The sequence below is a fragment of the Agelaius tricolor genome, unplaced genomic scaffold, assembly GCF_023055355.1.
Source record: "Agelaius tricolor isolate 1412-34295 unplaced genomic scaffold, bAgeTri1.0.p SCAF_29, whole genome shotgun sequence".
Lineage (NCBI taxonomy): Eukaryota > Metazoa > Chordata > Aves > Passeriformes > Icteridae > Agelaius > Agelaius tricolor.
This window is the reverse complement of record NW_027269289.1, coordinates 8,473,706-8,745,289: the sequence shown is the minus strand read 5'-3', so window position 1 is coordinate 8,745,289 and position 271,584 is coordinate 8,473,706. Positions and strand designations below refer to the sequence as shown.

Below are 271,584 nucleotides of genomic sequence, written 5' to 3'. Positions count from 1 at the left end.
TGGGAGAAGCCAGTAGGATTTCACTGAGCTGGTGGAAAAATCCACAGTTACTGTCAAATATAAGTTACTTATCCTCTGTAAGAACAAAGACCTAGTTAGAGTTTCTACAAACACACACACACACACAAAATTAACAGCTTACATCATCATGTACAGCAAGAAACAAATCTCAAAGCAGTAAACTGCATGAAGAACATTCCATTGCACAAGAAAACCAGGAACAAGTAAAATACAATCATTAGCTTATCATGTTTCTGCACATGCAAGCGGCAGCTGACTCAAGCAACTACAGATGAGTTTCAGCTTTTCTCCCACCGAAGGGCTCAAGACCCTTTGGTAATTAACGTCGTTCTCAGGACTGCAGTTCCCTACAAGTACAATGAATGTATGTAGCTGCTTCCCTTTGTAAAGTGCCCCAAAAGCTTCAGGTTATTACATGAGATAGTATACATGCACGGCTATCTCCCTTGTCCTGATGTCTACGTAAAATGCCTTTGTGACAGCACGGAATTCTTCCTAGAACGTGCTACCAAAAGGAACGAGATTATCTCAGCGCAAAGGCCTGAGGGTCACTTATCTCTCTTTGCGAGGCTGCTCCTCCCTACTGTAGCCCGCTGGCAACAGATACCTTCTCTATCTCTGGATACGTCCCTTCCCTGGCCTTTGAGCGGGCTGCAAGCATCAGTTATTGGGGTGTTTTCCCTACAAGGGCTGCGCAGACTCTGCAAGTTGGTCTCAGCCCGATCCGGAATAGACCCGCGCTGTCGCCCCCGGCCCCTGCACCACGACAGCGCTAACAGAGCTGACCGTCCCTGGGTTCCGAAGGAAGGGCTTTCCAAACTTCTTCCCGGAATTCCACAGCAGGAGTGGAAACGCGCGAACTCAGGAAGCTGAGGCCGCTCCTCAGCCCCGAGAAGCACTCAGACCCTGCGCCGCCCGCAGGGTGCCCGGGCGGCGGGCACTCCCCGCACCGCAGTCCTGCCGCTGCCTACCTGGCTCCGGCGGGTGCCCACGCGGATCGCTCTGCCATCCACGCCGTTCTCTTCCCGCGGCAGCAACGGGTCGGCGCCCGCTCCGTCGGCCCCCCCGCCACACTCCGCTCGCCCCAGGCCCACGGCGGCCGCCCCCGGCTCCGCCATGACCTCCGGCCCTCGGCGCCGCGCAGCCCCGCCCCCCCCCCACGTGACCGGCGGCCGCGCCCCTGCTGCCCTACCACGTGAGCAGCCCCGCCCCCCGCCCACCCAGAGGCCCCGCCCCTCTCCCCGCCCTCCCGGAGCGCCGCCCGGCCGGGCCGGTCAGTGAGGGCCGCGCTGCGGCACTGCCCGACCACGCTGCTTTATTGGGGGCCAAGGGGGGAAGCCAAATACAGGGGGCCGAGGACACAACGGGGGACCCCGTACAACACGAGAGGGCGTGTGGACAGGGCCTGGAGTCAGGTACTGCGCTTGGTGTGGATAAGCAGCTCCCGCTGCAGGCCAGCCTCGATCGTTGTAGCGGTCTTTCCCGAGGGCAAGTCCGTGATCAGAGTGAGCTTATTGAAGACGCCGCGACCAAAGTAGTCAGCAACGACTGAGAAGCCATCATTTGAACACTTGAGCTGCCAGACAGAAAGCAGCAGCATCAGCAAAAGCCTTCAGAGCATCTTGCTTCTAGCCTCCTTCCTTTCTCCCTCTGCACTTAGAAGCCTCTGGTTTAGTGGACAGGGCAGCTCTTTGCTCGGTCCACGCAAGGGCTGGGTGTAGCAGAAGAACCTGCTAGATTTTCTGACACTGGCCATTCCAGCTCCTGTTTCAATGCCACTTCTGAGCCATGCACTGAGGTAATGAGCAACTGAATTAAGCAGGAAGGTGAGTGCCTCAACTGCTCCAGTTCCCACGGGTGTTAACATTTTCCAGCTAATGTCCCATTCACACACTCACCACTTAATTAATCCTTGGGGAACACAAGGTAGATGCCACATTTTGGTGCTGTCCCCATTCCAATTCACACTGTTCTTCTCCCTTTCTCCCTAATTAGTTCTATGCAACTTGTTGACCAGCTGCTACACTGACCATTAGGTCTCGAGGGTCAGGTGAGGACAGATTCTCTCTTTCACCTTCACAGAGCCAACAATGACTCTTCATGCCCTTTACACAATGCAGTCACCCTAGGGTCTAATGCCTCATTATCCAGTTAACATAACCTTGTTTACAAAGTACTTTCAAGCCTTACCTGTCTCTACCAGCCTCCATTTACAGGTCCATAAATGAATCTGAACTGTATTTATTTCAACTTGATAAGATAGACAATGTTAGCCTACCTGATGCTGAAACTGGTCATGCAGATCTCTCTTCTGCTCCTGGGCTCGGATCATGTCCATCACTTTGCGATTTTCTGGCATGCAAGTAGGACATTCTGAATCACTCTCAGAGTAGCTTTCAAAGCAGTGCTGGTGAAAGGAATGACCGCACAGGAAGTGGACTGAAGGAAGCTCTAATGCACTCGTGCAAATGCTACACTTGGTCTTCTGAAAAATCTTGGGACTGAGTGACAACAAGATGGAGAAGTGTGAGAAAGACAAACTACACTTCACCTTACTAAAAGAAAACAGCAGTTCTGTCCTTGAATAGGACTAGACAAGACAGCACACATTCCTGCACCTTGCTTTTAGCTCTTCAATTTCCAGGCGGATCCTCGTAGTTTCTTCTCGGTATTTCTGAATTCTCTGCTCATCCTGCTCTATCTGGCGGCTTTGCTTCTGCAGCTTGTTGACAAGATAATCCTTAATCACAGACAGGGTGGCCGTGGAGTTATGAGCCAGCGTCTGCACAACTGAGAGCAACTGAGATGTTAGTTTAAACACAAGCACAAAAACTGCAGCTATGCTTGTACTGCCAGGGCAGACTGCTTTCCTGGGACAGGCCACTTACAGGCAAAGACAGCTGGCATTCTCATGGAATTGGAAGAGCTCACTTAAAGATTCTCTTTCAATTTGATCTCTTCCAGAAATGGGTGACTGGGAGCACGTCTGGATAACTCAGACCAAAAGGGACAAAGGAAGGATATGGTAGTGGATTGCATTTTAGTTCTCCACCAAGGCTCAACAGGAGTTTCAGCACACCCTGCACTGCCGCACACTGACAGACAGAAATCATGTATGACATCTCACTGATACTGCAGATCTTTCTCCTTAACTAAGGAGCTGTGACTGACATTGTTTTTCCCTATGGAGCAGCTTATTAGTTCAAATGGTAGGCTCCAATTTCATTGATTCTTCTAATGTCTGATCTACAGAAAGCACTACAAACAAGTCTGGGTTGGAGTCTTTTGTGGTTTTTTTCCTGGTTTTTGCTTGGGTTGGGGTTCTATGGCAGGGGAGGCTGAGGGTTCAATGTCATATGTCATTACCAAGCAGCGGAGGCATGAGATTCTTGTTCTCTATGTGTTTCAGCACTGCAGCAATATACTCTTTGCAGTTCTCCTCCTTCCGTGCAAAGTAGCTAAGAGCCTGTTCCCAGAGACAAGCCTCTTGGTCGCCATACAACTCGCATACCTCAATCACCTTCTTGTACTGCTCATTCTGCATGTGGTAGTGCATGATCTGTTGGAAACTATGGGAGAAAGACTCATCAGCTGCAACAATCCATCTTGCCCTTTGAGGTTTTACAGGGACCTCAGCTTTTCACCCAGCCATGCAATCCCCAGACTCACAGAGAAGCCACAGACAAGTCTTTTTTTCACTCTATGTAACTGCCTTGTTTCAACAGTGAGGTATTTCTGCAGAGCAATCATCTACCATGCCCATCTTGAGATGCTAAAGAGGTCACTACCATTAATGGTACAGACATTTATGGCTCAGAAATTGCTGCAGTGGGGGCAAGAGGGGAAGGACAAGACTCTAAAGACAAGAGTAACACTCACAGTTTGCCCTGCTCATAGAGGTAGAGAACACCATCCTTGAAATTGTGCATCTGACATAAGACCAAGGCCTTATCAAAGACTGTTTTGAACCTTCCGCTCTTCAGGAGGGTGAGGGCTTCATTGTGCAACTTCTCCTTGATCTACAAAGAAGGGGGAGAAATCAAGAAGAGGAACCCAGGCACACCCACATAGACACTATTTTGCACTGTGACCTGACAATTTGGAGCTCTTTCATGCAGGTTAGTTTTGGTACTTGCTCTTTAAACCTTTTAAGCAAACAGGACATGATTTTCTTTGCTCAAACAGCCAACATCCTCACAGATCCAGGCAAGCAAGTAAAGATACTTTTGTGGGCAAGCCATCTGCTCAGAGGCTGTATTGTCTGGAATCTGTCCTTAAATGACATACAAACAAAACAAGTTCAGCCATCCTGAAGGGAATAGTCTCCCACATACAAGGCTGCTTTCCCATTTCTGTGCTATTTGTCCAGCACAGCATATGTACTGCCTCATGTTGTCAATGCCCAGCTGGAAAGGGCATTGCAGGAATGCAAATATGACTCACAGACACCAAATCTTTCCCCTCAAAACACAATGCTGGAGAGAGCTCAAACCTGCTCATCTTGTTCATGTGCCCAGTTCTGCAGTCGAAGTTCCAGTAAAGTGTCATAGACACCCTGTGGAGAGTCAGCCTGCACCTCAGTCATGTGCTCCAGGAAAGCTTTCAGTTCTCGGGAATTGTTTGCAAAGACTGGGATGAACTCCTCTGAATTAGCCTGTAAAACAGTCAGAAAAAGACAAGCACCCACATCAGCCACACTAGTGCTTCCTTCCTTCCTTCCATGAGAAATGTTTGTTTCCAGAGTCTCAGACAGGACAGATACAGCACAGTACAGGATGCTGACAACATCAAGGATCAATCCTGAGCAATAACTTTAAGAGGTCCCTTGCCTCTAGGACTACCAGTACATCAGAATGGGGCTTTTCATGGAATCATTGAATAGTTTGGGTGTGAAGGGAACTTTAAAGGTCATCTAGTCCAATACCCCTGCAAAGAGCTGAGACATCTTCCATTTCACCAGGTTGCTCAGGTCCACATCCAACCTGACTTGAGTGTTTCCAGGGACGGGGCCATCTACCAATTCTCTGGGCAACCTGTTTCACCAACCTCTTTATAAAAAGTTCCTTCCTACTGTCTAGTCTAAATCTGCTCTCTTTTACTTTAAAATTATTTACCTCTTGTAGCATCACAACAGGCCCTGTAAAAAAGTTTGTCCTCATCTTTCCTATAAATTGAGTACTGAAAGGCTGCAATGAGGTCTCCCTGAAGCCTCTCCTTATCCAGACTGGGCAACCTCAGCTCACTCAGCCTTTCTTCAGAGCAGGTGTGTTCCATCCCTCTGATCATTTTTATAGCCCTCCTCTGGACCCACTCCAAAAGGCCCACGTCTCTTCTGTGCTAAGGGTTCCAGAGCTAGACACAGTATTCCAGGTGGGGTCTCATCTGAGGAGAGTTTTTTAAGTTATAATTCTCATTATACCTAAAACATCAGGATGGCAACACAAGGTATGCAGAAGCACTCACTGCAAAGTTACTACTGGAGAGCAACAACTCTCAGTCAACACAAACCCTACCTTTTTTCCTTCTAGCATCCCAGGGCCTTCATTACCTCCCGAGGGACGGTAATCAGTGCAAAGGATCTTCAGCAATTCAGTGGTCTCCTTAGGGACATGGTGCATCAGGATTTTACCGTATCGCTTCATGTTACTCTCTGCCTGTTCAAAGGGCAGTTTTCCAATGTAGTGCAAAGCCTCTTGGTAGTTCTGTGAAGACAGACAACAAAACAATCACAGGACACTGGCCTCTGCTCTCTACTTTGAGCTTAGGACAGAAAGCATTGAAGACATGCTGTGAGTATGCCACAAATACCATTTGCTCTGAATTATCACCTAGTTCACCATTCCTGCTCATTTTCCTCCTCAGGGAGAAAGACTGAATACAGCCTGGCGGAAACATTTAGATGAATCCCCAACTAAGCACTCTTCTTACAGTGCTCCTCTTAAAGGGCATTGTAAAAAGCCACATCAGAAAGAAAACAAGATCTTCTGATTTCCCCATCTAGTCTAACACACAAGCCAAAAGCAGAAAGGCAACACACCAACAGCAACAAGTATTGTTGCGGCTGTTCTCATCAGCATGCTATCCTCAGCAAAGAGGTCAGTGAAATTATATTCTCACTAAAGAGGAGGCTAGGGACTTGATATTCTCCCCAGTAAGAACACATGTGCAGTTATGTCTCCTCACCTTGATGTCCTCTAACTGGATTTTGAGGTACCATTCATGATGCTCATGCTTCTCTGCCAGGTACACGGCATGGGAGTAGTAGCCAGCTTGGCGAAGTACCTTGATAGCCGTTTCCACATCAAAGTGGACCTCACTCTCACTCGTCTCCAAGAACAAAAGCAAAGAGATGGTCCCTCAGAAAAATTCTAACAGTCCAGAAGCAGTAATCATTAATGTCAGAGGAGGAAAACATGAGCAGGGACAATCATGCAAGAAATTGTACCTCTCATGCAAGAGAAAAATCACCCATGCAGAAAGGAAGGAGTCTAACCACTTCTCATTTGCTTGCCAGTTGCACTGGCAGAAGCAAGCACATTCCAGACCCAGATGGCAAACCAACCAAACTGAGAAAGTAAGCAAGAGCTTGGAAATAAAGGAGCAAAGACCAGGGTATTGAGTGGTAAATTCATTATTCTCTCTCTTAACAGTCATAGAGGAGGGAATTTACAATTTCACCACAACCCCTTTTTAATTATTATGATGACATAAAAATGTAGCATGATTCCATGTCTACCCAATACCTTAATGAACTCTTCCAGTTTGGAGCTGTCTTTGAGCTTGGTATAGCAATTCAGCAGAAGTGTAGTGTGGTCTGCATTGGCCAGGGACTGCAGGTGGAGCATCTGTAGATAAGCAGTAAGGTTGTGGATACGCTGAGCATCCAGGAATTTCCGAATAACATAAGATGGTTCTAGCTTCCCTATAGTTCTGTGAGGGGAAGAGTTACAAGATATTGTATACTCATGAAATCAAAATAAATGGAGAAATTAACAACAGAACACAGAGAAGCCTTAACTTCAGCAGGTACTAACCCTCTTGGGACTACTCAGCTATGCATCAGAAGCAACAACTAGTTATGGTGTAAGACCACCCAACTGCACACACACTGATACAAAGGCCTTGATCGGGACAACCATGATGGCATACAAGGAGTTAATCTTCCCTTAAAGGTGGCAGTTAGAAGACAGATTAGGCTCTGAGCACAACAAACTAGAACAAAAGCTACATTTTCCTTAATTTCAGTCACATAACTCAAAGTCAGCTTTAAATGCTCATGCTCTAAACATAGAGCAGTTTAGTCACAGTTACTGTGACAGTTACAGCAAGTCAAGGTAAAAAGACGTGCTGACTCCCACTGGATGTCAGGGACTCCGGAGCATCAGCTCCACAATAATTTACCACTTTGTGGCATTTTAAAAATTGAACATTAAGTTTTCAGTAAACCCCAAAACAAGGCTGCTCTGAGTTCTAGTTTTAAAAAACCCAAGATGTTTTAAAGCTGACATTGAACTGTTTGAGTACTTTCCAAGAAGACTGCCAAACATGGCAAAATTCCATCATCTATCTTGCACAGAGTGATCCCTTCTTTATAATGATGTCACCAGGCGCCACTCCATCCCAGTGGGCCTACATTATTCATGTTAAAATATGATCAAAGGGAAGAACTTTATCCTAAGGCGTACAAAGAGATTTTTCAAGCAACTTCTTCAAAGACTTTTAGTCTCACTGACGTCTTTTTCTGTATGGGTAGAATTTTCACCTCAAATCATACTTTTTTTTGTTTTGGACTGTTTTAATTCCTGTGCTGAAACAGAAATCAAGGCCTATGATAGTCCTACCTGTACTACAACATCACAGCTCCACAGGACCCCCACCTACCGGATATACTGCTGGATGGCTCCATCATGGTTTCCCTTGTTATAGAGATGATCACCATATTGACGGAAAATCTCTGACAAACCATCGCTGTCCAAGTGGTGGCTCTTGGCCAGGTTAATGGCCATTTCAAATAAGTTCTTTCTGAACAGCATCTGTTAAATACACGGTAAGAGCAGTACGAGAGAAATACCACCCCACAAAACAAGTTCAAACACACGTGGAAAACAAGTTGTTTCTTCATCTTAGTGCATACGTGCACTTGGGCCTTTACATACCCATTGTCTTACAACACTGGCTATACTGAAAAGCTATTCAGTCACTTGTTATGTAATTCGCTTACCTGAATGGTTCAATTTTTCAGTCTACAGAGCCAGTACAATCTTACAGACATAAGGCAGAGGCTAATAAAAAAACAAATTTACATGCCTCGAGTTTGGTTTGTGTATCTTTCTCCTGCAGTACATGGATCTTCCCATCTCTGGTCAGTACATAGAGAGATCCCCACTCTGCCAAGACATCCACTATGTCATCAAAGACTGAGCTGTATGCAATGAATTTGTTGCACAAGTCATAGATATTCAGGACTTGTTTGTCTGAATTCTGTGCCTCGTTCCCAGCAAATTCTGACCTGGAGAGCAGAATAAAGTTTTAGAAAAGAAGAAGAACATAACTTGAAATCTTGATACCTTTTCAAACTAGGGATGTATAGAAAGCAAGACAAACAGAGTTCATTCAGGCAATTAAACTAAGTGGATCCTGAGGGAAACCACCACGTATTTATACACAAATTCCATCATCCTGTTACACTGAGAAATTCATAGGACTGGAAAAAATCCCCCTCATTCAGCACATTTAACTGTGTTACTCTCATAATGGAAATTAATCAATATATGGGTCGGGATGAACCTCAACAACATCTGACAGAGTGGCAATCTGCCCCCAAGAGCAAAGCTTCACAGGGAAGAAGGAGAAGGAGAAAAAGCATGAAGCTGCATGAGCAAAAAGAACTCATCTGTTTCAAGGAGCCCTACTTTGGGGAAGTCTTTCGGTCCTTGGAGACAATGATGAGGTACCCCCGATACCAGTGAACAATCAGCTTTTGTCCCTCGAAGGCAAAGCAGGGGCCACGTTCGTCTGGTTGGTAAAGGTACACACATTCATTTCCTGCCACAATGAACTGGAGATCCTGGGAGGGGTCACTGAGAGATGAACAGCGCAATCCACAACCATGAGTGTCCAGCTCCAGGTGAGGATAGTCTTTCACTGAAAGCATATAAGACTACAGAGGAAACTCGAGGGTTTGGGGATCACTCTGAACTAGACTCTGAAACCAAGAGAATTTGCAAGTCAGAGTCACATTTTTTCAACTAGCTTCTCACCTGGATGTTCTCTGTGGTCACCACAAACAGATGTGTTGTTTTGCCAGACTGTCGAAAAGCAAGGCCGGTAACGGGGTAACTGCCCTCATGTAGGATCTGGGTCTTACTATGCCGATCTCGAGTGATGTCTCCTTTAGTAAGTACAACACTCCCATCTGCAAAACCTGGTGAAGCAGAGACTAAACTATTACTTATACAACATACCTGAAATTTTATCCAGCATAAGTTAGGGAAGCTCCAGTCAGCAACAACACCATGCTCACTAGCATGGTATAAAGCAATGGAATTGCCACAGGTTCTCATGTCAAGTCAGTCTTTGCCAAATCACTTCCCACTGCTCCAGTTACAGTTCAGAGCTGCCACACAACTGCACATAAGATAGCACTGATCAGCAAGGGTTAACTTGCTTTCCACACACAAACTTCACATGCAGATTAATTTTGTTTGTCTGTTTTTGTTTTACAAATGGCCTTCCCATACTGCAATTATAACTATAATTTCAAGTCCCTTGCTTATTCAAAACATACTACACACTGTAAAAAAGACCAGAGGGAGATTTTTCGAGAGTAAAACACACAGTTTTCATAGCTTGACAACAGCCCCAGTCTTGTAAGTTGTTCCAGGGTTGAAAGCCACTGTACACACAGGGAAAAGCTTTTTTGATTTCAGTGTAGGGACCAAGTCAGCTGAGAGCACTTGTAATCTCACAATATTACTGCTCTTATTCTGTCAGAAGAGTCAAGCGAGAAACATTACCAAGGAACGGTCAAATCCAAAAAGGGAAATTTGCTTTTTTTCTTTGAAAAAAGTTTTGTAGAACAAGCTTGAAAAAGTATCTCTGTAACATTAGGTATCACAAAACTTGCATTTTTTTCCTGTACCAACAGAAGCTAAATTTAGTACGAAGTTCAATAAATAAGTAGCCTTACCAACTGGCAGGGAAAAGAGGACATCAACTAAAAATACATGCTTCTAAGTATCAAAGTTATTAGTTTAAAATATACACTTAGGCTAAATTTACACATTTAGTTCTTGAGCTCTAGGGTAGCACAAGACACACAGTACCTCTGTAAGGATAATGTAACAATGGAGTGAGAAAAAAGATCAACAGGATCTTCTATGGTGGTTTTTGTATTATCTATTCATGTTCCTTACCTCTCAGTAAGGACTGTAATATTTTTCCTAAGCTATTATAGTTCAGCTTTACTTACCGATAGCCATGAAATTAAGATTCTCGTGGACAGTCAGGCAGGATACAACCGTGGGCTTGTTACCTGGTATTGCTGGAAAAATTCGTGTGCAAAGAGGATTACCACCATCTCGTTTCTCCAGGTTCCAGACTTTCACCTACAAACAACGATGATCTGGCATAAGCAAAACATGGGGTATTAGTAGGCCATGACCTGGCATCAAAATGTTATAGAATCCAGAATGAAGAAGCTACTTAGGGTAAGAAAGGGCAACTGAGATGATCACAATAGTCTTTAAGAAAAAACCGTATTACAAATGTGTTTTCCTCTCTTCGTCATTTAACTTACCAAAGGATTTATACCCTCTTCATCCTCGCCAATAGATACCAGAATACTGTGCTGCTTCAGCTGGTACAGATGTGTCACCCTTAGCTTGTAAGCTTGGAAACTGCTGAGTTGAAGGGAACGAGGCAAAAACCAAATCTGACCTTCCATATTTAGATCACAGTTAAGGCACATAAGGGGACCAAAAAAAAAAAAAAAAAAGAAAGCCCCACACCTGCAATCGTACAAGAATCTGAAGAATCTGCATGACTTTTGCGGACTCCTGGTAGAGTTACAGCAAATACTTCTGCAGAGCAACCCCGGAGCACCAACACATCCAGCGGCACTTTGGGGTTTTTGTTTAAACAAAGCACAGCCGACAGCGGAAAGCTGCCGCATTCCCAAGGCCGGAGCACCCTCCGGCCCGCGCTAGACAGCGCCCAGGACTCGCCTGCCACGCAGCCTCGGCTCGACCGAGAGCCGCGCAGGCCACAGCACCCGGCCCCGCACAGGATATCTCCGAACACGAGGCTTCCCCGGCCCGAGTCGCAGACCGCGATGCCCGGGGGCAGCGCGAAAGGCTTCGCACCGGCTCCATCCGGCCCCGAGGGCTCCCTCACCGTCTCTCTGTCAAAAAAGACGAACCGGCGCCACTGCAGGTAGGCAGCCATGTTGGGGCCGGCCCCGCGTGCCCGCCCCTCACGTGACCTGAGTCTCCGCCCCTCGGGCGGCGCACGCGCGGACGGGGCAGCTGCCGTGCCAAGACATTTAAATTTGAATTTTGAACATACATACTGGAAAAAAAATCCCAGAGCCTGCTAGGAATTTAAAACTCAGAACGGTCACAGCAACCTTAAATGAGTCATTTTACAGTAATATTTTCGCATTATAGTATAGAATATATAATCTTTTTAATTTGCCTCTCTCCAACGGGAAATAAATAATAGTATATACAAAATAATTGTATATACAATTAATAGTATATACAAAAAGGCTTGACCTTTAAATGTGGACAAGAACTAATGAAATCTGGATATTTGCTGTGAGCTCAGCAATAGGATTAATTATCTGTGTTGTCACAGATTAATCTTCTTGGCTTAACAAAAGCAATACAGTAAATATATTAAAAATAAAGCTATACCTTTGAATACATGTGTAAGTTAGTTTCAATGTAACCCCAGCAAATTAGAACACATTCGGCATTTATGTACTTACGCAGTATTTCATCTCGTCGCAACTGTACATTTTTACTGCTCCAGGGCCCCAGGCGCTGCTCAAAGTGGGACCTTGTTTGCAATCTGAAGTACTTAGTTACTGTTATGGTAAATTCCGTATTAATCTTTTGTTAAATTGTTTAACTTAAGCTATCAATTAAGTGCTGTTAGGTTTGCTGGTAAACCTTTATGCATAAACCACTGGTGAAGTCCAGGGCCTAGCTGAGCAGGTGGGTTGACTCTGAACCCTGTGACTCCACTTATCCATTCCTATCCTTACCTCTTTTGGCCCTTCTCCCCCAGCATCCATGTTGATAATTTTGGGTTGATTTTGGTTTTAGATTGGGTGTAGCCTGCTTTTGCCCTGTGTGCTTTAACCATCTAGGCCACAGCAGAGCGAACCTCGCGCCACTGAACTTTGCCCTGCTTTCACTATTACATTAAACCTGCTTTTGCCAACTCCTTTGCTGGTGATTTTTAAAGCATCTTTAAAAGACTCTTTCCAACCACCAGAACCACAGCAAACACAATGTCTTCTACCTTGCTGGCTGTTTGTGCTGCAGAAGTCAGGATGACTCGATGACATCAAGACATGAGACACAGCCCCAGCAGGATCTGCAGTGCTCCTCTGGCCCCTTGCAGAAATTCTCATTGTCAAAGAAGCAGCTAACTTGGCACTGCAACTTCTAGTCTCGAGGAGACAAGATCGTGGAGCATTCAGCCCTGGAAAAAACAGCTGCCATGTGGAGGGTCTGTGCAGAAAAAGGATGTCCTCTCATGGACATAGCTCATTTTATAGTGGGCCTCCCTTTCTTGAGGCTTCTCTCCAAAGGTTGTTCCATCCAATGCAGACCATGAGTCTCTATAAGGACACCAGCATGTTTTTCACTCAGCAGAGTTAAATTAAAAAAACAGAACAAATGGGAGTTCCAGGGAGCTTTTATTGAGTTTAATTAACAAAATCAGGATTTTTCCATTCATCTTTTTTGCACTCACAACTCATGAAGCTCTTCACAAGTCAGTGCTGCAACACATACAAAGCCAGAGAAAACACATTCTCAAAATCTGAGCTCCACTGGAGAGTTTGCCAATTGCCAATTTAACAGAAAGCCAATTTTCCCCTCCCTCCCTTGACTGTTTTGAAGGACTAGACCATATTTGTTTGCTGGTTTACAGTTAGAATAGCAACCCCTTGTCCAGGGTCTACTGGATTATGACACTCCACTTGAATTGCAAATATTTTTTTTCTTGAAATAAAAGTTCCAGTTTCTTTCAATAAGGGGAACAGTGACTATTTTCTTCTCCTGACACCCCTTCCCCAAAATTACTGGTTAAAATACAGCAAGGCTGTATCTTAATAAAGACATCCCTACTCCCCTCCCCCCCACCCCCCCCCCTCCACTCCTCCCTAACTTGTCTACAGCAGAATTTAACAATGCTTCCACGCAGAGGCATTTTAGCAATGCAGTGATGAACTGAGCAAAGCCTACAGGATAATCTGCCAAAGCCTTCTTGTGAAGTTCAGATGCATGCTCTTTGGCCCAGAGACCTGGTTGATTACAAAGATAAACTGTGATTCGAAAAAGATGGACCAGAAGTTCACAGCAAGCAGAAAACTCCCTGCAGGGACTACAGTTGCCCAACCTCTACCATGGTAGCTGTACTGCTGGAATCTCTGGGAACAAAATTCACTTTGTTCTCAGGAAGTAATGACCAGCAGCCCCAGCAGCATTATGAAGGTTCAGCATCAGGGCAAGAACCACCACAACAGCAGCTCAAGAGATGTGGCATAACAGTTCTGTAACCTCTCTTACAGAAACTGAGGCAAGACAGCTATCTGCTCAGGTTTGTGTCCTATCAGTCATTTGTAAAGAAAAAAGTGTTTGAAGCATTTTTAAATCCTTGGAGCAGACACCCTCCCCCCCATCCCAAATAAAAATAAACAGAAGATCAGAATGAGATGATTTGATACCACCATATAACACAACATGAATTCATGTTGAGCTTCCCTGTTCTTACCCACAAAAACAGTCACAGAGGGCAAGGAAAGATGCTCCCATCTCATTCTGGAAATTGAAACATGTATTTGAGACCAACCCACCCCCCTCCCTTTGGGAAAAGGCCTCCAGCAGCTACAGTGCCCACCTGACAGTGGACACCCAGAGACTGGCCTATAGGTTCTCTCAAGTGGCTGAAGATTTCTTCTTCACAGCCACCTCATCCAGTTGTGAAACTCCATTTCAGAGACTCAGAGTGACACTTTCAGACTTCCAACAAAAAAGGAATGCAGAACACATCAGGTCCTCATTCTCATCAACTTTGTCAGAGGAAGTATTTGACCTAGGGCTCATCACTGAAGGTTCTGACTAATCCATCTGTAAAGGCCGATAACCAGCAAAAACTGGAGCTCACAAGAAATCTCAGGAAGCCAAGATTTATACACACTCCTTACTCTTTGGTAGGGAACAAAACAACCAAGAAAACCCCAAACCAAAATAACCGAAAACAAACAAAAGCCCCAAACAAACAAACAAAAAGGGGAAGGAAAAAACAACAAAAAAACCCCCAACAAAAAACAAAAAACCAAAAAAACCCCACAAACAAACAAAAAACCCCACAAAAACAAAACCCCCCCCACACAAAATAAAAAACAAAACAAACAAAAAAAATCAAAACTAGGATTATCCTAGTCTTCTGGAGCATCTTTCCATTTGCAAGATCGCATCTGTTTGAGATAGCCTACTAGCACCAAAAATAGGCTGCTTCTTCCTTGACAAGAAGCCACCTAAAAATGGTGCCCCCGATAGTTTAGGTAAGTGCCATTCCTCAATGAGAGGCCAATTTTAAAGTAATACTTTCAAAAATTCTGTGCTTCAAGAGGGACCATCAATGCATGGCACCAGGCTAACCTACCACAAATCCATGCAGAGCACACACACCCGACTTGACATCGCTATCCTGTTCTTGTTACATGTGCATGCCCTGGTGAGATACAAAATTTATTTACATTTTCATGTCTTTGTTGCATTAAAATGATCCCTCTTCTGTCTGGAAAATCATAAGCTGGCTGCAGTACAGGAGCAAGATTTTACTTTTGGTCAAAGTTACCACCCAGAAGTTCCCACCCCCCCCACCCCCAAAAAGCACCCCAAAACTGTTTACATTTAGTACCTGCCAGTCAGATATAAGCTATGTGGCTCACAGAGACCAAGCTCTTGAGTTTGTATTCTAGTGCAGCATTTGCTACAGTTATGGAGTCACTGCTGACAAAAAGAAGAAAAACATCCCGAACACAAAAACCTTTCAATCTTGTAAAGTTGTTGTCAGGAGGCACCTGGCTTCTATTTATGATCATCAGGGAAAGGAATGGCTAGTCCACCTTGCGATTTCAAACTATTTTACTCCAATTCAAAAAAAGGGTCAAAATGGGGAGAAATTAAGACAATTAAATCCTGCCTCAGAGGTAAGCAAGCATGGTGTGAGTGCAGCATCTGTATATGCAATAAATGACTGAGCAAAAGGGATTGCATTCACCCAGGTGCCTCCTGACAGTGGTGGTTAACAGGCTAAAAGGGATTTAAAAAAGAGTAATTTTTTTGATTTGTCTCACTCCTTTTGCCTGTAGATCAGGCCAAACATCAAGCATGTTGGGAGGGGCACAATTTAAAGCAACACTACTTGACCAGAAAGCACTTTTCAGCAATATACAATGTAAAATGACAGACAGCAACTCATGGCAAACAAGAGTAGTTGGCAAGCAGCTTCCTGCAGCTTCTGACATTAACAGGGGTTTGCCCTTACCTGCTCACAGTTCTGCACAGAGGCCACTCTGGGCAGAAAACGCAGCACTGCAGGAAGTGAATCAATTCCACAAAGCTCCAGAACTGTCAGTTTATGCACGCAAATTGGTTTTTTTATGGTCTCTCAAACCCAAATCCACACCTTACGCGTATACTGCTCAGCGACACCCACTGGATTTCCCTCACACCATGGTGGAACACAGGTCATGGACTCCTTCAGAGCTTGTCAAGTTCCTGAAGTTTCTAAAGGGGAAAATCAAAGAGCATCTCCCAAAAGGCTGAGCTATGGATTTGGAAGTCTTGGAGCCCCACAAGTGATCTCTTCCATACGAGCAGTACAGGACTGTTGCTAGCACCAGAGTAAATCCATCCTGACAAGGGACACTTGTGGTGGCCTGCAGTTCACAGAGGTCAGGGAACATCTCATTGTTTAGTGTTGCAGAAAACTGAGCCCCTCTCATCTTTAGCTGCTCCCATAATCAGTCTAATCCCTTTAACCTCAGCAACCTTCATCATAAAAGAAAAAGTTATATATGAACCCAAACAGAAAAAAAAATCATATTTACAAAGTTTGTACAATATACACATCTGATTTTCTATGGGACACACTGCACCAGAAGAAAGAGGGCCATGGCTCTGAAACAAGTCTACCTATCAAGTGCTGTAACTACTAATGAAGACTCATGGAAACCAGTCTTTAGTGTTCTGCTAGAGCACAGGGCTTTTCTTATGGCTCCTGCAAAGGATCACAGGCTACTCTTTCCTTCTGGAGCTATGATGCTGCACCTAATCAGCCCAGATTTTAGGTTGGTTTCATTTTAAATACAGATATTTACAGTTTGGGTGAACTGTAGATGCATATCAACTCCTCCAATTAAAAAAAAATTTAAAAAAAAATTTAAAAAGTTGGAAAACAAAAAAAAAAGGAGTATTACCAGTAACCAATACATTTCACCTCCCAGCCCTGGGCTTGACTACATGGGAAGGAGGAGAAGGGGAAGAGAGGGGAACTTTGACCTCTGAAACCAAAAACAGATGTCGATTCCTTGGGCTGTGTTGGAAAGGTGATATTCTGAATGGTCTCATAGCATAAGGCACTTTGCACGAATAAGTAAGAAGCTCTTTAGCTTAAAAAATAGATGAGTAACCAGGGAGAAGTTGAAATGCACTCAGTCAATGGTTAAAGAATTTGAAATAGCAGACAAGCTCGTGTTCATCAAGATTCTTCTCTTTTCAGGGTTTCTCTTCTTCCCTTGCTGACCCTCCCACCCAAAGAAAACAAAATTTAAAACCAGCAGTTAGTGCAACTAATGTTCAATCAGCACACAGTGCAAACAAGTGGAAAAACAAAAAGACATTCCTCCTTTTATCTTCTTTCTTCCTTGCTGCCAAATTTAAAGAGAAAAAAAGGCCGAGCTCTTTTAGTCTTCATAGTTCCGAAATGAAAAGATGAAGAAAAACCCACAAAGAGAAGGGTATCCCCAAAGAAACGATGTGTCACAGATCTGGATCATAGGGCTTCACCTTCTGGCATGCGTAATCAAAGCCTAAAAAAAAAAAATGAAACAAAACAACAACAAAACCACCAAAATCAAACCAAACAAACAAAACAACCCCCCCAAAACCAAACAAATAAACAACAAAAAAAAAACAAAAACAACCAACCAAAGAAACCCCACAAACAAACAAAACCAGAAAAAAAGGCAGAAAAAAAACCCAATAAAACAAACAACCACAACACCCTCAGTTAAATCGGTTCTATACAAAACCAGAACACAAAGTGATGAATCACATACAGTAACTATGCAACAGCTCTCAAAAGGCAAAGGGCATATTGAACAGCTCAATACCAATTTCAGCTTTGTAGAAAGAGGTGCTGCTAAAGCCCTTCTGTACCTATGGAACATGACTACCTCCTGGTTTCTTGTATTTTAGGAAGCAGCAAACTGCTCCTGGGCAAGGTCCCAGCATTGCCCTTAGGAAGCTGTTCCACATTCATTAACTGCTACCATCCAAGAGCCTGTTCCACATTCATTACCTGTTTTGTATTCTATTTATTTATAGACATGGAGAAGGTTCAATCATCAAAGCAGAAGCTTTCAAGTCAGCTTGGTATGACTATCTAGGGCTATCCTTGGATGACTTCAAAGAAGGAACCATAGGTTCATTTTAACGCTATCAAGCAGTCTGCTTCTATAGCCACTTTTTTATCTTTGGTCATCTGAAAAGAATTTCAGCAGCTTCACTGGTATTGTCTTTCTAATTCCTGACCTCTGAGAAGAGTACACATAAGAATGATTTTCAGTCTAAACTGTATGGTGATGGATCTTGCATGACATCTTAACTCAGGTCAGATCATCATCCTGCAGCCAATTTAACTTGACTGCAGTCCAGGGCAAGTCATCTTCCTATAAAAGGACTTAACTCAGCAGCTTTTCCTGAGACAATGATCAGAGAGGGAGCACTTAGATGAGTCTCCAACAGTGAAACGTCATTTTCTGTTGAAACTACGTAGACGACCTCAAGTGGTAACAAAGATGAATTACAGTTCACTCCCTACTTGGTTCACTTCCAAGAATTCTATGAACCAAAGGATACAAAAGAGGCAGCACCTTTTGCTTGAACCTGGTCCTTCTGGCTGGTGAGGTGCTTACTCTTTGGTTGATGCTCTGTTCTCAACGCTATCCATTTTATCTCCTCACCTTTTTGAGGACTACTTTCCTCTCTGCCCCTCACCAATTTCTCATTTCAGCTTAGCAATACAGAAAGACCTCATTAGGCTACTAGTACTCCATCAACCATTTGCCACTCCCCCTTTTCCCCATTTTTGATCTCCTTAGCACATGGTTAGCATTTCAATCAAAACAACTAAAAAAATACTCATCCCTCCCCTCCCACCTTCAGCACATCCATGGAATTTCTTGCACTGACATTCTATTTCAAACCTGGGTTTTCACATTCAGAGCTTTTTCATCACATCAGTTTCCCTCTTCCCCTGAGGTAACACCAACACATCAACAACATTCCTTCATTCAACACATCACTATTCATCAAGGCACTTACATACCTGCATGTTTACTGTTTCTCATCTTCTACAGGTTCACTGTGGTATTCTGCCACATACAAGCTCTTGTCGATGTTGCTTGGTATGGGTTTAATTTCAGTTCCCAACTGCTCCTCAATACTTTTCAGGTTGAATCGATCATCATAGGTGATTAAGTTGATGGCCAGGCCAAGATGACCAAAGCGACCTTGACAAAAAAACAAAAACACACACCTAAACTGAACTGAGTTAACATGGGGTTGTCAGAAAAAAAGTCTGCAGACAGTGAAGTTAGTATCATTCTGTGATGTTAAAAACAATCCAGCCACACCTTTCACATCAGTTTTTGGTAAGGAGTTCTGTAGTGCTGTAGGAGTAAAACTCAGGAGGTTCAAAATGCTCTGACCAAAGCTCCAGGATAATCACCATCAAAAAGTCTTCCAGAGCTCTTGAACAAGCCTGAACTATAAAGTTCAACTACACTGAGTTCCTTTGTTTTTTGCCTTTCTTCAGGGCCTATTCTGCTGATTCCCAGACAGTAGAAACATATCTCAAAACACACGCAGAAGAAAGACACATACATCTCTAGGCTTGAGACACTCTGAAGCTGAGATTTTAGTAGAGAATTTTCCCAAACTGCAAACAGAGGCAATAGTAAGTCTCCTGAGAGAAAAGCAAGATATGCCTCTTTTTTTTTCCCCCATTAGATTGTTCAGGCCAGTTTCAAGAGAACAGCCCTTTATTCAGATAATATCCTCAGCGAGGATAGCCATCTGAAATGATACCCAAAAATAAATTTGTCAGAAAAATCAAAGCTACCTAAGGTAATTCTCAAATATAGTAATAAAAAACCAAAAGCCAATTCAAGGCTAAAAAGCATCACAGTCATCAGCAAAGTTGTACCTAAAACAGGTTTTTCCTCTCACCTGATCTGCCAATGCGATGAAGATAAGTTTCTGCCAGCTTTGGGAAATCAAAATTTATCACCACATTCACAGCCTGGATATCAATACCTCGGGTAAACAGATCTGAAAGACAATCCAGATCACAAAGAAAGTTAATTTCAATGAGCTCAAACGCTGAGAGTATTTAGGGTGTAAAGATTAACAGTGATTAACATTGCTTTGCACTAGTTTCCAAATATAAGCTTTCCTTGTATTAAAGGCAGTTTACATACAATCTTGTTACAGCTTCCTCTTGCTCTGTATACCTTGTAAACATGAATAACCTAAGAAGAAAAACCAAAACCACCAGATCTGCACATCTACACAGAAAAAATAACCACAAAGCTATTTTTTTCCACATTACACTATTTCAGAGCAGTTCTTCTCAAGCATCTCTTCACACAGAATTGTGCACTGTCAGTGTCACAACAGACTTGTGACCTGAACTACATTCCATCACCTCAACTACTTCTATTCTGCTTCCAGCAATTTTTAAGATGGCCCAGACATATGTAGTGATAGCAGACACTGCCAGGTATTGCCATAAGCAGGCCATATAACAAAGAACTCAGATCATACACAGGCCAGTCAAAACTACAGAAGAATTTAGAAAAAGTGAGCTATAAACACTTAAAAGAATCAGCAAAACTTCACATGACCATAGTCACAGCTGTACTGATATATCATACAGTTTATGACCCAGCAATTCAGGGAACCCTCACACATGAAAATAAAAAGAAAATTTTACTGCAACAGTGTTATTTGTTGGCAAGCTGCACCTTCACAAAAGACAAAATTCCTCATGCCTAAAGGAGTGCTGCGCCCTGCTAACATGTAGGCTTGACAAAGAGACATCTTACTAAAACATCTTGTTTTGGATCAGCTAACTGATTGTAGATCAGCTAACTATTGTAGATCAGCTAACCGATCTACAATACTGGGATAATGCACTTTCTATCATAAACTTTAGAAACAGGAAAATGTTTAGGAACTCTCACCAGTGCAAACGAGATTGCGGCACAAGCCATTTCGGAAATCATGGAATACACGATTGCGGTGCTCCTGGAAATACATACATTATAAACAAAGAGAAACAAAAAACCAAAACCCACAAACCAACCAGCTGTTACTTTTAGGTATATTCCAGCAACTAACATCCAACTTCAATCGCGTACATTTCTCCCCCTTGTCGTTAGAGAACAGCTGAGTTGAAACAAGATGCCAGTACAAATTTTTTAGCACTTCTTACCATATATTCTAAAGAACTAACTCTAGAGAGTCTTAATCCCATTTCTCAACAAAGGCAATTAACTTACTGTGGTTTAAAATCTCCTATGGTGGCATCCAAACCATCTCAAAAAAGGACTATCTAAAGTTAAAATCACCTGAAATCAATCAGGGAAGTTAAACTGGTATTTTGACTGTTCTCTTTCTCCAGCCCGGCCCCCTTGCCAAATTTCAAATGTTTGACTCACTCCCTCAAAAACTGAAGCTGGTAGTAACTTTCCCGATAGTAACTTTCCTTTCCTTTAACAGAATTAGGGGTGGGATGAGTCAGTTTTCTGTGAAGACTCTCCCCTCACAAACACCTCACTTTGGGCTACACTAAGATTAAGTAATATCACTGTTGAGTGAAATTTAGAGAGGGAATGAACAAGCTGAAGCATTCTGCAAAAACATAGATGCACTTATCCAAAAAGATCATCTACTGACTGATCAAAAGCATACAAAAATCAAACATCAAGAAACCCACTTCCATATCTCTCTGTTCTCAATAACATCACCACTTCTGTTTCTGCCCAATTATTGCTCTGCATCTGCCCCATGAGCAGCAAGCTGTACTAGTTTACATATAAAATTTTAAAAAAATGTTTCAAAGTAAGCCTGTTCTACACGCATCACTTCAGCCTTCTGACATCTTTTAATAGTCTGAAGCTAGAGGAAGTATTGTACAGGAGCTACTGTACAATTAACAGAAACCCCTCTGCACCAGCAGAGCTGCAATCGCATTTTTTACCAGCAACACCACGGCCACAAGTGTACAGTTACCATACACTAGCCACAGCTATCACCAAGAGGTTTGATCCAATCCATCGCCTCAACTTCTCAGATTCCCCTGCAGTCACAGTGCAAGATTACTGTTTGCAAAGCCACAGAGGGCACTCAATGGGCTACGTACTGTGGTTTTTGTAATTTAATTCAGGCCCATTTTCATCTGAGTTAGTTACACTGTGTGCTCTACCCTGGCTCCCTGTGCTGCCAAAGCAAGGCAGCAGCACTAAGAACTGTGCCTTCTGGCTGCAGTTTGTGCTTACACTGGGACTAATTACCCTCACATGAAGTAGTAAAATACCAACTGGACACATACACTGAATAGTCCAGAAAGAGAGCTGGGATGGGGGAAGGTTGGAAGTGGGTATCTAAAACCAAAGCTATAGCAAAGCAATACATGTTTCAGTTTATGAAGAACATGCCAATTTAAAGCAAGCATGAGACTTAGTTCAGCTGTTCAGTAAAGCCTGAGGTGCAGTGGAAAAGACTTCATACTCACCTGCCTCATTTTAGCATGGATATAAAAGCAGGAATAGCCCAGTTGGGAGATCTTTTTGGCTAGCAATTCAACCCGTTGAGAGGAGTTGCAGAAAATGATCGACTGGTTAATCTGGAGCTGAACATATGAACAGTATTCTCAATAAATGCAGCATTTTACTAACAGAGGGTCCCAGACACGTCTAAATCCCATGCCCATACGGCAAGTATGCTGCTGGTAATTTACATCAGATATATTTTTGTATAGGAAGGGAAACAATTAAGAAAGTTCTCTAACACAGAGATGCTGGACCAGAAGCATGCATTTTTAGCCTTAGATACATAGCACATTTTGACAAAGAACTTTCATTAGGCCGCCTTTAAAATACTCAGCCTTATTTATGATCCCAAGAGAGAAAAAGCTTCTGGTATGCTCCCGACACAGCCCTGCTTCTTACCCTGGAAAAGAGTGTATTGAGGCAGTGCACTTTCTGACGCTCAGTGACATAGGCATAGTACTGAGTAACTCCCTTCAAGGTCAGCTCCTCCATCAAATTTATCTCATAGGGTTTCTGCAAATGGGAATTCTGAAAAATAAAGATATTCATAAAGCAGGCAGATCTACGTGCAAAAGAATGTATGTAGTTCCCACTCTACACCACACTTAACTTCCTCCAAGGCAAGGATGCACTACTTAGCCACTCACTCTTCATGCTATGCTGAAAACAGGGTGGGTAAATTTTCACAATTACTTATATATCCGAGGTGACTAAGCAGGCCAAACAGGAGCACCCTCCACAAGCAAATCCAAACAGATGATGTAACTAATATACAAAGTAGAAAATAGCACCTTATTGGCATACACCTTTAATGCAACTGCAGGTCAAAAACTGCTTTCAAACTTCTGCCCTAGACTTAGGCTGATTTAGGTTAAACCTGTGAAGTTTAGATGTATTTAAAATACCAAACACTAACAGCTATGCACCACTTATCCACACCCTTCCTGCACAATGTCACCACCATCATCATACCTACAGGGACACATCTCCACTCACCATGAACTTCTGCACACTCAAAGGAAAAGTGGCTGAGTAGAGCAAAATCTGTCTGTTTTTAGGTAGCGTGAGGATTATGTCTTCCATTATTTGAACAAAATCTTGAGACAGCAACTTATCTGCCTGTAACAACAGAAGTAATAAACAGCAAGTTAAAATAATGGCGTAAGGTTTTAGCCTTTTGGTAGCTACACATTTGGGGGAAGGAAAAAAACCAGTTACCAAGGCTCCTACCAGAGCCATCCAAGAGCTTTCAAACTACATTTTCACTCAGAAGCTTGTATGCTATTAGATGTTCATAAGTCAATTTTATATACATTTATATATATGGTAAGCACAGCTGACTCAAACAGAAACCAAATGAAATGCATTCCTTTGTTGCAGAATAGACTTACTCTATTCTTCAGCATCAGCAAAGACAGGAAAGGCTAATCTTCCTAGGCTGTTTTCTTAGAAGATTTACATGCAAAAAATTCCTACTGTCAAAACAGTTTCTCAAAAATACTCAGAAATGGAGGAGACTTTACAATGTCTCTAAGCAAGTTTGAATCACTGCTGTGCACCAAAAGGACACACTGAGACACATCGTTCCTTTAACTTGGTGTTAAAATCCCAGAACATTTAACATAAGCAACTTGCCTCATCCAATACTATCATCTGGACATGCTCAACTTTTGCTACTCCTTTCTTGATGAGATCGAGAATTCTCCCAGGGGTAGCTATCACCACATGCACTGTAAGGTTAGAAGAGAGAGAGAAGAAAAAAAAAAAAAAAAAAAAACAAACAAACAAACAAAAAAAAAAACACCACAATGTTAAGATGATTAAAACTGTCTTTCCTTCCAGTATTCATGGCCATGTTTCACATGAACACTTTGGAAGAATGACAACAGTATACAAACACCAAAAAAGACGCTGTAGTCTGTTCTGTAAACAGGCAAATAGTAACAAGCAAAAATTCCACGACCCCATTGCAAAAGCCACAAAGAAACAGCAACCTTAGTATAGCTAAAGTGCTCTGACCTGTATCATCAAGTCTCATTATGTCATCTCGCAAATTGGTTCCTCCCGTTGTTGCCATCACTTTGGCACCTCCCATGTGCTTGCTGACTTGGATACAGATTTGACTGACCTGCAGGGCTAGTTCACGGGTGGGAACAATCACCATTGCTAGAAGTTAAAAACATCACTGTGAGTTACTAGTAACACCCTGTATCTTAAAAACTCATCCTCAGAGGAGACAGAGACTTCATGTAAAACAATGAAAAGCAGAGTCTAGGAATTCCAGTCCAGGTATCCCGAACAAGACCTAGGAAATGCTTTTGACAAGGCAAATTCCATGCAAGGGTTCTCCAGTCTTTGATGCACCCATTGCACAAATATCCCAGGCAGCATGCTTACTTATTATTCCACATTCACTTTCCAGGGCAAGACAGAAAAGTCTACAAGCCTTCTTCTATTTGAACCTTTTGAAAACAACTGTGGGACTTTGCAAATTACACCTCCCCATCATCACTCCCCATTAGCTTTCTCTGGAAGTACAAGCAGGTAACATACACTGCCCAATTTCATTAACCAGTTTTAGATTCAAGTCTCTAATGTAGTGACTGACACCATTATCTGGCAACAGCTAAATGTGATCCACCTCAACTGACCTTGTATATTGTCCTTCTTTAAGTCTAGCCGTTCAAGTAAAGGAATGAGGTAGGCTCCACTCTTGCCTGTTCCATTTTTTGCTCTAGCCAAGATATCCCTACCAGATAAAGCAATGGGGATGCTCTCCTCCTGAAATGCAAGGACAGAAAGTGCATGAGCAATTAATCATAAGTCATGTTTCACTGAAGAGGCTGACCAAATTTGACTCCCCTCACTAACAATACCACATGAAAGCTGACTGCTTCATGACCATTATTATTACTATCCTGCAACTACAAGCATGACAGACTCATAACAGGAAGAAGTTAAACCCATCAGTAAAGAGTTCCCCAGCACTTCCCACCTAGAAGTCCTTATCTTGCCTGATCATAAGAAAGGGACCAGGTACCACAGGTAAACCCATACTAACACATTAGGAAAATAGTGAAAAGTTGGGAAAACAAAAAGTGAAGAGACAGTGACAGTCACTAGCAAACTCCTCCTAAGGAAAAAGATTCCCCCCTTAATCTGAGCATTAGAACCACCTCAGTCCATGTGATTCCAGCCTCTATATTCCTGTGATATACTTCTCAAAATCTTCAGCCATCCAAACACAAGCCCCGTGTATTTTAATTTCACTACCTTTTTCAGCAACCTCTAAAGAAATCTCATCCTTTTGGAAAAGTGGCATAATTAGAATCTGTTTATAAACAAAGCAAGCCATAGTTTTCTCATGCCTTAAAGAGACAAGGTGGTAGAGCTGTGTCAGTGATAAACCTTGAGAGACCATTTAAAAGATAATTCAACCTTCCACCCCCTGAAGTTTACACATGAACAGTTCTTAATAGTACAAGCCTTAGAAGTAAAAGAAAGATGGAGGTACAGAAAAGTAAACTTGCTAAGATATTATTCTCTCTCCTACAGTCTTCATTACTCTTCTTCCACAAGACTACAATAGAAAGAGCCAACACTGTGATAAAGCCATAATTATATTTTTAACAACTAAAGGTACATAGCCAATGGTAACTCAGTTTTGGAAAATTTATAGAACAGACCTCTGGGACTACTTATGTGAAAGCACTGTTACTGAATAGAGAATTGTCAAATTAACAACTCCAGCATGAAAAGGAAAATCCAAGTTAAATGTCTCAAAAGAGTAAGGCAGTCCCATCACTAAGTCACTCAAGGATTGACTTAGTGATTTAGTTGGGGGTTGGAAATTCTTGCTTTTCCCAAGGGACACCAAGTTCTTTCGTTCACAGCTTCAATTTTCCCCAATGATGGCATAAGTATTGGACATTTAGGCATAAGAACGTCAATACATTTACAGAAGTTAAAAGCAGCATCTAAGTAGTCTGTTTGAAAACAACCTGAATAGGAGATGGTTTTTCCCAGCCCATTTCAAAAATTCCCATCAGCAACTCCCGTTTCAAACAGTAATCTTCAAACTCATTTCCTTTTGTGGAGGTCACGTCCTGAATAATCAAAAAAACAAGCACATCCATAAGATCAGGTCATACAACCTGCAGCTGTTAATTTGATCTGAAATTGCCTGTACAGGAACACCACGAATTACTACACAAGAGCTCCCATTAAGTCATACAGCGGCAAAGGAAACATTGGCTTTCTCAGAGCCAAACACAGCTCCTGAGTGTATACAGTGACACCTTCCCATCTGCCTCACATGAAGCAGAGGCTGCCTGTGTCATGTTATAATACTAATAAAGTAAGAAATCCACAGTGAACTCCATTTTTGAGCTTTCCAAGAACAGCATCACTCACAAGCAGCTGAGAGAACAAATTAATTCTTCATTTAGAACAGCAGGAGCTGCACTATTTTTTAGCCTTCACTCAGGACAGTATTTTACCACTGCAATCTCTCCCACAAATTTTATTTAATATTTATTCCTACAATTCAATCATCCTTACCGAAGTTTTGATTCTCAAATCCTTTGGAGGGAGTTTTAAAGTCTTCTTCCAGTCATCACCAGGTCTATAGCAAAATAAAATGAAAACAGATTTTTAAATAATGAATATTTTGATTTTGCACTTTTTTTTCTTAGATATAGTGATGAACATATTATATTTTCACCTCCTCAAAGCTAAAAGCGCCTACACATATGAGCTCAAATCTTTTCTGAGCTAAGCAGGATGTAACAGGCAAAAAACTGTAAACAGACAAAAATCACCTGTCTGCCAAACAAGTCTGAGAAATCTTTATCCAGTCATGATTCAGGTCCCATTTTTAGGGCACTGAATCAAACAACAGAACAGATATAAAACTGAGCACTTACTTAGTCACATAACAGAAACTAGCTATAATAAACCCACACAACAATATCTCATGACTTGAAAGAAAAATTCTCTTGCCCAAGGAAGATCCATTCTTAACCCCCAAGTAAAGTGAAAAGGTAAAAAATGCTTCTGGTGAAAAAACTTAGTAAGCAATCACTCCACTTATTGACCAAACTTCATTTTCTCTCTGTGAGATTTAGATACCCATCCTCTCTTGAAAGTCACTGTAGAGTGGAGAGAAAGTCTTTCTTGTCACCAGTCCCAGGAAGTTATGCGTGAATTGTGATGAGTTTAATTCACAACATTCATTAGAGTAACCACGTAATACATTTTAAAAAAAGAGGGGGAGGGAGCAGGTTAGGCAGATTTTAAGAACCTGAGTGCTCCATCCCACTTTCTCTGAGGAGAGCTGGCACTTCCTTCACAAATAACTAACAAAATAAAATAAAAGCCAGTGCTGTTCAGGAGGAGGAGGATCCATGGGGGGGAAAAAACCCAAAAAAAACACAATAAAGGAAAGCAACACATTACCACACCGTCCAAGTATTTTACACCTTTTAGAAATTCCAATCAGCACACTTCCAAAACTAGCTGGATGGGGAGCAGGATATCACAGTGGGACTGTATCCTCTCAGCTCAGCCTTTGATAAATTAAAGCCAGAGCATTACAATGAGAAGATCAGGTACTACTATTCCAGATCCGTGACAAAAGATAAATGACTTTAAAGCATTTCTCACCACGGGAAAGAACTAGAACTGCAACAAACTGAAAGGCGTAAACAATTAGACTGAGACCAGGTGGCATTTCCTTCTCAGTCTTAAACGTCAGTTCAGTTCCTTTTCACTCCTATACTTCCCTCTTGCACCAAGAGCAAAAAACACAGGATTCTAAAGCTAGGCTACCTCTGACAGTGGCTCACACTCAGAAAAGCACAGCATCAAACTGGATTTTCACAATAGTAACTGCTGGAGAGAAGCTTGCACATGGAAATACAGCTTTTTTTGTAAGGTACATGACAGGACACTTCTAACCACCCATGTGACAAAACAACAGAAGACAGTGTTTTCCAAGCAGGAATCCAAGAATGCTTTCCCATACACAACTTTTAAACATTCCTTTCACGGCAGCCAATACAAATACTTACTTAATAGCGGTGGTCATACTCTGTGCTTGCTGTTGAGTGCCATTATTGATTGTGCTGGCATTTTTCAGCTGGTTCATCTGTTGCTGAGTTTGTGTGCCTCCACCTCCTGGGCCCCCGCTGGGTTTTACAGGGCCTCTCAACTGCCCATTCTGACTGGATAGACCCATTATAACAGGGTTCTCTGTTCTGGCCGTGCTCATGCTTTTATCTTTAAAGATGTCTTTTTAGACTTCAAAACTTTGAAAGTCAGTACAGAAACTGTAATAACAGTTTATTAGACTCTCCAAAATGAAGAGATAAATAAGTCTTGCTCAATATATGAGTCCTTTATTGCAATGCAGGCAAGCACCTGTAAGTCACTCAAAAGTAAAGCAGTAACTTGCTCTGATGCACTGTGGAACAACTTTTTTTTAAAAAAAGCCCTCTATTGAAGTTCAGTTATATCACAATTCACTTGCTTCAATCTGAAAGAGAAGCAGACAATAACAATTAGTATGTGGATTTTTGTCTATGCAAATCACATCAATGTACTCCTGTATTTTAGAAAAATTTCTTCCCAGGCGATGTGCAACAACAGTACTTGCTTTTTTGTTTCCTCAGTGATAATTATAAAGACATTCATCAAACTTTTTTTGCCTTTCTAGAAAGTGTTGCCTAACATCTTCAGACACCAAAGAAAACTTCCCAAACAGTTGTGCTTTCAGCGACCTTCCACCACCTATCCCCTCACATAAAGTAACCATTAAGTGTATCAATTGCTTTGATGGCTCCTCAATTCCCCCACAAATTCCCCCACTTCCAGGATGCAGCCAACCAGCCCTAAAACATGAAAAATATTATGCATAAGTTTGTGACGAGAAGCAAGACTACCACAGGGAGTGGACATTCCAGTTAGAACTGACAAAACCCTTACATTACACTGATTGCCCTGCTCGGTTTGAATGGGAAATATAGATTATGCAAACCCAAAAGAACAGCTTACACTCCTCCAACCCAAAATGCTAGCTCAACCAGCTTACCCCCAGTTTTCAACCGGGTATTGATTTAAGGCTATTCAGAAGAGTGACAAAACACCATTATGCTGAATTGAGAGCAGCTGCCTCTTTGAGTCGGAGTGACTGAGCTTGAACTGAGGCAGTAACACTGCTGGTCATGCAGCTTCCTGCTTGTGATCTTACCTTCCTGCTGTCAGCGACAACTTATGTGGTTCTTGGAAGATAACATTTCATACACATGACTTAATATTGACTCTGTATGTAACAGAAAGGTTGCAAAAATGTGGAAAGACAATACAAAGTCTGCCCCTTACATAAAGCAAGCATGGACCAGAGCTAAAGGCTCCTTACAATGGTACCAGGGAGACAAAATGTCCCTAGTCCAAAATCTGTTGAAACAAAATCGTTTGGCTCGCCTTGAGCATCTGCATCTTGGGAAAATACAAAGGGAAGACCAGAAGACTACTGCTTCCTAACCTCGGCATTCACAACAAAATGCATGTTTTCCCGGTGAATAAAAAGGCACATTGAAGAGCATTTCAAGAGAGTGGAAAAGGAATTCAGACTTCCCAAGTGTTTTAAGGTGTGTCAGTGCTGGCTTCCAGCAAAATTTTAAAGTTTGCGATACTAGGATTTTCTGCTAGTTAACTTTCAAGGCATCTTCGAAAAGGTACTTCTCTTGCCCATTAACTTCGTAAAAACCAGAGGAGTTGCGAAGGTAGCCAGAGACGCCAATGAGACCCGACTACTAACGCCGAGAAGTTCTCCAATAGCGAAGGAAATGAAACCTCTGTCCCTTGTGCCCACACGCTCGTAATTATCTTTTAGAAGAACACAAGTTTAAAAAAACCCGCAAGTCTCACGGAACCCAAAAAAATCTCCCTGTTCCGATAAAAGAGACGCCACCATTTCGCAAACCAGCGGACTGAAAAAAAAGGGCCTCCATCGCATATCTCTGCTCTCCGGGCGCGGGCGGACGGCCGGGGCATCAGCTCCGGACCTCTTCCATTCCATCGGCTAGGCCCGGCACAAAGGGAGCCCTCGAGGTGCTCAGTGTGCCCGATGAGCCCGGGCCGCAGTGCGGAGCCCCGGGGCAGAGCGGTGGGCCCGGCGCCGCCCGCCAATCGCAGCTGCGCCACACCAACACCTCCCGCCCGCGAACAATGGAGCGGCCGCAGTTTGCCGCCTGAGCCGGCGAGGAGAGAGAGCTGCTCGGGGCCCGCCCCGCCCCCGCGGTCCCTCGGTCCCGCCGCTCCCGGTGCGCCCAGGCCCGATCCGGCCGTCCCCGCCCCGCCCGCGGCGCCGCCAGGCCCCGCTCAGGCCCGCGCTCTCGCCGCAGGCCGCGAGGCGCGGCCCGCCAGCAGCGGCCCCCTCGCCCTGCTCCCACGGAGCCATGCCCGCCCTGGCCCGTCCTCACCGCCACCAGCCGCGCTCCCCCTCGCCCAGGTACAAAATCCTCTCGCTCCCCCGGTGCCTTGTTATGGCGACTCGACGCTCCAAGATGGCGGCTTCCTCCTTCCTCCTGTGCGCCCTCCCCCTCCCGGCGGGCGGCACCGGCCCGCCCCATACGCATCACGTACGTACGTACGTACGTTCGGCGTGCGCCACGCGTTACGTCCCGCCCAGCGTGCGGCTGCCCGCGTGACCGCGCTGGCCGCTCGCGCTGCTCCCTTAGACCTGCCCCTCCCCTTTGAACCTGGAAACGTAACGGGGCTTCGCTATGTGCCCATTAAAACAACACAAACGTAACAATGAGGGACTGAGCCACAGCTGTAGGAGTCGTAACCGCCGATCGTGACAGGCTGGGGATTGGCATTTGTTTTTAGACAGGTGTTACTTGGACGTGGATTTTGACAAAGCGAGACACAATGGGAGTGTAATCTTAGTAGTTACTGCTTTGCAGACAATTTTTTCCTCAAATGTTTTTGCAAAGTACATGCAAAAGGACAAGAACATTCCCGGGTTTATCTAGTTCCTGACATCTACAGCTGTCTCTAGGTGGTTGTTTTTCCACCTTCAGCAGCAAAAGCACAAGCTCCACCCTCCAGTTATAGCTGGTTGAGAACATTCTTCCTGACCTTTCTGTCTCCCGGGCCCAGTGATCCCCCACTCGCCTTACCCCTCAACTCTTGCAGCACGGGGCTTGCTCAGTCTGTGTTCTCCCTGTCAGTGAGGCACAGTGGGAGCTCCCTACGGCCTCCCTCCGGTTTTGCTGCTCTCCATCCTCTCAGGAGAAACAGTGCCCAGAAGCTGATGAGCACGTGCAGGTGCACACAGAAGTCCTCACGGCAGGGGAGGACAGCGACATCCTCGGGGCAGCAGGTGCCCAACAAGTCGGGATCTAAGAAACAGGAATGGTTGTAATCCAGCAGTGCTCACGAGAATAACACCACCTCCTCCTTGACCAGTCCAAAGTCCCACCAGAGTCCTTGCTGGTAGAGAGGCCTTGATGCAGCTGTATCTAGACAAGAGGAGGACAAGAACTCTGCTTGTCAAACCACCTCTGCTGCTCGCACAGAAAAAGCTTTCTGCCAAAATGCCAGCTGCAATGCCATCCTACTCTGCTGACTCAGACCGGGGCATTCTCACTGTGAGTCTGTTGCTGTGACACCACTGAACAAAATGCCCATTTCCCCGAGCAAAAATCTTGATTTTCCATCCTGATTCTCCTTTGTTACTCTTGTGAAGTCAAGCTGCCCAGCTAGCCCTGCTCTAGACTTGCAGCGTGGCTGCCAAGGCCTTGCTTTCCTGTGCAAGCCACCTCACACTTCCCCAAGCCCAGATGGGGGGTGAAGCAGCAGAAGATGGAGCAGAAGACAATTACAAGTCAATGTGGTTAAAGCAGCCAGGAGGACCGCAAGGCAGATGGTGATGATCATACAGACCATACCCATGCTTCAAAGTCCTACACAGCTCCAGAGAAGTACCTGGATCCAGGAGGTTTCTGGTAAGGATGGTCCTTAGCACAGACCTTTTCAAAGCCTTTCGGACCACCTGTAACAAGGACAGCTGTGGGCAAGAAGGTTTCCAGGGAAGACCTAAGATGTTCTGGATCTTCTGTGGTATAGACCAAAGGAATATGGACTCTTAAATATGTACTTTAAAAGTCAACTTACAGCACTAGTAAAAAGATGATAAAGCTAGATGTTAGTCTTTACATCAATCAGGTGCCTGGAGCTCATTTGCCTTGCAAATACTCAATTGTTACATTCAGTGCTTCTTCCTGCTCACTTAAATGATTAACTCCACCCCAGAAAAGAACTTTGTCGCAATTTCTGGAGGAGAGACGGATCGTGCCCCTCAAACCATGGGGCCTGTCAGCTACTCCTCAGAGACCTATGACTTGGTGAGTTGGGCCTGGCTTTGCTTTGATAACAGGGATGGCAGTTAGAGCTGGGGTGGGCTGAAAGGCCAGGTTTCTGGCCATCCATCTTCTAACCCTCCTGTTGGCAGAGGCAGAGCTTGAGCCATTTCTTATGCCAGCGTAATCAGTCCTTGCATCCCTTAACATCCCTCTCTGCTGTTGCTTGCAGAGAGCTGGCGTAGTGTGGCTACAGCCACTGGGATCCAGGGATGCTGGGTATTCTGTTGGGGAAAGCTACCAGGACCTGTACTGGCAAGCACTAAGCCCAAGTACTGTCCTTGCATGAGGACACAGACCAGAGGCTCTGCAAAGGGCTAGGTGACTCACCTGGAGAGTGAGGCTCCAGCAGTCCTATCCTGTGCTGCCAGCCTCTCCCAGCTTCTGCTTCCTGCTGCCCTGCTGTCTGCACAGCCATTAGCCCAATGTGGGCATAAAACACTTATCCTGAGCCAGGCACCTTTTGCACCAGGCTTCAGTGGTACAAATGACTGTGTACACAGTGTGCAAAGCCCTGTACTCCTGATCTGGTCTCCTTTGACAACTGGAATACCCAAGCAAACCCTCTGTTCTTCTCTCTCCGTGTGTGAAAACCCTTGGTATGACCACCCTGCTTGCTTGCTCCACGTACCAGCTTCCATACATATGTCTCCACATACGTACAGGCTCCACATACACTCTGCTGAAAGGGGAACATGCAGTGTATTTACAAGAGAGGACTTTTAAAGAGTGGAAGATAAATTGCAAGTACTACTTCTAACAGGGAGTGATGACACTAGGTATTCTACCTCATAGTTCTCTTCCCAGCCTTTACAAGTGAAAAAGAGCAGCTGCACCTTATAGAGTATGCTGTGCTATCCAATGGCAAGGACACAGCAGCATTATCATTACCCTGGTTTTCAAATATTGCATCTCAGAATTTATTTTTTTACTACAGTGGCTCCCTGCAGCAGACCTCAGGATTAGTTATTCCAAAAAGAGAAATGTTGGATTCAATTGTTACCAAATTTTCTGTTCCTCCTTTTTTCCTACACACCAGGGAAGAGCAAGCCCTACCCTTCATGCAGAAGACCTGTACAAAGGTCCCTCTGCATGCTCACTGTTGACTTATCCCATCCCTGATCAGGCAGCCACCCACTTCAGTCCTTGAATTGCAGCACAGCTCCCAGAAGCCTCACCTTGTCATATTCAGTGCATCTCCCGCAGCTCTGGTCCCTGCCCTTCCTGTCTCAGCCCAGACTCTGATTTTTCATCCTCTTTTATTTGTCTTCAACTAATCTCTGTCCACTCCTATCTCTCTGTGCTGCTCTGCTCAGAGGTGCAGGCAAGGACGATTCAAACACAGCTCCACATACGCTTCCCCTACCCACAACGAGTGGTTTACAGTAAGAGCCCTCCCTACCTGCTCCCCATCAGCAATCAGATGGTGTCTGATAGTGGCACTCAGCCTCTGCACTTCCGGCTCCAAATACCACGTGATGCTGGAAACTGGTCAGCAGCCAAAGCCACTGAACACCAGCCAAGCTGCCCATGCACTGCCATCGATGGTGCTGGCATGGCTCCAAGGGAGGACTGACACTCCAGCCAGCAAACCCTGCTATTTTCCATAATTTCATTTTTCCCTTCAAAGCTTTTTCCCTTCAAAGTCCAACCTATCCCCAGTGAAATTTCCCATTCCAACATACAATCTCTTTGGAGTTTTCAGCACGGTCACCTGCACTGCCTGAGCAGCCTGGTTTGGTCACTACACAAAATTGCAAAGGTTTTTAGGTTGTTTTGCTTTTTATCAGAGAGGTTCAAGGATCTGGCCTTGGCCAACACATCACAGATTTCTGTGTGTGTTGTTAACTCCTTTTGAAAGGTCCAGGTACAGAATAGGCAGGAAATACTTTCAGCTGGGTAGGAAAATAACTGGGAGGGATTTCTTAAGGCCCAAAATCATACCCTAAATCAGAAAAATAAAAGTTCTTTAGTAATACAAAATGCTTCTCACCAAAGGCTTGCAGCCCTACAGTTAGATTAGCAAGAGCTGGGCAGGGTTATTCCACAATTTTCCCAAGGACTCATTCCCTTGGGAAACTGGAGTGCTCCTGGGAAGTGGACCCTCCTACCATCCACTGCTTGGAGACTGCCTGTGCCTGCTGTCTGCTCTACAAGTCTGGTAATGCCCCATAGACTTATGCCCCATCAGCATGCCCAGGCTCCTCCTGGAACCATGCAGGTGGTTTCAGTAGCAGAGGAGTTTAGATAAGCCCCCACAGTCATGTGCAGAGGCACCCAGTGCATTACCCAGGGAAAGCTGCCTGAGAGAGAAGAAACATAAATCACCCTTCCTTAGCTAGGTATAACTCCAGGCTGGTCACAGTAATTTTGCTTTGTAGCCCCTTGGGTGAGCAAAAACCCCCCAAATCAGGTCTAAAACTGTGTAAAGCAGGGCTGGTATTTTTAGACAGGAACTTTGGCTGATGAGGGAAGGAGCAGCAGGTGCAAACTGCTGCAGATGGCAGTGAAAGGTATGAAAGCATTAGCAGAGACTTCCGCTGTGGTCAACACTGAAGTCTCAGCATAGGTCTCCAGAGAGGGTGTGGGTGGGGGACCTCAGGGTGACTGCTGCTGAGCTCTTCCCAGTTGTCACTAATATTCTAATATTGCCACAAGCCTCCTCCACTGCTCTCTTTTGTGCAAGGCCAGCTGAAGCATGACCACCATCCAGGGAGCTCATCCTGAGCAGAATTCCAGCTTCCTGGCACTCAAGACTTGCCCTCAGCTTCAGCCTGAATGCAGGCTGGTCAAGAAGATACAGCAAGCCAAGGGCAAGTCACATCTGCAGCAGCTCTATTGCACTTCCCTTACTGGATATCAGTCTGGGGTCTGAGTGGTGTTTTCCCTTCCCTTTCCTGCTCTGACTGCAATTAATTCAGAACTGAAAGCTTTATCAACAGAACAGATCTCTCTCTCCATCATCTATTCCTGTGGCTATGGCACCACAGCACCTCAGAGGCTTTCCTCCCATTGTGTTGAACACCTGCCCCACACCTTCCTCTGAGTGCATGGGAAGCGATCTCAAAGGGCAGCTGCTGCTGACCCCACCTCACCTTGCTCTTTCATAGGCAGCTCTCAGGCCTCTGAGGATGAGAAGAAGGGGACAGGTTCACTGCACAGAATTTGAGGTACAGATGTGCTGTGTGGTGAATCCTACCACCTTCATACCTGACAGCAGGCAGGCAGGACAGGAGTGGTCCATATAAGAAGTGGGTGGGAAAAATCAGGAAAGCTGGTAGAGGAGGGTTCCATTCTATGTGAGAAAGCAAAATTCGCCAGCAGCTAACTTGGCAAGAACCAGAAGATGAAACTGATCATCTGATTGGACACCAAAACATCCCCAAATACTCCAGTTAAAGATTATAGACTGAGCAGCCCTCACTGTCACAGATGGAGAAAACCCTCTCCACCTGCTGCTGCACCTCTTGGCAGTAGAGGAGCCTTCAATGCAAGAGGGGCCTCATCACACTGCAGACAGCATCTCCTCCTGATGCAGGTGGGCTGCAGGACATGGGGGTGCTCTGCTCTAGGTCTGCCAGGTGCAGCTGGGGGACTGGGTTCTTGTGTTGAGAAACTCCCCTCCATTAACAAGACTCTCTGTTCCCCAGAGCCAGGTGGAGCTGAGTGGTTACTATGAAGCTGAGAACACCACCCCTTCTTTGGAGGGCTACTTCTGCTTCAACCCAGCCTCATCTGTGGTTGGCAACCAGGGAGACCCCTTCAGAAAGGTCTTCATGCCCCTCATCTATCTGCTGATGTTTGTGTTGGGGACTCTGGGCAATGCTCTGGTCCTGGTCATTTTAGAGAGGTTCAAGCGGTCTCGTACCACCACAGAAAACTTCCTTTTCCACCTCACCCTCGCCAACCTAGCACTGTTGCTCACCTTCCCATTCAGTGTGGTGGAGAGCCTGGCTGGGTGGGTATTTGGGAGGTTCCTCTGTAAGATACTCAGTGCTGTCCACAAGATCAATTTCTACTGCAGTAGCATGCTGCTGGGGTGCATCGCAGTGGACCGTTACCTGGCCATCGTCTATGCGATCCACACCTACCGCAAACGCAGAGCTCGCTCCATCCACCTCACCTGCACGGCTCTCTGGCTCTGCTCATTGCTTCTGACTTTACCCGATCTCATCTTCATGGAAGTCTGGACAGATGACAGCAACCGCAGCATTTGCTATTTTCCAGAAGTTGGGATTGATGGAAACAATGCATGGCTGGCAACTCGCTTCCTCTACCACACCGTGGGCTTCTTTGTGCCTCTGCTGGTCATGTGTTACTGCTACATGGCCATCATCCGGGCACTGTGTCAGTCCCAGCGCCTGCAGAGGCAAAAAGCTGTCCGTGTGGCCATCCTGGTCACAGGCATCTTCCTTCTGTGCTGGAGCCCATACCACATTGTCATCTTCCTGAATACACTTACCAAGCTAGAAGCCTTCACCAAGAACTGCCTCCTGGAAGACCAACTGGACACAGCCATCATGGTGACAGAGGCCATTGGCTTCACACACTGCTGCCTCAACCCCATCCTCTACGCTTTTATTGGGGTCAAGTTCCGTAATGACTTCTTCCGGATCCTGCAGGAACTTGGCTGCATAAGCCAGGAGACCCTGCAAGAGATCCTGGAGGTGACAAGGAAGGGTAGTGGGATAGAGTCTGACAACACCACCTCCATCTCCACTTTCTAGCTGGGAAAGGCTGCCTGCAGGGCAGAACTGGCCTGGGTCTTTCCTTCCCAGTGGCACACTTGCTGTGGTCTCAATTACAAGTTTCACAAGCATCCCCACAACTTTCTTCACTCCTCAGGAAACAGGTCCAATAGCCACCAAACACCCAAATCTCATCAGACACCTTGCTTGGCTCTTCCTGGTTCTCAGACTTGTAGAGATCCATCTGGCAGCTGTTGGTGAATGCTGGATGTCTGATGGTCACTCTTGTGGAGCTGGATGAAGATGGTCACTCAAGTGGGTTGAAACTGACATTCCCACCTCTCCCTTGAAAAACGGACTGCAGGCATCTTGTGCACAAAGCCAGGCACAGAACTGGGGTGCCAGGGTTAAGGAAAAATGTGCAGCCAAGTGAATGAGTCATGTCAGTAAACAGGTCTCCATTTCACTAGCTAAGGTTGGTACACATGTGCTCAAGGGAAGCCGTGGGACTCAGTGGCCATCGCAACTGGAGAGATGCAGGTAGGACTGATGGGGGCTGCAAAGCTCAATCCAATGGCATGGGTGTACAGTGCTGGACACTCTTTGACTGCAACATTGTCCTCCTGCTGCATAACATCCCCCCAGCCTGCCACAACACCCTCATCTTCCCAACACAGCTCATGCCAGGAGGTCCTCCCACAGACTGAAAGATTTGATTGTCACAGACTCCTTTCCTGACACCAGTTGCATCCTTCTCCACCCATTTGATCTGTTTTACTGCTGTTATGATCTTCTGTGAGTGGCTGCTGAACTAAATGCCTGACTATGCAAAAGTTTTCCTTTAAGGAGGAACACTGTCTGAGGAGATGGCTTCTGTCTTGTGAGTGCACACAGGGGAGAGAAACCACACAACCTTGTAAAGCTGATAGTATAACTTTTTTTTTTTTTTTTTTTTTTTTTGGCAGCTAGTTGTATGGCTATTTATGGGTTCTGAGAGCAAAGAGACCCACTGCCCCAGAGTAAGGGAAAGTCTCCTTTGTTTTTAGCAAGGCTAGAGGAAATGTGGCATTTTGCTTTGCACTATGCTTTCTGTTAGTTTTCCTCCACCTGCACCTACAGGGCTTTCAGAGATTAACTGCATCCAGATGTAGAGAGGATAGACCTGGCTGGTGATCTTGCCCTGAACTGCAAGTATGCAGAAACTGCTCAGATCAGGGCAGCTTGATGATAATTTGCTTCACAGTAAGAGCAGCAGCTTTCCCCATCATTAATTCTTGCACCACAAGCTGGTGTGTGGGAAAGCCCCAGCAGACTCAAAACAGCTTGCTGCTGCCTAGGAGGTCTTGTCACAGTTTAACATGGCAGCGGGCCCACAACACTGCTCCATGACGTTTCTGTTCCTAAAGAGTACTGTGGCCTGAACTGTAGGAGAGCCATACATACCAATGTCACCCTCCTCACATGCACACTTTAAAATCTCCTCTACCCTTCACCTCACATTTTAAGCAATGTCGAAACAATGTTAGTTCTCCTGTGGCAACAGGAATTTTATGCTAACCTCACTTCTGAAGTTCATCCCACTAGCAGACGGCTCAGTCCCAGGTGAACTTCACAGTACTCAAGGGCCCTGCTAAAAAGACCAGCCAGTATGGAAGGGGCCACATTACCTCAGCCTGACTCAGGCAGAGATCTCAATAGCTTGATCTCACATTGTGACTTGAGGAGAAAACTCACCTAGTATAAGGCAGTCCTCCATTTCCTGCAGCACCGCATCTTCAAAGATGAAACTTTCAAGTAATGGCAGCTGTGGTTGTTCAGGCACATACATGCAGCAGAGAAGGGCAAGTCTCTTAAGCCTGCAACTGTGTTCTCCACGCTTGTACCAGTGAGAAAACCCATTGCAGAAGCATTGTAAACACCTCCCCAGTAGGTTATGGTGACAACTGTGTTTCTATATGAAAATGTTATTGAAAAAAATAATAAAGTATTCAATAATCAAAATATTTACAGTGGTCACAAAGTAAAAAGAAAATCTGCACTCAAATGAGAGTGAACAGACTACACATCTGTTGTTACTATAGCTTTTTGCACTGGTATGTACAAACCTTTAGGAAGTTTTGAGGTAAGCTGTAATAAACAGGTGAATAAAACACCAATCTTCTCATGTGTAGTGCTTGTAAGCATTTGTCTGTAACTCTGTCACTTTATTCAAGGGAGACGCATCAGAGAGGACTAAGTGGGCAGATGGCACCTTTCTGACAAGCTCTGCTCAAAGAGCTTAGAGGAGCACCTTCCTCAGATTCCCCTTCACCAGTGCCGCAGAAGGCTCTGCTGTGTTTAAAGTCAGTCCAGACCTGTATTACCTCTCTGCTTTACGGAGCCTCTTCCACTAACTGCAGCACCTCCTGCCTCAGTTTTACAGCAGCTGCTAACCTGACTGGAAAACTGCCCTTACACCTATATTTGGCCCAGACAGCCTGGGAATGGCTTGGCTCAGAGCTGGCAGACCTTCCCCAAAGAGTTGCCATTGTTCCTCCCATAGCTGCTTGCAGCCAGCCTGCTGAATGTGGGTAAGAAGAAAGCAAGAGGAACTTTCCTTCACTGCAGAGAAAGCTCTGCTTTCCACTCAGCAAAATCCTTACTGTCTCCTCAAAGGTTGCATGGCTGTCACAACACCCTGCCCCAGAGTGGGCTTCCCTGCTAAGCAGTCACACTGCCAAAGCCACCCCTGCAGCCCTCGGGCAGACCTTCATCCTCCCCAGTGGAGCTCTGCTCAGCCCCTATGCCACAGCTGCCAAGTGAGGCAGATGCACCCTGCCCACCCAGGCTACCAGCAAGGGGGATTGAGCCAAAGGGAGCTCCAAGGTGGCTTCTGCAGAAAGTAGGGAGATGATACGTGGGACGGCGATGTCACCACCATCCACAGCACAGCCTCTGCACCTCCAGTCCTGGACTGTGCTCTGCAAACAAGGCTCCAACAGACAAACCAGAGGAAGCCCTGGTCTCTGATGAAGGCAACCCCAAAGATGGGAACACGAAGACCCTCACAACAGCACACTGCTCTGCATTTCCTGCAGAGCAACCAAGTCTCCCAGGAGACAGATCTGGGTTCCAGCAGAGCATCCTGCTACGCACACACAGTGATCACAGGGCCGTGGCAGGCAGTGGCGCATGCATGGGTGAGTGCAAGTAAGGGAACGCATGAATGAACGTGTGCCTGGGAGTGCTGCAGAGAAGGGGCTCCCCCGATGCCCACACAAACCTTCCAGCACCTCGCACTCTCTCTCTCTCTGCTGCAGTCCAGTGGAAAATCATGTGGAAAAATACAGGCACAGGGTCAGGTCTTGAAATTTGTCTTTTTAATAAAAAGGCACCTATAAAACAGGTCAATACATTACAGGCAGCACAGATACCCAAAAACAAGCCTAAAAATTGTTTCAAATAAAAACCAATAAGATGTCTTCACATATTGTATTTATATATTTATATTTATATATATATTTATATAATGGTACAAAATGACTGGGGAAGTTTCTCCATGGGATGACAGAGAACAGGTCAGTCAACTTTACCTCAATGTGAAAGCTAATTCCAGATGTGTGATTATCCAACATACTGAAAGATGCAGTTTCCCAGCATTTGCTTTTTTGGAGCTGGAAAAACATGGCAAAGTCATGGCTAAAAGATGGGCAAACCTTCTACTGTGATTAGGTGGAGTCAATACACAGAACTCAAGGTGAGGAGCCGAGCAATAAACTACAAGACACAAGACTAGACACAGGTCACGGCAGCGGGCAACCAGCTGATGGCAAACCTTGCCCGAGTCTAACAAGGACTGGCTGTCACTGAGCCTCCAAAGGAACTCCTGCCACACTGCTGTTCACAGACATGGTTGGGAGCAGCGCCCAGGGCACAGGGGTGTTAGGCAGCATTTCTTCTCACCATTGTTCAGCCATCACAGTGGTAGGGGTAGGGCTGGCTCCAGGGCAGTAAGATTTTGCAGAAGAGCACTAACTGCTGCTCCAGAGTCCTCAGCTCTGACCTAGCATCAGGACCCCTTCTATATCCAGGGCTGCTGAGTCAAAAGGCTTATTGGTCACTGAAGGACAGGTCTTCCTCCTGTTGCCAGGCAGAAATAGCATCACAATGCCATGTCCCTGTGAGCGCTCAGCACTAGTCTTCTGAGCACTGCACAGCATGTGCCACAAGCCTGCAGGCTCCTGCTGATACAGGGACAATGCGCTGCTGACACAGTGAGGACTGCAAGCCCCAGGCAACTTCTGTGTCAGGCTGGGCAAAAGGGACAACAGGGAAAGTACAAACACATGGCGAGCTCAACCAGGCTAAAACAACAGCTATCTACAGGCAAACAAAAAAAATTCCATATAGAAAATGTTATGGCTTCAAATTAGCCAAGACTTGCTGGTAGGTGATGAGCAAAGTTTGGGACTATAATTGGTATTTGGATGTTTATGAGAAGCTACCAGCAGCCAACAGCCTGAAGAGCAGCCAAGAGAAGCTACAGCCTTTCAGGCAAGTCAAGCTTAGAAAGAGCTACATCTGTTTGAGCCACGTCCTCCAGCATGAAACACACACTGAAAAGGATCAAGAATCCAACCAACTAACAAGTCAGGTCCAAAGCCTGAGCTGAAGATTATTCTTCTGCTCCAACTGTCTCAGCAGGAAGGAGAACTTCTCATGATTGTTCCTGTTTAACCACTTCAATCCATGTTACTTGCTCACATTTTATACAACAAACCCCTACAAAGCAGGAGACTAGAGCAGGATCCTTCCTCAGATCCAAACCCATGCTTCTCACCCAGCACTACAAAATGCCCCAAAGCTTCAGTGTATTCCTAACTGGACTTTATGATTCCATCTTCTCACAGACTGGATCAAGACAACTGCTGGGCTGACATTTCAGAACCCACCCGCCTTTCAAAACAGCTTGCAACCTGATAAAAAGCGTTGCTGTTCACTCACTACTTGGCAATCTCCCTTTCCAAAGCCCTCTCCTCCTGGCAACAGCAAGTTGGGAAAGATGAGCTCTGTTATAAGAGAGGTAGTGTGTTAAGCCTGGCTCTGCAGAGATAATCCTCCAAGCAGTGTTCCTCCAGCAATTGTGTGCCCCAGGTTCACCACTGGATACTGGAATTGCAAGTCCTCACAGAGGTCCAGAGATACTGTGATGTGTGCAGAAACGTGCATGCATCATGACACATTCCGCTCTGTGAAAAAACATGGGAAAGACCATCAGAGCTGCATGCAGGAAGACCTTATGGAGTACAGGATGGAGAGGGTGGAGTGCATCCAGAAAAGTCAGAGTTGTCCAAATGGCACGCTTTTCCCAGCCTAGGAATGAGAGATTGCAACTCAACTTTGGCCTCTTCTGTCTGAAGCACAGGACGGCCATGCTGCTGACACTGAACGCTGAAGTAGAGTATTGCACTCAAGGACAGGTCCTCTTCAAGAGCTGGGACCTCTCCTGTGCCACAGGGCAGGGCTGCTGCCAGTAGCTCAGGTTATCATGGAGTGAAGACTGCCTGCAAAACTCTACAAATGAAGGACTGATAGGCACAAGGAAAACCTGGGAAAAAGCCTTCAATGGCAGGGAAGCAGGACGCAGTGGTGAAGGGTAATGGATGGGTAATAGACTGGTGTAGGAAGGCTGCAGAAGATCAGGGTTCCCAGCTAGCCTCTCCTGGAAGCACTGGAATGCATCACCTCACTCACCTCAAAGCCCATCTGTCCCTACCCACCACAACATCTTGCCTACAGGGGACATAGCATGAAGGGAAGAGAAGGGAGTAGAGGTGACAGAGCTGATCGAGACCTTCAGGTCCAGCATGTTACCGTCTGTGAAGCCCAGATTCTTCATGCTTCTCCAGTTGAAGGGCCGGCATCCTTCCTGTCCCAAACACAGCAGCTTCTCCAGAGAGCAGCAACAGCTGCATCCTGCAAAACTGTGGCCTCTGCCCTGCCAGATGATCACCGCTCCAGCAGCATTTCACTGGGGCTATAGCTTGGCGGCCTCCCCCGGCCCAATGGCCCTTGTTCAGTGGTTGTGTTGGTGTACTCAGCATAGTATCCATGTATCCATGGGATCTGAGATCTGCATGACACTGCACCACCCCCTCTCCACACACATGCAAAACCATTCAGATTTGTGAATAACACAGGTCTGACAGAGTCACTCTACAATGGGATCTCTCAGCACCCTGTGCACCCTGGGGATCTTCCTGCCTCCCCCACGGAGAGATTTCAATCCTTGTACACTGTTGCCTTTAGCATGTTTTTCTCTTTCTGTTTTTTAAAACGAGTTTTGAGGCTTCTATTAAAACACAGAAATACAGGACAATTAAAAACCAGCACAAATTTTGCCTTTCCCAGCGACCTATTTACAGCTAGTTCCAAAAACCCTCTTGCACATTTTGGTTGCTTAAAAAGGAAGGACAAAAAAAAAGAGAGAGGAAAAAAGGGCAAGAAAAACACTAGACGGAGGAAAACCGTAAGTGAAAACTTTACAAACTGCCACAAGGTCTGGATGTCCCTGGCTGCCACGCAGGGTTCAAAGTAACAGCCCCACTCCCAGCCTCTTCACCCTCCCCTTCCCAAAAAAAGAAAGGAAAAAGAAACCCAATTCACATCAAGTTTACTGCACATCTGGTTTGCTGTGTAGAGGCAAATCCAATATGAAAAGCATCCCACGTGGTGTCCTCCACTGGCATTGGCCCCCAACCCGCCCCCAGAGAAAGGTTTAAAAATGTTTGTAGGCGCAGCCCCATCCCCGCCCCAGCCCTGAGCGCCAGTCAGGGTTAAAAAGGCAAGTTCGCCATGTTCCCAGGCCCAGGGATATAACTCATCTGGCTGTCCAGGGAGACACTCCTCTGCCTCATCTGGTGTGTGACCATGAGGTTCTGCTGAGGTGGGGGCCCCATGAGAGAGCCCTGAGGTGACATCATATGTCCTGTCTGGGCATACATCTCCCCTGACACAGACATGCTTCTCTGCTTGGCCTGCATCAGCATGAAATTCTGCTGGGCCATCAGGCTCTGCTGCGGAGACATCATGCCCTGGTGCATGCTATTGCCCATCATGCCTTGCTGGGGCGGTATGCCTGTCCTGCCCAGCATGGGCACTTGTCCAGGATGGCACATGGGCATGCTGAGTCCCCTCTGCACACCCTGCTGCCCGGGGAGGCTGGGAGCATTCATACCTGGACGCACGGGGGGCTGCTCAGCCATCATGTTCTGCAGGTTCATGAGGTGGAGGTTGGAAGGCTGAGATTTGGGTGCCTGGCTGTCGCTCTTGGGGAAATACTGCAAGGTGCTGCTTGGCTTCTCTGATGGGATGATCCTGGACAGGTCAAACTCCGGGATCCCCGTGGGCGTGGGGCGGATGACCTCACTGAGCTCGGGGTCGTTCAGCACCGACGCCACCCCAGGAAGCACGGACGGGTAGGGGTCACCAATCCGAGGAGGGATGTTCTTGCCCATCATGTGCTGCTGAGGGGGCATCTGGCCAGGCTGCTGGGAGGGAAGGTCCTCAGGTGGCAAGGGCATCCCTGGTGGGTAATGCTGCTGCATCCCAGGGCCACCTCCTGCACTGGGGGCCATGGGCATGCCTCCGGCAGGAGATGACATGGCATTGTGGGGCTGCTGCATGCGGGGGAACACGAGCTGGTTGGAAGGAATCATCTGTGAACTGTTGGGCACAGGGCCACACTGCTGGTTCAATGAGTCCTGGGGACCCGGGGGCAGCATCATGGGGTTCTGGGGGGGCACGCCCGCCCCTGGCCCACTTGGATGCATAGGAATGTTGGAGCCCAGAGGGTTTGGGGAGGACATCATAGAGGTGGGGGGTGGTTCGTGGGAAAGGGGCTGCTGACCAGGTAGGTTCATTCCCATGGGGCTCTGAGCGGATCCAGGCCCCACAGAGTTCAAGTGCAGTTGATTTGGCTGATTCCCCGTCACGCCTAAGGACAGGAAAAAGAAAGAAGAGTTAACCCTTCCTACAGACTTTTCAGGGCTGTAAAATCCACATCCTGAGAGCCTGCCAAGCAGTCCTGCTCAGAATGCCCTGAGTATGGAGCATGATGTTCAGAAAGCAGCTCCAAGATGGGCTTACAAAGCACCAACATCAGGAAAAAGCGTCTCCAATTCCAGGTCCTCAAGCCCACAAGCACCAGAGGGCTCTCCCAGCCTCATCCAGTCCCATGCTAGATTTGTAATTTCTTACATTCCCCTGATTTTAGAGTCCTGACTGGCTCTGTGTGTGCCTTACATCATGGTCTCATCAGGGCTCTCAGCTACCTGAAAGGCAGCAAGGAGTGACCCTTCACCCCTGCAGGCCACAGGGTTTGCCACCCAGCAAGCTCCAGTGACCACGCAACCTCGGGTGCTAAGGAGGAAAAAAGCAGAAGAGTCAGCAGCCCAGCACAGGCGCTGTCTGGGCGGGAAAGTCTGTGCCCATCAGAAAAGCAGAGCAGCCATCAGTGCTTGCGGAGGCAGCCAATGCATTTGCATGCCTTGCGGTCAACCTAAGTGACTGCTCAGCAGTGAAAGAGTCAAAAAGTTGATTTTTCATTTCCAAAACTGACAAAAATATTTATCAGATGGCTTTAGACCCCTAAATCAAGTGGTAGAGCATGCTGGAATTCCCCTTTGGGCTGGTCACCACGTGACCAAAAACACTCATTTGCCTAGATGTCCTCACCAGTGCCACCAATTAGTGGAGCGTATCTGGCCTACTGAAGTCACAACTGTGCTACAACACAGCCTTGCCTGTGCAGGCACTTGGGCTCCACTCAAAACACCAGACTCCCAAGCCCCATTCAGAGCATCCCTGTCCCACTGCACAGGAACACAAGGGCTCTAAGCACGAGACCTCTGCCTGCAAGTTCTGAACCTGACAAAACTCCAGGAGCCATGAAAACTCGGGCCAAATACATCTCCATGGGTAAAGGTAAAAACCTTCCAGGTCTTGTGGAAGAAGGATTCCTCAAGCCAGACCAGCTCATGTCCTTCCACCCAAGCCAAAAGTTGATGGACAGCCTGGGCAGAGGGCAGAGAATTGCACAGACCGTTACAAACAAGGGGAAATTTAAGCTATGTGACATGGCAGTCATGGGGAGATCAGAGTTCCTAATACTTTCTCCACCTGCTGCCTCAGGTCCACTGGCAGCCACAAGACAGTCTGACCCCTTGCAAGCCCACCTCCAGAAGTAGATACCTGACATACTTCCAGGTGGGAGCATAGGCCTGTCTGGCAGCAGCTCATCATCAGAGGTGGCGATGGTCTTGATGGCATTGTGGTAAAGTGGTGTGGAGCTGGGCATGGCATACTTGGACATCTGGGACATCATCAGTGAGAGGGGGTTCTGGGAAGGGGATGGATCTGGAGAGGAAGTAAAAGGCATGTTTGGATTCATGGTGCTAGAGGTGTTGCTGGCTGGTGCAGAAGAGCTGCTCCGAGGCCCAGAAGGGAGAGAACCTGCAAGAACGAGAGAGATCAACTTAGTATTGTTCACGTGCAATGGCTTGCTCCCACCAGAGAGCAACCCTGACCTCTGGTCACTGTGACCAGAGGAGGCTGCAAAGCACAGAGCTGGCACAGTGCAGCACTCTCTGGACTCTGAGAAGGCTCATGCAGAGACCCTGCTCCAGAGCAGTGACAGACTTCCACTGAAACCTGCCCCTGACTGCCCAGCACAGACACAGCGTTTGCTGCATGTGTCACAGATCTACCTGAAAAGGCCCTGTTTGGACTTCTGGGAAAACATACTTGCTCTGTGAGATGCAGAGCCAGGCACAGGAACACGGCTTCCTGTTCCAGAGAGAGCTTGTGGGCTGGAGAGAAACCCTGTCCACACACTCATCAAAACTAAGCACAGACATGCACTCGCACACAAGACACCCAGCATACCCTGCTCCAGTGCTCCGATGGAAGCAGATGAGTTCATATTGAGAGTCTGCTTGCTCTGGTTGACTCCTGGGCTGGGCATGGTGGCTTTGGGAGATGGCACCCAACCAGGGGAAGAAACAGCCATAGAAGGGGACTTCAGGCGGCTTGGTGAGCCAGTTGGAGACCGGACGTTGAGGGAGGAACTCATCACCTGGGGGGACTTGAGGGATCCAGACTGGTTTGAAGGTGGCATGCTGATCATCTGCGAGGGTGTCTGTGGGGACTTGAGACTGGCAGATGGGGAGGTGACCAGTGGCGAATGCACCTGGCTAAGGGTGGGAGACTTGAGGTGACCCATACTGGGGGAATTCATCTGGTTGATGTTGATGGTGAGGTCAGAGGGCCGGCGGCCCAGCCCCCGGGAAGGTGCTGGGTGCATGTTGGCCAGGTTTCCCCCTGGTGTGGGAGTGGGATTGGAGGCTGGAGGCAGAGGAATGTGGCTGAGTCTGGTGGTGCCACTGATGCTCCCAACAGACATGGTGCCCTGCTCAGGGCTAAACATGTCTGAGCCACTGCCCATCTCCTGGGGCAGGCTGGGATAAGACCCTTGCCCTGTCGAGAAGCCTTGCTGTCCTTGGTTGGGGAACTGTGAGGGAATCATCATTTTCTGGGGTCCCGTTAGTATTGCACCGCCATTGCCATTCTGAGCCCTAACCCTGGCCAGCTCCTCAGGGTTCATGCCCTGGTGGGTCATCATTTCAGCGCCCCTCATCTTCTGGGACATCATCATCTGCTGCTGTGGGGTCATCTGGACATTGAGGTTCATGTTCATGTTCATATTGACATTCATGTTCATGTTGAGGTTGCCAGGGCCCATGGGTGTGTCCATGTCCCGAAGGCCTGACTGACTCATAGGAGGGCTCAGCATCCCCCGAGTGCCTGCAAAATCCATTCCCATTGGGGCACTGCTCAGGGTCTCACCCGTTATCTGCCCAGCAAACATGGATGGATCCATCTGCCTGTGAGCCTGCATCATCCTCTCCATTTCCATGCCCTGGCTCATGGAGTTGTTGGATATCCCCATGGGCCTCTGCATTGCCACTGGGCGTTTCTCCATGAGCTGATGCCGCAGAATCTCCTCTCTGGCACGGGGATTCATAAACCTTTCTGGGTCTCCTTGCCCTGGTGGGTAGGGCAAGGTGCCTTGTGGAAAGTTCCCAGGGCCTCCCATAGGAGACATATCATCGCTCCATCCCATGCTGGGCCTGACTGGCCTCTGCAAGGCATTCATAGGCCCAAGAGCATCCAAGGGCATGTTCTGCATCCCTCCAAAGCCAGATACTCTCTGCATTTGATTCCCAGGGAACCGTGGGCCAGGGAAGGGTGGCCCTCCCCGCAGCTGCAGAGGATCCTGCACATCTATGGGTCCCCGCAGCTGGCTGCCCATCCCTGGTGGCCACTGCTCTCCAGGCTTGCTGTGGTAGGGTGGTGGAGGCCCACGCATCATCATGCTCCCCATCGACTGAGGAATCATGATCTCCTGCATGGGCCGGCCATGGATGCTGATCTGCTCCTCTTTCCGTCGCTTTTCCTCGTAGTACTCTTCCTGCAACTTCCTCCAGGCCACTTGCTCCGGTGTCAGGCTGTCCTGGTTCAGCCGCTGCATCATCATGTTCATCTGCTGTCCCATGTCAGCGCCAGGGTGGTGAGGCACCTCATGTTCCAGGCTGGGCCCACCAAGGCTCTGGGTCTGGGAGATCATGGACTGCAGAGGCTCTTCATACTTCTTGATGCTGGCAGGGGGCGCGGGGGGCTGGGCAGGGGCAGCCTGTGGCTGAGGGGCAGTCCCGCCCTCACCTGCATTTTGGCTGGACTTGAGGAAGGGCTCAGCCTCCCCACTGCGCAGCAGCAGACGCTCAATGTCTCTCAGGGTCTGCAGAGAACGTTCTCGGTGCTCCAGCTGCTCCTTTGAGAGCCCTTCTGAGTTCATGGTGTTCCTGGGGCCCAGGCCTGCCTGCCCATTCCCCGGCATCCCTGGGCCCTCTCCAAGGAGGCTGGAGCTGGGTGTGGCAGAGGAGTCCACTTGCCCAGGCTGCATGGTGCTGGCAGATGCAGTGGGCGTATTTGGATGGTTACTTCCAGGCTGGTTGTTGCTGCTATTGTTCCCCAAAGAGTTGGGAGTCAGATCTCTCCGGCCATCTTCACTTGTCCCTTCCTGAGGCAGGCTGCTGGGCGCAGGCAAAGGTGTTTGACTGATGGCCTGAGGTGGTGGGGCTGGAGGCTGTGGTGGGGGAGGCTGTGGCTGTGGTTGACTTGCTTGAGGAGCCAGTGGCTGGGACTGTGGAGTATTGGCAGCAGGAGGGTTAATTGGAAGTGGCTCAGCAACGCCCAGCACTTTAGGAGCAGGTGGTGCCTGGCAGAGAAAAGGGGAAGAAACTTGAGCAGGGAAAGATCCTAGGAAGGTATTCTTCCCTGCACCCTGCAGGAGACCTCTCTGTCCCAAAATGAAGCCTCATGGCAGTTCACCTTCATTCCTTGCAGGAAAAAAAAACGTAGGTACTACTACATGATCTAGGAACGCACAAGCAGGTACTTTGCACACGTGGCTGCGGGGGAACATGCCACGCCCCATCCCAAACTTATCACAGCTGACAACAGCAAGGACTTGTGCCAAAGAGATTTTGCAGCAAAGCAGCTTCCCACCCCACTGAAAGGGCATTCTGGCAACCCCTTCTTTCACAGCTGAGCCAGGGGATGGGGGAGAATGACCACATCAGACTGGAAGGGTAATAGTCGTCAGCATGTGAAAACAGGAGCAATTGCTTCACAGGTGGTATACCTGGTCTAACTTTGCCCGTGGGACATTCTGTTGATGGTAGGCCAGAATGGAGTCAGCTCGGCCCTGCAGGACAGCTTCTGCAGCTCTGGGGAGAGAGCACAAATCACTTGAGAACAGGCACTGCGCCCCATCCTACCCATCCAAGGCCCCAGCTGCCACCTCGTTATTCAATTCTACAGGAAGAAAGAAATCCCTAGAGGTAACCAAGAAGGGGGAATGTTCTCAGAGTCCGTGCATATGTCCTGCACAGCCTCCAGTGAGGATCTCCAACAGATGATCACTTGCTGTTCAATTTCCCTCTTCCAACATCCTGTGACAGGCTTTGCTTTGTGCCTACTGCCCTAAGGTGGTTGTCACCAAGATGCATTGGAATCTCCCACACTGAACCTGTGATACAGCAGAGCTCTAAAACTAGGCTAGTTTTAGCCTAGGCTAAACAGACTAAACTGACTTCTAAGAATCTATGGCTAAGACAATGCAGGACAGAAGAGAGGAATTGTGTGGAGAATACCATGTGTTACATTACACTCCCTGTCACACCCACCCCTTAGATACTTTCAAATCAGACCAGCAGCCCACACTGCTTTGGGAGAATCATTTTGTTGGATGCGACAAAATGGGCTCCATAGTGAGTGAAACAGAGTGCAGAGCCAGGCCTCACTGGCAGGAAGTGGGCATTTAAGTCCAAGTTTGTCCACCTGCAACAACTACCAGCATACCTCACAAACCCCAGAGGTTTCCCACTCTGTGCAACCAGAGAGACACAGATTTCTCCAGCTCTCTTGTGCTCAAGGGCTGCATGCAGCAGGCAGGTGTGACAAGGCCGGCCAGGTGTGGCAAAGCCAGCCAATACCAGTGGAGGAGGTGTGGGGTTTACCGCTTACGTGTTAGCAAGGTGCGTTGTAAAGACGTAAACAAACTGTGAATGCTGCTTCCCTGTTCCGCCGCCTCCGCCTCCTGCAGCCTCTGACCGCAAGCCAGGGGCAGCACCATGGGGCACGCCGGAAGCACTGCTCTCGCTCAGGTTAGGCAGCGGGTTGGACCCTGGGCCAAGCTGTGGGGCCGTGGACATCGCAGGATCTGCTACATTACAGCCTGCGGGAGCAGAGAAGAGGAGCTGCCGGGCGCTGCTGCGGGGCCGGAGCCCGCGGGCTGCACGGACGAGCCGCCAGCAGGCGGCAGCACCGGCCCGCCCGGCCGGGGCCGCTGTCAATCGTCAGCCGTTATTAAGTAGGATCCATAATTAATATTACTAAGCGCTGCAATTACCAGAGGCATGCCTTGCCTCCCTCTACCTTAACCCAGCTGGCTCCCTGCTCCCCCCTCCAGCTGTCTCTCCCCATCGCAGCAGCCTCTGCAGCTTGATCCTGCCACCGCAGCATTCACGCAGGAGACATCGCCGGGAACTTGGTGCGGGGACACGGGCGCTACCTCGTTGCCAGCCCCTGCCCTTGGGCAGCCCCACCGTGACGCATTCCCGCCAGGCAGATCTGGGAGCAGGCTGACCCTTCGGCACTATCCCTTCCCGCGCAGGCTGCACAGGCTGCAGACTGTGCCGAGAAGTGCAAGTGGATGGATGTTCCAGAGACAATGGCAACAATGCACTGGCAGGCACAGAGGCCACCCTCTTCTTGCTTTTCTACACGTTCATGTTCTCTTACAGAGAACATGGGCATCTCCTCGGGTCCCACAGGACCTTGCCCCATCTCTCAGATATTCTCCCTGTTACAGTTTGAAAGCAAAGTGAATTGTAGATACAAAATGTCAAAGAATGATGGTGCTTTTGGAAAACAGAGTAGACCTACAGCTCATTGTCCCAAAAAGAGCACACCTCAGGCCAGCTCAGCTCTGCCTGAACCACTGTCAAGAACCCAAGAGCCTCTTAACACTGAGCTGTCTTTACAACACAGCTGCAGAGAGAAAGGTGAGTGGCTTGGCAGAGATGCAGCTGCTGCAACAAGAGCAATGCACATTGCACTCTGGCTGCCACTATGACCAGGGCTCTGTACATGGCCAGAGCAACGTACAGCAGGGACATTCAACCTCGACACTTTTCCCTCCAGCATGCCTGTAGCATCTCCACAAAATAGGTCCAAGGCCTTACTGCATGGCAAGCATTCTCACAGCACAATGACCACCAACTGCAATGGGCCCCACAACACTCGGCTAAGTGAGCACACACAGGCAAAGCTAGAGGTGCCAGTGTCATCAGCCCTCCTGATGAGCCGTAGGAAGGACCTGGTTTTATTCAAGCTTCAGAGTGGTAAGGAGGCAGTGACTCACTGTGTGCACTGCTGATGGGTTTGTCGTCTTCCTCGCTGTCCGGCCCAGAGCACCATTCATCGCCACTGTATGGCTGCTTCCTTTCCAGCACACACCGTCGCTTACTGCGGGGAGCCACCTCACCTGCAAAGGGACAGGGCCAGCAGAGGTGCTTAAGGGGCTGAAAGGCTGGGGTCCTGCCCAGCTGGGTGCTGCGTGCTGGCAGTGCCAACCCAACCAGGATGCACTGAGCAGTAAGCCTTATGCTAACATCTGCCCAGCACTGGTTAAGAACCTGAAGCATCTGCTCAGTCTGGGCTCCCTGTCTTAGCAGCCAGATCTAGTGAGACTTCCCTGTGAGAGCCAAAGCTTCAGAATGAGATGTATTTCTTACCACCTGAAAGGAACCTATGCACATAGGATGTGTCTACCTGCAGTTCCAAACTAGAGAGCTTTGGATATTAACTGTAAATTTAAAGGGTCTGTGATTCAGCAATTAAAGGAGGGGAGGGCACATTCACATCCTTTGTAGGAACAAGAGACAGACTCTGCCCTTTGTCGACACCAATCAGGCACGGGCCTTCATGCTCTCTATAAACTTGTATGCTCCCTCCACGTGTCCACCCTCTCAGATGGGACTGATGCAGCTCAGAGAGGAAGTGGCTTGCCTAAAGGCACTTAGGGAGAGCAATCAGACACAAGATGAATAACTTCCAGTCGTGTGCTTTAACTAATGAAACGTTGTCGGGCCTTACTTTTTTTACATTGTCTTTTTTACATCATGACCATATTCACATGATCTGTCAGTGTATTAGGAACATAGGAGATTCGGACATTTCTGATCAGGCCATTTTAATAATTTTCCTGTGGAAGTGTGGTTACAAGACAGCTCTGGGATAAAACTGCAAATGCTTATGATCAGTAGTGTATGGTTACCCCTGTAACACTACGGGGAGAAAGCCTTCCCAGTGGCAGGAAATTCATTCAGGTATATTCTACCTGTTGTTCCATGGCACAGCTCTGGCCTAAGCCAGTCAGGCAACATGACTTTGACTGTGAAAACAAATCCGTAGGGCCACAAGCCAGAACTGCAGCTCTGCGTCTGCAGACTGGGTGTGAGTCTTGGTTGGAACCAAGGGCACAACTGGAATTTCTCCCCCTACAACCGTCTGTGAGATGCTCAAGTATCCCACACAGCCACTGAGCACAGAGCTTGATGGAATGCAAGAGGTTAGAGGGAAGGCTGATGAGGACAGGGTAGGCAAAGGGTTTAGAAACACTGACTCAGCCCTTTTCCAGAAGCCACATGCTGTAACACAAGAGTTATCCATTGCTGATGAAACCACAGAACTGTTCAGATTGTGACCCTTGCAGCAGTTCCTTGCTAACCATGACTGAGTCGTTGGGCAGCTGCAACACCACTAAGCAGCTCTCTACCAACAACAAGAAGATAGAAAACAACTCAGTCTCAAGTTAAAAGTTTGCGCATTGCACATGCAGGGGCATTTGGTGTTGTTTCAGTGAACCATGCTGAAACCATTGCTTGTTTCAGTGAACCATTGCTTAGATGGCCTCAGTAGCCTGTAAAAACCAGTGCCAGATTCTGGGTGTAACAAATGGTTTAGGGAATGAAATGCAAAGCAAATGAGAATTCAGCCACTCTAGTCCAAAGACTGCAGATGTGACAAGCAGTGATGCAAAGTCACACAGGCAGCCAGGACAAGCCTGAACAGAAGACACAGCAGAGAAACCAAAGATGCTCCCATCCCAAGTCCTGCCAGGATGTTTGTAGCAACTGAGAGGAGGACATGCTGAGGCAAGGTCTAGGAGAGCATTACCTTTTGATTCTGTGTCCTGTGATGGGGTGCTAGCTTCTCGCTGTTCTCCGGAGTCCACTGAGATGCTTCGTTCCCGCTTCACCTTGCCCTTCAAGGAGCTGAAGTTTGGGACAGTGTTCTGGCTGTTTTTCAGTCCAGAGTTGCCAGGGGAAATCTGAGTGGCCTTGCTGCCATGGCTGCCTGCCCCCACGCCCTTTGAGCCCAAGTTACAGGTGGGTGCTTGGCTCACATTGTGGTGCTGGGCCAGGGCACTGCTGCTGCCTGCCTTGCCATGGCTGGGCAGTTTGTTGTCAGGGTGCATTGGCTTGGCTAAAGCTTCCCACAGTGCCAGTGGAGGGAGCTCGCAGGCCCTTCAATCAGAAACCTGCAAGAGAAAAGAGCAGCAAGTCAGCACGGTGCCCCTCACACAGGTGCAGCTGCTGGGGGCACAGCACAGGACCAGTGCACTGGGGCTGTTACTTGGTCACAGGGCCAGACAAAGTCCATGGCAAGGCACAACCCAGAGCTGCTCAGGCTGGGAATTAGCCCTGGCCCCTTTGAGCAAAAAATCCTGCTCTGCAGTTACTCACATCATGACAAGCTGTAAACTCTCACCCAGGCATGGCAGACTTGCCAGTACTTCAAGGAACAGCCACAGACATAAGAGCCCTCATTTCCAAGGCCAAGATGAGAAATGGGTGCTCCATGCCAGCCTAGCCCTTTGGTGAGTAGAAGGATGCACAGAGCTATTTTGCAGGTGTTCCCAAAGACATCTTTGTGACCCTAGAGAGAAATTGAGTGCCCTAGTGTTTTCAGGAATCCCCTTTGCTGATAAGTAAGTTTCCTCTGTGCTGCAAAACACACAGAAGACAGCTAGACAACTGAGCAGACAGTCTTGACACAATCTTATAAAGGGAAAACTGGGACAGAGCAGGGGACAAAGGTTGAGGCAACCGAGAAGGAGGCAGAGAAGGGTTCCAAGGCAAGGACAGAGCCGGGAAGTGCAGACACTCATCAGACAAGCACTGCTTCTCCCAGGGGCCAGAGAGACAGTTCCAGCTCCTGCTTTAAGGCTCTGGGTGAGGGGGTGTCCACTTTAGCAGGAGCTTCCAGCCCAGCAGGATGATGCAATGTGCCACATACCTGGATGATGCTTTCATGCTCAAAACCCAGCTTAGCTACCTGAATAGCCCCACAACCTGAGGCAGAGTTTAGTAGAGAAGAGGAGGTTAGGGCAGAACACAAAGGTTTCTGGGCTGAGGGACATGCATGCAGCTAAGCAATGCTGCAGCAGCCCTCCTTGCAGGATCTAGTTGCTTTGGCAGAGTCTCATGCTCACACCTGGAATATTCCCCTTGGAACTCTGCACAGGCACTAGAGATGACTGGGATGCAGCTCTGTATCACACTGTGTATTCTGGAAGGCCACCACAAACCCTTGATCCAACACACAACCCTAATCCTGTCACAGTAGTTTTTACTTGTGGAAGCAGGAGGGAAGGAGAGTAAACCACATGTTCATGGAAGCTGAGGTATGACTCTGTTTGCTCACATCTGCTATATGCTTTGCATGACACCCCAACAATGCACCCAAGAAGCTTCCCTGTGCACAGGCTGAGAAACTTCCCAGCACACAAGGAAGGGGGTTGCTGTGGTCTGCTCCTGCCATTTGGACCATGCAGGCCAGATGCTGTGCACAGATTTCTTCTGCCATCCAGGGACAGGAAGCACCAGCTCCAGACCAAACTCCAGGTGTCTAGATAGTACCACAAGAGCTCAGCAGCACTACACATGCTGCTGCTCCTGGCTTGCTAAAGGTGAGCCTGGAGATGCCACTAGCAAAAGCCAAGAGCTTGCTGTGCCAGGGCAAATCACTGCACCTTTGCAAAGAAAGCAGAGTGAAGCACATTTGGCAGACCCATAATCCCCAAAAGATTGAGATCACCACAAGGGACAGGCTGCAGCCCATCATGCACTGTGAGGGAGTCCTGTGCTTGCAGAAAGGGTCTTCTCAGCACCTGCCTCCCTGCAAGCTGAGCCAGAGGCTGCTGGCATGCTATGCAAACATGTGGCACGGCTCGCCCAAGCATTCTTCCTTAGTTATGCACAGCTTGGCCTATCACTGCTTCCCAGCTAGGAGTTGTTAGTTGCTCCCTCCTCCTCCACCTCCGCCCCACACACCTCGGTGAGGGCTCTGCTCTAGCCTGGAGGAAGATGGTGAGCTATGGCGCTGATTAATTTTCACAGCACATAAGGGAGTTGCTAGCCCTTTAAGTGTCAGCCAGTCTCGCTTGCTCGCTCTTGTTCTCCAGAGACCTATTAATAGCAGCTGGAAAGATCACATCACTCTCTGGATATTTATACCCCTCATTCCACACCAGGAGAGATTTATGTCAGAGCTGCTGTCCCAGTGCCTGCCCAATTGCTCTGTCAAACCACTTGCAGGGGGAGGGGAGCTGAGTGGGGAAGGAGACACAAGAGAGGGCAAGCAGGGAGGAGGAGAAGGTCCATATGGCACAAGCTGCAGCATTAAGCACACAAGCTGCCTGCAGTCGCTGGCTGGCCAGCCACAGGGAGCCTTCAGCCCCACTGGAAGAGGTTGCTGCCAGACAGCATTCCAGAAAGCAAGCCCTGCAGCAGCTCCTGCTGCTGGTGGCCCAGAGGCCCTCCCCCACCTCTGCTTTGCCGCACTCACAACCCCTGCAACACTCTGCACCACAGTCCCGAGGGTCACAAACCCACAAGGCATTGTGTGGTTGCACCCGCTGAGGACGTGCTTCCATTTCAACAGGAGCTTGGGAGATCCAGGTCTGCCTGTGGCACATCTGCACAGGCATGATACTGTGTTTGTAACAGATCCCAAAATGCTTCACCGAAAATGTGAATGCTCAGCGGCACTGCAGCACAACCCTAGCAAAACCCAGCACGGTGAATACTTCAGGGAGGGAGGAAGAAGTCTGGGGCCTTGAAAAGCCCACACCTGCAGAGTCCAGAGATACACCTCCTGTCCCCCTGGTTCTCAAATGAGACTGCATGGAACACACACCTCGATCCCAAAGGACCTGGCAGTTGCCATGATAAAACGTTCAGGCACTGCCTGCAGCGTGGATGAGCCTCATCAGCTGTGAGGTTCCTCCAGAATGTAACATTTGGGGGGCACCTACCTTCTTTCTTTATTTTGGATTAGGCTGCTGCTCCAGGGAAGTCATTCAAAACCTTGCCTGAAGCAGGATGGAAAGCTACCCTGGGCTGACAGAGGGACCTGCCTAAACTTTGGAAAACCTTCCTCTTCTAGTGACCACTCACAGGGATAACACTTGCCTCACAATTCCTAATGGGACAAATGCCAGAAGCAGCTGCCTGAAGATTGTGCTCTGCTTTCAGGAGTAGCAACAGCTGGATTCTGTTGCAGATGGATAGCAGGGATCCGCCTCAGCCTCTTATCTGTCTGGCCGCAGCATGACAACAGGCATCTCGACTGCTGTAAGCTCCTTCCCCACACCCTGAGAACTCAAACTAGATTTGAGCAGGCGTGCTATACATCTGGGCCACAGAAGATAATTAACTAGAAAGTAGATACAGTGACACCAGGAGACAAACAATTCAAAACATCTTGAAAAGAACATGACAAAAAGAAGACTGCACAGAAATCTGTCTTTCTCGGCAATTTAGACACACCCACTCCAGCTTGGTAGTTTTAAAGACAATAGCAAACTTAATTCCCAGTCCTGGTTTCTGCCCCTGGCTACCACCAATCCGAAGCAAGATGCCTGGGTTTTGGGTGCCTTGATTCCACCATCATTACACAGGGGGACAACCCAGCCAACCTCATGCAGGGAAGGAGGCTTTCAAGGCACAGCAAGTATCTGTTGAACAAAGGGCTACATCCAAATGCAGACAGTGTTTGCACCTGAAAAGTCACAGCTTTAATCAAAGGCTGGGACTTTAGTAGACAAGAAATCTTGAAACAAAACAACATTAACTGCTTTCAGGAAGTCTCCTCCAGTACAGCCTGAACAGCAGCAGAGGGAGAGGAGGAGTAAGCTCTGGGCAGGAGAGACTGGGCTGACATATTTGCAGTCTGGGAACCCACCCCCGCTGCATTCCCGGAAGACTTTTTCTGGTGAATCATGCTCCAGCTCTCTCCACAGGACGATAATGTGGATTCCCAACACAGCTGCAAAGATGAGGAGCCCACCCCTGCCACCAGCCTTGCAGCTTCCACATCTGGGAGTTGGCTGGCATTGCTGCTGTGCTATCCCTCTTGGAAGAAGGCACAAGAGAGGAAGCCAGGACAGCAGAGCCACGATGATTCAAAAAGGAAGGTGCTTCACCACACCTCCCTCCCATCAGATGCTGGGAAAAGCTCTTGTGAAACTCAGAAGACTACCAAGTTGAGTACACACAGTGGATACCAGAACCCAGCCCTCTGAGCTGTGCTCCACAGCTCACAAAACCCAACATTCAAAACAGGTTGTGACACGGTGATGCAACACACAAAGTCATTGAACCCTTCTCTGCCAGCCTGTCCAGGAAGTAACAAAACCAGATTACTATTGCAAACACCCTCTAAGTACATAATCTATGCTGATAACCACCCAATCACTCACTACAAGATGCAGTCTTGACCAATCCAATCCAAATCCCATGGACACCACCACAAACTCATGCTGAACACCTTGGCTTTGGAAATGAGAGGTCCTAAGCAAGCTGAAGGGCTTCTTGAAGAAAGACATTATGCAGAGAACAGCAGGAGAGACTCCAGAAACCCACTGCTCCTTCGTGACATACTGTGCACTCCAAATCTGGATGAGATCCCCAGCACATGACCCAACATCTAGATCCTAGATTACCAGTCCTCCCAGGGTTAACAGCAGAAGGGGTTGAACACCTCAAAAAAATACCATACTACATCAATAAAGTCAGTGTATTTCATGAAGGGAAAGACTACTACAAACTTTCCAGAAGTGAGATTTCTGAGGTGTGAGACCCTTGAATCATTTATGATTTGAGAGAAGACCAGAATCAGAAACTTGAGCTTTCCCATGCAAAAATCATTGTTTCAAAACAATAATTTTCACAAGACCATTCAACAGGTTTTGAGTCTGTTTCAGTGAGAAACAAACCCCTCAAAACCAGCAGTGAAACAGCATTGCTGTCAGCCAGCCAGCTCCAGCCAAGAGTCGGGGGGGGGGGTTCGAACACCCAGATGAGCCTGAAACCGACCTGAGCCCAACAAGCACAGCTGCAAGACAATCCAAGACAATCCACTCTACAGCAACCAGTGACTGCAGGACCATCCCCCCGACCCCAGTAGGGGAACACCTGCCCGAGAGTGTTCATCACCAGCAACAACAGCTTTAACTCAGGCTGCTGCTGCTAAAGGCATTCTCATTTAAGCTTTGCTTTGGCCAGAGAGACTCAGACACTTGAAGACAGGGAGCTCTACTGGGCAACTCTGCTGACAAGGGTCATCTGTTTTGAATGTGTCATGAAATTATCTCACCCTTATATTATCAGACTGATAAACTAGAGAAGCCCTTTTTCACTCATATTTATTTCTTGGATCCTTCTCATGCCCTTTCAAATGGCAGAAAAGGTGGTGCCCTCGACAGGTGTATGGGAGGGTTCTACAAGACCTGCAGAGAGAATCTAGTGCTCTTTTGAATCCTAGCAGTTCTTGAAGTCATTTTGGCAGGCCCTGCTGATCTCCTGTCATTTGGAGGTGTCTTGAGAAAGGTGAATTTCTGTGGGGCTACTTGGCCACAAGTCTCAAAGGTCTTTAGTAGAACAAAACCTCACATTCATGTTCCCCTCCACCAGGAGACACATATCCCATGTAACGTGGGTGGAAGCTGAGGCTCAGAAACAGCAAGGTGAATCAGGAATGCCATTTGCTTTCTGACCAGCACCCTACAACCTCTCTCCTGTAACAGCTTCAGCCCAATCAGGGTTAGAAGACCTCTTCTAGCCCTTACTTGTCCCCCTAGTTTAACAGTTTCTCCCACTCTTCTCCTTACTGCAGCACCAGCCAGAGCCTGGTTTCCTATCCTGTGCTGAGGGAGTTTCCAGGTCTAACTTTAAATTTGCAGATCCTTCTAGCTTCCCAGTTCAACTAGTGTATTCCCTACAGAAACCCTGCATGTGCCAGACATCACTCGACAGTCACATGTGGCTCCCCCTTGGGATGATAACAAGGAATTGGCTCATACCATGGCTAGTGCATCTTGCTAGGGATGGGTCAGCAAGAAACCTGCAGGGAGCTGCAGGTGCCCCACACAGAGGGCAGAACAGCCACCTGTATGCTGCAGCTTGGCAGACTGCAGTCCAGTAACAGAATCCAGTAGGTCAGGAAGCAAACCCAGAAATCTCTTCCAAAGGTACTGCTGCTGCTCAGGGAGCTTCAATTTCCTCTGAGGCAGGATCTCATCTTGCAGTATATGAAATCTGGCCAGGAACATGGGCTACTGTGACAGCTGGACGCCCCCACGCAGCCTTTGGCTGTGCTGGGATGCACAAAGACAAGCTCATCTGTACATGAATGGAGCAGTTTCCCTTCTGGCAGATAACACCACAGGCTGCTATGCAAGGCCACAACACAGACCTCCCTGGACATCTGCTACATGGGATGAAGAGACATCCTCAGGCCCCGTCCACTGTGTTTGTGCACTGGGGTTACTGGGACTGGGCAAGTAATGCTAAAAAGCCTAGCCAGTGAGCTGTGCCTCACACTGCCTCTACTCTCTTGAGCAGCAGGGCTCACAGCTGAGACCTTAAGCCTCCACCTTTTCCACAAGAATCGCAAGGGAGACAAGTCTTGCCTAAGGTCACACATGTCAGGTAAATAGCTGATGTAGCTGAGCCTATGAGGACAGCCTTTCACCTGCATCTAGGATTCAGTAACTGCTTTAGGATCCTTTAGCAATAACAAAAGAAGTCCGCAATGCCAGTAGTGTTCAGGACTGGAACCCAGCAATGCCAGAACTTCCTGAGGAGCTTCCAAGCTTTAATGCAACAGTTTCTGCTCTTTTTGTTTTTTTTTACAAGAAAGTCTCTTTGCAGGGCTCTGTGACAGACTAGCCATCGTCAGCAGGCAGGGCCATCACATTGGCAGCCTTCTCTGCCCACCTGTCTCCAAGCCAGAGACACAAGGGTTCCTGAGCACTGCAGGGTCTGCTGCCTATGGCCGGTCCAGCCTCATGCCGGCTGTCCAAAAGCTTCACATGCTCTGCGTGCCCCACCTCCGGGCCCGAGGTGGAGCCTATGGGACGAAGCCACTAGGTGTCACCGTCAGCCAGGGCATGCAGAGCCTGGCCAGGGCTGAGCCCGGGCCAACTAGCGGCACTCCCGCCCGGGCTGGGGCACGGGGTGCGCACCCGGAGCCCCGGCTTCCTTGGCTCCTCAGCCCTCAGCCAGGGCCTCCGCAGTGTGCTGGGGAGCAGAGCCATGCACCACATCCCTACACTCTTTCAGATTAAAGCTGCATGGAGATGCCTGTTGCACACTGCAAGAGAGGGCTGGACATCCACCTTGCAGAAAATCTCCCTGAAACACTAGCTCTCCCTCTGAGCAAGCTCAGATCACTCTCCAGCCTGAAGAATGGCACAGTCCTTGCAGGCAGGGTCCCAGCAGGAAACCCTTGTGGCAGGGACTCCCCTCCCACCTCTCTCAGTGCCATGCACCCCAACTGCAGCCTGCTGTACCACCAGCAGTGCAACAAGTTTGTTTGCCTTTGAGGAGGGTCGTGGCAGAGAGCTGGGGAAGAGCTGGACTCTTCCTATGCCCAATCCTGGAACTACATACAACATACAAAAGATACACCTGGACAAAAGGAAGAGGTTTGGAACAACTGCAGGCCTGCAAATTGCCTGGATTGCAGCACCATGTCTGTGCAACTGGGCACACGCATGTGTGTACCCCAGCACACCTGGGGAGGGGGAGCTGACCGAGGAATGTGGGAAAGAGGGGGAAGCAGGGTGGCTGCCCCAACACCTTGCCCCCACACTGCCCTCTGCCAGCCTGGACTGTAGAAGAGATGCAGTGAGCTGCTGAGCACTCCTCCAAGATTATAAATACCAGGCCCAGCAGCAGCAAATGCTGGGCTCTATAATTAAACCACGACTGAGGTCACTTCCTTTTCCCAGCAGCTCCCTCCAGCCCCCACCCCCTTGCCTCGTATTTGCATGCCATCATGACTAAGGCACATCAGGGTGTAAGGTCATAGGGAAAGCAGCTATGCAACTACCTCGCAGGAAATTCCACCCTGGGAAACCTTTCACCTTCCCCAGTGCAGAGAGGATCAGCACAGGCAGCTGATCCTGCAGCTGAGTGGTGGCAGCTGCCTGCAAAGCAGTACTGGGACTACAGTGTTGGGCTGAAAAGGGAGGCAGAGACCTCGAGGAGAGGGGAGCCACTGCTCCCCATCTAGCTTTACCATCAGAGTCTGGGCTAGCACTGATCTGGAGAGGTTAACCCACTGTGCACCCCAAGACAGCAGCTGCTCTGCCTCCTCACCGTGCTTCACCTTTACCCCCTCGATACATAAAGCTGAAACTTCCCCAGCTTCTGCCACTCGACAGGTGCAAAAAAGCAGCACAGCCTTCCCCACAGATCCAGTCCCGATTCTCAGGAGCTATTCTGCCCTTATGCAAACACTCACGCAACTCACAGAACTCCTCCAGAGACACAGTGATCTAACCCTGGCCAGGCCTCCAACCACCCAAAAGGAAATAGGCAAAAAGAACTAGGAATTGCCCCATCTCACTAACTGCATCCTTCGGGGAGGCAGTGAGCCCTCTGTAGCAGCAGATGTACAACCACAGATGGAGAAAGGCCCGGAGGCAACCTGCCCTGGGGCTCTTCCCACAGAGCCCCTCTTCCCCACCAGAGAAGAGACATCTTATTAACTTACGACTGGCCAAGTGGGCAAGGGCTTCTGACATTCCTCCAGCTCTGAGGTTTGCAGGAGGCTTTGGGGTTTGCAGTGGTCCTTGTGGCCAGAGGTCAAGTGCCCAGACTCAAGCAGATCAAGCTCTGAAGCATTGTTTGCACTAGGTACATAGCTGGGGTCATCAAGTGCTCACAACTCAGCCCTTGGCCCTCCACAGTTAACTCTAGTTCTGCCCTTATTTAAGAAACAGAACATATTAAGGAAAGTTATTGCAACAATGAAGACCAGATTACAAAGGAGGGGAGAAGAGTGCAAAGGCTACTGAGTGGGAGGAAATAAGAGATCTTTTGGGAGCAGGACGGCCGTTTAAGTAATGATGTAAATAAGTTATCATCGGGGTTTGCAGAAGAACTAGTTGGTGACTTTCACAAGGTATCTATTAGTTTTCAAAGTCCTCAGGTGTTTGGATTACCGAGCCAATTCTCCAGTCTCTGAGCTAGCATGAGATTCATCGGGGTTAACATCTCTGAAGACTGACACCCAGAAAGTTTCCTTTACAGAGCCTTACCATGCTATTCAAATGCCTCTTCCTCTCCCTCGTCCCATGGATTCTGGAGAGGAAGTTTGTGACAGAGCAGGGGTGCTGAGGCAGCCCTATAACCCCTGGAATCAGCTGATCAGGAAACACACATAGCAGAAAGCTGTGGGGAAGCACAACTGCCATCAAAAGATGGACAGTACAGAGCAAGCGAGCAGAGTGGGACACGATCGCCCAGCTCCTTTGGCCGGCGACAGGGTACTCGTTGTCCTCTTCAGCACACGGATATTGTGCTTTGGCTCCGAGCCTGCACCCGCAGCGAGGCACGCCTGTGCCCTCCAAGACTCTGTCTCCACAACAACAGGAACCAGAAGCCACAGCAGACCCCAGGCAGCTCATTGGCCCGAGATCACATTACAGGACAGGAAGGAAGAAGGCACTTTGATCAGTCTGGAATTGCTTTAAACAGGTTCCACATCGATATCTCAGCCACTGGAATTAACCCCCCACCACCCTAAATGTCCCATTCCTAAAGACATGTCCTGCTCCAGCATGCACATCGGGGCCCAGGCAATCCAGCCACTGGCAGCTGCTCCCAAGGAAAGGTCATGGCAGAAAGCAGCCTAGAAGAAGGCAGAGAGCCTCCCTATGCCTTGCCAGAGGAAATCAAGGCTCAACGGGGCCCTACCTCTCTGGTGTATGTCTTTAGCACAGGCACATGCTAGCTGTCCTCAAAACAGCAGCAAGAGGCAATTTTAGAGGCAGCTGGCGGAGACAGGCTGGTGCTCTGCTGCAGCTCCCCTCCTCACACTCAAGGGCAGTGGGAGCTCCTCCACCGGCCTATGGGACCTCCTGCCCCATGCATGCCCATCCTACAGCCTACTCCTAGCAGGCAGAGGGTTAATGATGCCCAGGGAGCTGCAGGAAGCCTCTTCCTTGCCCTCTCAGGAACAATGGAGCCTTTGTGGGAGGCTGGGCAAGTGTGGGCAGATCCCAGGACTGGCAGTTACCCAACTGGGCACGTTGTTCCTGCCAGGTTCTCTCTCTGCCTCCTCAGGTAGGAGGAGAGCGGGTGGCTGCCAGCCCTTCCTGCGGGCCCTGGAAGAACACTGGGCAGCCCAGCCACAGAACACCACGTCAGCGTGCCCCGTGGCCCCGCCAAGCAACCTCGCTCCTACCGATATGTCTGGGTACAAAACGCAGTCAGACAGCCACAGACACAGAGCTGCCAGATGACAGCACCATGCAGCAGACCAGACTGTGAGCTGGCTGAGCGCTGCCAGCACTGCCAGCTTCACACCTGGGTATCCAGCAGGATCAGCTGTGCTTTCGGGATACGTGGGGGGACGGGGGGAGGTGCTGCAGCAAGCAAAAGCAGTTTTTCTCACCATAAAGCCACATTTTGATTGTGGGTGCAAGTGCTGACCTGGGACCAAAAGCTTCTGGGAAAACTGAGAACTCCTCCATGTGACACACAGGCAAGCAGTGAGAACACAACTGTGTGTGGGGGGACTACAGTGACCGATTTCCAAGCCCCCGCAGTCTGAAAGCGGAACGAGTAAGCAAGGAAGCAAGCAGCTCCAACATACTCCTCCTCTCTACAGATCTGCATCTCCCATGCCCAGCAGATCAGTGTACAGAAAACTTGGGGATGCTCTGAATTCACACTCTCAAAGCACAGAGCTGATCCCCAAGGCAACACGAGCACTCTACGTCACACTCCCAGACCTTCCAGCAGAGCTTCATGCCCCCTTGGGCATGGAATCAGGGTACACAACAACAAACCCAGCTCACTGAGGCATACACTGAGCATCTGTACAAAACCTTTGGCCAAGCACCTGACTCTGGACAAATAGCCTGCCTTAGGGCTGCTGCATGCCACCTCTAACATAGGAAATGCCTCTGGCTGGTTCACAGGCGATGCAGTGCAAAGACAAGTGGAAAACAGCCCTATAAGACTCAGCACTGCCTCCCTGGAATCTCCATGCTAGGCACAAGCTGACAGGCAGAGAGCAGCTCCAAATATCTGGCTTAGCTGAAGTCCCAACAGAGGAAAGGTGCAGCCCAGGTGCATGCCATGTGTGCCACTGTGCACAACCACCGCAGTTCAAACCCTACAAGATCAAATGCCTGTGATCAGTTACGAGGGAGGAACATCCTTTTCCACTTGATGCTGCAGCTGCATCCCCCATCTCACAGCAAGACTCAGTCTTCCAATTTTTAGGAGCACAAATACAGACCATCATTCTTGGACCTAGCAGCACCAACTCTGCCAGTAGCAACCACTTCTGTTTCTTTTTTATCCAGTCCCAGTGCCCTGCACTAGATCCAGAAGTGCCGCTGCTCCCTAATTTTGCCAGAGGCACACTGAAAAGCAGCTTGAGCAGACTCACACAGCTCCCCAGGTCTGCACCCCAGTTCATCCTTCGCTTTCAGAGCCAATGTCTTCTTCCCTGCAACTCTCAGATAACTGCTCTGTCAGTTCTTTACATGTCCCACCTGAGGGCATGGCTTTCTTCCTTTTCCCCGACCACTTTCTCCCATGTCTGATACTCAGTTCTGTGAAGGCCACTTCAAGACATGCCAGACAAGTTAAATACAACACTACCTCAGACCCCAAAAGGGAGGCTAGATGCTCTCAAAGAAAGGACTGCAAATAGAGCTGTCACTGCAAACCTGCCATGCGCCTCACTTGGCAGCCAGTTCTGTTCAACAAAGCAGCACAACCCCCAGATGAGTTTTGCTCTTCCCTAAACGCTCAAGCACAAGAGTCCAAGATGAGGGCAGGTAAAAACATTTGATGGATCTGACAGGGCAGGGTTTAATCTGTATCTCTTAAGAAGATGGCAGTGCCTGAAAGAAAACAGAGTATCTGCTTCCAACAAGGAAAAGGAAGAATCTGGATAACCTTTTGCTAAAAGAGAAAAGAAAAAAAAAAAATAGAAAAAAAAAATCAGGGCAAGAGGGACAAAACAATCTTTGTCCTCATTTTGCTGGTCACGCAGGCATGGGGCAGCCGCAGTACCCGCTGCCCCAGCTTGGTCAGCAAATAATAACCACAACCAGCCCATTTTCACTGAGGTTTATAGAAACCAGGCTCCATGGTCTAGGGAAAGCTGCATCCTCTGAGAAAGAGGTAGAGCATAGATGGGATTTCCAGACTACACTGATAATCGGCTCACAGAAACCAGATAGGACAGCACACCCTCAGAGGTCATCACTTGGCTCTACCATGTTTGCTCCAGATGCTGTCCCTTTAAACATAGCTCCAGAGACCACACAAGGGTTAAATCTGCCTATAAATATCTGTTCTCAGCAGGGCTGCTGCTCTGAACCCTCCAGCCATCTGTTCTAGCTTTCCCCCATCTAAGACTCTAACATCTGAAACATGCTTACAATTCTTAGGAGTGCTCCCAAAAATAGACCAGTGCCATGGCTTAGCTCTGTTGCCAGTGTCTGTGAGCACAGGAGCATGTATACTGGTGCCTGTGCCAGCACAAGCCAGGAGTCATGCAAATATGAACATGTCTGCCTCTATGACAGCGAGCAGGCCTGCACCAGCATGGGTCTGCGCTGGCGTGGGTGTGCCTGCTTAACTGCAAATTCATGTGAATCCGCACGAGCGTGTTCGTGCTGGTGTCAACCTGTGTCTGTACACGTGTGCATGTCAGTCCCAGCGCGTGGGCGTGAGAGAAGGTGGAAGCCTCTCTGCTGGAGGATGTGATGGAAGTCCTGCCGTGCCTTCTTCCTCGGTGGACAGCAGCGCTGCAGGACACAGCCAGGCACCTCTCCTCCTGCAGCCCAGTCCTGCTTGGCCTCAGCAAGAAGTCCCGCTGCATCCAGGCCCTGGCACTCCAGTCTAGACAGGGAGCCTACCCTACAGCACGGCAGGGAACAGAGGACACCAGTTCTCTTGTTCAGTGCTTGGCTCGGCAAATTCAGCAGTCCCACCTCTGGGCACCAGAACCTCACTGCGAAAGCAAGTGAAGCCTGAAATGTGTGAGGCCCAGGACACACCACCCTGCTCACATCCAGCTGCAGCTTGCAGGATTTTCTCAAACACTCCAGAGAGAACATGGGCAAGGTTGCAGTTGTAACAGTTTTGGAGCAGAGTGGGCTCCAAGTCTCTCAATAGCTCTTTCCAAACATCCCAGACATGAGTGGATTCACCCTTCTGACTGCCAAGGCCATTAGCCTCACTCCACATGGGCAAATCCAGGAGACAACAATCATCTTCATGGTCAAATGCAAAACAGGAAATGAGCTGTCAGCTCCCAGATCTGGACATACCGTCCAGGAGCAGACAGACCATTCTCCTGAGCATCCTCAGGACACAGCACCTGCTCTGTGCCAAACAAAGCTCATTCTCGAACTCCCATTATACACTGGAGACCATCACAAAGAAGCTCAGCCCGCGCTGCTGGCCCTGCTGACACCACATTGCAGGATGATGTACATGCACGGCCTCAGGGAGGGGACATGCAGTGTACATCCTCAACAGAGTGACAACAGCCCGAGGATGAGACAGCAGCTACAATTTCATCTCTAACTACTTCCACAAGAGTGATTTTCCCCCAAGTAAAACTACAGACAAAGCTCCAAACACTCAGTGCCTGGTTGGGCAGGACAGGGCTTTTTCAGAGCGCTCCAGTTCTACCAGCCCCTGTACCCCAGGGTGATGGCAAACACCTGCCACAACACAACACAGCACACGTGGTGCTGAGCATCCTTGTCCAGCACATGCACACACAGAGCCCACGGGCAGGTAACACTGTGGGGGCTCCCCCACAGCTGCCCCCAGAGGGATGGGCCAGCAGGAGGGACCAAGCCCACTGAAGCGTCATTTGCCTTTTTTCCAGAGTGCATTCAAAAAGGCACCTGACAAGTAGGAAGGTCGGAAGGCAGAAAGTACATACCACCACAGTTTTACTCAGGACTTGCCAAGCTGCCCATTGCCTTTCACCCCTCTGATGTACTGGAGATAGCCAGCTAACTCCAAGAACTATAAGCAAGACTTCTAGTGAAGCCTAAAATGTAGGTTCTCCTTCAACTCAGGTGACAACAGAAATGGAAAAGAGCTTCATATTCCAGCTCTTTATTTCAGGCTTTGGCAAGGAGATGACCTAGGAAACAGTCTCAGCAGACTGAGTCAACACAGCTGTACTCTGAGAGAAGAAAAAAAACCCCATTGATTCAGGTATTGATTTGCTGCAGGAATTTGTGTTTGTTTAGAAGTTTGCCCATGGGTCAGACCTTGTTACAAGCATCTTTCCTGGTGATGAGGTTAGAAACAGACTGTGCCAAACTCCAGTCACCTGCCTGGGGAGCAAAATGCAAGCAAATCTGGAAGTTAAGTAGTCCCTCAGGGATGCTTCCCTCCTCCACTCCCTCAACTTTAAAAACCATGCTGTTGGGTGGAGGAACACCACAAACAGCTGTAAGACAGCACCAGCACTTGGAGGAGTCCAGCTAGGGTGTAAACAGAGGGGCTGAAGGTCAGGCAGTTTATCAGAAGTTTCAGATCATGAGATGGAAAGGATTTAAACAGCAGATCCATTTCAGGATTATTTTCCCCACCCCTATCTGTCAGAAAGAGCACTGGGATTTTGAGATCCCCACAGGTTTGCAATTCAACCAGGCAAGGACTGAAAAATGAACCAAAACTGAACTGACAAGTCTTATTTCCTTCTCTCTGGCAGAACCAAAAGGTTAAGTACCAGGATCAAGTAGACATCCACTAACAGAGACCATTACCAAAAGCACTGCACACAAAAAGTTCCTGTATGGGGTCAGGTCCCCAGTGTGCTCCATGTTTGGTGGAAAACAATAGTGTCCACTTCAGTACCTGGCCACAAGTGTCAGCAAACTGCAGACCACTAGATTCTTTTCCAACCATTCCTCCTCCTCTTCTGCCTTGCATGATTGCTGAGTGAATGACCACAAATCAGTTTAAGGAAAAAGGGTGGCTCTGTCAGGCACAGTGATTCCAGAGAGACACTCAGGTATTGCTAAAAAGCTCTCCTCTTCCCACACCTCATCAAGCCTATGGGCATAAGCTCTTAAAAGATGGGAAAGGAAAGAGAAGTGATGACAGACTGAGGACTAGGCGCTAGGCTGGAGATACATCCCCAGTGTTCTCCTGACCTGAAAGCTCCCCTTACCGCTCAGCAAGTGTGCAGCATCCATTACCCTCTGCTAATTTCCAGCCCCAGAAATCTCTGCCAACACCAGGTCGCAGCATCGCTTCTCGTTTTTCCTCACCTCTTCTGAGGTGGGGGCACAACTCCATGTCCAGAGACATACATCTTGGGGAATAACAGAGCTGTCATTCCCCTCATGTCTACATTCCCCACGTGGCAAAGATGCTCAGCCTTACCAGCAGCTTGTGAGTACCTTTCCCCACTGTGTTCTTAAGCCTTTGTCCATCTTTCAGTTCCTTTCATTTCAACAGAGCAAAATATTGTGAAGGATTTACTTTGCCTTTTAACATTTCTTAGCCCATGACATCCTTGCTAAAATAAAAAACAGTAAATCAGTTCCTCCCCTTCCCCACTTTTGCTGCCTTGCAAGTATGTCCCGTGATTAAGTTGTGAGATATGAGAGAGGAAGCAACAAACTAGTTCAGACCAACGTGGGTATCCTCAGCTACTTGGAGGCTCACAGCAGGCAGCCAGCTGCTTACTCTCATGCAGCCCCCTTGCTGAAGTACACAGAAGCCAGTCAGACTGGAGAATTTGCTGCATTGTATGCATTTGAAATAGCAAAAATCAGCATAGAAATTAAGAAAATCTGTCTCTGAAGCCAACTGGACAATTTGCATCTGAAAACTTCTCGCTGGAGGAGCCTCCCTTATTTACAGCTAAGTTTTATTTCTGTGGGGTGTCACATGCAAGCTGGGACACACACTGAGATTCCATGACTTGCCACGATCTGTCAAACAGTTCAGGCTGGAGCTAAGGCTTGCCACAAGGAAGGAGCAGAGTGAGTACTTAGATCACACCTGCTTCACCGCTGCACCATCTCCTCTCCACCCTGAGAATGGGTAACAAGGCTGCCCATATATGGGGCTACAGAATTTGGATGCCCAGAAATTTAAGATGTTGATACCCAAACCACAGGCCACAGCAAGAAAACCACCCCTTGTGCTTCCATTCTCAGGATACATTGTGAGCAGCCCAACAGCATGAGGTGCTCGAAACCTGGCCAGCTGCCCATGCAGACTGCCATCAGAGCGGCCAAACACCCCTGGTTCCCCCCAAAGCGTGTCTTGGCCCTCTACAAGATGTTGGCTATTCACACAGGAGTTGTTGGCTCCCATCTTCCCCATGGAAGAGACAACTTCAGGGTACATTTCAACCAGACCATCCCTACACCAACAGCAGCCAGGAAAACACTCAGGAACCTCACACAGCTTCCTGCCCCCTGAAAGCCAGCCCATGTCCAGCATAGCTTCTGGGTGTCAGGGTCCAAAGGAGACTTGACTCTCAGCTCCCATCCTCCCAGGCCAGGCCTGCATGGCCTTGGGCAAGGCACTTCACCTCTCTAATTGCCTGTAAGACAGCAGATGCTGCCATCAGCCCGCAAAGGCCTGAACGCAGCAGGGAGCTCCCTCTCCTCCCAGGCAGCATCACTGTGAGCAGAAGCAAGAAGGCAAAGCCAGGCTGCCCTCCTGTACCTTCTCTCCCTAGCCTGATTCTGAAAATAAAAGCCAGCTTCCATTTGTCCCAGCCCCAAGAGAGAAGGCGGCAGAAAGAGGTTTGTTGTAAATACATGAAACTGTCGCTAAGTGAAGGAGAAAAAAAAATCCGGGGGGGAGGGGGGGTGGAACAAGGGAGGGGACAAAACCGCATTTTTACTTCTGGTGGCCAGCCAGCTGACTGACTCAGCCAGTTTGGTTGCTTGCCATATAGATTTAAAAACAAAACCAAGCCTCGGAGAGAGAAGGGGGTTCGGATGAATGTGCTTTTTTCTTGTGTTTCGAGTAAATCCTAGATGAGCCCAGGATATGTTTAGTAAAATGGCTTCCCTGCCTCACTGTACCCAGGGGTGCAGCACAGCACACGGCACAGCACAGGTCTGCCAGTGCCAGTGCAGTGTGAGACTCCAGCTAAGGCACTTTGCTCCTGGCTAATCACTGGGTCTGAAAGAGAAGTGCAGTGAAAGCCCTAAGGCTCCAGGGCTACCCTCAGAGCTGGTGTCCTGCAGTCACCTCAAGGGCTAGGGTCTTTGCTCTGGGTCCCCAGACATATGTCACATGCCTGATGGGTGGCATGGCCAAGGCTAAGATGACCTGCTCCATTCAGTGTGTCCTGCATCTGCTGAGAAGAGGGCTGTAGAGTCTAGTCTGCCTGCTGCTGCAGCTGCTCTTGGGCTATGGGCTACAGCTGAATTCTGCGGGCACCTCCTCACCTTCGCCTGTTTCTCGCCAGAGGAATGTGCACAGGAGGTGGGAGGAGCAGGGAAGAGGTTGTTTTGAAATACCAGCTCCCATTTTATTTATCTGGATCCCACAGTGCCCATGGCATGGTAGCCACTTGTAAGAGTGTTCTGTTCCCAAAGCACTGTACAAACAAAAACACGTGCTCCCCACACCCTTTGCAGCAACTCAACATGCTGGCATGCTCAGCACAGCACCAGACAGACAGTGCTCACTGCTCCACGCCAGCTCGGCACTTCCATACAACTGGATGGTCACAAAATCCTACGTGAATAAGCAGTTCTTGGCACTTTCCAGCTGCAGCAGTCATTACAAACACTAGCTGGTGAAGGAAGCCTCATGAGCCTCCCACACAGTGATCTCCCATAGAAACTGGCCAGCCTCCCTGGCAATTAATCTGTCGCACACTGCAGGGAGTGCAGATAGAATAAGTTACCTAAGGAGCTGACGACAGGTAAGTGCCAACCCTGCTCCTATTCCCATTTCAAGATAGCAGAACTGAGGCAAAGAAAAACCAAGGCCCTGTCCACAGCTGCCCCAGCCATCAGCAAGGCCAAGAAGAAAACTTTGCTCTTTGGTTCCCAGTCTCCAGCATGGACAATAAGACAATACTGAAGTGTGGTCCATCAGCAGAGGCCCACTGGCCCCATGGGGGCTCAGAGGAGGGGTGCAGATGTGCACCCTGCAAGTGGGGGAAGCAGGTACAAGATTCCCCCAGGGATTGCTGCAGCAAGGCATCTGAGAAGGCTGTTACTGCCTGCACTGGCTCATGCAGAGAGCAGGCAGACAGACACAAGTACAGCAGCCAAACTGGATGGGACCCACCAGTGCAGGGTGAGGGGCACTGCTCATGAACCAATGGCTGGAGCTCTCCCCAGCCTTCAGCCTTCCCCAAGGCCTGCCTCACTTTATAGAGGTGTTTTGGGCTTGAGCAGGAAAAGCACAGTGCGGGGCTAGGGACAGGGTAGAGGAACAACATGCAGAGGTTTGCAGCAAGCTAAAAGGGGAGATTTAATAACTGTTGGAAAAAATGGCTGCTTTATTGCAGGCAGCTTGTAAACCCTGGAGCCTGAAGGTCTGGGAGTAATTTCTCCCTCCCACGTGCTGGGCTCAGTTTGTACTGGGGGTCAGAGGCCAGTGCTTTTCCAAAGCATTCTGGGACAGACGCCAACTGGAGCAGGCTGCTCAACACCACTCCTGCAGCAGGGCCTGGGCTTTGAGCAGCAGGCTGGAGCTACTATTAACCCTTTGCAGAGGGATTTCTCCCTTCCCCCTCTCCTGGCTCCATCCCTCCAGTGCAAAGAAGACAGCTGCTGCAGGCCCACTGGGGCCACCCCAAACGAGTCTGGGCTAGGGAGGCCACTGGTCTCCCAAAGGGCCAGCTGGTGCTGCAGTGCTGCCCAGGGCCTGTGCTGAGCTCCCTGTGTGCTGGCTCAGTGTGCTCCTGAGCCACTGGTGACGGAGTCCTACCTGTGGGTCCAATCCAGGAGTTGGACTCCTTGCGGAGGGAAACGAGAGCCCAGAAGAGAGACAGCCAAGCACTTCGGGTAAAGTCTTGCACCAGCCTTGGCATGGAGGGAATGATAACTCATAGGAATGCACCCAGCACCACCAGAGAAGGAAGAAGAGCCAGGTACCACTCTCCTTGAGCCCAGCACCAGTCCCTGCAGTCCAGACACCTACACCTGCTATGCCACTTCTTTCTGGGAAGCTTTTGGGCACAAAGTCACAACCAGAAGTACTAACCAAGGCACTCACAGGAGAGAGTGCTCCCATGTCAAGGGTCCTGCAGGACTCTTGGCACCCCTTCTCTGCTCAAAGGAAGGATGTCCTTCCCAGCAATCTCCTGGGCCCTGGTGCTCCCTCTGCCTCCACTTATCAGTGCTTTCTTCTCAGGATAACATTGTGCCCAGCTGCTTTCCCCTGCACTCCCTCACTAGTCTCCTGGGGGAGGCAACAATTGGCCTCCACATGGCACCTTCTGCTTTTCCTCAGCATTGGGTAAACACCAGAACCTACCAGTCCTTGCTTCCAGCTGCTGCTGACATCCCTATTCCCTGGTGGGGGTTTAAAGGCTGCCTGCCACAGCCCTCTAACCTCCTTAGCTGTCTCCTCCTAGGCTCTGGGACAGGTCTAGATGTCTGGGGGAAGCATGACTTTGCTGTGTCACTGAGTTGCAGCAGCTTTGGATCACCTGTGCAGGCAAGAGCATGGCTTCCTGCAGCATTTCAGCTTCCCTTCTCAGGGATGTGTGCGAGTGTTTCTGGCCTGCAACCCAGCCCCTCTGCTCCCACCCAACTAAGTACTGCCAGCACAAAAAGAAGCGAGCTCAGTTCTGTTTCTCAGTGGCATCTCTCATCTCCCTCTCAAACATATGCCTGATCCTTCCCTTGCTTCATCTCCTTTGTGCTCAGCGCCACACCAACAAGGAGAAGGGGCCTGTGACTACTGCCCAGGCAGACAGCACACCCAAGCACTCAGCTTGGGTCTGGCTGCTGGATCTGCTCCAGGCTCTTTCCTTCTGTGCAGCAGCACTGAGCCCAGCTGGCACCCAGAAGTGTGCACCTTGGCCCTGCCTGCCATGCAGCCCCTGGCCTTGCTGCTCCTGTCAGCCAGACACTGTCCTACAGCCCCCATCTCTGTGCCACATCCATCACAGGCATTCAGGTGATTTTGCAGGCTCCTCCAGCAGCATTTACATGGCATCCACACAGCCCTCCCACTACTACTTCTTCTGACACCAGGTGCAGTCACTGTCCACAGTCTTACTAAGCAAACAGGGGGGCCAGAACCTACTGTCAACCACATGTCAAGCAATACTTCTCCACATAACACCAAGCTTCCACCAAGCTGCCAGGGGGGATCTGGCTGTGCCTCTGCACTCCTCCACTGCAAAGATGCTCACATGAAGATGATGATCCCTTCTCCCTCCAAACACAGAGTCGTGCCTTCTTGTCTAAATCAGTTCAAATTGTGCTCACATCTTTCTGATCCAGGTACAAAATGGCAAATTTCCCTACTAGCTTTGTTTATCCCATCTTTCCAAGCTCCTGTTTTCATGTCCCACCTGCAATCCCTCCAGCTCCTTCTTCCAAAACTGCCTTTACAGTCAAAGCTGCAGAATCCTCTTTCATCCTCTACCATCCCTTCTGACTAATCCACATACCTCAGCCCTCCTCCTGGGCATGCCCTGAGATCACAGACAGGTATTGTCTTCATGCTCCCAGCTACTGCTTCACTGGTTTCAGGAGAAAGGAGTTTGCTACGCTTCTCATGCCCACTTCATTAAATCCTTCAGCTCCATCCCTCCCAGCTCCTCTGCTCTCCAGAGAAGTCCCCAGGCTAGAAGCATACAAGATGCAGCCAGAGCATTTTGGCAACTGTGGCTTAGAGGACTGCCTGAGCTTGGGGTAAAGGCTACTGCCATACCTTCTGGTGCCAAACACTGATACCTGCAGATGGGAACCTGGTGCAGCAGCATGGAGAGACTGAACCCACAAAAATACTGCTTTGCCAGGGGCTTCCTACTGCCAAGATGGCAGGAATATCAAGCCTGGGGGTTACTCTCAGGAGACAGAAACCCACAGCCCTGTGGCCATCTACATCCAAGGAGCACATCATCCCACTACTTGGCCAGAGAAGAAAGAAACAAAAGCTCCCGTCCCCTGGAAGGGGCTGCATGAATACCTGCAATAGTGAGCTTTGCCTCCCTTGGCTGCACGTGACATACTCAAGCCAGACACCGGCCCAAAGCATCCAGCTCTGGCACCAGGGCTGCAGTTCACAGCTGACCTACCCACATCTGCTCCAGTCAAACAGCTCCAAGCTTTTTGCCCCAGACTCCATGCCTGCCTCAGGCCCCAGGCGCTGGCTGGAGCCCTGCCAAAGACAGGGCTGCCTGTTTGAATCTTAAGCCAGAACCCAGTAAGAATCACCTTTAATAAGCCTTTCTCCTCCATCAGGCACCCTGATTTTTTTCAGCTACGGTCTTGTGAAGCAGAAGGCTGCTTGGAGCCAAGCCAGCACCGGGGAAACCACCATTTCAAGGTCCTGCGAAGGTGTCTGTAAGAGCAGAAGGAGCCTTGGTAGGGCGTGCAGGAGTGATGCAAAGAGCAGGCTGTTTGCTGGGAAGCTGCTGCTGCCTGCCAGGAGGCAGTGGGGGAGGAGGCAGCAGATGTCCGCAGACAGCCTTTGCCGAGAGCCTGCAGCGCTCCAGCCCAGTGAGGGGAGGAAGGCAGCGGCTGGTGCCGCTGCTGCTGCACTCTGATGGAACAGGACAAACACCACAGGCTCCACCGAGAAAGCTTATGCTGCTTTTCTCTCCAATAACCACTACTTCAGCGATGGGAAATGGGAGTCCTGGCACCTCAGCTGGGGTTAGAGAAAGACTTCAGGATGACTGCTGAGAGACCTCAAATGCAGGAGGAAAAATCCCTGTCATGAAACTATAAGACCCTTCTTGTCCTGGAAGCAGTGGCAGCTGCAAACCCCAGCACAGCTGTTGTGCTGGGGCCAAGTCTGTCTAAGGGGCCCTGGGCGAAGGCAGTGTGCCACAGCCCATGAGCTGCCTTTACTCCTGGCATACACAACAGCTGGACACTCACAGTGAGACCCCAGACAAGTGCCTACGGGTAGATGCACAGCAGAAAGAGGAAGAGACACCAGCTCTGGCTGCAGCCCCCGCTTTGAGCACTGGAGCCAAAAGGAGACACCCCTTTTCCCCCCCTTTGCAAACGGAGGACACTGAACAAGGCCACCAGCGCCGTGGCAGTCAGCCAGTGAGCCCAATCCCAGCCACACTGCTTTTGTTGTGAGTATGAGCTGCCGGTGAGGCTCCAAGTCAGTCCACGTGGTTCTCATTTCCTGTCCCTGGGTAGGGAAGGTTGGCTTTCTCCCCATCCCACAGCAGTGAGGCTGACCAGAGGAGCTCTACAACCAGAAGCTACCTTGCAACTACCCCTCTCCCATGGGTTCTGTCCTGAACCCAAGATGTGGTCAGCCAAGCAGCATTGGGCCTGACAAGTCATACGATGATGGGGAGCAGCACCTTAGAAAATTGGTCCCTTGGCACTGGGACCCCCAAGGGCAGTGGCAGGTCCCAGGAAAACCATCCTACCATCAGAGAGGATCCTGTGACTACAAGACTCTCACTCAATTTCTGCCCAGACTGTTCAATGGGACCTGAAGACTCCCAGAAAAATTGGCATTTACCCATTTCAGACTGAGAGGGACTGACTTCACCCAGAGGAGTATCTTTGGCTTATTAAGCAATACCATCCACAGGCTTGTTCAGTTCAAATCAAATCATTCCTGGGCTCTTCCTACAGCATACTGAGATGCAGTCTGGCACTTGGGTCCACTTGAGTCCTCTTAAAATAAAAATTAATTGATATGCAAATCAGACAAGGCATTAGACTAGTCTACTGGCCAAGGGCAATGCACAGATTCCTCACTGTTCCAATGCTACAATCCCAGCTCCCCCACACTCCTCCTCCTTTCTGAGCCCAGGGTCAGCCATTAGCCATGGCTCACCAAAGCAGGGAGGACCCACAGACACACACCTGGTGTGCAAAATGTGGCCTGGATGCCACATGTTCTTGAGCCAGGTCCCAGCTTTGCCTCATCCCCTGCCTGACAATCAGCATGTCATGTCTGGCAGAAGCACTGCTGGGCTCTCACCTGATGCTGAGCCACTCGCACAGGATCCGAGTCAAAGTACGGGCACATTAGTATCTGTGCCCAGTGGGGAGGCAAGGAGGCAGCAAGAGAAGTAAGAGCCTGATTTCCTGGACTGTTTGCTACTGGGATTCTCCTATAGTTTCCAAGAAAGATCAACTCTTTGCATACCCCTGGTTGTTTTTCCAAAAAAACTGCAAACAGCCACCACGGCCCCAGCCACTGGACCACCCACAGACAGAAATAGCCACAGATCACACAGTCAAGAGCAGCCACCCAAAATGCTCAGGACCAGGTCTTGGAGGAAGGACAATGCCAAAACATGGCATTACTCTTGGATATGGCCACCTCTTCTTTCTCCCGTTCCAACTAACTAACCACCAGCCATAGTTACCCTCTTCTGCAGTCTTGTTTCAACCAGAGGCTGGGCAAAGCAATTAACTTCTCCATCTGGTTGCAGCGAGATGAATACAAACGTCATCACCCACACAGGAATCAGCAGCCCTGAGCAGTGTCAACATCATCCCTTTCCAGACAAGAGCTCGGAAAACGGCACTGCCAGCATCGGCCTCAGAAAGAGAAACCCCAGGATGGCTGGTTTGCTCCTCTGCTGTTAAACCCACTGTGGACCTTCCCGGGCCCATCCAAGGACCTGTAGGGAATTCTGGGGAAAGGACTTATCAATGGCAGCCTATTATTCCAACAGCAACAGAAAAATGCCTGGGGCCCTTAAACTAGGGTGGAAAAAAAAGGACGACTAAACCCTACTAATATAAGGAATACATTTTAATCAGTGTAGGACTTTGTGAAATTACTTTTGGTTAAAAAAGCATAATAAACTAAATTATAAACATTTGCCACCAGTAGCTGAGTCTCTGAATATACTGAAATCACAAGGTGGGGTGAGAAGCAGTTGCTTACAGGTAAGGTTCTGACCACACAAGCAGGTGGAACAATCACTCTTCTCACTAAAATAACACATCAGGGCTAAAATTATATAAAAGTATTTGGAAATGGCTGGACACTTCTTTGCTGAAGCTCTGCTTTAGGCAAAGTAACTCTTCTTTTATCAACAAGATGTTTACAATTTCAACTCATGAAACTGACTTTTAAAGAGCAAAAACAGGTCTGGGTTTTGGAAAGGCTTTTATTTGCTTTGATTTATTTTTCTTTCTTTTCTTTTTTTTTTTTCCTTAAGAGGATGAGAAGCAAAAACTCACATTGAATTCTCCAATGGAGGTGGGCAGTCTAGGCAGATCATTACTGAACCTCTGACCCGGAAAATATTTTGGAAGAGATGCCACAGACTGAAGCACAGTCATGCCCCTGCACTTACCTGTGCTTCTTTTGGATTTGTACTGTTCTAACAGCAAAGAAGACAAGCAGGGCTTGGTCTTTTCTTTCCTAGTGTCAAATTCACATGAAACAGGATTCCAGACTGAAAATTAGGAAACTAAAGGGTACAAAAACCATCCAATTCAGCCATTCTGAACCATATATGTGCAGATGGCATCACAAACATAAATAACAATAAACTATTTAACTATTTTTTCAACAGTCTCCCCAGCAGCTTCCCACACGTTTTGAGCTCTGAGAACAATCTGGGGATAAGAGAAGCTCATCACTGCAAGATGCCAAAAGGATGGCCACTCTCATAATTCCCAGCTGCAGAGTGAAGGTGCTTGGCCTCTCCTGTCAAATGTAATCTCAGCTTCTGCACATGAGTCCTGAGAAAGGAAAGGGGACATACCACTCATTTCCCAGGTGGAGGAGGGGACACAGCTACGGCGAGATGCTTTTTCTCCTGCCCAAAACAGCAGAAAGCAGGGGATGGGTAGGACAATGAAAAAGGGAGAGTAGGGCACAATTCTGGTGCCTGCACCCCACTCGTAGGGCTACCAGGTCTGCACAGGCTGCCAAATCAAATCGCTATCCAGAGCCACACTCCTGACAAGTGTAACAGGCAATGCCCTCAAAGCAGGACCAGTGTGAGGCTCCTTCCACCCAGAGCCATCACTGCCCACGTCTGATGCTCATCCTCAACAACTGGCAGCAGCTGATGCCTATGGATCGCACAGAAACCTCAATCCCTCCCACTGGAGAAGTTCCACAACTCCCCAGGCTGCTGAGTTTTCACAGGCTCCAACCAAAACCCCCATCCCAGTCTCCATAGATGAGTTTTCACTGTTGGAAAGGGATCTGGGACACTGGGAGGACATGCAAGGAGGGTGGAAAGAAGCAGCCTGCACCCTTAGTGTCTCCCCAGACAGAAGCACTTGTTGGGAGATCCATGACATCACTGGTGGGCTCTCCTGAAGGAAAACAGACAAATCCAAGGGCAGACTTCCAGCGCCTCACCAAGGGGGAGTTTATCCAAAACACAGGGCTTCCTGCTCCCTTCTTAGCACCATCTCACAAAGGGAAGACTTACAAACGGTAAGTCACCATTTATTTTGGGTCCCAGTTTCTCATACAAAGAGGAAAGTTACACTAGACTATCCCTCTTGGGTCAACCATTGTGCTGGCAGCACCTGCATTCCTTGCCCTATGCCCACAGTACCCTGCCTGGGCACGCGCTATCCCTGGTAAGGAAACCACCAGCACAGCACCTGGCGGCAATCCTTCCCCCGAGCCTTGGGGACCAACACGCAGCTTGTCCACGTAGCCTGCGACCACAGTAGAAATAAAGCCACCACCATTCAGAAAAAGCATAATTAGCAAAGATTAAACAGCCAATGACTATGCTGGCAGCTGCAAGGAAGACGCAGACCACCACCTCCCTGCAGCAAAGGAGTCACTGATTCTTGTGTCTGTGATGCATCTGCCAAGTGCCCTGCAGGTCTCGCCCCCACCGTGCCCAGTACAGGAAGATGCACCAAGTCCACTCACCCTGATCACTAGAAAGTGTATATACTACCATATACAAAATCCTTCCTGTCTTCTTTTCCAAACTCATCTCACCCTCTCTCAACTGGGACCCCCTCATAAAAGTAAGAAGAGACAGGCCTTTCCTGGCATTTCCTTTTTCTGAAAAGGCTGTAAAATTTTCCAAGCATAGCTAAAGCCAGAGCAAAGTTTGTCAGGAGCTCAGCTCGTTAGGCGGCTGCTCAAGGAGCCCCGCGGGAGGCGCAGGCTGCGTAATTCAAAACATCTTGGACCTTGGAAAAGAAAATAGCAACCAGGCTGCGAGAATGAGGGGGGCAGCTCCAGCTCCAGTGTAACCCCTGCTCTGGGAGCACCCCAACTGCAGAGCTCAAGCAGAGCTACAGCCCCAGCAGAGGTGCTGCGGCCAGCCCAATGGATCTGGCACCAGGCGGAGGAAATTCCAAGCCTGTTGCTTCTGGCAGCCACACCGGGCCCTGGCTAGAACCTCGGCAACCTGGAAACCAGCTACTCAGCTATTTTCTTGCCATCCAGAGGACTCAGTCTGAACCACAGTTTCACTTCCCTCTCCCTGCCCAAGAGGCAGGGAACACCAGAGGGAAAGAAACATTTGCTCAAAAGCTGTCATGACCAAAGCCCCTCCAAACTGCTTTGCTCTGAGAGGACAGTCTTGAGCTGCTGCTATCACCCCTGCCCGCCCCTCGCTGAATCTGGGGGCGGACAGAGCAGAGGAAACTTGCTTGGACTAGCCCTAGGTCTCCCTGATTCCTTTTGCTCCTTGCCAGAGGAAAGTTCAAACAAGGCTGCACAGAGGCAGGACACAGGCAGCTTTCAGCCCAGCCTAACTGCCACGCTTGAGGCTCGCCTGTGGCTGGACCTGCTCCGTTCAGGCCCTGTCTGGCCCGATCCTCTGCTACAGATCAGTGCTGGAATAAATCCTGCCAAGGATGTGGTGAAAGCTCCAGTGCTGCAGGGGTTTCCACAGCCTTGGCCAGCTTGATGTAGAGAAGAGTTGACCAGAGATGCAGCCTTCTGCTCAGTTACTACCCTTCAGAGCCACCCATCCAGTTCCTCCACACCCTGAGCAGGGAGACCTACACTGTGGGTTGTTGGTACCCTTGCCTTTTATAAGCCACCTTTTTATAAGCCAGCATCCTTTCCCAATTGCAGCCTTTCCAGAGGCCTGAAGCCCAGCATGGCAACAGAGCAAAGCAACAATCAATGCACCCACTGCTGGAGCCCCTGCCCATCTGAAGGAGAGTACAGCTATTCACTGATACACAGCTATTTAGCTGGATCTTTCTTCCAAAGAGTGTATTAAGATTCTACTTTCTATTAGGAATAGAAATGCTTCAGAGTCCCTGCCTGCAGAACCAGGTAACTAATGCAGACTGATCAGACAGGTACCATGCCTTGGCTGGCAAGTCAAGGAAAACCATTCATGAAGCAAACTTCAGCAGGGGACACACTGCAAGCAGAGGACTCCTAACATAAACCCTTAAGAGAAAGTTGGGTTTGGCCCTCCAAACAAAGGCACATCATTCTTGGAGAGCAGCATTTCTTTGCAGGGTGAACAGAGGACGATGGTGCTCCTTGGAGTACCAGAAGCTCCACTTGGTAGCCAAGGACAGAGTTTGCAACACTGCTGTAATCACACGAGCCACAGCTTTCTAACTTCAGCAGGGCAAATCTTGCTAGAAAACTCAAAGGTGCACAGGGCATTGAAGACACTTCAAGAGAGGAGCTCTTGACCTCCATCTTCTCAGAAGAATAGAAAAACCCTGCTTATGTGTTGAACAGGAGGCTGAGACCCAGAGAGGCAAGAGAGTAGGAGTGATGAGCAGGAACTGGGAATCCTGGCTTCTGTCCCTAGGTCTGCCACATATTCCCTTCCTGTCTTTGGTTAAGTCACTTCCTTTTACTTTTCCTGCCAGCCTCTATTTTGGTGGTTAAAAAAAAAGGCAACCATTTGCTTCTGCAGAGTGTTTAAAACCTCTTCTGTCCTGTGACAGGGCAGAAGATTGCTGCAGCCAGAGGCTGCGAGACGCCCAGCATGCAGGAGCCACGCTGCTCACACAAACCCCAGCAGAGCCTGGCATTTCCTGTGCTTACATTTTGAGAAGCACAGAATCTGTAAACAGTCAGTGCCACAGTGCATCTTCTACACAAACCATATCCTGGCCCATTTCCTCTTCTCAACCACAGGACTAGGAGCTGAGCAAGGAAAAAGTAAGCTGCTCAGCTGACCTGTGACAGAGAGAGCAGTGCAACTGAACACAGCATTGCTCTGGACAGCACACCTTGCAAGGAGGTGGCTGTTAATCCAGTGGCAGCAAAGATGGGGAAGATCCAGCAATACCAGAGGCAGGGTTAAAAGGGAAAAAAAACCACAACAAAATAAAACTGAAAAAAACCAACCCAACCAGCACCCTGAAGAGGCACAATGGTGCAGATGTGCCTGAGGAGCACAGCTCTCCTGCTCCCTAGCAGATCCATCCTGTGGCCTCCCACATACTTTGGGAAGAAAGAAGACAAGTAGGCATAGGCAGAAACAAGGAGCACTCTGTGGTTTTGCTCAGTATTTCAGTCCATCTCTCACTCAGGAGGAGCTCTGCTTTGCTTTCCAAGTCTCGCCCTCTCTGGCATGGATCACAAACCTGGCTTCTGGCCCAGGACTCGGCTCCAGCAGCGCTCATCACCAAACAGGGTGACGCCCCACCTCTGGGCACAGTGCATAGCACAGTCCTAAAGCCATCTTGAGGCTATTACCCCAGCATCAGAAGAGGCTCCCCATTATACCCCAGCTGGGATTCCAGGCATCCTGAGTCGCAGCTGAAAAACCCAACACCCAAACATAGCTCCAGCTCTTTGGGGGAAGAAAAACCCAGAATCAAAGTACCGTTTTCTCTAGTGGCTCCAGCTGAAGCTGCCAGACAAGCTGCCTGCATTGGAGAAATCCTGTCTCCCAAAGATGCCCAGGCATAGCTTGCATGTTCCTCTGCCTGGAGCTGCTCAGAAAGATGCAGCAGGATGATGCCAGGTGAAGGCATTGCCCCCCCATCACAGAAGTGGAAAAGGGGCTGGAAACCACAGCCCGATGCACCCATCTGACAATTCAGCAAGGATACCAGGATACAGGGAAGCCCCCTGTGCCCAGACCATCTCCTCATAAAGAGCTGAGCAAGTGGGAAGCAGGCTTCATTGCACTGACTGTGCCCAGCATGGACATACACTCAGCGCGAGCAGAGCAGGTTCTCGTTTCCCTCTTCAGGGCACTGCAGCCCATTATCCTCACACTGGTTTCTCCAGTGCAGGGTTGCAGCTGGCATCAAGGCAACCCTGTTTGTTTTGGAGTCATATTGTCTTAGATGGCCCATCTCACGCCTCGGAAGAGGGGCAGCAGCAGGTCTGGCCCCAAGCAAGCAGGACTTGAAGCCAGTCAGGATGCCCAACAGCAGCACACCCATTTCCAAGGCTTGGTACAGGCTTCAGATAGCCATGCCAAGACAACCCGTGCTCCATCTTCCTGCCATGCCATGGCCCAGGCTTCCCGGGCACCGAGTGCTGATCTGCTGGCCAAGGATGCAGGGAGCGAGCAGGACTCCTGACAAGCTGTCTCTCCATAGCATGGCTTTCTCTTAAATCAGAACCAAGTACCAGTGACACTAACTGCTTCCCTCACAGTATCTCCTGCTGAGTATAACCCCGTGGCAACTGCAAATGCCATCAGGAACTGGTCCCAATTAGAACAAACCCATCACCCTATCCACCTTTAAGTTTCATAGAAGTTCAGGTAGGAAGAAAACAAAAACAGTCCCCTGTTCCCAGGAAAGGGTCTGGTGCTGAGCAGATGACCTGAAACAGGCACCACAGAAGAAGGAAGGGTGCCTCTCCTCCATGCCATGTGATTTGGCTGGTGCTGCCTCCTCAGGAGAGGCTGATGAAGTGCAAAATACAGCAACAGAAACCATGCCCACCAATCTCCAGTAACAGCTCCTGGGTACCTTCCTCTCAGGGCTGCCAGAGGTGGTGAAGAAAGGAAGCCAAACCAAAGCAGCAAAGACTGGCCCACTGGAAATCAGCACACAACTTCAAAACAGAAGTCAGGAAGAACTGAGGAATATCACTGTGGCCATCCTCACAATCTGCACCACACAGCTGCTGAAGATGCACAACTGAGAAGCAAAGCACGCACAACACTTCCTAGGGCCCTTGCTCCAGGACAGCTGCATTTTTCCACAGCTTCGGTGCTATGAGAAACCTCATAGGGTAACTAAATCTCATGGAGATCAACTACATAAAGTCAGAATCCACAGCTCCCACCACTCTCTGGAAACACAGGACCACACATGAGATCACCAGAGAATGCATTTGCCAGTCAAAATCTGCCTGGGAGGAAAGGAGAGCTGACTGACACCAAGTCCTGACCTGCACTAGATTCTGATTTTCCAGAAGAGTCATGCTGGCAGTCCTCCTTGTACTTCGCTGATACAGCTTAAATAACACTGACAAAATATTGCTGCATCTGTACATCATATCGCTATGATATCTCTGCATTATATTATATATCCATGCATCTACATACCACATTTCCTGTTAAAAATGTCAAAAGTAATCAAACACAGCTCAAAGTCTCCTATGTGCCCTCTCCCACCCCCAGTCCAGGGCACTGGCATGATCCTGGGTCTCAGCCAAAAGAGCAACAGTACAAGGAAAACTACATTTTCAGAGCAAGCTCTAGGTTTCTGCCTGGCTAAGGCTGTTGGGGGACAGCAGACAGCCCTGGGAGGAGGCAGTGACAGAAGCTCAGGAGCAGGCTCACAGGTAGAACAGACTGCTGATGCATTCTCAGACAGGAACAGCAAACTTGTGCTTTTCCACATGGGACTTATTCTCCCAGAAGAGACCAACTTGAGAGATATGTTGGGCAGGGTATTTAAAACTGGATGGAGCCCTAAGGAATTAAGCACTGGAAGCCAGCCTGTGCCATCTCCAGGAAATTACTAGACCTGAGCAGATTAAAACCCGTTACAGCAGCACATCTGGACATCCGAAGAACACAAACACATCCTCAAGTACTTTGACCACTAAGAACTTTCCGTCCTAGCAGCAGCAAAGCCTGATGCAATCACCTGAGACAGGGCAAGGAAGCAAGGGCTGTTCTGATGCCAGTTCTGAACTGGACACTGTACTGACAAGAGATGGGGCTAAAAGAGAGAGGAAACTATCATATATACCTATTTTGGGACCCTGAAACAAACCGGAGAGTAACAAAGAGCAACATCTCTACAGCAGTAAGAAACAGCCACTGACTGGTCAGGACCCAGCTGATGCTCCCCCCAAAGGGAACATGGAGCCTCCTCTCCAGCTATCCCTCCTTTCCACGTCCCTCCACAGAGCAAGCACTGACAGAAGGGAAAGCACTCACAGTGTCCAGCAGGAATGAACAGCAGGGGACAGAAGAAAAAGCAATGTTTTTTTTCTCCCCAGAACAGCAAGTATGGAGGACATGATGCCAGCTGGGTTGACAACTTGACAGAAAGTCAAAGGCTGAGTTGAGCTTGGACCTCAGAAACTCCAGGCCAGTATGAGTGAAGTCCACAGCTCACGGGCCTGGAGTCTAAAGCGAAACTAAAGTGCACTGGAACTAAAGTGCAACTCCAGCACATCCTTGGCAGCTGCCCGGGAGCAGCATAGCCCAGTGAGCTTGCTATGTCCAGTTTTGTGATGGCCCAGTTGCTTCATGCAGCTGTCTGTGCCCTCTGTCACACAGTGGCCAGAGAGCCACCTTCCAACAGCAAGATGCAAAAGGGCTTAAAAGTACAAAACAACTATTTTACTTTCTTCAACTGAACAACAACTGTGGTTTCTAGTTTCTAAGTAGATTTTCCTTTAGCTGCTGCCTGTTTATTTCTTTACAGTGGCGGGGATCTGGAAAGAGGAAATGGACTTTCAGGGGAGGGAGACACAGTAATACCTACAACACTGCACCACGGAAAACACCATGAAATGGATTTTCTAGGTAATGAGGATGCAGGTCAGGGTGGTAAGGAACAACCAATCCCACCACCTGCTTGGCTAAAATGGCAGCACACATATTAAAAAACAAACAAAAAGGTTCTTCACCACTTAGGTTATGTATGCTCTGGCAAAAGTCCCACTGGAACAGACAGCTGCTGTAGAGACAGCACACTGATACTCTCATCTTTCCACCAAGGAGAATCAGGCAGCAACATCGACCTGGCCATTTCTGCACTAGTTCCAGCCTTGGGTATTACATACCCACGTGTGGTGGCAGCCAGCATTATCACAGGCACCAGAGTCAAAGCAGGTCTTGATTCAGCACCAACACACCCTTGCCAAGTGACCTTGGGCAAATCACTTCCTCGGTGACTCACTGTTCTTATCCCTCCCGCCACCAAAGTAGCAAAGCAAGGCACACACACAGCCCCTGTATGTGACTGATGGATGGAAGGAGCTGCATGTCATTTCTGCATGCCTGGCATGAAACTGCATTTCAGCAGGGTAATGAGTGGTAGCCACATTCGCAGAACAGATCCTGCAGGTCAAGAGTACACACTAAGGCTCCTGTAGCATCACTCTGCAGGCAAAGGTGCATGGCTGGCCTCTGTGCCATGCCGTTGGCAGCCCGTTGCCTGGCAGAGCCAGGACACAGCCGTATGCTGCCGCAGCCTGACACCCTGTCAAACAGAGCTGCCCCCAAGGCGTGCAGACGCTGCCACACACAACAACACAACAGCCTGCCCTGTCATGTAGCATTACTTATGTGTTCAGATATGCATCCTTCTCGCATTTCTATTCCAGCAAGAACGGGGCTGGAACAAGTTCATCACCTGCTAAAGACACGTCCCTAATACAATGCAGGGGAGTTTTGTTACATTGATTCCTTTCTGTGCGCAAGAAGAATACGTATGTACAGGTGGTGTTTCTCACATTTTTCATCCAAGCTGACCGCACGCCTGATTTATCTCAACAGGGAACACAAGCCTATCGAGTAGAATACTTCAAATAGAGGGGACAGGTCTCCCCTGACAGTTAGGATGGGCCCTGACAGGAGTGTTTGTTCAAACCCTACGTGAAACGTGGCAAGTTCCCATCCTCCCTGGGGCTTTAACAGCACCGAAAACGTCTTGCAAAATCCAGACCTGCTCCGGTAAAACCAGACGGAACTCGATTAAGTTCTTTGCACCAGAGAAAAGCCCCAGTCGAGGCACTTTTGTCCGCGAGGAATCGCCTGCGGCCGCAGCAGCATTAGGTGACAAGGACCAGGGAAGAGCGGTCCCCGAGACGTGAGAGCGAATCGGGCAGGGTCCCGCGGAGCAGGGGCAATGTCCAAGGCAAGCGGGAGCGCTGACAGCTCATCCCCAGCCGGCCGGACTCGGAGGGTAGGCCGAGCCGAGGCCGGCGCCGTCCGCCCGCCAAGTTATCGCCGCCCCCGGCAGCGATGGAACGGCGGCCAGCCCGGAGCCTCCGGCTCGCTCGGACGGCGGCTCCCGGCCGCCCCTCCGGCCGGATGACAGCCCCGAGGCGGGCCCGGCTGCGCGGAGCAAGGGGTCGGTGCGGGGGCGGCGCGGAGCCCCGGCACCCCCCGGGGCGGAACAATGGGACGGCGGCTGCCCGGGCCTGGCGGGGCACTCACCTCGGCGGCGGCGGAGCGGCTCAGGGTAGGCCGGGAGAGCCCGCCGGGGCGGCGCGGCGCGGCTCCGCGGGCTGCTGGGGGCCGGCCAGCGGCGCGGGGCCGGCGGCGCGGGCCGCGCTCATGGCTCGGCCGCCCGCCGCAGGGCGCGGGGTCGGGGCCGCTGCCGGCGGCACCCCCCGCCCCGCCGCGCCGCTCCTTCCGCCGACCGAGCCGGCGGCTCCAGCCCGCGCCCGCCGGCGGGGGTGGGCGTCCGGCCGCGGCGAGCCCCGGCTGCCCGCCCGGCCCCGGGCCGCGGACGGCTTCCCCGCGCTGCGGCGGGCGGCCGGGCGCGGGCGGCGGGGAGCGGAGCCGGCGGGCGCGGCGGCCCGGGCGCGGGCGGGGGCGCCGTGGCGAGGGCGAGGCGCTGCGGGCCGAGTGCTCCTTTCTCCGCCGGAGCCTGAATAATCATTTGGAGAAACAGGATCATTCACTTTCCTCCGAGCCGGAGCCAGGCGCTGCCCTGTCAAAATAAAAGCCCCGCGCGCCGATTAACCGCTTCCTGGTCGCGGGCGCCCCGCCGGCCGCCCAGCGGCACCGCCCGCGACCGGCACCGCCGCCGGGGACCGGGATCGGCACCGCCGCCCATTCCGGGCCTCCCGCGACGAGTGGCCGGCGCCCCGCGAGTGGCCGTCCAGGTGTCGCACACCCACGAGTCGCACAGACATGTACGCGATGGCACACAGGTCTCAGCACAGCCGGGACCTGCAGAATTGCATCCCACTCCTCCCCGCGACAGCACGGGGACTGCTCCTGCTGAGCATCCTTCTGCCTTTTATCATCCGAAACACCCGTTCTGCTCAGGCCGACACCCTGCGAGTCCTGCTCTCGACCCTCACTGTGCCGGGGAGGTCCCACACCTGATCCCATCTTTGCTGCATCTCCCAGAGCAGACTTCGATGATCCTTGTGGGCCACTTCCAACTCAGAATATTTTGTAATTTTACACACAAGGCACAAGGACTGGCTCCGGCCCTTGAGAAGAGCAGCATGTTATTATCTTTACCAACAAGTTTTCCAGGCATTAACCACCCTCCTGTCCTGAGCAACAGACTCCACAGACAGGAGCCACACAGTGCACATGCATACCAGGCTGTGGAGGCAGCCTGCCCGCTCCTGGGCGATACCACCAGCATCCTAACCAGGACGTGTCACTTTCCTGCCTGAAGCGCGCCAGCCGCCCAGGAGTGGGGCTGGGAGGAGAGGGCTGGAGGCAGGGACCACTTGCCAGCGTCCCCAGAGTTGCAGAGCTCAAGGTGATGTGGGGACAAACAATCCAGCTCCACTAACGGGAGGCAGCGGCCTCGGTTGAAAATTAACACAAGACTCGCCCCTGTGCTCACACCCGCAGCGCCCAAACCGGGGCGAGGAGGGAACGGCGGCCGTGGGGGACGGGGGACAAGGGGGGGGTGTCAGCCCCCAGAGCCGGGGGCGGCGCGCGGCAGCGCCCCCTGCCGGCGCGGGGCGAGAGCTCCCGGTGGGCGGGGACAGCGAGCGCCCCGCCCCGCCCATTCCGGCACCGCCCCGCCCACTCCCGGCACCGGCGGCACCGGGGCTCCGCTCCCCACGGGCAGGCGGGAGGGGCTACCGGCGGAGCCCTGGCCCCACCCCGCCCCGGCGAGTCCCGGCACCGGGGCTCCGCTCCCCACGGGCAGGCGGGAGGGGCTACCGGCGGAGCCCTGGCCCCACCCCGCCCCGGCGAGTCCCGGCACCGGTGCTCCGCTCCCCACGGGCAGGCGGGCGGGGTTGCCGGCGGAACCCTGCCGCCCCCCTTCCCCACGGCACATGAGGGGCATGCGGCGGAGCCCTCCCGTTCCCCACGGGCAGACGGGGCTGCAATGAGGCTCAGCGAAGAGCGGGGCTGCTGTAAGAGGGAGGGAGCGAGCGAGGGAGAAATGCCGGCTGCTCCCAACCCCGACTGAAAAGACGCGACATCAGGCGCCTCTTAGGCAGCTGGCACAGGGCGGTTTCGCCCGTTTGCAGAAGCGCCTGTGGAAAGCACCCGAGGCCGAAGCAGACGCAAGGGGCGGGTTGCGGATGTTCTGGGTTTTACCTCGGGGGGCCGCAGTGGGCAGGCACTGGGAAGCCCTCTGCATCGAGCATCGCTTGCCTGCACCAGCCATCCAAGGAAGATAGACCCCTCTGGAGGAGTGCTGAGGCCATACATCTCGCTGCCTCTTTGATCAACTCCCAAGTCCCTCATCAGCAAGCAGCGACATATTTTCACACTTTCATCCTTCCCAGTAGCAGCACTGGGTTCATGCTGCTGCAGACGGCATGCACAGGTGCAGTGGGTTAAAAACAGTGCCCAGCCACCATTATTTGGCATGACAACTCAGTGCCAGAGGCAGACAGGCAGTTCCTTCCCTCCAGCCAGGTGTGGTGCATAGGGGACACATGGAACCACCTCTCCTCTGGGTCCTCTGGTTGCCTCTCTCTTCCTGCTCATTCCCTGCAACCTTCTGGGCTTTTTACATCACAGACCTTCACACCTCTCCCAGCCTGCACACATGCAAGTGGCAAAGCAAGACTGGGAAAGGTCAGCAAGAGGACCAGCTGCTTACTGGTTCAGCAGAGCCTGCTGCTTTCAGAGCTCTACCTTTAATTAACATCTGCCAGACTAGCTACCCTCCCTGCACTTGATGATGACTCCCAGTCTCCCCTTCCTTCCTCTATAATTATGTCCATGCTAGGAGAGACAAGATAGGAGAGGAGATGATGAAGCAGATTCCTTGGAGCTCCTCAAAGCCACCACCACGGTAGCAGCTCATTCCAGGAGCTGCCTGGTACAGCAGCACCTTAGCAAGCCCCAGCCAAGATGCCCAGACTTGGCTGTTACCTGCTCCTTTTCCTGCCTTTGGACCACAAAACTTACATACAACATACAAAACAGAAAAGTCTCCCTGGATAGTTAAGAACCAAGAGGGAGCCATCTGTGACAGTGACTCCAGCCTTCCCTGGGAAGAGTTGTGACTGACCACCCAGAAGCTCCTGATACATCCTACCTCTATGGGATACTGAGAATACAGGGCTACAAGATCCGAAGGATTGGCCTTGTCCTGTTTTTCCAAGAGGGAGCTGGTCCTAAGCTATGTCCAAGGCTCTGGGATTTGTTCGTTCCCACTGACTCTCCAGAACGCCAGCCCTAAGCTCAGACCTTCACAAGACCCCTGTGGGCAAGGCCCTCATTATACTCATGAATATGATTAATTAGGTCCAATTAACTGTACTGGAGTTAATTACGTGATTCACATTTAGCTGGGGCTGCCTCTTTGCGAAGCATTTCCCCAGTGGATCACTCCAGCAGATCCCCAGAGATAGAAGAGTCCAGACGAATTGTGCTGAAGGAAACGAGTCTGGGGCTGCTGTTTTGGGAGCAGCTCTCTGTTTTGCTGATCCACATAGCTATGGAGCGGGGAGCTGGTGGTAGTCCAGCATTTAATCCACAGACCTAGCTCACAGATTCATCCTGTATTCTCCCACAGAAAGGCAATGGTCCAGCAAGAAGATAGAAGAGGCTATGTTGCTACTGCTGAGGTAGACACAGGCCTAAAAAGATCTCTTCCCAGGCTGCTCTCAGTCCTGCCCATGACTATGCAGACTCCTGGCCAAAGTGTCCTTTTCTTCTGCTCAGACACTAGCACAGATTCTATCCCACAGTCTCACAAGTCCGTGATGTGCCTGATCTCCCTTGCACTGCACTCCAAGGTCTCAATCCCACTTCTGTTTTGGTGGTACTACAAAGCCATTGCTTAGGGAAAAGGGAAAAACAGTCAGCCTAGGAAAGGCCCCAGGTCTTCACCCAGCCCTGCAGTCAGCTGGGGAAGAATGGGCTCCTTCATTTCATGCTCACTGGAGTTTGAGCAGGGCAGCCAGCAGCAGCAGGCCACTGCAAGGAGCCTGCACTACCTTTGCCACCTCTGCAGCTGCCTAGACAGCGTGTGCCATTGTCTAGATGGAACTGGACAGCATCAGAAGTGCCCAGTTTGGTTTCTCCTTTTAAACAGGATCACCTTTCTTTATTAACTATCCCATCTCCAACAGACCAAGACTGTTCACCCACTGCAGTCACAAGAAACATGGAAGCTCATAGACAACACATGAAGCAATGCAGCCAGCCAGAGTCTCCTGCTTAGCATTGTCACACTAGAGCTGGGCACTGGCCCCCTCCGTACGCTGCAAGGATTTTCCTTTGCTGCAGTCCTAAAGGCAAAACACAGCCTGTGCTGAGGTACTGAGGGAGAATTTAATCAAACGGAGACATCCTCTTTCCAAATGAAAATATGCTGTTGTTGCTGCTGCAGCTTCAGCATGGCTGACAGACCATCATTTAGCAAAGACAAACTCCTGACATGGTTCCAGGGATCACAATGACACAGACTCAGCATCCTGGATGCCTTGCTATTGCTTGGATGCCTAATGCATTCCTGATGCCTGTATGTGTGCAGGCAGGATGCAGCTCTTCAAGTCTTCTCCCCTTCTTGTTACTCCTGAACACTCTGAATGCCAGCCTTATCCTGCCAATAGCTCAGATGCACACTGCAGCCCTAGGGAAATCATCTCAGGTCCACATAGTCCTGATGTCGCTGGAATTCTGGCATGGGATTCACTCCTACCACAGCTGCCTAGCCTCAGATGGCCTTTGCTACCTGCTCTAGAGGTATTTGGACTTCTCAGCGTGGGGCCCTGCTTGGCTGTCCCTGGTCTCGGGACACTGCTACCGAGAAAAGGCTGAAGTTTACCGGCGCCAGAGCTGTGAGGGAACTCCTGCCCCTGCCAGCCGTTAGGGCCAGGAGAGCCGGAGCCCAGGGGCAGCCTGCGAGGCCGGGCAGCGCACCCGCGGGGGGGCGCGAAGGGTTAAATCGTTCGGCGAGGCCACCAGCGCGATAAACGCAGCCATCGGCGGAGCCGGCGCCTCCCACCGCCCCGGGGCCGGACTGGCGGCAGCGGCGGCGGCGGGGACTCTTATCCTGATACGGCGCCTTCCGCCGAGCGCGGCTCTGCAAACACGGGGCGGCGGGACTGGCTCCGCGGCCGCGGCGCTCGGCGACACAAAGCACGCAGAGCCCTCGCCCGACAGCCGGGCGGGAGGGAGCGAGGGGCCGGGGGTCTCGGCAGGGATGCGGGATCTCCCAGCGGGGCCGTCCCGGGCGCCCACGCAGGCAGAGGCGGGCGCGGAGCGCGATCCCGCTGCTGGCTGGAGCGGGCCGGTGGCTCCCGGAGCTCCGTGCCCGCTGCCCGGGGCTCCGCGCCGCCCCTGCCCGGCTCGGCGGGACCCCCGGGCGGCCCCAGCGCGCCCAGCATGCGCCGTGCTCATCGCGGACGGGAAAACCATCACGCGGATGTGCCCGGGATGGGTGTGGGATGGCAGCTGTGCCGGGGCAGACACACGTTCTGCAGGCACGCACGAGCATGTGCAACCGCAAACAGCAGGAACAGAGCACGGCACATGGGCGCCAGCCCTAGAGCTACACTGTAGAGCAAGCGATCTGTGGTGCGTCGTACCAGGGAATAAGGAGATAGTCAAGGAAGGTACAAGAACAGCGTCTGCTGTCACTGCTACTACGGTCTTACAATAAGGCTGAACTAGAAACAGAGCAATCCCTCCCTTTGATTTATTTACTCAGTGCTTTTATCGCCAGAGGACGCCTGGAAGCCTGGTCACTGTAAATGTGCAAGTCTGTGCCAACGACTTGCAGAGCAGAGATCAGGAGAATCTTCAGAAAGGTCACAGGCCTGACACAAATAAAATTTTATACAATGTCTCTATTAGAATTGGGGGTCACTTGAAATCACCACTCTGTAAACTGGGTCAGAACAGGAAAAGTTAGCAAGCTGCTGTCTTGTGCCATCTTCCAGCATGACAAGGACTTGTTTTGGTGGTAGCTTGGACTACCACTTGAGAGCCCCATTATTCCCACATACAATCTCCGTTCTTAAGACAGTCATGTGCATCTTGTTGTGTGCAATGCCTCAACCACACAAATCTCTAGCTTGGGAAAAAACCTCTCCCACAGCATCTCAGACCTGTTTTTCAGGGAAGCAGGGCGTATGCCCTGGCACAAAGGACTAACACAGCCCAATTCACCTGCATCAACACTCAGCTGGCTGGCTAGGCCCATGTGCCTTGCACGTTCCAGCAAGGGTAACCACCTGAGTGAGGCCACAGGCTCTACCTGTGTGTTCAAGCTCTGTTTCCTAGGTTTTCACCCAGCCCTGTTTCATCTGTACCTCTGTTTCCCGAGACCTGTGTGCATTTACACAGGTCTGATGGTACTCTCAGGCCAAAAGTGCTGAGCACCTTGTCCAAATGCTGTGAGGACTCTACAGAATTTGGGACAAGAAAAAGGTTCTTCTTGTCCAGACCATCCCACCCCTGAGCAGCTACTTATTACTTGCATTTCTGTTCAGTGTCCTGTCATACTCCAGATATCTCCACCTTATCTGACAACCTGCCGTTTGCACGCATCCCTATAGACTCAGCGGAACTCGGGGACACACGGGAGGCGGCGGGACCCTGCCCGGTGGCGCCGCCTGGCGGACGCGAGCGGCCCCGGCGCGGCCCTCACTGCAGCCCGACTGTCCCTCTGTACCTGCTGCCTGTCCCTCTGTACCGCTGCCTGTCCCCTCTGTACCTGCTGCCTGTCCCCTCTGTACCTGCTGCCTGTCCCCTCTGTACCTGCTGCCTGTCCCCTCTGTACCTGCTGCCTGTCCCCTCTGTACCTGCTGCCTGTCCCTCTGTACCTGCTGCCTGTCCCCTCTGTACCTGCTGCCTGTCCCCTCTGTACCTGCTGCCTGTCCCTCTGTACCGCTGCCTGTCCCCTCTGTACCTGCTGCCTGTCCCCTCTGTACCTGCTGCCTGTCCCTCTGTACCTGCTGCCTGTCCCCTCTGTACCTGCTGCCTGTCCCCTCTGTACCTGCTGCCTGTCCCCTCTGTACCTGCTGCCTGTCCCTCTGTACCTGCTGCCTGTCCCCTCTGTACCTGCTGCCTGTCCCCTCTGTACCTGCTGCCTGTCCCTCTGTACCTGCTGCCTGTCCCCTCTGTACTGCTGGTGCCAAGAGGCAGCACTAGAGCAGGCACAAGAAACACCAGAAAACACGCTGCTTCATTTCATTTCCCCCACTTCTCCCTCTGATGATGCAAAAGAGATATAGCCATCCCTGAGAGCAGTGTGTGCACAGCAGAAGGGGATGTTTTAATTAACAGAAAAAGGAGAAACCATAGCTCTGGTGACAAATGCCAATCGGGGCTTTAACACCCAGGTGTAGAAGCAAGGAAATGGATTTCCACATCATGCAATACTATCTTTGTCTCTCCAGTTAAAAATGACCATTTGGTTACTTCTAATATTTTGGAGCTGGTACAGCATTCTGACCAGGTCTTAGGTACTGGGGATGTCCTGGGGACTGATAAGGCTGCCATACTATCCCCCACCAGGTCAAGCCAACCTGCAGTTTTCACTGCTGGGATATTGCATCCAGGTAAAGAATGGCAGGTGCATGCAGGAGCTGCTGGCACCACCTGTGGCTCATTGTACCATTGGCCCTGCAGAAAAAAGGTGAGTGGGCCCAGGAGGGCCCTTTACCCTTGAGAGCCTTCTCTTCTAAGTGGACCTCCTGGTAGCTGGAGATGCTGACCTGGGGTCTGTTCTCCTTTGTCCCTTACAGCACAATGCAAACCCACAATTTGCATCATGCTGCTGAAGCATCCTCTCCCTGTCATGAAATATTCATGCTCACCTCCAAAAGGGGTCCAGCACAGCAAATCTGTGTGTCCCTCTGCAGACAGGCAATCTGTGCTGCAGTGTGGCCATGGGCTTTGCTGTGAGGTAAAGCCAGATCCAGACAGCTGATCTCTGTCTTTGAGGAAATAAAATAGAGATGAAAAGAAGGAGCAAAACCTCAGGAGGTGCTTTGAGATTTAACCCTTTCCAGGCTGGAAGGCACTGGCAGATAGTCTGCACCAAGCAGCCTGAGCAGTGCAGGAGAGACGGGTCTAGAGAGCACCCAAAAATGCTGATGTTCTTTCTCAGGTTGGAAAGATTGTTCCTGACCCATCAGAGACTGGCTCTGATAGAAATAGTGGAAGCTTCTAGCAGCTTCTCACAGAAGCCACCTCTGTGGTTTCCCCCTCAAAAAAACCAGGCTGTGTTAAACCAACACAGAGAGATTTCCTGCTTGTTTCTGTGGGAAAGCTGGTGTGGTGACTGCTGTGTGGTTGAGAGGCAGGCAAGAGATGCTGTTCCAGCCTCTCGACTGTCACCTTCTTGCTGTCTTTTGCTTTGTTCAGAAAATTTGTGCTTTGGCCTCACAGATTAAGAACATGCACAGAAAGTTGCAATTACAATGACACATTTTAATGAATTGTCATTTGTTCACTTCTTTTCTCCTTAACTAATTCTGCCTTGGTGATTTCCAGTACAGCACATTTACTTAAATTGAGTAAGAGGTTGCATATGAAGGAGGAAAAGACAGCGGCAGAGGGGAGGAGCAAGATTTCAGCAAGGGAACCTGTAGAGGACTACCACTCTGAAATATAATCAAGACAAAACTGCTACACTTTTCTTGGACATGAATTGGAGTGGGAGGCATTTGTTACTGCCAATGCAGTTTTCTTCATACCCTGTTCTTCCACACAAGGTTGAATCGTTAAGCATTGACAGTGCATCTGTTAAGATTGGCTCTAGAAACCAAATGTTCTTGAAAATAAAAGAAGCATGTGCTTGCCCTTCATCTTCCCAGCCATTCAGCTCCCAGCACCACAGAGAAAAGCCACCTGGAGCAGCCTACATGCACACAGATGGCCTGAGATTGGCCATGTGAAGGGCTCCTCTGTGTGAAAGGTACAGCAGACTGAGGAACAAGAAGTTCCCCAAGGATGACATCAGTCTTTCTTCTGCTGACAATATAAAGCTTCAAGTAAAAGTCCCACAGAAGATCTCAAAGAAGAGCTCTTCCCAATGTTTAATTTTCCTCTCCCAGTTTGTGTTTTCTTTTTACAGCTGCATTTGTGTCCTACCACCCATGGCAGCGACCTTAGAGCACACAGCCTGAAAGAACCTCAGAAAGATCCTGCACCCAGCAGATAGCACTGGCATCACCACACATTAACAAGCACTGGGAGAGGACTTCCCAGGAAAGACAGGAGTATGCTCTTTCTCCAAGATCACAAACTCTGTTAATCAAAGGAAGGAAAAAGAAATAGAAAGGCCAATGCAGCCTTCCCACTTGACTCCCTTTAATTAGTAACCATCTGGTTTTGAGAAGAGCTGTCAGCCAATGTAGAACATTTGGCAAGCTTCCTCAGTGGCTGCTCTCCTAACGTCAGTTCTTCTTAGAAATGCTTTAAGCCCCAAGATGCCAAAAGGAAATGAAAAACAAAAGAGAGGGCACAAAAGTGAAAAGAAAGAACAAGTATGCAGTACAGCCCAGCAGACAGAGCAAGACATTCCCCAGTTTCACTTCTAGATCAGGGAGCAAACTACAAACACTGCTGGCCACCGATAGCCAGGAAACATTCCACCCAGCCAGCCACCTGGAAGAAACTTCAATATTCAAGCACCATTCTCAAACAAGCAATTACAAACCCCTCAACATTTTCCAGGAGTCTCACTGCTCAACTCAGTGTTCTGTCCAAACTCCAATTTTAACAGTGACTTTTTATCTTCCAAATTTTCTTGTCTCACTTTAATTTCTTTGTCCCAGCTACTGTGCAATGGCACTGTGTATTTACATGTGCTGCTCCAGCAGGGTATTCGTCCACTAGGAGAGGCATGGGCAATTTTACAAATCAAATTCATCATGCTTGGCACTTTCTCACGTTTTGCCCTGATTCTCCCTGATGCCATGCTCTGCTCAAATAGAGGGGTGCTGCTGCTGCTCTCCACCAAGAAACCCAGGGGTGCCAAGGGAGCGCTCCACCTAGCTTTGGGTGGCATCAGGAGGCACACTGACTGTTCTGCACAAGTCCTCAGGGACAATCTGACAGCACAAGGCCTTTTGGTCTTTGCAGGAAAATAGCCACACTGGTAGCAAAGCTAGGTAGCAGGAGCTCAGCTGCAGCATTTTTGTGAGTGCTGCCTTCCTCATTAAGATGCAGCACATGGCTCAAGTGGCTTTTAGATTACTCCTTCTGACTCTAGGACATCGTGTATGAGTCAGAGGCTTGCACACTTGCTTCTGATCCCTGTGAGTCCCCAGCACATGGCAAACTACATTTTGAACAGTTCCCTTAAGTTCTACATGCAGACAACCTTCTTTCTCACTTTTGCAAAGAAGCAGAATTATCCTCTTCTCTCTTAAATAGCATCATACACCATGGACCACTACCTTCTTTCCTCACAGATGCATTCAAATTCTGCAGTGCCCTCTTGTAAACAGGTGCATCACCCTCGCCTACACTCACAGCCCCTCTACTCATTCCCACCCCACTTCCCACAAGGTATGTGTAGTAGTCAGCCCCTTTCCACAGACTGTGGTAATGGGCTTCTGGCACAGCTGAAGGAGCAGAGGATCCCCCTGTTAAATACGTTAGCGCCAAGGTACAAAGAGGGATGATATTTCCAAATGCATTTCTGGAGGTCTCTCCCATGTGGCAAAAGAGTCAAAGACCCAAACCTGTGAGGTCCTCTCTCTGTACCTGCCCTGTCAGAGAAGCAGAGCTGGAATTTCATAGGTTTCTGACTAGTAAGACAAAAGCAAGCATATTAAAGCATCCGAAACCACCAGGGATCTGCACCTGATTAACCATCTCACATGTTTGCACAGGGGCAGATGAGTAGGTTTCAGCTGCCCTGATCTGCACAGAGTGGTGGGATATTCCTCACTTGCTGTTCCAGGAGCTGCACTAGGTTTGTGCTTGCCTAGAATTCCCACTGCTGATGGAGCAGCAGGAGCTCGGGAACGCTCTCACATCTGCTTCTTGTCTGAGGGAGGTGCCTAGGCAGGCCAGAGAGAAACACACGTGGGTGATCAGACCTAGACCACCTCTTCTTGACACTGCCAATTTACACTGAGGAACCAAATGCAAAAGGTTGTAGATACTGTTCCTCTTTTTCCCAGCCCTGGCGATGCAAAACTTCTCTCTCATGCCTCACCTTCAAAGCCTTTCTTCCTTGTTGATTAGCATTATGCAAAGTGCCCAACTGCCAATGCGACTTCAGGAAGAAATCCATCTATTTCTCCCCTTCAGCTCTTAATTAACATGTGGACTTTAATTACATTTCCCATTTTCATGACAAAATATGTCTCTTTCCTCCACTTGCCCCTCCCTGAGATCATTACAAGAGCTCTTAATAATAATCACCATCATCTGTCTACTCTGAGAGCAAGGCAGAGGGGCACTTGCTCCATCTTCCCAAGTTATCCTGTCCCACCTAGCCCCGGGTCGCTCAGTCCTTGCAGAGCCACATGCTCTGGTCCTGTGCCAGTGGGGAGGCGTGGAAGCAGTGCTAAGGTGTTGACAGCACACACTGCCAGGGCTGGACAGTGCCTGAAGGCTCTGGCTGCAGTGAAACACATTACAATTCAAGGGTGGACACAGAGAAGTAAGTTTGGGGAGGCGTTAGGGATTCTCTTGTTTTCAGAAGTGGGAGTGGGCCACCCTCCTGCTGAAGCTATATCCTCCCTCCCCATACAAAGCACAGCAAACACTGCTAGGGAGCTTTGCAGTAACTCTCAGCTGGCTTGCAGATCTAGGTAGTAAAAAAACAGGAAAACTTTCTAATAGACCTCCCAACTCTCATTGATTCAGCCACTAGAACAGCAATCACCTCAGTAAATCACAAAGCATCCATTTTCTGGCAGAAAGTGAAAACTGAGGAGGAATCAGTCCCTATCAGTCTTGATGGCAGCAGGCAAGAAGAAGCACCCAAGCATGGACCTGGTGCAGTCAGGCTTTCCCTAAACTCAGTGAAAGTAACTCAAACCACTACCATTCTCCTCACAAATCTGGGAACCTCATTCAGATGCAATCTGTCACAGTGGGGAGACTCAGCTGTACACTACATCGACCTTGTGTTTGCAAACGCAAAATTAAAATCAGCTCTCAGATTGACTATTTTATCTGAATGTGAAAAATTCACAAGGCTGCTGCTGGCTTTGTCCACTTACAGAGATCTGGAAAATGAGATTTTCTGTAGTTGTTACTTCACCCCTCAGGCTTTCAGTGCTCCTTGATGACAATCTCGATCCCTCCCAGAAGCTAACAGTAAGGTAATACAAAAGTGAATACCAAACTATGCAATGTTTTCAGACAGACAGAAGACAGAGAGCTGCCCACCACTTCCATTGCCGAGCTCTGAAGAATTAGCAATAACTCACACAGCAGACATGACATCAGGGTCTGGGGACAGAGACAGTAAGGGCAGCATCGAGGTGACCACAACACAAAAAAAAAATACACAAATGACTATAAGTATGGCCCAGATACAGTCCACAAGGCAAAGTCTGCACAATCCAAATGTACAGCTAAGTGCGTCATGCACAACTTCAACGGAAAGAAGAGCTCCCTGCAGAGCTCCATGCAAGGGCATGGAAGCTCCAAGCATGCCATGAGCACAGTGTGTCTGCTGCTTGCAGAAAACCTTATTCCTCCTAAGTATGGCAGAAGGGACAATGTCCCTTTAAATGTGACTAAAGTGTTGTCAATGGATCTGCCATGGTAGAGGAGTTAATCCCCCCCTCAGCCCCTCTCAGCCACTGTGATGGGATAATTAGATGCGAGGGCTCACCACAGATGATGCTCCAGTTGCTTAGCAACTAATGGTTTCCATAGAAACAGCAAAGCACAGCCTTCAGAGCAGCAAGTGAGCAGTGCAGCAGGGCAGGGAAAGATGCCTTAAACTCCTGCACTGATCCTCTCCTCCAGAATCATTCAAAGGCCTAGAGGTATTAGGGGAATGAGAAGGGGGTGCCTTAAAGATACAATATCCCTGTTTCAAGCAGCAGTGTTAAGAGAATGGTTTTTATCAGACTAAACCTTCACTGATATGGTTCTCCTCTCAGCGACTCTTAACTAGCAGGATGAGCAGGGTTGAATCACAGAGAGTGGTCTTACACAGAGGTTTAAGCCCCAACATGTGGGTTACAACATCCAGCTGAGTATGATTCCAGCATCAATTCTTGCACCTAGGGTCTGAGAGGGAAACACAAAACCACACACACAAATATATTTGCATTTTCAGTACTGTCACAAAAGCAGCCTTATACAGGCATCCAGCCTGGCCCTGAACCAGCAGGCAAAGGAGGTTTCCTCTAGATTTTGTGGCTTCACAATACATACAAAAGTGACTACAAAGCATGGAGATCTTCACCAGAATAAACAGAGGTCAGATTAATTAACCTTTACTCAAGACTATCATCTGGTACTTCCTTCAACATAACCAATTCCTACTGCTTTATTATCTCACTATCCTCCCTGCACCGAGTCAGCATACCACTGTTCTGAGCATCACAGCCATGACCTGCAGCACCTGCGCCAAACACCACGCATGTGCTGTGCAGCTGCACTGCTGCAGGGCACGATCCTGGCATCTTGTAAGCTGAGCAGAGACAAGCTCTGTCTGTATAGTGCTGAGAGGTCTGGGACACTGAGATTCAGTACCACGTAGTCTGCACCAGGCCAGGGATGGGCTGCATCACTGCCTGCTCACAAATTACAGCCCTACGCGTTAAAGCTTTGCAAACCTCTCCAGTTGTGATGGCACAGAAGGAAGTAAAGAAACTCACATTGCAAAAACAAGCCCTGCTTTCCTCTCCTCCAGCCTCACACTTGTGAGACAATCCCTTTCAGAGGGGGCAAGCAGCCTGTGCCCTGGGCACTGGCTGAGGCACCCAAACTCACTGCTTTTCTCCTCCTTGCCTGGCAGGAGACGGGCAGCATGCACTCCACTCTGCCATGTGCCATCTCTTCTTGGCAAGGAGACGGAGAGCAGGGCAGAGCCCTCTGTCCCTGGGGCAGTAGCTGTGCCAGAGACGGGAGGCACGTGCTGCGGGTGACAGTAGCCAGGCTGGACTACGGAACCCTGCGTGCATCAGTAAAAGCCACCAAACCCAGACACTGTGGCTCCTTCCCCCTCCCCGTCACTGCAGTGTTACCTGACCCTACCCACAAACCCGGGATGCCAGTGGCAACACCCAGGAGGGTGGAGCATCCACTGGCCAATTTAGCCATAGGTCTCCTTCCTGGAGTCCTGTCCTGATCCACCCAGTGCTTCAGGAAGGTACAGAGAGGCGACACTAAAAAACTTGTGGGCCATTTCAGACTCTGTCCCCTATGGCTTTCAAAGTGGGAAATCAAAGGGAAATGATGTGCTTTGTTCCACGGGGGAGCGGCGGGAAAGGTGAGCAGAAACGAGCCTGGCGGAACCGGTCGCTTCAGTCCTCTGCTAGCTCACCTTTGAAGTGGTTTTAAAAATCAGGGAGGAGGGGCAGATATGAGTTCAGCTCTTTTACTGCAACTTCACAGAATTTGAAGACGTGGAGGGTAAGAGGCCACCTTTTCCCCACCAGAAAATAGTGTATCCATTTAGAGAGAAGAGAATACAGCTAATAAAACAGGCTGTGATGCTCCATCTGTGGTGTTCTCACATCCTGAGGAGGCTATGAACAGCTACAATGACAGCAGCATCCAGCTATGGTACCATCAAAGACACTTCAGTCCTTGGCAGGAATGGGCACCCTGACACAGCCCCAGCTCCTGTGCCAGTGGATCTCTCACCACTCACAGCCTCCTCTCTGCCTCACGTTCCCCCCATCACTGAGCTTGCCCTGCTGCCTCCCTTTAACAGAAGGAGGGGTTAGGGTTCCTAACCCTAGCCCAGCAAATCCTGGGAGCTCTGTCTGTGTTAGACAGCATCAGCTATTTACTGCAGCACAAGGAACTGAAGCAGTGCCAACAGAGCAGGAGTGGCCTGGTGTGATGGTAAGCCAGGCATCTACTGTACACTCTGTGCTAGGAACAGGGGAAAATGGACCACTTAACTGGAAATTAATAAATTAATCTCTGTTCTACTATGGGGGGGGGGGGAATTATATAAACCCCACAGTTGCTTGGCATGACCAGTATCCTTAAGTGTCCCCACCACCTCCACTGAGCTTGCTTCAAAACAAATGCCATTGGCTGGGCAAAGCCCAAACAAGACAGGACACCCTTGATACTCTCCTGTTGCCACAGACAAGGAGATGTCGCTCTGTACAAATTCAAAGCTTTCAGGGGCTGAGGGATGCCAGAGCCATCAAGCCAGAGTCCTGTAACAACTCTGAACTGGAAGCCAAGTTATAGAGCGGCCCTGTCTTCAGGGGAGCTTCACACAACATTTTCCCCAAAACAGGAGCAAATACAGTCTCTGGCTTGCTGAGAAGACTCCAAAAAGCACATTCACATGAAGCCATGGCTGAAGGCGTATACCTACACCTTACACGCACACACAGAAGTCAGACACCCTGAGAAACAACTGAGCACACTCAGTTAAGACTCAAATCTGAAATGTTTTTCTGAAGTGCCAGGAGGTGGGAATCAGCAAAAAACAAGAACTGCCCTTGATCCCAACCTGCAGCTTCACAAAACTTCCCCTGTAGTAACCGTGGTTGCAAGTGTGCAGGAGTAGGCAAGACCTATTTTCAGTTAAACTATCTCATCAATCGGCTTCTGCGCAGGTACCACTCACCTGAAAAGAGCTAGCTTTGAAGAATCCAGATGTCCTGAGCCAAGGCACCTCCAGCTTGTCACCCCTCTGTTTTCAGCTTCCTTCATTATGCAGACAGCAATGCTGGGTACTTTGGCCTTCTGCATCTGACAGTAAGTTCTCTTCTATCTTCTGTTCCACATTCTGAAGCTAAAGAGGGGCGAAAAAATGATGCCAGAAGCATGAGCTCCAAGATAAACCATAAGGAACTGGCAGATTATCAGATTTACATTCAATTTGCCCCAAATCAGATCTACCAGTCTGATCAAAATCTCTCTGTGGGAATGCAGGGGTGGCAGGGCAGCACTCAGGGGTTACATGCTTTCATGCAGAATACCCAGCATTCAGACCAAGAAGATTAGGATTCAGTAACTGAATAGCCAAAGGTAAAATTAAGGCCTTTTAGCCTTTTCCTGTACTTCAGGGAAAAGTTTGTGGTTACAAATATAGTTAGGCTTTAAAACACTTTTAGGCTTTAAGCTGGAAAACCAACATTTCTGTGTCCAGTCTTGCCAGCTTCATTGAACAGACCAGGCAGACCACAGGATTCATTTCCTTCTTTACCTGTGTGTGTTATGGTAGGATCTCCAATCTCTACCAGTAACAAGTAAACATTACCAAACGGGGGAATGCTTTCATCGCTGCAGCAGAGGCAGGAAGTACTCACAAAGCCTTTTCACATCTTTTTTTTTTTGTTTTAGGAATGGTCTAAGTACAACTGTTTAAGGCTTCTCTTGGTGGAGCACTGTATCATATTACATTATATCTGATCCCTCCCCTTCCCTAGTCTTACTTACTGCTTCCAAACACCAGTAGAGACTTCTCCGAGGATGCAGAAACCCAGGGAAAGATGGGAGAAAGAAAACTGAGCAGCTGCAGCCTATTTATGCTAGCAGCCCTGAAAGTTCTGCAGCTGCTTCTTATCTCCTTTAATGCTCTGTAATTAGCTTTTGCTCCAGAGCCTGCACTGAGCTCCAGGGGTACCGTTTCCAAACAAGCTACAGGTGAGGTGAATTCAGTCACTCCCTGCAAAATGCCAGCTCACACGGCCTCTGGTGGCCAAGCCACAGGTTCCAATTATCCTCCTGCAGCATTGCCAGCCTGCTCTTCCCAGGGCAGCACAGAGAACTGTGTCTTCCCGTAGACAACTCCATCACCCAAATATTCCTGTCTTTTATTTACACTGGTGCCTCACACATTGCCCCACATGTCTTTAAAAGGCATACCTCACTGAAAAACAAGCAAGTCAAGAGACTTCATCTGCAAGCAAGGACTTTCTATTGCAGGACTTCTTCTACCCCACTGAAATACTCACACTCTTCTGAGATTATTAAAGTAACTGTATTCAGTCTAGAACTCTTGAGAGAGTTAATTTCTGAAGTACCAAAGTTAGGTGGGTAGGTGAAGTGTCTGTGTTAAGGTGCACGTGGATAATCACAGGCTTGGGGTGTTTCTGTGCCTCAGCTGATCATACACAGCTGTGTGAGGGTTTGGCTCCAGCATGGAAGGGAAAAGCAGATTTGTGGTGTGACAGGTCAAGTGATATGTGGTAAATTATTAAACTATAATAGCCAGCTCGTTTGAAGCACATCCCAAGGTTAAATACCAAACTCCAGTCTCAGGAAGGGACAAGGGCTTTGACTGGGGCATGCACAGAGCTTTTGAGGAAAGCAGCCAACCAAGTAGGTCCTGCTTGTACCTGAGGATTGTGACAGGGACAACAAAGTTTCAACTAATGCCTGAACTTTGTCACACAAGGTGGAAAAACCGTGTGTGACTGTAGTCTTTTGCATCTAGCAAAAGCAAAATCATACTGATTGATATTTGTGGATTGCCTAACAAGAACTAAGCAAACCTTGATACAATACAAACTCCCACACTATTGAAGAGGCAAAACTGAGCATCCTAGATTCTCTGAGAAGATTTTCTTTTCAAGAAAAGCTTGGTCTGGTATTTGACTTATTTTTCAGCATCTCATCTCAAAAGACACAAAGGGTGAGAATAGTGACAGCAAAAAGTGCAGGAACATTTGGCCCCAAGCCCAGCAGAGCAAACCTACTGTGGGAAAAAGCACCTTTACCTTTTCTTTCAATGTACAGAAAAAAAAAACCCAAATAACTCAAAGCCAAACCTTTGATGCAAGAGTCACAGAATTCACCCTTATGCTGAGATTCTCCCAACACCATGGCACTAACGTTATGGCACAATCATTCTCAGCAATTGCCAAAAGCAGCCTCTTTCTGTCTCCTTGTTCAAATGAGCAACAACTCCCTGATGCACTCCTCCACTACAAGCATAACCTCCATCCTCCTACAAAATGCTCAACATATGTAGAGTCTGAAATCTAATTCCTGCTGGTACTAAGCCAAGGATGTGATGATTTTGGTTTGTAGCTGCTCTGTTTCCATCCCCATCTCCCATCTCCCCTCTGTGCATGCAGAAGAGTCATGGCGAGTGGGTGAACAGGATGTTTGTATTGCAAACATCTGTCCATGACACAAACCAAGCCAGTACCCAGTCATCAGGACACTCCGTCTACGAGATGACACCCAACGAGCAGGGATAGGTGACCCGACCAGACAAGAAACCGTTCTAATGAAACCAACCTAGTGAGACAAACAAGAGAGGCTACACTAACCACAGTGCCCTCAGCGCAGTGTCTCATTGCTCAGCAATACCACACCTGCAGCTTAACGTGGATGATGACTGAGGCAGCAGCATCAGTGCCCAAGCAGTTGTTATGGCCCAATTAACAGTTGCAACTTTCTCTCTCCCTGTTTTGCACTGCGCAGGGCAGGGTGTGTAGTTAATATAATCTAAGTCACTGTAGCAGTCACAGAATCAATTAGGCTCGAAAAGACCTCTGAGATCATTGAGTCCAACCTAGGACTAAAGACTACCACGCCAACTAGACCAGGCGCTAAGTGCCATGTCCAGTCTTTCTTTGAGCACCTCCAGGGATGGACTCCACCACCTCCCTGGGCAGCCCATTTCAGTGTCCAATCACCCTTTTTCTGAATAAATTCTTCCTAATGTCCAGCCTAAACTTCCTCTGGTACACCTTAAGACTGTGTCTCCTTGTCTTCTCCGTGATTGCATGGGAGAAGAGACAGACCCGCACGTGGCTCCACCCTCCTTTCAGGCAGCTGTAGAGAGCGATAACCCCTGAGCCTCCTTTTCCCCAGGCTAAACAACCCCAGCTCCTCCAGCCGCTCCTCATAAGACACGCGGTCAGACCCTGCCCAGCTTGGCTGCCCTTCTCTGGATACGGGCCCCCGGCGGAGGAACGGGCGGCGCCGCGGGCGAGCCCCGGGGCACCGGGAGCGGCGGGGCGGGGCCGGCTGGGTGGGGCCTGCAGGGGGCGGGGCGGAGCCGGGGGCGGGGCCGTGTCCCTCCCCGCGCCTGCGCGGCGCGGCGCGGGCGCCATGGCCGTGCACTACTGCGGGCTGTGCCGCCGCAGCGCCTTCACGGGCCGCCGGCACCGGTACAGCACGGGGCATCGCCGGCGGCTGCGGGAGGCGCTGGCCCAGCTGCAGGAGGCGACGGCGGCGGCGCGGGCGGCGGCGGCCGTGGCCGATGGGGCTGCGGCCGTGCGGCGCTACGATCCGGCGGAGCACGATGGGCGCGTGTGGTGCCCGTGCTGCGGGCGCGGCGTGCAGCGGCACGGGCGCCGCGGCGGGCTGGCGCTGCTGCACGCCGGGCTGCTGCGGCACCTGGCGGGGTGCGTGGGCAGGAACGGGGCGGGCCGATGCTGCCACATGCCGGGCTCTTGTGGCGCTTGGCCGGTGCGGGCGGTGCTGACGGTGTCCCGGTGTCCCGCAGGCCCGAGCACCGCCGGGAGACGGCGCGGTTCTGGCGGGAGAACCGGGCGGAGGCAGCGCTGCGGGAGCGGTGCCTGGTTCCGGCCGAGGAGTACGAGCGCTTCGCGCAGGCTCTGGAGCAGGCGCTGGCCGAGCACCAGCGGCGGGAGGAGGAGCGCATCCTCCAGGTACCCTCGGTCACCTCCCCGCACCGGCCCCGGCCCCCGCTGGCCCCGCCTCACCGCTGTGTCCCCGCAGATGGCGGCTGACATCCGGGAGGCCGAGCGCCGGCAGCGAGAGACGGTGCGAGCCGCGCTGCAGGTCGGTGAGCTGTATCCTGCCCTGGCTGCACCCCGGCGGAGAGCGGGCGCTGCACCGCGCACCACCGGCACCCGGGAGGGGCTGGGGGCGGCTGGGTGGGGGCTGTGCTCAGTACCAGAAATATTGTTCCTTTTTCCTGAATTACACTCAGCTTCAACCAGAGCCAGAACTCTGTGCAGGACCTTCTGTCTGCACGGTCCCCGCAGGACCTGAACGGTGAGCACCACTTTCTTCAGCAGTGACTGATGCATGCGTGCAAACTCCCCCCTGCTCAAAGCACGGGGAGTTTGACGCTGTCATTACCAGGGTCTTGCAAGGCTTTTGCAAGCTTTTGTATGCACTACAGTAAGAGCTGGCCTCTTATTTCAGGGACAGCCCTTGTGGTGCAGAAGAGCCTGGCCCGAGCAGAATGCAGACAGGACCTGATTTATCCTGGATGGAATCAAGCAAGGTTCTGACCTTCATTGGCCACCAGGTAGGGGTGACTGGCTAGTGAACGTGACTTCGATTTAACTGCAAGTCACCTACAGCACATGCCAAAATGCAGAACAAGGGGTGGTCTCCATCACAAAAAGAAACACTTTGTGGATTTGGGCAAGCACCTAGCCTAGTTTCAGTTACCCAGGTTTAACTTTCATTAAGCAAACATTCTTTAATATGCTGTGGGGAAAAAAACCAAACTCTTTTAAAGAAGAGACAAGCTTTCCTCTGCCTTTTTCTAATATAACTTGATTCAGGAAAGGAATGAAGGCAATGCTCTTCTGCTCAGAGATACTCCTAAACACAAGATTCTCATAAGCATTTTATGTTCCTGTTAACAGGAAACAGAAGGGAAAGGAAATGTCCACACAGGTAAGTGCACCTGCATCATGACTCACCAGGCTGCTACCTCATGGCTTGCAAATGTCACCAGGATAACTCTAGTTTTGAAGCAGTTGCAGCATAACCAGGAGGTAGCCATAGCCACTCATGGCAATATTTGACATACTAGAGGAGAAGAAAACACATCAGTATAGTAAAAACTGTTGATGCTGCTGTGGGGAGTGTATGATTTGGGGTATGATCTGCCACGGCCAGCTTTTTTTTCTCAGAACACCCAGAGTTCACTTGGTCACTTGCTTGGTAGCACAAGCAGAACACAGAGGGAAGAGGGGACCCTTTTATTCGGTCACAGTTGAGGGTAACTTCAGTGGCTAAGTAAATATTCCCTGTGACTTCTAGGAGCAAAACCTCCATGGCTAACAGAGGAAGAAGATGGAAGTAAACAAATTGGACCTTCCTATGAGGAATTTCTCAAACACAGTGAGCAGCTTGCACATCTTTTAGTTAATGTTACAGTCACTTTAACATGCTGGAGAACCAAAAGCAATTTGAAAAAGTTTTGCTGAACAAAGTATTTGGGCTTTTGGGCAACCTGGTCTAGGGGAAAGTATCCCCATCCATGCTACAAGGGGTTGCAGCAATGTGATCCTTAAGCTCCCTTCCAACCCAAACCAGTCTACAATTTTTTTTTTTTTTTTTTCAGAGGAGAAACAGAAGCTGAAAAAACTCCCAGTGGAACGTGTTGGTGCCAACTTTGACCATACCTCTCAGACAAGTGACAGCTGGCTGCCTTCCTTTGGGCGCGTGTGGAATCATGGCAGGAGGTGGCAGTCCCGGTGAGCTTCAGTGCAGCACAGATGGGTGCCGGGGCAGAGTGTGGGGCTGCTGTACATGCAAGCTATTCATGGAGCAGGCTCTGAGGTAGCACCAAGCATAACGAGACATCCTGCCATACAAGTTACACCACACAGTGCTTAATCCAGGCAGAGTATCATTCTTGTCCTGGAGCAGCACCATGGCCTGCAAGGAAGCGTGCTCATGACTGTAAAGGCTACCCACATGAAGGCATCTGCCTTGTTTTGTTTGGCTCACCTTTTGACCCACTTACTGTCCCACTGGTGCCTTTTATTGTGCCAGAACTCTCTGTCAGCTAGCTGGAGCTACCACTCCCTGAGGTAACAAAAACATTGGGGGAACTTCCATTCTAGAACACTACACACAGCTTTTTTAAGAAGTGTTCATTATCTCTCTAAAGGCTACTGCACCCTGACTTCTGTGCTCTCTTTCAGGCATCAGTTTAGAACTGAATCAGGGGAAAAGAAGAAAAAAAGGTGATCAGATAAGGAACACCAGACACCCATCTCTGCTGTGGAAAGGCTGACTGTAGGTAGCTGCAGTTTTGTTGCTGACTGCCCTGTAAGGGCATAGAACGTTCATCTGAGCATCACTTCTAAAGCCACACAAAGTCCTGCCAGCAAGGACAGGCTCCTGTGGATGCCATATCTTCCCTGTCAGAAAGCCTACTCTGTACAGCAAGTGATGCCAGTGGCCTATGCTGAAATGGCACCTCCTGCTAAAGGAAAAATTTTTGGAGAAATAAACTTTTTTTTAAATGCCTCTCTGTTTGTAGACCAACTGAAACTCATTTCAAATGCAGGGCCCATCCTGCAAGCAATTAATGCTAGGTGTTTGATAATTTTATTCAAACTTATATTGCTTTCCTTCATTTTAACATTTATCCTTTACATTGTCTAACATCACTGGCTGCTGTACGTGATGTAGAAGTTTCACGCCTCCCTTTCAGCAACACATCTGTGATACTTATAAAGACAAAAACTAGCTGCTACAGGACAACAGCCATAACCTCAACCAAAATCCACTATAAATAATGCATTAGTAACGGAACATACACACTGTTGAAAAATCAAGAAAAATTATAACCAATAATTTTATTGTGTGCATCTACATATGACACATTGTTGATGAAGTCACTGAAGAACCTGCAAAGCAAGAAGTCCCCAGTCAGAAATCGAGGTAAAAGCAGGCTAGGACAAAGTAAACAGTCTGACAGTTTTATCCCAGCAGGAACACTTGGCCATGGTGCCATGTGGGAGCAGGGAGGACAAGTGCCCATTTGCCCTACAGCCCACAGAGAGGGGAACAAATGATGCTTTCCCCATCCAATGAGCACAGGGACAAAATCAGAAATTTCCTTATAATTTAATTCTGGAAAGCTGCTGTTTCCAGTAACGTTCCCCCAGGAAGTTGCTTAGGATGTGAGCAAAATACTCTCTGGAAGAACAGCCCACAACAGGCATGTGGAAGCTGCCCATTACACATTGCACAGCTGTGCATTAGCTCCTGACAGCACAGCTCAGCTCCCAACTCACCTCCCTACGCATCCTCCCCTGCAGCAGGCGCGTCTCCACCTTTCGTGTTCCGGGTGTAAATCACCTGGGCTCGGTGCTTGGACACCAGTTTGATCAACCCTATGGAAAAACAAAATTACATCAGTATGCATGTACTGATGGATGCCAGGGATGCTGAGGTCCCTCCTAGAGAGGCAGGGCATTGTACAAGAGGAAATAATAGGGGGTAGCAGCTTATGCAAGTTTTTTGTTGCCATCTGGCTGCAGTTACATCACAGCCCATCCTTTTGGCAACATTTTTCTTAGTACAGCAATGCCTGTATGTAACAAACTGCTGCTCCATACTTTGGAGCATTTCTGAAATGCAAGTTAAGGCAGTGGCTCTCCAAAAACAATTTACGCATGGGGCAGTTCAGATGCTGCAGGAAAGCTGCTGGGCAAGCAAGGAAAACCAAACAGTCAATTCAAGCAGCTTTCTGTTTTTTTTTTTTTATTTCCGAGTGCTCACCTTTGCTGAGGAGCTCCTGGAGGGCAGCCCGAGCCAGGGAGCCTCGAATCTTCAGCCTTTCTGAGACAACTGCAGGTGTGATGAGCTTGTAGTTGGGCACTTCTTTGCACAGTTTGTCATAAGTGGCCTTGTCAAACAGGACAAGGTTGTTCAACTTGTCTCTCACTTTCCCCTTGGACCACTTCTACTTGAAAAGAGAGAAAAAACAACATCCCCCCTAAGCAATCTTGTAAGCAAGAACAAAAGATGGAACTAAACTATGATCCAAGAACCGCACCATCGAACGTTTCCGTATCACATCCCAAACTAAAGACCTAGTGAGATGCACAAAATTGCCTCCGTAAATGAACGTGCTACGGCTATTACCTGTAGTATCTAAAAATAAGAGGACCAAAGCCCCCTGTTACTCAGGTTTAACACTATCATGTACAACTTGCTGGCAGACGAAGAGCTGGCTCTTTTAACAACAGGATGCCGGCCCCGCCTGCCCCCGCTCTGGGGCCCGGCCGCGCCACACGCGCCAGGCCCGGGATCCCGCGTGTGGGATCCCGCGTGCCCTCCGGCCCCCACCTTCTTCTTGGCTTTGCCGCCGGACTTGTTGACCGGGTCCTTATCCTTCTTGGCGGACTTGCCCGCGTCCTTCTTCTTCTTGTCGTCTTTGGGCGGCTGCGAGGGGGTGAGAAGGATGGGGGGTGAGCGGCGAGGCGAGGGGTCGGCCCCCCGGGCACCTCGCAGGGCTTCCCGCCGCGCTCACGGAGCCGCCAGCGCCTCTCGGGCGGCCCGGCTCGGCCCGCCGCCCGCCCCCCGGCCCGGGCCCGCTCACCATGATGCGGCCGCAGCTGCTCCGCAAGATGTCGGCGAAAAAGGAAGGGCCCGGCGTGGGGCGGGGGCGGGCCCGGGGGCCGGCCCGGGGCCGCTGCGTCACTGCCGGGGCGGGCGGGGCGGGCCCGGGGCCGCCGCGTCACTGCCGGGGCGGTGCTGCCTCTACCGGGCGGGCGCCGGGGCTCGGCGCCATGGCGATCTTCAGCGTCTACGTGGTCAACAAGGCCGGCGGCCTCATCTACCAGCTAGACCACTACGCGCCCCGCTCCGACACCGAGAAGACGTTCAGCTTCCCGCTCGATCTCGTCCTGCGTCCTCACGACGAGCGCGTCGTCGTTGCCTTCGGGCAGCGGGACGGCATCCGCGGTGCGGCGGGTGGGAAGGGCCGGGCGGGGCCGGGCTTATTGACAGACGGACTGACTGTCCGACTGACGGACTGACTGACTGTCCGACTGACGCCGCCGCGCTGTCCCCGCAGTGGGTCACGCCGTGCTCGCCATCAACGGCGCCGAGGTGAACGGTCGCTTCACGGCGGACGGGAAGGACGTGCTGGAGTTCCTGAGCAACCCCGCCAACTACCCGGTGTCCATCCGCTTCGGCCGCCATCGGCTCTCCTCCAACGAGAAGCTGATGCTGGCCTCCATGTTCCACTCGTGAGTCGGGGGGCCGTGACGGGGGGCGCGGGCAGGGCGGTGAGGGGCACTGAGGGCCTGTCCCCGCAGGCTGTTCGCCATCGGCTCACAGCTGTCACCCGAGGTTGGGAGCTCCGGGATCGAGATGCTGGAGACCGACACCTTCAAGCTGCACTGCTTCCAGACACTGACAGGTACCGGGGGGCCCTAGGCACCGGCACTGCTCTGCTTGTCAGGGCTGTCTGTGCTTGGCCTTCCTCATGCTCCTGGCGTTATGGCTCCAGGGATCAAATTCATGGTTCTTGCTGACCCAAGGCAGACAGGGATAGATGCTCTTCTCCGCAAAATCTATGAGATTTACTCAGACTTCGCTCTGAAGAATCCTTTCTACTCCCTGGAGATGCCAATAAGGTAAGGAAAAGCCATTTTTAGTAACCTGGCTGCAGCCCCTCATTGCTTTCTGCCTGTACAGTAGCAAATGCACTCCTAAGTAGCAAAACTGGCTGAGGGAAGGGGAAGGAAGCTGCGGCACACTACTGCAGAGAGAGGATGCAGCCCTGAGCTCTTTCCAGTGCTGGCTCTGCTGGGGCAATGGGAGGTGCTCTTCCTTGGCACAAGCCCTGCTGTCCTACCATATATTCAGGCCTATATAAGAAGCTTTAATTCACTTCCATAGGCAGAAGTCATCCCTTTTGCTTTTCTGACCATTTCAGGTGCGAGTTGTTTGATCAGAACTTGAAGCTTGCTCTGGAGGTGGCAGAGAAGGCTGGACCCTTTGGACCCGGATCATAGAGAAAGCCTTGAAGCCTTGCCTGTTGCAGAGATTCATTCGTCTGAAGAGCGGGGCCTCTCTCTTCCCTGGCTGGTCTCTCACAAAGCTCCCCTCTCCACAGCAGAGACTGCACATCCCCAAAACACGCTTCAGTATCTCCCAAAATACCAGTTGATCCCCTTTGTTGCAAAACTTACCTTAAAGAGATTCCTTAGCACTGTTTACATTGGGCCACAGGGCCTTATTTTGCTGTTGCAGCTCTGCTGCACTTGGCTGAAGGAGAAGGTGCAGGTCTGTGGCTTTCCCACAGTCAGTGCTTTTCTTTCCTGTCATAAATGTACATAGGTATTTTTCCTGTATAGCTCGAACTTACGGTCTTGCAGAGGGTTTCTGTATAGAAGTAACACGTGTTTACTAATGAGACCAATGCCTGTTTGCTTTCTGTTGGTGGGGACATTGGCACCTCAAGAGGATACGTGGATTTGGGTGGTTTTGCTTGCACCACTCTCCATAAGACAACCAGGGCCCTTGTGACACTGCTCCATTTTTATTTCAGATATAGAAGAAGATCACGTAATTAAGTACAAAATGTAATTCACTTCCATTTACTTAATTAAGGCTAACTAACTACTCTTGCAAGCGAGGTACTCAGCAAAGTACCCGCATGCAGGTTCTTTACAAGTTGAATGTGCCTCTTTCAGGATCCTAAGACAGTAAATCCTTTTGGGGAAAAACAAGAATATTCAACAAATTCCTGATTAAATACCTGAGTGTACTTACTGCAGGGTGCTGGGCCTGACTGCTAAAGCTGTCAGTGATGGCTCTGCTAAGGCTGACTCAGAGTCCCTGCCTGCAGCCATGAGAGACACAGCTCTTGACCAAAACTTTCCCAGTCTTCACTCCTTGTACTGAAAAAATACAAGGCGATGCTAGAAATGTGGGTTATCAAGAAACCCAGCTGCAGCAATCGTGGGTTGGTGGTGGCTGCTGTTGCAATTCCTGCTGCTGGGATAGTTTTGCTGGCTGATTTGCAGAGCACTGGCTACGATCTGCCTTGGCAGCAGCTGCCTGCCTTGCCAATCATTAACACTGCACACAGCATGCACCAGGTGGGATCAGTTCACTTAGAAGGAGCTGCTCCAGACACCACGAATTCCCTGGAAACGTGTCTGTTCCTAAATGCTGCAGAGAGCCCTGCCACAGCTTGTCTGCTCCCTCACTCCTGGAACTAACCCCACATGGGGCTGCAGCCTTGCTGCTGTCAGAGGCTGGGCTGCAGTCCTCACCCTCCCCTGATGTGCACTGCCACGTGGCTGAGCACACACAGAGCTCGTGCTCAGGTGACCTGGGACAGCTGTGCCTAGGGCAGCTGGATGGGATGGACACAGGCAGCAAGGCTGGGTTCAGGGCCCTGAGCAGCGAAGCTGAACTGATTAATGTCTCAGTTAATGGCTGAGACAAACAATAATGACAGAACTAGAGGTAAGTGCACCTGAAGCCAGTCATTTCAGACCACTTCTAGTGGGGAAGCTTGGGCTGCAGAGCCTGCTTGCTTCACTAACAGTGCTGTGAGGAAGAGGTACAGTAAAATCATTGCAAATGTAAACTAGGTGAATTATCACATCTTGAGGGAAAAAGTGATCAGTAGCAAGAACCTTGTGCCCTCAGGCACCTGACACTGGATGAGAAGTTGAGACATTTTTATCTAGGTTGCAGCAATAGGTAAACTCACTCCTAGGCCAGTCAAACAAAAATGAGCATCATTCACGTCAGCGTGGGAACATCCTTTCCACCAAGCAGCTCATCCTCAGTCAGCTTTCCTGGAAATCCGGCCCATCTTGGTGCGGATGTTTCGCAGGAGGAAGAAAGCCACTGTGCTAGCCATGCAGGTGACCTCAGCTACCCAGAAGGCTGTGGCCCAGCTGTAGTGCTTGGCAATTGTACTGAAAGGCAGTCCAGCCAGGAAACCCCCAACTGTAACGAAAAACAAACAAAGTCAACAACACTTGTGTGCTCCCATGTTATCTATCAACACCTGCTTTTGCATATTTAACAGTTCCTTAGGCCTGGTTTGAACTTAAAGCCCAACACAAAACCTGTCCGGCAAAGCAAGAAAGCATCCCTGAGGCTTCCAGCTCCATCTCTCCTTAGGTGCTGTCCCCCATGACCAGCAGCAGCTTGGCACCTGGGGCTAGACCATGCTTCATCAAGAATGTGCATGGGTTTTGTTTGTTTTTGGGGAAATGGGTGTTACTTACCATTGGCCATGAGGGCCACGATGGCATGGGAGGTGCCACACAGGTTGGCAGGGGCACTTTCATTGGCTATGACCCCAAACAGGGCAATCGGCCCATACGAGGAGAATCCAAACACAGCTCCCAGAGTCAGAATCCACAGCTGTCAAAATCACAAACAGGATCTGTAAATCTCACCACCATCAGTTAGCAACTGTTGATAATTCTGATTCTATACTCAGTACCAGGGAGTTTTGACATTTTCAGGTTGACACCAGCTCCCCAGCCTGCAGCCAGGAGAGCTCAAGCCTGTAGAGTCCCCACATCCATAAAGCCCAGCTGCATCTCCACCACTCCATCTTACTGGCCAATGCAAGCTCTCCTCCCTCCCACAATTCTGCCCCCACACCACAGCCTGTGCTGATTTGCAAGAAACAGAACATTGAACAGAAGAGGGCAATGAGCCCACGAAACCACAGGAAAGAACTGTGAATCAGGTTGCTTTCATAAACAAGCCTGGAGCTACCAACTGAAAGCTTTTCTCAGTTTAGATGCATGGGACTGATCATAGCATGTTTATTTGTGAGACACCTCTTTCTGATGGCCTCAGTGTTACTAAACCGAGAAACCAAAAAAAAAAAAACCAAAAAACTCACCACAAAAAAAACCAACAATCTGAACAATCTGAACTTCAGTGGTAGTTTCTGCTCTAAGAAACCTATCTGCCCCCAAACCGTCAGTCTCTTGTTTGCACAACAAAGGGTAAGTAACACCTCCACGTTACAGCATGCTTTTAGAATTGCAAACACCGTTTCAAAAAGCCCAGGAGGAAGTTAAGTGCCATCTTATTTTCCAGATGTGAAACAGAAAGGAGTTAGGAAAACACTTGCCAGAAACTGAATAAGAATGTATCTGCCAGAGCAGAATCATTCTTTCAGATCTTACCCGCAAGACCCCTTAGCTGGCTATATTTTACCTGATGAGTAGAGGTCCTCAGACCTTTCTTTATAAAACTTAAAAGTTACATAGTTAGACTTTTTAAAGTCAGTTAGTGTACTCAAATTATTATAAGAAAAAATGTTTCTTTTACCAAACTTACAGTAATCTCTTCTCAATGCCCTGGTTTTAAGTTCTGAAGTGCTAACCAACCTCTCAGGATAGGAGTAAGGCAGACCAGGGAAAGAAGAAAAAGGCAGAGGGAGAAAAAATGCAAGCAGAAACCTCATGTTCTTTTAGGCCTGTAAGATCAGCTAGAGGTTGCAAGGCTACAGTCCAGAAGTGGTTTTCCTGAAGAAGAAGAAAAAAATGAAAGGAGAAAAGAAGTTTTATTTATTTAGCAATCATAAGGGCAGATGCAAGTCAGGTCTCATGCAAAGTCTGGAAGGCAGACTGCCTGCAACAACAGGAGAGCAGGAGCACCCCAAGCCAGGCCAAGCCAGCGCTTCTCCAGAGTGCAACGAAAAAGAAACCCTTGGGAATGGGGAAGAAAACAATCCTGGTTCCCGTCATCAAACCTCCCCCTCCCAGGGCTACCCCTATGGATGGCAGCTGCTTACCTTGGGAGAGTCGCCCGTGACTGTGATGCGGAAGAGGAACATGGACACGCACATCCCAGCCATCATGGACAGCAGGAGCCCGTGCCGGGGGTTCCCGTAGCTGGACAGCCCCACCTGGGACACAAGCAAGGAAGGAAAGTGGACAGTCAGAAACTGCAGGGACTTCCTTTTACACCTGTAGCGACCACACCATCCACAGCCCCGTCAGAAACACGGATGCACATCAACAGCACATCTGTTGGCACACCTTGCTAATGGTTTAAGGCCTGCACACAGTCAAACTGTGCTAAACAAAAGCTCTTAGTGATAAACCATACTTCAGTTATCAACCCCTTCCACCCTGAATCTGGCTCCAGATCCCAACACTGGATTTTAATGTGGGTTTTTTTTTTTCAGCCAGAAGACAATTATCAGCAAACAGCCCTTCCAGACAAAAATCTGGAGACCACAGTAAAGCAAACAAATTAAACAGATTAAACACCTCAAATCTGACAGGCATATTGCAACCCCTAACATCAGCAGACCTATTTCCTAGCACCTTCTGGAGTATTTGGCAGCTGTGCCCATGCACATGGCAGAACTGAGTACAGGCTGGTTTCTCAGTTGTGCTCACAGGGACAGCACCCTGCCTGAGTGCCTTAGTGAAGCAGCTCAGACTGCCACTGTGTTCCCTGCCCAGCATGCCCAAGGGTGCACATGACTTACTTTTGCTACTGCTCTATCAGAAAGGTATCCAGCAGCAATGCTTCCCACCAGGCCCCCAATCTCCAAGGCACTCATGTAGGAACTGCCTAGAACACAGAGGAAGCAAAGAACAGCCCATCAGATTTGGTGCTGTGGGCTCCAGACCAGTCCCACTGCTGCAAGCTCAGAGAGCACGTGAGCAGCTCTGCTGGACACAACCATCTGGCTCACCCCTGTTCAGGAATGTCTGTCTGCCAGTCCCAGGAATGCCCTGACATGGGGCGCTTGGTGCATGCTCTAACTCCATCACTGAGTTATTGAGTGCCCAAAACCTGTGTGTAGCTAAGCAAGGGCCTCTACCCAGGCAAACTCTGGCAACACCTCCCAGATTGCAGCCCCAGAGCTTAATAATGCAGTTTTGCATCTCACCTACAAGCATGGACTGTCCCCTCTCCTGGATCAGGAAGAGCTGTCCCCAATCAGTACAGCACGTTTTCACTCCAAAAACGACCAGGTAGCCTGTTGAGAGCACCCAGAGGTAGGGAGAGAGCAGCAGCTCTGTCAAGGTGCTGTTGTCACTGGAGGAACCTGTAGGAAAGTCGGGAGGAGTGTTACCACAGCCCAAACCGCACCAACCAGCAGCCCAGCAGATGGTTCTGCAGGCAGGAGCAAGGCATGAAAGCATCCCCACACAGAGAGGTATTCACAGCTGCTGAATGGTGGTGAATGGCTCTACCTCCCCCTTGTTCTGGTGATTTCAGAATCTCTTCTGTCATTTTATCCCACATTCATTAAAGATTTGAAAAGTATAATCAAAACACTACTCCCAGTAATTTTCTGTATTGCAGTTGCCAGTAAACCCCTCACAAAGGTTTTTGGAAAATTACCTCTAGATTCTTTGGGAGTGTTTTTTAGCTATGCCTGTGAAAGGCACTGCACAGACCCAAACAAAGGTGCTTTCAGATGCTACCTTGATTTTTGCATCAGTCTTCCAAGAACACCAACAAACTTGCTCTCCCCAGAAAATGCTCCGGGGAAACAATATTCTTTTCTTTTGCAAAGAGGTCCAGTCTGGCAGCACAGGCAGTATGGGACAGCATGAACATGGGCTGAGTTTCCACTGGCCTTTAAAATCCTACTGAAAACCTGTGTTGCAATTCTCATCTACATGTTCTGCTTCCAGAGAAGCGCCACACTCAGTGGTCTGAACAAACATTTACTAACTAGATGTCCTGGGCTGGGACAGAAACACTGAGCAGAGTCCACCGTGAGCCAGGGGTCAAGAGAGCCCAAGGTGGGGTGAGGGGAGAGCTGCCTGTCCGCTGCCAAAGCGGAGGAGCAGAGGTCAGGCCCAAGGAAGCATTCCCCGCTGCTGTAGCTTTTCTCCCTCCACCACCTCACCAAAACTGCACTCGCTGGCTGAGCACACAAGGCTCCAAGGAAATAGGGATGCTGGTAGCGGGAAGACATGACTTTTATGGGGAGAGCCAGCCCTGAGTACCTCAGCAGCACACAGGTGTCTGCTGGCAGGCTAAGGAGCAAGACTAACAGAGGGCTAACAGCAGGCTTTTCCCCTGCTCTGCCACAGTGACAGGAATCCCTACACCAGCCCCTTCCCACAAGATCACAGTGGGCCTTCATTTATACAATTTGTACCTTCAGTTACCAGAATAAAGCAGCCAAAACCAACCCATTACCACACGCCTGCCAAAATGTGACTTCAGAAGCTGGGGAGGATGGGGGTGTTGGTATGCTGAGAGTGACACATCTGTACCAGAACACTGACAGAAGGCACTGCATCTTCTGCTGCAGCTGCCTGCTTGCATGGAAGCCACATGCTCACCTTTCTTCCCTTTCTTGGCTCCTTGCTCAATGTTGGGCAGCCCAACATCTGCCGGCTCGTTTTTAATCAGGACAAGGCAAACAAAAGAGACAACCATGCAGGTGAAGCCAGAGAAGGACAAAGTCTTGCGCCAATCGTAGTTCATAGACACAAGAGCAGCAAGAATGGGGCCTAAGCCTCCAGCCAAGTTCATGCTTGTAGACAGGATTGCCCACCAAGTCCCAAACTGGGAAGGCTCAAACCACTGTGCAACAAGAAAAACAGCATGAGGTGTAAGAGAGTGACAGCACACTTGAAAACCCTCCCTTGAAGCCCATGATGTGGGGCAGGGGCAATTCAGACACAGAACTCCAAAAGCAGGTAGAGGGAACACCCACACCTCGCTACTTTAGTCATGCATGGAACTCCAAATGTTACTCAAGTGTCAGCCCAAAGAGCTTGACAGGTGTCCACACTGTGAGCCAGCTCAAAGTTATTTCCATTTACAGAACATGAAACTGAGACGTGGGGCAGGAGAGGCAAGTTTAAGAGCACATGGTTTTGTGTACTCACTTGCTAGGAACAGCGTCCTCCTGGAGAGGTCTGCTGGCTCAGGAACTTGGATGGATACACAGAGAGTCACAGGGTAACTTTAGGACTCTGTTGCATTAAGTATCAGACGTGATGGGCTCTGTACTGCAACGAGCACCGAGCCAGAACCACTTGGGTGGTTCTTGTCAGCAGGAAAACGTCTGAGATCTACATTCATGAACATCTTCAGAAAACACCACAGCTGATATTTCTATTATTTGGGCCCTTCTCTTCTGTGCATTCAATTGTCCTGCACAGCCCTCTCCTCATTAGTTAGGGGAGGCTAGGTGTCTCACAGAAGGGCAACAAAGTTGTTTATTTCTTCCCCACCCTGCCCCACGAGTACTTGCAGTACATTCAGTCCTGGATCTTACATTTTCCGCGAGGGATCAGCATAAAGCTAACCAAACTCCTTCTGTCCTTGGGAGAAATCAATCTGGTCCTTTCAGATTGTCACAAATCCCAAGTACACACAGCTTAGAGACTCTTCTCACACTATTCCTCCATCTTATCCAGTTTACTACCCGAACCACCCGTGATTTGGAATTCCCAAGTTGCCCAAGGGTGCAGATGGAACCGTGCTTGCTGCCGTCTGACCCGCAGCAAACCCTGACTTGCAGCAGCAGAGTGAAGCAGTCCTGTGTGTCCACGCCTAAAATACTTAATTTCAAAAAAGTCTGCCTCAACGGGGCAGAACTCTGCTACCAGGAGATGTTACCAAACGGAGCTATGCTCAAGGCACATTGGGGCAAGGGCTACGGAGTGAATCTTTGCTAGGATAAGCAGAACCCCGTGCACAGAAACTTGTTCCACAGGCAGCAGAACGCAGATAGTGCTCTGGCCCTCCTTGGCTGGAAGGGAGCGAGAAAAGCTGCAAGTCCCTGTGCATTCTGGGCAAGCGAGGTCTGCACAGCCCTGATGCCAGGGGCAGGTCAGGAGAGCAGGGGAAAGTTCCCCACGGTTCTCAGCACCCACCTTGCGCAGGATCTTGCCGCAGGGCGGCCAGCCCAGCCCCTGGGCCAGGCCGTTGAGGAACCAGAGCCCGGCGAAGGCCATGACGGTGGAGCTCCAGGAGAAGACCACGTTGACCAAGCCCACCATGAGGAGGCCGGAGGAGAAGAGCCAGCGGGCGCTCATCTGGTCCGAGAGGACGCCGCTGATGAACTTGCTGATGGCGTAGGCTGCCGACTGGCTGCTGGTGATGAGACCTGCGGCGGGCAGAGCCCAGGGGCGCCTCAGCCCGCGGAACGGCCACCCCGGGCCGGCGGGGCCAAGGGGCCCGGACCCTCACTCACCCAGGTCGTCCTTCCCCAGCGGCACCTCGGCCATGACGGCGGGCATGACGAACGAGAAGGTTTTGCGGTTGAAGTAATAGAGCGTGTAGCCCACGAACATGGCCGCGAAGATCGCAGCCCGGTACCGCCCGTACCCGCCGGCCGCCATCGCTCCCGCGGCGCCGCACCGGCCCGGAGCGCCCCTCACGGACGGACGGACGGGCGGGCGGACACGGCCCCGCCGCCCCGCCCTGGCCCGCGGAAGTCCCGCCCCGCTGCCGGCCCGCCCCGCTCCCGGCACGCCCCGCACCGCTCCGCACAGCCCCTCAGGACGTGTCGCTTTTATTTTTGGCTGAAGAGCCAGAATGGAGAACAATGTCAGATGCACATTCGCAGCCATCGGACCCCGCTCGCGTGTGCGGCAGCAGCAGGGACGGTCTGAGGAGGCAGGAGGTCACGGCCAGGGACAGGGACAGTCACACGATTAAGTCGGTGCAAGTGCACAAAATACCGAGGAAGGAAGGCAGTTGCCATCAGACTTTTCAGGTTTGGTTGTTTGAGCCGTATCGCTGTCCTTGTTACTGACTACAGGATGTGCCAACACGGCCCATCTTTCCCTCTACTCTGCATTCAGTGTTGCCTTTTCTGAACTTTAAAAACTATGAACAGAATCTTTTTGTCAAGTCTCACATCATGGTTCTTGGACTCTGCTAGAGAGCACACAGTTTTAACAAACAGCCTATTGAAAACAGACACAGCCATATCTCAAAGCACAGATCATCTGCCTTCCCAATTTTGTTCCACCTTACCATGAATCCAAGTATTAATACACCTCCCACCAGCTGAAATCACACATTTGCTCTAAGTCAGAGTCTCATATGCAAAGACAACAGCACTTCAGGTCTACATCCTTCTGCAATCATCTTCACAAGAGGTGGGGCACAGAGCTTATGTTCCAGGTTACTTCCTACACCTTAAGATGTTTCTGTACTGCTTTCTCCCCACAGGAAAGTCACTTTGGTGACTTCTGTACTGAAACAAAGACAATTCTTGGTGGGCAGACCGCCCCACATAATAGAAGAAAAACAAAAACCAATTCACTAAGTTAGTAGAGGCAAAATCCGCAGAAAGAACAAAAAAATAAATTTACATCTCTATCCCATTGTGTTGTCATTGTGTTCCATTTACATCATGACTAACCAGGTCCATAAGAAAAACAAGAAAGTAACTATGAAATAAATAGATGCTGACACTCGTAGGATTTCAGGGTGTTACAATTCATCATTTTTCCTGCTTTCTCCTCCAGCTTCTGCCTTCTCTTTTTTGGACCCTGTGTAATGAAGCAAACTCAGTTTCACACTGCAGTCCTTTACACAGCATGCAAAGCAGTACTGAGAGTCTCTGACATTTGCAAAATTTGCCACAAAACTTGCAGTCCACGGTACAGAGGTTTTGGGGGTTGATCCTCAGCTCCATGGAGCTGAAGCCATGAACCCCCTGGCCCTGTTCACAGTGCTGCCCTGGCAGCAGGAGAGGCACAGTAGCTCTGAGTAGAGCCTGTCTCACAGCCATGGGACTGGCTGCAAACTGCAGGGACAGGGGCACAAAGCAGCACTGCTGCATAAGAATTCCACTCTGAATTAACAATGGATGAGCAGTCAGGGGTTCTACCATCGTATTACCTCTTACAGCTAAAAATCTGCAAAGGACCCCCCAGACACCTTGCACTTGCAGCTCCCAAGTTCCAGATTGTAAGCAAAACATTCACCCACCCAAATCTGATGCAGGCTTATCATCTATTGCTGCTTTCTCAGCTGTAGGAGGTTCCTTGGCTGGATCAATATCCTCTGGTTTGTCTATGTTTAAAGCAGAAAGAAACAGAAGTCAAAGGAGAACACACAGGAAACAAGGTGCAAAGAGATGAGGTGAGTAAAGGTGAGGTTAAAGCAGCCAGCTGTGGTGCCTCAGCAGGACTGACACAGCTCACTCTCACAGCAGATCACTCTACAGCTCTCAAGAGAAGCACCACAAAATTGTCCGTATTCCCCTCTGAGTGCCAAGCTTTATGTCCTCAGAAGCCCTGGAGACTGACTGGTTGCACAGGCAGATGACCTTTGGAGCTGTGACTGTGAGCAGGATCCCTTGAGAGCAACCAGAGGAATCAGCAGGAATGCTGACAAACAGCACCCAGATTTAAAAGCACCAGGGCACTTGAGACCTGAGGATCTTAGAAAGTTAAAAAAACTAAGTCCTAATGCCCCAAGAGATTTTTTTTCCCCCTGGGGTCCATCTAGGCCACAAAACTTTCTCATCAACAATTCATTCTACTCACTGATCTAGGACAGGACTTTGAGTATTCAGCTCAGTACACTGAAGTGCAATGTAATCAATGGCTAATCTTGCCTAGAAGTCAACAAGCCAGCAAGGCAGGTACTGACTATCCTGGGAAATGTATAAATAATTTCTGTTTCTTCACAAAAAACCCATACAAATGGTGGGGGGTGAAGGTCACTGCAATACATAGATTTTCCCAGCTGTCTTTGAAAACTGAGAGCAAACTCACCTAATCTCACAGTTAACTACCATCCTCCCTTCTTTAATTCCCATTCAATCAAGAGAAACACCATGTATTACATGTGGTAATTATATAATAGGGAGTGACACACATGCTCCAAGCCTGCTACTTACCTTCTTGTTTCCCCTCCGTGGGAGGGATAGTATTCTGAGTCTCAGGGCCTGCTGTAGTATTCTTGCCTGAATCGGTTTTTGTGGCATTCTTCTCCCTTTTGGGTTTGGGTTTTGCAAACTTGGCTTTATTCAGGAGATACTGCACTTCCCTGTCCAGGGCTGCTATCTTGAGCTCTATATCTTTAGAGAGCAGCACAGGTTTCTCAGTGGGAGTAAGCTTGTTCTGTTCAGCCAGTGTCTCATTTTTCCAGATCTGTGGGACGTGAGGGAAGAGGTGCTTTTGGAATGCTTCTGGGTTCCAGGAACTGCTGTATATCACATTATCTCAACACTGCCCCAGGCTATTCTGCTTTACTCAGGACAGCTCTCCTCTGTGCTACATTTCCACCAACCTCTCAGTTTACCCAGACACAGGAAAAAGAGAAACAAAACCCAGTGCCTGCCTTTAAAAAACGAGTGCAATCAGATCACTGGGCTCCACCCCCACCCTGGAGATGATTCCACATGCAACACAGGAACCACCATTCCCCCCAGACACAATGGGGTTAGGCTGGGCATTAGGAAACACTGAAACACACAAAAAGTTTGCTGGTGGCACAAAAACAAAATGTGCACATTCTACTCCATGACCCTGAGTGAAAGTATAGGTCATAAGCCAAACTGCCACCCCACCCTCCTCCAGCATCACTCCATCCTTCAGTACCGTGGTTTCATTGATGGCTTTTTCCAGTGTACTCAGTTCCACTTCTGTGAATATCTGGTCAGACTCTGGAATCATTCGGGCTCCCCTTGTAGATAAGAAAGCTTATTTTAGTTAAGCCAAGCAGACTGCACTTTGGCAACTCAGTGGTTACAGCTTCAGTAATACAAAAACATCACAACAACCATACTGGACCCTTCCTGCCCCCATTTTGGACAAGGGGCTGTTCACAGGTCCTGCAGAACAGGACACCAGGGAGCAGGGTTCTGCTCACCTTTTCTCAGGAACTGCCACTGACTTTGACATTCACTCTGCTCTCATTCTGATGGCAGCTCCTACATAACCAGTTGCATGACATTGCTTCCCCAAAGCCTGTCCTTACCTGAGAAAGATGGTGGAGTGATTGAGCAGACTTTCCAGAGCAGCCAGGCGTTCTGGCCACTTTCTCCGTTCCTCAACACGGAAGAAAAGGTTCCTACAAAGCTTTTTCAGCTCTGAAAGCTTGTCTTTCAGCTCCTGAAAATGGGGGAGAGGAGAAATGAGACAGTTAATTTGACCACTGTCTAACATTGGCTACTTCACAAGTTTTAACTTCATTTGTTTTTCACTCTATCAAATACACCATTTCAGTGTAGTAAAAAGAGCCACATGACAAAGCTTTCAGTCAACAGGTTCCTGCTGAAGCTCTTGTAGAAACATCAGTGGCTAGGACAATTTCTTATTTTGTTCTGTGCATAATGCTCTGAGGAAGCAAGAAACTCTCAAGAACCAGATTACAAAGGCTCCATCAGTTTCTGTGGTCACTTCCATGTCAGTGACAGCTGACTGGTGTCCTGACTGCACACAGTAGTACTGTTGTTGCTCTATTCCTAGAGTCCCATACTGTTGTTATCAGATCTCTAAAGTCCATACCTCCTTGGTGTGTTCTTATGGCTGCAGATCTTCACAGCACAGACTTCTTCTTCTGCATGTTGTTCTTTCTCAGTTCAGGGCTCCTTCAAGGCTCTCCCTGACTGGCTAACCCGCCCCCTTTTATCCCAGTTCTCTTCATTGGCCACAGCTGCAGCCCAATTAAGGACATCACAGCTGCAGCCCATCAGGGACAGCCGGGACCTCCGGGGCAAAGCCTCTATGCAGATATTCAAGTGCAATACATGCATTTTGCTATGACTCAAAGGCCACCTCTACTATATAATACCTTTGTTGCAGCTGCATAGCCCTCCTCCTCCATCCAACTGGAAGCCTCACTAAGCTTTTTGGAAATTTCTTCTCTCTGCTCCTCTGTTGAAACAAACTGATACTCCTCTTGGTAAAGCTTGTCCTAAAAAACAGCAAGCACTGGTCAAACACCACTAAGCCTGGAACCATTAAACAAGAGCACTCGTGATTGGGCTGGGGCGCTGGCTGCACCCTCCCAAATCTGAGCTCTGCTCCTAGAATTGCCAGGAGCACAATGTAACAACACCAGGTATAGACACACCCACATTCCATGATGGTAACACTGCAACAGTCATTATTTCACATACACTTCACACTAATTGCTTCTTCTGCACAACAGTTCCTGAGAAGTTGTAGCTTCTTTACACTCTGGGGGCAATTGTTCAATGTGTTAGACATGCTGAAGGGAAGCTTCATTTTGTATTGAGGAAAAACATGGGCCTGGGAAGCCTAATAGCATTAGGAAAAGTGACTGAAAGACAAAACCTGGGCTCTTCATATCAGCTTCCCCCAGCTCAAACAACTCCCCTGCACTCAGATCAGCCAAAAGCTGTGCAAAACACTTCTACTGCTCTCCTGGAATTCTCATTTCATTATATCCCTCTCTTACCTGGGTCTCAAAGATGAAAGACTCCAAGCTGTTGGCTGATTTTTCTCTTTCCTGTTTCTCTAGATCTCTGATCGTCAACTCTTGGAGTCTAACATGCAAAGAAAACAAAAACCAAAAGTTAGCAAATGCCCTTGGTTGAGCAGCACATCACACACACCAGCTTCTGAAGTCAGCAGTGCTCTGTGTGAGCCATCACCATCCCAAAGCAGTTCCCTTCCTTCACCTAGAGTTCTAACTTAGCAGAGCCATTTCAAACCTACTTTTTCATCGAGCTCTTCAGTTCATCTTCCTCCAGGTCAGGCACATCATTTACATCCAGCTCCATGGTGATCTCATGGACAAGCTTCTGCTTCTTGGGTGCTTTGATTTTCTCTTCCTCTGATTTGGTAGCTGTGCTGTCACTGGAACTTTTGGACGGTTCTTCCTCTTTTGCAGTTTCTCTGTTTTCTTGGGCACCCTGTAACACAAAGTACGTTCTCAAGCAAGAGAACAGATTTTCAGATTCTGCAATTTTTTTCAAAGGCAGGGCACTTCAGAGAAGGATAATTCCACTGAGGAAATGCCATTTCTTGCGTACTAAACCCACGCCATTCCCTCAATCTGATGCTCACCTGAGGCTCTAATTTCTCGCCTTCTTCCTTTCTCTCTGACTCTACTTTTGGAGAGGCAGTTTCCTCTTGATCTGAAGACTGCTGTTTCTCTTGTCCATGCTCTTCATCAGCATCTACAGTATGGCTTTTCTGGTCTTGTTTCTCCCCCTGCTCTTCTTTACCTGTTTCTGCTAGGCTCTCTTCCTCTTCCTGGTCATCACAAACAAGTAAAGGGAAAAGAAAACCTATGTTTTAAATGCAGAAATTCCATGCAATGTTTCACAGAACAGGTAATTCTACAGAACTGCCAGAGCAAGACAAAAGGGCTTCCTTCCAGTAGCAGCCACCCTGGGGCTCACCTGAACTGAGTCTGTCAGGTTCTCTCCAGTCTCTGGTGTAGGGCCACCACCCCCAAACAGGCTTGAGATAGTGTTTCCAAGTTCTGATGATGGGAGACAGAAAATTCAGAATGTTACATATCCAGAGGAGGAAAGTCATCTTCAGCTCTCAGTCCTCCTCTTCACAACTGCAACGATCACCAGGGCTCCCTTGGTGCTGTAGGTGAGCTTCACACACTCCAGACTCACACTTCTGCAACCTCCCTCCGTGTCCTTGTGTGCACAGACAGCCACACACACAGTCAGACTGTGTAACTTCCACACCCCAAAGAAACACAATGCTTGTAGTTATCTCAGCCACTACAGGTAACAAAACAGTCAGTATGAATATCAAAGTTCCACATTTACTTGTCAGTGTTGACTCCTCCTCCAGCTTTTCTTCCACCAAGGTCTCAAATACCGATTCCACCTTGGAAATAGAAACTCAGGATTAGTTTTAAGCAGGGACCAGAGAGAGGGATAAAACTGAAAAATACATCAGCTGACAACCATCCCAATGGTGGTGCTTACCCGGTCAAGACTCAGTACACCGCTCTCATCCATGTTGAAGTGTGCTTTGATGCCTTTGGATTCATAGTCCGAGTGCTTCTTGAAACTGTCCCCAACTCCCTTGAGCCTCACAGTAGTGAGATTGAGAGAACCAAAAACTCTGATGACACAGAGACAAAAGCAGAGAGACAACTCAGGATAATAGTACTGCAGAACAGCCAACCCCTGCTCTCACTCAGGCTGGTGGCGATGGGCAACTGCAAAAAGCAGGAACTGGCAGGGCTAAAGGACACGCAGCTCAGAGAACAGATGTGCCAGTGCCAGTCCAACACACTGGCAATACGTTTCCAGCCAGGCAGGTTGCACTGCCACAGAGCTGCTGGCCTGGGGGCTGGGCTCAACTCACCGCAGGTCATCCTGGCTCAGGAATGTCAGATCTCCGTAGTTGACATAGAACTCAAAGTCATCTGTGTAGCGGTTAAAAGTGATCACTTTGCGCTGGGGATAGGGCGCCATGCGCTGGAACAAAATCCTCTTGTTATGCTTTAAACTCCTGGATTTATCATCCTCCTCAACTTCACGAGTAAACTCCACCTGCACCACAAACAGAAATTAAGATTCAGCAACTGAAAACTGTGGCATCTTACATCAGCAGTGTTCAGCTGCTCGGCCTCAAGGCTGGGGGCATGCAAATATTCCTCAACTGGTGTTTGCATATGCCTAGCTCCTTGGATACTGCATTTCTATTATAAAGAAGACTTCCTTCTGCTTTCATTATTAGATTGGCAGAAATCTCTCCAGAGCTTCCATACCCAAAGGAAGCCATGAGGTTCCAACCTGGATTGCTTCTCCCATCACAGCCCCATCACACCTTAAAAAAGAGAAGGAAAACCAAAGGTTACCTGGATAGGAAACACAGCAGCATCCCGAACAATGAAGGGCTTCACCTTAAAGGCTTTGCTTAGAGCAGCTGCCTGGTAGACTGCACCCATAGCAGCAGCCTCATCAGCATTGATATTCTTGCCCAGCTCTTCTCTACGAAGCAAAAAGCAACACACATGACGTTTGCAGCCTCTACATAAAGAGCAGCTTGTCAATGGGAGACAGACTAGAAGGGGGCCTCACATACTCACTTGCCCACAGCTTTCAGCAAAACCTCCTGCACTTTGGGGACCCGTGTGGCACCTCCAACTAGAATCACCTGGTCAATTCCATCCTAGGGATTGGAAACAGTCACCTTGTCTTAAGAAAGCAATTTTGGAAAGCTAAGTCCAGGACTTCCTTATGCTCCTGCCCCTGTCACCACGTGCTGACATGGTGCTCTAAGAACACCCACACTAGACCCTGCTGTCCCCGTGCAGGCCAGCACCCAAAAGATCTCAGACAGACATCAGCTGTGCCAACAACCAGGCACCTGGGGTCAGGTCTGTGCAACAGTGACAACCTCACTGCGGCTTCAAGCCACCTGAAACGTGGGGCTTGATTCAAAATTACACAAACTAGCTCAATGCCACAGGAGACAGTGACACCAAGAGCTGGCTGGATCTGAACAGACAGAAATCCAGCCTTTAAAAGGTAACTCAGTGTCTTGCATTGAACATCAGAGCCCAAAGCTGCTCAAGAGTTGTAGCATCCTACAAAGTGAGCATTTAACCCACAGTGACTCTCTCCAAAGGACTGCCTCAGGTTTGGCTCAACTGCAGCCCACAACAGAGCTCCCTTTAGGGAGTGTGCAAAGGAGAAGCCCAAACACCCATAATTCTGTATCCAGACTCATTCAGTTAAAACTTCAGGAGTGAGACCAGAACCAGTATCCAAGACAAAAAGAGAAAACATCATTATTTCAAATGGAGGAGTAAAGCGTTTTAAGATTAAGAAGCCTCTCCTCCAAGTCCCTAATTTCTGGTGGATAGTGCAGGGCAAGTGTGACACGCTCCTGCTTGACACTGCAGCAGGCAAACTCTCTGTAGCACCAGCATCACTGTCACCATAGCAGGCATCTACCTCCGAACAGTCCTGCTACCACAACCACTGATGCCTCAATCATGATATGGCAGTAGCTCCACACACACTACCTTCAGGTTTGGTAATGCATTTTCTTAAACCCACCATGTTCATCTCTGCACTACTCAGAGCCTGCTGCACGGGTCCTGGGACACGCTTGAACAAGTCAGAGCACAAATCCTCAAATTCTTGTCTTGAGACTTTGGCTTTGAAGTCTATGTCATCCAGTAGTCCCTCGATCTGTCCAAAAAAAAAAAAACAGAATGAAATTAATTGTGGAGCTTATTCTACGCAAAATCTTTGTCCAGTGTGCAAAAAGTTCTGGCTTTCGTAACACACAACAGACCTGACCACACTCATCTGAACCCTACCATTGCTAAGGTGATGAGAGGATGGAACATGGGTGTAACAGACAGCTTCTCTCAGTGAAAGTTTATTTAACATACTTGACACGAATAACTCTTCTTCAATCCACTCAATCACCGGTGCTACCAAGCGGGCACAAGCTGAGAGGGACCACCGGGAGCGATGCTCCTCAGCAGAGCTGCGCTGCAGAGGGACAGCGTTCCCTTACACCAGTCCTCAACCCACCCCACACTCAGCCCAAAAAGTGCAGGAACCCCCAGGAGAAGGTCAGACCTGTGCCATGTGGTCGGCATTGGCACTCAGCACAGTTTTCAGGCGGTTGGCCTCCTTCAGCAGCTTGGCCATGGCCCGAGGATTCTTCCGGACATCTTTGGAAGGGTGCTGCTCATTAAAGAGCTTTGCCAAGTAGTCCCGGAGACGAAGCTCCATCTCTAAACCTCCAAGAGTACGGTCAAACCTGAAAAAAAGAATGAACAGAGGTGTAAAAACCGAAACCAAATTGAAACACAAACAAATTCCATGTATTATTTCACAAATATGCAGAGCAGCAAGTGGTCAAAAATAGGTGCAGTATTATCAGCTGTGATGACTGTGAAACAACAAAGGTTGTCCCCAAAATAACACGTTATAATGAAAGAAAGATGGAAATAAGAGATTCACCACCACAGCCTTTCAACAGCAAATTTCATTATATTTTAGGTAAATGCCTTATTACCGAGCATGTAAAACAGCCAAGAAGCCAATGGACAACTGTATCAGGTCCCAGGTATCTTGAAAACAGCAATATAAATGCTTTGGAATTAAAATTGCTGGGCTGGGTATGCACAGCACCCTTCTCCTTATCTGGCAATACATTAAGTCCACTGCATTTTCATTTCTCTCTAGAAGCATACTCCTCTTTTTCCAACTGATACACTTAAAAGATTACATGCAATGGAATAGGTTTACATGCTTTGAGGCTAACAAAGGAAAGCTTAAAGCAAACTAAGTATGCTGGTTCCCTCCTAGGCTCCTGGAAGTTCTCAGCTACCTTCTGCAAAAGACAGCAATACCAAAATTATTCCCAACTGAAGCCTTCTTGCTCCAAATGTTTCCCCCTCAGCCATCCAAATTACTGTATTGAAGCCTCACTGCAAAATTCTACATGATGAAGATTGTGAAACAAATGGTTTCTTTTCTGAGACCCGTGGGATTTGTGCACTCGTGTAGAATTCTTACCCAATGCCTTGGATCTGCAATTGAGGGTGGGTTCCCGAGTCCTTAGTTTTCACTGTCTGATAAGTAACAATAGTACAAACAGTGCTTCCTGCTCCCATGTCGTAAAACATGATATTCTGAAAAGAAAAGTTGGGACAGTGAAGCAGAAACACCTGGACATCCCCCCACAAATAAGTAAAGAACCTTTCAGTATGATACAGGCCGCAACTACCTACTCCCTGGACTACTTTATACCATTTTTGACTGAACACGGGTGATGTTCAGGGTCGTGTTTGACAGAAGGAGACAAGAAAACTTCTAATCTATTTCACAGTCCAAAACCCAAAGTTTTGCTCTTTCTTCAGCCTCAGGTAAATCAAGTACTTCTGAGTCAGTGTTGCAATACTTCAAGTAATTGCTGCTGTTATTTTCCCCAGCTGATGGGCAAGGAACAGGTTTACAAAATGGGAACTCCCTAGACCTGCCCTCACTCCAGCAGCTTTCAGGCTTCACCATACATGCAGGCAGCATTTAATCTCTTTGTCTTGTTGACAAACACGTGAAAACAGAGGAGACTGCTTGATCAGCAGAGTCTACTTCAAGTTCTTTGGATTTCCTCTGCAGGACTTTCTCCCCTGCACGCAGGCAACTTGGCAGGACTCTCCGCATCCCTCAAATGCACCTACCTGTGCCGTGGCATTGATGTCTTTCCTCCTAAAAACCCCATAGTTCAGTGCTACAGCCGTGTTGTCATTGATCAGCTGCAGCACCTTGAGGTCAGCCATGCGGGCGGCGTGCAGAACCGCTCTCCTCTCGGCTTGGTTGAAGTAGGCAGGAACTGTGATCACTGCATCTTTGATGGGCTGCTCTGAAACAGTTGCAGGGAACTCTGCATCAGTGTAGCCACATTGTTGAGATGGAGTGACAGCAGCAAACCCAGAGGACCCGAGGTGAAGACCCACAAAGAATGCAACCCTGCAGCAGTAGCCAGGATGCCTAGGGATGAATCTCTGTATCCTGCTGAAACCAAGCAGACCTAGCATATTCACACAAAGCCACAAGTCTACTGACCACGCTTTTATGTGTCAGGATACTCTCAAATGCTCTGGGTAGCCTTCCATTCCAACAAATACTATCTTCATGGAGGCTTACACTGCCACTGGATCATATTCACTCTCCAATAAAAAGTCTTTGGACTGGCTGGAGTGTCACTGACCACATGACAAAACCTCCTAGTAATTTATCCACTTTTCATTACTATGGTATTTCATTGGCAACACAGCATGAAACACGCACGACAGCGTCCTCTCTGTTAGCTAGTCTCACAGCAAAGGGCCATTTTTGCTCTTTTAGTTCAGCTCCAACAGCAAGTTTCCATCCAGAAAAGCTACAACACAGCCTTCACAGAGCCATTTCCACACTCCCCAGCAGCCATATTCCATGTGCCTCCAACTCTGATCACACACATGATAAAGAAAACACTTTGCTTTTCTCCAGAGACTGCCTGTAAGGCTCCTTCGTTGCAAGGCTAGCTGGTAAATAGAAACAGAGATCCAAGATCCCAAACTTGCATCATATTAGAAACAAATGATAACTGGATAGCATCTAGGTCTTGCTTACAGCCTACAGCTGGAGAGAACCAATATCCTGTTTCCAAAAACCTTGGGTTTCTGAATGCTTTTGGTCTCTCCTCAAATCCTATAGTGCACGAACTCATACACACATAGACAAGAAAAAGCTAAACCCTTCCAACCTGCAAATTCCTCAGCCAGACCACGTGAATAGTTCAGGACCATCCCCAGCATCTCCTCAGGAGAATACCATATCGTTCTGCAATGGGAAAGAAAATGATGGCATCAACAGCAAGCTGCAGAAGCCTGGTAGCTGACATCCATCCCACAAAGAACCTAAAAGCAGCCACTTACGGGGACAACTTGAAGATAACAGTCTGTCTGGTCTCATCCTTCACCAGCTCGTGCTCCGGGAAGCGGGACTGGTACAGCACCACGTGGGGATTATCGATCCGCTTACCCAGCAGATCCTGGAAGTATCGGAACGCCACCTTGGGCGTCCTTATGGACTGCAGGAAAAAATACATCACCCACTTGCATCCCTTCAGTTACACTGCCACCAAACCAATCCCTCCCAGATTACATGGGGAACAACTCCTGCTGTGGGAGTAGGAGCACACAGCCCCTGCACAGAGCCAGTAACACAGGGAGATGGGGCGTGCGGGACAACAATAAAACACTGTCTCAGATATTTGTGACAACATGGGATACACGTATTCTGCAAACAGGAACTCTTACCATCCCCAGCGCACCATCACCAAAGAGACGCTCATTCTCCTTCAAGGAAACAGCCACAGGTGTTTTCCTTCGTGACTCCCTGAGAACAGAGAGGGAGGAATAAACCAGTGGAAAAGGTGAACATTCCAGTCTCCAGTGAAGACAGATGTTCTTCCTGTTCCAGAAGGACTAAGGGAAGGTGTTTGGAGAGGGGGGCCAGCTCTGCTCAGCTGAGGGGCTACTAGACAAGCCCCCACCAGCACCACTTCAGTGCTTTGATGAGACTATTTTTGCTTTCCTCCACCCAAATGCAAGGCAAGACAGCTCCCTTATTCTATCTAGCACTGCTGAATTTCAGGGAGGTGGATGAGAAAAATCCTTGTTATCTCCAGACTCCCAGAAACTGAAGATGTTCCTAATCATATGTCCTCTCTCACCTGCACATTCTTCACTCAGTGGCTTGAGGATGGGCTGCAGCAGCAGCTGAATGCAAGAGATTTACCTGTGTTACAAGTGCGGGCTTTGAACAGCTACAGCAAAACAAACCTGGCTCTGGGCTTCCTTAGGGGAACTAAGTATCAGAGCACTGGATGCCCTTTTGGGTTGGCACCACAACGCGTCCTTAACCACATGGGCTTTCGGCACCTGCTGGAAAGGTACCCAAAGCGCACCCGAACACCTTAAAGGTGAGTTAACAAAGTGCCCTGGAGGATGCCCCGTAGCCCCCACCCGGACCAAGACCGAGTCACAAGTCTGCGTGGGAGAATGGGAGCCTTCCTCAGGCAAGAGAGGAACAGGGACGGCCTGTCCCGGCCAGCCTCCCCCTCCCGGCGCTGGCGGGGGGCTGCAGGACAGGCCGGATCCCCCCAGGTCCCTCCCGCGGCCGCTCACTTGTTCAGGACGATCTCCATGGGCACTCCAGGCTTCACGATGGCGATCTTCATCGACTCGCTGCCCACGTCCACCGACATCACCGCCACCGGCTCTGGAGACAAACCCTCGGTGAGAACCTGCTCCCGGTGTGGGCGGCCGAGACAGGCAGGGGCCCGGACAGGGCGCTGGGGAGGCACCCACGCACCGGCCGCTCCTCCCCGCCGGCCCCACACCGTCGGCGTCGCGGCCCAGGCAGGGAGCGCCCGGGGAGCCGCCGCCTCCCCGCACCGTCCCGCACGTACCTGCGGCGGGCAGGAAGCTGAAGAGAAGCAGCCAGGGCAGCGCCCGGCCAGGAAACCGCGCCATGCTCTGAGGGCACCGCTCGGCTGGACTCGGCTCGGCTGCGCTCGGCTCGGCCCGGCGCGCGGAGCAGCCCCGCCGCGGCGGCCCCGCCGTCTGGCCCCGCCCCCGCCGGCACGCGGCACGCGCCCATTGGCGCGGCTGCCAGGGCCGGCCCCGCGCGCCAATCGCACAGCGCGCGCACGACCATTGGGCCACGTCAGGGGAAGCCGGAAGCAGTCATGAACGGGAACCGCTGCCCCATTGGCCGAGAGCAACGGGGTGCGGGGCCGCGGGGGCCGCCTGAGCGGCGCGCGTGCTGACACCGCGCGTGCGCTTGCGCGCGCCTCACGGCAGCCGAGCCACGTGCGATCCGCCTACACCGCGCGCGCCCCCCGGCGGCCGAGAGGCGCCTCGCGGGCAGGCCGCCGCCGAGCCACGCCTCCTCGTGAACCACGCCCCGGGCCCCGCCCCGGGCCCGCCCTCGCTCGGCTCGGGCTGGGCACGGCTCGCGTGGACCCAGCCGGGCCCGGTGCGGCCCCAGACCCCTTCCTCTTTCGGGCTCCGCGCCCCTTCCATTGGCCTCTCCCCGTCCCGATGTTCCGGTCGCTTCGCGCTGGTGGCTCCTGGCCCTTGCCGCGGTGCCCGCGATCTCTGGTCTCGCTGCCGTGCCCTTCAGCTCCCTCCCAGCCCTGCCCAGAGCCCCCCAGCCCCGGGGCAGACCCCGGTCCGTCTGTACCGTGCTGCCAGTTCAGAGTCCATGCAGAAGGGAGAGCCTGTTTCACAAATGCTTTAAGACCGGGCAGTCAGCGCCACAACACCCATCCGGCCCCAGCACAGGGGACAACGCTCCGAAATTATAAAAGGTTTACAAAAGGGGTCTGAGTCTACACAGTAGGACATCCTGGCCGCACGGGGCTGGGGGGCCCTCACCGTCTCCTTCCCTGGAACACTGTGGCAGCAACAATCAGCATCAGCCTCAAAACCAGCACCTCCCCAAGGCAGAGGGCTCAGGTCCCAGCAGCTCTTTGGCAGCTTTTTACATTTCAGCACTTTGATATTGTTCCAATAAAGTCTGTTTCTAGAAAGTCAGCATAAAAAGAACCTTATTCCCTTGCCTGGACAGGCAACACTCAGGACCACCCAGCTGTGCCCAACGCAGGTCCACGATGTCGGTGTGCGCAGCCCTTGGCAGGAGGCGTAGCAGGGACCACGGTCCCTCAGGAGCTCCTCGCTGCTTGGGAGGCTCACAAGTCCATGCAGCTGGTGGATCTGGGATGCACAGCACCGCCCTCAGTTCATGAACTGGGTATAGCCCTCTGCCCCAGTGACAATGACGTCCATCCAGATGCGCATGGCCTCGGCTGATGGTGCCACCATGTAGTAGAGTCGGTCGTGGGTCTTGACACAGAAGGTGAGCGCAGGGTTGGGGCTCTGGAGGGGAGGATGAAATCAGCACTCTGTTCCACTCTGAGCAGCAGCAATCCCCTCCTGGTCCCCCAAAAAGCTCAGCACTGGGGTCCTGCCCTTGGTGCCCTGAGGCTGGCACCATCAGGGGCCACAGACCATTCCAGGAGCACCCCTGGCACGCACTGCTCTGCCACCCCCGACCAGCGTGACAGAGAGCAGGAGAATGGGGACACCCACAGGGGCTGCCAGCAGACAGCACAGCAGGGGCAGTGCCCAGCTCTCACCTTGGCTGCACTGCGGAGGTGGTCATAGTAAACCTCTTCAATGGCTTGGAAGTAGATAACACCCTTCAGCTTTGTCTCATGTTTATCTGCCCAAGAGAGGGAACTGTTGTGGACTGTGGGTGATGGCATGGGGAGGGGGCACAAGGTGGCATCGGGACTCACCCACATAGTAGGAGAGGGTGCGCTTCATGCGGTCAAAGACAAACCAGCGCTTCTTCCAAGATTTGATCTTCCCGCCCATCTTGACCAGGTAGCCCTTGCACATCTTCTCTGTCAGGATGATGTGGTAGCAGGTGTCAACACTGTGGCCCGAGGACTCGATGTGCAGCCGCAGGTTGAAATCCTCCTTGCGGATGGGGAGGTACCGTGTCAGGGGACGAGCCTGGAAAAGCAACACAGCCCTGCAAAGGCCACCGACAGCGACAAGAGCCACGTCCCTCTGCTGCGAGCTGGGACAGCAGCAGCAAACTGGGTGTGCCTCACTGTCCAGGCTGAGAGAGGGGCATGGCAGCCTGCCTCACACCTGTGAGAAGTGCTTCTCCCGCAGCTTGACCTCCTTCTCCACCAGCTTCTGCCGCCGCGCGGTCTCATCCTGCAGCCGGCGTTCCAGCTGCTCCCGCCGCCAGCGCTCGTCCTCCAGCGCCTGCTGCCGCAGCTCCATCTCCCGCTCCTGCCAGCACGCACAGGCACTCAGCCCCAAGCACTGGAGTCCTGCTTGCCACCCAGCCACGGTGCTGGTGCCCCCACTCACCCGGGACTCCATCAACCGCGACTTCTCCTCGTGTGCCTCCTTCAGCATCTTCTCCATCTCCTCAATCCTCCCTGTCTCCATCCCGCTGGCACTGCAAAACAGCCACAGCTGCCGGCCCAGCAGGAAGGACCTTGAGCCAGCAGCACACCAGCAGAGCAAGCTGTCCCCTGGCCATACGAGCTGGCCCCAGGATTACCTGGAGATATTGTCAGGCGAGCACGCAGAGTTGTTGCCGATGGAGATGCTGGTGTCCATGCTGTCTGAGCTCTCCAGGCTGAGTGTGTCATAGGCATGGTCCAGCTCCTCAGCCCGCGGTCCGGCACCATGGGGACGGCTGTGGTGGAGGATGGAGTGGTGCACAAGCCGGGGAAAGGCAGTGGGGAAGGGGGGCTGCCCATGCAGGGCTTCCCACTGGGACTGCGCCTCAGCAGCCGCTTTCTGCTTCAGCTCTGCCAGCCGCCGTTTCTGCTCCTCGATCACCTGCCGACCTGTGCCACGGCAAGATTACAACACCAAGTTAAATGTGCCACATTCAGAGCCACAGCATGGTGGGCAAAGGGGGTGGCACAGGCAGAAGACACTACAGGCACAGCTGGAACCACAAAGGCATGGTAGGGGCAGAGGTGGGAGCTGCGGTCACAACTCTCTGGCAAGCACTGCAACCTGTCTGGGCAGGAGCAGGGGGCACATGCACCAGGCTGGTAAGGAACAAGCAGGGCAAAGCATTTGCAGGCTAGGGAAGCACAGGCTTGTCTCTTAGCAGATGTTGAGATGCACCTGGCGTCCTGGACTGGTCATGCCCCTCTTATGTATGGCAGAAGGTGCCAGCAAACAGCCATGCTGCTGCCTCTGGGCTGCTCTAGGCAGTCCAAGTCACCCCACGTCTCTACCTGGTAGATTGCCTGGCTGCAAGGGCTCTGCTGGGAGCAGCTTGGCTGGAGATGGGCCGTCAGGTGGAGGGGTCAGGAGGAAAGAGAGGGGGGAAAAGCAAGAGACTGTGAGAGAGGCACTGCATCCTGCTGGAGCATTGCTGCTGTCGCCACCCTCGGCCAGGCTCCCTTCTCCATTGCCCAAGTGGCAGCAGGGAGAGCGTCTCCCAAAGTCCCACCACCCCCCAGAGCCAGGACACAGAGGCAGAGCTCACCCTTCTGCTGCAGGGCCAGCTGGCGCTTGGTCTCGATGTCCTGCAGCGTGGCCACCAGGTTGCGGGACAGGCTGCCCGCCGGGCTGGGGGGGCCCTGGGCAGGACAGTGGGTGGTCAGCTGCAAGGATGGGGATGGGGGCTGGCACCAGGCAGGTGTGAGCCATGGCCAGGGTGCCTGGGTCCCCTGCCAGCCATACCTTGGGAGAGGGGCTGCGCTCCAGCACGGAGAGGTTGAGCTGCGAGGACGAAGGGGTCCCACTCTTCATCCGAGGGGTGAGGACACCAGCACCAGCCTCTGCTTTTGCACGATAGACCTGAGCACAGAGACACAGAATGACAGAGACATGGGGGAACTGCAAAAGTCCCCCTAGACAGATGGCTCCCCAGATCCTGCTCTGTGTCAGTGCCACCCTGGCAAGGGAATGCAGCCCAAGAGGAGGCAGAGACTGCCTACCCTAAGCCACAGCTCTGCCTTTGCCTGCAGTGGCAGCCAGAGCCCCAGTGGCACTCAGGGTACAGGGTCCACAGGAACGTCCCCACACTGCCCCACTTTGGCCACAACCAGCGGCCCCAAAGCCTGAGCCTCGGCAGCAGAGAGCCAGGATTACCTGCAGAGCCTTGTGAGAGGAGTGAGCTTTAGCTGGAAGTGGAGGAGGGGAAGAAGAAGGAGAGACAGAGGAAGAGGAGGTCTCAAAGCCAGCCATAACCTCCTGGTACCACTTCTCTAAATCAAGAGCCGGGAGACACACAGGGCCTCCCAACAGCTGCTGCTCCATCTGGAGAGAGAGGCTGCGTGAGAAAGGATGAAGGACAAATGCAGCAAGAGGGACAGATGCACAGAGAAGAGGTTGAAGCATTCCTGCCTATGCCTGCACCACTCCCCCAGAACTTAACATGCAGACCCCTGGGGATCCTGTGCACTCCCTGGCTAAGTCCCAGCAGCTGTAGGAGCTGTTTGCTGTTCAAGAGAATGTGAGAACTGATCAAGCACAAAGACCCCCTGCCCTGGGGGCAGTGGAGCAGCAGGCAGGACAGCCAAGGGTGTGTGGAGTGTCAAGAGCCTGAGCTGCTGCTCAGCTCCATCTGCAGCTCACCCCTTCCCATGCATCTCCATCACCTCCCAGGGAGAGTACAAGGGGCCAAAGGGAGGGAAACAGGGCACCAACCTCTGCAGAGACGAAGGGAGAAGGGAGAGATGGAAGAGGAGGAGCACAGCCTGAGGATGAAGGAGCCGGAGGGGTACAGCCCAGCAGGGAAGCAGCAGGGGTGTGGAGGCTGCCCAGGATACCCGAGAGCTGCTCTACGGTCACATACTGGGCAGAGAGAAGCAGATTGAACCAGGTTAAGAGCTGGGGCAAGCAGGCACAGAGGAACGAGCAGGCAGCTCCAACCCCCACAGGAAGGTTCATTGTCCCGGGAGGAAAAGCAGTCGGTGCAGCAGCCACCCTGCTGCTGGGCACTGGGTCGGGCCTGCTCTGCATCCTCCTGGCTTGAGACAAGCAGCCAGGACTGCAGCCAACAAACAAAGGGCTGCCCCTCCCACTGCTGGGCACCCACTCTGCTCCTGCCCTGCCACTGCATCCAGAGCAGGCGAGAAGTGCACCCCAGCAAGGAGACCGGGCAGCTGGAGCCTCTGCTCCCCACTCAGCTGCAGCCAGACAAGTGTCCTGACCCCAGAGAGATGTGGCTTCAGGCCCAAGGGCACACGGGGGGCCGCAGCTGCCTCCCTGCCTGGAGGCAACCTGAGGGAGCAAACCCGAGCATGCTCTGGGGCAGGTACCTCGTTGGCTGTGGGAGCTACAGCAAGCAAGAAAGAGCTCTGAGCGGCAGCAGGGGCAGCAGCAGAAGCTTTAGTGTCCAGGCTGGGGCCATGTGCATTACTGCAGAACCTGAAAACGTCAGACAGCCTCATGTACTCCTAGAAATCCATGGCAAGGGAGAAGGAGAAGAGTTAGACCCGTGTGCTGGCATCATGGCACTGACTGCACAGTGGGAGCAAACCTCCCCTGTGCATTCCTGCCCCAACCCTGCCTCCCCAGTCCTGCCCTGCTGCCCATGGTGTCCCCAGCGTGCAGCACCTTAGGGTGCTCAAGCTGGGCTGGGTGTGCTGGCACCCATCTTGCTCCAGCCTTCAGTGCAGCTTTGCCGAGTGCCTACGAGGGGCAGGGATGCCTCAGGGTCTTCCACGGGCCACAAGTCCTCCCTAGTGCAGCAGCACTGGGGGAGGCACCTCCAGCTGTGCTGGGCCAGCTTAAAATCCACTTCCTCATCCTTTCTGAGCCAAATATGCTAAAGCTGGGGACTTGCTCTTATTTTGGGAAAGCCATGCTAGCAGGACCCTACAGGATGCTGTCAGGAGGTGCCCAGCCAGATGGCAAGCAGTGAGCAAGGGGGAAACCACTGCACCAGGATTAAATTAGGGGGCAGTGGCGGGAACTGGGATGCCCAGCAGGCTCAGGAGAGCACCTGGAATCAAGGACTGAGTGTTAATGAGCACAGCTGCCAGAGATCTGTATGACAAATGCTCCAGCCATGCTGCTGTGGGGCTGCCCTGCTGCCTGGGGGTGCCATTAGGCCACAAAAGGGGTCTCAGCCAAGGAGGGGTAAGTGAGCAAGCACATGCAGCTAGTCCCTCTAGTTAGTTACCTCTTGTGCCTTGGGGTAGGAGTAGCTGGCAGGAGAAGCTAAGGAGGCAGCTGCTGCTGGCAGGGGGCTCAGGGGCTTAGGTCCCTCCAACAGCTCATAAGGTTCTGAGATATGGAGGGTCTCCTGTTGAAGGGTAAAGGTCACGTAGGCAAGGTGGGCAGAGATAGCAAGGTGGCAGCAGCAGGAGTCCCACTGCAGGCAGGCACGAGGGGACTCTGCCATCTTGTGCCTCTTACCAGCAGCAAGTCAGGCAGTACCACAGCCCCTGAGGGCATCATGGTTGTGGCTCCCCATTCAGAGCCATGAGCAAGGTAATGGGGCAACTCACTCCCACCTAGAAGTCCCCTGGACCAGCACCAAGACATCCCCACACTTGCTCTCCAGCAGCGATGGGACCCTAAGCAATCCTGTCCCATGTGCTGCTCTGTTGCATTTCCCCTTCCTCCCTCCCAACCTCTGCAGCCCATGGAGAGACTTTGGGCAGGTGGAAGCACCTGGCTCTGGACAGAAGGTACTTGGGAACTGCTGCAGAGCAAAGCTGGTGGTGCACAAGGCTCATTCTCACTGATGGCTGCAGCTTAAGAGAGAGAGCAGCTCTAAGGACCACAGCCTCCTCTCTACCAACTTACCTCTCGGAGAGCTGAGGACATTTTTGGGAAGCTCCTGCCACCTGTGACAAGCTGGTATCGCCTCTCCAGAGACACGAGCTTCTCCTTCTCCTGCACAGGGAGAGGAGAGGTCAGAGGCAGCTGATGGCTACTGGCACCCCATGGCAGCTCTCCCTGCCTGCCAGCAAACCTGTCAAGAGCTGGCAGGATCTGGTCCCCTGCCTCGAGCCCCCCAGGAGCACACAGTCAGGCCATTACCTTCTGCAGGAGCTGCATTACAGTCAGGGCCTTACCTTCTGCAGGAGCTGCAGGACGCTGCTGCGCTCCCTGGCCAGGCGCTCGGCCTCCTGCGCACTCTGCAGCCGGATCTGGGCAGCCTGGGCATCCAGGGCAGCCACCCGCTCCTGGGGAGAGATGAGCAGAGATGAGCTGGCTGCTGGTGAGCCCTGGGATGCAGCCTGGCCCAGGGGCACAGCCCCACGGAACTGCCCCTGCCATGCCCACCTTCCTGCGGGCGATGCTGCGGTGGCACTCGGCCCGGCTCTGCAGCAGCTGCTGCCCTCGCGCCTCGCGCTCCTCTTCCAGGTGGCTCTCTCGCTCCAGCTGCTGGAACTCCAGGTCCTCAAACAGCTTGGCCTCCGTCTCCAGTGCCTCTGCCTCCTTTGAACACACGAGAGCACTGTGAGCAGATCAGACTCACTGGATGGGCACCTCCACATCCTGCAGGCAGGTCTCCCACAGCAAAGCCTCCTGCCGTGCCTCCACATCCTACTGGTGCTGGCCAGGAACAAGAGCTGGTGGCCAAGCCTGTCCCCTGTGCCTGGTGTGGCAGGCAGGCAGTTTTGCTCTCTGCTGGGCATCAGAAACACGAGAGATTCTGACAGGAGTGTCTGCAGACAGAAGAAGGCAATGGAGGCACCCAGAACTGGCCAGCACAGAGCAGTCACCCCCATGAGATGAGCCTGCCACAGCCAGGGGCTTCGCCAGCCCTCGGAGACCAGCTGCCCCTGCTGAACCACACATGGGCTAAAGCCGTGCCCTGACAGGTAACAAAACACCAGCGCAACCACCAACAGCAACACTGCATCACCAAGCCTGCAGGTGGCAAAGCCCCAACAGACAAGCACCATGCTGGACAAACTCCCGTGTGTCCTTCCAGCCTTCATGCACCGACAGCACGTGGCAGCACTCAGCTCAGGCCTGCCAGTGCCACCCTGGCAGCCAGTGTGCCATGCACCCCACGGGGATGTGTTTCACCTGCTCCATGAGATGGGCAGCCAGTGACACAGCACTGATGTGCTGGCTCCTGAGGGCTCCCACACGCAGACACAGCTTCAGCACCCCCCTGCCCACTCTACACCAGACCCTCATCCAGAATGTGAGTGCCTGGCCGGAGCAGGCTGTGGCAATGTGGGTTTATCTGAGCAGGCACTAGCCATGGGCTGGGGAAAGTCAACCACTTCCAGAAAACACCAGGTAATAGGAAAAAATGCTGAGGACTAGCAGTAACATGTATCAACATCACTGTGTAAATGAACATTCTCAGGATATAGTTGGAGGCAGCCAGATGAGGATGCAGCAGCCCCCGAGGCTCCCCAGCCTGCCCTCCTTGCAGGGCAGGGTCCATGCTGGTGCCCTGCCCGTCCCGAGGAGCTCTGCCGAGCGGGTCCCGAGGAGCTCTGCCGAGCTCTCCCGCGCCCCGGGCGAGTGGCAAGCTTACCAGGACGGTGGTGCCCGGTGCCAGCCGCCTCCAGCCCGGGCGCGACGCTCCCAGTGCAGCCCGGCTGGCAGGGAAGAGCTGGCCTAAGCTGGAGCGGAGGGAGGTGGGCCATGGTCCGGGAGGGGTGGGGGGAGACACTGACCCTTCGCATCTGCTCCTGCAATTGCTCCCGCATTGACTCGGGGCACTTAGCAAGGTGGCTCTTCGACTCATGGTAAAGCGCCTGGAGTTGCTCTAGCTCCTTCCTTTCAGCATCAACCTTTGCCCTTTCCTGAATTAGGGGAGAACAAGACAAAACAAAAAAAAAAAGGAAAAGAAAAAGGAAAAAAAAAAAAGAAAGAAGACACACTTCTCAAATGGGCGCCATGCAGAAGCTGTGAGTTAGAGAGGAGCTCAGCTGGAGACAGAGGGGGCTCAGGAGAAGGAACAGCATGGCAGCTACAGGGGGATCCAGAGATCAAGAGACACAGGAGCTGGCTGAGCAGCGTTAGAGGAGTACAGCCAGCCCCTGACCTCAGCTTTGTGTTTCCAAGAACAAACTTGCAGGCAGCAAAAAGATCAACGCTGATAGTATGGTTCAAGTCATCCCAATCCTGCACACAGCTGCATCACAATAACCACTAACTGGATTTGTTAACTGCTACCAGTTAGGGACTGCAGGTCCTGAATGCAGCCTGAGGTCATGGACCACCCTCATCCATTAGAAGGAGAGGGCAGCAGTGAAAAAAGGAGGCTGTGGTCCAGCAAGAGATGCTCAGGCTATGATGAGCCAGCAGCAGAGCAGACACTGACTCCTGGGCTGGGATGAGGGGCCTGGCCACAGGAGCAGTAAAATGGGGCCAGCAACATGGGACTGGCATAGGGGAACCACCCACAGGGTTGGCGGTACCTTATGGGGGCTTGGCATTGAGAAATGCTTGCTGCTGTGTTCCACACAGAGATGGGACATGACGAAAAGGGCTACGAGGGGACATGCTGGCAAGGAGGCAAGGCTGGTACAGGCAGATGCCCCAAGAGAGGAGCGGTGGATTGCCTGGGGGCTCCTAGATGTGCAGAGATGTCAGAGGTGATGGCAGAGTTCAGAGCAGGCACTGTTAGTGTGAGTAGTGCAGATGGATTAGGAAAGTGGGTGGTCAGGTCAGCAGAGAGGCTGGGAGAGGGCTTCCCCTGTGCTCCTCTCCTGGCTCTGCATGAGGCTGTCCCTGGCTACAGAAGATGCCTACAAAGGGCTGGAAGACCAAAACCAGAACAAAACCCCCAAATGCTGTAGGAGCATCACTGGGAGGCACCAATGGCCACTCTGCCAGGCCACAGGCACCCCAACAGCCCTGGCACCCACAACCACAGCCACGGGGCAGGCCAGACCCCAAGGGACACTGATGCCACATGAGGGTGGCACAGAGCTGCTGGTGGGACCTTGGCATAGGCTGCACAGGACAATGGCCTCAGGCAGCAGGGACTGGATCCCAGCAGCTTTCCTGTCAACAAGGCCATGCCACACTGCCTGCAAGGCTGTGGGACAGCCAGCAACCAGCAGCTGGGACAAACATCCCACGTAGGCAGCACCATGGGTGCCTTCAGGCAGTAACTGCACTACAGGCAACATCGGGCAAAGGGGGCCAGGACCCCCTCCTAAACCCACCAAGATAAACACTGCAGTGGTTTTCCAGCCACCGCCAGCAAGCCAAACACTACAGCAGCAGCTGCCATCACTCATGAAGGCGCAGCAGAGTGAGGTGACTTGCTGCAAGACACAGCTCCCCAGCAAGGACAGGTAATGGGGAGAGCCAAGGCCTCTGCTCCGGCACTGCCCACCGCAGGCAGCAGCCTCTGGAAAGCCTCACACCAGTCTCCCTGCCAGAGCAACAGGCAGCAGCTGAAATGCTTCCTGAACGTTGGCTGTGCTCTCCTCCAGCAGGGCTGTTTGACCAAGCCCAGACAGACAGACGGACAGACAGATCCCCCTACAATGCAAACCACAGGGGCTGCTCCCCAAAGCCTCTGCGGAGCCCAGGGTCTGGAGAACATGTCTGCAGGGGAAGGCTGCAGCATGAGACATTGCAGCACGGGCTGTGAGTGCCAGGGAGGGTATGGCACAGCTGGTGACAGTGGGAACCTGTGACAGGGCTCACCTTGTCCCGCTCCTTGCGGATGCTGGCGTCCAGGCTGGAGAGCTTCTCCTGCAGCTGCTGCGCTGCCTCCTGCTCCTGCCGCAGCCGCACCACCTCTGACTCCCGCTCACCCTGCAGCAGTGCCCGCTCCATCTCTGCCTGCACAGACAAAGCACAGTCAGGATTGCTGCTCCTGCTGGATCTAGCTCATACCCTTAGGGTTTAGTGCTGACTGGTGAGGGCAGCAAGCAGCAGGGGACCCAGCAGTGTCCCCTGAGCTCTCACCTCTCGCGATGTCTCCTGCAGCTGCTGCTCCAGCTCCTTGACACGACCCTTCAGCTGGTCCAGGCGTCCGAGGACACCGGCACGCTCCTCCTCCAGCCGCTGTGCCTCCTTGGCCCGGGGTCCTGTCAGCTTCTCGTGCTGTGGAAGGGGCTGATTGGCATGGCACTGTGCAGCATGGCATGGAACAGAATGGCACAGATGTCCCCTTACCTCGTGGTGGGTACTCTCAGTGCTGCTGCACTCCTCCTTCAGATTCTCCTCATCTGATCTCTCCACACTCTCCCTCTGCTGCAGCTCTTCAACAGCGTGGCCCAGAGCCATGGCACCCCTGGGCACCCACTGGCCAGCATCTGTGTCACCAGCCAGGAGCCTGTGCGTGTCACCGGGCTCAGTGCCGTCTGTCTTGGTGTACTCAGCACAGAGGTTCAGGATGGTCTCCAGGCGCTGCCGCTCCTGTAAGAAAGAATGGTCCCCATCCAGCACGTGCTGTGGCAGGAGCAGACAGAGCCCTGTGCCAATGGTGGCCACCAGAATACGGCCCCGCACGGTGGGGTGGGCAGGCAACATTACAAAGCACAATGCAGCCAGCTTGACCCCCACAGCAGAGGCAGGCACGCGATGTGCTGGAGCTGGAGACAGACTAATGACAGGCAGCAGTGCCGGCTGCCGAGCGCTGCCGCTATTTGCAGGCAGTGACTCAGGCTGCCTGCGCCAGGCATGAGTCAGGGCTGAGCAAACACAGCCCTGGCAGCTCAGCCCGGCCTGCAGGACTGCCAGAGACACGGCAAACCTCATCCAGGCAGATGCCAGTCCCATAAAAACTCCATCAGCCCTAAATATAGATGCAATGTCCACAGAGCCACGGCACCACCACCAGCAGATGGGCCCTGGCAGGGATGGACAAGATGTGGAGAGTTTTGCAAGGGGCACCACCATTTTGGCCAGTAGCCCTGGGGACATGCCAGCCCTACCAGCTTCCACAGGCTGCTGTAACCCGGGGGCTTTGTATTCCCAGAGAGCTACTGAGCACCGATGGCTGCTCCTGGCCATAATCCCCTTGGATAAGCTGGCAGCCTGGCAGCTGTGGCAAATCCCCAAGAGGCAAAGGCCAGGTTTCAAAGCAGCAAACAACAACAGCTATTTGCTAAGAGGGTGTCCCACAGTCAAACGTGTCCCCTCCCAGCCCCAAGGCTCACCAGGCGCTCCATCTCCTGCTCCCGAACCCGCTCCTGCCGCTGCCGCCGATGGTACTCTAGCAGTTCATCCTCGTTGTCACTGATCTCAGTGATGCTGTTCTTGCGCTCCCGCGAGCCTGCTGGCAGCCGTGGGTCCCCCAAAGGCTTCCTGGGGGCGCGGGGGCTCTGCCGGGGCGAGGGCACAGCCGGGGAGCCCAGCCCATACGTGGGGCTCAGGCAAGTACTGAAACTGGGACGGCGCGTGGGGTTCTCTGACAGCAGCGGGGGTGAAGGACCCCCAGCACCTTTCGACTCCTCTGGGCCCTTGCGCCTGGCACGGGGACTGCCAGGCACCTCCCTGCCCAGCCGGGGCTGCGGGGAGGGGGTGTCAGGGGCCAGCCGGGGGCTGGCAGCCCGGCGTGACAAGGAGGGACTCAGGGGAGGCAGCTCCCGCATGCTCTCAAGGTTCCTCCGGGCAAGCCGTGGGCTCTCGGGGGGCTGCAGCCGGGCCTCTGGGACTGCCCTGCTGGTGGGCTGCCGGCCGGGGGCCAGAGAGTCCCGTGGCTCCCGGAAGGGACTGGGGGGCCGCTCCTGCAGGGCCACCCGTGGCCGCGGCGCCACCCTGGGCGTCAGCCGAGGGCTGCCCCCCCGGTGGTCCCCGAGCCTCTCAGCCGGCCAGGGCTCACCAGAACCCCCAGCAGGCAGAGCAGGGGGCTGGACAGTATGGTTGTAGCTGGAGGAGCGCAGTGGGAGAGGGGGCGGCACGGCTGGGCCTTGCTCTTGGCTGCTGAGTGAGGGGCTGGTGTAGCTACTGCTGCTGGCTGGGGAGGAGAGGGGAGAGAAGTTCTCATAGCTGGAGCCCCCTGAGGCAGCCCCAGGGCTGGGTGGAGGGGACAGGAGGCAGCGGCCACCCCCGTTCACCACAGGGGAGAGGGGGGATCGGCCGCAGGCAGGCGGCTTCTGGATGCCAGGGGATGCGGACTCCTCCAGCACCAGTGAGTCCATGATGTCCTGCAGGTCCTTCTCTATGGAGCTGACAAGGGAGCTGTGGCTGTGACACCCACGCTCTGACAGCTGGTGGCCACCATTCACCAGGGCCTCGGATTCTGCAGGGAAACAAAGGAGAAGGCATCAGGGTGGTGTGACTCCACCGCAGCCCCTGCCTGGGTTGGGTCCTATGGGGCAGCCTGGCATCATTCTTACACCTGGGTGTAAGAGTCAGAGCTGGGTAGCAGCCCCTCTCTGCTGCACCCCGCTGCCCCCTTTCCCCCTCCAGCAGGACAGGGAGGAGGCTGGAATCCTGCTAGTCCCATCACCCGGGAGACAGAAACTTGAGAGGACAGCCACCCTCCCTGCGTCGAAGCTCCCTGCTCCATTCCCTGGAGAGCAGCTGCCCTCAGCCCCCCACTGGCACCCACCACTTGCCCCCTGCACACTCTGGCTTCCCAGCAAGGGGCCAGAGATGCAATAGCCAAAAGCTGCTGACCTGCAGCCTGTCCAGACCCACCACCAGGTTGCCCACAGCCTCCCCACACCCCGGCCAGGGTGCCCCTGCCTGGGCTGCCCCGTGCTCCCTGCGCAGCACCGATGTGCCTGTCACTCAGGGGACCAGCAAATGGCAGCAGCGTGGAGCCCAGCCAGGACAGCGTGCCACCCGGGCTGCGTCACCCCCTGGCACCCAGCAGCTCCCCGCGGCAGCTGGCACTGCCTTCATCCTGGGAAGATGTGCCACAGCCCTGTCAGCGTGATCGCACCCAGTCCTGCGTGGCAGAGACTGAGCACGCAGGGCCCACACGGGATGCTGCTTGGTTGCATGATGCTCCTCGGCCACAGCACCTCCCTGTGCCCCTCCTCCCGTCCCCAGCTGCAGGCATGCTGCCTTCCCAACACACACGTGGCACGGGAAGGCAGCCAAGCTCCTCTCCCTGTGCCAGGGCGTGCTGGTTGGGGCAGGGATAAGGGCTACCAGCCCAGGGATCAGTGCTGGAGATTTGGACATCCCCAGGAACCAGGCACAGTACTGGCTCCTGGCCCACTGCTCCACGGACAGGCAGACACAGCAAGATAAGCTCATGAGATGAAGGGCAGCAGCCAGAAGAATGGCCTTCACAGCCCCAGCACATAAACACCCGCCTCCAAGCAATGGGGGGGCTCCGACGGGCGATGGCTCTGCCATGGCCAGGCTGGGCAGAAGTGAAAGCCATGCCTCAGTGCCCCCACAGTCAACCTCTTTGAGGGGATATTAATCATTAACAAATACCAGTGCAGCTGCCATACCGTGCTGAGCTGATGGATGGCACAGCACAGCCGGGTGTGAGCCTGAGTGCAACAGGACAGGGCTGGGAGAGCATTGGGCACTGGGAAGGCTGATGGGTCAGGGAGCACTTCAGCATCTGCCCTGCCCCACCAGGGACAAGGGGGGGTCACCTACTTGCTAGTAGCCCATAGAGAGCCGATGGGTTCCTGCCCCCCGCGGGGATCATGCTCTTAATCCACTTGGCCTCAGCAGGGTGGTTGAAGCGGAGGAAGGTGGCCTGGCCCAGGCAGATGGTGCACCCTTGGGAGAGAGGAGACAGGGCTGAGCTGCTAGCCGGCAATATCAGAGTGGTTCCAGAGAGTGCAGGGAGGCAGTCGGGCATTGCTCGCCCCAAGATGCGCCGCCCTCGGGAAGGGAGAGGGCTCCTGCTGTCAGCAGAGGCTTAGGGGAGGCTGAAATCCAGGTCAGCACAGCAGCTGCCGGCAGTGCATCCCAGAGCAGGCACAGCTGGGGTCCCCGCCGGGGGCCGCAGGGGAGCTGGCGGCACTCCAGGGCTTGCGTGGCTGCCAGCTGCAGACAAGACAGCTCCTGTCCCTGCTTGCAAAGCGTCTCTTCTTGGCCCAAAGCAGCAGCCCTCTTGGGGCAAGGCTGCCGAGCAGCCCCGAGGAGGAAGGCACCTGAGGAAGGGAAAGGGAGCGGAGCCGCGGGCGCTCGCCGTGGTTCACCTGCTGCCCGCGGTGCTGGGGAGGCATGTGCTGGCAGCGGGGAGCATCAGGCGGCGAGGAGGCGGGCTGCTGCCGACACACCCCACTTTGAAGCGCCTGCCAGGGCTCTGGGGAGAGGCTCGCTCCATACCAACAGCCGCTGCTGAAAATCCCTCGCCGGAGGGGACGTGTTTTTTGAAGCACCCGTCAGCCCAGCTCTCAGCAAGAGCGAGAGGCACTACAGGCTAACTGCTGTCGCCGTCCGGGGGCCTGGCTCCCCTGTCTGAGCGCCAGGGCGGGACGGAGTCCTGCTCACCCCGGCCCAACGAGGGCAGCCCGCCCGCCAGGGAGCAGTGCCGACGCCCAGCGTGGCAGCGGCTGTCCCGGAGAGATGCATCACTGCCCTGTGCCTTCCTTCCCCTCGTGCCGGCATCAGTGGAGCCACAGGTCGCCCCGGAAAGCGAATAAACACCAAACTGCACCACAAGCGTCGGCCTGACAGCCCCGCAGTCCATTCCGCTGGGGCCCTGCACAGATGCTGTCCCTGCTCTATCATGTCCCTGCCTGCCCCCGGGGACAGGAGGATGGGCGGCTCGGCTGAGCCCTGCCCGCCCCTCGCAGCCTGCTGTGGCACCGACGGGACCCCAGCACCCCGCGGGCGTCGCGCCGGAGCCTTCCCCGCGGCCACGTGGCTCCCATTGTCCCCGCGGGGCAGCGCCCACGCGGGTGAGTCCCCCCTTCCCGGAGCCACGGGGGCAGGCGCGGGGGAGCGCAGCGCCACCGCCTGCGGAGCGTTCCGGCTCCGTGACCCCGGAGGAACGGGAGCGAGCCCCGCCCGGCGCGGACACGCGTGGCCGCAGCACCGCACTCACCTCGACACCGCCACCGCCGCCGCCACCGCCCGGGCAGCGCCGCGCCGCCCCCGGGGAGGGGCGGGGGGCCGGGCCTCGCCCGCCCCGCCCGAGGGTCCTCCCCGGGAAGCGACTCGGGAGCCGGGCAGGGGCGGGGATCGCGTGGGAAGAGCCTGCGGCTTTGTCCACGCTCCCGGGAGCGGCCCTGGGGGCCGGCCGGGTCCGAGCCCCGTAGCCACGCAGGCAGACCAGCACTGTCCCGGCAGCCATCCGGGAGGACACCCGAGGTGTTTTCCTCTGTCATCTCCCTTCCCAAAGTTGGCTCAGCATCTCCGCTGTTCTTCAAAGCCCACCCGGGTCTCTCCCTTCCCACCTCACTTGACACACGCAGCAAAGCCAGCTCCCAAACTCTGCCAGGACCCGGCAGGTTCCCACCGCAGAGCATAGAGGCCAGAAGGATGCTAGCTGGGATATGCAGTTACAGGATGGCTCCTCAAATACCCCAATACTCAACTGCACAACTCCACAGGCAAAGGCTCCGGTGAGCACAGCTCCTACCTTGGGTGAGGTGCGTGGGCCGCTGCAGTGGCACGCCGTCGATGGCACAGGCGTTGCCACAGGGGTGCAGGGTGAGTGTCCCTCGCACATTCTCGATGTAGCAGTGCTGGGGCGCCAGCCCGGCGCCCTGCAGGACGATGTCGGTCCCAGCCGTGCCAATGGTGGTCCTCCCTGCCAGCAGAGACGGTATCTCAGTGTCTCTGTCACCAGTGTGCCCGTGGAGACGCCCTGGCACTCACCTTCCTCCAGCGGCAGGAGTGTGACGGCAGTGCTGAGCCGACCGCTGCCCAGGCTCACCAAATGTGGCTTCTCTGTCTGCACTTTCAGCCCCTTGCCCGTGTCAATCAGGTCCAGGGGACTGTTCTGTAGGAGAAGGAGGGATGCTCACAGCTCCTGCAGCTGCAGCCCAGTCCCCTGCACAGCCCACCTGGCTGAGCTGCTCCGAAACAGCCACATAACCAGGATCAATGCCAGACACATGCCAGCAGGACTGTCCAGCAGCAAGACGCAGGAAAGTAGGGCTCTCCTGCCTGTACTACCTATCCCGGGAAGCTGAGGCAAGCTGAGGGGAGCTGGAGATCTATGGGGCATGGGCTGCATCTAAGAGGATCCAACTGCCAGCCACTTAGCTCAATGGGCTTTGCTGAGGATCCCATAATAGGATTGGCTGAGACTGGGGAGAGGCTGGAGGGCGGCGCCAGTGGTGGGGCTGGCTGCAGAGGAATCCCAGTCAGATTCCCCTGTTCCCACAGAGCAGAGGTCCTGTGATGCTGCATGCTCACCTGGATGACAGTCTGGACTCTGCGGGTTGGGCTGGTGGGGGTCCTGCCAGATGCCTCCATGGTGCCTTCCTGGAGGCGTCGGATGGTACCGGACACGGGCTGCCAGAAGAAACAGAATGGCAGAACAAGTGACCACACTGGACATGGCCTTGATGTATTTTTCCTGCACATCCTGGACAGCAGCCTGAGCACAAACCCTACACATTCCAAACCAGCATTTGCCATCCTGAGCTCCTGTCTTCATCATGTCAGCAGCTGCCTGAAGCCAGTGAGCATCCCTGCCTGCCAAGGCACGAATCCTACCTAGGCACACATCCCCATCCACCCGGGGAGACTCATGCATGTGCCAGGCATCAGGACAAGACACAGTCCAGGAAGGAAAACTACACATGCACTCAGTTTTGGGGGCATGGTGTTGGAAATGCATGCTTTAAATGCCAAGAGCTGTGGGCAGCCAGACCCCAATGGCTGTCATTGGAAAAGCACACACAAGCAAGCACAGGTTCTGTCTGTCCCCAGCAACACCTGCCTGCCGTGTGTAGCACACCTGGGCACCCCTGTCCATGCCACCAGTGCCCAGGCACATGCCTCTGCTTCCACCGTCCAGCAGCAGCTCATAGTGCACATGCCAAGTGTTTCATACCCTTGCCCATGTGGCCAGCAGGCAGGGCCACCACCCATGGAACGGCCATGCTGCCACACATTCTCTGCGTGAGTGGGAGGCAACTCGAGGAGGAACAATTTCCGTCACCCGGCACTCACGCCATGTCGGGACGCTCCGAGGATCTAAATTTACCGTCTGCTGCTCCCTACGTCCCTCCCTTCCGCCCTGGACTAGCTGACTGGGCTTAACCCTTCCCGGGCAGTGTAGGTGGGATAGTGCTCCATCCCCGTTAGGAGACGCCGGGGCCGGGGCCGCCAGGAGGAGCCCCGGGCTCGGCTCTCGCCAGCATCGCCGCCCGTCCAGCCAGCCCCTGGAGGGTCCCCCCCGCTCGTCCAGCACCGGGCTCAGCTGCGGGGGCGAGCGAACGGCTATTACACACTCTGGAAAAAATGAAACGCTGGAAAACACCAGGCGTGGGATGCAGGACCTGGATGAAACCCGGGCGCCTCCTGCAACAGCAGGACTGGCCCCACAGCAAGGGCTCCGTGGGGACTACAGCCACACCACGTGGGATGGGGACAGCTCAGCTAGGGGAAGGGGGTGCCTAGAGATAAGGTACCCCCAGAGCAGTTCCCGAGTGCTCGCCGGCTGCCGAGGCAGGATCCCTGCTCTCCCTTACCTGCCGCCTGGTCCTGGTGCCGAGCGGGACCCTCCGTGGCAGGGTGCCCATGTTCCCCAGGCACTGGGGTGCCGCACTTCCCAGCATCTGGAGACCCCGCGGCCCTGCCGAGCCCCTGCCCCTCACTTACACCTACGTCCCGTCACAATGTTCAGGAAGGGGAAAAGCCAGGAGGGGCCAGGCTGCTGCAGAGGAAGGGAGCGGGGCCAGGGTGGGATCTTGTGTCGGTGTTAACTCCTTCCCAGCATGGTTGTACTGGTGGGACCCGGCGAGAACCATGGAGGACCCCCATCCCGGCCACCTGGGGGATCGTCTCCGATTCTGCTGCCTGCTGCTCAAACTCTCCACCCAATACCCCCCACTTCACAAGCAGCCCTGCCCGCCCATGAGCTGGAGGGTGACCCTGGCATCCCATCGGTTCCCAACGCCCCCAGTCCCGCAACGCTGCCCTCCAACAGAGCCCCTCACCTGTCTCGTCAGCACCCAGGGAACGCCCGCGTCAGCCCAGCCCGTGCTGCTGGGGATGCAGCCCCTCTCCAGCCGCTCTGCTGCAGGAATGCGGGGCGGGAGCGCGGCCGCCCCAGCCGGCGCCCCACTGCTCGCACGGACAAGGCGGCCTTTCTTCTCCCGCCGCCGCCTGCAGAACGCGCCGCTTGTTCCCGCCGTGGGAAGCGGTGGAGGCAGCAAATGCCAAGGGGTCGGGCTCGGTTACCGCCGAACAGCCCACGGCCCTCGCGCACCCCGCGCAGGGCTGCCTACTCAGCCCCGGCCTCCTGGAAGACAAAAGCCCCTTTCTTCACCTGGCACGGCCAAAAGCCTCACCTGGGAGGATGCCCAGCCTCACCGATGCAGAGCCAGCTGCACACAGACACGCTGCCCCAGCGTGCTCCCCCCTGCATCCCGCTGCCCACGGGCTGCAATCTGCCTGCCTGCCCCAAGCCACGAGGGCAGGGGTGCTTGGGGGGTCCACTCGTGCCTGACCTGCTGTTGCCCACCCAGACCTAAGCTGGGCACAGCACATCCTGACTCACCCCACAGCAGGTACCAGCTGGGCCCAGAGCTGCACTGTGTGCCACAGCCAGGGCAGGGACATTCAGACTGTGCTCACAGGAGCACAGACTGGCAAGCCACGCCATGCAGTACCAGCCATGCTGGGATGAAGCAACAGCATGGCAGAGACAGGCACATGGCATCCCCTTGCACGGCCTCTCATCCCCACTTGTGGCTGGCTGGATGAGTCACGGAGGAAGCCTGAGTGGCCGAGCTAAGGGTGCTCACAGGAGAGCATCGCAGCCTCCAGCCAACTTGGCTGCCTGCTTGCTCCCCATCTGCTAAGGCACTCAGGGTGCGCTCACCCCTTCCCACACCCTCTGCCCTAGTAAACAACCAGCCCTTCCGCTGGGAAGGGGGAGCCTGTCTCCTGCACGAAGCCAGAGGCGAATGAGGAGCCTGTTCCTGGCCTCTGCCTCCCGGTCTGGGGCTGACAACTGAGTGGGGGAGACCCAGCCAGCCCCATCCCACCCAGGCGAGGGACAGTGGGGGCTGCACTGCGGTTGCTGGGACAACGCCATGGTCCTGGCAATAACACCACCATAAATCAGCCACCAGACAGCTCCGCCGGGAGCTGAGGAATCCTGGCCACACCCGCTGATTTCATCGCTCCAGAGAAGTGCTCCTGCCCCACGGCAGCACATGCAGCACAGCTGTGCTCCAGCCCCGGCCCTGTCGACATCATGCCTCAGGTCTCAGACTGGTGGATGCTCACCATGTGCTCAGGCTGGGGAGGGTGTGCAGCCCTGCCTACGGCAGCCAGCACTCCCCGAGGCCAGCCAGCTCCAAGGGCTGCTGAGGCATACACAGACCCCACCACTGCTGCAGCTCAAGCACTGACCCCACCATCAGCACATGCCTCCGGACATTACAGCACAGATGCAAGCTCCAGACCCCTCACAAGACTGCACAAGGGAGAGCTGCTCCTCAAAATGCTCTCATATCAAAATGACAATTTCTCACCTGCAGGCCAGAGGTTCAGCTCAGCAAGGAACATCTGCAACTCCCACTGACAACGTCTTGGGGACCATGACACAGGATGGGTCTGATGGGTCTTGAATCCAACCCCTGGCACGAACCCATCACCCAGCCCTTTGTTAGCTGGTAAAGGGGTGGGGTGAACCTCACCTTTCCAAAGCGGGCATTGATCACTTTCCTCTTTCTGGTTGCCAGAAGGATCCCTTGCTGTGCAATACTGTGGTTCCATCCCCCTGCATGGTGCCCTATGTGTACCTGTCGGGATCAATCCCTGTACAGGCCACCAATTGTTGGTGTTGGTGCTTGGCACCAATCCATGGTGGATGGAAACTGTCACCGTTAGTTTGTTATCTTACTGTAAAACTTACGTGCCTTCTCTCTGGGAGCTCCCACGGGCAGCTTCTTGCAACACTGACTCCTTTTTTCTTTCTTCTACATGACCACCTGACCCTTCTTCCTCGCAGCACAGCCAACAAACTCCAGCTCTCCTAACCCACTCTTTTATAACACCCATCCTTATTGGACACAGCTGTGCCCTATTAAGGGCAAGGCTGTTCCTACTCTTTGGTAATTAGTACAGCTGCTACTCCCCAGGAGTGAGATTACCTTCAAGCACTATCTCTATTCTCCTACAATCCATCCTCCCACATGTAAACCCAAATGTACAAGGAGTTCTCAAAAAGTACCCAGCCTGGCTACTGCCTGTGGTGCTCGGCCAGGGGATTTGTCCCTGCAGCCCCTGCCTAGTGCTCAGAGAGGGCTGGGAGAGACAGTGGCCCTTCAGCACAGCAGCTGGACCTTCTGGGACTGCCAGATTCCTCTGGCTTTCTGACAGCAGCTGAAGAGGCTGTGGCAGGAGTGCGGCAGGAAGTTGGAGTAAACATGGCCAGCCATGGAGCAGGAAGGATCCAGCCAGACCAGCACTGTTCCCAGGCTCCCCAAGAGGTGTCAGAGGCAGCAGCGGTGGCCATGGGCCAAACACCATCTCCTCCTGTGACTGCCCATGAGCTGCAGCAGGATTTGGGGATAGGAGAACCTTGTCTGGCTGCCTTCCAACACCAAGCTGCTCTCAGGGTTCCCACAGCAGCAAACTCACCACTGACGTGGACCACTGGATCCGGAACCAACTCCCAGCCCACCCACACACCACCAAAACATTGTGCAATGATTGGTTTTATGGCTGACCGTGTTTTTCCTACTTCCCTGTCTGCAGCTCCTTCCTTGCACCCCTCCTAAGGCACCCCAGAGAGCATGGAGCCCCAACACGTCCCACATCTAGCCCCAACACGGGCCAAGGCAGCCGAGCTTTCTCCAGCCCTCACCACGTCCCAAAGCCGCCTCTGAAGCACCAGGCAATCCTCGCATGTTACAGGACACGCTGACCCCAGCCCCACAGGCGCCCCAAGGGCAGCGGTCGCTGGGGCACCAACTGAGAGTGTCCCAGCCCCTGCCAGCTCCGCTCACCTTCACTCCCCTGCTGGGACAGGCCTGCCCGTGCTCCGCCGCCGCTCCACCGTGCAGCACCGCCGGCCTCGCCGTGTCCCCGCCCCAAGCAGCGGCGGCGCGTCCCGCCCCCGCACGGCCAGGGGCCAGGGCTGACCGGTCCTGGCTCCGGAAGGACCTCACGACCCCAGCCAACTCCTTTAACAGTACTTTATTTGATTAAAGACTCAGAATTCTCTGTGTACACTGGAATGTGCTCTATTCCCTAGGCCAGGATCATACAGGGTTACAAAAAGTGGGGACCTCGGCTCGGTTTAAATATCACCCTCCAATGAATGTAAGGAAAAAAAAAAAAAGCTCCTTGGATGCTTGAACTAACTCAGACTCCATTTTAAAAATCATACAGACAAGCAGCTCTGGAACAGGACTGGGTTAATGGGATTCATTGCCTACTTTGCTCAGGGAGAGAGCTTGCCCTCTCAGGATAGGACCAGGGTTGATTTCCTCTCAGGTGCTGCCAGCAGAGGAGAGACCACAAACTTCTTTGGCAGAGGACCCCAGGGGCCCGTGACAGGCTGGCTGTCTCTCACAGAGCACAGTACACGCACTTTTAGGGCCCTTACCTTCCACCTGCACTTGGGCCCTCTGGCTGCAGAGGTGAGGTGTGCCCAGGGGCAGGTGACACTCGTGACAGGCCCCAGCCATGCAGGTGAGATGAGTTGTGAGGGGAGCACAGGTCTCTGAGATGAAGCAAATAACGCTCGTGAGGCAGCAGTAGGAGAAATGGCTCGGATCAGCCCCTGCATTACCTGGAAACCAGCATTTCCTTCTCCCACACCTGCCAGTGCTGAACCAACACTGACTTAAGACAGGTCCTGATATGCAGGCCAAGTAAGTCAACCAGGCTCCACAGCTCCTTTCACCCAGGCAGACAAAGCCCTCAGCCTCCCCAGACACCAAAATGGCCTTGCAAAGGATATACAGCTGGTTCTAACCTAACTAAACTTCCTCCAAAGCCTGGCCTGAGAACAGCTGTGGAAGACAGTAAGGACACAGTCCCATTTGGATGCTCTCCCCGCTGCAGCAGGAACCAGACCACCTAGAGCGGAGCTGGAGGAACAGCAGTAACTGTGTGGGGCAAAAGGACTGAACCCCCGGATCCCTCTTTCCCACCCCTGCTATGAGCCCCCCACCTCTGAGGCCAAGGTCGCTTGCTCAGCTTCCACCAGATGAAAGGGTCAGGACCTGCAGGTGGCCCCACACATGAGAACCAGAAGCCAAGGAGAAATTAAAATGGCAGCACCAACAACGGAACAGCACGTGATGCTTCAGGAGAGAGTGATGTCTGGTCGGCTCTGGGCTGAGCTCCGAGCATCTCGGGGTGGGGGGGAGCATGTCAAAGTCAGGCTCTTTGCGGAGATCTTGCTTTTTTTGCCAGTCGGTAAAAATCTGCCAAAGAAATTTGTGGCCTTTTCCCCCATGAGCACATCACTTCTCTGCAAAAAATGTCTGTGACCCCGGAACACTGTAGATGGCAGACAGAGCCACACATCTTAGCAGAGGGGGCTGTGGCGTTCCCAACATTCAGAATAAACGTCGGCCTTGTTTTTTTTAATTTAAAAATTTCTTCCATTGTGCGTCACCATGTCTGGCATTACAGGATTTCGTACTTGTCCACCAGGAAGGTGGTTTCAGTAGAAAACCTTACAGGGCTGTTCCCGTCTACCTGGGTCACTTTGGTAACCTGTGGAGACAAGAGGCAACATGAGCTCAGCGCTGAACATCACTCCCTTACTGCAGCGATGCCATGCTTCCCAACACCATGATAGTACAACCGACCTGCTGCCCTCTAACCACAGCTCAGCCCTGAAACAAAGGCCTTTGTTCCCAGGATCCCTGAAAGAGGGGAGTGATTTTCTGTGGTAACTGTGTCTCCGCTGAGGAGCGAAGTGGCAGCCAGTGCTACACTTCAGTGGAGACAGACAGCCGTATGCCAAGCAGTGTTTCTGCTACAAGGCTGATGGATTTTCCAACAAAGTCTGATGGGAATTAACGACTACTCAGAGACTTGAAGACACAACTGAAACTTCAGGCAAACTCCATGAAGTGTCAGCTGCCAGTGTTGTCTGCTGGCACTCCCAATTCCAGCAGTCTCAGAGGCAGGTTAAAGCCAACCCTTTAGCCATGGCCAGTGGGACAGCATGGTGCCCCTGCAGCACGGCCAGTGTCAGCCAGCCGGGGACCGAGGCAAGGGTGACTTCCCACCTGTGTGAGCACATGCAGTGACCATACCTGTATGTTGCAATAGTTCTTTTTGGAGATGAAGGAGACCTGCACAGGGAAGAAGTCGTTTGGCTGCCCTGCTATGCTGAACTCCAGGCTACCGCTCTTGTTTTTGGCATCTATCACTGGCAGGCACCACTCAAGGAGGTTTCTCCGGCTGTCGTGGCGATACTCACCATCAATCTCCCCAATCACTGGGGCACCAACACCAGACCTAGAGCAGGCAATGAGAAGTGACAATAACTTCCCTGCACAGAGCTAAGGAAATGCCTTTTATCACACATTGGCTTGGCCAGATCCACAAAACAGGGAGGGGAAGGAGGCGATGGGACTCATTAGTGCTGTGTGATAAGGAGCATGACTTACGGCAGGGGGATGGTGATGATCACATCATTCAGTTCTAGGCTCTCCTCTTGCAACTCATATTCAATGTTAACATCGCAACTGTTCCCACTCTCTGATGGCCAGCAGTTAACTGAGGAAACAGAGACAGTAGGTGAACCATGCAGGCCTTTCAAGTGGAATAGGCTTTCATAAGATGATGCACTTCAAAATGCCCAGTGAAGTCACCCTCAAGCTGACTTTAAGAAAAGGTCTCTATTTTCACTGAGGTGTTACAGAAAACACACACTGCCAAGGACAGGCACTATCCAACAGATACACATAGTATCTCCAAGGTCTCACGACATGCCAGGCTCCAGGCAGCCCAGCTGCTGCAAGGTGGGTACCAGCAGCTCATGGACAATCACCAACTTCTTCTGCCCAAGCCCCCAGACTTGCACTCACTTGTCAATGGAATGAAAGACTCTTCTGTGGTCTGCAACCTCCACTTCAGCACGCCCACATCACTGTTAATAGGGAATGACTTCTCTGGGTTCTTCAAACCAATCTGTGACTCTGTGGTGAAGAGCTTCTTGTCCACGTTTGGGTGAGTCTGCAAGAGAACACATGCCCAGACTATAGGTCTAAGCCCAGGGACAGAACAATAGGTAATGCAGGTTCTACCAGGACAGGCCTACACATTCCAGTGTTTGCTTCGACAAAACACACATCAGGTTTCCTGCTGGCTCAGAAGCCCATCTGAAGCACAACTGCTTATCAACCTGGGAGTCCTTCCAGAAAATGCTAATCTGACAAGAAAGATCCCCACCACTGTATTTCTTACAAGCACCTGCAGCAGATACTCAAGCGATGCAGGCTGGTATCTACAGAACAACTATAAGACAAAGACCATCCTGAATGATTACAGCAGACATTTCAAGAAAAATCAATCTAATGCTGTTAGGAAAAACAGCCTGACACCATAACATTACTGTCTCCCCTCAGCAACCTTAATGCACGTATATGTCAGTGTCCAAACTACATTTAAACACTCTCTTCACAACCTCAAGTGTGAGCAGCTTTTTAGAAGCAGAGGATTTTTGCAAGTTCCTGTTCAAGTTGTACTAGAAAGACAGGAGTCAGCAAAGGGCTTGGTCTCATCTTCCACCTGAAGCACCACCTGTGGCAGTGCTGTGAGCAGCCCACTCATGGATGCACTGGAAGGAAGTGGACTTGCAGACAGATGATGTACGGACAAGTCCCTAACGAGGAGCGAGCCAGAGTGTGCCAAAGCAGCACCTCCTCCAGGGATCCGTAGGGTCACATGAGGAGGGAGAAAGGGAAGGACCAATCTCCCAAGAACCTTCTGAGCTGCAACTGCTGACTGCCCTCAAGCATCCCAGGCACAGCAGTGACAGGACAAGCAACCTCAGAAAGAAACAACTTCCAAAAGAATAAATCAATTCCCCACTAGCACAGGAAGTTTGTTATCCCATTTCCACTCCACAGCTGCAGCTGACATCACCCAACAGGCACTGAGCAACACATCAGGCTGCTGCAAAGTCCAAGTGAGGTCACCTGGCACGCCAGGGTGCACTGCTGGGCAGATAAGGCTCTGAGGGCAAGATGGTGACCAAGATTGCATTTCTCCAGTGAACTTCAATCCCTTGAGCATGATGGGCCCTGCACTTCTGCTAATACTTGCACTGACTACTCCCATTTCCAATATATTTGCTGAGAAGGCTTAGATGAGAACACAGGACAGCAAGATACTTGAGTACTTCCATTATTTTTCCCCTGGAAAGAAGCAAAAACATGTTCAACAGCATGGGACTCCAAATAGGCTTTACCTGTAGCTGTACTCCCCTCTTGTCTTCATTTTCTACATGCAGGCGAATCCGTGCAAACTTTTCATCAGAGATGTGCAGCATGATCATGCCATGAAGCTCCATGTTCTGCAACCCTCCGTCACGGCCACAAGTCAAGGAGATCTTCTCCTCTATTTTCATGTGCACGCTAGACAGGCAGAGGAAAAAGCTCAAGTCCTACGCTCTTGGTATCCCCCAGACAACAGAGATCACTGCTCAGTAAGGACAGGCTGTACTGAGCAGGGGCTCCCAAACAACAGCAAGGCTGGTACAGTGGGGGCTAATACTGCTCTGACAGTGAACTCAGAGGCAGGAGGATCCATGCATATGAGTCTGCAAGGGATGGGAGCCCAGTTAAATGGTAGTGATGCAGCATCTTGACAAGCTGGTCACTCAAATCTCTGACAGGCCACAGTGCACAGCTCAGGGCATTAAAAGGTTTTTAATTGCTGTGTGTAAAATGAACTGTGAACATTCCATCCTGAGCAGTAACAAGGCTGGGAAACAGCGAAAATGGCGCAGGAATAAAAGCACAGGAAAATTCCCAACCCCAGCTCAACAATGGATGGACAACCCATTTTAGTTAAGAGGATGCCTAACCAAACTATCTGCTTTTTTTGCTGACATGCTTTCACAGATTTTGCCCAACTGTTATAATTACAAGGTAAGAAAATACAGGAAAAAGCCAAAGAAGAGCAAAGAAGCTGCTCTCTCCCAAGGCCACATGCAGAGGGAGAGCTGTGAGGAGACTGCTTCCAAAGCAAGGGCAGCACTCACCTCTCCATGTTAATGGGAGAAGTGAGAACTTTGGCTGCTTCTGCAGAGCGCTTGCCTACAGAAGTCATGATATTTTCTCCTTCTGATTTCAGCTTGTCCACGAAGTTGTCCACCTCCTTCCCTTTAGCGCCGAGTTTCAAGGCTTTACTGGGACCTGAAGGCCTGAATAAAATGTGTAATAATCTCCAAGTCAGCTGACAGCAGTGGGTTCCCCTTTCCCAGTTACCTTCAAATACTGTAACTTGACCATCCCAACAACATACCATTCAACTTGGCAGCCTTTCTGGGGTGCTAAGTTATAATTTAGATTCAGATATAGTCCCACATATTACCAGGAGCTGGGACCTCTTTTTCTCACACAAAATGAAAGCCCATTGTTCATCCAAGAATCCAAAGAGACTATGGGGTGCTACTGTGGTACGTGGCACAAATGGTCCTCAATACTTACACAGATGAGGAACTCATGTTAGACCCTCTGGGCACGTGGTTTGAGCCAACACTGACTCCAACATCTGCCACCTGCCTTCCTCCCTACCTGGCTGGAGCTGGTGCCACTTTGGGCTTCTCGGTCTCGATGATGGTCTCTGTGATCATTGCTGTCACGCCCCCAGACACAGCCGAGCTGCCAAAGCCCCCAAAGCCTGGTGCCTTCTTTCCGTGTCTCTCCGCATCCCTCCTGGCCTGCTGCAGCTCCTTCGCTTTACGGCGCATCTCGGCTTTTGCCTCACGTTCTTGCGTCTGGAGGAAAAGAGAAGAGCCTGATGGAGCTTTGCAACCTCAGCTCTGCCCTGCACAGGAGCTAAGTGCAGTTGCCCAAAAACCCCTGGCCAAGAAAAAAGACATGAGCATTTAGCCCTCAGAAATGCTAATTAATTGCACGGCCCCTCCAACACTCTGTATAGCAGAAGTGGTGCTTCGCAGATAGGGCACCCTGTGTCAGGACTGCAGGTGTCCCTGCTCACCTCTCTGACTGCCCGAAACACCTTTTCCTCATGTGAGTCCATCTCAGTGAAGGTCCGAATTTGTGCCAGATTTACGTTCTCACGGTAGCCCAGGGCAACAATTTCATCAAAGGCAAAGATTAGGTCAAAGCAGTGTTCTGAGATCTCATTCTCTTCCAGAGCTCGACAATATTCAGGGATCTAGAAGGGGAGAACATTTTAAAGGAGTACCCACAAACAGTACCATGTAAACTCTTTCTTTCTACCATCCCAGGGGTCACAACTGTGCCAGACCCAAGCCCAGCACAACTTTACGCTGCTCTTTGTACCATTACATTGTCAATAAACAAGATGAAGTTTTGACACTGTTAGTTCTTCTACATCAAAATCCATATAAAACCTCTCAGCTTCATCATAACACTAACTCAAAGGAACCCAACTGCATGCTGGGACCAGTGAATTTCCTGAAAATCCTTTGGCTGTGTGAAGACACAAACTTGCTGCTTCAGGATCCCTGCATAGCAGCACTGCACTTGTAACAACGACACACTGTACAAAGAACATTTAATGCTAAATTACAGTGAGCCCTTTGGTCTCACCACATGAAGTACAACTGATGATTTTTTTAATGTGGAGTTCAAAACTACCACCAAAAATTCAGAGCTTTCTGTCCAGTCAGAAAGGGAAGCTCTGGAACACAGACCCACCAAGTGGAGGCATGCAGTGCCCCTGCACCAGCTCAGAAACAGATCCCTCACAACAGCACCGCTCTGGGCTACATCACAGAGTGCCAAGTACTTACCACTCTAGAGAAGAGTCGGAGTGTTTCCAGGTCTTCCAGGATGTTGCTGTTTTTGGTGGTAATCAGCACCATGTAGAGCTTCTCCATGGGCTGGTACACGTACCGCACGCTCTCTGTCTCCACAAACGTGTGCTGCTTCCCTGTGTTCATCAGCTTTGGGAACGCCGCCAGCAGCCCCTCGATGCGGGTGCGAGTCATCTCCACGAACTGCCGGGACACGATGGCCTTCCCTGCCTTCGTGCACACAGCAGCTGCCAACAGCACCTGGAGAAGAGCAGCGTGTCAGCAGGGCCCCGCCCGTGCCCACGGAAAGCATCTCTGACCACCACACTTCACCTGCACACCCTTCCTCAGACAAGATCCTAAGTCTTCCTCTGTGACCAGGAAATGAACTATGTCAAGAGCAGAGACATCCTGCTGATCCTGAGACATCTCTCTGATCTACATTCTGTCCCAAAACAATCCTGAGAGCTCTCCCTGCTTCTGTCAGGCAAACGATCATTCCTGATTTCACACAGACCGAGGTGTACAGCCCCTGGGAGTGTTAGGGGAGGCTCCGGATTATCAACTTTTCCCTCAGGCTGCCCCAGCTTACAGCTGCACACAGGACCGCTGTGAGATATAACATCTCCCAGCGCCATACGTACAGCACAGCCAGCTTAACGAAGCCCCGGGTTGACTCCCAGGTAGCTCGCAGGCGTTAGCACACCGACAGGGCAGCAAGGCACTCACCAGCTGCACGTTCTCAATCTCCCAGTCTGCCCAGACTTCCTCCCTATATTTCTCTCTCACAGATGTTAATTCCTTTTGTCAGGGTAATTCTGTTCCGCGCTTCGGATCTTTTAAATCCGCAACTGCTGTTACTGACAGAAAGGATCCGAAATCCTCAAACGTGGCAGCGCTGATCCCTGCCGCACCTCGGGCAGAGTTTAGCTCTGCCGGAGCTGTGTGCGGGTCTGTGCTAACCCAAACACCGCCGTGACAGACAAAAGGAGCCGGACCGGCCCTGAGACACAGGGTGCCACGGGGGAGCGGGAGGGCACCACCGGCCCGGTTACACCTTATAGCCCGAACGCCCGTTACAGCAGGCGTGAGGCCGTGCTCAGGAGGCACAGTAGCTCCAAGTCACCAGAGAAAAAGTGCCGCGTCCCCGCCGCCCCCAGAGGCCCCGGCCGGACCCGGCAGCGCCGCGCTCGGTCCCACCAGGCCGCGGGCTCCAGTGCCGGCCTGCACACAGGCTGGGCGGCCGGGCGAGCCCCGGGGGTGCCCCGGGGGCTGTCCCGAGCCCTGCGCTGCCCGCGGCGGACAGGTCCTTCCCTTACCATAGCAGCGGCAGCGGCGGCGGGATCCGCACTTGGGCCCTCCGCTCACTCCGGTTCCCGGGCGGCCCCGCAAGATGGCGGCGCCGCGCCACGTCCGCACCCGGAAGTACCGTCACGGCGGGGCGGGGCGGGGCGGGGCGGGGCGGGGCGGGGCGGGGCGGGGCGGGGCGGGGCGGGGCGGGGCGGGGCGGGGCGGGGCGGGGCGGGCGGGGCGCTGGCTCCTCCCGGCCGCCAGGGGGCGCGCGCGGTCGGGCCGTGCGGGCGCTGCGGGCGCTGCGGGCGCGGCGGGCGGAGTCGCCATGGCGACGGCGGCGGCGGCGGCGCGGCGGGAAGCGAGGCGGGCGGAGGTGGGACACGGGGGATACGGCGGGACAGGATGGGCGGAGGTGGGACACGGGGGATACGGCGGGAGACGGCGGGACACGGGGACGCGGGTGGAGGTGGCGCACGGGGGATATACGCCGGGACACGATGGGCGGAGGTGGGACACGGGGGATACGGCGGGACACGATGGGCGGAAGTGGGACACGGGAGATACGGCGGGAGACGGCGGGACACGGGGACGCGGGTGGAGGTGGGACACGGGGGACACGACGGGGCGCGGGCGGAGGTGGGGCACGGGACACAGCGTGGCAGCGCACGGCGGGTGCGGGCGCCGGGCCGCCCCGGGCCTCGCCGCCGCTGAGTTCGGCTCTCGGCGCAGCCCCGCCCGGTGGAGAACCAGCCGTACGACGAGAGCCTGGAGCTGCCTGAGGCCGATCCCGGAGCCCGCTCGCCGCGGGCGGGGACCGCGGGCCGCCTGCGGGACTCCCGTCGTCCCGGCGTGTCGGTCGGAGCGGCCGGGAGCGGCGGCCGGGGCAGCGGAGGGAAGGTACGAGCGCAGCGGGCGGGGGCACGGCCCCGTGGGGCTCGGTGATATCCCGTGAGACCCGGCTCTCGTCCAGGAGGAGGCAGCGGCACACCTCCCCGGCCCAGCCACCTTCAGCGAGGATGACGACGAGGACGACGAGGACTCGGAGGAAGATTCCTCGGAGAGCGACTCGGAGGAGGACTCGGAGGAGCACGGGGCCGCGCTGGAAGGGTGAGCGGCGTTCCTGGCCACGGGGCCGGGCTGAGGCTGCTGGCTGCCTTTGGGGCAGCTCCCCCGGTTTTCCCAGATCCCGCGAGGGTGAGCAGAGTCGTGGCCATTGGGACAGGCAGCTCCTGCCTCCTCCTCCCCGATGCTTCAGGGTGGTGGTCCCTCCAGCTGGTGAACCTGTCCTGGGCCTGTTTGCTGTGCCCAGGAGAGACTAATCTCCCTCTACTCTCTTCCTTCTTTTAGTGACTTCAATCCAGCAGATTTTGACTACCTGCAAGTGTCCTCTGAAATCAAAGATCTCTTTGAATACATCAAGAGGTGAGTGGTGGCTCTCCTTTGTGTCAATTATTGCAGCACAGTTTCTAGTCACCTATGCTGTGGTGGTGGTTTTTTCCAGGTACACTCCCAAAACAATAGAGATTGAGCACAAGCTGCAGCCTTTTATTCCAGACTTTATTCCTGCTGTTGGAGACATTGATGCATTCCTAAAGGTACAGTTTCTTCAGGTTCCCCTCTCTGTCCAGCTCCATGAACCGAAACAGAACGCAGGCTCAGAGCAGGTAGGCAGCCAGGCCGTGCAGCTTGGGCTCTGGTCTGCCCCTGCTCTGTCAGATGTAACAGGTAGAGACCTGGAAAACTACACTAGTGGTTTTGTCACCTCCCAAACAGCACTTGGGTAACTTGGGGGAATGCCTGGGTTTTCCTTCTCCAACACCGTGTGCTTTTCAGGCAGCTTAGAATGCACATCTGAGAGAGCCCACAGGAAGGCACCTGCCCTGGATCCCCAGAGAACAGGGCTCTGTTTTCCTGCAGGTTCCTCGTCCCGATGGCAAGCCTGACAACCTTGGCCTGCTGGTCCTGGATGAGCCCTCAACCAAGCAGTCAGACCCCACCGTGCTCTCCCTTTGGCTGACAGAGAACTCCAAGCAGCACAACATCACAGTGAGTCAGGGAGAGGGAGGTCACACTTGCTGCACATTTCCTGCAGTAAAACCATGGCATTTTACTCTTACAACTGAGAAGCTGACTTTAAAAGCAGCAAAACCAGACCTTTTGCTTTAATCCATAGTTTTAAACTGCAGTGGATCTGAACCTTGCTTCAGTCAAGTCTTGATATGAACTCTGGGTCTGTTCACTTCAGGTGATGCTTTATTTCCTTTTGGTTGTTCATACCCAGTTTTAGTTGGCATTTTGCCTGCAGAAATCCATTGGTAAAGTGCAGCTGGGAAAGAGAGATGGCCTGGTTCACCAGAAGTGAATGCAGCTTTCCCAAAAAGCCCCAAAACACCATTAAACACTTCCAGGTTTATATTTGTGTTTTTAGCAGCAAATAAAAGTGAAGAGTTTGGAGAATGCAGAAAATAACCCTAAAGCCATTGAGAGCTGGATTGAAAGTATTAGTGAACTGCATCGCTGCAAGCCTCCTGCCACAGTCCATTACTCCAGGTGAGTTACTGGATTACTTCTGATGCTGGCAGTGGAAGGTTGTGTTTGATGCTGAAGTTGATGTTCTAATCTTCCCTGGCAGGCCAATGCCTGACATTGAGACCCTGATGCAGGAATGGTCACCAGAATTTGAGGAGCTCCTGGGAAAGGTATATGGTCTGGGTGACCAGTAGTTAGCTCAGTGCTTGGTCTTAGAAACCATCTCCCATGAAAGCTGGGTGCCTGCTCCATCCCACAGCCCAGGCCTCTTGGGCTTGTTCCTCCTCACGGCTCCGCCCTGGGCAGAAGTTGGGGAGCAGCCCAACAGGGGAGTTCCCAGCTGCTGCCCCAGTGGCCTCTGTTTGCTCCCAGCTCGAGCAGTCGGAGCAGATCTGACAGCCCTGTCTGTTGCAGGTGGGCCTTCCAAGCGCAGAGATGAGCTGTGACCTTGCTGAGTACATCGACATGATCTGCGGTGAGCTGGGGAGGCTGTGCTGCTGACACAATGTGACGCTGGCCTGGCACTCTCACTGAAAGCCAGGGAGCTTTAGCTGCAGGCTCAGCCCCGAGCACTCGGGATTATTCCCTCTGCTTCAGTGGGAGGTGGGCTCTTGTACTACTGGGGTCTGCAGTCTTTGGTGCCTGGAGCCCCAGTGGTGGGGGGCAGTGGGAGTTCAGCCCCTCCTGACAATGCTCTGCATGGGGCAGTGCAGACCAGGTGCCCTCACACGCTCTGATCTCACCCACAGCCATTCTGGACATCCCCGTGTACAAGAGCCGGATCCACCCTCTGCATGTGCTCTTCTCCCTCTTCTTGGAGTTCAAGAACTCGCAGGTACGCAGCTCCACCCCGGTGCTGCTCACCCAGCGAGCAGCACTGCACAGCTGGGCCCTTCACATTTGGCTTTGTGATGGCAATGGGAGTGTGCAAAGGCCCCAGAGAACACGTTCTCAGCTGATGCTCTTTCTCCCTGGTGCCTCTGCCTGACACAGGGAGCTGGGCTGTGCTCTGGGCTGAGGTGCCATGTTGTTCAACAGGCCAGCACAAGCCAGAATGCATCTCCTTGGGCTGGCTGCTGAGCACAACTCAGGGTGTGGCCAGCGCATTCAGATGCGTTGTGTGTGCTCTGAGCAGTGGGAGTCAAATCTTTGCATGAGCATGTTCTTTTTCCTGCAGCACTTCAAGCCCCTGGCTGATGGGCAGAAGGGCAGGAGCCCACCATCCAACCCACCCTCACAAGCAGCGGAGGCAGAGGTGTTGAGCTTTAATTGATGCTTCACATTAAAGCCTCATCTCCTGGATCACTGTCTGCCACTGGACACTGAGGTGTACCCAGAGCAGGTTGGGAGATATTACACAGCAAATCAGAAGCCTCTCTGATCTTAGAGACATTGTTGGGCTGCTCTGTGTTAGGGAGTAGGGCTTGACTGACCGTATTTGTTGCAGAAGCTGCCTAATGGCTCAATTTTTGACTTGTTCCCAAGGAGTTCAGCATTAAACCAGCCTTTCCCAGTGTCAAGCTCTCTCTGCCACAGGTGCTGCAGAGCAGAGGCTCCTTCAGCACACACTGTAAGGGCTGGAGCAAACAGGAATAAATTCCACATTCAGACACAACACTCAGATCTGCTCAGGGTGTTGCAAGCTCTGACCTGGAGACCTTGAATCTCCTCTGCTCCTAATTATTGCACCCCCTTTCCTGTTGAGAAGAGTCCCTTGGCTCCTGTCAAGCAGAAATAACCTGTATGGCACCACAGAGATGCTTGGATTCAGTTTATTGCTGTTGGGCTCTCCTCAGTCCCTGCTCCGCTGACCTCCCACCCATCTGCCACAGCAGCAGGGACAGGGGCAAAGAGGATCATGCAGGGCGTCACAAACCTGCTAAAGCAAAGCTGGTGCTTGGCTTTACCGAAGAGGAATCGCAGTGCTAGAGCCTGGCTATAAACAGTTTTGATGCATTTTGATTATAACAGAATATCAGTAAAGTTCAGGGACTGCATAAACCCATGCCTTGGCTGACAGCACAGCTCCCAAGCCCCGCACAGCACAGAGCTGGGGCTGGTCAGCTTCCACTTCCACCACGGCCTTCCTGGCACCCTCAGCTGCTCAGCTCCTGGCACAGCCCTGGCTCATGGGCCCCACGCTGCAGCTCACAGCCAGATCTCATCACTGCTCATGCTGGGCACTTTGTAGATGCGCCCAGACACTGGGAGCTGGATAAAACCTGCAGGACAAAGAACTCATTGCCTGTTGGGGCAGCCACGGAGCTCCATGTCCCACAACACATCTTTTAGGGCTGCTTGCCCACCTGCTCCCCTTACCAAGCTTGCTGAGGACCAGGGAGTTTTCCAGTCCCAGCAGGGCACTTTCTTCTCCCCTAGCACTGGCTCCTGCATCCTTGGGGGAAGCTGCAGGGAAGCAAAGGAATGAGAGCCAGGACATCTATCCCTCACCCAGACAGGACCTGCAGCCCCACACGTCTCGCTGCACTGGCACATCAGGGTTTTACCTCCATCTTCCTGTGCAAGGTCACCGAGGCGCAGGTTGGGTGGCAGGGACTGGGTCTGGCGGGGCAGACGTGTGCCCTGGGGCTGCGGGGGCTCAGAGCTGCTGCAGTGGGAGCACTGGCTGGGTGGGCTGGGTCCTGCTTGCCCCGGACCTCGCATAAGCTTGGGCAAGCGACATGCCAGGCAGGCAGCACAGGAGCCCAGGCTGAGCAGGGCAGATAGGGCCAGAGCTGCTCCAATGGCAACACCCAGGACAGGCAGCTCCACACGGGCATCCAGCAGACCTGCACCAGAAGTGTAGAGCCCTCAGCACCCTTCCACGGGGCCACTGCACCATTCCCACCCTTCAACAGTTACCTGTGGGCAGGAGGGAGGCAGTGGTGATGCCCACACTGTTGGCTGCACTGATGGAGAGGTTTCCAGCTGTGCAGTTGAGATGGATGTGGAGTGAGTGGTTGGCCAGCCCTGGGTAGCTTGTGGCACCCAGGAGGAGAAACTTGGAGGTGTTGGCCATCACATGCCCATCCTGGTCCATCCAGGTGATGCTGGCAGGTGGGTTGGCTTGCACCAGCACAAAGAGCACCAGGAGAAGGCCAGTGCCCTCAACCTGCTGGTAGTGGGCACCTTCCTGGAGGATCTCTGGCTTATCTGGGTAAAAAACAGGCAGTGAGATGGGGAGGAGGGATGGGGACAACACAGCTAGGAGCAGGATTTGTCTCGCCTGGGTCCAGGAGCGCTTGGCTACCTCGCTTGCACAGGACTGACAAGATACTGCCCTGCTATGGCTGTGGTGGATGCAGGTTATGGTCGTGCCCAAGCTGGATGGGAGCCCCACACACCCTCCCCACATCCCAGTCTGGAGCAGGCCGGCACCGTGGACCTTACACTGCACATTGAGAAGGATGGAGATGTTGTAGCTCTCACTGGAGGTCGGGATGGTCAGGGAGCAGTTGAGCTGGTGGTCGGAGCGCTGGCCAGTGAAGGTGAGGATGCTGGCAGTGTCTGCAGTCGAGAGGTTGACTTCCTGTTTCTGACCGTTGAGGTACCAGGCCAGCGTGGCACCAGGGGCTGGCCGGGGAGCCCAGCAGGTGAAGATACGACTCTCCCCCTCCTGCAGGGTGCACACTGTTCGCGGCTGCCTCTCAGTGGTGGGGTCCAGCTCCTCCAGTGCTGCTAGAGAGCCCCCCACACATCAGAGCGGTGGCAGGGGTCCTGCTCTGGGAGTCATGCACCGGACCCCACCACAGCCTCACCTGCCAAGCAGAGCGCCAGGAGGCTGAGCAGCAGTAGCAGCAGGAGGGCAAGGGCAGCCCCCGGCCAGCCGCTGGCACAGCCCATGTTATATCAGCCGTGCTCAGCGCTAGGAGAGGCAGCTAGAGCAGGGACGTGGTGTTCCAGCACACAGTAGGGTCGGAGGATGCGGCCCAGCCGCACCTTACCTGCAGCATTGCTGCTACCGTGTCCAGCCCAGTCTGCAGTGCGGCTCTGCGCCCGGGCCCGGCGGGCAGGGCAGTGCATGCGGCGCAGGGGCGGGCCCGGCACGGCTGCGAGCGCTCGTCCCTCTGGCCGGGCCCCGTCGCCGCCTTCCCGAGCGCGACCGCCGCGCGCAGCCGCGGGGTCGGTGCCGCCGCTTGCGAGGGCGGCCGGGGGCTGCCGGGCCGAGCCGGGGTGTGCGCGTCCCCGCGATTCCCATCTCCCATCTGCAGGGAAGCGGGCCCAGAATTGCGCCCACCGCGCCACCCATCTCACCGGGGCTATGCGCGCTTGGGAATCACACCACAATGCCTCCTGCAATGTCACAAGCGGAGCCCAGGTGCTGGGAACAGAGGGAGCTTTATTCGGGGTGGAGCACAGCGAGACAAACACAGCAAGGTGCTTTGGTACTTTCCCGTCCCTGGCTGTTAGCCAGAGGGAGGAACAGGAGCTCTGGCACCTGAGGTGGACCTTTTCTGGACCTTTCAGACATGTCTGCCTGGGCCAGCTCAGGAGCACGGCTCTACCCAGCCCATCTCCTGCCCGTCTCAGTCGCTCCCGGTCCCATCGGGGTTGCGCAGCCGACCGAGCATCTCGCAGAGCATCTGGTTGCAGAGCGCAGAGTAGGGGTTGAGGAGCACGAGCTGCTGTCGGGCGAAGGCGCTGCCCAAGCGCGCTGCGCGCTCGAAGTCCCGCCGGGCGTCCTCGTCCCGCGCCTGCAGCCGGTGGATGAGGCCGCGCTGCACGAAGCTCTGGCAGGCGGCACGGCCGCGGCCGCGGCTCAGCCGTATGGCGGCGTCCAGGTCCTGCAGGGCGCCTGGCAACGAGGGCAGGTGTTGGTAGGGGCTGGGGCTTCCAGGAGACCGCCCGCACCTGCGCTGCTCACCTGCTACGTCTCCGCGCAAACGCAGGGCCTGGGCCCGGTTGTTGTAGCCCGAGGCGCGCTCGGGCAGCTGGCGAATGGCCTCGTTGAACCGCTCCAGGGCCGTGCTGATGTCTCCTGACTCAGCCGCAGAAACCCCCTGTAGCTCCAGCTCCCGCACTTGATCCAGCAGCTCCAACGGAAAAGCTTCCACTGTTGCAGTGCAAACGGGAGACCGTGACTGGGAAGTGGAGGCACCAGGACGACCCACGGGGCCCAGTCCCACTGCCACCCTGCAGTCCCTGTCCAGAAGGGAACAGACACAGGGCAGGGTGCCTCCTCAAGCAGGCTCTGCTCCCAGCCTGCAGAGCCTCCTTCCCTGCCCACCTGCTTGCCCTGTGGGGACCCTGCTGGCAATTCCAGCGAGAACCTGATGCAGCATCACTCACCTTCATCCTGGACATCCTCCTCCTCCTCATCCAACCCTGGGATATCCCCAAAAGGGGTGCTGGGGTTGAAGATGGTCTGCAGGACGGCCCTGTCGTTGTCCGTGGCCATGCTGCTGTGTCACTGAGGCCTATGGCAAGGCTGCAGGCACAAGCAGGCTGCCACAGCCCAGTTAATGTTCACCCTGCCTCGTCCTATTGCAACCTGGGCTGCGGCCCCACCGCCCGGCCAGTGCCCCCAGAGTGACCCAAGGTCACTCGCACACACCGGAGCCGAGGGCTCTGCACTGAGCACCCCATGCAGCCCTTGGTGCTGGCCAGGGGCTCCCAGCCCTTGGGAGTGTCTTGGAGAAGAAGCAGCTTCTCAGTTCTCAAGAAGAAATGGAGAGAGCCCTCTGCAGCAATAAACTTGACATGTTTATTAATTAAACTATCACTTAAATAAAAAAAAGTGCATAGAAAATAAACATGTTTAAAAACTCCTTTTTTTTTTTTACAACTATGTACACTTTTTATTTTTACATTCAGTCTTTTGCAGAGCTTTCAGCATTTTTTTTAAACTATTAAAGTATTTCCTTCTTCCCTGTGGCAGGGAGTTAACACTGATGTACTTTAGACACGTTTCCTCTTTTTTTAAAAAAACCCAAAAAACCAAAGCCAAAAAAACAAAACAAAAAAAAAACAACCAACCTGTAGATTGGAAGAACACAAGAAAAAAAAGTTTTGTTATACATGATAAGTTGTCAAGAAATGTATTTCTAGAACATAACCTTGCCTTTGCAGAGCTTTTTTTTTTTTTTCCTTTTTTTTTTTTTGTTTTTTGAAACAATTATTCACCTATCTGTAGTTACTAAAGAGACTGTAAGTTCAATAAAAGAAACACCACAAGTATAGTTCTTGGCCGATAGACGAAGCTACTGTACCTTGTTAAAAAGATACCAGGAAAGCACAGAGCACATTTTTCCCTATATGTAGGTGGTACCCCAACATTCATAACCAAAACAAGAGGAAGGAAAAGAAGAAACCAAGTTGTACAAGTACTGACTGTAACAAGAAGGGCCAGGAAAGGCCAAACCACCCGCTCCCAGCTTCTGGCCCTGGCTGCCAGTGGGGAGTGAGCAGCAAGGCTTTCCTGGAGCTGTGAGCAACTGTAACACAATCCTTATCTATAGTGTTAAAGAGAATTAAAAGCCATGAACCGATACTGAACTAGGCTTCATTACACGGTGCATTACTATATTAGTTCCTATATATATTGTATTTATAGTTATAAAAAAATTTGCAAGTGTTGAGAGTGGACCAGTGTATGGGTGAATGGCATGATTCTGCACAGACCGTCCTGCTGAAGAACTTGGTATTGCTTTGAAATGAAAGAAAACCAGAAAAAAAAAAGATACCCAGCCCTTTGCAATGACCCGCTTCTCCTTAAAAAAAAACATGTCGGTTTGTACAAAAAAAACCCAAAAACGCCCTAAGGTTCCTTTTTTAGTATTTTCAGATACCATGATCTGCGTCAGTCCTTATAAAATATACATTCATACACGGGGAGCTGGGCGCTCCTGGCCAGCCCGGGCCGAGGCCGGCAGGCTCGGCTGCCCCGGTGTGCCCGAGCCGGGCTGGCCGCGGCGGGTGCAGCTCCCGGGGGTACAGAGAGATTCACTGGCCACAGCGGCGCCTGCCGAGGCAGCCGCCACGGGAATAGCAGCAAAGCGGGCGGCCCGCGGGCTCGGCTGGTCCCGGGGGAGGAGGGTGCCTGGCACTTGGCTCTGGGGACTCCTGAGGCACAGCGCTCCCCTCCACCCTCCTTCCCACTTCTCCCCATGCGGGGCGGCTCTGGGCAGCGCTTCCCAGTGGAACCTCCTCCTGCAGCCAGGAAATCGGGGAGCGCGGGGTGAGAAAGCGTAGCTGAGCTCTGGGATAAATCAGGGGCTTGGCCATGGCGAGGGCTATGCCCCCGCCCCGCGTCAGAAACGGAAGGAAAAGGGCCAAGAGCAGCTGTGCTCCGGGCCACAGGGCCCAGATCCCCCGGGTGGGCACTCTCTGGGCTCCTCAAAGTATGTGCGTTCCCAAACTGTCAGTGCATCAAATCATCTCAGTAACAAATGCAGCCTCAATGTGACTTTGCTTTCAACAGTTACCAACAAATTATCCTCACACAGTGCAATAACAAAAGGAAATCGGCAGGTTCTGAACCTCCGAGCGCTGCTGTTCCTTCTCAGGGCAGAGGAAGAAGTCTCAAGACCAGAGAGGAGTGGATGGGGGATGCCCCTCTGAGAGACCTGGGGAGTCAGCAGGCACTCCCAGTCCCTTCCCCACCGACTGCCAGTGCCGGTTCAGAGCAGCCCTTGGATACACCAGCTCCAGGAAGAGTGGCTCCTGTAACAACTGCAACCTAACCACCAGGAAAGCTCGGACAAGCTCGGGCGCTTTCTGCTTTCCCTTCTGCGCAGAAAAACCCATCTGCCTTTGAAGGACAGACTGTGGCAGGAGGTGTGTGTCTCAGACTGGCCTCCCAGCAAAGAGGTATTGAGGGTCACGTCTCATCCTGTCTTGCTTTTCCTTTTTAAACCCTTGCAGGATACCAGTATGGGCAAGGCAGAATCAAACTATCTGCCCGAGTCACACACTGTCCTCCCACAGAGCGAAACTTATTCCATGCTGGGCAGCTCTCCCTCCTGCCCCCATCCTTATGGGCAAATACAGTTTAAGGTCCAGTCAACCCTCCCGGAGACAGTTACTAAAGTCAAAAAGGCAGAACAAGAGTAGAAAACAAAACTAAAGCAACCCCCCCACTGGAGAAAGGCTCAGACTGTGTCCAGCCAGGTATTTCCTAGAACCATCCTATGAAAATAAAAAAATCATTAAAAAGAGATTCTCTTAAATTAGGATAATACCACTGTAAAAAGCCTCGTCATAAGTGCTTTCCCCTATGAAGTGCTTCTCATAGAAAAATATACAAAATATATTTACATTTATAAAACCTTAAATACTAAACTGTAAACAGAACAGAGCAGAATCCAATGTTGTCACCGTCAGGCTTGGGTCTCTCATTTGTCTCTCTCTGGTTTTGCTCTGAGGCACAGGGCAGACCCCATAGGGAGGAGGACTCACACTGCTCCAACCAGGACAGTGGTGTCCCTCAGCCTGCTCAGACCTGGCCTGGTTCCTCATCCACTGTGCCAATGCCTCCTGCGTTTCCTACGCATGTCGGGATGCTGCAGGCGAGCCCAGCTGGCACTTGGCCTTGCCTTTGCAGAGAACTTTGGCTCCGTTTTGGTGTCCTTCTGTGTCTTCTGGGGAACACAACATGACTACACCCAGACGACTGACCATGACAGGCTGCAGGGGCACTCTCCTGCCTGCCCCCCCAGGCCTGGGACACTGCGGCAGGGCAGAGCAGAGCGGGTGCCTCCACACCAGTCCTTCCCAGCTCCTGCTCTACAGCGGTGTGCGGCCAAGGCCGGGCTGGCTCACACTCCCTCCTCTCTCTAGAGATCTCAGTTCCTCGAGACACTGCTGGCTGGCTGTGCCAGGAGCTCGCTGGACAGAGGAGGAACCCAGCTGCTGGAGACAGGACCCAGAGGACTACCTCCCTCCCACATGGCCCAGAGGGAGTGCTGGTGAACGGGAGCCTTTGCTAGCAAAGATTTACAGTGCCCGAACTGTTGGCACAAGCCCTCCTTGCCAAAGAATGCCAGGAGCTCCCCTGCTCTCAGGCAGGGATTTCAGAGCAATATGTCAGCCAAACTCTTCTTGTGTCTAGTTGTGGGCTGCTCTTTCCTGCTCTCCTCAGGAGCGGCCAAGCCAGCCCCCCGCACACCTACTCCCACTCACACATAGTGTTTTGCAGACATGCAGTCCCTGGGGGCCGCTGGCAAGGCACAGACCTTCTCCCCAGGAGGCAAGCTCAAATACTGCACTACCCAACCACTGACTCAGCCCTAGGAAGGAGAGCTCTGGCCAGGAGACAGAGAGGGACACGACCCACGACTGCTGCCCTGTGCCTGGGCCTGGGGTGACCTCCCCTCTCCTCTCCCACTCATTAGCCCCACGCTGAGAAACAAATATGGGGGCGGGGGGAAATGAGAATAGCAAAAACATAACCATGCTGATCTTCTCCAGCCGCCCATGTCTCTCACAAGGGTGAGTGTGCACATGCGAGACATGAAGATGTGGACTCGGACAAACACAGCCGCCAGTCTCAGGTCCCTGAGCCCAGTCCATCTTCACTCCTGCTTCTGGCCTCTCTGTCCTGTCTGAGTGGCCGGGGAGGGGCTCACTCCAAGCTTTGGTTCACCCCAGGCCCTGCAGGGCTCACTTGCAGCTGACGGAAGTTCTAGTTTAAAAACTTCCTGCACTTCTTGGCACCGCAGTTACAGGGCAGTTTGTTGCTGGCGTCTTCAATGGGGAACTTATAGTCATAAGTGAGCTCTTCCCCTCGGTAGATTTTGCGCATGGCAAAGATGACAATGTGTTTCTGGCCATCGATGTTGATGACCCGAGAATAGCAGTTGGGCTCGCAGGAGTGGTTGATGAAGCGGGCTGCGTTCCCGTGCATGGTGGCATCCACCACCTCGGAGTCATCAATGCGGAACATGTAGCACCCGATGCCCTGTGCAGGGAGGACAGAGGAGGATTAGTGCAGGCAGGGCAGCACACCTGCCCCAGCAGACAGCCCAGCTCTGAGGAGCGTCTGCAGCCACTCTCCACTGGGCCTCACACATTCCTGCCTGAATCATTTCATGCCCACATTCACTGAGACTAATCTGAGACCCTGCCCAGACCACAGAAGGGAAAGAGAAGTGCCTCTAAAGCTCCAGCTAGAATGAAAATAACCCAAGAAATCAGTAAACACAATTTGAGATGTCCCCAACAGAATTTTATATAGGCCTGTCCTACCTTCACAGCCACTTTTTAGCTCTCCCAAACTCTTTAAGAACACCTACAAAAGCCCAAAACTCACCTTACTGTCGTAGTATTTCTCTCGTTTGTCAGTGAGGATGGAGCGAATGACATTGCCTGAATATTCGATCACCATCTCACCTGCATCGATGTTCCTTTTGCAGAACAGACCCCGGCCATGGATAGGAGACCTAAAATGCAGTAAGAAAAGCAAATTATTTCAAATGAGACAAGCAAAGTTCAAAAACATCAGATTGCAAAGGCTGCAAAAAACAGGCTGTGACAAGGACCACTGTTGTTGTACTGTTAACCCTTCTCAAAGGGAACACTAACAAGACCACAACCAGGTCACTCTGCCTACATCTGAGCTATTACCAAGGTAAAGCCAGCAAGGAGCAAGTGGTCTTTGCTGAGGATTGCTTTTCAAATACATAACTTGGGCAGAGAGGAGGAAGAGGGAAAAAAATCTCAAGCCTGCTTTTGCCCTCAGTTTTGCAGTCTGGCTTCACAGAAGGTTTCCAGTTTCCACCTTCCCCTATCCTATGGACAATGGTACCAGAGCAAAACCGTACCTGTAGACACCAACTGCCTCCTTGGAGGTCTTCTTCAAGTGCCGGAAGCGCATGGGCATTGGCAGATCCATACTGGTTGCCCTCCTGGAACAAAGAGGCACAGCTAAGTGATGACCTGTATACGAGACTCTGTGCCATGTATTATCTGGGGCACTTTCCAAGGTGGAGTAATTTATACACTGTACAATTTAGACACTGCAACCTTCAGATAATACAATCAAAATAAACGCAGTGTTTTCATATATATATATATCTATCTAAAAGATAATTTCCTTTCTTTCCTCCTCAAATTCTCATCAGATTGTTTTCATTGTCAAGGAAAAGAAGCATTTGAAGGCAGACCAGTCTGGTGGTCACCTTCAGCTGTCACTTCTCTTGTTACTGCAGAAGTCACCTCTATATCTGGGAGTGCTTGACAGCTTTCAATGTTTAAATACCCCTCAAAGCACACAACCCTTAACTAAGTGTGATCTGCTCATTTTAACACCTCAATACTATTTTCCCCTTTGAACCTTTAAGCCCTGCTGCATACCGAGCTGATTTCAGCTGCACTTCTTCTTCTTCCTCGTCATTCGGGTTGTATTCTGGTGGCTGTCGGTGTTTAGACGCCAAGAAATTAAACATATCAAATGCAGATTTCCTGCAATTTAAAGAGACCAAAGGGAGTTTGTTTTACTGACTGAAAATAAACGTGGTTGCCACAACAGTCTGACATGTTTACTGTCTCACACCTCCCCTACTCTGCCCTCCCTTAAAGCCCTGTGCATCAGGGCAGACACAGCAGGTTCTGAGAACCTCCAGTAACAGCCTCAGCCAGGAAAGGAAAGCTTTGTTAAACCAAAGGGGCCACAAAGTGGCACAGGAAAATGTGCAGAATTCAAAGATGCTGAATGGTTGATTTTCATGTGCCAGTTTTTAACATTTATCTGAGAGCTCTAGTGCTGCCGAGATTTGCCGCTCCTGCCCTGCCACAGCCTAAGTTATGGAGCCAAAGGGCCATAAACCCCAATACTGACAAGGCTCACACTTGCCTCAGGTGGACTTCAGCCCGAGCAGAGCCATGTGGGTTCAAAGGAGGTTCATTGGCCTCCTCTGGCTTGTGAAATCTGAACTTGTAGTTGTGGCAGTGCTTTGCTCCATACAGTTGCTCTATCAGGAACACAACAGTATCATGGATAATCCCCAACATCCTCAAACCGTTCACACCTGGAACAAGAAGTAGAGCACAACAAACACTAATTATCAGTGCAGACTTGGAGCAGGAAGGTACAGCAGCTTGTCACAAAGAGCTGGGACACCACACAGCTGTCACAGCAGCACTGTATTAGCTATTGCATTCTATGTGAGAGTCTCTAATCCTTCCATTGGGAAGAAATTACCCTCCATAAAGCCTGCAGCAGGTTAACTGGAACTATTGAGAGTCTAAGACCCTCACAGAAATATCTGTTTGCTCTCCTATGTTCAGCACAGGCTGTTACCTGCAAAGGACAGCTGCTTCAGGCGGGCGTTTGAACGGGCCTCTTGCACCTTGTCAGTCAGAGACTTCCAGGCATCTGCAGCACACACACAGATGACAAATGGTGACAGGGTATCCGAGCACTGGGATACTCATATTTAAATAAACTAATTGGAGAATATGAAGTTTCCAACTTTCCACAGGCCATAAATTAAGGTCCTTGGATCTAATTGCTTTCATTCTCTTGCAAATTCATATTGGCATAAGGCAGGGTGTTCAGCAATTGGTCTGGAGGAAAAGTCTGGACACCCAATACTCCACTGTGTGATCCACATTGCCTGTTTCTTGACAAACTACAGTTCAACATCATTGGTCAATTGATAAAACAAAATGGGTCAGTGATATATATAATAGGTCCCTGAATATATTATACTGAAAAATAAATAATAGAATCCAGACATTATCAGGATGGGAACATCGACCTAGGATTGTTCTAGGGCTGTAAACCAAGAGATTTCTCTTTCTCTTTTTTTTAAATCTATAAATAAAGCAAGTAAGAGGTCCTCAGACGTAATAATTTTACTTCTAGTAAGGACAGCTAAAACCAACACTGTGCAGTTCTCACCTTCAATGCTTTCTGCGCAGATCTGAAAACCATCATCACTAGAGATCTCAAAAACCAAACCTTTTTTTGGTTTCTTCTCACCAAGACACTCTTTTCTCTTTTGTTCTTGCTGAAGCCAAAACATAAGAGGGGAGCTGAAAGTGCCCTCTTCTTCCTCAAGAGCTTTTGAGCCTAGAAAAGACAGAAGTCAGCATGAAGATGGGAATTGGAAAGAATGATTTTTACACCTGGTGTTCCACAATTGAAAATAACTTACTGACTTGCCTTTTCACCAGCAAATCCAGCCAAGAAAAAAATTCTAGAGTGTTGCAGTAAGAGTGTGAAATCTCAAGTGCTGAAATTCTCACAAACTAAAAACAGAGACAAAACTATTTGTCCAAGATCTACAAATAGCAAACAAACCTTTCCTCCCCTTATAGCAAGGGTAACACAAACTAATAGTTCTGATCCTTTTCCTGACAGAATGACAAACACAAAAATCAGATCTTCAAACACCACTTTCCCAGTCCTGAAGAATTCTGAGACTAGGTGTTTTTGAAGAAGTGACATACCTGCATTTTCTTGCTCATTTATTGAGTTCTGTGTTGACTGAGGTTCTGGGACCACAGCTGGTTGCCTTGGGAGGGAAGGAGGAGAACATGGAGAAAAACAGCTAACAACCTGCCTCATTTCCTCACCAACCCTGAGCAGCAGTCTTAGACAGATGCAAGAATCTTTTTCCAGATCAAATGTTCTGACATCAATTCAGTTGGAAATGGACAAAGAAAAAGATTCTACTCAGTAGCATTTCTGTTTGCAGCCTCTGTCAGTCTGTGGGCAGCAGCCTAATTCCACACAGCCTGTGACCGCTCTCGGTGTCAGCCCTACTCAGGATTAAGGTGCAGGCCAACACGCAATCAGACACCGCTGAATGAGCATCTCCTCAGCAGGCACTGAGCTTCCCAGAACTACATGCAGCTTAATGCAAAATGATTCCATATTGCATCAAATTGTGACTGTGCATTCCCCACTGAAAGCTCCCCAGGCATTTTAACTAGGAATGCCAGACTTCCTGCATTCTCCAAACAAATGTCCTTCAGCTCAAGCGAGCAGAACCACGCAGAAAGGTCTGTTCAACCCTTACCCTGCAGACTGCCCATGTGGCTTCTGCAATGGCTGATCTACACTGGCTGCATCCTGCGCATCTGCCTTCACAGCAGGAGTCCTGGAAGAAAAAGATTTGGGAACATTCAAAGTATCTGCCAACCCATGTGTGCCATAAATGAGACTGGAAAGCAGGAATGTATCCATTGGGAATTGCCAACACGGATTTGGCAGTTCTGCAGAATTACGCAAGTAACAACAACAGCTTGTAAGAATCAGAGAACCAGATCATGCTTCCAGCTCCACATCAGAATCAAAAGCTGCACTTCACAATTTGCCTTGACTTGCACAACTTGCTGGAGAAACTAGTGCAAGATTCTCTCATACTGTTACAAAACCTCAGGGATGAGCAAAACCAAACTCTCCTCTTACCCTGTAACTGAGACTGGGGGTACAGCAACAGCCCCTTTTTCGGGAACGTGAGCTTCAGAAGAACCAGCCCATGCGTGAGAGGTTTTGTGCTTCTTTCCATTCCCTTTGTCTAATAATGGCTGGATGCGTTTGACTTTTGGCTTCATTTTTGTGGCACCCAGCACAGAGCTACTCGCAGACTGCTGCCCAGGTGATGGGGAGCCTCCTGGAGACGCTGAGCTGGCATGCATCACTGATGAGGAAGCCTTGCTTTGTTCGAGTCCGGTATTGTTTGGAACATCGACCAGCTGTGGAAAGCTTGACAACTGTGTGGTTGCTGGAACTGTGCTAAGGTCCAGCTGGGAGGATGCAACCCCGGTTTTGTTGGCTAAAAGCTGTGACATGTGCTGAAGCTGGTAGGAGCCTTCTGGGTCAGCAGACGACGGAGCGACTGTCATGCCCATTGTCTGTGCTGAGGGTAGAACACAAATGCTTGATGCAGCTGTCATGGCTGCCGTAGATGGAGTCTGAGATGCTCCCAGTTGCGAAAACATCCCAGAACTTGGTGGTAAAGTCATATGCTGCTCCTGAAGACCAAGGCTTTGCTGACTAGCTTTGATCAGGAGGTTGCTTATTGAACCAAGGTCCCCCAATAATCCAGGGCTTGTTAATGTTACTGAACTTTGTCCCAAAACGTGACCAGGTACTGACCCACCAGTACTAGGGGCTGCTGTGGCCTGCATGGATACAACGTTCAGCACTGAGGAACTCGATGTTAGGCCTGATACAGGCCCTGCTGGGAGGTGACTGGCATCTGCACCAATAATGCTGGGAGATGTGCTGACTGCAGTAGTAGTGGTCCCACCTTGTGGGAGCAAAGATGTTTGCTCGAAATACATGACCCCAGACTTTGACCTTTTGATAATATTGGGAACGGTTCTATGGGATGTTGAATTCGCAATGGTTCCCAAGTCCAGGGGGTGGTTAGAAATCTGGGAAGGAGCAAAATTAATTAAGGTCATGTTGGAGACCATATCAGAAGGAGCTATAGCAGAAGGGGTTCCAGAAGGAGCCAACTTCTTGTTCTTCCGTGACTGCAGACGGGATATGGGCCGTTTCTTGCCCAGGGCAGCAGCTGGTGTAGAAGCAGCAGTACCAAGGTCTGTCCTCTGACTAGCTTCAGACACTAAGAGCTGAGGATCAGGGGGTGGCTGCACCCCAATTAGAAGACCTGGTGAAGGACTGCTGATGTTTGGTGGGAAGCCTGTCTGAGCAGGCGTGGAGAAGGGATGTATATGCTGGTGATGGGACATGGGCAGTATACCCTTGCTCGTGGGAGGGAATAATGACTGAGATGGAGGCAAGCTCGGATTCAATCCTGTGGTCAGTGTGAGCCCACTCCCCATAGGCCCCAGCACTGAAGTGTTGGTTTCCATCACACTCTGTGCAGAACTAACAGAAGGTGTTAACTGTATCTTTTGGGTGACACCGTTGGGAAGAGTTTGGAGGACGTACAGGGGCTGCATGTTTTGATTAACTACCAGAAGTTTTTCTGCGGCTGGCTTGAGGTGGGGTGGAGTTGTCTGCACCGAAGCGTTGGAGATTTGCGAGGGGCCAGGACTGTCAGTGGAGTTTGGCACGTACTTCTGGCTCTGGAGGGGAACAGTGGGTGATACTGGCACCTGGATCCCTGGAGTCCCGCTGTTTCTTGTTAAATCTTGGTTGCTGCCATGTCCTTGCTCGACAGGGCCGCAGGCTGGGCTGGCTATGTGCTCTGCATCTATGTGACCCTGGATGAAGTGATCAGGAGTCATGTGTCCTTCGGGGCTTGGGTCTACCCCTGGACTCAGGAGAGCTGTGTCGCCTTCTCCTGAGGCAGATTTTTCTGTGACTGTCACTCTCTTCTCCCCAGACTCTGTGGAAGGCAAGGCAAGCATTGACCTCTCTCCTGAGGAGGGAAGTGAAGACTCTGAAATGACGGCAAGCCTGTTGTGATTTTGGCTGGGCACCGTAGGGCTGCGAGTGGTCAGAACAGAGAGATCAGAAGGAAGCTCCAGTGGCAACTCAAATTGCTCCTCTGCAGATATGGAGGAAGAGACACTGCTGTCCACTGGTTCGGCGGTGGGCAGCTGCTGGGAGAACACCTCAAACAAACCCATATCCTTGCCACGGTTGCTGTCAAGACCTAAACCTTCTCCAAGCGTGAGGAGTTCAGATGATGAGGACTCCGGACTTTCTCCCAAGGCCTGCATAGATGGAGTGTTCTTCAGCACAAAGTCCATGATGTCGGAAGGGAGTATGTTCCCACAGTCATCACTGTTGTTATTGTCCGAGTCGGATTTCAGAAGTTCTGTGTTGAAAGTATCCAGTAAGTTCTTGTCAGCAGGTGTGCTTGCATGAGCCCTGCGGCCCGTTTCCAACGAGCTCAGCTGCGCTTCCAGGGAGTCCTGACCCTGAGCTTTAACCCTGCTCACAGGATGGCAGTTATCAATCTTGGGGTCAGTCTTGTGGACGGTGGAGCTCTTGGTGACTTTCTCACCAGCTTCTTCAGTTCTATCCAGCTTTAAGTTCTCTGTCCCATTCTCTTTGCTGCTCCTTTTAGTTACTTGGCTGACTTTTCTGGTTGTTGCTGTGACACTTGTATCACTTTCAGTTCCATCATCCACACCGTCGAGCTGTGAGATTTTTGGAAGATCACACTGCTCCTCCTCCCTGAATAAGCTATGGGATGCAAGCCTCTCCTCTGTGTTTGAGGAAACCACAGTCCTTGTGAAATTGTAGTAGTATAAGTCGTCCTCATCTGATGTGCTCAAATCATCTGCTCCATCCACTTGTCCTTCTGCAGACCGCTTCCCTCGCTTCTTGCCCGTTGAGTTACTGTAGAAGGGAATGTCTTCCTCTCCATAGGATCTCACACCATACAGAGGAGTCAATCCAAAGAACATATTGGATCTGGCCCGAGCACTTCTCCTTGGATACCTCCGCTTGTATGAGCCTTCTTCTTGAGCTTTAGCACCATCCTGGAGCATCAAGCTGTTATCTTGAATGGCCAAATTTTCATATGTGTTATTCTGAGATTCCTGTGTTGGTGGTTCATTTGGACTTCCCTGAATTACAGGGTTCTCTTCTGGGCTTTCTGAAGCTGAGGAGGGCTCTGCCAAAGCAGCCAGGTCTGCCCCTGCAGACTGAGTTTCAGCATCACTTTCCTGCTGTGCATTTTTAGCCTGGTTTTCACTTTCCATTTTGAGAGGAGTCAGAGTAACTTTAACGGTGCGTTTCCTGGGTGCCTGTGATTCCTTAGGGGCTGCTTCAGCCGGCACTGCAGTCCCTTTAGATGGCCCTTGTGAAGACGGAGACTTATCACCAGCTTTTTCAGCAGGAATATTATTACATAACCTCTGACTAATTTGTTCAGTTGCCAAACCCTGATTGCCAAAGTCTGCTTTCAGTTCATCACTGCCTACTGCTTGACTTGTCTCTGTAAGAGATTTCAGGGAATGCTTCTCTTTAAAACTGTCTTTCATTAACTTTTTGCCTTTATGACGTTTATCTCTGGGGGCAGTAACTACCTGCTCACTTGCTGCAGGAGATCTATTGTTTACTCCAGCAGCCTTCAAGGTTTTTGCATCCATCTCATCAACCGCAGTTGTTTTCTCTGGCAGTAAAGGTTCCATGTGCTGATCTCTGTCTTTCCTTGGGCCCCTCTGATGCAAAGGTGGAAAGGGTATTGCTTCTTTGGAAGAAAATGATCCTGAACACTCTTGAAAGGTTCCTATTTTATTCATTTCCATAGCTGATGAACTGGTTGGCTGAGTGGACCCTTTGGAGCTTCCTCCAGAAACAAAAGTATGAGACAAATAATCTGGGTCCTTTGAGGCTTTGATCTTCTCTCCCTTAGAAAGTGCACCTTTGGCTACTAAATCTGAACTGCTGGAATGTTTCCCTTCTGTAGACTGAGATGCATCCAGCTGGTAAGTTTTATTTCCAGTTGTAGCCACTGTTTTCTGGGAGCCTGAACTGGTAGAGCAACTTTGAACTGGAGCACTTGGAGGACCTGTGCTTACTGACCCTACAAAGCGGTCAGTACTTTTGACAGTAGGTTCATATTCCGAAGAGGCCCCCATGCTGGAAACTGAGGACACGCTGTGCCTGGAGTAAGTGCTCCCAGCTCGTGTAGGGGAAATCATCCGGAGTTTGGATTGTTGCTGTGACAGAGAGGAGGTGCTGTGTCTCCGAGAACCAATGCTCTTCAGCCCCGAGGACAGCAAAGGATCTCCCACTGTCACTATTTCATGGGTCACTGGGGTAGGACTTCCTGAGAAACAAAGGCAAGAGAGACTGTCAGATGATCTTAAATCTTCACAATGAATGCACATCCAATTCCTTCAGACAAAACACAAGAAATTAAAGCCCAGCAAAACTTTTTAGCCAAACAACACCAACACACAGTGTTTATACTTTAGACAGATGTTAAAAACCTGATACCTTCAACCAGGATTCAGCAAGTTTGTATTTTAGGGTTTGGTATCTCAACTTTAGATGTGAATTTTCAACATCAGTTTGAAAGAAAAAACACTAGTCAGAAACTGCTGAATTACAACACCAGATTTCTGATTCTCTCTGGAAAAATACCGAGATATTAAGTCCCTAACTGATACTACAATGTTTTGGGCTCACTACTACTATGTGGTGCAAATCCTGTCTCTTCTTCATCCCAACAGAATGTTTGTTTTAGTTGTACATTTCTCTGCAGGCCATCTCTACTGTGTATTGTTAGAACTTCCCCTCCTCAACCTATTGCCATTTCACTGCTTTCTCTAGAAACAGTAAACTGAACACCTCATTCTGAAAAGAAGCCAAAAAAGACAGGAACTAAACCAAAAATATTACCGCAATAAACCTCAATCAAAATCAGCAGCAGCAGAAATACCTGCAGAGGGTAACGGCCGCGAGCCAGGAGACCTCTGTGCGGAGGGGTAACTCGGCACCCTGATCCTGGGACCCTTTGAGACCACTGGATAGTAACAGGAACTAGAGGTCTGAGAATGCAAGGGACGATCTGGTGACGGTGGGTTTACAATTTCAGGTGTATTTCGGGTGTCTTTCGGTAGAATTTCTGTTGTTGTATAAAAGGAAACAACAGTATAAGCCATCACTGAGCCCTAAAAGCTACGATCTGATGAAGTATATATTACTATCATGTTCCTCTTGGAGAATCAGAGTACTTGTTAAATAAACACAAAGTCAAAGATCTGACATCAGATAATGTCTGGTTTCTTCTTGTAAGAATATTTTCAAATATTTGTAGCAATTGCTCATCTTACACATGAAATTCCACTATATATTTATAGAGTTTAAGACTCTATGTTAACAATGACAACGACTAGAAACATTTTAAAAATCTTTCACAGCTTTACCCTTGGATACAAGTAAGTAATTTGGAAACACAGAACCACAATATTCAACATTGTATTGAATAAACCCCGTATCACAGACCAAACACAGTCTGAAGTTTTAGATCACTGGAAGATTCCCTGAGTTGTAGACTAGAAACCATCCCTGCAGCAGTGTTTGTTTGGCTCAAGTTCTCAAAGCAGTATATCCAGGAGCTTAAAGTCTTGAGCTGCTGTAACATGGAAACCTGAACTGGATTCTAGCCCAAATTTAAGAGATTTGTTTTAAGAGATGCACTATGGCAAAACCATTCAGAGAATATACTTCTATGAAGTCCTTAAAAGATTACCTGTAAGGGGAACTGGGCTATGGGCAATTGTTCTGTTATCATCATGCTCTACAGTGCTGTTGATGTCAGGTTCCACGACTGGAGGTCGGCACTCCATGATCTTGCAGGTATACACACAGCGCTTCCTGGCATCTGTTGTGCTCCAGTACACCCTGGAGCACCTGGAAGATAATTCAAACAAACCAATTTACTCAACAGCTGAGTAAACCTCATTTCTGCTTTAAATTCTCCGTTTCTCAAAACTACATTGGCCAAAGCCCTCCTGGCAGAACACATTGCACACCCTTAATCAGAGATTCCTCAACAGTGTAGGAAAAACTACAGCCAATTTTCCCATAGGTTACCTCAGTGCTTGCTTGACATGAAATATACTGAAAGACATTGAGTCTTGAAACAGCTTATACTCACTGATAGCCGATGGGAAACAACTTATCTTCACAGTCTGAGAGGTCATTCAGAATTCCTAAGCAGTCTATTGTCATTGAACCTGAGCAGAGAGAGGAACAGTTCTGTGAACCAGATTCCAGCACCAAAGGGGGATCAAGCATCCAGAGACTAGATCATACCAATCATCATGTGGATGTTCTCTGGCTCCAAGCCACTAAGAAATTTTCTTCTCAAACTGATCCCTTCAAAGTCCACAAAAACTCTCCTAAGAACTTCAAACCCATTCTCAGGAACCACCTGGAACAAGAACCAACAAAACTACTTGTTAATTAAAGGAACCACCACATGCATGCTACATAGTTTGTCCTACTTGAACGTTATTTTGGTCTTTTGGTTTTTGAACTACCACACAGCACCAAACTTGCCAAACTTCCCCAGGCCACTTGTATTACTGACTTCTTTTTAAGAGCAATGAGGTCCAGTCCTTGTTAGCACAACACTCAACATAAACTTCTAAAAAGTGCTCATAGTTACAGGCTAACCCCACCTTCAGAGAGCGAGGCAGAGAGTGAGAGAAGAATCTTACCTCTCCTTTGATCAAGTCACGATGCCTCTGGCAATAAACTTTCTTATCATCCAGAAAGACACAGTTCTTGACTCGTGAGCACATGAAATGATAGTTACTGGTGCAGGAAGTGAGGCAGCAGCCTACTGTGGCGCCTGACTTCTGGCAGAACTCACACCTCTGCAGAAGCAAAAAAGAAAAATACAAAAAATTAATCTCTTCTAAAACCAGACCACCATTGCTGTTGTCAGTTGGGGTTTTTTGGCACAGACAGAAGTTTAGAGTAATGCTTGATCTCCCGCTTCATTGCTGCTCCATTTCACTACAGTGACTCACACAGACAAGCGAGAGACATGGAGGAGGAGGCGAGAGGAAGAATTATTCCTCACATGGAACAACTTTTTAATTTGTGGACTGGTTCTTCCAGGCCTTTCCCAGACCTTCCTGCTTGTGCTTCATATCCAGTCCTCACATTTGCAAGCTTCACTCCATAATATTTCTGCACTGAGCAAGGATAAAATAACTTTCCAAACATCTTCAGTCAGTTCTACTCCATATAGTGTTAAAAAATATTGCAAGGAAAGGACAGAGAAGAACAAATACACACGAGCCATCTTTTAGCTGGGCTCCCATCTTGGATTCCAAATCAGCATGAAGTTTAACAAAGTGTTCTTTGCTTGTACCCACCAGCTGCTTTCCCCGGATAACAGCCATGTGCACATTTTTCAGAGAACCATCATCATCTTCAAACACTTCTGCTGACCACAAAGCACAATTCACATGTGTCCATTCATTTTGGCCAATATAGAGAAGACGTCCAGCATCCTAAAGAACAGAAGGAAATGCTCTCTTCAGATGTTCCTGGGGACACAACAACGCACAAAACCCATCCAGAACTCCTCCAGAAATGGGAATGGGGCAGATACTCACGTTAGCACTATCATCACCATATTTCAGGCACAATGCACACTGCCTGTTGTCTTCCACATCTGGAGGTGGGTTCAGTTCAGGACTATCCTCTCTGCTTCTGTCAGAGCCTTAAGAGTTAAAAGAGAGAACAATATTGAAATTCAGGGCAGCAAAAATTCATCTGGACAGATTGTCAGTAAGTGAACACAGTAGAAGAGTTTTCAATAGCCAGCTTGGAAACCAAAGCACAAGTCAGCCTGTGCACAACCTTCATTCTGGGGGGAAAAGAGATGGGTGCAAAAGCATTCTTGGGTCCAAGCTCGGCTCAGAAACATCTCATATGTTACTGCCTCTGAATGATTTCAGGTCACAGAGGTCTCCAAGACAGCTGTACTTCTGGGTTTGGGATTGGCAGTCCTGACATCAGTTCTCTTACCAGAGATGGGAGGTGTAGGAGGATGTAGAGGAGTTGGTGAATCTGGCTCTCCAGGCCCTCTGAGTTTTGGAGCTGGAATGATTTTCTTCATCAGAGGGGGCTGTTCAGTGCGGTTGTTCTCTTCACGCTCCTGCCACTGAGCATAATTATGGTCGAGCGATGGGGGCAGCACCGCATTTGGCAACATACCACTGCTGAGAGGAGCAAGGAGTCAGTGTCACACCTGGCTGCACCGAGGCTCCTGCGCCCTGCCTAGCTGACATCCACCCCCCAGCAACAACTCCATTAATCACCTACAGCCCACATATGTTCCCCACCAGTCACATTCTAAGGGTTGTGATGTGGCTGTCTGCATCTTTGAAGGGTAACAGATGCAGGAGGGCTACCCCAAATGGGGATGCGAGAAGGAGAGGGAAGGAAGGTCAGGACTGACAAGCCAACACACAGTACACCTAGTTCTAATTAAGAATTTTGCTTACTCTGCTTAAAACAAAGAAGTGTGTACAAAACACGGGAATGGGATTACTGCGAAACTTCTTAGGAAAAAAAAAAGGAAACAAAAAAAGGAAAACCAGAAATTCCAACCCCGCAAACAGGCTCTTTCAATACGTTTTGCTTGGCCAGCTGGCAAACGGCAGGGCGTCGCAGTTGGATACAGAACAATTACTTACTTGCTTGTTACTTTATTTGGCTCCCAAAATCTGGACTTTTTTACACTGAACCATGGAAAAACACGCTCCATTTGCTAAAGGAAAAAACATCCCATTAGAAAAGTTAGACAACATATCAAAAACTTCAAAGATGTTCAGCCAAGATGTACTGTAAAAGCACAACTAGTAACATTTCATTAACATTAACAACTCTGACAATGTATTATTTTATTCCTGGAAACACCCAAGCAAGGCTAAATGTGGTGGCCCTTTAGACTCCAACATCAACAAGCAGGGATAGGATACCAAGCAGATTTTTTCAAAGTAACTGTAGGCCAGCTCACCCGAATAAAGAAGGACTTGACCATGCTGTTGGCTTTCTTAATCTCTGGCTGCCCACCATCGGCATTAATGGCTGCTTGAATTATCTTCACGATGTCATCACTAAAATCCAACTGTAAGAAATCCACAAAACTTCACATTAACAGGATTGTCTTTTGCCCAGCTATACCACCCACTAATTTTTGAAGACAATGTTCAAGTGAACATTCAGATGACTGTAAGATTGAACCAGAGCATCAACTTAAAAGCAGAAAGGGAATTTGGCTGTGATGAAGCAAGAAGACCTCTAAATTTGTAAACTGGCTGGCACAGCTGCTACACCCACAGCCGTTCACTTCAGCTGACTGGTTTTAAATCCGCTAAACTAGCTGTCTCATGAGGATTTGGTCAAAATCTGGCACCACAACATTTGCCAAGCACTTTGCAATATACAGTGCTCCTCAAGATTACAAATTCTCTAGGAAAAAAAAAAAGGAAAAGGCTGGTGTATGCAAAGAGAATTTATTTGGTCAACACTAGCATTTTTTGTAAATGACCCTGGAAGAGATCACCCCTCTGCCCATGAATCCTTAATTTCCAGCTAACCAACTGCATCAGGGCAATTTGGCCAGACCTTCAGTCAGAATTTTCATGTTCAGGATTACCTGAACACTTATTTACATAAATGTCTGACTAACAGCAAACTGGGGTCTGACCAAGTCACTGCTGGCTACAGAGAGCCCCACAAAAGCGTCAATTACTTGTGTCTGGACCAATATAAACTGGTGCCAGCCAGAACTATTTTTAGCAGCACAATAACCTGCTTCCTTGTTCCTAAAGTAAAGGCTTAAGGTGCTCAGTTATGAACACCATATGTGATAAAGCAATTCAGAGCGTCTAGTAATAGAGTGGAGCACGACAACTTTGACATACCACAGAAATGTAACTTCCTTGATCCATTTTTCTTTTCACTCCTTCCAGATCCAGAGGTTGCTGCTCCTCCTGTTTACTGACTTCTGTTAGGACAGGAGGATCGGGACCCTCAGGAGAGCTTCTGGATGGGATACTCTCTTCTGTCTCAGGATTCAAATCAGGCGGTTTTGCTGCCTGTGAACACCAGCAATAAGACAGAGGGATGTTAACTATTGAAATGCAGCTGCTCCTGATTATACCCTCCCAAACCCATTTATTGGTCCAAAGACTCTTGCTAATGTGAAAGAAAGGAGGCCTGAATTTCTGTCCAAAATGTAGGGGCAACAAAGAAAAGCTCTTAACCAGCTTTCTGCTGAGACCTGCAAGGTGCACAGCAGGACAGAACCATCAACCAAAAGGATCAAACTCATTGCTCAGAAGTCTTATTTCTGAGCGTATATTTCAAGACAAAGATCCTGTTCTTTTGTCAGAAAAGCACCTTCATCATCACAGGGCTAAATCCTCCTATTCCTTGAAGAACTTTACCCTATTTTTCTTTCAGCTTCCAAGTTGTATCACAGATACCCACTTCTCTGCTTCCAAAGGAATCATCAAAAGAAAGAAAAAATATAACTAAACCACAGCACATGCTGTTCCAAGTATGATGCAGACAATTCTGCAGGATGAAGCACAGCAACACCTCAACAACTCAGCTGAATGCCAGAGTAACAGGGCACAGGCTCCAGCTTACCTGTCGATACCGCAGTAAGTGGCTGGTGGTTCTGGAATTCAACAGGGCTGTTAAAACCTGCTTCAAGGAAATCTGCAGCTCCTTTTCCAGTGCCAGACGCCATTCTGCAGGATGCTGCTCTGTACAGTTAATGCAGGTGTATGCCACGCTCTCGGGCAAGTTGGAGAGTATCTCATACATTTCATCTGGAGACAAAAGAAGATAGGATAACCATCTGAATTGCTTTACTGAAGGATACAGGGAAAAAATCCCTGCCCTGCACCTACTGCCTGAGACTTTTCATGTAACAAAAGCCGCTTGTACAGCTAATTGAGGGACACTGCCTTTGAGGATCCTGTGCTTTCAGGATATCATTGGTATTAGCACTGGTTTATCTGTTGTTACTCCACAGGCATTTTTCAGGTAGGTCACAAGAGGCGAGTGTGTTAAAGTAGCACTCTAATAGAAAGGTCCAAGACTTGATTGCTTTGGTCTAATCACTGCGTCATGTTCTTCAGTACTGAGGGGACGAGCATTTCCTTACCAGACAGGTTTTCACACTTGGAGTGGACCCAGCGGTCACATTTCCCACACTGCATCATCTTGCTCTCGTAGTCATCATCATCGTAGCATTTGTCACAGAGAGGACAAAAGTTTCCTGCAAACAAAAACTTATAGAAGTCTGAACTGTTACGTGCACTTTCAGGCTCGACCACAACCAGCCTGCACTGCTGCCTGGACCATGCCAAGCTCAGGTGCCTTGCCAGCCCCCTGCCCACTCACAGTGGCTGATTCGAACCCAAGCAGCTGAGGAAGCTCCTGCTGTAAAGAATCACAACCATATGTACCTTTAGCAAAGAGTTTGGCACAATCATGACACAGGGAGAAGTCATGAGACCACTGTGCATCCCATCCTTTGCCCGGTGTTGTTGATCCACAGCTCTTGCAGCGAACACATTTGGTACATATCTGGAAAAAGAATTCATTTGGCAAGAATTACTTGCTTTTATCCAGCAGTTTCTGTGCTTTCCACACATTTCATAATTTTTATTATTTCATGAGTGCAGAGATGTTACCCAACAGAACAAGGAGTTTTAAATGCTGAAACTTTCACTGAAGAAAACTGAGCTCACTTCCTTCCATGGTAAGATGTTGATAATACAACAAGAAAAAAAACTAAACTAAATCACAGTATAGTTTTTTTGTCCTCCATATTTGCACTAAAGAAAATATCACCTTTCCCTCGCCTAAAACAGACGTAGTTGTGGCATTTCTTCTGATCTAAAATATACAGTCCTATTTTAACAGTTTTTAAACTCTGTACATTGTAGAAGGAAACACATACACAAAGTCTTAGCAAATACACTACAGGCACTTAGAACAAAAGCTTGAAAGACACAAATTAGCAAATTACTCCAAATTGTCTCTCAATACTGGTATCAACAGGTTTGTTACCAAACACTTCCATTTTAAAGACCTTCTTCCATGTTATGGGACTATGACCAAAAAACTTACTGTGATCTTATGACTTACTACAACTGAAAAAAGGGGTAATCTCTCTAACAATTCTGCTTTCTCAGAACATCTTATCAACCAGCCACCTCAGTATTTCCAAATGTACCTTCTGAGGCAATAGGCACCTTGCCTTGAAGAGATGAGGAACTGCATCAGAGCAAATCACCTGCAGAGCTCTGCTCCATGGCATTGCTGTCAGTCAACAAATGAATTATCCAAAAAATAAATCAAAATCCCTTACCCAAACTTTCTTTTTCTTGGTGGGTTTTGTTGGGTAGTTTGGGCCCAGGCACTCAGGGTGATAGCTGTTTCGGCACTTGTTACACTCCAGCAACTGCTACAGGAATAAGGGAAAAAATCATTGGTACAGACACCCTGCAAAGGGATGCAAAATTCTGGACTTTTAAATTTTTTACTGGACCCCCATTCAGGTCATGAGAAGGAAGCTGCAATGGAGCAACTCAAGAGGCCTCCTCCCCAGCGCACAGAGGCTCTGCTCCTGGCACATGCTTGCTGGCCAACCTCTGGACCAGAGGAGCCCTGGGAGCAGTGGGGGTGCTGCTGGGTCTCCCAGAGTTTGGGGGTACCTTGGTGGCCTGGTGCTGTCTCCCACAGACGTGGCAGAACTTGCAGCGACGGCAGCACCAGTTCTCCAGCTGATCCTCCTGGGGCCGCTCACTCTCCTCCAGGCAGAACTTGTGGAAGGGCTCACAGCAGACCTGGCAATATACAAACTGCAAGGGGGGAGAGGCAGGTTTTAGCAAAGCAGGAACTGCTCCAAGTTCCCAAACCAGCCCGCTTGTGCTCTGAACTATTTTGAATTCTGCTTTACAACTGACAGAACAAGATTTTAGGAGGGAAACTCTGTATTTCAGGTAATCTAAATAGCAACTGGACACCTCACAGCCACCAGGAGTCTGGTACCTGTTAACTAAGTGCTTTGAGCATTGATAAAGGCCTATAGGGCTCTTCAGGATCTCCCTCCCTCACTTCCTCCCTGTACTACAAGCCAGATACACCAGAAGACACACTTGGAGCATGAAGCAGGGACATGCAGAGCAAAGAGAGTCTCTCTCCCTCCGCTCAGCCCACTTCGCCATTACAAAGCTCTTCTAGTTTCTCTGTATCCTGTACAAGAGTGGTCATATCAGAAAAACAATCATCCTCAGAGCACAGACACTGCAGGCTCACAGGGGACGTGGGAATCGTTTGTCCCCTGGGGGCCCCTGACTAAGAAGGGGATGGCTCCATGGCCCACAGGGCCTTCATGGACCTCAAGTGCATTGATGTCCACATCCAGAACTTAACCCCCTCTTCCCCTGTCCACTCATCAGAACCCAGGCCCTCCCAGAGCAATAGCACCCAGGTCAGCTGGTCTGAAGATGCCGAGAAGGCACCTAGCTAAACCTGGAAATGCATTTAACACATCTCAATCCAGCTCTTTAGGCAGCATCAGAACCTTTCCAGTTATGTTTCTGTAACAGCTTACACCTCTTGGCAGGTATGGACACACCTGGAAAAGTCAAGGCTGTCTAAAACCTGTCAGCACCATTGGGGAGTCTTTTTTATTTCAAGTTAAAAGAGAGAAAAACTCTTGCTTTATATCAGATGTGAGTTCCCAAACTGATTTTAAATACCTTGCACTTTATTATCTTGGGACAATTTCTAGCAAGGACAGATTTACCGGTATTATTTTGATTTCTTCTGGATTAAGGTCATTATAATTTTTATTTATTTATTTTTGTAACAATACAGTGCTGTAATTAAGTCATCAACAGCAGAACACAATGCTTTACCTCCACATGTCCACTGCTGGCACAGAGAAAACACACCACCCTGGGAGTAATAGGTACCGAGGTGACGATGCCTAACCCACCCATCTCCCAAACATTCTCCACTTCACAGTCCTCCTGAAAGTACAAAAGGACACATCACCATGCAGAACAAGGCAACACAACATCACTACAAAACGCTCCCGCCACTGTTCAGTTCAGGGGCCTGTGATTAAGATGCCTCAAACTGATATAATTTCAATGTCTACCTCAGTCTACTTTACAGTGTATTCTGGGAGAGTCACACCTCGGCGCTGTTCATGCCGAGAGCACTCAGTGGCATGCTAGAGCCTTCCTTCTAGGGAAAGCAAACCTAAGGAACAGGACGAGGCTTTTCACAATTGCACAAGTATTACTAGAAGTGAAATTTCAGAAGAATTATACTTTATTAAAGCTCCATATTTGTATAAAACACTTATGAGATCCCACTATGATCTCCAGTATCAACACTTATAGATGAACTGAAAAATTATTAGGAAAATATTTTATTATTATTTCAACACTGTTCAAAAATGTACATGAATTATCATTTTAAAACCCCAGATATACCCCAAACGTTGTGAATTACAAGTTACTAACATTTTCCCCAAATCTTGTTGGCTCAAGTTGTGGTAAGGTTTTAAAGTTCCATCTTAATGGAATCATTCTTCATAAACCTCAAATTCTTGCTCATCCTCACACATTGACAGTTAAGGTTTTAAAGCTTTAAGTGTCTCTTCATCCAGTACTCTAATTATAAGAAAAAAAAGGCATAACAAGCTTTTAAAAATCAACCAAGTGACTTGTCATGAGGCTCCTATTTTGGCGGTTCCCTTCGAAAGGTACCAGACACACAAACTCAGCAGTTATTGCCAGCACTTTCAGGGGACTCTAGTTCCAGTGTCTGAAAGCCAGCGGACATTCAAATACTTAAAACATTTTGTCCTCTACCTTGAAATCCACTCGGATTCTGTGGACTCCATCTGTAGGTGGCTTTTGCTTGGAACTGCTGCCGTTAGTCAGAGTGCTGAGCAAGTTCAGTGTGCTGCTCTCTGGCTTGCTTAGAGGAGGGGGCTTTTCCTGGTCAAGCAAAGGAGCCTGCATTAATCCCAACTCTGGACGTTAGAACTCAATCAGCAGTTACATCCAATACCATAAATCATTTACAGACAAACCCCCAAACCAGCACAAAATTAGCAAGTATTACAAAGCTGCAGGGAAATGACCATTCTACAAACCATTCCCTAAGAGCATTCCATATGCAAGTTCACTCCTAATTCCATGTGCTTTACCATCACATTGTTCTTTTATCAAAGCATGGGTTGGTGTTTGGATGCAGTGGGGCAACTCTGGGTATAAACAGGCTCTACTCACTTCTCCTTCAGGTTTACTTAGGACAATTCTTTTTTTCCATGATTGAGCTATTTCTGAGACTAAAGTAGTTGCATTTTTTAGGGAAAAGCTAGCCTCCACCCTCCAACACACAAATCTTAGATACCAAAGTAACATCTAAACTGAATCTTAGGCATAGGCCATGGTTTTTGCTATCCACATACTGCCACAAGGGAAAGCCTAACATCTTTAAGAACCAAATAAAAAAAATCTGCAAATGCTTAAGCAAGATGGTTCTACTTTCCAGACAGAAGTTCCAGGTGCTTGAGATTTTACTGACTGTATAAAAAACAGTATTCACCTTTTCTTTTGGTTTCTGTTTCACAGGGAAAGTTGGACGGGGAGCAATTTTTTTCTGTTTGCTTTGTTCTGTGCCTAGGAAGGGGGGGAAAAATTATGAGTATTTCAAGTAACTAACAGCCACCTGTAGAGAAGAAAAGGGAAAAAAATCAGCTGGGTAATGTGCGATGAGTTTTAGACTAGAACTTTTCCACCCTCTTCTGTGGCTGCACCTCCCCAGCTATGAGCAGTTTCTTTGAGGCAAGACTAGAAGAAGAGTTTGCTCTGCACACAATCTGGAGCATTGTGAGTGCAAAGCCACAGAAATCCCAGAGCTGCCTGGCTGGTGACTGTTCACACTGCTCTGCACTACATACAATAGTGGACTATACTTTTGTATAAAAGATTACATCCTCCTGGTTTCACATTCAGAATGGGAAGTTGACAGACTTAACAATTCTGAAAATACACTTCAAGACTGCCACGACTATACAACTCAGGAGTCCCAACCAGGATAGCCATCTTTCTCCCTGCCCTAACATACACTGTGACTCAAGAAAAAGGAAGCCAGTTCTAAGCAAAATTTCCAAAATAATCTGCTGAGATTTCAACACACCATAAAGCATTCATCGGGTTTAAAATGCACCAGCTTTTAGCAGTATTGTTACTTAACATGACTCAAACGTATTGAGGATAAATAGTCCCATTTACCTATTTCTGGCTGGGGAGTCTGCTTTTTCTTGGGCTCAGAAGTGCTAGGTTTAGGTGCTTCTTTTTTCAAAGGTCCTGAGCTTGGTGGCTGAGGAGGAGGGAGCTGGACTGGCTGGGACATCTGCTTGCCAGTCTTTCTGGTACCAGACACAGGGACCTGTTTGGGCTCTGACACAGGAACGGAGGAATTCCCATCCTCATGCTTTTCCTCAACAGGCTTACGGGCAGGCTCACTGCTCTTCTTCCCAGAATTGTCTTCTCTTGGTACAACAGCCTGAGGAGTTTGTTTCTGTCCAGAGTCCAACTGGTTTTTTCCAGAATGGCTTTCTTTCTTCTCATTTGTCTTGGATTTCTTCTCTTTCTTTTTTGCAGCTAAGAAAAAGAAACACAGATAAAGCAACACAAAAAAACAGTGTGACTTCAAATGATTTTCTGCTCTCTTGAAACAAGGATACAGACACTTTGATTCAGAACTTTGTCATTCTGTCATGCCAAAGAAAAAACTGTACTCAAAAAATAAACTTGGTTTGTACTTCAATCTATGTTCTCTCGCACTTAGGGTCCCTATTCTGCAACAGCAATAAGCAACACCTTCCTGCAGTAACACAGATTCAGAGCAGAGAGCAGGCTTTGTGAGGAAGGAAAAGGAAGCAAAAGGAAGGAAACAAACCAGTCCAGCCAGCACCCGGCCAGTGCTGAAAGACACTGGCATGTGCAATGTCTGTCAGTACTCACATCTCTCCTGCCCCTTGCACCTGCCACCAACAGTGCAGGCAGGCTGGCTCCCAGCAGAATAATGTTTATAAGCTCAGTGTAGCTAAAACAGCACAGAGAGCAAAACCTCTGAAAAGAACAACTTCTGTCTTGTCCTATACTCAAGGCAAGTCTTTTAGCCTACCTTTAGCTTGCTTCTGGAGATAAGCTTTTGAAGGCATCCACTGTAGATTCTGACATTTCCTCATTCTAAAAAGAAACAACATGTCATGAAATCAGAACAAAGATACAGACATCAAGAGGGCAGTCTGTAAATACTCAACATCAAAAACTGAAAAGAACATTATCAATACATACACTACTTTTGTTCAGACAAAACCAAGTACTCTTAGCATGGGACTGGGTTAGGGGACCAAAATTTTTGCTAACTTTATTTAATTTTATTCTCTATTTGTCTTATTCTTGGCATAAAATGTCTTCTGTAGACTGGGCCAGGCTTTGTTTCTGCCTCCATTCCTGTAGCAGGGCCCATGGCTCTGAAACCCAGCCCAAAGCCTGGGCAAAACTACTGAGAGCAAGACTCCTTCCAGTCTGCAGAGTGTTCTCACACAGCAATTCTCACAGCAAAGCTTATAAATAGCTTTTATACCACAACAATCTACTGGTGCCACTTTAGCTGCTGCCTTTTCAGACAGTTTATCTAGTCTGGTAAAATCAATTTAATACCGCAATTAAAAAAGAAAAAGGTTCAGTCTAAGTGATATGTATAAAAAAGGACAGAAGAAATCATGGAGGAGTGGTATTTCTTAATGATATCCAGACACACCTGTGATCCATGGTTAGGATCCAGAGACCCTAACCCTAACCCTTTGATATACAAAGTGTACATAAGCTAAATAAAAATCAGCTTGAAAACACAAGCTCTTCATGAATGCAGTCTAGGAGAATAAGTGATAAGTATTTATGTGCATATTGCCTTCCTTGCAAAATCCTGTGCTGCCTAACAAAAGCCACAGATCTTACACCGAGCAATCCTCAATACTCTGCCACTCCCATCAAACTGAGGAGAATAAACTAGAATTGAACTCCAGAGAAAGAGCTCATAACTACTGCACCTTGAATTGTGGTCTTGACTCTCAAACTGTTTACAGTCCCTTCCTTTGATCAAGCTTCAGACCAGGTCAAGCTCAGTCCAAGCCCATGACACAGTGCAAATCTGCTGCTCCTGGCCCAGACCGTGGGTACACTTATCCCACCCACTCAGAGCAGGGATTAGCTCAACAGCTTCTCAGACACACTTACTTGCAGCACTGCTTCTTTATATTGCGCCCACCAAACTTGGGTTTGTCTAGACAGTTAGTGCAGACCCCACAGTCCTCTGGAACCTGGCAGCCTGAACACTGCCCACAGCGCCTGGAGCGCCGGCCCTTCTTCACCGGAGGCTCTTGCTGGGCCTTGTTTCTGGTGACCGGCTTAATGGGCTTGATGGGTGGAGCAACAGGTTCAGCCTCTTCTGAGCCAGCTATCGATGATTTATCTACCAAAAGAACATTTCTAATGTGAATTTTCTGATGTCAAAGAATAATTCAGGAGTGTCTAATTTAGCCCATGAAGCCTAAGTTCATCTGCAGAGCCACATGAGATTGTGTGCATACACATGTATATGCACACACGCCCCTTGGCAGAACACAGGTTTGGTGCAAAACGCACACATTTAACACAATTCCCGATAGCTTAAAGGATTAACCCTGTTTGAGTGGCACTGTAATAGAGAGCCCAGAGCTCTTTAACGTACTTTCCCTTGTTAATCACTTGAAGTCCTCATTTAAAGCAGTCACCAGAAGCTGACTTTGTATGGGCCCGCAGATGAAAACCAGAAATCCTAACTCACCATCATTCCCCATGGAAGACAGTATCTTCTCCCGCTCTTCCCATGGTAAGGCACTCAGAGTGGGCATGTCATCAGGAAACACCGCTCGCTTGCGGCCCAGCGCGACAGCTGCTCTCCTGCAAACGTGTTTGATTCGTGGTCCTCGGACTGACGTTTCTGATGAATCACTCTCTTGCCCCTAGATTTCAGAACACGAGAGCAGACAGTATTCCTAAGAAAGTTACCAAAATGAGACTGAGAAACATGCCATAGAGACTTCTAAGCAAATTATATCTTAGCCTGCAGATTGTAAAAATCAGGATAAAAACAGACTTGGCCTTCTAAGCCTCAGTTATCCAAGAAAGGATAAATGCAAGAGAACAAGAGTTTTGACTCAACTGGAATTACAAGGTAAGTCTCCATCCACTACTGCTCATGAAGCCACATTATCAAGGCACTGACATTAAAAAAATCAGAGTCCACTGGAATTGGAGCAGCATTTGGTGCTGATTGATCCAACAGAAGCCAATAGCAGATGAGGCTGTTTGAGAGCTTTGCAGCTGCTGATGTTTCAGATAAGGGGTTTGGGTTTACTGAGATACTAAACAAATTGAGCATTTTAGTGCAATTTTCCATGTTTTGGTAAGATTCTGGAATATATCCCACTGAAATACCTATCCCCAAATAAGCAACTGTGAGAATCTGGGCTTCTGCTACACCAGGCCAGTCACACAGATGCATGGGCATCTTCATTTCAGAAACAAACAGCTGGAGGCTTCTCTATTTGAAATACGTACTAGCGATTTTCAACACTAGTGCTGTTACAAAAAGTAAAAGTTTAAATAAAAAGTATTCCCTGAAAATATATCTCACCACCCTTTCTGGCAGGTAAAGAGGACTGCAGAAAAGGGTGGTTTTGGGGTGGGGAAGAGGGAAAAGAGCAAAGTGGTAGGAAGCGGTTCCCCAAATCAGATGAAAAGTTCCAATGGATCTTCCTCCCTCCTACAAGTGAGAGATCACTGCATAAAGCCAAAAACCAGAAAGATCAAGAAACAACTTTCCTTCAGAAGCCAACTTTATACTTGAGGAGGGCCCCCAAGAAACCCTGAGACCAAGACAGACACTGCATTTTGCTGGAACTGCACTTTTCAGAGTGAGTACTGCTCTAGATGATGGCTTTACTTATATTTGTTCAGAGAAACCCAGTAAGCAGCTATGCTGTACTGGTCTCCAAAATGCATGCAGCTCCCCTCTGAGCTGACTACGCAGCAGCTCCCTCTTCCCCTCAGCTTCTGCCCAGGGCTTCTTGGCTTTGGGTCGTTTGCCATCTGTTGCACTAACAGCTGCTTAGCTTGGCACATTAATTCTTCACGCTCAGTATACAAAAGCTATTCGTGACTTTCAGGACAAGTTCAAAGTAAGATGCACTCTAGCAAAAAATCCAACTTGGAAAAAGGAGTACCTGTGCTTTTGGCTGATCTGCTTGTTTGAGGGACTTGCTCTTCTCAATCTTGTACAGCTGGGCTTTTGCCTTTTTCAGAAGACTAGCTACCCTCTTGTCAGTCATTGGCAGTTTGTCTGCTTGAGCCAACATAGAACTGATGGAGGAAGCAGAATGTTTAACAGTGCTTGATGAAGGAGCAGAAAGACGGAGAGCTTTTTCCTTCTCCAAAGATGGCACAGTGGGGCTGAGATCCAGGTCTGATTTGTCCAGCCCCCCTCTACCTTTCTTGGATGTTTTGGTTTTGACAGCTGTTGTATCTACCAGAGCAGCAGTGGAAACCTCTCCCGTGGGATCTGCTGCTGTAGACTTCTTCCGCCCGGCAGTTTTTTTGGCAGATGATGATGCTGCAGCGTCTTCGCTGGCTTTTTCTTTGGGCATTTTACCTACAGGAAACAAAGCAGTGCTGTTCTGTACTTCTGACCCTTTTCTCCTTTTCTCTTTCTTTGACTCCCGTTTGTTCTCCTTTTCTCTCTCTCTGTCTTTCTCTCTGCTTTTGTCCTTCTCCAGGGCTTTGTCAGCATCTTTATCTTTGGAGAGCTCTTCTGCTGCCCTGTCCTTGTTTTTACCTCTCTCTGTCTGGGGACTTGACGTGAACCAGGGGAAGAGAGGAGTAGGGCTACCAGATGAGAAAGGATCTGCTGGAGCATTCATCTGCTTCCTTGGTCTCTGGCTTCTTTCTGCTGATTCCCCAGACTGTGATAGGGAATGGGAGGGAAAAGTAAAAGTTGAATTTAAGGCACTAGTGGCAAGAGAACTAACTGAAATACTAGTTAAAGAGGAAGAGACAGAAGACTGTGGAGTGAGAGTTGTCAGGTCAGAGGTACTAAGCCTTCCGCTCCTCGTCCTCATGGAGTGTGAAGGAGATCTGGGTTCAGATCGGATGGGGCTGAACGCTTTCCTCTTGCGCCGCCGAGAGGACGTGCCTGTGGCAGAGGTGCCTGTGGTGGCGCGGCCAACTGACGAGGGCAAGGTCACAGACTCGAAGATGCGAGAGTGGGCCTCACTTGGTGTGAATCGAGGTGCTCGCAGCAGAGGACTTCTCTTGTGCATATCAAACCTGGCTCCAGAGTGAAGTGAAAAGAGCCGCGTGGGAGCTGTCGCACCTGGTGTTGAGAAGCTAGAGGCAAAGCCAACGTCCTCCGGTGTTAGCGGCGGGGGTCTGAAGTTATCAAATATCGGTTTGCGAATAAGACCCTCTTTGGCATATTTTGCTGATGAGAAGTACTGTGGCTCTGACCTGGAATGTTTCAGGGAGGTCCACCTAAATGTTGGCTCTCGCAGAATTGACTTTCGTTTCTCTTGCATCGGTGCAGCAGAAGCAGGAAGAAAGGGTGAGGCTAACGGTATGGTTGGAGGCATAAGCCAAGGGGTATGGTCTGAGATGCTTGAAGCAGGCTGCAGTGGTGGGGGGGGAGTGAGCAAAGGGGGAGGAGGAGAGGAGGAGGACTGCTGCTGTGGCATGCTTGGTAAGGCTGACAGCTTTTTTGCAGTCCTCTGGCCAAAACTTCTTTCTGTTATCGAAAACCTTCTATTTCTCCTATCACCATTATCATTTTCAGGGGACTGAGAAACAGGCAGGGGAGTGTGAACTTCTGGAGTATTGCTTCGCTCCTCAGAAAGCATCTGAATCTCCTCAGAAGCCTGGGAGTCTGTAGATGTATCCACGCTGGGGCTGCTGGACCGTGAGGAATCTGAAGACATCTGAGATGAATGTTGAGAAGCGGCGCTGGACTTTTCACTGGAGCCACAAGATGTAGTGCTGAACCTGCTGTTTGGTGTGGATTCTAGTCTGGATATTTTAATAGGAGGATCGTAGTCTTCATCCTCAATAAACCGTTTGGGTGTTTTGATAATCCGTGATGAGATTGCACTCACGACCGGCATGATGAACTGTCGAATATTTTTGAGCTGTGTTCTCCCCATCCTGCCCTGCAGTTTGGCTGCTTCTTTCTCAATCTTTTTTTGTGCTCCCTTTTTAGCCCTCTGCAAGAGTTGCTTAGCAATCGCAGCATCCGTCCTTTTGGTGGAAGGTATAATCCTGACAGGCTTAATCCTGCGTGGACTCTGTCTGACAGCAGCCTTCTCCTCCTTTGTGAGAGGCGGTGTGCCATCCTTTTCTTTGCGAATCCTCTGGGGCTTCTCCAGCTGTGAGTTTATGACCAAAGTTGAGGAAGTCTTTAAACGTTCAGAGGACGGTGGCCTGCCTCTTCTGCGCACGATCTGAACGCTCTTCCTCCCAATCTGAAGTTTTGCCCCAGGCTTAAATTTAGATTTCAGTGGGGAAAGCTTACTAGTTCTTAATTTCTTGATTTTAGTTGCTTGCTGAAATGTAGTGGATGGTGATCTTTTGATTTTTTTCAGACTCTCTTTTTCTTCTTTGCTGCCCTTCTGAATGTCCGATGTGTCCTTCTCCTGTGACAATTTGAACTTCACACTTGTAAGTGCTGGAGGTCTTCCTCGTCTTTTTTCCCCACTCTTCGACTCCTTCTTCTTTACTTTCTCCATGGATGTGGTTTCAGACTTGCTTGAAGGGGAACACACTGATGAAGAGTCTGACAGTACAGCTGAACTTCGGTCAGAACTGCTCCGGGGCCTCCCGCGAGGTTTCCGTGGACTAGATTTAACTGAGAGGGAAACAGAGAATGCAGGGAACATATTAAATTTCTCCAAGTGTGGGATGAGCATTACCCAGGTCAAACAAGTATTTACTCAGTATCATTCATGCTGCCCATACGTTGCCAAAACATTTCAGAAAATCAACAAATAAAAATAGTTTTGGCACTACATGTATAGAATACCTTCCCAACATAAAATACCACACAGATAACTTGTTTAAAAATGCAAGCTAGTCTTTTCCCAACAATTACATATTGCACAAGCCCAGCACCAACTTCATGCTGGGAGGGAGCAATAATTCTCAAGGGCACATGGTACCTTTTAAACACATGAATTTTTTTTTTTTTTTAAAGCAGCTCACAGCCAGTTGAAAGAAAAAAAAATTCTTCCTTTCGAGTGCCATCCATCTGCACTGCTAAGGGAGAGGTCGAGAGAGCAAAAACAACCTACACAAGGCTGATACAAGACAATTTACTAAAAACTGGTTTTAGCTTTGAGACATAGTTAATACTCAGCACTGACTTGGAGCCATCAAGCACAAGACTTGATTACCCACCTTGACCAATGCATTTCACTGCACTCTCACCAAGTCCAGATATTTCAGTTCTGGATCTTCCCTTGCACTAGCAAGGCACTCCACCACAGTTTGCTGTTGAAGCCAAGCTGAGCAGATGATTATGGTGGAAGAGCAGAGCGCTCTGGTGAGAGCATTTATTGACAACACAGGCAGAAAGGAGTCTACTGAAAGATACTAAAATAGTCAAACCAGTTCAGACACTTACTTTTTAAATAGCTGCCTCTCCAGAACACTGACATGAGGTTTCAAATACTGGTTTCATCAGTATAACTCTTTTACTCAAACTTTCCCTGCTCCTTTACAGATCAGACATAGAGAATCCAAAACTAACTGCATTGAATCTAAAGACTGGTGTGACATTTATGCTGGATGAGATTTGATGGAACAAACAGGAGAGGCACAGCAAAATCATCACAAAAGAAAACAGAAAGTCAACACCCAATCCTGCAACTTGAACTTACCTGTGGGGGACCTGGTGGGACTTCGTACTTTGACTTCTTCATCTGAACCAAAACCTAAAAACTGTTCATCCTGCAATGAGAGAGCAGATGGAAGTTTGAGGACATGGATATTAATGTTGAAATGAACTCCACTGTGAATGAAGCACAAGAGGATTCTCCTTACCCAAAAAAGATACTGGCATTTCCTCTTTTAACAAAGAATTGCTAAAAAATAAATACAACTTGCAGCAGAGATGACAAGAAATCCAGAAAAAGCAATGATAAAGTAACATAAAATAAGTTAAATTATGCCAGAAGACACTGCTTCTGCCTGAGACACCTTGCATCACAGAGCACCCCTGAAGGCCATTCCCAGAAAGGGAGAAACTAAACTTCAGTCCTGCAGCACTGCCAGCAGAGCAGGAGCAGTGGGAGTGCCCAGCACTGCTCCCACGCTGCGGATCAGCAACACGCCTGCCTCCGCTCCAGAGCACGTGGGCACAGCAGGATGTAAACATCGCTGGGTGCTGCAGCACCGCCGGCCTGGGCGTGGGCAGGGAAGGGGTCCCCAGCCCTGACAGAGGGAGAAGCTGTCAGCAGAGACAGATGTGGCCTGAAACCCAGAGAAGGCATGAGAAATAACAAATACCTAAGAACAGTCAGGTTTAGAAACACTGAGGGATCAGCTGCTCACCCTGTGCGATTTCCTGACTTGCACTGGCCTCCAAGTTCCTGTGGCTGCTACAGATCTTTTCTTCATTTTGTTATTTGGGTCCTAAAGTCATCATTATTATTGTACCTCTGGCTACTAAATCAGTATTTGCCATATATTTGACAATCTCCTGTCAATCCATGATTACAATTTGCATTATTTTCAAACTGAGCTCTGTTATCTTACTTTGCCAATGTAAGATAAAGTAATGTTTCCAACATTAATACTGGCTAAATAAAATGTAATGTTTCTAACATTAATACTGGCTTTGGTCCAATAGCCTGGAAATGATAATTTTTTCCATTTCTTACCAACCAGTCACCAGAAGCATCTACAGCAAAAAGGCTCCTTCCACAAAACAATCACTTCCGCTTCATTTACAACCACAATATGTTACTTGTGCTTGTGTGTTCAGTGGCATTCCTGAGTGTATTGGTCACCTCAGAATGGTCCCTATCACTACCTGAGAAAGCAACCCTGTGACCTGTCAGAGATGATGAAAAAAGCCACTAAGTATCACTCAGCATTTGCCAGGCTAAACCGTTCAGTTGGCCATCACACGCCAAAATGCAGCTTTGAGGCAAACTAGGCAGGAACAGCCTCCCTCCAGTTTTTCAGAAATGTCATGACAGATGGAGAGTGATTAAAAACCATGAAGATTTTGAACATGGCCTCATTTACCTGAAAAAGAATAATGTAATGCAAAAAAGGCCACTCAGGATTATAAATTAAAGGATGAGGGAAGGCTTGCCTCGTGCCAGACATGAAGACTAACCAAGCAGGCATGGGATGATCTCTCTGTGGGTAGCACATACATTTCCCATTCAAACATTACACTATCCCAACTGGGTTCAACTTCAGAGTTGTGCACAGATAAAGAATGGCTTTTCCTGAAGTAACCCAGCTAGTGAAGAACAGAGAAGTTGCAAGCAAATGTCTGTCACAATGCTCTTGAGCAATATTACTTTTCAAAGAATTTCCAGTTAAAGATCTCACAGGAAAATCCACCTTCAAAGGAGAAACTATCCTGCAGGCACTAACTGATGTTCTGATCTCTGTCTGAGGAATAACAGTGTAAACCATACCACTATGGATCTGTGAAGTTGCATGGGGCTCTAGACCAGCAATGCAGCTGCTCCAATCATCACCTGAAAAAGTTCATTTTACAATAGAGTCACCTGACGAATGCTGTCCTTCCCATTCCCCATCCTGGGTTTGGCCCAAGTTAGACAGCACCTCACTTTCTTGGAAAGGGATAAGCTATTTTTAGAAGCTCATTCAGATGCCTGCTTAGTGACTGCAGCACAACATCTACCAGACTCCTCTGCTTTCAGCAGAGTAAACACCCTTGGAGGCTGGCAGGTAGTAACCCTGAGACAAACAGCGGGTGTTGGAGCAGAGCAGAGTCTACTGGGAGTTCAGGGAGATGCTTCCCAAGCCACTACTTGTTGTGCAACTTCAATAATAAACAGCTGAGCACTTGGAGGGATCGTTATGCACCAAGTCACATGAGGGGACATTTGTCCTTCCATTGTTTCATTCAGCTAAAGCTTTGACCAGGAGTGTTGCATGGACTTTGCTGGGGCTTCACCTGGGAGCAGCACTGACCTACAGAGAACGTCTTGAGATCCCACAGCTGCTCTTGGCCTGGTCACCTCCACATGACAACCCCCAAACTGCACTGCTGCAGGCATCACCCATGGCAACACAATGGTGATTAGGGCTGCAGCTTCCAGAGTCCAGTTTTTTTGAATTAGAAAGAATATATTGCTCTTTATGGGGCTGAGGCTCAGGGTGGGTCTATCTCAAGTGGGTTACTGAGAATACAGATCTGTTTTGCCAGAGTCCTGGTTCCAACCTGGATGAGAAATTCTGATTTATGCTTTCCAATCTGAATACAGAGGAATGCTTATTATAACACCTGAAACACTCTCATTCTGGTCACAACAAGCTCTCAATAATACCACTTCCAAGGAAGAGAGTTGGTCAAACCACTACCTACAAAGATCAAGCTTTCAGATGGTGAGAGAAAAGCTCCACAATTGCAATATGGATGCATTAAAAAAATATTTTGTGGTGGTAAACTCATCTTTCTTTCCTAAACATATATTCCTAAAGTCAAACTGTGCTCTGTAGCTCAGCTTGGGGGGAACAGCTAACCCTGCTCTGGGAATTTTGTGGCATCCCTGAGAAGTGATGAACCACTAACTTGAGGAGTTACCTGTTTCCTGCAACATGGTGCTGTGAAACCTGCAGTTCAGCACTCAGGTGCCAATACAGAAGTGCGTGGTCAAGCACTGTTGCCAGTCTGTCCCAGGAGCTTTCCAGCTGAAGGAAGCACAATGTCCAAAAGCCCCTGGAACAAACTCACCAGTGCACAGCTGCTGTTCTGAAATTGCCTTACCTGCCCACTGCTGGTGCCAGTGGGACGAGCCACATCACCAAATTTGGGAAATTTGAAAAGTTTCCCAAATTCCTAACAAACTTCCCAAAACTGCTCCTCTGAGGGTTTGGAGCACTGAACAAAGCTGACCAAACCACAGAAACAGAAACATTTATTTTCACGCATCTGACAAAGCAGCACCCGAATGTTCAGGAAGGGAAAGTGCACGAAGGAGCCTCCATCTCTTGGGCCATGACCTGCATCATCCTCACTCACCATGTGTCTCTTGTCAGACATCAATACCTACAGCAGTCCCCTCCCCGTGCATGTGCAGTGACCACCTCACCCGTGGCAGGAACGGCTCGACACCTCCAAATCACACATTAAACACTTGAGCAGTCTGGAGAGACCATTCAACCTAACACTACCTGAGGAAATTTTGAGGCAAACAGAAGAAATTATCTGTACTTCCAGCTCAGGCATGACCCTGGCAGCAGTATGGAAGCTAATCCTTACCCCCAGAACATGGATCTGGTACCATTTCCAAACATTCCAGGCATCGGCAAACGTCCACAACTCCAACAGTCACCTCACAAAACATTATGCCCCAGGTATAATCATGGAAGTGCTACCAGGGACACCACCATCACCACCACATCCAACTGCCAAACTTCTGCAACTTTCAGCCAATACAGATTTATGGAGGTAACTGTCAGCATGCATCCAGTGCATTCTCAACTTTTAGATCCCAAAGCTTCAATCCCCGTCATAGATGGGCAGGAAGCTCTAAACTGACAGGCAGAGCAGATATTTAACAACTACTTTTATGCTTCTTTTATACCAAATATTGACATAATGAACCAAGAAAATGCAATCATATTTTTCTTGTTCCTACAGTGCCACTCACACCAAGCTGAAAGGTTAGTACACAGTACAAATGCTACTGTTCAACCAGTTACAGCTTCACCGTGCAAAAAGTCCCCCAGCAATTCTTCTGGTGTTAAAATTAAGTATCAGAATGTGGCTCCTTTAATGTGAGATGGTTTCGAGATAACTCAGTGCAAGACTGAGCTGCAGCAGAAGACAGGCTTTGTACAAAGTGACCTGAATCTGAGGAGAATGCCCTGACACCCCAGAATTCAGGTATTTTTTAAATGAGAAACGCAGTTTGCTATGTACTACGAAACTGTCAAGGAGACAAGGAAAAGACTAAGTCAAATACTTATTCTGGACAACATTATTCCTGCATCTAACTTGGTGGTAATACCCAATTTCAACAGGTATCTACACAAGTGCAGACAAGAACGAGGTAGAAAAAAAATAAGCACGTGGAGCAGAAGTTGTAAATAAAAAGGTAACACAACTTCTTCCTCTGATTGCCACTGGCTCCTCAAAACAAGTGCTCAGGGTTTACTCCTGATGAGGAATAACGGCAACTCAGTTGAATACTGTACCTGGCTTGGCTCAGGAAGGACCCTCACTCAACCTTGTGGAAAAGGACAGCAAGAGCACCAGGCAGTGACTGAGAGGCCATGGTGAGCCCTAATATGGAGGGGTCTTCTGGAAGCCCCCTTCTAGAAGAGCACCTCCCCCAGAGCAGCCACCCCACGGGTACCAGAAACTGCACTGCTCCTGCACGGCACACACTGCCCTCTCCTCTGGAGAGACCACAGGCAGCATCCATGTGCTGGCTGCTTACATGTGCCAGAGCCCTTGTCACGCCCTCACCCCCTCCACAGAGAATTTGTACTGCAGGACAGAAAAAGGCAGCCTCTGAGGACTGTAATCTTCACTAGGACTAAGACAAGTGCACAAGTCACCAGCCAGGAGAACTATGTCCTTTGAGGCAAAAATGTTGTGTTTCTTGAGCATCACCAAAGGAAAGGAACCAAGCGGGTGAGTTAACTCAACCTGAATGTTTGTGAGGATCTCCTCTGAGTATGCCCAAGAGTACCAGCAAGCTGTAAATCCAGAGAGAGGGGAAACACCTGGGGTCTGCCCCTGCCTGGCTCATGAGTGGACAGACAAAACTGCGCTACAAACGTCAAGCCACAAATCAGTGTTTATCACTACTTTCTACTGTATGCAATGCTATTAGAGAAAAGCTATTAGCAGCTAAGTAGAAAAGCCATGTAATAAGTAGAATTCTTAAAATCGAGGAGACCCTGCGTTAATCAGCTGCCACACCTACAATGCATTCAAGCTATTTTACTTTAAAGCAAAAATACCCTAAAGGCTAAACTCAAAAAGATGTCTCAAAGATGTTTTAGGGCTTTTTTGAGATGCAAAAATATACTTGAAGACAACTGGAATTAAACAAACCACAGCCCAATGTCATCTTAGAAAAAAAAAATAAAGAAAAGGAAAAGAAACAAAGCAACTTGCCTCCCCCAACATGAAAAACCTCCTGGGTTATTAACTCTGTTGTCAGCTTGGTTAGCCAGATCTCAAGTCATTTCTCTCCCTGAACTAGCACTGGTGAGATATTAACTGCTTCCCAGGGCACTCCATGAATTCCATCAAGCCACGTCTACTGCAAACAACAAAGAAGAGAAGTATCCCAAAGTGCAGCCCCTGAGATGATGGTGTTAATGAGAGCAGTGCAACTCACACCCCAAAGTCTGCACAGGTGAGGGCAGGAGCGTCCCCACGCTCAGCTCTGCTCCTGCAAACACAACCCAGCTGCTCCAGCATCGCAGCCCGCGGGAACTGCCACTCTACAGGCAAGGAACTCCTCCAGCTCAGCCATGAGCCAAGAGCTCCACTTTATGGCACCCAACAGAAAATGCCAAAACCAGGCCAGAAAGACACAAGAAAACTGTATTTTCATGTATGTTTTAATGAACTCTGCTACGGCCAGTCATGGGAAAGGAAACCAACTGGTCTTTATACAGACAAAATACAAAGATACATTCACCTACCCTACAGCTGACAACCTGCCTGGAGAAGAGGAGACAGAGCTGGCCGTTCAAAAATCTGTAATAAATCCCTCCTGGTACAAAAGACCTGGGGAATTCTCTTGCCGGCGCAAGGATGCCGCTAAGGAGTGATGCAAAACAACTGGGGGAAAGCAACGCTGCAGCTCGTAGTAACACACCCCCATCATGTCTTCCCTGTTCTGTCAATAGGTGGGTTGTTGTCGCACGCCCACTCCGGCTGCCTTAGAAAGGCTTAAAAAAAAATGAAGGGAGGAAGAACAGCAACTCAAAAAAAAAGAAAAAAAAAAAAAAAAGAAGAAAAAAAGGAGCACCAGCTCTCCTAGTACCGGGGAACGGCCTCTCGCAACGGGCCCGCCGCCCCAAGCTCCGCCCGGGGCATCCTCAGCGGCGAAAGGGAGGAAGAGGAGGACGACGAGGAGGAGGAGGAGGAGAAGAAGAAGGGGGAGGGCTGGTGCGCGACACCCACCGCCGGGCCCGCAGGAGGGGCCGGCAGCCCAGCCCCCTCGAGCCCCCGCGCCCGGGGAAGGACGCGTCACCCCGCCGAGCATCCTCGGCACCGGGCGCACCGGGAGGCCCCCGGCTCATCCATCCTACCTCGCTCCCGGCAGCGGGCTGCGCGCACCGCATCCCGCCCCGCCGCGGGCGCGGGAGCGGCGGGAACCGGATAATGGAGGCGGCGGCAGGGAGGACGCACCGGCGGCAAGTCGCGTGCGCGGGGAGGGACCGCGAGGGCGGCCGGACACGGACCGGCACCGGGTCCCGCCCGCCGGGTCCCGCCACCCCCCCCCACGGCCCCCCCCGCCGGGCGCGCCCTTTGTGCGGGGCGCGGGAGGTGTGTCCGGCGACGGGCGGGCTGTGCGGCCAGGGCTGGGTGGGTGCGCCCGGGTGTGTTCGGGCCGCCGCCGCCGGGGCGTCGAGGATGCTGCGCCCGGGACCCGCCCGCCCGCCGCGCCCCCCCGCCCCCGCCCCGCCGCCCCTCTCACCTCTCCGCTGCCCGCCTCGGTGCCGCAGGCCGCTCGGAACCGCCGCAGGTTGATGCCGATGGTGGCCGAGACCTGGAGCGCCGCGTCGAAGCCGGGACCGGCCGCGGCCGCGGGGCCGCCGGGGCCCGGCGCTGCCCCGCCTCCGCCGCTTCCCGCCGCCCCGCCGGAGCACGGGCCGCCGCGCTCGCCCTCGCCCGCCGTCGCCGGCGCCGCCGCAGGTTCGGCGGGCCGCAGGCTATGCACGGCCGGCACCCGTAGGCGGGACCCCCCCGGGCCCCGGCGGCCCCAGCCGCCGCTGCCGGGCCGGGCGGGGAAGCGCCACCGACCGCTGTGCGCCATCTTTACTGAGAGGCGACGAGCCAGAGAGCGGGGCCGGGCCGCACCCCGCGCCCTGCATAGCGCTTCGCCGGCCCGTGGAGGCGCTGCATAACAACGGGTGCCATGCAGGTTGTGGGGCTCCGCCATCCCGCCGCCCCGGCACATGAATAAGCCATGCTCGATCAGTGCTAGCTCGGGATAACGCTGGGCGATATGCAGAGCCCCAGGCCTGAGCCCCAGTGCAGCCCCCCGCCCTGGATAGCGCAGCCTCGGGCCGCCGCGGCCCCTCATAGCTCGCAGCGCCATACAGGCGCAGGGCTGCTGGCGAGCCGGCCCCGGAACCTGCCTGCCGCATACACGGGCCGCTGGCAGCCCTCATAACCCCGGCAGCGATGCCGAGCGGGAGCGGGAGCCCCGCGCCCCGGACCGCGCATACGGCATAGGCGGCGCTGCCGCCCCCTGCATATCGCCGAGCCGTATGCCGGGCGCGGCCCCGGCCCGGCACGGCACAGCCCGCAGTCCCCGCCGAGACCCTCCGGTGCTCGGCCCGGGAAGAGCCGGTCCCTGCGGGGGCACCGCGGCCCCGAGCTGTGGTACCGAGGACGGGCAGCTTCGCCCTGCCCTCCCGGCCTCGCATGTGTCCTGCCTGCGGCCCCGCGCCCTGCCGGTGCCGCGTCCCGCTGGGTGCCACCCCCGGGAGGGAGGTGGCGGCGACAGCACCGGGCTGGCAACCCCGTCACGCACGGCACGGCGAGAACAGGGTTAACATCCAACAAGTGCCCACCGTATTCCATGAGAGCAGCACTGCAAACACACGGATAAGATGTAAATCCCTCTGCCTGGGGACACAAAATACTCATTTTCCTCCGAAGTTCATCAGCTGAGGGCAGGGGAGGAGGGAGGGGGCGGCGGGAGGCTGTTTGTCCCCGAGATGCAGCCGGACACTTCTGGTGTTCGGGAGGACGAACAAGCTGCTGGAGCCCTTTGGGGTCACAGATGCTGCTTCTGCCTGGGGTTCTGCTGTGGCAGCGGGGCTGGGGGGGACTGCTCCCGAGGACCTCCCGTGAGGAGAACTAAAATTAGATCGTTTCTTCGTCTCCAGGGCCAGGAGCATCTTTGAGCTCTCCCATGCTTTACTAGTGCAGCTTGATCTATCCTCCCACTGAAGCTTTTGCCAGGCCAGTGCTGGAGTGAGCTGCAGCCCCCTGAATGCCCACCTGAGCCTGCTCTGAGAGGGGCACATGCAGACAAGAACAAGTCAGAGATGAGAGGCAGCTCTTGGAGCCAGATCAGACAGCCTTGCCCTCAGTGAGGTTCTCTTAGGTTCAGAATCCTCCTTCCAGTCAAGCTCACACTTGACATCCCATATGTGATCTCACTCTCCTTGAGGAACATATCCTGCAGAATCTCACACCAGGCCTGGTCCATTGCCCTTGCTGGTCTCTACCTGCTGGGTGAAGTTTGTGATGACAGGAGCAAAAAGCTTGTGGGGAGGAGCAGGTTTGGGGGCCTGCTCAGCCAGAGCATTGGCTGCAGCCCTGGTCAGGTTTGCTGGGGCTGAGGAATCACAAAACTCTGCAGCACCAGGAGGAAGGCTGTGCAAGGCAGGAATGGCCTCCTGGCCAGGCTGGTGGGAGATGCAAGCACGGGACACAGGCTGGGCAGGGGGCTGGAAGCACAGGTCCAGTCAATGCTCCTGTTGCAGACTCCCCCACAGAAGATGAGGAGTTCACTGAGCCTCAGTTTTCCCATCTGTGGCATGGAAGTGACCTGTGACCACCTGTGACCCAGAGCTGCTGGGGCAGGAAGCCTTCTTTTTAACAAGAAAAAAAGGTCTCCATCCATGCCACAAACAACCTTACCACAAACTGCTTACCACATCTGAAGTGTGTGAGCTCAGCTGCGCTCCCTGTCAGAAGCACACAAGGCCTTGTGCTGGGATGAGCTGCTGAGAAGGGCAGTTCTGCTGCAGGGAGAGCAAGTGACATGCTACTGGCACAGCCACCCCAAGACACCAGGGTCACTGAGGGCTGGGGGCCTGTAGGGTCACCGTGTGCACAGCACAACATCCACAGGAGCAAAGGAGCAGCAGGACAACAACTGTATCAACAAGGAGCAATAATGACTAAAACCATCTTCTAACACAGTAAAAACAGGCTGCTAGCTTCAGAAAACACCTACAATTTTCTGATCATGCCAGAGCACAGGGTACTCACCAGGTTTTGTAGAAAACCCTGCAAGAGCTGGCTGACAATGAGCAAGGTGGTAGAACCCCAGACAGCTCAACCTTTGGCTGGTGGGAGCTGAGGTAACACATGTAAGTAAAAAAGCTCTGCTTACTTACACAGGCTTCCACTGCACCAGTCAGATACCAAACCTGAAAAGCTACGTTTCCTATGGAATAAGCCATGGAAATTGCTTTTGATAATGTAAAAAGTACTGGAATTTGCTTTTGGGTCCCAGTAGCTGATGGGAACCGCATTCAGGAACAAATGGAGTATTTCCCCTTTGCAGCCTCTGTTTGATTTTGGGGCTCTCAGACCTCCCCTGGAGCCACAGTTGGGACACAGTGAATGTCCCAGAGCAAACAGAGCTCTGGTGACCAAAAGTGATGTCACTAAAGCACTCTGGCACCCTTGGGCCTGGCCCTTAGACCCCCCTTGAGGAGCCATCCCTGCCAGCATTGCCCCCAGGCCAGGCTGGCACCTATCAGAGTACCAGACAAGGATGACAACAGCTCGATCAGCTCCTAGTTTTATTGTTGCAGCCCCCATTACAGACCCAGCACTGCTGGCACTGCTGAGGTGAGTGCTCACACGTTGTACCCGATGATGCCGCGCTTGCCGATGATCTCCCCGATGTAAAACCACATCAGCACCTCCGTGGCCACCAGGCCATTCCTCAGTGCATCCTGAAAGGAAAAAACCACTGCTCAGATCCCACACTCCCACAACAGCTCCTCCCTCACTCCCACCGCCACATCCATGCCCTCCAGCAGTTCTCAAGGTGAAAACCCAGAAAGCGGAGCAGAGTGTTTGCTGTGTTCGGCCACCCCTCAACATGTCCCATCGCAGAAATGTTCTACAGCATTAAGCACACCATCAGCTACTGATTTTGGCTTTTTACAGTCCTTTCAAGGATCATTTCTTAGCCCACACACGGGAAACACGCTAATTTCAAGGCCAACCGATGACACAGCTGATCCAGAAGGCTGGGCTCATTCAGCCACCTATGGATTCTCCCTTCCCTGGGAGCAGAGGGGAGCAATCACAGCCTGGTCCAGGCAGAAAGAATTAAAGCAAATAAAATAAAACACTTTAAACTCTGAGCCCCTGGATTCCATGAGCTTCATGTGCCGTTGAGAACAGTTCCCACTGCTTCCCCAGGCAGGACCAGAGCATGTCCTGGGTGGGTAGGAGGCTCCCGCTGGAGCTGTGTCCCGGCAGTGTCGCATCCCTCCCCGCCGGTACCTTGACAGTGAGCTGCGCCAGGCGGCCGCTCTGGAAGGCCCTGACCAGGCCCTTCATGCTGTCGATGGCCCGCGGAATCTCGGCGGGGGTCGGCGGGGCCAGCTCCACCTTGGCGTAGTACCAGAACGTGGCCAAGCGCGGCTTCGAGTACGTGACGGCGGCTGCGGGAAGGGGAGCGAGTGGACGGTGTTTACCTAGCGGCGGGAGCCCGCGGGGCCTGCCCGGGCCCGGCCCCGCTGCCCTCAGCCCCGCGCCCCATCCCCTCCCCTGCGCTCCCCCCGGCCCGCCGTCGCTCCCCTCACCTCAGCCCGCCCCACGGCAGCCCCGCTCCCTCCCCGTGCCGCCCCTCACCGCCGATCAGCTCCGGCCCGCGCTGCACCAGCCGCTGCACCAGCCCCTGCGCGGCCTTGGCCATCGCTGCTGCGCGCTCAATGTCACCGCCGCTCAGCGCACCGGCGATCGCCACGGGCAGCCCGCCGCGAGGACCCCGGGTCACGTGCGCGGGGCGGGGCGGGGCGGGGCGGGGCGGGGCGCGGCCGCGCCGGATCCGCGGGTTCGAGACCCGCGCCGGTATTCGCAAATACCCGCGCCGAGCCCAAACAGGCTTTTTAGAGCTCCCGGCACCGCCAGACCTCCAGCACCAGCTGTAAGATGATCTCTGTGTTTAATTTCCAACGCCTGCCATTCCCAACACTCACTGGGGAAGTAAACCCTGCTACACCCCTGGCACATAAAAGTCAGAAAAACGCCCCCTCCATTTCACCAAGTGAAAGATGGTTACAGTTTAAACACAGAACAGAGGGAGGCTTTTGGTGTTGCTGGAAAAGAACGTGGCCAACACAAAGAGCAAGTAATAGAGAGCCAGGGCACCACATCATGAGGAGGCTGTGTTCTTCTCCCGTGGCTGAGGCTCGAAGCTGTAGTGCAGTGGGAAGTCGTAGTATTAAAGAGAGAGTCTTGAAAGGAAAAGAGAGAACGAGGGCTGGCAGGGAAGGTCTGAGGAGAGACTCCAAAGGTGGTGGCAATGCACTAAATGTGGTCATCATTAGGGTGGTAGCTCCAGCCGTTACCCCTGCATGGCTGTGATCTTGCCCATGACAGGAGGCTTAGAGATGAGAGCCTGTCTTTTAGTTCAGAGTGTCCTCCAGCTCCTCCTCCTTCTGTTTTTTCCTCTCTGCAAGCCATCTCTGTATCTTCTCTTTTAGCTCTGTGTTTGGTCTGATCTGGTCCATAGTTAGGGGACTCCGATTGAAAGGATCTGTCTGATCACTGAAACAGAAAACATCAAGGAGATTACCTGGACATTCCTGGTGCTAGAGATTAAAAAAAAAAAAAGAGAGAGCCCAGGAAGAGTCACTGGATATGTGAAACAGATTCCCAAAAGTATCAAGGTGAGAGGGCTGTGCTGCACACCTGAGGAGGTGTCGGGCTATGGTCGATCGGTCCACAGTGACACGGGAGGAGGGCAGGATCACGGGGTCTGACATCAGAGTGCTCATGATTGGATCCAGGAATTCATCACAGGCATCTGCGTATGTCTCCTCTTCCTGCTGCTGCCGGTCTGCAAGAGACTAGGGAGCACACGTGGCTCTGAGGGATTCAGCCTCCCCGTTCTTTAAAAACCAGGGAGCATTCACAGGTCTGTGCAGGCAGGGAACCCTCCCAGCTGGACCTTGCCCAAAGCTCCACTCCCAGAAATCCAGCTCCACAGCAAAGATGCAGCAATACATGGAGCGAAAAGGACACAGGGAACCAGCTCTATCTCTTTTTGTATGTTGAATTCCCTCCAGTGCTCACCTTGATCCTCTCAGCCAGGTTACTAAAAGACACTATCATGTTGCCAGGCTTGTTAATCTTCTTCAGAACCCGCACGGTCTGGGCAAAGAGCGTCGGTGAGTAGGAGCGGCCGTCCTTGGGGACTGTGGCACAGAAGTTTTCTTCATCCCTGCACCAGGTTACGTGAGAGAAAGGTTTAAGGATCCCCATTTATCAGGGCTGCAAAACAGTCCCCACAGCAGCCACATTCCCATAGCAAAGAACCCAAAGCTAAAGAAAAGCTCGAGTGTAACTAAGCATTTCTCCCCCAGCATCACCAAGATGGCTCCTGCATGGCTCCCAACAAGCTCACTCCCCTCGTCACCTACCCAAGGTTTAGGTAGATGGTGCAGATGTCAGACACGAGCTGCTGTGGCTTGAAGTCGAACTCACTGAAATCTTTCACCTTCAAAGCTCCCATTTTAGGCCCAACCAGATGTTGCAGGAAGTAGTTGAGCATGGAGATGATGCGCTCGGCAAGGAAAGGATGCACAAACAGGGACTTGATTTCTGGAAAGCAAAACAACAGCTTGCAGATTCACAGCAATTCCATCCTCATCTGACCACACTGAAACCAAGTTCCTGCCTGCTCACACCCTGGCAGGGCTCTTCTCTAGGTCCTGGCAGGCAGGAGGGACCATTTTCCCTACCTGAAGTCAGGAAAGCCAGAGTGCCAATGGTTTCATTGGACATGATGTTGTGGAAACGCGCCAGCTGACCAAACATCTGCAGGCTGGACTCCTTCTCGCGGCGAGCCTCGGGGGACAGGCTGTCCCACTCGCCTCGGTCCTTCTCAATCTGCTGAACTTTGATCTTGCTGAGGTACTGCAGGACAGAACACATGGAGTGTTTGGGTGGGTGGCGACAGCAAGGAGGTCCAGAAACACTCAAAACCAGTCAGGCAACATCCATATCACCCATCTTATCTCCTGGCCTTCCAGCAATCAGCTCTCTAGCAGGTAATAGCTCCCCAAAATAGCCCTTTCTAGCAGCAACAGCAGCTCTGAAAGGAGTGGAGAGACATTTAACACACACCAGGGACACGAGAGCACCTGAAATTCCCTTGCAATCCCAAAGGAAAACTGCCTGGAGACAAAAGGTCTTTATTAAGATAAAACACTTGCAGAAAGACCAAGGAGATTTGAGAATCAAAACCCACAGTGATTGTTTAAAGCCTGAGTGTATCCAGATTACGAACAGGCAGATTTCCCAGCGCGCTTCCTGTTGGATCTGAAAAAGCTCTTTTGCTCCTCTTGGTTCTGAGCTGCTTCCTGAGCCCAACGGAAGGAAGAGTAACCCACAGACAGGGCCCCAGACCCTTCCTCCAGCCTTCACCCCTTCTTCCTGGGCACTGGCCACTCCATCTTGGGATTGTTTCCTGCATACTACTTACTGCAGAGACTCACCAGGCAGAGCCAGGCAAGCTGGCCCTGTTCTGGAGGTCAGTATTGCACCAAGGAAGTGAGAACTTGTTTACCTGATGGTCATGGAATGTGAACCCAGCCCTACCTGTATGGCTTCATCCAACAGGAAAATGGCATCGTTCATGAGCAGGTTAAGGAAGCGCAAGAAGAGAGGGGGATTCATTGCCTCCAGGTTCTCTGAGGCATAATCAGCCAGAGCCTGCAAAGAAAGGAAATAGCAAATTCTGCAGCCCAGCCCCGTTGGCAGGACGTGGAGCCCCCCCATGTGACCCCCACGTGAGCTGCACACCCACATGGCACACTCAGGCACGCATCTCTCGCCTCACCTTTATGCTGTCCCGGTAGGAATCAGTGTCCCACATGTACCTCAGGATGGGATACATGGGACGGCGGTAGTTGAACTTCTGTTCAAACTGGTGTGGGTCACCTGGGCACAAGCCAAAGAACCTTTCAAGTGGACAGTCCCCCACAGGTGCTACACAGGGAACACAACTCTTCCCATTCTGTGCTTACCCGTGAACTCGATATCCACGAAGACTTTGATGAGTGCCTCGGCCAGGTGGGCGGCGTGTTGGTAGGAGCAGAACACTCGCTTGCGATGGAACATGCTCGAGACGAGTGGGCTCTGAGCCTGATCCAAGTGAGGCATCACAGCTTCCAACACTTCAGCCAGCTTGGCTCGTAGGTGAGGATTTTTCATCCTGCAAGACAAAACAAAGCAAATCCAGCATGGCATGTCCATGGTGCAGAATGGAGCTGCTCGGGAATCACTCCAGGATCTGTGTTCATACGTGCTTGAGTGCCAGATTGCTGCAAACCATCACCAGCCCTGGGTCAGCAGTCACTTGCATAGACACCATGCCACAGAGGAATCTCAGGCAAAGGGAGAGTGTGGGAACACATATATTTAAGCACGAAATCGTATTTGAACCTTTCATGAAGCCTGTGGCCTCAGGCAGGCCTGTATTCCCTTTGTGCCACTTGCAGGCATATTTCAGCTGTTTCAAAAAGATCAACCTGCTTGCAGCTGCACAGACCAAGCCTCAAGACAGCTCTGGAATTTCTACTTGCTTGGTGACCCCAGGAGTTCTGCAACAAGGACCCAGCACTGCACCTACCTCTCCACATCACCCATGAAAACAGTAACAAAGTGAAGGATGTGCTCCAGGGAATCGGCAGAAGTCTCCAAGATGTCATCAGCAAAACGCCGCAGGAAAATGAAGAAGTCGCCCAAATTATCGGCAAAGAACTCTGCAAACAGAGATTGTAGCTGAGCTCCTCCCCAGGCAGCTCACCTTGCCCTTTTCCAGCCTCCCATCCACTCTCCCCTCACCACCCTGATGCTGATTAAGTATTGCTAATTAAAAAGCTGTATTAGAATCTGCCCGGTCTGATGGCATGAGTAACACCTGGGACTCACTTCCCCTCTTCCCTCCCACAAGTCAGATCACTTCTGGGGTGAATCCAGCATCTGCTGATGACACACTTCTACACAGCCCCCAAGGGAACAATCCTGAAGCAGGCCCCAGAAAAAAGAGTTTACATATAGAGAAAACACTAAATCAACGTAGAACTTGCCACTTGCAAATGAGTAGGACTTCTAAAAGGTCAGCAGCTTCACCACCCTAAATATGGCCCCTCAAACAGCCCCAAGAGAGATCCTCTTCAGAGAGAATATTCTGCACAATGTCGGTGGTGGCACCGTGTCCTGCCCTGGACAGGGAAGCACTTGCTCAGGCAGCTCTTGCAGTGCTCATGTATGCAGGTGCTGGCACAGAGCAGCACCGTGGCCTCACCTGGCACGTAGGCCAGTGCGCTGTGCTCCACCTGCGGCAGCGGGAAGGTCAGCTCCAGCGGCTCGCTGCCCTGGTTCCCCACTGCCAGCTGCACCAGCAGCACTGCCATGGACACCTGCAGGTTCAGGCAGTTCTGCAGCATCTGTGGTTCTGTCATGGCTGTCTTGGTGGACAGATAGATGGTCATCAGGCGCTCAAACTGCTCCCTGAGGCTGTCAGCAGCGGGGCTGGAGCTCTGCTGAGCTTCTCGCCATGCCACTTGCAGGCGGTGAAGGCTTTGGTTTATCTTTACCATCTGGTCGTGCAACCTGCCCGGAAAAGGAGGCAAGGAGGGGCTCAGGAGACAGACAGACAGACATCCTGCCTCACCCATGCAGAAGCTGGTGGGAGACTGTTCTGTGCTGGTGGATTCAGATAATTTTCCGTGGGTACCCTGTCTGGGACTCTGGCAATGGGAAGCCTTGGGGAAAGGCTTGGCAGGACATGGGAGGGTACAAGACCCTCTGAGGGACCATGGCACCTGCAGAGTGACCTGGGGACATGGCAGAGCTCCCTTGGGTCACTGAGGTCAGGGATCCAACACGGCCCAGAGACGCTTGCAAGGTGACACTTCAGTTTCCCAGCAACAAGCCACTTGCATAATAACTTTTTTGTCAATGTCTATATTTAGAGAATAAACCAGAAGGGGACTCTGCTTGGATCAGCCATGACCTCACAGTATCTAGGCAACAATTTGCAGAGGGAAGTCGTGCAAAACAGAGTGTTTTAGTGTCCAGAAAATCCTCTCCTGGAAGCTGACAGCTACCTCACATTGCTGTTTCACATACGCTCCCAGTGGGCAGGTGCTCTGCCACCTGGATGAGGCTCCTGCCCCAAGGAGAGGGGGAATGGAGCAACCTACAAATATCCAGCACTTGGCTGTGGGTGTCTATAAATAACATGGAGCCTGCAAGACTCCTTTATTAGGATAAAACACTTGCAGAAAGCCAAGGGGATTTGAGAATCAAAATCCACAATGATTGTTTAAAGCCTGAGTATATCCTGATTAGCAAAAACGTGAGCAAAATTTCTTCCTGCAGTCAGTCAGGCTGAAGTTCAAGCAGCAGCTCAGCTGGCCACCCTGTGTTCAGAGTATTTACTGAAATGTGCATAGCGGTACATGGGTGGAAAACAGCCCCACGGGAAATGAAAGCAAGTACCTGTGAAACCCCAAGTGCAAGGTATACTGTGTGAGCACCAGGTTTTCTGTCACCAGGTTGTAGCTGTTCGCAAACTGTGGCTCTTGCTCGCTCAGAGCAGGGATCAAACATGTTTCTTTTTCCAATCCTGTAAGGAAAAGCATCTCTGCATCAGGTCCTACCCAACAGTGCTGGTGAGGAGGGGGCTTGAGAGGGTCCCTCCTGAGGACACAAAAGGGCTCCTGGTGATACTGGCAGTGTTTTATTTGTACTCAGCTCTCTTCTTGTTCCTCTCTAGTCACACTTCTAATTCTCCCTAACCCTAATGGTTTATTGAGAGGGCACTAGTGGGTAAAGTGGAGACTGAGGAGATCCCCTTTCCCATTGCCTTAGTCCCCAAAGCTTAGGTGTACCTTTCATGTGTACGTTCTTGCTCCTCCTCTCCTCTTCGTTCAGCTCCTTCAGGGCACAGTAGGTAGGGTTGAAGGTTAGCAGCTTTGGAGATCTGGGTTTGCAGAAGGGCTGGCACAGCTTCAGGAGGGCAGCCCCCAGGTTGAGGAAGAAGGCATCTGAGGCGTACATCTGGAAGAAAATCTCTGGCATCTGGTTAGCCCAAATCTTGGTGCGGCCTGCATTCGCATGGAGGCAGTTTCCCAGCCAGGAAAGGATCCTGTGCTTCGTCTCTGGTGACAACTGCAACAGGTTCTTCAGCATCTGGTAGATCTTCTCATGGAACTGGGCCATGAACTGTTAGAGGAAACAGAACACAGCTGAATGAGTCCTTGGGAGTTGTTCTTTTGCCTCTCTGATATCACTGCTATCAGACCCTTTCCTGCTCTTCAGGATACCCCATGAATCACCCATCACACACAGGTGTTACAAGCAGGTCAGATCCTGGGGCTGGCACAAAACAACAATTAGGGATGTCCTCAAAAGCACAGCTGAGACAATTTGTTCTCATACAGAGTAAATCCAAAATTATTTGCCTATTTTTGACAGCCTGAAAGAACCCTTAAGCAGGAAAGCCCCTCTCAGGGATGACCTCCGCACCCCAGTTCACTCCTGTACTTATATCCTGCATCTTCATGTTTCACTCCTGACCTACTGGAACATTCCTAGGAAGGAATTCCTAGGTATTCCTAGGTATTCCTCTAAGGAAGAAATTTACTTGCATAATGAGAGAGAATGTTGCCTGTCACTTTCTCAACTGGTGAATCAATTAAGTGTTTTAATTACAGGACAGGCACTGAAAACTACTCCCTGGTGATTGCAACACCTGAGGTAGATGATCTCCAGGTAGCACCTCAAGTTACTGAGGTCTGCTCCACCAGTCCACCCACCCTTTTTTCAAAAGCTCAGGCAACTTTGACAAGGCAGAAAGACTTGGGTTATAATGACCCAAGACAGCCGGCAAAACTGTTTCCATGCTCCAGCAGGAGAATTCAAAGCAGTTTTGGGACGTGCCTAGTTGCAAGGCAGGCTATTCCTGAACCAGCAGTGGAACTCAAGCCCTGATACCATGTTTTGAATCCCCAAGCAATGAGAGGCCACTAACCCCACAGGAAGCAGAACTGCCCCACTTCTCCCACCTGATGGATGTTGGATTCCTGCACTTTAATCTCCTGTGGGCTGGATCGGGATGGATTCAGAAAGTAGCCATGGTTCTCCACCACGCCAGGGGTCTTCAACAAGCAGGAGATATTTAGAATGGCACCAAGCAAAGTCTTCTGGTACATCTGTCCATTGCTGGGATCCTTGGGCTGGATGTAGCCTGCAAAAACCTGGGGAACACATCAGGACATGCTGACAGTTGTCCAAAATCCTAGCAAAAAACCCTAGCAAACTGATGGGTTTGTGACAGGCTATGAGAAGGGAGAGGAGGGGTATGACTACATTGGGTGTTGTTACACCACACTGCTGGTTTGACCTCTGCAGATCAGGTCTTGTTCACGTGCCCCTGCAAAAAGCTCCTGCCTAAGCCAGAGTACCCACCTTGGCTATGTCCTTCTGTTTTGTGAAGTACAGGAGCACATCGAGGTATGTGTACAGCAGGATCTGGCAGAGGTCCAGGTCCTTGATTCTCCCCAGCAGAATGTCAAACACGGGAACCATGACCTCCCCAAATGTGCGCACCTCCTCATCCATCGTTAAGGCCTCTATGACCTCCTCAAGGAACTCAGTCATGTCTTCAAACTCTGGCAGGAGATACAAGGCTCTTACTCACAGTGCTCCAACAGCCAAACCGACCCAAACACAACCCCCCAGCAAGGGGAGCCAAAGCTTCACCCAACCCCTGGATGCTGCAGGGCAGCCTCGCAGCACCGAGGCAGTGGCACAGTGAGCACTGTGGCACAGCCCAGCTGCACTTACGTGCCCCCCTCAGTGTCTCCAGCAGCAGGTCCACCAGCTGCTCGTACACGTTCTGGTTGACGTAGATCTCGGGGGTGAGGAGCACGGTGCGGGTGTTGGACACTGTCAGGTTGCGGCAGCGCACGGCGAAGGGCAGCAGGTTCTCGGGGACCTTGGTGATCTGACAAGGAGAACAAGGCAGCTCCAGCTGGGGCACCGCAGCTCCAGCTGGGGCACTGCAGAGCAGGGGACAGAGCTGCCTGGCCCACCTCCTCGCGGGCCCTGCGGAAGCAGGCGTAGAGGTAGCGCAGGATCTGCCTCTCCCCGGCGTCGCGGTCGGCTGACAGGTTCTGGCTGCTGGCACAGGTCATGTGGATCAGGTGGCTCCCGGGCTCCGGCAGCAGCAGGCGGGTGAACAGGGCCTGGGCACCAGCAAGGACAGGGCACAGTGACACAGCCCAGCACAGAGCTGATCCCTCCAGAGCAGGAAGCTCCACACCACACAGCCTAATTGGCTCCTGCTGGGAAGAGCTCTCCCTGTCCCTCATTAAGTAACTGCAGTGAGAACCCTCAGCTGCTTCTGGCCTGAGCAAAGCCTCCAGTCCCTCAGGGAACAACAGTACCCCCACCAGAAACCATTTCCACTGAAATCCTCAGCAGGAACAACTGATACAGCTGCAAATGAAGATGAGAGTGTGCATGGACACTGTTGACTGAATTCTCTAGTTTTTCTTCCCTTTCCCACCCACACAAACCTACAGGGCAGCGAACTCCTGCAGCTTCCAGGAGGAAGGGCTGGATTCCCAAATTCTACACTTTTCTCAGTCTCATATCCCAAAAATCTCATGGACTTTTCCAGCAAAACAATAAGTAGCAGCTTTGTGCCAGGTTTTGGAAAAGGATTTGGGATATCATATGTACTTTCTAAGGAAACAAACTCAATCCAGAGGCCAAAGCCTGCAGATGGCCCCAGGCAGTCCCTACCTGCTCCACATTGTCCATGTCCAGCCAGTCCTGGTCATCCAGGTCTGCGGCCATCTCCTCCAGGTACACACAGCGTGCCGGGATCCCATTCCCGCTCTTCATGCTGGGGTCACCTGGGAAGGGCAGAGGGACGTGTTCTGTTCCACCTGCAGGCAGGACTGTCCCCAGCATAGCCCCAGCACTGTCCCCTCCCCTGTCAGAGCTGCCCCAGCCTGTACCACACCCCGCCAAACCGGGGCTTCCTGGGCTCACTGTTGTCCAGGGTGATGAGGAAGATCCTCTGGATCATGTGGTTGATGTTGAGCTGCTCGCAGAGCTCTCGCTGCGAGCGGAACGAGCGGCTGATCTCGGCCACCGAATAGTCGCAGTCGTCCAGGCTCTCGGAGACACTGTTGTCGGAGTCATCCTGGCTGATGGACGTCTCCTCGCCTGCACGACAGAGCCCTAAGCGTCTCGGGGGACAGCCCTTGTCGAGCGGACCGCCTCGCCCCCTCCCCAGGGCCAGCCCCTGCCCCAGCGCCAGCCTCGACCTCCGCACCTGTCAGCTGCCGCAGCTGCTGCTGCTTCTGGATGGCAGCGAAGTGCTTGGCGGCAGCGACGGAGCCGAAGAGGGCGGCGAAGGGGTTGCTGGAGATGCTGTTGTTGTTCTCCTGGTCGGTCATCTCCCCTCAGGGCCGCGCCATACGGGTGAGCCGGGGCAAGGCTGCGGAGAGGGCCGCCGTCAGGGCCCGAGCCCGCTCCCCCCCGGGCACGGCGGGCTCGTCCCGCTCGGTGCGGGGGCTCCGGTTCCAGCCCACTCCCGTTCCGGTGCCAACCCGGCCCCGCTCCCACTCCGCTCCCACCTGGGCCGCCGCCGGAGAGGTCTGCGCGTCACCGCGTCGCACAACGATTTACGTCACCGCGACGCGCCGGAAGTGAAGTACGGGAGGGGCGGGATTTAGGGAGCTCGGACGGGAGCGGTGGCAGCGACTCCTGGCGGCCGGGACGGGGAACGACACCTGAGGCCCGCGGGGACGGGAACGGGAATAGTGGGAATGGGGAAGGGAATAATGGGAATAATGGGGATGGGACAGGAATGGGAACAGGAATGGGAATAGTGGGAATGGGAATGGGACAGGAATGAGAATAATGGGAATGGGAATGGAATGGGACAGGGAATGGGACAGGGACATGAATCCGACCCAGCTCGGTGGGACCCAAGCATGTCCCATGCTGTGAAACATGATCGTGTGTGTGATAACCCAGTTTGTGTTTGTTATTCGCTCAGTGGCCTGTATGTGAATATTAATGATATGTAAATCAACTGCTTAATAGGCAAATCACAATTTTATGTTGGATCAATGTGCATATTGACCCTTATTAACTTTGCACCTACAAACACTTGTTTGCGGCCTTTTTTTTTTAAACTTTTTCTTGTGCAGGGAGTTTTGTGTTTGTAGGGGGTTTGGGGCTGCAGGGGGTACGGGGTAGGGACAGTGATGTACATGTTTATATTACATCCCCATGCATCCCTCCTGTGCTGGGCTGACCTTGACCCCTGGACCTCCCCAGCTGCTCCATCCCTCCCCTCACACCCTTCTGGGCAGGACAGATTTGAGGTGAGGTCAGAAAATACCCTGCCCAAGACTCTGTGGGGAGATACAAAGGTAAGTTGATAGACGAGACGCAAAGGTGGACAAAAGGGGTTAAATCCAAGGGGTTATTCTGCAACCCCCTGAGGCAAAGCTGCCTGGGGACTACAGGGAGGCTCCTCAGCCCAGCCAGACCCTGCATACACAGATTTTATTGATTTTTTTTCAGTCCAGGTCCCTGGCTCAGGCTCAGGCACTGCCCTGCCAGGTGCTGCAGGTGACTCCAGTGGTGTCATTCCTGTGACAATATTAATTTAATTCTAGTACACCGTGTCCAGCCTCTCGCAGCACCAGCCCGCTGCAATGTTTCCCTGCTGGGGGAGTCCTGGGGCAGGGACTGGGGGCACTTTGGGGTGCTGGGGGGCTGTGTCAGGGTCCACGAGGTGGTGCAGGACTGAGCCCATGGCACTGGGGGGCTCTGGGCTCTGCCTCTTCTTTGCCCAGACCCCGAGGGCCCCCCCAGAACAAACGTGGCTGACAGTTGGGTGATTTTGTGATGAACAGCCTTTACTCACCCGCTGCCTCGTATTCCTTGTTACAAAAGAACAACTTAACAAAAAGAATTAAAGACTGCCCTGTGGCTGCAGCTGGGGGAGCGGGGGGCGTTCAGCCCACAGAGCAGGGTGGGCTATGGCACTGTTGGCGTGGGGCACCGGGCCCGGGGGGGCTCAGGCGGGGCAGTCCCGCTGCGCTGGCTCGTCCCGGCCGCCCTGGGCCGCGCTCCCGGGGATGCTCAGCCCCAGCAGCGCGTCCTCGCCGGGCCCTGGCAGCGCGCACGGCTGCACCAGCTGGTCCCAGTACAGGCTGAGCGTGGAGTGCTCCTGCTGCTCCAGCTCCCGCAGCTCCTGCAGCTCCTTGGCGCTGGCTGCTGGCGTCTGCACCTCAAAGGTCATCTCAAAGCGGCTGTAGTCCACCTGGAAGGCGCCTTTCTCCAGGGACATGCAGGGCTCGAAGCGGTATCCCCAGAGGATCTCGTCCTCCGTGTAGGAGGTGCGGGCTTGGCACGTCATTCCTGCAGCAAGAACATGACTGTGCTGTGCCGGGTGCCACAATGAGCCCCCTGAGCCTGCAGGGTGAGGGGCTTCCAGCCCTGCATCACCCACGGCGAGGGGCTTCCAGCCCTGCGTCACCCACGGCCCACTGGAGACACACAGGGCCCCGAGCCTCTCTTGCTCAGATGTCACTCCTGGGCCCAGGTTTGCCCGGCATCTCCAGGAGCCCAGGGGAGCCCCCCCTCTCCACCCTGACTCCTCGAGACCACTTGCCTGTGGCTTCCACGATGCCCTCGAGGATGATGATGATTTCAAACTGCTCCCGGCGCAGTGACTCGGCTGACATGTCCCAGAAAGGGCTGTGGCGGTTGATGACGTGGCAGATGATCTGGGGCTCCACCAGGAACAGACGGTCCTCGCCTGTGTCATAGCCCAGGTTCAGCTCCGACTGCTCCAGGGGGATGAACTCCCCCTCGGCCGTCTGGCGGGACTTGATCAGCTTTGCCCGGATCTTGGCATCCACCATGTGGCTTTCCCGCAGGTCCCCCACACGAAACATCAGGCAGAGCTTCTCGTCCCGGAGGGAGATGACGCAGTTCTTGCTGAAGATGAGGGTCTGGGCGCGCTTCTTGGGCCGGGAGATCTTGACGAACATGCAGCCGACCATCATGGCGTCGATCATGGAGCCCACGATGGACTGGGCGATCAGCAGGATGACGCCCTCGGCGCAGTTGGCCGTCACCATCCGCGTGCCGTAGCCGATGGTCCGCTGGCTCTCCACCGAGAGCAGCAGGGCGGAGACGAAGCCGTCCACGTTCTCGATGCATGCCTGCCATTCGGGATCGCCCTGGTGCCACACGTCGCCACGCACCCAGGCGTCCAGGAAGTAGATGAAGCCAAAGACCACCCAGGTGACGACGTAGCACATCATGAAGACAAAGAGGAACCAGCGGTACTTGAGGTCTACGATGGTGGTGAAGATGTCCGAGAGGAACCTCTTCTTGTCCTGGATGTTGCCCAGATTCACCTGGCACTTGCCCACTTTTGTCACGTAGCGCTGCCGCTGCCGCCGGCCGGCCTGGGCCATGGGGCTGTCCTCCTCCAGCAGCTTGCAGCGCCGGCCCTGCAGCCCCTCCGGGGTGGGAGCGGTGGAGCTGCGGGCGGAGGTCTTGCCGCGGGACGAGTTGGGGATGTTGGCCACGCTCAGGGCGTGCAGCGGGTAGAAGCGGGCAGCCGCCTCTTGCGGGGCGGACGGCGGGCACCAGGAGGGGCGGCCGCGGTGCTGCTGGGTGCTCAGGCTCCCGCGGCTCGGCGGCAGGGACGGCTCACCGGGGACAAAGCCGCCGTGACGGGGTGCGGATGGGTAGTTTGGCATGGCGGCGCCTCTCCTGGCAGCGGCGGCGGCCGCTACCTGCCCGCCGTCCTCCACCGGAGCCCCGGGGGCGGCCGGCAGATCGGGCTGCGGGGGGGAAAGGAGCCCGTCGGTGAGAAATCGCCTCGGACAGGAACCGCGAGCACCCGGCGGCACCGCGTGCCGAGGATGCCCCGGAGCCTGGGGCGAGCCATACCTTCTGCGGGAAGGTGCCGTAGCGGCTGGTGTCGGCGGGCGGCCGGGGCAGGTAGGCCAGCATGTGCTTGGCCGTGGGGGTCTGCGCCGGGGGGATGGAGTTGCTGCGGCCGCGGGGCTCCTCGGGGGGCGGCCAGCCGCCGGCGCCGCCGCTGTTGCGGGCGTAGGGCAGCACCATGGCGGCGCCGGGGCGGCGGCTCAGCCCCGGGCTGGGCGCGAGGTCCTGCCGGGGGGAGACAAGCGGGAGTTACTTCCGACAGGAAAGCGGCTTGGGGCTCCGGCCCCGCTCCGCATCCCCAGGGACCAGGGTCTGGGGGAGCGCCCCTTGCCCAGCAACGCTTGTCCCAGCTCCGGAGCGGTGCCGGGGTGCCTGCGGGCTGGCTCCAGATGGCTAAGCCCATTAAGGGCCATAATTGCATTGCAAGGCCGGGGAAGGAGGCACTCGTCTCCGGTAGGAAGCAGCCCCGGCAGCCGGCAAGCTCCGGGTGAGCGCCTACGGCACTGTCCCACGGTTGTTCCAGGCCGTGGCGGTAGCTGTGGGTTCTCTGAGAAGCTCCGAGCAGAAATGGATGGCCCCTAGGTGCGGAGGAAGGACAGCCTGTGAGAGAGAGGCAGATCCCACAGCCGGGCTCCTCGGGACAGGCTGAGCCCAGCCGGTGCCCATGGGGAGACGCGATGGGAGCTCATGGCCCTGGAAACGCAACCCGGAGCGCAGCGACCTGCGGGGGTAGGGATGGCGATGGGGTATGAGTGTTGGCGCTCTGCCTCCCTCGAGCATCCCCTGCCACTGCAGAGCAGCGGCAGCAGCGGTCCTCAGCGCGGCGATGGAGATGTCAGTGTCCGGACCAACCTGCCGGCTCCCCGGACCCCAGGCGACACCCACCTCATGTCCAGGCAGAGCGGCTGCCGGCCCGGCAAGCGTCGTTCTCGGCTTGTGGCTCCCGCTGCGCCCCGGCCACTGCCGGGCATCTTCCCACCGGCTGTGGACGGGAATCCTCGGCCCGGCTGTGCCACCGCGGCCAGTGGGAGGGAAAGAAGGACCGGGAGCTCGGCGGCGGCCGCCAATCCTGCTCCAGCGGCAGAAGGTCACCCGTTAATCTGTCTCAATGACAGGCACAATTACCTTGAGACGATTTAATCGGAAGGAGCAGGTGCCTCAATGCCTGGGGGAAGGAGCAGGAGGGGTTTCCCAGCGGATTTCCCTGCTCTTGCCGTCGGGATGATGCTCCCTGTCTGCTCTTGGGAACGGGATGGTCAGCAAGGGCTGGAATACATCCCCTCTCTCCTGCCTGGTCTGTGCTTCTATGCTGAACGTGCTCCGTGCTCCCTCGCCCCTCCTTGCAGGAGCCCCCTGCAAAGATCCTCCCGACACTCACCAGGGCTGGACCCCGGGACCAGCAGGACTCAGTAATTTCCAGTCTGGCTCCCGATACAGATAAGAAAGACGGCGGATGAAGGAGAGATTAGTCGCTAATCTCCCAGGGAAGATGAATCTGCAAGCTGGACCCCGCGGAGGCAGTGCACGTGGGGGAGGATGGGGGCCGAGTGCCAGCACAAACTTGGGATTTTCCTGATGCTTCTTTTCATCCTTCTCATAGAATCCCAGAACGGTTTGGGTTGGAGAGGGTCTTACAGATCAGTCCAGCTCCAGCCCCCTGCCACAGGAACACCTTCCACCGGACCAAGCTGATGTACATGGGTTTTCCCCAGCTTTGTGCTTGCATCAGTGTCTCCTATCAGGACAACACGAGTCTCATGTGCTGGTGAAGTGCTGGGTGCAGGACAGGGGGATCAATGCCCACCTGTGAGAAGGGCCCATCTGAAACCTGCTTCCTCCCTTGAACATCCCTATTCTCAACGCAGCCCTCAAGGCTCCTTTGCATATTTAATTAACGACCTAATGAGGATCAGGGCCACCGACTCCTGAGAAAAGCCCGATGCTTTTCTACCTCTCTGCTGCCTTGCATCTTGTGCTACGGTGCCAGCCGTGTCCCACCGAGGCTGGAACTGCTGCTGCCGAGAATCGCTGTCCCTGCCAAGGCTCTCGGTCCGGGGTGGCCAAGGCTCGGAGGATTTGCGTGCTTTGGCTTAACCCTCTTGGGCACGGCGAGGCAGCGGCGGGACCCAGCCCGGAGTTACCGCGGGGATGCACCCGGCTTTTCCTGCTGAGCCGGGCTCTCCTTTTAGCATGGAAAAACCAACAACAGCTGAAAAACGACCGTGGCCACACCCCGGCGTTGGAGGAACAGGCTTGAATTCGCCCTCCCCGGGCGGCAGACGCGGCCGGCGGCCGGGCGGACGCAGCTCCACAAGCGTTAATGCCCGCGGCCGCCGCTCAGGGCGGCTAATCCGGGCCCGCAGGTTAGCGGGGCGGCGACGGCATGGCCGGGGGCTGGGGGGCGAAGGCGCAGGGCGGGGGGATGCTGCTGGCTCTCCTCGGATGGATCAGCTCCTGCGTCACCACCTTCGTGCCGCTCTGGAAGAACCTCAACCTGGACCTGAACGAGCTGGAGGTCTGGAACATGGGGCTCTGGCAGGTCTGCATCACCCAGGAGGAGGGGGTGGTTGAATGCCAAGCCCACGGCTCCTTCCTGGCTCTGCCCCCCGAGCTGCGCATCTCTCGCCTCCTGATGTGCCTCTCCAACGGGCTGGGGCTGCTGGGCTGCCTCCTGGCTGCCCTGGGGCTGGAGGGCTGGAGAACCTGCGAGGACAAACCCGGGCGAAAGCGGCAGCTCCTGCTTGGCGGGGGAGCGACGCTGGGCCTGGCAGGGATCACCACCCTGGTGCCGGTCTCCTGGGTCGCCTACAACACCGTCCTCGACTTCTGGGACGAGACTGTGCCCGACATCGTGCCCAGGTGGGAGTTTGGGGAGGCCACCTTCCTGGGGTGGTTTGCTGGAGCCTTCCTGGCTGCTGGAGGACTGCTCCTCGCCTGCAGCGCCCGCGCCACGAGCACCGACACGCCGCTGGCCCCCGCCTGCCACCAGGGCCCTGCTGCCCCGGGGCTGCCCAGGGGGCACCACCTGCACCCCAAAAATGCAGACTTGGTCATCTAGGCCCTTAGGGTGCTGTGCCTGTGCACCTCGTGGCTCTTCCCCTGGCAGGGAGGGCTCCTGCTTGTTTCACAGGATGATTTGCTAATTGCTACGGCAGCTCTGCAGGTTTCTCTCCTTCCTCTGCATGTCTGCTTCACTTTTTCTCTGTTAAGGAGCAGCAGATTTCCCTGCAGCACTCACCAAGCAAGCATGGGAAGGCAACAAGCAGCGGGCAGCACTTTGTACTGCTGGTGACACTGTGGTACCATCACTGATGGGTGACACTGTGTTAGCATCCCTGGCGAGGCCCCCATAGCCAAGTCTGTTGTGGCTAATGCTGTGCCCCAGTGCAGCAGCTCTTTCCTTGCATGTCTGTGTTGCTCTGAAATATTTGCAATAAATTGTCATGTCCGTCGGCAGTATGTCTGTGCTCTGAACATGCAGCTGTATCTTTGAGAGGTGGGATGCAGGGTGGGAGCTCCAAGGGGCAGCACTGCTGCTGCAGCTATGGTTTGGTCAGTCCAGAAAAGACTGGAGGAAAAGAGAGAAAAATAGAAAACAAGGGGGAAGGAGGAAAATGAGAGACAAGGCAGCACCAAGTTCTACTCCTGCTGCAGAGGTGGGATGGCAGTGACCACGTGCCCTGCAGGAGCCTCATCTTCTCATGGCTAAGATGATAAAGCCGATCAGTGCCACAGACCTTTGTGTCGAAAGTTCCTTGACTGCATCTTTTACCTGTGCACAAGAGGCAAGAAAGGGTTTCTGCTGGTCTGAACTGTTCCTTCCACATTTTCCTGATTCAGCTGTAAAAATAAAGGCTGATTACACACCTCTGTGAGCAAGAGCATGGACCATCAGGCTGGATTAGCACCCGGAGTCCTGACAGGGGCCGGCCGCTGGTTGGACGTGGAGTTCACCGCTGGTTTAATCCCTGCAGCTCAAAGCCGTGGGCGCGTGACCCATCTCAAGGCAGGCCCAGCCCTGGGGAAAGCAAAGTCCACTCGCTCTAAGTCCCATTTTGAAACCTGCACTTTGCTCAGCTGGAGGAGAGGAAGGAGCAGATGGGCAAGGAAAGGGAACAGTGATGATCCCTGGCAGTTCTGATGCTGCAGGACTGGGGACAGAGCTGGTGCTGCTGAGAGTGAAGTGGAAGAGGCAGGTGCTCAGTCTTCTAAAAGAGAATCAAACAAGGTAGAACTGAGGGGCACTGCTCCTGGCCATCACCTTCCAAGGAGCTGCACCCCCTGCCAGCTGACCAACCCAGGGAGCACAGAGGCTGTTTTGGCTCTAACTCCCTTGGGAAATGGGAGAACAGGACAGTGAGCAAAGGTTTTCAGCCTGGGAACACTCCTCCTGTCCAGCTCAGTCCAAATACCATGACTGCCCCAGCACCATTCTGTACTCCTGACACTCTTTGCTGGTTCCTTAAATCAGGCTGTGGGCATGGGCTGGGCATTTCAGCTTCTGGCAGCAACACAAAGAACAGGGCAAAGCCACTGTTTCACGAGTCAGAACAAACAGGCTCTCCTCTTCCCAAACCACATCCTACTGCCTGCAAGTGCACAAAAGCTGCCTGGCAATGCCAAGTGCTGGCTGGGAGGAGGTAGCATGCCTCCGGGTGGGTGCTGGCCTGGGGCTCTGTTCAAGAGCTCCACGTTCCCATTCATTGAAGGCCAAGCACCCTGAGCAGTGAGCTGAAGGCCTCATCCCACTGCTCGGTCCCAACAATGGGGGGAACAAGCTCCAACAGCAGCACTGGCACTGCAGCACCCTGGTCCCTGAGGAGGCATGGGTCACTGCTGGAACACTGGCAGCAAGAGTACCTGTGGACAAAAGCAGTTCAACTTAATCATGAAGTCACCAGGAGAGTGCAAGATTCTCCCACATGAGCACTTTATTCCTAAATACTGGGGAAACACCCCCTGACAGGATGGTGGAACCACCTTTAAGGCAGCTCTGCTAATGACAACACATTTTGTACAGGGGGAACCTTCAGGCAGAACCCTAGAGTGGAATAAAGACATGGAAGGAGCTTTTTCATTCTAACATAGAACAAATGCTTTTATTGCACTGTTAGAAAACTCTGCATAGTTCCAAAAAAAGGATCCCCCTCCACTGACTCAGAACTTCTGGCTTACAACTGCTGCAGCTCAAATGCAAGCACAGGGCGACCGTAAAAGGAAATGCGAACAGGGCACTTTGTTAACCAAGTCAACACAAACACCCACCACCAACACAAGGGGCTGATCTGAGCCCTTAAGTTGCCGTTGACAGTAATCCAGCCCTGACCCACCACCTGAGGGGAGAAGGAAGTTTGCTTTCCAGCCACAAGGGGAATATCCTTTGGGGTGATGTGACTGCCCTGAGCCAGTCAGCTCCTGCCAGGCACAAACCCACAGCCCCGTCCTGGCTCTCACTGCCAGGATTTGCCTGTGTTTCTTCAAGGAAGGCTCCTGCGTGGTTTCTGGTGCCAGTTAGAATACAAAAGGAAAAAGCCTGCTTGACTTGACCACAATACAGAGCTGCATGCATGACTGCCCACGCTGCAGAGCACGAGCCACTGCTCCTTGCTGCCTCCTCCTCACTCAGCCCGGGCTCCTGTGAGCAGGAGTCTGGCTGGAATGGAACATGCAGCCTCTGGCAGTGGCCGTTCAGGGAGCTGTGGAGGTGCCAGAGAGCCCAGCCCCAATGTGCAGTGCTGAGCAGAGTTGGGCTCCCGTGGGCCCAGGGGCTGCAACTAGAGGGCTGCCAGGACAGAAGAGCCTCTGGAGCCCGGCTGGGCGCCACGGTGCTGCCAGGGCCTGCGCCTTGCACTGTAGCAGTGGTCCAGGTCCTTTGTGTTACTGCCTTCCGTTCAGCCTCACAAGTGCAATACTGCTTTTTATCCGCTCGTATTTACAAAGAACACAGCTTGGAATCCCAAGGGCCCCTCAGCTCCCGCTGCAGCCCCGGCGTGCCCGCCCGGGGTTACTGCACGGCCACGGCCGAGGCGCCGTGGATGGACTCCATGACGGCCGCAAAGCGGCTGCACAGGTCGTAGGGGGAGTTGGGCCGGATCTTCGGGGGCTCCTTCAGCACAATGACCTCGGTGGAGCCGTCCAGGAGCCGGGGCAGCAGCTCACCCAGCTTCATCTGCAGCTTTGCTGTCAAGGGGAAAGGAGGACACAGTCAGTGGCAGCAATGGCAGAGGGCTCCAGGCCCCAAGTTAAGGAGCTGTGGTGCCTTCTGCAGGCTCCTCTCCCTGCACTGAGAGCTGCCCAGCCCATCAGCAGGGACGAGCAGTGGCTGCTGAGGCAGAGGAGGCCCCGCACCAGGCAGTCCTGCCTGCCTCCCAGGGCTCCATGAGGAGGCTCCACTGCCACCTGGCTGCCTCAGCACAGGGCCACGTCCCACTGAGACACGAGACACAGAGCTTTCTCTGGAAAGGTGCTCCTGTCCCGGCTGTCAGGTGAAGAATCACTGTGTGCTTCAGGGTGACACTCAAATATTGACTGTGCAATTGAGGGGAATGGAGCCTCCACATCCTGTACACACCCAGACAGGCCAGTTCAGCCCGTGCTGAGCTGGTACCGTCCATGCCCAGGGCAGGTCTGAGGCCCCTGGAGTGCACAATACACCACAGCCACTACGGGGGGAAGAGGAGCAGGCAACCCTTGAGCCAGCCCACGTAACCTGGGAGGGGTGAGCACTCAGCTTCTGGTTCTTTAAAACCTTCTGTGTAACCAAAGGCTGTCACATCCAGTACAGCAACTGAGATAAATTTATCCAATATTAATTTTTACAACCGCATTTTGAGAATAAACCTCTGTGGTTTTGCATAGTTTTCTTTCATCAAGTTTACCCCCTGTTAGTGATAAAAACTCTGCAGGGACTCCCCAGACCTTCATGAACATGTCAAGGCAAGTTAGGACCAATTTGTCTGAAGAGAAACAACCTGAGGGGAGTCACAGAGGCTAACTCCAGAAGAAAGCACAGAACAAGAACAACTGCCCAGAACCAACATTCAGCTCTACAATGACAAACTCCTCTGCAGAAGGCAGAGATGCCCCAAATCTGCTTCCCCATTCCCTCTTCCATAACCTTGGCCTCTGATAACACCTGCTCCTCCTTCCTGAAGGGGAGCATGCCACGCCACTAAGCATGTCAGCATTCACCTGCCTTCCTGGGTACCTCCATTCAGGGAGAAACCCTAAACAGAAGACCCAAGCCCCTCAGGGGAACTCTAAGCCATTCTTGGGACATCAACTGTCCCATTTTAGGGATGAGGGACACTTCTGCAGCTTGTTTTAGTGCAAAAGATTAACTTCTTCTGTAACAGGACTTAATGGGCAATTCAAATGCCCAATTTCTCCTCCCACAATTAGAAAGGCCTTGATGGGCTGCAGTGCAGACACCAAGAATTTAAATTTAGATGGTCCTTTAATTCTTTCCCAGTTCAGATCCCATACTGCCCTGCCCACGAACAGCAGCCATGTCCTACCGTCCATGTCTTCTCGTCCCAAATAGGAGCACCAGCGGTTCCTCATGACCTCGATGGCATCCAGGTCCTCTTTGGAGATCTCAAAGTTGTTCATTAGATGCATGCAGGGGATGATCAGCTCATTCAGGATGCTCACACCCTCTGACACATGAGCTTCTTCACAGCTGACAAAAAGAGAAGCTGCCACCTCGTTCAGCTTCTGGGGGTGGAAGGAGAATTGGGGACAGACTTGTAAAGAACAAGCATGGACCATGGATCACCATCCAGGGAAGGCCCAGCTTGGGCCCTGCACTGGCAGTCATGCAGACAGTAAGGACTAACAGCACCAGGTTCTGGTGGAACAGCCACTTTCAGTCATGGGAAACACCAAACTTGAAAACATATATATTCATACACCTATGTGCAATTTGCTCTATCTGTATACAGAGAGCAAACAGCTCATTTACAATTCTGGTTTGAAGAAGGCAAGAAGCAGATCTGCCTTTGCCTAGACTCCCTGAAACCTATGTGGCATGTTTTTAATTGAATCATTATTATTAGCTTTCCACATTGCTGCTGGCACTCAGCAAGGGGCAGAATCACATTAACAGACATAACAGAAACAGTTACACTGGTCTTGGCTGCCATGGCGCCTGGCTGCCCCCTCCCCTCCTCTCCAAAGTGAGAGCTGAGCTCCTCCATACACACCAGGAGACACTTCCTCCGGTACAAGGCGATCAGCGACTCGCTCACGCCGCGGTTGGTTCCCTTCAGCAGCAGCTTGGTGTTGCTTTGGTAGGCGTAGACCAGGTAGGTGAGTGACTCTTGGTACCTGCAAGAAGAGGGTCAGCTCTGCAGGCTTTGGGCTCTGCCAGGGCCGTGACTACAGCCATTCCCTTGGCTCAGCTCAGGAAACCTTTCCTGCTGGGCCTGGCTGGGAGCATCAGGCTCAATGGGAAAATGGGAAAAGCTGTACTTCCTTGCCAAAGCACAAAAGAACAGATGCCCTATGTCAAGCCATCCCTGCTCCTTTTTGCCCAGAATGCCAAACAAGTGTCTGGGCAGAGCCCCTTAAAACCAAGCTCATGTGCAATGTGTTTGTTCTGTGTTTGTTTTCTGTACTGCTCCAGGAACTGCACTATGAGAGGATACCCCAAGAAGGGCAGAAGGCTGTGTCCAACCTCACACATTTGAAGCTTCAGGTGAGAAAACAGAACTGCTGACAGGGATTAGGTCAATTTGGGGTAATTCTAAGATGCTCTTGTCATGGCTCATGTCAGTTTGCCCACCTGAATTTGGTGGCTTGTCACTGTGAACCACCTTGGAATTCAGTTCTGTTTCCATCCAGGAATAATTTCTGAAAGCCTGCACCATTTAAGGAAAATACAGGTTCTAGAATGGTAAGGAGGAAACCAAGGCCCTTTGAGGGCTCCAAACTATGTGTTTACACAAAGTGTAACATCCATCTCAAGACAGTTCCCTTTTAATACAGGAGTCCAAAGTGAAAAACCCAAAGTGATGGCAATCATTCCTGCAAATCCATCTCTGGAAAACAGAATATAAAGCTCTACTTCCCAAAGGGAAATCTTAGGGGAAACTCTCAGAACTGTCAGGCAGCCAGCCAGCAGCTCAGCTCATATTTTTTAAATGTTAACCAAGCTCGATTGTGGATTCAAGAAGACCTATTAGCAGGTCAAAAAATCTCCCACTGGCCTCAAACACAGGCCATTGTGGCTCAGAAAGAAAAATTTTTGTCACAGTGGCCTTTACTTTTAGCTACAACTTATCTTGTCCAAACACAATTAGAGGAACTTACTTTCTATTCTGGTAGAGTTCCAACCCCGTCAGCAGGTAAATGGACACCTTGCGAAAAAGGCTGTAGTCTTCGTGCCACCTCTGTGGGGAGAGGAGGAAACAGAGCATCAGCCTCATCTGGAACACTCACATGCATAGTCTGGGGTCCCCAGTTCTACCCTTTTAAGTGTTGAAATGTCTCTCATGAGTAACACATACGAATTTAGCCAACTGCAGACACTCCTCCAAGCTCAGATTTCCCTTGTATTCCTTCTCCCTAAGCAGCCTCCTGCAGACACCCACTGCCAACAGGCATGCAGTGAGTGGCCACTGTGCTGGCCACGCAGCCCCATGCCGTGCTCCCCGTTTCCCAGTTTCGACAGAGCCAGCTAGGACAGCATGAAGGATCAGACAGATCTCTGGTCCCTTACCTTGTACTCCTCCATGTCAACATCGTCAGGACCGATTTCGCTCAGCTTTGCCCGTGCCACCTTCATGATGCTGATGGACCTGCTCCATGTGAGTAGAAAGGACAAAAATCACAACAGTGGCCTTGGCCACATCCAGGTGGGAAAAGCCTTCCCTGGAATCCTGAGCACTCACCGTTCATCGTAGCTGAGGTTTTTGTCTGCAAACTGCTCGAGGAGGGTCCGTTCCACCACCTGCTGCGGGGCATTGTTCTGCAGGAAGTAGATGAGCACGTGCTGCAGGCGGGCGTCGTTCTGGGGGGTTGGGGTCTCCTTGGAAAGCAGGTACAGCCGGGAGTACTCCTCATGGAATGCCTGCCAATGGAACACAGGAATGACAGATCCGCCTGTCTGCTGACTGCCACAGAAGCCAACAGGAGCTCAAACCGGTCCTGTTCAGAAGGACTCCTGTGCTGACACCGAGCCTCCTCTGCTGGTGATATCCCAGGGCTCAAAGGAAGCCCACCAACACCTCAGCTCTAAACCAATGGCCCCCACAGCCAGGCACACCCCACGTGTGAAGTGTGAGCTTCCAGAAGTTCCAGGGTGTGTAAATGCCTTTGAGAGAGGGTACAGCTGCCTTAGACCAATTTGGCAACCCTCTGACAAGTGCTCAGGCTGCCAAAATCGACTGGGACACACTTCTACCTGCTGAGGTGCAAGAATATCTTGTGATTTATATTCCCATAGATTACCAGCATGGATGATTCTTTCCATGTGGTATTTTTAGTTAAATTTACCTGCCTGTAAAATCTAACACCAGCTTCAGCATTCACCAGTGGTTATGTTTTCAAACCTCTGTTCACACAGACATTTATTGAGGACATCTTTGACAGCAGATGTCACAAGTAAAGAAGTACGTTCAGGACCAAAAAACCAAATTTTACAGTACTAAAAGAATAAGAAGAAAAAAGTAAAGTTTCTGTTTGTCTTGGCAGGAGGGTGTTCTCTTGCAAGCTCTAAAAATTGTTTTGAACCCATGGATATCTCATCACTGTAAGACAGCAGGAACTGAAATGCAGGGCAAAGGCCATTAACTAGAAGAAAAAGTGCACAAATCGTTCCCTTTACATTCCTGACCTGTCAATATGGCACATACTCTCTATTCTGGAAAAACAGATATCCATACTATTTGATTTAGCAAACAAATCAATACCTTAACAAGCCCTGCTTCAGACCCATCACGATCAAAGGTCTGGCGGGCTTTTGCAATAGCCAGGATGACACCTTGCATGGCTGGACTCAGCATCACCTACCACGAAAGCAGGAGAACAGACACAAACAGGAACAAGGAAAACAGTAACAGACAGGGAAAGAAGAGACAGCATAGTGAAGAATGGAAGAAACTTTCAAAAGGTAAGATTTAAAGGAAATTGTATGAGTACAGGTGTGATAACTGGGGCTGTGAGTTACTTGCATGCTACTGACTCTATCCATCACATGCACTTTACATGCTGGGCTTTTTTTTAGGCATTTAAAGATCTCAAGGCTGGTCACTCCAAACCCTTGAATTTTTAAATTCAACAAGTGAGAAGGTAAAGCAGGCTGGCCATGTCCCCACCATGTCCCAACTCAATCTTCCTAAGACATGTAAAATAAATGCAGAACCTCCTCGAGCCAACATCACTCCAGAACATCTCAAACCTACTCAAGGAGTGACAGCCCCAGTGTTTGTGTGAAATCCAACTCATGCACGTGAGAGAACTTCAAAACACTGCCTGAGCATGTGTGAAAGTGGTTAAAGTCAGATCCCAAAAAAATCAGTGGGCAGGGTATGTAAATTATGCGCTTGGGTTTGAGGTCTTTGACTGAAGCCAGCAAAGAGACTTGTAAAGAAATTAACACAGGTAGGATCGATTTTGATACCGTTGTGCCAGAAAGAGGAATTATGACCAACATGCAGACTGACAAATTGAGTGCTCTTATGGAGCTCCTTTTCTGATGACATTTAAAAATGGAATTATGGACCGATGTGGTCCCTCTTCCCTTCCACAGTAGGAAAACTAACTTTGTACAGGGTGTTGCTTCTATGACAGACACTATGACACCCACCCTTAGGGCAGCTCAAAGCCAGCTAACTACAAAGCTACAGGCTAATGAGCAGCAGTAATTAATTAATTAATCCCTGCACTGGGATCTGTACCTCCTCATTATATCCATCTGCATCGGATCTAACGGGAATCTTCCCCACACTGGGGATTTCCACTTCAGAGACCTGTGAGCTAGTTTGGGCAGCAGCCTCTGCTTCCTGAGTGTCCTGGGGCTGCTCTGCCTGAACTGTGGGGGATGTTTCTTCTGGATGGGCCTTCAGTGGCTCTACCTCCTTGCGCTGTGGCCAAGAAGAAAAAGAAGAGAGAGAGTAAGAAAATCCAAAGCAAAATACAGGAAAGCCAAAGGGGACCGAGCTAAACGTGGCACAGCTACAGAACTTCACAGAAATGGGAAAAGCAAAGGTCTATCAAGAAGAATAATCTGGAGACAAGAAGGGGGAGGTTCTTGGGCCAAGGCTGAGCTCCTACCTCGCACAGAGCTGCCTCGACGCCGTTCTTCTCGTAGGCTTCAGCAGTGTTGGCAATGGCCTTGGCAGTCTGCTCCTTGGCAATCCTGGCGTGCTCCGAGGACAGGGAGTGCACGCTGGGCTCACACACTGATGACTGCTCTGTCAGGACAGACGTGTGGTACTAGTCAGCAAGAGCTGCAAGGCTTTTTTCTCTCATGTTCTAAAATGTTTTGCAGCTTGTCCGTGCAGTTTTACACAGCTGCTGCCTTCCTGCCCAAGGTGAAGGCACTTGAGGCGAGTGTGCGCGTACCCCGTTCCAATGGGAATGGCACATGGCATCAGGGGTTCCCACTCCAGAGAACAGCACTTGTCCACTCCATATTTGTGAAAAAAAGAAAAAGCTGGAAATGAACTGATATTAGCCCATGATGGTTAAGTGAATGGGAAACAGCATTTCTGGGGACAGGCTTGGAAGGATGCACATGCAAAACCAGCAGAACAGCCTTTTGTACTGTCAGGGCAGAGCCTCCAGTAGCTGCCTTTGCTGCCTCTTTCACACCTGCTCCTGCATTCTGACACGTTTGTACAAGGCTTCAACACAGTGGTACTGGTGACCAGCTGGCTGTTCCTGGTTCTGACATAGTTTGCAAATTCAGAGCAAGATTACCTGGTCCTGACTCAGAGGAGAGGTCCTGCAATTCAGAAGTAGGGGAAGGCTCCATCTGAGGAATCTTGCAAGATTGCTCCTCGTCCCACTCCTCTGCCTCCTGCTCCAGGCGCCAGTTGTCCTCCTGGATGTAGTGTCTCAGTTCTGGGGACAAAGCTTCCACTTCCTTCTGGAGCTGTCTAGCCTCTGGGCCCTCATCCTCATCTGCAGGAGATGCAAGACTGGCATAAGGAAACACACTGTGGCAGGGCACCACCCTTAGGGACTAAGCACACACACAGCATCATGGGCAGCCACAGGAAACTGGCTGAGGGGTAAAAGGGGAAAGAAGCCAAATTTTCTACTGGCTCTGTAATTTAAGGTGATCCAGAAGCAAAGGTGCAAAAATAAAGACAAATCTACAGAGTTATCTAAAACAAAGCCCTGTTTTGTTCTACTACTGGACATGATTTACACAGAGCAATTCCAGAACCAGCATCTGCTGATGCAGCTCAGACACATCCTGGTCCAAGGGCTCCAGGTGCACTGGGAACTGCACTGAACTGCCAACTGGAAAGTTCACAGCTGTTGATGACACACCTTCATCTCTGTACAGCAGGTAAAGGTAAGGGCTGCATGGGTTCTATAGCATGAGTATCATGCTGATATTTCTTACTGCTTTTTAGATCTACTCCAGTATTCACTTTTAAAACAGCACAAAACCCAAGCAGCATAAGCTTCAGACAAGTCCTAAAATTTATCAAAAGCAAATGGCAACTTTCTACAGCAGATATTTTTATGCACCCTTTGCAAAATGCTTTAAAAAACAACAAAAAATTGCATTAAATAGGAGAAAAAAAGGGTTTATTTCAGAACTGTCATAAGAAAACAAAGAACATCCTCCAGATCCTCATCAGCCACATTTAGCAATGAACAGAATGTCAGCTCTCCATTGTTTCTTTCCATTTATTACATCAAAATGAGCCACGCGTGAAATTATTGTGTCCTTGTACAGCTGTTTGCCATGTCTAGAGCCACGTGCATAGCAGTGTCTCTACAAAGCACTGGCACTGCAAACACACTAAGTCTGAGCCACTCAGGTACCAATAGCTCTTGGGGAAAGGCTGCACAAAAAAGAGCCCATTTAGATTCAGTGTAATCATCAAAGACCAAGAAAACGAGTCAGGAAGTGTGATAAAAATGGGAGAGATAAAGTAGGAGGTATTTTACATGCCCTGAGGAAACAAATGCTGCCATATAAACACTACAAAAAGTCAAAATGAAGAACACCAGCACTAGATGCATGTTAAATGTGGCAAAAGGGCAGTGTTAGTCTGTACACACAATTCATGCATGAGGTGCTGCTTCCAATCTCACCTGGATGCTTCTCCTGGCAGTTTTCAGCCCTATCAGAGATTTAGAAATGAATCGAGCACGAAGCAGATTATTTAATCCTATCTGAGGTGAAGTTTTGTGCTCTGTCAAAAGACAGCTGTGCTGGAGAAGCTGAGGAACATAATGATCATGCAGGCCAGAGACACAGCACACACACACACGTCATTAACCAGCAGTTGTGGCCGTGTACCTGCACCAACAGGGGACACCTGGCCACTGATGTACATCAGGCAGTAGGCACTGGCATTCCTCAAGCCTCCAAAGGACTCTCGCTCCAGCTCTTCCCATGACGACTCTGTCACTGAGATGTCATTGTACTTGAGCCATCTTTTACGGGGCTGGTCATATATGAAGGCCCAGTAGTGCCCTGCATTTGCTTGTCCCTCATGGACCAGGACTGCATGCAAACGATAGGGAACCTGCAAAGTGACAAGGACATCATTCAGGGTGCAGCTAGGGACTGAGTCTGCCTGACCTCTCTACACCAACAGTGGGAATGTTTGTAGGTGTAGCATGGCACAAGAGTCGAGCAATTTGATAAATTTCTTACTATGTGAAAACTAACTTTTAAGGAAAGAAGAAACAAGATTTTCCTAAGTAAATCTTTCTCTGCTTCATCACTGGAAATTTAAAAATACAGTGAAGGGGGCAATTTAAACCAACGTGTACTAACAAAAATGAGGATCAGCAATCCTAGGTTAATATTGACATACTGAAGCTGCATTTCCTACCTGCTGGAGGAGAGGGTCACAGTACATCTGTTCAATGGACAGGTTTATTCTGGCAATAGACTCCTTCAGATCTGCCAAGAACATCAACCATGAGAGAAATGCATAAAAATTAATGACTACTCATCAGCTATGCTAGCTCCTTTGACTTCAAAAAATTTGAGGCCATGCAGAGAATATCAGATAGACTCAGCACCAGATCTCAAACAGGGACAAAATTATTTGTAGTTCAGGCTGTATCCAGCAAAGCTACAGGGGAGAAACCAGGGGGGCACTGAGGAGGAAAATCCCTACAAGTGCATTTGGCACCAACCTCGCACGTCCTGCTCGATCTCGTTTCTCCATCGCTGCAGACACATCTGAACCAGGTTCAGCTCTTCTTTGGAGACCACGTGAGGAGCTGGACGTTCAGACAGCTCTGCAGGTGAAACAGGAGGCTGGAGATCCATACTGGAGCTCTGCTGTGGTGAAGCATTGGCCACAAATAAAGCTTCATCTTCAGTCCTAGTATCAGTCCTTTCTTGTATGCTGTGGAGCAAAAGCCAAGAGTAGTGGGCAGGTTTTTTAATCTTTCTCTAGTTTTCTTTTTTTGGAAAAGAATACAAAATAAACCAAACAAAAATTACTCCAGAGCTGGAGCAGGATTTCCTTTCCAGAGCAGTATAAAAGTAGAGAGAACAAGTACACTGAAATGTGCTTCTGCCTTCACAGTCCAAACTAAAATATAGGAAGAATACTAAGGAAAATTCTTAGGGAACTCTCTAAGCACAGATCCACAATGAGCAATGCTAAAAATTCCTTCCATTGCTACTAAGAAAATGTGTGTGTTTACTCAGCTTAATTTAGAGTGTTAAACCAACCATGCTGGCCTGGGTTATAATAATCCAATATTGCTGTAATTTACTGGTCAATGAAGCAAAAAAATGAGTAGCCTAACCAAAAAGAGAACATAATTTAGTTGTTAACTGCTGCTTAGGCAAGGAATACAGGGATGCTTTTGGACAAGGAGAAAGAACAGACCAAGATGCAGTGTTTTATTTACACCAACAGAACCAAATGACCAGCAAAGCAGTGGCCCACTACTTGCACAAGCATTTGCACACTACAGTATTGTGTTCACCAGTGCCCAGATAAATAAATAACCCACTTTTGGAACTCCACCCAGGAGCATTTAGTTGGGAGGGGAAGTGTCCTCCTGTGCATCCTTTTTATTTCTGTTTACTGACCTGTTTGGCTGTGAAAGCACGTCCAAAACATTAGGCTTGGCCTGGGAGTGCAGGGGTGTTGTTTGAGAGCTCTGAGCAGAGGAAATTGCCCCAGCTGGCTTTGTAGCAATGAACTCGAGCACATACTGCAGCATGTCAGGCAGTGGAAAGCGGGCTGGGCCAGAGCCATATTCCATGTACCTAGGGAAAAATGCAAGGTGTCGTATGAATGAAGGAATGAGAGGGGTTTAAACCTCATGGGACAAGAGAAGAACAACTTTTTCTGTAATGGGCTACTGGGCTTCCTCACCTCCATTGCCAGTGCAGATGACAGTGTCAACTCTGCTCTTTAAAGAATTTATTCCTATAACAGTATCAGTAAATTAGAAACAATTGAAGAGACAGGTTTGTTTTTGAAAATACACTTCTTTCTCCCACATGTTTCAGAACAAGCACATTGCTGTTTCTGCTTCCCCTACAAGCACCTCTGCTATTGGAAAGCTCATTTAAAAGGAAGCATTTGCACTCTTCCAGAGGGCATAAAATAAAACCAGCTGACTACTCACCTTTCCAGTTTCTGCTGCAGAGTCACCATTTTCTCCTTCAATCTCTTCATTTCCTCCCTTTTCATCTGAATAAGATCTTTATTGCAGTAGAGGTACCTAAACAGAAATACAGAGCCCCGTTTGCCAGGTGAGATTTGTTTACTTCTAACATCCACCATCTTCTGTAAATATTTTAGAATCTTTCCTTGCTCACCCAAACAACCTTTTTAATTTCTTTATTTATAACAAAGCAATAGCTTTAAACATACCGTACAACAGGACAACTCACCTGTCCATATATATAGTCTGGGGAAACTCTAGCTTGGTGTGAATTTTCTCTGGCTGTCCTAGTGACTGATTGAACTCAAATCGGGAGAGTTCAAAGGTCAGAACTGGTGGAAGTTTTGTAAACCAGCGCTGTAACAAAAGCAGAAATGCCCCCAGAGGGAAATGTTTTAAGATGACTGCTAATGGAACATTTTAGACTGATCCTATATGATTTCAGACTGATTTAAAAGTCTCTGTCTTTAAGCACAGAATTAGGTTTTGTTTGCAGAGTGACTAGTCAGAAAGCCAAATTTTACAAGTTAGTAATTTATGCTTCCATTTTATATTTTTACTGTGAAAAAGCCTCATAATTGCTCTCAAGATTACTTGTCATTGCCTGATGCATCCAGCTTGATGGATTATTAAGTCCAGCACTGAATTTTACAAATTAGTTGAGGCTACACACAATCTACACATCATCTAGGAGCCCCCAAGAGAGTTCTTTTCATTGGAAGATCACATGCAGTGATGAACAAACCAGGAGTCCTCCTGCAGCACCAGAATCCTTATTCTCTCTCAGTCTACTTGCAAACTACTTGATTTAGGGGATTCAGACAAGACCCCCAACTACTTTCCGTAGCTTCATACACTATTTCAAAGAGTTATGCTGAAAGAAAAATTCTCAATTGAATTTACACTTCCTCTTGCTCTTCCTGAATTCACAACAACTTCCAGTGTCCACTGCCAGAAACTTCCTTTACCTATTTTAGCTTGGCACCATCCACTTCATGCTCCCCCTCTGGGTTCAGGATGAGCACACTAAGCTCCTCGTCCTTTGTGGAATTCATGTCAGATGTGCTGAAGCAACAGAACTCCCCCACACCAGAGCCTTCTAAGCAGCAGCCCATAACCACAAAGGAGGAATGATTTATGCTCCCATAGTCTGGGAAAAGTTTCTGTTAATTCCACTGCTGCTTTGACTTTCAGCACACTTGCCTAGGTGCTCAAGAGACAAAATCACCTTATTCCCTATGTCCCCTGTCATGCCACCCTTTACCCACCACATCCTAGGAAGTGAAACTAAGATGCACAATTTTCCCAGTAAGGCTTCTCAGAAATCAAGGCAGAGCCTTTTCCTCTTATCTGTGCAGACAGAAGAATTAAAACAGCTCCATGATGGGTCGAATTTCCCTTAATTTTGGGAAAGAATTTTGAGGAACTAAAAAAGCTTGAATTGAAACAAAGCTGCCTGATGAGCTCCAATGTGCCTTTATCTCCAGTGCCAGCCAACACCAGCTACACCCACATCCCCTAAAATGCACCTGAACTGCTTCAGGCAGAAACCAGGAAAACTCAGGACAAACACTTGAGTCCAGTCAGAACAGGGCTCCCCTGCTCAATACTTTGTTTCTCCTTTGCTAGTTTAACACAGCAACACAATTTTCAAACATTCTCATAGAACTGAAATACTCTTCCCTGCCCTGCCTACACCAGATACCTTTGTCAATGTTGTTTCCCAGCCTCTCTCCAAGCTAACTTTTGCTGCACTTACACACAGAGGATGCTGAATGCAATGGTGCTTCTTCACCTTGCTGCAACTAAGTTTTTTATGATTGGTTTGTGATTAGTGAGATTAAAAAAAAAAAAAAGAAAAGAAATGAAATCATCACAGTCAGAAAATAAGAGTGAAACCAAGAAGAAAAATCCAAAACCGTACACAATATAATAGGGAGAAAGAGACAAATTCCAAATGGCATACCATGGAGTTAAGCACTGTACTTTTACCCTCCGAAAATATGGAGGCAGTAGGTCTCCCCCTACTCAGGTACAGGTAGGCTTCAACAGAAAGAGAGAGACTTGATCACACTCAACTCAGAGGCAGACATTGACCTTTGCAATTTAAAATAAACTCTCTGAACTGTTACACAGGACATCACATCTTTATAAATCAGCAAAGACAGTGTCTAACCACACTTAGTGTCTGAACACCTAACACTAACAGACATTTACATGAGATTCCAGGTATCCAGAAAATGTTTTTTATTCATTTCTTAGAGAACACTCACATTTGCCATTTAAAGTTATCAGAGTAACCCTGCACTGTGTGTGCTGCACTTTTCTGCAGCAGGCAACCAAAGGCTCAACAAAAAAGGTCAAACTAACCTCCTGTCCATACTTCACTGACTGAGATGCTGTTGCCTCATCCATCTCTCCCTCCACCATGGCTCCTTCCAAGCACTCATTCAAGTTCCGGTAACCATTTACCTGAAGGGGATACTGACCAAAGGTCTCAATCTTGGAAAAACTGTTGCCTGGATGATGGAAACCATACAGAAACCATGAGCTAACTCAAGAGAACAAAACATTCTGGTTAACTCCAAAACACTCAAAGGAGTTAAAAATTGAGTCTATCAAAGCCTTAACTCACCCTCATGGACACCCTCAGTCAGGAAAGTCCCATAGAAGAGCTGCACCATTGGGTTTTCGGATTTGTCCCCAAGGCTCCTGTTTCAGAGAGCAAAAGCACACTTTCATTGGCAGCTGGAGGCTGCAAAAGAACCCCAAGTCATAATCTAAGCCTCTGCTTGGGGGCCTACAGCAAAAGTACATTTTTCTATCCAAGCACTAAATAAAGAGGAAGCTTCTCATTAATTTTCATGTTCCAAAGCACATGATAAAACTTACACTGGCAAGCGTGGAAAAAAAAAAAGGTTAAAAAAAAGCTTCTGAAAGGAAGTTTCAAACTACCAGAGCTTTTCTGTTCACCGGGGCTGCTGAGCTCCCTCAAAAGCTCATTTACACTGCAGGCCATATTGGCACTGAGTGAAGTCTCACACTCACCAACAGGAGATGCAGATACAACATTTCAAGCTTAGTAAGCCTCATCCACAGGAAGCAAAGAACACTCATTTGCTCAAAATTTTCACATAAAGTCCTCCAACTTATTAAAAGCCTCCTTAGGTCAAACTCCTGAGACCACACAGCACTCACGTGACATTCACAGTGAGCTGGAATGCGTCCTCCAGCCAGTCCAGTAGTTTGTGTGTAAATTCACTCACATCTTGCTGGAAGAGAGACGAGAGTGGAGAGTCAATTGTGACACCCACCAGAAGGTGTTCCCCCAGTCTGCTGGCACTGCTGCCCCCACTCAGCCGAGCTAAGTGAGACTCAAGTGCTGTGCTGATTTAGACTGATAATGAACTCTGCTTATCTGAACACTAGATCAGAGGAAATTACCGTGATCGCTCCCTGACTACGCAGATGGCGCTGGGTAGTGCCATGCTAGGCTGGCTGGGTAATTAGCACGCACGTACATTCTACTCTAATGACACGGGGACAGCTGCTTGTCGGCTGACAAACATGGGAAAAGGCCTCTGAAAGTACCAGCAGCATGAGGCAAAATGGGGTTGCCGTGGCTATGACTGCTGGTTTGAAGAAAGCAAACGGCTTTTCAACGTGGTTTTACCTGTGGTTGTTCAGCTGATCTAAACACGTCCCTCAAGAGTTCCAGTGCTGCAGAAGGGTCTACAAACTTACGCCATGTCCCCAGCATTAATGCAAACAGACACTGAAGTTCTTGCATGAATGCAATATTTCTTTTTCCCTGCATTGCAAAAAGAAGAAAAGTCAAAGCCTTCCTGCAGCTCTTAAAAGCATCATCTTAAAACATAGTGCTACTGAACGCCACAGGCACATATCGTAAAAGGTACCCAACCAGCTGCACACTGGCTCAAATACCACTTCTTCTACTATGCCTGCAAACCAACGAGTCATCTGGAGCTGCCAAAGAAGTTTTATAGGAAAAAACATCTCCCCACACAGCAGTTAAAGGCTCTAGAGGACAGAGATACAAGAAGCAGCCCTTTTCTTTCCTATCCTGATTCTGTCTTTGAGAATTTCCTAATTTTATCTTAAACGCAGCCAGATGATTTTAAAGCCACAGGTCTCAGATGGCCCCAAATTAAATCTGGTTAGAGAAAGAGCAGAAGGCTACACCACAAAAGAGGGGAAACTTGACAGTGTTACTGAATCAAAACTTACAGTGTGACTACGACAACTTTCAAGCACATTCTGTGGGAGGGAGTACCCAAGGACCAGCCTCCGGAAATCTGGCAACTGAAACAGAGACTGAAAGGAGAGGAAAGGTAAAGCTTGGTCAGCACCTGCAAGGACTGGACTCACTGCAATCTGATGCCCTGTTTTCACTCTGACTTGACAGGTTTCTTTTGTAACTCCACATTCCCAATGGTCCTGTGTTACTGAACGCACGTTTACGGTGTGAGCAGCCCCTTGCTGGACCAGCACAGAATCAGAATCATGGAATTAACTAGGCTGGAACAGACCTTTGAGATCATCAGCATGTTTGTACCCACCCAAGGGTGAAATCTCATTCTGCCATTTCAAGGATAGAGATAAACCTTTTAGGAAAATCATTCTATTTTGCACAGGCAGGCTCAGAAAAGCATCCAAGAACAAGCCATGGTGAGAAGAACCTATTTGCAGCTTTCTTACTTCCTCTCAGAGCTGAAGACAAATGATTAACATCTCTCTGCTGATGTGAAATGGTTAGGAGAGACAAATCTGCTCAGTTCCACTTACAATTGTCTCTTCTTCAGATCATTACTAATAATATATGCTGCCTAGCTGTTTATTTGTCCAAGCATCTATGCCAGTGTATTCCATTAACTGAAATATGATACACCATGTGTTATCGAGCCAACAATAACTGCAGTAAAATTAAATTACCAGTTCACTTTGCCAGGCAAGCTTCTATCATTTCAGAAGGCACTTGGCCATCGCTGCACAACTCCCTGCATACAGACACACAGATTCTCTGTATCTGTAGCTATTTTTAAGTAAAGCCTATTTAACTGCTCTTTGGCTCTTTCTGTACAGGCACATCACATAAACACAGAAGTTTGTGTTTGAGCAGGGTCACGTTCACTCATCTGCATACGATGACTCCCTCACAGAACTGCTGCATGTTTACTTCTAACTGAGAAACATTCTGACTCCAAGACCATAGCAAGTTTGATATGAGAGAATTTTTTTGCTGATTACCTGTATAACAGCACTAAACCAACACGTATTTCCTATATTTTTCATTCCAACAGGCCAGTCACCCGCCCTTCTCCAGTCACTCTGCTTGGGGTTCTCTCCCCAGACTTCACAGCGTTTCCTTTTGGAGCGGTTTTTGTTTTCAGCAGAATGGGCCTCCTGTGGTCTGTCACAAGAGATAAACACTGTGCTGTAAAAGCTACAGCAACCAAACTCCCCTCCAGCCAGTAGGTGTCCACCTGGCAGGTGATCCAGGGTAGCTCTACAGTTTGCAGTCTCAGAACCCACTGATACCTGGGAAAGCCAAAGTGGGGGGTTTTACAGCTCCACTGACCTTTCAGCTGCATCCCTTTCTGCAGCTGGGGCTTTGGGTGATTCCAGTGGTCTGACAGTGTTGGCTGTGCGGAGGTTGTCTTGGTTGTGAGCAGCAGGTACAGCACCAACATCTAGAAGTAGAGGCAGCATTCTGATCAGTTTTCCACCAGCAGCAGCAAACATTCTCTTTAAGAGGAAATTCTAGAAAACATCATACTTCACAAACGTGGCTCTTCAACCAATACAAGCAAAATTTTCTAGCTCAAGTTTTAAACAGAAATCCCTGTTCAGATCATGCCAGGCAGCCTAGGAGCCACTGAGCTGGATGAGGAGAACAGGGCAAAGCATGCAGCTGTGCACCACCCAGATTTCCTTACAGCTAAATTCAGAGCTTAAGGAAACAGTTCAGAGCTCTTGAAATAGAGAGACAGGATCATCAGCTTTTAAATTGTGATGCGTCACCTCCAAACATGATTAAAACACTACTAAGTGATCAGTACTGGCAAAATATGCACCAGAACAGAAGCTGGAGGGATGTGTTGCTGGCAGAAGCAGGAGGATGGATATTTCCCCTTTGAGCTCACACAAACACATGAAGCTGAAGGGGTAAGCAGAGGTGAAGCTTACCCTGTGGGAGCTGTTTGCCCACCACACTCCCTTCCCAGGAGGATGGCTCTGCAGCAGCTGGGCTCTGCACTGGCTCTGGAGCAGGGTCCTCTGTCAGGAAGGTGACTGCTTCCATGAGATCTCCATCAGCAGCCTAGGAGAATGAGAGGGGAAAGCAAAGCACCAGTGAGGAGAAGAACAGCAAAGGATTTGCCCTTTGCCTCTCATGCACCCAGGCTGATCCTATATCACTCTCACAAGCCACACATGGACCCTTCTAACAAGGACCAGCCCATCATCAGCTGACAAACACACCAGCAAACACCTGTGTGCTATGTTGGGTGGGAGCCTGAACTTGCCTGACTTTTTGGACAAAATCAGAGCTCTCTTTCCCCAAAACTATGGCAATATGCACCAACCTTTAGAGCAGCAAGCAGGAATGCTGAATCCTGAATTCCTGTGATCTCTTTCATCTGATTTAAGAGCACCTGGCAATCCTATGTGCAAGAAGTAAAGAAAGCTTATGTGAAAAGGTGACCAGGATGGACATCAAGCTGTTTCTGCAAGGCTTGCTGAGGGCCCAGCACAGCACTGCTTCTTTCCTTCCTTTCTGCTGACACACTGACACTCAAGCCCAGTCACACTTGCTTGATGCAAACAGCAACAGCTTGAGCATCGCACTCAGGTTTTTTCCCTGCTAAAGTCACAGACAAACATTCAACCCCTGGTATCCTCAGGAGAGTGCAGGCAGGCCTGGGAGGCCAGGCCACCCTCGCTGTGGGATGTGCAGCACCCGTGGTGGGAAGGGGCTCCCCACCCCCGAGGCAGTGGCATGTGCAGCAGGACATATAAGGCGGCCGCCTGCTCACAGGGCACGGTCAGGAGCTATTTTCAGTGTGGTGGCACATGCCATTTGTGCATGTCACTTCTTACTGACAATAAGGTGTCAGAGCAAGGGCCCAGGAGCCTGTTATTGCTCCTCCTTCCCACTCCACACAGACCACTTGAGGTTTGGTGAGACGCTGCTCAAGGCCCCATGCTATGGTTGGTTCAGCCACTTAAAACAAATGATAACAGAAACTCTCTTTACCAGACTTATAAAATCCTTGCAGCCTAGGCTTACCACAGGGTGGTCACTGCACATGGCAAGCACAAATAACCTCAGTCAATGACTGCTAGGAGAGGCACCTCTCCACAAGGAGCCTCCCAGCACTGGGGGTCCCACCACCCCTGTTCATAGCTGCAGTTCAGCTGATGCTGCTGCCAACGGCTCACTCTGGGTGACAACTGAGATGCAGCTCCATAACGCTGGCATTGCATGTGGTATGGGAAAAACATTGCAGCAGGAACAACTGCTAGGTCTGGGTCGTGTATCTTGATTTACAGAGGCTGTAGAGGACCCTGCAGTCAGCACAGCCTGATCAATCCCAGTTCCTTAAGATCACACTTTTAATTAATCTTAACCAGCAAAGCTGCAGGCAAATGAGCTCAAGTTTCTACTTACTCTCACCATTGAGAAAAAAAATTAAGATGCTTCCAGGCCACTGGAGCACAAGTTCCACCAACTACTATTTGAGCCCCCCACCCATACTAGTCATGTGTGTGGATGATACTCCACGCACAAAGACAGCCCACACCTGTGTCAGCTATTCAAACAAAAAACTCCTATTTTGGTGGCAATTCTCTGTCCCATTTAAAACACTACTTTTGCTCAACTTTTACAAGAAAGAGCACATATGTGTGCAACCCCCCTCAGCTTGTCCCGCATGCTCTTTTTATCCTGAGAAAAGCCAAGACACCCTGGAACACCTCAGAAGCCCCAGGAGGAGCTGCCTGATGAGAAGCCAAGGCTGAGAGGCTCGGGGCAGGCATAGTCCCACAAAGGCAAACCACTTAAATCATGTTGCTAATTTTGCTGCCTTAGCGCGTGCCGTGCGTGTCGGCTGACCCCACCTTGCGCCGCAGGGCGGATTTTTCCAGTGGAGAAAAAACCCCACAAACACCCTTGCTAATACACTGCACTATAATAATGAAACCCGAGGCAGGACAGGGCATGATTTTCTGGGGTTTTTCTGCTCCAGCACACAGAGAACTCACAAAGGCTGCTGTAAGCATAAAAGCCAATTAGTGATCCTCTGCTCTAAGTTACCATTTAATATTTCAATGATTTGTGCGTCCTTTTATTCAGCCTTTGAGGAAAGGTTTGTGCTAACAGCAGAGAGCTTATCCTGTACCACTTTTGAGAGGGTTATGGCTGCCTGGCAGCCCACAGAAGCCACCAGGAACCACTCTTTGTGCAACCAATTAGTTAAGATTTTGGGGATTGTGCGTGGTTTTGTTGCCATAACTAGTCTGGTTATTGCTTTCTGAGGTTACACGCCATGGGGCTACAAAACAAGCTCTGTAGCTGGTAATTAACACCAGTGTGCTGCCACTGCTAACACACCCTGCACTTGCAAACCCAAACTGAACCAAAGCCCTACCTGCTGGAAAAATAACAACCCAAACCCAAATCCTATTAGTATTAAATTACAGCAACAAGAGATGAGTACAAAACCAAGAGGCTGAGAGGAAGGAGGATACTAGAGATAAAATTACAAGGTCAGCCAGGAATGATGGAATAGAAAGGTTTTGCTATTTTCCTGCTCTGAGGTGACTCATCGCCCTCAGAAGTTTGTTTTCAAGAGAAACTGTGAACAGGGAAAGGAGCAAATGCAGTGCAAGAGTTCAAGGGGGTTCCAGAAATAACCACACACAAGGAGGAGGAAGGCTGGAGCACAGAAAAGGCACCCAGAGCCTTGGCCTTCAGCCTCTGCTCCTCAGCCACACTTTTATCGTGGGGGAGAATGGATATGGAGAGAGCTGGAAACCCACAGGCGGCAGCAGGAACAAAGCCCACGTTCCCGGCCAAGGCTTTCACAAACCAATACCCGTCACAACAAGAAGCAGCAGGCAGCAACCTCGGGCTGCATTAACGTGCGCAAGATGCACACAGAGGGCCCGGTCTGGTCCCTGTCCCCACCAGACCGGGGCACGGCTGCTGCATTAATGCCACTCCTAACGCACAACCAAAGGGCTGATACCCTCACTCCATCCCACCCTGTAACTCTGACCTCTCTGAAACGCATCTCTTGGGTCCTAAGAGCACCGAGATGCTACAGGACAGTGCAGAGCCCCGCGTCAATTCGGGACGGTCTGGGCTTCAGTCCCCTGAGCACTGACACAGCCTCGCGTCCGGGTCCGGGTCCGTGTCCGGGTCCCTTCAGAGCCGATTTCCGCAGAGCCCTGAAGTTTGGGAGCAACAGTTTTCGCTGACTTGCCCCGGGAGGTGCTGCCCGGCGGCGGGGAGGGCACACGCGTTTCTGCTCCCCGCAGAGCGGCGGGTGTCTGAGCGCCCGCCCGAGCCCTTTCCCGTGGTACCGGCGCATCGCGCGGCGCCGCGCGGAGCCCGTTATTCCCAACGAAACCCGACGGGGCGGGCTCCGGGAGCGCGCAGAGCGGGGAAGCGCTGCGGGCCGGCCCCGAGCGGCCGCGGGCCGCGGGCTCGGGGCGCAGCGGGGCCGCCGCGCTGCGAGGCTCGGTCCGGCGGCAGCCCCGGCCCCGCGCGGGGGGCGCCGCCCGCCGCCCTCCTCGCCCTGCCGCGGGCTCGCCCCGCCGCTCCCCCGCCCCAGCAGCCCCGGCGCCCCCGCCCGCCCCGCGGGCTCGCGCCGCCGTCTCACCTCGCCTCCGCCGCCGCCCCGGGCCCGCAGCTCGGCCGTCATGGGGCCGCCGGCAGCGGCGCCGTCCCGCACAGCGCACGCGCGGCCGCTCCGGTTCCGGCCGCGCCGCCCGCCGGGGCCGCGGCCGCTCGTGCCCGTCTGTGTGTCCGTCCGTGTGCCCGTCCGTGTGTCCGCCCGTGCCCGTCCGTGTGTCCGTCCGTGTGCCCGTCCGTGTGTCCGTGTGTCCGCCCGTGCCCGTCCGTGTGTCCGCCCGTGCCCGTCTGTGTGTCCGTCCGTGTGCCCGTCCGTGTGCCCGTGTGTCCGCCCGTGTGTCCGCCCGTGCCCGTCCGTGTGTCCGTCCGTGTGCCCGCCCGTGTGTCCGCCTGTGCCCCCGCCCGTGCCCCCGCCCGTGCCCGTCCGTGTGTCCGCCCGTGTGCCCGTTCGTGCCCGTCTGTGTGTCCGTGTGACCGCCCGTGCCCGTCCGTGTGTCCGTCCGTGCCCCCGCCCGTGCCCTCGCCCGTGCCCTCGCCCGTGCTTGTCTGTGTGTCCGTGTGTCCGCCCGTGCCCGTCCCTGTGTCCGCCCTTGCCCGTCCGTGTGTCCGTCCGTGTTCCCTCCCGAGAAGCCTCCGATCATCGCCCCGAGTCCGTTCTCCCTCGTCCCCCACCCCAGCAGCCGGGAACAGCGGCCCAGCCGGCGTTCTGCCCTGGCCGCGCCCCTCCATACTGATAAAAGTGAATTATTTTCTTTCAGTTACAACAGTAATAAACCCCCCTCCCCTTTGTGGTCCTGCAGGTGTCCGCCTGTGCTGCCCGGTGCTGCCGGTGCTGCCCGGCAGGAGGCTGCGAGCAGGCGGCTGGAGGAGGATGGACTGGGATGCTCCAGGGGTGGATGCACCCCGGGGAAAACCTCGAGGAAAAGGCTCAAAGCAACGAGGGCCTGGCATCTGCTTTCTGCTCCAGCCCAACACATGCTTTTTTGGGCCTGGGTGAACCAGCAGGAAATAGACATTTCTCAGATTTGCTGATCCAAAGGGCTCTATGTTGTTGGCACAGCCCAGATTCTACCTTTCTCTTAATACAAGGATACTGAAATGGAGATGCCCCAGCAAGGGCCCCGGGGCTGTGCAGGATGCAGGTGTGTGTGAGCAGACCCCACGCTGTCAGCAGTGCAGCAGCTGGACCTGCTGATGAGATGTGGCTCAGGCACCTGGGCAGCTTGATTCCACCTGAGGAGCCAGTGGGGCTCAGCTCTCTTGGGGGAAACTGGTGAAAACCTCCTCCTGCATCATCAGGAATGTGTCGGTTGCAATCCTCTGCCTGCGTTTGTCCCCACTGGGCTCTGAAGCTCCTGTGACACTCATGGCATTGGCATTTCCAGCAGAGCTGTGGCACTGCACGAGGAAGGGGACAGTAGGGTCACACAGTGCCACTGCCATACCCTGGTTGCCAATTGTCCCGTGAAAATGCCCTTTCCCAGCTGGGTGGGCATCTCCCACATTGGATTTGTCCTGGGCAGTCACAGACTGTCCCTTGCCTTTTGTTTTGAGAGAGGTGTGGGACCTCAGTGTGGACTGTTCTGAGATTGTCTCGGTTTCCTGGTTCTCACAGATACTCCAGATGAGGAATTGGGGAGGCAAGAGGGAGGAGGTAGCAGTGTAGATAAGGTGAAACTGTGGAAGCTGGTGTTCGCCAATTTCCCTGATGTGCAAAGTATAAACAAGACAAGCAGTGATCCTTAAATGCAACAAAGTAAGAAATTCCACTCATTTTGGGAGCCTGCCAGGCTATTAATAGTGAGAGATAGGGAGGTGGTGCTGGGCACTGTGATTTTCACTCTGGGACCCTCATGCGCTGCAGAGGGAATGGTGCTATACCCAAACTTCGTTGCTTAGGTAAGGGTCCTCAGGATTTTTCTACCTTAAAAAAAACTATTAACCATGAAAATTCTGAATTTCCCTGTCACAAAGATAAACTCAGACCTGTATATTTAGCTCCAGGTTTGTCCAGGCTGTGTTTAATGTTTAGCAGCCTGATTAATGCTGTGATAATTAACTAGGGTGTAGAACAATTTGTTTGCAGCGTTAAGTGCAGTCACAGCACTGTTACATCCAAGATAATTTACTAGGGGGAGATTGTACACCGTCAGACAGAGCCGGCTGCAGACATGCCCTCTCCTTCCATGCCCTGAGATTGGGCTCAGCCTGTGAGCATAGCTCCCGTCCTGCTCAGCATCAGCCAGATCTCCTTCATTAACAGCAATGGGCTCCAAACACCTTCATGTACTTATTATTGCCTGCCTTTAGTGGTAATGAAACAGTGGCAGAATATTGCAAACATCTGAAGGGTGTCTAATGAAAGAGAGGCCTTGAAAGGAAAGCACTTCCATCCCTTCTCTGGGGGATTTAAAAGCATTGGGCTCCTTCACTGGGGTGAGGATGGGCTTGGTAGCTGGAATGGGCAATTTTTGGCTTCTCCAATGGCCAAGCAGTTTGCACCTATGGGACAAAGCCATCAGTGTCCCTAAATGAAATTAAATTTGCCAAGGGCACCACACTGAGCAGCTGTTCACGGCAATTGGTCTGTGCTTCGTTCTTGGAGCTGCACAAGGCGAGTGCCAGAGCAGAGATCCCATGTGTGCCCCTGGCCCTCTGCAGTGCCCCCGGGATGCCAGGAAGCCCAAGCCTCCTGCAGGACCCCTGTCCCTGGGAGCAGGGCCCCGTGGGAGCGGGGCTGCAGCGGGCCCGGCCGTGCCCTGCCTGCCTGCGGTGTTCATCTCATGTCTCGCAGTGTTAAATCACAGCAGACATGCAATTCGGGCAGCGTGAGCCTCCGTAATGGGCGGCCTCGGGCGCCTGATGGGGCCGGGGCCATCAGGCAGCTGTGCTGCCAGGGCTCCTCGCTGATGCTTTATTGTTTTTGACGCTCCAAACGCGCTCTGAAAGGCGAGCGCTGGCAGCCTGGAGGAGAGCTGCTTCCCTCTCCTGCCTGCTCCGCACCGGCAGCACCACAATGGAGGCCTCCCTCCTGTTCCCACTGTGCTCCCCAGCCTGGCTACAGCACCCCGGCCTGTGCAGAGCCCAGCACATTCCATGGCATGGGGTGGGAGCTGCCAAAGGACTCTAGTGCATAATGCTGCACACCCCAGACTTGGGATGAGCTCACATTGGGGTGAGGAGGGAATGCAGAGCATCACTTGTGCCATCACATGTTGGGGATCTTGTGCTTGTGCCCCTGTGCTCTCCTCAGCCTCTGAGATTGCTACTCTGAGCTAAATACCTGCTTGCTCAGCCAAGGAACCTGCTTGCAGCATGGCTGCTCCAGGAGAGAGGCCTGAGTGCCCATCCATCCAGTGCAGAAATTCTGCCATGCCTGATTGCAGGGGAACCTGCAGAGATGCTGCCATGCCTGGCTGCAGCAGGGCCTGCAGAGATGCTGCCATGCCTGGCTGCAGTGGAGCCTGCAGGGATGCTGCCATGCCTGGCTGCAGCAGGGCCTGCAGAGATGCTGCCATGCCTGATTGCAGGGGAACCTGCAGAGATGCTGCCATGCCTGGCTGCAATGGAGCCTGCAGAGATGCTGCCATGCCTGGCTGCAATGGAGCCTGCAGAGATGCTGCCATGCCTGGTTGCAGGGGAGCAGCAGAGCCTGCAGAGATGCTGCCATGCCTGGCTGCAGTGGAGCCTGCAGAGATGCTGCCATGCCTGGCTGCAGCAGGGCCTGCAGAGATGCTGCCATGCCTGGCTGCAGTGGAGCCTGCAGGGATGCTGCCATGCCTGGCTGCAGGGGAGCAGCAGAGCCTGCAGAGATGCTGCCATGCCTGGCTGCAATGGAGCCTGCAGAGATGCTGCCATGCCTGGCTGCAGCAGGGCCTGGACAGGACGCTGGGCTGAGCTGTGGGAAGCCCCAGGCACTGAGCACTTCGATTCCCAGAAAAGCAATTACCATGCAGCAGATTACAGGGCTAATAAAATCCCATTATGCTATTTTGGAAAGTAAATCTGATCTGGGCGCTGCCGATTGATATCAGCCGTCCCACAGAACGTCCCGCAAGAGCCCCCTGTGTGTGTGTAACATGAGCCTACAGTAGATCACGCTAATTAGATATCCAATAACAGGAGGGCTGATAGGAACTACATTAAAATCTCTTTAAGATGAAGATGTAAAACCCGAGGGAGAAAATTCAGAGTTAATGATGCTGCAGCAGAGGCTCCACTGAGCACTCCGCGCCCCCTTGGCCTCGTCCTGCCGGCTGCAGAGCAGGAGGCTGCAGGAGAGGGGGCAGAGTAGGGCACAGTCCCCAGCACCGTGGTGGCGCTGCCCGTGATTTTCATTACCCAGATTCAATAAGGGGAGAGCACTGTGAGCTGCTGGCGCTCCCTGGGAGGTGACTTGCCAGCCACTAACGGAGCCGAGAAATCAAATTAGCCCCAGCTCTGCTCTCGCTCTCTCCCTGACACCGCTGTTGGCAGCCAACGGGGAGTTCATCAGGGCCCCGCACTAATTCTTATCTCGTTTAAGTGACTCCATGCCGGCATCTGATGCAATTTGCTCTACGCCACTGCCGCAGGCTTTGGTCCCTGGCCGCTGCTTCCCCAGGATTTCCAGCAGCTGGCAGCTTTGTGGGGGCATAGGCACCTGCAACACACACAAGCACAGTGTAGGCATAGAGGAATACAGAAGATTACAGAGGTTTAGGGTGGAGGGGAAGCTCCCCTGCCAGGCAGAGAGACACTGCCCAGCCCAAGGCGCTGATGCTGTGGACGCGCAGCCTGAGCAGGGCACCCATGCATGGGTGGACACCGAGGACCTTTTGGCTCTCAGTAATACCTGACCAGGCTTTGCTTCCAGTCTTGTTTGCCCCAAGGCGTTAAATATTTCGGGAAACTGAAAACAGTAGGAAGAACTTTGTTTGCTGAAATTTACAACAAATGCAAATTTCTGGGGTAAAAATGGACTCCAGTGTAGGTGCAGGCTGGAGGGGTTAGGGGAAAGCTGCTGCCTCAGGCAGGGGTGCCAAGGGCTGGCTGCCCCCACCTGCAGCTGTCAGAGCCACCGTCAGTGGCACAGGCCCACCTGCCGCAGGTGTGAAGGGGAGCCTGGTACCTCCAGAGCTCCCCTCTCCCCTGCTGGTGGAAACCCACCCTGTGTCAGTGGCATATCCCTGGCCAGGCTCCCTTCCCCTGCCCCTCAGAGGGTTTCCCTGTCTTTCCAGCTGCTGAGGATCTCCTGGCTCAGCCCTGGCACCCTCTCCCCCCATCGTGCCCCCACTGCACACGATGCTGGGACCCCAAAACCCGCTTTGCCACAAGCAGGCGCCTGGGCAGAGGATGGGGAAGCTCTTTTGGAGCTGGGCGGGGATGGGGGATGGCTGGGTGGGCCCCACTCGCATCCTCCTGTAGCATTTTATCCTCCCAGCCTGAAACCTGATGCAGCGGGAGAGGCTGATCGCGAGATTAATTGGGCGTTCTCAAAAACCCGACGTTGTGGGCAAAGTCACGCGAGTGCCGCCTGCCTCCCCGCTCCACTCAGTCCTGCCGAGCGGGCGGCGGCTGCAGCCGGCGGACCCATGGTGCCCGCGGCTCTCGGGGCGCTCCTGGCCCTGCTGCCGCTGGCCGCGGCCCTACCGAGCCCAGGTAAGGCGAGGGAGGGCGGGCAGGGCTGGGGGCTGAGGCGGAGCGGGGCGCTCCTGCACGGAGCAGCATCGTCCCAGCACCTGAGCCGTGCTGAGGGACAGGCAAGGGCTGCTCTTTAGGGAAACCTTCGTGCTGCTGGGAGGTGGCGTACCTGGGAGAGGCTGGAGATGGGGGAGCTCCGCTGCAGAGCCTGGAGGTGCCTCCTGCCTGGGTGACACTGGCAGCAAGGCAACGTAGCCTTAGAACCCAGCTCTGCTCTGTGGGGTCTTGAGGTGCTCTGGAGCTGTGCCCAAAACCAGCCCTGGGGACAGACAGAGACATGGGGGTCTCCTGCCTGCTCTCTGCTGCCTGAGAGAGGCTGCCTGAGCCCCCTGCCTGGTGAAGGGCTTCCTCCAATATAATGTTTAGTCCCCCCTCATAACCTAGAGCTGGGTTTTGGGCATGATGCTGTGCCTATAGTTTGCAGTTGCAGCTCTGTGCAGTGCAAAATTGACAGCCAACAGATTTCCTTGTTATTCAATTATTATTTTCTCATCGAATGTTCCTGGCAAATAGCACAAAAAATCCTTGAGCTGTTTTGCACCAGCCCAACTGAGTTTTCAGCAGGCTATTGACTCAAATCTCTGGACAGGTCATGTAGCTCCTGTCACCCAACTCCCAAGCCTTCTCCCAGTGTTAGCAGATCTAAGGTGGCAGAAAAGGAGTGGGGGCAGTGATAGGCTCACCCTGGCAATGCTGGCCAGGAGGGGCTGTGCACACAGATCCCCATGTGTTAGCGCTGTGCCAGGGTTGTGCCGAGTTGCACCAGATGAGTTGCTGGCAAGCCCTGGCACAGATTTGGGCTGGGCAGACCAGCATGGTGTCTGGAGCAGAGGCAAAGAGCATCTGAGGTGAACCCAGCCCAGTCCTCCCTCTGCAAAGCCATTTCCCTGCTGCCAAAGCATTCTGATGCAGATATGGGTGGTGTGGATGTGAGGAGAAGGTGGTGCAAGGAAGAGTGCAAGCGTGAGCCAGCTGCCACCAGCTGCAGCAGGAAAGGTCACTTGGCCCAAGCTGTGGTGATGGCAGCAGCTGCATTTCCTCCCCTCACCCTAATTGCTGCCTCTCCCCCATCTCAGTGCCTCTGTTGGCTCATGCCTGCCTGGGCGAGCATCATGCACCCGGCTGGCTCCCCAGCACTACCACTCATGAGCAATGTCAGAGGGGCTGAGGCTGTTGCTTTCTCTCTCTTTTTTTTTTTTTTTTTCTTTTTTTTTTAGCTTAAAATAGAGATTAAAATTCCCTTCCAGTAGCTTTTCCCAAGTTCCCATAGATCTATTCCAATTAGTCTCTTCCATTATGCTGGAATTGGGCTCTGGGGCTGGGTGTGCTGCAGAGCACAGCCACAAGTGTAGCACTGCTGCCCTGGCCCAGCCCTGGTGTTCCAGGCACCTGGCAGTGAGGACACGGCGCTGAAAACAATTTGCCCTCACTTGATGCTGCTGGCACCAGTGAAGGGACTGTTTTCACAGGAAGCAAACACCAAGATACCTAATAAATGAATTTAGCATCCTGCTTCATCTCTAACCTTCACCGTCTCCACCTGCTGAGCAAAGAAATGCCCCTGGAGGGAACGAGTGGTATGAAACCTTCCCGGGGGCAGTGCGTCCCTCGTGGTTCCCCGCTGCCGCTGCCCTGGTACTTCTCCAGAGAGGTGCGGGCTCGCAGCTGTGCCCTCTGGGGCTGGGGAAGGTCACAGCGCTGACAACCTGCGTGGCACAGGGTATCAGTAACATATTAGGTGGTGGTTCTGCTGTCCAGGCTTGTTTCCCATCAGGATGCTCTATTAAAGTTGGATGTGAAACCCCAAGTGGTAAGTGAGGGCAGGCAGCTGGCAGCACCCCGCAGCCCACCCCAGGGTGACGGCAGCCGCTGCCCTTCCTCCCTTTCTCCCTCCCTCGCTCCCTTTGTCCCTCTGCCGAGCAGGTGCCCGGCCCGGGGGCGGGACCCCGGAGCCCTCGGAGCCCGCCCTGCGCCGCCTCTCCCACCACCTCCTGGCGCACTACCAGAAGGGCACCCGGCCCGTGCGGGACTGGCGAACGACCACCAACGTGGCCATCGACCTCATGGTCTACGCCATCCTCAGCGTGGTGAGTCCCCTGCTCCCACTGCACAGGGAGGGGAATGGTACCTGGCGTGCAGCATCATGCCAGCGTGCTCTGCCCGTCCTCCAGAGGGTCAGTGCCCCGTTCTGACACCGTTCTCATCTCCACAGGATGAGAAGGACCAGGTGCTGACCACCTACATCTGGTACAGGCAGGTGAGGAGCCACGAAACCTCACCCCTTCCCTGCTGGCCCCTTGGGGTCCAGCACCCCCAAACCCCCATGTTTTCCTGTGAGAGAAGTGTGCAGTCCTACAGGAGAGCAGGGGGGTAACACATCCCGGGGGTTGGCGAGACCTCTGTAGCACATGAACCTCAAGGCTCAGCTTTCACACTCCCTGGTTTGCGCTGTTGGGTGTTGTGCAAGCTGAAGGATTATTCTTCCCTCCCTCCCTCCCGCGGGTGGGAAGCTTTCTTGGTGCTAGCCTGGGGTCCGTGTGCTGGCAGAGTGGAAGGACCTCACCCACCAAGTCCCCTCTCCATTGTCCCCAGCACTGGATAGATGAGTTCCTCAAGTGGGACCCAGCTCACTTCGACAACCTGACGCAGATCTCCCTCCCTGTGGAGAGCATCTGGGTGCCCGACATCCTCATCAATGAGTTGTGAGTGCAGCCAAGGTCTCGAGGGAGATGCACTGGGACTGGAACTCCTCACCCACCGTGGGCACGTACAGTCCCATGCTTTGTATTCCTGGCACAGAGCTGGCAGCCTCCCCGCATCGGGAGCTGCAGATGGGGATTGGCTCTGCAGCTGGGCCATTTCCAATGCTGGCTAACCACAACCATTGGTAATTACCCTCACTGTGCTGGGGGTGAGATCCAGATACCAGGAGAAAGGCTTTGTGAAGACAGTACAATGCCAGGGCAGCTGCAGAGCTGCTGGCCCTTCCCATGGAGCTATCTGGTGTCCTTCCCACTCCGTGGGGATTTAAGGTGCTTCCGGTGCCTCCTGAGGGCTCTAGGACTTCTCAGGCTGGGAGAGGGCAGCAGTCTGGGCAGTGCAGAGGTGATGGGAGGCAAAAATGCCTGCAAGGGTATGACCAAAAAAGCACAGGAGGCAAATCCCTGGCTCTTGGGCAGATCCCCCCTGAAATGCCACTTGGCAGAAGGAAGCCCTGCCCAGAGTGCTCTCCAGCCCACATCTCTGTCCCTCATGTCCCTCAGTGTGGATGTTGGAAAGTCCCCACACGTCCCCTACGTTTACGTCAGCCATCACGGGGAGGTGCAGAACCTCAAACCCATCCAGGTGATGACTGCCTGCAGCCTGGACATCTACAACTTCCCCTTCGACGTGCAGAACTGCTCTCTGACCTTCACCAGCTGGCTGCACCACAGTGAGTGCCGGGCCCGCGCTGGGGTCCCGGGGGAGCGGGCAGCCCTCGCGGGCCGGAGCTCCGTGCAGGAGGCGGCTCGTCCCTCTAGATGGCCCCAGCGGACCGGGGAAGCGCGCAGGGCGGGCAGCCCGCGGTGCAGGTGCCGGCAGCTGCCGGCGCTTTGGGCGGGGTGCCCGCAGTCCTCACCTCTCCTCCGCCCCCCAGTTCGTGACATCAACCTCTCGCTGTGGCGGCAGCCGGAGCTCGTCAAGTTCGACCAAAGTGTCTTCATGAACCAGGGCGAGTGGGAGCTGCTCTACGTGCTCAGCCACTTCCAGGAGTTCAGTGTCAAGAGCAGTGACAGCTATGCTGAGATGAAGTTCTATGTAAGAGCCTTTGGCCACCGCATTTCTCGGGGATGTGGCACGAGGGAAGGGACTTGTCCCATCCCTGTCGCTGCTCTGTGCTGCAGCTCCTGCCTGCAGGTGGGAGGCTCCTGCTAGTGAGCCCTTCCTCTGGCTCACCTTAGTGCCCCCCACCATCCTCACCCGCCTTGGCAAAGAGCCACAGCAGCTGAAGGCCTCATTTCAACCCTTCACAGCCTTTTCTGTCTCTGTCCTGCAGGTAGTGATCCGGAGACGACCCCTCTTCTACACCGTCAGCCTGCTGCTCCCCAGCATCTTCCTGATGGTTATGGACATTGTGGGCTTCTACCTACCCCCCCACAGTGGGGAGAGGGTCTCTTTCAAGATCACTCTCCTGCTGGGCTACTCGGTTTTCCTCATTATTGTATCTGACACATTGCCAGCCACAGCCGTCGGCACCCCGTTGATAGGTAGGGTGCTTCTCCTATCCACCTGCCACGGCAGTCGTGGGCAGAGACTGCAGGGCCCTGAGACAGGGAGGATTGGCTCTGTGCACGAGCCTTTGCAGGTCACTCACCTCACTGGTGCCTCTGCAGGCATCTACTTTGTGGTGTGCATGGCACTGCTCGTCATCAGCCTGACAGAGACCATCCTGATTGTGTGCCTGGTGCACAAGCAAGACCTGCAGCCCCACGTCCCTGAGTGGCTGAAACACCTGCTGCTGGAAAGAGCCACCATCCTGCTCTGTATCCGGGACAGGAAGAATTTCAGCCAAAGCAGGATGCAAACCTTGGACACGTCCAGGCAGGTGGAGAACAATGACAGCACAGGTAAGGGTGGCACCGGGAGGGCCTGTGGGAACTGAAGGAGTCTAGGTGCTCTGTAGCCATCTACATCTACATAGCCGTTCTTTGTATGGTGAACTGGGTGCTTAGTTCACCCTCACAAATCCCAGTTCCCCGTCTAAATAGGTTTTTCACATTTGCTTCTCTTGATCCCTCAGCCAAGCCGACCCCCTATGCCTGTGAGGACCCCCGGGAGTGCGGGGCAGTGGGGGGCACGAGGCCTGCACTGGCCTTTGCTGGCCGGCCGGAGGGCTCAGCAGCACTGCAGGAGGTCCTGCGTGAGACCACGGCAATCCACCAGCTCCTGGAAAAACGGGAGGAATTCCGCGACCTCGCCCGGGAGTGGCTGCAAGTGGGCTACGTGTTGGATGTGCTGCTGTTCCGGGTGTACCTGGCAGCCGTCCTGGCTTACAGCATCACACTGGGCACCCTCTGGTCGGTGTGGAGGGATGCCTGAGCAGTGCCCGGTGCTCAGGGCGGGAGATGGGGGACCTCACTCTGGTGGGTTCTCCCTGGCTCTGGGACTCCCTGGCTCTGGCCAGTGTCTGTCCACCCAGGCGGGCGCATCCCTCACGTCCCTCACCTCCGCAGCGGGAAGGCGGAGCTGAGCAGGAGCCCCCAGGACCCCATGACCCTGCCCAAACCTCTCTCCATGCTTCCCCTGCCAGCCCCGGGAGCGCCTCCGGCCCGGCCCGGCCACGGCCGCGGCTTCAGCACCGCGGACAGCGGCCCCGCCGCCCGGCCCCGCCGCCTCCCGAGCCGGGGTCCCCGGCATCGGGTGGGGTCCCCCCTGCTTCGGGGGATCCCCACCTCCCCAAGGGTCCTGCTGTCCTCGGCTCCCCTACCCCTCACCCCGGCTGCTGCCTTTATATCGTACCCCGGGCCCCCGGGCATGCTTGCCCAGCAGATCCCCCCATGCTTGTGCTCAGCAGCTTCGGAAGTGGGAGAGACCCCGCGTCCGGCCGCGGCCAAACTGGGATGGAAATGGGACGGACTCCGTGAGCGCGTGGTACGGGGAGAGATGCGCGGGGGCAGGACTGCCATCACAGCTGCAGTAGATCCCAGCTCCCGCTGTCATCTGCCCCTGCAGGGACAGAGGCACAAGGCGAGAAGTGCCACAGATACCATAAGGGCCCATCCCATGTTCTAGGAACATCCCTGCATAGGCAGGTGATGGGGGACAGGTGGGTTGACACCACCTGGCTCTCATACATCTGCCCTCAAACCCACCAGCCCCAGAGCAAGACTTCCACTCACCATCTCAGAGCCATCACCTGCAGGAAAACTCACCCCTGAGTGACGGGGGCTGAGGACGGGTGGAGCGGGCTCCTGCCAGCGCCGGCTGCACTAATGCGCTGATGGTCTGTAAGTGGCTGCCTATTGATGAGGTGTCCAGTTAAAGAGTTCGTGAGACACTAAATCAGCCCATTGATCCTGCCGAGATCGATGGTGCTACAGACCTGATCAGTGCAGCGGGCAATTAACACCCTCTGGAATGAGCTGCCTTCGTGTAACATCAAACGCTCCAACAGACAAATCCAATGGGGCCATTGACCCGGGTGGGCGATGCCACCCAGCCCATGTGTTTGACGAGGGTACTGGGCAGCAAGACTCCTGAGCCAGCCTTGCCATCTCTCTCCTGCCCGCCGTGACCCTGATGTCCCCCAAGGCTGCACTGCAAGATGCTCATCTGTGCTGCTGTGTCCCATTGAATACTTTGGTCCTTGTCCTCCCCGTGCTAGGAAGCCATCATGCACCCAACCTAACCCCCCTCAAGAAGCTCAGCAGTCCTTTTCCCTGGAAGGAGAAGCTGCCTGTCCTGGAGGAAAGATTGATTCTCCCCTTGCCCTCTTGCTACTTTGGGAAGTGCTGCATGTGGGAAAAAAGTTCCAGGCATCTGAGAGAAGCCTGGATTTTCCTCTTTAAAAAAAAAAAATCAATAAATCTGAATCTAATCTCCTAATAAAGGTTTAATGAGGACATAATGTTGATGGAACAGAACATTGTTGCAGCATAATCGCTCCCAGCTGCTGTGCGAGCGTGCACACAAAGGCCCGGTCCTGCCGCGATTTCCCCGCTGTTGTAACAACGCCTTTGTGCCAGGCTGGGCTTTGCCTCCCTTCTCGTGGGGCGCTGCAGCCCGCAGGTTCCTCACAGCAGGACCACTTCTGCTTGCCCTAACCTGGACCAAAGTTCCCCACCACTTGCCCAAAGCCTTCCTGGGAGGCTGTGCTGGGGGGACTGGGGGAGGCAGGAGCATCATCAGGGCCTTGGAATGGACACATAGCGCCTCAAACCTGCTGGGAAGTGCTGGAGCAGGACACTGGCACATGCCACCCATCCCTGGGAAAACTCAGCCCTTGGTGACTCCAGCTGTGCTGTAAGCAATGTCTGATGGCATCTCGAGGTGGCGGGCAGCGTCGGGCACAGGCAGGGCCGGGTGGTGCTGGCAGCACCCGCTCGGGCCGACGGCAGCGTGCGGTGCTGCGCGGTTTGCCACGGCACAAAAGGAGAGCAGGCGCTGCCGTTAATGTAGTCAGTAAATAAATAAAGGAGGGCTTAAGCTTAGTGTACAGCAATCAGTCGGGAACTACAGGATAATTAACGCAGCGGGGGGCCGGACGGCTCTGCAGGCAGGTTTAAATGAACGAGTTCACTTTCAT

General features: G+C 51.4%; 22 protein-coding genes across 50 annotated transcripts in view; 6 read left to right on the top strand and 16 right to left on the bottom strand.

Annotated features, from left to right (window-relative positions):
• Positions 1-1,165, bottom strand: part of HMBS (hydroxymethylbilane synthase) — a 9,777-nt gene extending 8,612 nt beyond the window's left edge. Inside the window, exon 1 of one of the 2 annotated variants that reach the window (XR_011682693.1) lies at positions 993-1,165. Coding sequence is in view for 1 of the 2 variants with exons in the window: in XM_071449429.1 (XP_071305530.1) it covers positions 993-1,139 (147 nt within the window). In the remaining variant the exon portion in view is untranslated. The remainder of the gene's footprint in view (positions 1-992) is intronic. The other variant, XM_071449429.1, reaches the window with a different exon arrangement.
• A 154-nt stretch (positions 1,166-1,319) lies between these two features.
• On the bottom strand, positions 1,320-11,516 carry VPS11 (VPS11 core subunit of CORVET and HOPS complexes). 2 transcript variants are annotated; one of them, XM_071449412.1, is made up of 16 exons: positions 11,313-11,516; positions 10,820-10,968; positions 10,493-10,628; positions 9,282-9,445; positions 8,934-9,181; positions 8,329-8,530; positions 7,903-8,054; positions 6,765-6,951; positions 6,205-6,348; positions 5,535-5,723; positions 4,514-4,675; positions 3,901-4,040; positions 3,388-3,590; positions 2,640-2,811; positions 2,300-2,522; positions 1,320-1,597 (listed from the first exon to the last, which is right to left on the bottom strand). In XM_071449412.1, exons 1-16 carry the CDS (start codon positions 11,464-11,466, stop codon positions 1,433-1,435), a joined length of 2,790 nt encoding a protein of 929 aa, XP_071305513.1. In that variant the 5' UTR covers positions 11,467-11,516; the 3' UTR covers positions 1,320-1,432. The 2 variants fall into 2 exon arrangements, with proteins under 2 accessions (XP_071305513.1, XP_071305514.1); XM_071449413.1 differs by lacking the exons at positions 10,820-10,968; positions 11,313-11,516 and having other exon boundaries at positions 9,282-9,648; positions 10,493-10,507.
• Positions 11,517-12,930: 1,414 nt separating this feature from the next.
• On the bottom strand, positions 12,931-31,015 carry DDX6 (DEAD-box helicase 6). 4 transcript variants are annotated; one of them, XM_071449422.1, is made up of 14 exons: positions 30,868-31,015; positions 28,456-28,919; positions 26,945-27,008; positions 26,386-26,490; positions 25,036-25,165; positions 24,404-24,550; positions 24,016-24,114; positions 23,381-23,499; positions 22,784-22,912; positions 22,348-22,464; positions 20,795-20,858; positions 19,779-19,880; positions 18,877-19,060; positions 12,931-17,356 (listed from the first exon to the last, which is right to left on the bottom strand). In XM_071449422.1, exons 2-13 carry the CDS (start codon positions 28,653-28,655, stop codon positions 18,885-18,887), a joined length of 1,452 nt encoding a protein of 483 aa, XP_071305523.1. In that variant the 5' UTR covers positions 28,656-28,919; positions 30,868-31,015; the 3' UTR covers positions 12,931-17,356; positions 18,877-18,884. The 4 variants fall into 4 exon arrangements, with proteins under 4 accessions (XP_071305523.1, XP_071305524.1, XP_071305525.1 ...); XM_071449423.1 differs by having other exon boundaries at positions 30,871-31,007; XM_071449424.1 differs by lacking the exon at positions 30,868-31,015 and adding an exon at positions 29,634-29,908.
• Positions 31,016-31,671: 656 nt separating this feature from the next.
• Positions 31,672-39,644, top strand: CXCR5 (C-X-C motif chemokine receptor 5). The gene is made up of 2 exons (XM_071449428.1): positions 31,672-32,796; positions 36,462-39,644. The coding sequence occupies exons 1-2, from the start codon at positions 32,686-32,688 to the stop codon at positions 37,536-37,538; spliced, it is 1,188 nt and encodes a 395-aa protein (XP_071305529.1). The 5' UTR covers positions 31,672-32,685; the 3' UTR covers positions 37,539-39,644.
• Positions 39,645-40,836: 1,192 nt separating this feature from the next.
• On the bottom strand, positions 40,837-88,560 carry BCL9L (BCL9 like). Of its 2 annotated transcripts, none has more exons than XM_071449586.1 (8): positions 88,404-88,560; positions 54,342-54,705; positions 52,525-52,647; positions 51,126-51,336; positions 50,242-50,326; positions 47,424-49,815; positions 46,731-46,991; positions 40,837-45,474 (listed from the first exon to the last, which is right to left on the bottom strand). In XM_071449586.1, exons 2-8 carry the CDS (start codon positions 54,640-54,642, stop codon positions 44,315-44,317), a joined length of 4,533 nt encoding a protein of 1,510 aa, XP_071305687.1. In that variant the 5' UTR covers positions 54,643-54,705; positions 88,404-88,560; the 3' UTR covers positions 40,837-44,314. The 2 variants fall into 2 exon arrangements, with proteins under 2 accessions (XP_071305687.1, XP_071305688.1); XM_071449587.1 differs by having other exon boundaries at positions 46,740-46,991.
• Positions 88,561-107,517: 18,957 nt separating this feature from the next.
• CENATAC (centrosomal AT-AC splicing factor) lies at positions 107,518-110,852 on the top strand. Of its 2 annotated transcripts, XM_071449591.1 has the most exons (9): positions 107,518-107,845; positions 107,947-108,112; positions 108,183-108,245; positions 108,397-108,461; positions 108,615-108,720; positions 109,067-109,097; positions 109,467-109,547; positions 109,771-109,903; positions 110,357-110,852. In XM_071449591.1, the coding sequence occupies exons 1-9, from the start codon at positions 107,550-107,552 to the stop codon at positions 110,400-110,402; spliced, it is 987 nt and encodes a 328-aa protein (XP_071305692.1). In that variant the 5' UTR covers positions 107,518-107,549; the 3' UTR covers positions 110,403-110,852. The 2 variants fall into 2 exon arrangements, with proteins under 2 accessions (XP_071305692.1, XP_071305693.1); XM_071449592.1 differs by lacking the exon at positions 109,467-109,547.
• A 131-nt stretch (positions 110,853-110,983) lies between these two features.
• On the bottom strand, positions 110,984-112,915 carry RPS25 (ribosomal protein S25). Its single transcript, XM_071449594.1, has 5 exons — positions 112,768-112,915; positions 112,515-112,610; positions 111,945-112,128; positions 111,458-111,556; positions 110,984-111,067 (listed from the first exon to the last, which is right to left on the bottom strand). Exons 1-4 carry the CDS (start codon positions 112,768-112,770, stop codon positions 111,462-111,464), a joined length of 378 nt encoding a protein of 125 aa, XP_071305695.1. The 5' UTR covers positions 112,771-112,915; the 3' UTR covers positions 110,984-111,067; positions 111,458-111,461.
• A 42-nt stretch (positions 112,916-112,957) lies between these two features.
• On the top strand, positions 112,958-114,593 carry TRAPPC4 (trafficking protein particle complex subunit 4). The gene is made up of 5 exons (XM_071449593.1): positions 112,958-113,132; positions 113,245-113,419; positions 113,489-113,592; positions 113,683-113,809; positions 114,112-114,593. The coding sequence occupies exons 1-5, from the start codon at positions 112,958-112,960 to the stop codon at positions 114,188-114,190; spliced, it is 660 nt and encodes a 219-aa protein (XP_071305694.1). The 3' UTR covers positions 114,191-114,593.
• Positions 114,594-114,696: 103 nt separating this feature from the next.
• SLC37A4 (solute carrier family 37 member 4) lies at positions 114,697-122,600 on the bottom strand. 2 transcript variants are annotated; one of them, XM_071449589.1, is made up of 9 exons: positions 122,353-122,600; positions 122,033-122,265; positions 120,488-120,731; positions 119,074-119,232; positions 118,666-118,751; positions 117,961-118,074; positions 117,626-117,691; positions 116,429-116,567; positions 114,697-116,144 (listed from the first exon to the last, which is right to left on the bottom strand). In XM_071449589.1, exons 1-9 carry the CDS (start codon positions 122,498-122,500, stop codon positions 115,978-115,980), a joined length of 1,356 nt encoding a protein of 451 aa, XP_071305690.1. In that variant the 5' UTR covers positions 122,501-122,600; the 3' UTR covers positions 114,697-115,977. The 2 variants fall into 2 exon arrangements, with proteins under 2 accessions (XP_071305690.1, XP_071305691.1); XM_071449590.1 differs by lacking the exon at positions 117,626-117,691.
• An 851-nt stretch (positions 122,601-123,451) lies between these two features.
• Positions 123,452-136,228, bottom strand: HYOU1 (hypoxia up-regulated 1). Its single transcript, XM_071449588.1, has 24 exons — positions 136,055-136,228; positions 135,771-135,864; positions 134,901-134,979; positions 134,517-134,671; positions 134,345-134,421; positions 133,278-133,459; positions 132,613-132,728; positions 131,668-131,851; positions 131,134-131,268; positions 130,158-130,240; positions 129,927-130,059; positions 129,431-129,618; positions 129,046-129,184; positions 128,884-128,944; positions 128,497-128,579; positions 128,159-128,347; positions 127,808-128,004; positions 127,548-127,635; positions 126,918-127,040; positions 126,102-126,235; positions 125,723-125,807; positions 125,020-125,272; positions 124,104-124,187; positions 123,452-123,661 (listed from the first exon to the last, which is right to left on the bottom strand). Exons 1-24 carry the CDS (start codon positions 136,116-136,118, stop codon positions 123,603-123,605), a joined length of 2,985 nt encoding a protein of 994 aa, XP_071305689.1. The 5' UTR covers positions 136,119-136,228; the 3' UTR covers positions 123,452-123,602.
• Positions 136,229-136,865: 637 nt separating this feature from the next.
• Positions 136,866-155,202, bottom strand: PHLDB1 (pleckstrin homology like domain family B member 1). 8 transcript variants are annotated; one of them, XM_071449852.1, is made up of 26 exons: positions 155,129-155,202; positions 153,378-153,476; positions 152,835-152,958; positions 152,596-152,766; positions 150,657-150,782; positions 148,247-149,331; positions 147,261-147,503; positions 147,051-147,188; positions 146,787-146,924; positions 144,797-144,925; positions 143,439-143,594; positions 143,228-143,338; positions 142,956-143,045; positions 142,327-142,449; positions 141,461-141,598; positions 140,847-140,993; positions 140,289-140,456; positions 139,878-139,994; positions 139,681-139,798; positions 139,427-139,471; positions 138,733-139,024; positions 138,537-138,627; positions 138,309-138,455; positions 137,948-138,167; positions 137,786-137,871; positions 136,866-137,525 (listed from the first exon to the last, which is right to left on the bottom strand). In XM_071449852.1, the coding sequence occupies exons 2-26, from the start codon at positions 153,435-153,437 to the stop codon at positions 137,385-137,387; spliced, it is 4,404 nt and encodes a 1,467-aa protein (XP_071305953.1). In that variant the 5' UTR covers positions 153,438-153,476; positions 155,129-155,202; the 3' UTR covers positions 136,866-137,384. The 8 variants fall into 8 exon arrangements, with proteins under 8 accessions (XP_071305953.1, XP_071305948.1, XP_071305950.1 ...); XM_071449847.1 differs by lacking the exon at positions 155,129-155,202 and adding an exon at positions 154,661-154,822; XM_071449849.1 differs by lacking the exon at positions 155,129-155,202 and adding an exon at positions 154,661-154,819 and having other exon boundaries at positions 139,681-139,774.
• Positions 155,203-158,327: 3,125 nt separating this feature from the next.
• Positions 158,328-166,598, bottom strand: ARCN1 (archain 1). Its single transcript, XM_071449856.1, has 10 exons — positions 166,446-166,598; positions 165,124-165,387; positions 164,343-164,522; positions 163,916-164,118; positions 163,381-163,542; positions 162,586-162,751; positions 161,201-161,348; positions 160,781-160,889; positions 160,424-160,628; positions 158,328-159,875 (listed from the first exon to the last, which is right to left on the bottom strand). Exons 1-10 carry the CDS (start codon positions 166,446-166,448, stop codon positions 159,786-159,788), a joined length of 1,530 nt encoding a protein of 509 aa, XP_071305957.1. The 5' UTR covers positions 166,449-166,598; the 3' UTR covers positions 158,328-159,785.
• Positions 166,599-166,676: 78 nt separating this feature from the next.
• IFT46 (intraflagellar transport 46) lies at positions 166,677-170,468 on the top strand. 2 transcript variants are annotated; one of them, XM_071449650.1, is made up of 11 exons: positions 166,677-166,792; positions 167,149-167,316; positions 167,390-167,526; positions 167,767-167,841; positions 167,921-168,014; positions 168,337-168,465; positions 168,851-168,969; positions 169,052-169,118; positions 169,363-169,423; positions 169,698-169,783; positions 170,126-170,468. In XM_071449650.1, the coding sequence occupies exons 1-11, from the start codon at positions 166,745-166,747 to the stop codon at positions 170,219-170,221; spliced, it is 1,080 nt and encodes a 359-aa protein (XP_071305751.1). In that variant the 5' UTR covers positions 166,677-166,744; the 3' UTR covers positions 170,222-170,468. The 2 variants fall into 2 exon arrangements, with proteins under 2 accessions (XP_071305751.1, XP_071305750.1); XM_071449649.1 differs by having other exon boundaries at positions 168,848-168,969.
• A 238-nt stretch (positions 170,469-170,706) lies between these two features.
• Positions 170,707-173,302, bottom strand: TMEM25 (transmembrane protein 25). Of its 6 annotated transcripts, XM_071449648.1 has the most exons (6): positions 172,893-173,302; positions 172,339-172,564; positions 171,811-172,101; positions 171,456-171,737; positions 171,268-171,354; positions 170,707-171,170 (listed from the first exon to the last, which is right to left on the bottom strand). In XM_071449648.1, exons 1-6 carry the CDS (start codon positions 173,151-173,153, stop codon positions 171,097-171,099), a joined length of 1,221 nt encoding a protein of 406 aa, XP_071305749.1. In that variant the 5' UTR covers positions 173,154-173,302; the 3' UTR covers positions 170,707-171,096. The 6 variants fall into 6 exon arrangements, with proteins under 6 accessions (XP_071305749.1, XP_071305743.1, XP_071305746.1 ...); XM_071449642.1 differs by having other exon boundaries at positions 171,811-172,564; XM_071449645.1 differs by having other exon boundaries at positions 171,811-172,626; positions 172,707-173,030.
• Positions 173,303-173,468: 166 nt separating this feature from the next.
• TTC36 (tetratricopeptide repeat domain 36) lies at positions 173,469-174,500 on the bottom strand. The gene is made up of 2 exons (XM_071449653.1): positions 174,238-174,500; positions 173,469-174,001 (listed from the first exon to the last, which is right to left on the bottom strand). The coding sequence occupies exons 1-2, from the start codon at positions 174,344-174,346 to the stop codon at positions 173,475-173,477; spliced, it is 636 nt and encodes a 211-aa protein (XP_071305754.1). The 5' UTR covers positions 174,347-174,500; the 3' UTR covers positions 173,469-173,474.
• Positions 174,501-174,630: 130 nt separating this feature from the next.
• Positions 174,631-214,747, bottom strand: KMT2A (lysine methyltransferase 2A). 4 transcript variants are annotated; one of them, XM_071449636.1, is made up of 36 exons: positions 214,383-214,747; positions 207,387-207,456; positions 203,691-206,356; positions 202,250-202,427; positions 201,661-201,895; positions 200,543-200,607; positions 199,645-200,016; positions 198,956-199,029; positions 198,214-198,342; positions 197,248-197,361; positions 196,039-196,185; positions 195,693-195,785; positions 194,785-194,905; positions 194,481-194,594; positions 193,958-194,142; positions 193,228-193,401; positions 192,318-192,428; positions 191,995-192,068; positions 191,324-191,517; positions 190,909-191,015; positions 190,666-190,803; positions 190,000-190,158; positions 189,593-189,710; positions 189,435-189,513; positions 189,027-189,187; positions 188,214-188,399; positions 183,305-187,598; positions 182,913-182,993; positions 182,341-182,405; positions 181,790-181,960; positions 181,187-181,261; positions 180,740-180,914; positions 180,241-180,348; positions 179,709-179,792; positions 179,198-179,327; positions 174,631-178,846 (listed from the first exon to the last, which is right to left on the bottom strand). In XM_071449636.1, the coding sequence occupies exons 1-36, from the start codon at positions 214,719-214,721 to the stop codon at positions 178,571-178,573; spliced, it is 11,862 nt and encodes a 3,953-aa protein (XP_071305737.1). In that variant the 5' UTR covers positions 214,722-214,747; the 3' UTR covers positions 174,631-178,570. The 4 variants fall into 4 exon arrangements, with proteins under 4 accessions (XP_071305737.1, XP_071305735.1, XP_071305736.1 ...); XM_071449634.1 differs by having other exon boundaries at positions 195,693-195,788; positions 214,383-214,746; XM_071449635.1 differs by having other exon boundaries at positions 191,324-191,514; positions 195,693-195,788; positions 214,383-214,746.
• Positions 214,748-217,438: 2,691 nt separating this feature from the next.
• ATP5MG (ATP synthase membrane subunit g) lies at positions 217,439-218,682 on the bottom strand. The gene is made up of 3 exons (XM_071449652.1): positions 218,522-218,682; positions 218,171-218,331; positions 217,439-217,611 (listed from the first exon to the last, which is right to left on the bottom strand). The coding sequence occupies exons 1-3, from the start codon at positions 218,583-218,585 to the stop codon at positions 217,513-217,515; spliced, it is 324 nt and encodes a 107-aa protein (XP_071305753.1). The 5' UTR covers positions 218,586-218,682; the 3' UTR covers positions 217,439-217,512.
• Positions 218,683-218,817: 135 nt separating this feature from the next.
• Positions 218,818-228,689, bottom strand: UBE4A (ubiquitination factor E4A). 2 transcript variants are annotated; one of them, XM_071449639.1, is made up of 20 exons: positions 228,559-228,689; positions 228,255-228,419; positions 227,969-228,145; positions 227,717-227,829; positions 227,002-227,154; positions 226,754-226,913; positions 226,376-226,578; positions 225,973-226,164; positions 224,797-225,130; positions 224,405-224,531; positions 223,206-223,513; positions 222,528-222,660; positions 221,923-222,110; positions 221,736-221,836; positions 221,495-221,608; positions 220,636-220,810; positions 220,315-220,495; positions 219,968-220,115; positions 219,584-219,741; positions 218,818-219,439 (listed from the first exon to the last, which is right to left on the bottom strand). In XM_071449639.1, exons 2-20 carry the CDS (start codon positions 228,376-228,378, stop codon positions 219,298-219,300), a joined length of 3,231 nt encoding a protein of 1,076 aa, XP_071305740.1. In that variant the 5' UTR covers positions 228,379-228,419; positions 228,559-228,689; the 3' UTR covers positions 218,818-219,297. The 2 variants fall into 2 exon arrangements, with proteins under 2 accessions (XP_071305740.1, XP_071305739.1); XM_071449638.1 differs by lacking the exon at positions 228,559-228,689 and having other exon boundaries at positions 228,255-228,548.
• Positions 228,690-229,833: 1,144 nt separating this feature from the next.
• Positions 229,834-234,011, bottom strand: LOC139600992 (G protein-activated inward rectifier potassium channel 4-like). 2 transcript variants are annotated; one of them, XM_071449641.1, is made up of 5 exons: positions 233,283-234,011; positions 232,790-233,004; positions 231,908-232,129; positions 230,613-231,798; positions 229,834-230,359 (listed from the first exon to the last, which is right to left on the bottom strand). In XM_071449641.1, exons 3-5 carry the CDS (start codon positions 232,082-232,084, stop codon positions 230,016-230,018), a joined length of 1,707 nt encoding a protein of 568 aa, XP_071305742.1. In that variant the 5' UTR covers positions 232,085-232,129; positions 232,790-233,004; positions 233,283-234,011; the 3' UTR covers positions 229,834-230,015. The 2 variants fall into 2 exon arrangements, with proteins under 2 accessions (XP_071305742.1, XP_071305741.1); XM_071449640.1 differs by having other exon boundaries at positions 232,790-234,011.
• Positions 234,012-234,287: 276 nt separating this feature from the next.
• CLDN25 (claudin 25) lies at positions 234,288-235,378 on the top strand. The gene has a single exon (XM_071449651.1). The coding sequence runs from the start codon at positions 234,288-234,290 to the stop codon at positions 234,960-234,962; it is 675 nt and encodes a 224-aa protein (XP_071305752.1). The 3' UTR covers positions 234,963-235,378.
• A 1,596-nt stretch (positions 235,379-236,974) lies between these two features.
• Positions 236,975-258,781, bottom strand: USP28 (ubiquitin specific peptidase 28). Of its 3 annotated transcripts, XM_071449540.1 has the most exons (26): positions 258,646-258,780; positions 255,346-255,423; positions 254,948-255,080; positions 254,340-254,451; positions 254,009-254,171; positions 252,989-253,075; positions 252,414-252,551; positions 251,939-252,012; positions 251,376-251,452; positions 251,111-251,259; positions 248,970-249,097; positions 248,702-248,797; positions 248,157-248,336; positions 247,244-247,458; positions 246,934-247,004; positions 246,393-246,621; positions 244,829-245,032; positions 244,181-244,320; positions 243,805-243,990; positions 242,818-242,913; positions 241,798-241,976; positions 241,626-241,704; positions 241,217-241,296; positions 240,109-240,232; positions 239,422-239,620; positions 236,975-238,084 (listed from the first exon to the last, which is right to left on the bottom strand). In XM_071449540.1, the coding sequence occupies exons 1-26, from the start codon at positions 258,685-258,687 to the stop codon at positions 237,909-237,911; spliced, it is 3,435 nt and encodes a 1,144-aa protein (XP_071305641.1). In that variant the 5' UTR covers positions 258,688-258,780; the 3' UTR covers positions 236,975-237,908. The 3 variants fall into 3 exon arrangements, with proteins under 3 accessions (XP_071305641.1, XP_071305642.1, XP_071305643.1); XM_071449541.1 differs by lacking the exon at positions 255,346-255,423 and having other exon boundaries at positions 258,646-258,759; XM_071449542.1 differs by lacking the exons at positions 242,818-242,913; positions 243,805-243,990 and having other exon boundaries at positions 258,646-258,781.
• A 5,310-nt stretch (positions 258,782-264,091) lies between these two features.
• Positions 264,092-271,312, top strand: LOC139600945 (5-hydroxytryptamine receptor 3A-like). Its single transcript, XM_071449556.1, has 9 exons — positions 264,092-264,257; positions 266,223-266,386; positions 266,512-266,556; positions 266,892-267,001; positions 267,563-267,732; positions 267,937-268,097; positions 268,336-268,546; positions 268,673-268,906; positions 269,080-271,312. The coding sequence occupies exons 1-9, from the start codon at positions 264,191-264,193 to the stop codon at positions 269,376-269,378; spliced, it is 1,461 nt and encodes a 486-aa protein (XP_071305657.1). The 5' UTR covers positions 264,092-264,190; the 3' UTR covers positions 269,379-271,312.
• The last annotated feature ends 272 nt before the right edge of the window (positions 271,313-271,584 follow it).

Coding starts and splice junctions, on each gene's coding strand:
- TMEM25 (XM_071449642.1), bottom strand. CDS start 173,153: ATGGGAGATGGGAATCGCGGGGACGCGCACACCCCGGCTCGGCCCGGC. Junction 171,738..171,810: donor TGCCTCCCTCCTGCCCACAG/GTAACTGTTGAA, acceptor CTTCTGGTGCAG/GTCTGCTGGATGCCCGTGTG. Junction 171,171..171,267: donor CCTGGTCCTCAGCAAGCTTG/GTAAGGGGAGCA, acceptor TTTGTCCTGCAG/GTTTTATCCAGCTCCCAGTG.
- LOC139600945 (XM_071449556.1), top strand. CDS start 264,191: ATGGTGCCCGCGGCTCTCGGGGCGCTCCTGGCCCTGCTGCCGCTGGCC. Junction 266,387..266,511: donor TCTACGCCATCCTCAGCGTG/GTGAGTCCCCTG, acceptor TCATCTCCACAG/GATGAGAAGGACCAGGTGCT. Junction 267,002..267,562: donor GACATCCTCATCAATGAGTT/GTGAGTGCAGCC, acceptor CATGTCCCTCAG/TGTGGATGTTGGAAAGTCCC.
- SLC37A4 (XM_071449589.1), bottom strand. CDS start 122,500: ATGGCGGCCGGCGGGTACGGGCGGTACCGGGCTGCGATCTTCGCGGCC. Junction 122,266..122,352: donor GCTGGGGAAGGACGACCTGG/GTGAGTGAGGGT, acceptor TGCCCGCCGCAG/GTCTCATCACCAGCAGCCAG. Junction 120,732..122,032: donor GCGGCAAGATCCTGCGCAAG/GTGGGTGCTGAG, acceptor CTTGTTGCACAG/TGGTTTGAGCCTTCCCAGTT.
- KMT2A (XM_071449634.1), bottom strand. CDS start 214,721: ATGGCGCACAGCGGTCGGTGGCGCTTCCCCGCCCGGCCCGGCAGCGGC. Junction 207,457..214,382: donor CCGAGGCGGGCAGCGGAGAG/GTGAGAGGGGCG, acceptor CTCTCATTGCAG/GATGAACAGTTTTTAGGTTT. Junction 190,159..190,665: donor TTATCCGGGGAAAGCAGCTG/GTGGGTACAAGC, acceptor TTGCTTCTGCAG/AGGTGTGAGTTCTGCCAGAA.
- DDX6 (XM_071449422.1), bottom strand. CDS start 28,655: ATGAGCACGGCCAGAACAGAGAACCCTGTTATAATGGGTCTATCCAGT. Junction 22,913..23,380: donor TGAGTGTGCAGAAGTTCATG/GTGAGTGGAGAT, acceptor TTTATTTTTCAG/AATTCCCATTTGCAGAAACC. Junction 20,859..22,347: donor TCCATGCTAAAATGAGGCAG/GTGAGTATGAAG, acceptor ATGTATTTCCAG/GAGCACCGCAATCGTGTATT.
- BCL9L (XM_071449586.1), bottom strand. CDS start 54,642: ATGCACCCTGACAACAAACTGCCCAGCCATGGCAAGGCAGGCAGCAGC. Junction 51,337..52,524: donor ACCCATCAGCAGTGCACACA/GTGAGTCACTGC, acceptor CTGCTCCCGCAG/GCTGTAATGTAGCAGATCCT. Junction 46,992..47,423: donor CATCGGAGCACTGGAGCAGG/GTATGCTGGGTG, acceptor TCGTTCTTGCAG/GTTCTCTCCCTTCTGGGCCT.
- USP28 (XM_071449540.1), bottom strand. CDS start 258,687: ATGACGGCCGAGCTGCGGGCCCGGGGCGGCGGCGGAGGCGAG. Junction 255,424..258,645: donor GGGGCGGCGGCGGAGGCGAG/GTGAGACGGCGG, acceptor TCTTGCACATAG/GATTGCCAGGTGCTCTTAAA. Junction 255,081..255,345: donor TCCTGCTTGCTGCTCTAAAG/GTTGGTGCATAT, acceptor TCATTCTCCTAG/GCTGCTGATGGAGATCTCAT.
- IFT46 (XM_071449649.1), top strand. CDS start 166,745: ATGGCGACGGCGGCGGCGGCGGCGCGGCGGGAAGCGAGGCGGGCGGAG. Junction 167,527..167,766: donor CACGGGGCCGCGCTGGAAGG/GTGAGCGGCGTT, acceptor TCCTTCTTTTAG/TGACTTCAATCCAGCAGATT. Junction 168,466..168,847: donor CCAAGCAGCACAACATCACA/GTGAGTCAGGGA, acceptor TTGTGTTTTTAG/CAGCAAATAAAAGTGAAGAG.
- ATP5MG (XM_071449652.1), bottom strand. CDS start 218,585: ATGGCCAAGGCCGCGCAGGGGCTGGTGCAGCGGCTGGTGCAGCGCGGG. Junction 218,332..218,521: donor CGGGCCGGAGCTGATCGGCG/GTGAGGGGCGGC, acceptor CCCTTCCCGCAG/CCGCCGTCACGTACTCGAAG. Junction 217,612..218,170: donor TGGCGCAGCTCACTGTCAAG/GTACCGGCGGGG, acceptor TTTTCCTTTCAG/GATGCACTGAGGAATGGCCT.
- UBE4A (XM_071449639.1), bottom strand. CDS start 228,378: ATGACCGACCAGGAGAACAACAACAGCATCTCCAGCAACCCCTTCGCC. Junction 224,532..224,796: donor CAAGAACGTACACATGAAAG/GTACACCTAAGC, acceptor TTTTCCTTACAG/GATTGGAAAAAGAAACATGT. Junction 221,609..221,735: donor CCTACCGGGACAGCATAAAG/GTGAGGCGAGAG, acceptor CTTTCTTTGCAG/GCTCTGGCTGATTATGCCTC.
- CXCR5 (XM_071449428.1), top strand. CDS start 32,686: ATGATTAACTCCACCCCAGAAAAGAACTTTGTCGCAATTTCTGGAGGA. Junction 32,797..36,461: donor CCTCAGAGACCTATGACTTG/GTGAGTTGGGCC, acceptor TCTGTTCCCCAG/AGCCAGGTGGAGCTGAGTGG.
- ARCN1 (XM_071449856.1), bottom strand. Junction 164,119..164,342: donor TGTTTCGGGCAGTCAGAGAG/GTGAGCAGGGAC, acceptor CTTTTCCTCCAG/ACGCAAGAACGTGAGGCAAA. Junction 160,890..161,200: donor GTCTTTCATTCCATTGACAA/GTGAGTGCAAGT, acceptor CTGTTTCCTCAG/TTAACTGCTGGCCATCAGAG.
- TRAPPC4 (XM_071449593.1), top strand. CDS start 112,958: ATGGCGATCTTCAGCGTCTACGTGGTCAACAAGGCCGGCGGCCTCATC. Junction 113,593..113,682: donor CTGCTTCCAGACACTGACAG/GTACCGGGGGGC, acceptor TTATGGCTCCAG/GGATCAAATTCATGGTTCTT. Junction 113,810..114,111: donor TCCCTGGAGATGCCAATAAG/GTAAGGAAAAGC, acceptor TGACCATTTCAG/GTGCGAGTTGTTTGATCAGA.
- HYOU1 (XM_071449588.1), bottom strand. CDS start 136,118: ATGGCGCGGTTTCCTGGCCGGGCGCTGCCCTGGCTGCTTCTCTTCAGC. Junction 133,460..134,344: donor TCTGGCTGAGGAATTTGCAG/GTTGGAAGGGTT, acceptor CAACTGTTTCAG/AGCAGCCCATCAAAGATGCA. Junction 123,662..124,103: donor TAAGCCTGCATCAGATTTGG/GTGGGTGAATGT, acceptor TTCATTACACAG/GGTCCAAAAAAGAGAAGGCA.
- CENATAC (XM_071449591.1), top strand. CDS start 107,550: ATGGCCGTGCACTACTGCGGGCTGTGCCGCCGCAGCGCCTTCACGGGC. Junction 107,846..107,946: donor CTGCTGCGGCACCTGGCGGG/GTGCGTGGGCAG, acceptor GGTGTCCCGCAG/GCCCGAGCACCGCCGGGAGA. Junction 108,246..108,396: donor CGGTGCGAGCCGCGCTGCAG/GTCGGTGAGCTG, acceptor AATTACACTCAG/CTTCAACCAGAGCCAGAACT.
- TTC36 (XM_071449653.1), bottom strand. CDS start 174,346: ATGGCCACGGACAACGACAGGGCCGTCCTGCAGACCATCTTCAACCCC. Junction 174,002..174,237: donor GGAGGATGTCCAGGATGAAG/GTGAGTGATGCT, acceptor GCACTGCAACAG/TGGAAGCTTTTCCGTTGGAG.
- PHLDB1 (XM_071449847.1), bottom strand. CDS start 154,747: ATGCTGGGAAGTGCGGCACCCCAGTGCCTGGGGAACATGGGCACCCTG. Junction 153,477..154,660: donor GCACCAGGACCAGGCGGCAG/GTAAGGGAGAGC, acceptor TTCTTCTGGCAG/CCCGTGTCCGGTACCATCCG. Junction 138,168..138,308: donor GGGAGAAGCACTTCTCACAG/GTGTGAGGCAGG, acceptor TTGCTTTTCCAG/GCTCGTCCCCTGACACGGTA.
- LOC139600992 (XM_071449640.1), bottom strand. CDS start 232,084: ATGGTGCTGCCCTACGCCCGCAACAGCGGCGGCGCCGGCGGCTGGCCG. Junction 231,799..231,907: donor ACGGCACCTTCCCGCAGAAG/GTATGGCTCGCC, acceptor TCCCCCCCGCAG/CCCGATCTGCCGGCCGCCCC. Junction 230,360..230,612: donor GGGCATCGTGGAAGCCACAG/GCAAGTGGTCTC, acceptor TTCTTGCTGCAG/GAATGACGTGCCAAGCCCGC.
- RPS25 (XM_071449594.1), bottom strand. Junction 112,129..112,514: donor GCGGCAAAGCCAAGAAGAAG/GTGGGGGCCGGA, acceptor CTTTTCAAGTAG/AAGTGGTCCAAGGGGAAAGT. Junction 111,557..111,944: donor CCAGGAGCTCCTCAGCAAAG/GTGAGCACTCGG, acceptor GTTTTTCCATAG/GGTTGATCAAACTGGTGTCC.
- CLDN25 (XM_071449651.1), top strand. CDS start 234,288: ATGGCCGGGGGCTGGGGGGCGAAGGCGCAGGGCGGGGGGATGCTGCTG.
- VPS11 (XM_071449412.1), bottom strand. CDS start 11,466: ATGGCTGCCTACCTGCAGTGGCGCCGGTTCGTCTTTTTTGACAGAGAG. Junction 10,969..11,312: donor GGGAAGCCTCGTGTTCGGAG/ATATCCTGTGCG, acceptor ACTGTGATCTAA/ATATGGAAGGTCAGATTTGG. Junction 1,598..2,299: donor ATGACCAGTTTCAGCATCAG/GTAGGCTAACAT, acceptor TCTGTCTGGCAG/CTCAAGTGTTCAAATGATGG.